Source organism: Uloborus diversus, chromosome 10, assembly GCF_026930045.1.
Source record: "Uloborus diversus isolate 005 chromosome 10, Udiv.v.3.1, whole genome shotgun sequence".
NCBI classification, from domain to species: domain Eukaryota; kingdom Metazoa; phylum Arthropoda; class Arachnida; order Araneae; family Uloboridae; genus Uloborus; species Uloborus diversus.
Genome location: NC_072740.1, coordinates 81,908,386 through 82,196,743, shown reverse-complemented (window position 1 = coordinate 82,196,743; position 288,358 = coordinate 81,908,386). Strand labels below are relative to the sequence as shown.

Here is a 288,358-nt window from a genome sequence, read left to right as displayed (position 1 = left end):
CAAACAATTTAAAAGTTGATTTTTTGTAATCATAATTCCTATGAAGGATCCCTTTTTTAACACTCAAATATGTTCCTATGCAGACAGAAATAATTTTAATGTATTGAGCATAAATTCAACCTAAAAAATCCTCTAATTTTGCAAGTATCAATATACTGCGGGGGGGGGAGGGACATGTTCTTGATACCAATTCTGTGTAAGCATGTGATGCAAAGCACTCTTAAAGGTATTTAGACACAGTGATAAATGTTTCAAAAGGATTTTTATTGGCTAACATTTAAAATAGCCTTAAAATCTGCAATGGTAATTTTTATTTCTTATTCTCCATTTCTGGTAATTTTCAGTTTGTAAGCGATAGAATTATTTTATTTAATTTCTATTTTATTTTCATGCTATTCAACTCTAGTATTAAATATTTGATATTAAGTATTCAAATGATGTAAACTTGAATGTTTTTACTAAGATTGCATTGATGAAAGCCCACTTTTTTTCTTTTTGTAGAATATTCATTACATTTATTGGCGTCGGATGGCTGGTAATATCTACGAGCATTATAGGATGCATTCCTGAAAGCAGGTTAGCTTGCTATTGTTATTTTGTCTCACAGTTAATGAATTATCAGTCTTTTATATTGTTTCTTTCTTTCTTTTTCTCATAATGATCAGTTTATCAAGCAAATATCTCTTATTTTCTTACTATAAAAAAAATCTTTGAGTGTTATGACTTTTTTTATGATTAAATTTTTCTTTTTTTTTTGCATATTTTTACCTTCAAGGTTGTGGCTTATCTTCAGATTTTTAATTTTTCTATAGCGTAATTGTTGATCTATTAGTATTCACTGCATTTGGAAAGTATTTGGAAACAAAGTGACATTCATGGAAAAGGAAACAGCTACTTATCATTTGATGGCATGTACACATGAATACAGATAGAGTGCATCTCACCATTGAAACAAATCAATATAAATAAAAACAAAAGAGAAAAAAAAAACTAGCTAAACATCTTAAAGCGATAATGAGATGGTTTTTTAAAATATATCTTTTCTCATCTACAATAACCTTTGCTTGCTGTAACTGTGTTGTGATTTGCATGTTGGAGGCTATCTCTACTGTACCCCAAATACTTGACAAATGAAGTGCATAGAATTTTTTTTCTTCACTTTTCAAAACATCTGAAAACTATCACTGAGGCTTGAACCTTTGTATAACAGACACGCTTTTATGCTGAGCAACAAGGTTCCTCTGTATTTTATGAACCAACCAATACTAGTAGTTCAAGAGTGATAGTGTTAATGTTTGTGATGTTCTTGTCTGATGAGAAAGAGTGTCTACCTTCTGTAAGTTCGTGGACATTTGGCTGACAATCCTATAACTTCATAAAAATGATGTAAACTTTGGATTTTAGAATTTGGTAGCTGATGTTATGTTTTGCTCGCTATGAATAGATGATCATGATGAAAACATCAGAGAAAAGAAATCCCTGCATCAGAAAATGCATACTTAAATAGCAATCAATGTTTTGATGCACAAAATTAGCAGACTACTGCAGACACTTGTATCGGGGTTATGTGGAACCCCTTTTTCAATGCAAAATAGTGAACTTTTGGGATGTCTTTACATCTATTGACATGCTTTTACTTCTCTGCAGAAAGATATTTATTTAATGCATACATATTGTTGGCAACTATGGTTAGTTTTGTCTGAGTATTTGGTGAACAATAACTAATTTCAATTTCCAGTGATAGTTATGTTTAGTCTAGCTGTCTAAAACTTGTTATGTACCAATCATGTTTTTTATCATTGCTGTTTTTTCTTTATTGTAGCCAAAATTAAGTGGCTTGTTTTTATTGATGGCTAATGTTTACCTTTTAATTTAAATTCATCGATTTGACATTGTCGCTCATGCTAAAATAGTTGCTGTTCTTGCCTCTGTTAAACAGGGAAAAGTTTAACTGGTAACACCAATAATGCAATCAGTGTTAACTCATTCGGTCCCAAGTGCCAAATTATTCTTTTTTTTTTTTCTGGGGTCTGTTATACAAGGGATGCCTGTTTAAACAATTATATTAATTTTATTGTTAATAAAAAAAATATGTTTTCATTTCAAAATATAATACGTTTGAAATGGGTTGAAATCATGTGTGTAATAAATAAATCTTTGGATTATTATTTTATGTCAACAGCTTCAATTATTTACTGAAATATTCAATGTTGTATTTCTGAAATTGATTTTATTTGCCTAAAAGAATTACATACAACTAAGAATTATGTGTATATGTATACAAGTTTGGATGCATGCATTTGAAACTTGATTATTTTGAGAGAAATTGTTAAAAACATTGAAAATTTGTGAAGTGAAATTTAAAAATAAAACTTTTTTGTTTTAGATTTAAAAGGTGGATGTATTGGAATGTAAGTCTTGTTTGCTTCAGAATACTGGCTAGATCATTTTCTGCAATTGTAACATACCATAATAAGTAAGATTTATATAATGTCTTCTTAATTTGTAAAAATTAGTTACTTTTATCCTGAGGGGGTGTATGAAAACTCCTGATTATCCATGAAATCGGGTGACTAGTTAAAGGGAGAGGAAATATGTGGATTATTAAGAGGAAAAATTAAAATTGTGTCCAGATTAAATTAATTCCGGAGAAATTTCTTAGAGAGTGGCATCAGCCCATTTTGACTTAAGTATATCAGTTCAAAAAAGGAAATTAAAAGATCGTTTACAAAACATGCCTGGGCATCCTGTAGTATTTGTAGCGAGGAAGAGCAGGTATTAAATATCAGGGAAAATAAATCCTCCCAAGCCATTAAAGAGAGGAGTTTTCATTCTTTCTAATGTTTAAATAATGAGAATTTCAATTGGTTTTAGCTGTAGTTAGATTATATTTCTATTTGAAAAATTATGTTTGCCTAAAAATATGTTATTATGAATGTACGTAGATTTTATATTAATTTATGTAAATAATTTGCAATTTATATAAATAGTTTGCTCACTAGAATGCATGTTTTGAGTTTTCTTTCAAAATCATTGGTCCTTCTTGATACCACCACCTATTTTACAGCTTTTTCGCTGAATGGGACCAATTGGCTCCAGCTAGGGGCTACTTGAACCCAATTTTTAAAAATAGAAAAAAATATATAAAGAGTAGCGGTTCTCATCGCATACTCATCTGGAGAGAGCGGAGAAGCCGCAATCATCCCTCGAACATCATTGAAAGGGACAGGTATGGAGGTCGCGGTGTTCTCGTTTCGGGTGGCATCATGCTTGGTAGTCGTACAGACCTTCACATCTTCGACACAGGTTCAGTCAATGGGACCCGGTATTGTTACGAGATTCTTCCATATGTGCGTCTTTTTAGAGGCACTATGGGTCCGCAGTTCCTTTTCATGGATGACAATGCACCATGTCATCGCACAGTAGCTACCGAACAGCTCTTAGAGAGTGAGGATGTTGAACGTATGGATTGGCCAGCACGATCTCCGGATCCCAATCCCATCGAGCATGTATGGGATTTTCTAGGCAGACGCTTGGCAGCTCGTACCTTACCACCAGTAACGATTCGGGAACTTCGATTGGCGCTGCAAGACGAATGGGCAGCAATGCCTCAACAACTCACTGACGCCCTCATTCTCAGCATGGGCATACGCTGTGAAACCTGCCTAGCAGTCGGGGGAGATGATATCCCCTACTAAAGACCGGATGTTTCTTGCTGGACACCCATCACAGGGATGTTTCGGCTTTCAGTCGCATTGCACTCCTTGCTACTTTTTCAATAAAGCTTCTTTTTATCCCTCTGATTTCTCTTTTAGTAAGTGTTGCTTACATTACACATGTCCTTAAGTATTGGGGATCTTACGGTATTAAATGTGTTGATTTGGAAAGCTTTTGTACAAAGTTATATTGAAAAAACCATCTCGTCTTTAATTTTTGCACACTAGTGTATGTATTACATCCCGGAAACAAAAGTGACAAAACTAAAAAATTAAAAAAAAACATCATTGGAAAAATGGAATGTTTTAAGCAATGCTATTTTTGACTGAATTATTCTCAAATGCAACAGTATGCACAGAGCTTTCATGTTGTTATATTTACTGATTATTTTGTAATCTAAAATAATAGTGTTAGACTTAAAGTTCAAAAATCTTTCTTCTAAATTATGTTATTTTAATTAATGTGTCACTATACTGATTTTATCCTTTTTACATCATTGCGTACTAACTGTGTAGATTAACTCAGTGGGACATGCAATATAACAGACAGCCCAGTTATCACATCCAAAGAATGCATTGTCATTCTTATTAGAACTCATCAGCCTGAATTAATGAATAACCAAGCTGGAGGCAGATGTCATCTCATTGAAGCTGAGAGCGCCAACAAACTGGTAGATAAAGCAGATTTATCTCACCAGAAAGTGTCTGCTGCATGGTTCAGTCCAACTCGTGAATTGAAGGCAAAACTTGGGTATTGAACAGTAAGTTACCACCTTTACGCAGGGCTAAAGTAGAACTACATGCAATATACCAGACAGCCCAGTTGTCACATCCAGAGACTGCAACCGGGCTGTCTGGTATATTGCATGTAGTTCTGCTTTAGCCCTGGCTTAGGGATGGTAACTTACTAAACTAAGTGCATCATTTTGAGATCTAAAATCAATAATTAGATAAATGTTTTGAAAATTATCTGTATTGCTTTTTTTACCAGGGTGCGATATAAATCAGAAACTAGATTATTGTACCAGATATTATTTTTAAGGCAAAGTATAACCCTCAGTTAACATATATTCTGGGCCCAGCTAGTGTTTGTAAGGTACTGTTAACTCAATTTATTGGTGATTTGTTACATGGGTATCATTCTTTTGTATGACAGAATATTAGCTTGCTTGGTCTTCATCACCACACATCCTTTTCAAGAAATATTGTAAAACTTCAAAACTTTGGGAAATTGATTTGAAATATCATTCTATCACAAAATGAATATTTAATCTTTGCAATTAATGAATGTAAAAAAAATGAGAGAAACTTTTTATGTTCCATAACATATGAAAACATTTACAATTTTTTTTCCCTTTCTGGCTTGTAGATAAATGTGACACTTAACTAAGGAATTAATTGTCATATTCTATCTAGATCAATTTACTTGTTCAATTTATCTATAAACATGTTTTATGAAATAATACCAGAATGTATAGGAAAGGGGTGGTGATATCTTCAAACCATTCCCTTTCCTAAAAATATCAGTTTGCATCTTGTATAATGTAGATGTTTTATATTGCTAAGAACTTAAATGTCTCTAGCTCAACGATAAAATATAAAGTATAATTTATGCAAAAAAAAAAAAAAAACTTCTCCAATAATGCCACACGCTTTTAGCAAACTAAGGAAGAGTTTTCTCATAAGCTGCTTCATATTCACCATTGCTTATTTGTCCTTATTTATAAAATCTTATAGCTTCTGCTGTTTCATCCTTTTTTTTTTTAAACTTGTTTTAAAATGCTGTTTAATGAAGCTTGGGAAATGATTAAAAAAAATTGAGTTCTTCAAAAGGTTTTCAGAGAAACTAAAGTGACTTGGGAATAATTCCAAAAGTAAGAACTCAGTAACTACCACGAGTCACCCTGCCAGAGATTACTTTTTCAAGCTACTTAGATTCAAGACTCGTCTTGAAATTAGGATAGATTATTTTATTCTTGTTCTTCTTTTTCCACACTACAGCTTAGTGCAGGCCAAGACCGTCTTAATCAGTTTCTTCCATCCCGCCCTGTCAGAAACAGATTTCCTCCATCCACTGAGGCCAATAGTTTTTAAGTTTTTTTCGGCACAGTCGAGCCATCTGGTTAGTGGGCGGCCCCTCTTGCACGCACCATCTGGAATTGTGAAGGTGATTTTATGGGTTGGGTTCCTACTACCTAGTCTAAGGAGGTGCCCCAGCCATCTGATGCGATTAGCTTTGGTAAAGTGGATAATTTCTGGCTGTTAATTTATTAGGATATTAGTAGTTTGAGTTTTGTTTAAAAAGATGATTATTTATGATATGAATAGTTTTAAAAAAGCGCTTGATGTTTTTGGGAATTGATAGGAAGACATGAACCAGCAGATTTTGACTTATAGATATGAACTGATAATTAACAACATCCAACCATGCTGTAGGGTAGGGATGCTATAGATAGAAAATCATTGATTTTATAGCTGTAGTGTAGCAGCATTCGGGATCATCTCGATTTATCTTTGAATGGGCTTTAGAGTGAAGAGCAAAACTTGTTGCAATTGCTAGATGTGCAGTATAGTGAAACTTCTCTGAGCGACCACCTCCATTAGCGAACAATTTCCTAAGGCACTGATTTTCTTTCCTATCTACTCAATGTGAAAAAAAAACTTTTAGAAGATCCCATCGAAGCCTGTCCTAAAGACTCAGCACTAAAAATGAAGGAATTTTCGGTAAGAGAAAACCAAAAGAAGGATAACAAAGGAAATTAATAAAATATTTTTGTCTGGACAGCCTCTTGTTCTCTTGCATATAAAAGTAGACATAAACCAGAATAAGGGGGGGAGGAATCTATTTTTCTTGGCATTTCAAATGGATTCGTTTTGTTTCCTCTATTTAGAGCCTCCAAAATGTTACAAAAAGGAAGCCACAGTTTTTTGCAACCCTTGGGAAGCTAAAGTGACACTTGCATACCTCCCAACAGGTCAGGAGCGTGTCTGTCGTTGTGGGAGAGTGATAGGGACGAGTAGGTTTTCAAGGTTGTTCTTGGAATTTAGTTGTTGCTTATAATAGAACAGGTGCATTCCTAGATCTCTTTAGGGGTCATCATCTATTTTTAGCTCATTCAAACTGGTGATAATCGGATAGGCTGGTGTTGTGCTCAGATTGCACTAATGATAACAATATTAATAATTAATTTTTGAAGCTAAAACTAGAAACAAAAGTTTGTTCAGAAAACACAAAGAATCTGACGTAGAAAAATCTCAGCTCACATTTTAAAGTGAATCCACTCCTAAGTAGAAAAATAATGTGAAAAGTATTTTAGAGAAGAACAGGGTGGCGACAGATCAGGGAGATCAGGGAAAAGTCAGGAAACGTTATTAATCAGGGAAAATTCAGGGAATATCAGGGAATTTTGAAAAAATAACAAAAAATCAGGGAAAATTGATTTTATGAAGAAAAAAAAATTTTTTTTTTTTTGTTTTACAAAATTAAGTACTCTAATTCCCTATGCATTTCCCACCAATTATCTATTTAAAAAAAGTAAAATTAATGAGGTGCGATTATATACTGCCGCATATTTGTGCATCTTTTTTCCTCAACGTCAAAGTATTGAATCTTACTTATTAACCACAGGATGAAATTTTTAAGATTGCTTCTGTGTCTGTTATGTTGTTTATTTTACCTAGCTTGAAATTTCCTTTTATGCTTTCAATGCTACGTAAAATAAACAACCATACAGGCAAAGAGGAAGCCTTCATTAATGTCTTAGCTCCTTTGCCTTTATTCCATTGTCTCGAAGTAATTAAGTACTGTAATCATGATTTCAAGAAGAAATCTTTGGTTTTTGAATTAATACTATAAAAGCTTAAGAGTTATTACTTCTTTGGGTTTTCAATTGCTAAAATTGAACTTTCAATTAAAAAAACTTTGTTTTTTGTCGTTCTACTATTTGTTGTCACCGCAGATTATAAAGGTTTTCTTTTCTTCAGGCTTAAGTAAGTCTTTAATTTTATAACCAAGTTGTATTCTTCTTTTATATATTTTGAAATTAACTAATTGCTTTTTTTCTTTTTTTTTCTTGCATTTCAAAGTTGTTTGTCACAAAAGCAATCTAAGATTTTTTTTTTTTTGTTACATACTGAAATCATTTGAAATAGAGTTAACTTGTGTACTTAAGTAAATATCTTTATTTTTTTATTGTTAAAATGCTGTATTCATTCATTAAAACCTATGTTCTTGATTAGAGAACAGCTCCCTATGAATGAATGTCAAATGGTTTCACCTGTTTTGCATAAATATTTCAATTAGTTATATAAGAATAACTACATTACTTTTATTCTTTCACTATTACTAGTTATTTTTGCAACAATTATTATATTGTTTGAAAACTTAGTTCAAAATAATTTCAATTACTTTTTTGTTCTATCATAAATACACAAATGTTTTTAAGAGTAATTTTAATAGTTTCTTAAAATTCTTATGCTAAGTGGTTTCTGGAAGTAAAGTATTTTTTTTTAATTTAATTGGCTATAATCTTTCCATGTAGAAAAATTTAATATACTGTTTTGTAGGGGGGGGGGTTTGCAAAAAAATTGACGAGATTTTTTTCTTTAACCATTTTATTAAAAAAGTAGCATCTTTTAAAATATATCTTTAGTTCAACAACTTTACACAACTTAAAACGTTTAAAATACTGCATTTTATACACACATACAATGGATTTTAAGTAGAGCAAAGAAAGAAAACCATTATCATTGGTAACGTAAATCAGGGAAATTTGGTGAACTTAAATCAGGGAAAAGTCAGGGAACTTTTTTTCACAGTTCCTGTCGCCACCCTGAAGAATAAATTTTAGTTTCTCTATTTAAATATATTCTTATCTTGATGTTGAATGTACTTTAAACAGGAAATAAATTATTTCTGTTGGTGCAGTTATTGTATGTTGCATTTTCATAAACAACCTCTAAGAACAACCAACCTCCGTTAACGACCATTTTTCCTAGAAACGGAGAAATTTCACTGTAATTAAAATAAAGCTTTCAACAAAGTGTAAAACTAATATTTGCAAAGGAAAATCGTAAAGTATTTGTTTAGGTGAACTGTGAGATGCATTGTAACCAACTTGTTTTATTTTTTTTTTCAGTCGAGCTCACTTATAACGAGCAGGAAAAGACTGCAATATCTACTTTTTATATTCGAATGCTTGTAAAAAACAGGTTCGTGAAAAAAAATCATAAAACTGCATGCAAACTTGCTGTGTTAGTATTTTTATTTCTGTCCAGAACCAAAGTTAGTTAAATTGCTTTGAAGTCTTTGTCTCTTTCTTGTGCTATTATTTTTCTAGAAATATCTTATATACTCTCATATAAGTCGAGAAATTTAGTACAAAAATGAGGTTAAAAGTTGGAAGATTGACTTATTGATAAGGCAGTATTTCCTAAACTTTTTGCTGAACAATACTTTGGAAAAAACACTCGAAAATGTAAACATTTTCCTGATTTTTGTCCAACCCTTTTTGTCAAAAGTAAAAGAAATTAGTTCTCCCACAGACTGCTGTAATTTTAAATAACCTGACTGTGAAATAAAGGCAAGTAAAGAATTACAGAAAAAGACAGACTATGCGAAAAATATCGCAAAACAGATTCGCAAATTTTCCCGATAGTTGGTCAGGTGGGAATTACTGCTCATTTAAAAAAAAGAATGTAATATGGCTACAGCGCAAAACTTTCTTGATATTAATTCAAAATAAAAGCAACAAAAAACAGAAATTGTAACTGCCAAAACAAACCCTTTGCAAAAATTCACGAATCACAATCACAGAAATAAACCCTTTTTGTACAAAAGTATAAAAATCGCTCATTTTCCGTGGTAAAAATTCATTACATTTAATTTTCCTTCATTTTAATATGGCTTATTTTCAAAAATCAAAGCAAACTGTCCCTGATTTTTTTTCAAAAAGTAGGGGCTCAACTATATGCTGGTTTTTCATTTTATCCTGATTTTGCACCTAAAAGTAGGGGGTTGACTAATATACAAGTATATACAGTAGTCATTTTACACCCCTGACTTCATTGCATATCAAAAGCTATCGGCTATATTGGGGTGGTTCAACTTGAAATTTTTCACATTTATCGTCATAGAGCTTCAATTACTTTGGTCATCTGCTATAGCAGATAGCCATTGAGAAAAGATAAAATGGAGAGTGAAGACTTTCATTCATGAAGCAAAGACCCCAAATCCTGTGATAGATTTTAAAACTAAGCATTGTGTGTGCGGAAGAAATCAGGTTTCTATTGCTAGTATTGGGCAAAACGTGTCAACCATTCGTCATTGTTGAGTCAGGTGACTTTAGGTCTTTCTCTCAGCTTTTGCTAAGCCAATGATTGAACTTGCTCCCTCCATTTAATAATTCCTGCTCTAAGGTGATAGCTTGAATGTATTATATTCTTGGAAATATCTCAGGAGTGATAATTTTTGCAACAAATAAATATTTTTTTTCCTTCTGTACTTCTCAGATTTAAAAAGATTTGAAGAGATCACTTGTTCTCTGGATTTCTGACTCATCTTTTGACTTCCGAATGTTAAAGGAATTTTTCTCAGAAAGGATAAGCTAAGCTAGAAGTCAATAAGAATAACAAATTGTTGTTCGCTTTAAGCAAGGTTTGCGCCCATAGACTTCACATTGTGCCAATCAAGTGCATAAAATTTACTCGATAAATCAGGCCTCGTTATAAGAGAGTTCAACTGTATTTTCTAGTTTTTTCTGAATTGTAAGTCTTGTGTGTATTAACCCTTTATATTTATGATTCTTTGCTTGTAAAAAAGGTACATTAAACAATATAAAATGGAACTTTTATTTTCAATTAAGTCTCTGAATTATGATATTTATCCATTTGAATGCATGTTCATCAATCAAGTATTTTACTCTTGAAATAGAGAAAACAGAGCTACTGGTGGAGGAATATGTGTAGCAAATCATACTTCACCAATAGATGTTGTTATTCTTGCCTGTGATAACTGTTATGCTTTGGTAAGTTATATTGCTGATTTGATTATTCTTATTGTTTTAGTACTCTAATCATTGAATTCAAATTATGCATGTTGTAAGAAAAACACATTTAAAATTTACTAAACGTTAAATCAAAACTCCCTACAGAAGGCTATGATGTAATCTAATGTTCCTTTTTCGGGACATTCCATACTTTAACTCTTTCTTATGAATAAAGTTGAAATCATGCCACTGCATTGTCTGAGTCTTAAAGTCAGTAATGTTAGTTGCATTTCACTTAGTGCAGTATTACGTTCAATTTATCCTTAAAGTGTTTTCAATAGCAATAAAACTTTTAATAAATTGAGTCATATTGTATTCATATTTTTTATGGATTAATTTGTGCTACCTGCTTTAAAAGTATATCAGATAGGGTAAAATTAGCATAAAGTTGGCTATTTTCACCTTTGCTAAGCTACACTTCTAAACACACATTAAAAATATTTGAATTGTAAATCAGAGTTTTGTTATGCTTTTTCTCTTTTCTGCATTTATATCTCAGGCTGATCTTAAAGTATTTTTTTGATTGAATGAATTTATTTTGCAAAAATTAATATAATTAAGCACATGCTTGTTTCAGTATAATATCTGAACATTTATAGTTTTTTTTATAAAGCTGTTTACCTATTAATTTCAATGTAATAATGCTTGGTAACTTAAGGTAGCATTTCAATTCTAGAAATATACTACTTGTCATTTGACCTGTGACTCACCCAATATTTCTCTTCTAAAAAAGAAAAAATTCTTGAGTACACAAAGGACCAAGTTTTAGGAACACAAGTTGGAAGATATTAAAGTACTCGATGTCAGGTTTGCTTGTTGCATCTAGTGAACCAGCTCAAAATTTTTGTATTTACGTGGTGAGATCTGCAATACCTTGACGTTATTAAAGGTACCAAAGATGCTCAAATTGAAATTTACTTGCATTTGTAATTGCATTTTTAAAAAGATAATGCCTTTGCAATTTATCACAACAAGCATATACCTAATTATATTAGTTTTTGTACAATAAACTTTTGAAATCATAAAAAGATTTTACAGTTACTCGTATTATACATTAGGGTGGGCCAAAAAAATTTAATTTCTGCAGAGCAGCCTTAGTGCGGAAAATTTGTGACTGCCTAACACTAAGTACTGTGCAAAATTTTGTGACTCTGAGTTAAGGTCTTCTGCTCTGGCAAGAAATTTGAATTTTTGATATTTTTATAAAAACATCAAATAAAGAGAAAATGTACAAAATATTTTAAATTTTGCTGAACTTTAAGCCTTAGTGCAGTAAGTTTTTAACTTCTGAACACAAACTACTGCAAAAAATTTCAAGCCTGCGAGTTATTTTTTTCTGCTCTGGCAAGAGACCTGAATTTTGGAAATCTTATATAAAATTCTTTTAATATGAGTGACACATTACAAAGTAGCTCCATGCCTAATACCCTTCAATACTTCAAATTTTTAATCACATCAATGGCATAAGACCATCCCTTGAATCGGGTCCTTCCTTTAAGAGGTTAGGGTGAAGGGCAGTCTCATAATATAGACCAACACGCGAACAGCGTTCGCAGAACATTTTTGGCTCTGCAGAATTTTTTTTTTAACTGCTAGTGTTAATTTCAAAAACAATTTTTTTTAAAAGGGAAATTAAAAAAAATCCCAGTTTATTTATGTTGAAGCCTATTTTTGTCAATGTCCCTCCCCCCACTTACTTTAAAAAAGTAACGTTTTTACATATAAGTGGGCGTGGCTTTGTAGTTTTTGATAAAATTTCATTGAGTTCACCCCTTTTATGCTCTTTCACCTGAAAAAAAACCAAAATAATGGGCTTTTCTTGAACTGGAATATACTTTATTTCGTTGTTTATGCAGAAAAAATATGTTGATTAAATATTTGTTAGAAGTTGTCTGTTGTATCTGATGCGTGTTTCAAAACATTTTCAATTCACTAGATTAAAAGCTAGAATCATTACCCAATTGGAGTAAAAGCTTCACAGACCCCTCCAGCGGACTAATTTCCTTTTACATCTTAACAAACTTTCATTGCGGCATCCCTTCCAGTTTGTTGATGATTCAGCATCAGACAGACTCCAAATCTTACTCCAGTAAAATTAGAAAAAGGCTGTGTGACTCTGAAAAGCATTCCCATAGTTGGTTTTAAGCCATTAGATTGCAAGTTGACCTGATGATATTGAGTAAAGACCAACAATATTTATTACTAATATCTCATGCTGCAAAATAAGGCATTTTTTTATGCTCTCCTTAACTTACTTTCAGGCACGTAGCTAGCACTTTGTTAAGGGGGGGAGGGTCCAAGGTTGCACAAACTTCAAAAGAAGAGGCATGCTAAAGCAGAATTAGTAGCTCATATTTACGTAAAAATATAATCTAATTAAAATTAATTATGAAAATATGATAATTAACTAAAATTAATTAAATAATTAAAATTGATAGAGCAATTAGTTAGAATTAGTTAACACAAATTTTATATTAAGTGGCAAAGAAATTATTGTCAGTTTGTAAAATTAACATTAAACTAAAAGTTATCCCATACTAAGTTTCCAAACATGGATAGAAAAATTCCATCACATAAGCTTCCTCTGTTCTGATGCTTTGAAAATGAGTGATATAATTCCTATTAATAAAAAGTTCACAATAAAAGAAAATCGAAAAACGAAAACTGTTCTAGGAATTACTTGGAAAATGCAGGTGATAACTTAATAAAATATTAAAGCTTTGTAACATATTTAGACAAAATATGTACAAGTCATTTTATTTGAAAAAAATAAAGAAATCTATATCAATCGAGTCGAATGTATAACTGTATGAATGCTATGTAACGTAATTCCGCCATCTTGTTCGATTTCAACAAGATTTCTGGCAAAATTCAACCGCCCTCTCGACGAAAATATTAGCAAGATTTCATTTTAAAAACTTGAACTAGTTCTTTATTTATTTACGTTTATAACATTCTCTTGATAATATGAAATCGAATGAAATTTCTAATTTTATCCGTTTTCTAATTATCATTTCTAACCATTTTTAAAAGCTATTAATTCTTTGAGGGATGGAGACTTCCTTTGCTGCATTCATTAAAAAAAAAAAAGGCGTATTGCCGTTTTTTTTTAAATCATTATTTATTTATTTCACAAATGCCAGGTACATTGACCTTTAGGCCATAAAACCACGGGCTCTCCAATATTTCTCGACAACACAATTAAAATTAGTTAGTGCAGAGCAGTCGTCCAGATGAGTAGCGTCCATGACTTGTCCAGAGTTGCATAAAGTGCAGGTTGGGGAATCCTTCAGTTGAAAGCGGAACAAATAGGCATTGAGACAATCATGTCCAATTAAAAGTCTAAAAGCAGCACAGCAGCAGCTCAAGGAGAATTTGGGATACAGCGGGACTCATTGCACAGTCTCTCCCAGGGTTTACCTTCAGCAGCCCGGGAAGCAACACAGCGAAACGCATCCCTATGCACCCTCTTGATCTCCAATCCAGCAGAGTGGAGTGACAAGGGTCCACGAGAGCTTTGGAGAATATTACATCCCTTCTTAAATTCCTCTTTTTTAATCATTATTATTTACAACGAATTGGTAAAATAAGCTATCTCAGGATCCCTTATGGTATTTTTGTTCTTTCTAATGGGGCTTCGTTAGAGGCTTTACCCTTTTCGGACCTAGTGAGAACCACCAATATGGCATCTAGTCTTTTATATGCTACCATTAAGGCGCGGATGTGACTGGCACAGGAAATTTTGACGCCGAATTCCGAGACACTTGAGCTCTCAGTGATGCGAAACTGCACTAGGGGTTTAATTTTGTCACGTCAAACGAATACCTTACAGATCTTTTACCTGGCAAGTAATGGAATGTGTAATGAATGAAATTAAGCATCTATTATTTTTATTTTAACAGCATTTTTGAAAAAATGTAAATAATTGCTTTTTATAAATGTTTTTTTATAAGGTCATGAATGATTTGAACATTATTGGCAATTTTCCTCTGATGTTTTCACTTTGATGCTTCATTTAAAAGATCAAGAGGCGGCATTGCACCCACCTAATCTCACCACCAAACACGAGTTCTGTTTATTCTGCTGATACAAAACAACTTGTGTACAAATCAGACTTTTTCAAATTAAAAAAATAATTTTAAACAACTACCGGGAAAATGGCAATATGCTTTGTTACGAATTATTGTGACAATATTTGATTATAACCTGGTTACTTTACTGTCTTTATTAGCAGTAAGCAAGTGTCGGACTGGAAAATTTCATAATTTGGAGTCAAACGTCAAATTTTGATCATTAAGGTAGTCTTTGTCCCGTTTGCGATAATCAGCAGCATCAAATTAGATACATTTTCAACAATATGTATGCATAAAGCTAGCCAATTTTTGGAAACAAAACTTATAGGTTTCTTATACCTCAGTTTGCAAATTTTTTGCTCCTCAGTCATCTGATGTTCCAAAGTCTAAAGACAATCTTTTGTAAAACTCTTAGAATAATCGTGGTTAAAAATCCAGTAATGATTTAAATCAATCTTCCAAAATTAATATAACAATAATAACACTTCTGATTCTTTCATTTTCAAATTGGTATAACTTCCATTTTAGGAGCAATTTTGTAATCATCCTGTATTCTCGAAAGCATATATTTTATAACATAGGTATTGATTTTTTTTTTCGTTCTTTTATGTGATGTTAGTAAAATATATTCTAGTGAGAGAAATAGCAAGTACCGTATTTTCGGGAATAAGCGCCGCGGCGCATATAACGAGTGCGGCCGATATAGTGTTTTTTTTTTCTCCAAGTTTAAAAAAAAAAATCGGAAAATGCTGCTAACAGGAACTTTATTATTTCCTATCCTATCATTTCCTATTCCTATCTCATCACTCACCACATCGTTTGCTTTCATTTCGCGGAAATCCCTCGCCCTTAGGCGACAAGTAAAGCAAAAAGGGGGAGGGAAGGTGAGTCAGCGATTGCGCGTGTTTCACTGAGGAGAGAAATGCTGATCCACGTGCGCGAGCAAGCCTTATCGCGGCGGAGCGAAGGGGTCAGGAAATCCTTCGACCTTCGCGACAAGTAAAGCAAAGAGGGGGAGGGAAGTGGAGTCAGCGATTGCGCGTGTTTCGTTGAAGAGAGTTGATACACGTGGGCAAGCAAGCCTTATCGCGTCGGAGCGAAGGGGTCACGGAGAGGAGACAGTAAAAGTACTAGTAAGAGAGAGGGATGAATGTCCAGTGTGTAAAGCGAATTTACTACCTCTCTCACGAAAATAGGTTGCTTGGTCAAGCAACCTAATGGGAACTTGTCTCCTAGCTCTAATTTTATTATTCACTCACATCGTCGTGTTGCATCTTTTGCTGCCGTTCGTGCGTTCTTGGCTTATCTTTTTTTACGAATTTTTTTAGAGTTGCTTTTGAAATGGCTGCTTAGCAATTGTAAAGTTATACTGCAGCCTTTAAGTTTAAGGTTATAAAGGCAGAAGCAATTGGAAATCGTTTTGCTGCCAGAGTTTGGCACTGACGAGATGCGTTTTCCGTTGGAAATCGGATAAATTAACCATCGAAAGTGATGACCAATCGAGGGATGCCGAAGGCAAAAAGTGAAAAATGGGGATTTTTAAAAATATTTCTTTATCGTTAATTAAAAATACTAACGAGAAATAAAAAAATATTTTTTATTTACATTTAATCCAGCTTGCTTTACTACTGAGTGTGCTTTTAAGTTGTTTAATGCTGAGTGAGCGCTTATGGAAGGTGCGGCGCTTACACCGGGTGCGGCGCATACATTAAAAAACTTTTTTCTTTGAGAATATATTACGATGCGGCGCTTACACCGGGTGCGGCGCTTATTCCCGAAAATACGGTAATTTTAACTTGAAGAAATTAAGAGTTTAAAAAAAAAACTAACATAGAAGTGAAGAACACAAAAAAAATTTACATCACATTCACCTTTTTTTAATTATTTGCTTGTAACACAGTAAATAGCAGGAAAATTTGATCTAGTAATTTATAGTTAAATGCACACGTCCTTTTTTGTTATGTTTAATGCTACCTTCGCAATTTACTAATGATGGATGCATAGATGCTTACTAAATAATTCCTCAGTACAAAGGCGGTAAATAACAACCAGGAAATTTATTAATTTATTCCAATGAAGCAAATAAAAATATGCTTTACTTGAAAAACGGAACAACATCGAAGAAAGATTTTTTTTCTTCCGTTAAAAATGACTAACGACTCTTCTCTTGGAACCATACACTCACAATTCAGTGAGATTTAAAAGTGCGAATTTCAAATAATACTTTTAAATTACATGCGTTTTTATGACTGAACTTGCAATTTCATAAACTGATCGCAGTAAAATATTAGAGTAATTTTCAATTTCATTCTTCGCTTTATGAAATTTTGATACAGCGAAAAGTAATTTCGTTGCATCAACTTCAAATTTTATTTATTCACTTATTTTGCTTTCAAACACAACTTCTTTTTGGTCATTTAATATGTTTCATGATCATGTTTAAATGTTATGTGGATAAAACATCTAGTTTGTTTCTCAGAAAGGAGAGAGAAGTTTCTCAATGTTATCTTGAGCTAAAAATAAGACACAAATGTTCAAAAAAAAACCAAACTTTTTTCAGGATTACAGTTCGAAAGTTGTAAGCTTCTGGGGACATAAGTAATCTATTATTATTAAAAATAAACTAAAAGTTTAAATAAGATTATTAATCAAAATATAAAATGAATCTGAAATGAATCATCTAAAAAATATAAAGAGCAAAAAGAAATTAATAATTAATGTTCATTTTTTTCTCATCCTCAAACACACGAAATGTGCAGAATTTCGTTTTCCTTGCAATCTGAACTTGATTTTTAACTGGGAAAACACATTAACACATAAAATTGCTCGTTTTGTTAAGAAAACTTTTAAAAGGAACTACAACTTCCCTAAGATAAATAAATACCTTTGTGCTGAACAGTAAAGTAAGACAAAACAACGTTAGAAGAAGCACAAATTTGTAAATTTCAGCAGACACGTGTTTCGGCGTTACAGGGAACGCCTTTTTCAATGCAAAAAATAATGAGCTTATGGATGAAAAGACTTTGTCGGATGTCTTTTCATCCATAAGCTCATTATTTTTTGCATTGAAAAAGGCGTTCCCTGTAACGCTGAAACACGTGTCTGCTGTAATTTACAAATTTGTGCTTCTTCTAACATTGTTTTGTCTTACTTTACAACTTACCTAGTTTGTGCAAACTTAATTTTCTTCTGATTACAAATTTGTTCTAGATATGTTTCCTATAAGTGTGTAGTAGAAAAATACTGTGTGTTAAAACAGAAAATAGGAATTTCAATTACAGATTCAACAGGGATGCATCCCACTCTGGCTGTCCTTCGTGCAGCATGTGTCTAGGAAATCAAGTCCAAACGAGAAAAGAGTCAAAACAAAAAAGAAAGAAAGAAAGAAAACCACGCCAATGAGACTAGGGGTACGGCGAAAGTGACAATAAATGTTTGTTTTCAATTACTTTGCCGATGGCAATCTGGTGGATCAAGGGAAAGGGGCCGAATTTCAAGGTCACAACCCAGCTGAGTTGAAAGCAGAAATGGAAATTCGTCATTTTCGGACAGAGTACGCGACACAGCAAAAGACAGGCGGCCGGAGAGAACTGCAGTTTCACGAGGTTCTCGTGTTCTGAATTGACTCGGATGCGGGAAGATTGCCGATTAATGGGAATATTTAAGGGGAAAATACCGGGTTTCATAAAATTTTTCTCTTTTGAAAATTTTTTGTTGACGTGAGGTGCAACAACTGACAAAAAGCAGACAGTGGTCTTTCGGGAGGGGGGGGGGGGTCCGAACCCAATGGAACCCCCCTTCTTGGCTACGTCCTTGTTACTTATCGTGATCTAGGTGTGCTAAATATGTCTCACTGTCTGAAAACAGCTAACAGAATATTGAGATTGTGCACTTCAACTATAGAACCACCAACTGATTCAATTCTTGGTCAAGTTTATTAATGTTTATGCTCCATCCTGGTTTAGAATAAAAACAAACTATTATCTCAGACAGAGCTAAGCATGCATGGGAATACTTTTTGCATACTTGCCAAAAAGGTATCAATGTAATTGATTCCATCAATTGCTTGAAAAAGTACATTTTGTTGCTTTAATAATGCATAGTTTACAAGCTTTATAAGTAATTTTATCATTTTTCCTCTGAATAGAAATCTATATCCTAAATGCAATTCTAATTTTTTGCATGTTTCCCAGAAAGAGTTAGTAACTACATAAAAACATTGATTTTTAATTGAACTTGTTCTTACATGCAATTAGATTAAATGATTAAAGACCTTGTAAATTTTGAATCTCTACCCACTTCAACAACCACACACACAAAAAAAAAGATTTTTTCCCCATTAAAATGTATACCTTTTGCCAGAGCAGCGGAAATTAACTCAGAGATTGGAAACTTAGCATAATAATTTGTGTTAAAAATTAAAGAAAGGCCCATTATTTCTAATTTTTGCATCAGGGGGGGGGGGGATAAAGGGCGTGTACTCAATGAACTTTTTTCGGAAAATCATAAAACCATGCCCAGTTATGTAAAACCATTAGTTTTTTGAAGTAGGGGGAGGGAATTTACCCCCCCCCTTAAAATTTTAAATGACGGACCTGGTTCAAGAAGTTGTTGATGTGATTAAAATTCAAAGTTTTGCATCATATTAGGTATGTAGCTACTTTGTAATGTGTCACTTGTATTTAAGGAATTTTATGTAAAATTGTCAAAATTCAGACCTCTTGTTAGAGCAGAAAAAAATAACTCACAGGCTTAAAATTTTACGCAGCTGTTTGTCTGTTTGTTATAAATTTAAAATGTTTTTTAAATTTTCTCCTTGTTTGATGTTTTCTAAAAATCTCAAAACTTTTAAGTCTCTTGCCAGCGCAGAAGGCATATTAACTCAGTCACAAAATTTCCCACAGTAATTAGTGTTAGGCAGTCACAAAATTTCTGCACTAAGGCTAAGTGCTCTGCAGCAATTCGATTTTTGCGGCCCACCCTACTGTACATGCTGCATTAAGACCCATTAAAATGTTTTAAAATCTGTGTTAGTGTTTAACAGTTGTGCTGCAAAGGGGGAATTTTGAGGGTAAAAATACTCCCCAGAGGCATTGTATTTAACATAAATGCAAATTCTAATGCTGTAGTTTATGCATATGAAAGCTGTTTTCAAAAACTCCTTCCAGAAGGTATTTTTGATCAAAAAAACTCCTCCAGAAGGTGTTTCTGAAAAGGTTTTGAAAGGCTGAGCTAATGGTGGGCAAAATTTGTTTTGCTGAAGTAGAATGTTTTTCTTGTTCAATGTTAGATGTTGTTTTTAATTCATTTATGTAAAAGTAATTTTGAAGGTTTTTTTTTTTTTTTCTCTCTGTTTTAAGGTAGGACAAAAGCAAGGAGGCTTTTTAGGCATTCTTCAGAGAGCTCTCGCACGTGCTACATCCCATGTTTGGTTTGATAGATTTGAAATGAAAGATAGAGCACAAGTAACTAAGAGGTACATGTGAATTTTTTTTTTCTTTATCCCATATTGAATAAATATATAAGTAGGTTGCTTTAATGAAAACTTTTTCTGACACTACTTGTGTTCTTGTGTCACTTCCCCAACTTGCAAATAGCCTAGTGCATATTGTACCCATGATCATCGCCTAATTTCCTCTCAACCTTTTCTATTTGGGACAGAAAATATAAAAATAGCCTTTCCATTTGAGCAATGATTGTGGAATACTTTCTTCTTTGACAATATGGTGCTATTTCATAATGAAAGAAAATATTATGTATATTTATAAATTTTCAGACCTTAGATAGTCTGAGAAGTGGTGAAATCCATGGACAGAGTTATAAGGGAGCTTAAAATGACCAAGCCTCCCTTTAAAACTCATTAGTTACCTCAAAGAAAAAATGTGCAAATGAGGTTTAAGGCATTCTAAGTGGGTATCTCTAAAATAGTTATTTTTCGTTTTTCCCAAAATATTATGCATAACAATAAAAATAATTTTTCTTTCTTTGCTCAGCATTGAACATTCTACAAGACTTCTTCTTCTCTCATACCCTTCTGATTTTTTCTTATTGTGCGCTCACTGTTGTCAACAGTGCTGGAAAATTTTCCAGGGAGAGCCTTTAAACCCTCCCGCTTCCCCTAACGACTTCAAACATAGCCTAAAAGTGCATTAATAGTCTTCCAATTTTGCAATTTTCGGAAGAAACGTTTCCTTTCCAAGCGTCGAAAGCTTACATTTTTTTTTTAATTTCATCATCAAAAACATTTAAGAATAGTATGTGGGCCTTGAACTTTTCACATCATTCATTTAAAACAGCCTAAAATGCCTTTTTAAGACTTAAATTAAAAAACACTTTCTGTGGAGGATCTCCAATCTGTCACCGTTTCCCTAATTTTAGTTCCGAAAGTAGCCAGAAATTGCACCTTTAAGATCTCAATTTCTAAAAATCGTCTTAGGAGATTGCTACCACTCCCCTCTACTTACCTAAGACCTCTAAGAGTAATCTGAAAGTACTTTTTAAATTTCAAAATCCCTCAGAAGTTAAACTTTTGAAAAAGAGGAAAATTTTCGTTGTTTGTATGCTGCTTCTGCATTAAATCAAAACTCATCCGCATAAAATAAAATACAGACGTCAAATCTTACACGATGTGTAATCAAATCTGCGTAGAATGAGGGTCTACTGTAAATGCGTCCTAGCCATAAGGAAGAGGTTAAGCATGGAGTCAGACAACTTGACCACTGATTGAATTGAAAAACCAACGTAAATGAAGCACAAATTAACACGAAAATACAGCGTAGAGTCTCTTGTCTCGATCGTAGTTACTCTCCTATCATTATTGATTCAATTTATAAGAAACTAAATAAGCCCTCTTTCTGGCAAGGTTTCTGCTTCCAAAGCTGCCAATACTCTTGTTTTGCTGTATTATTCAAAGTCATCAAGAAGCAAAGGTTTAGGAATTTAGTTTCACTACTACTTTTTCTCCTATAAACAAGATTAAGTTTACAAACTTGAAGCACCCCATTGATGGCCATAGCAACTGGGGCATTTATAGCATTACCTGCCATTGTGGCCTTGGTTATGTTGGTCAGGCTAAACGTGCTCTTAAGCACCTTCTGAAAGGAAGTGAAAATTATGTCAAACATTAAGAACTTGCTCTTTCTTCCATCGCTCAGCATTGTTGGACTTCTGGTCACTGTTTTGGTTTTTCATCTAGCAGAATTTTTTGTAATCGTTCTTTGGTTTATGACCTTGGGTTTTGGGAAACTTACTATACTTGGAAAAATTCTCATTCTCTACTCAATGGTTTTTCCAAAACTCCATTTTTTCCTGATATTTGGAAGCAATTTTTATAGTTTGCTTTGTCGGATTGTTCGTTTTCTCCCACTCTTTTTGTTTCCAAGCTTCTGATTGGTTGTCTCCTCCCCTTGCTGCACGCCACGGGGGTGACTGGTGTTCGCTGTTTGGTTGTGTGTCGTCTCTTGTCATGAATTCCTATTGGTTGACCTATTTGGTATAAATGCCGGTGTCCATGTGGTTGACGTTCAGTTCTCCCACAACTTTCTGGTTGTGTGTTGAGTTTTCTGCACTGATGAAGAGGCTCCATTGTAACTTTGAAATAGCTATATGCTGTATTTTCATGTTAATTTGCTTTATTTATGTTCGTTTTTCAATTTAATCATATTGTAGCACAAAGCTTATTTGATTTTTTTTTCATTTAATTTGACCGCTGTTGCTTTATAGGTAATTCGTAAACTTGATCCAAAAAGGGGCTAGTTATCAAATTACCAATAAGAATAAAATTTTGTTTCTAAATGCTAACTCATCATACAAAGAATTGTAAAGGTTTCTTTCAATATAAAACTAGGCAGCTAGTTGCTTGTAAATTAGAGCCACAAATATTTTTTTAAATAGTGTTTTTTTCCCCCACTAGAAAATGTAACTGTCTTAATCAGATTTTCACTGGACACAAAATAAAAGGTGTTTCTTGTCCAAATTTTTTTTTTCATCTTCCCATTTTGATGAAAAGTTCTTTTAAATGTTAGATTAGTTTATATTTTGATTGCAATATTTTGACCAGTTGGATTACGAGATTTTAATGGGATTATTTTTTAACCTTTTTATGTTAAATTTGTTTTTATTAATCAATTTGCTTCTATTTCAACTAGATTAAGGGAACATGTTGAAGATTCTTCAAAACTTCCTATCTTGATTTTTCCTGAAGGTAAGTCACATTATGTGTTAGAAAAGAAATGTTTTCTTCGGAATAGTAATTATGATCTTGAAATATTACATCATGTTTTAAGGTTTAAAAAAACATTAAAGAAAAGAAAAAGAAACCCTTTTTTTTGCATTCAAGTACGTAATTACAGAGCACTAAAATAACGCTGAAGTGTTAGAAGTTTATTTAATTGTATTTCAAAATAAGATTGAAATAAAAAACTGTGTTAGAAAGGTAATAACCTATATAAATGGGTTTTTTAGACTTAAAATTTAATTTGAGTAGAGTTTTCTTTAAAAACCTAAATAATATTAACTATTATTTTTATTACTTTTGATTGTGTGACAGTGTTACTTACGACTGTATTCTCAATATCGTCTCCGCACGGAGGTAAAACTCAAATCCCAAAATCCGAAAACTGAGGAAAAACTAGTTTTAAATGCACCGAGTATTCTCCAAGTTGCTTCAAGTACAAATCACGTTAGTCGAATGGTAATTGAAGTTGAAATGAAATGGCAATAGCTGTTGGGTAGAGTAATTCGCATGACATTTTCTACTGACTGCATTCCATGTGGTAGCTGAAATTTGGCACTGAATGAATGATCGACATAAGAATTGGAGTAGTAAAATGGATCTTGTGCGTGCAATTATTTTTTTATCAGATTCAATTTGAAATGTAATTGGAAAAACTTTAAAGGCAGTTTTTTTTTTTTTTTGAAGTTTCTGGAAAACAATTGTATTAATCAAGATGAAATAAAAACTTATTCAATGATATAGTGGCGATCTTTTCAAGGATGTTATCCAAGCTGGGCTGTAATTTGTGGTATCAAAGCAACTCCCCCTCCGCTCCCTTCAAAAAAAAATTTTCTTTTTAAATAAAAAGTGCGCACAATTTTTCAAACAATTCATTTTTATTTTGGTATTGTAAGGATAGTTGTAATTAAAAAAGAAGCTTAATTGTGATTGATATCTATAAAATTTGCCCTAGACACATATGGATGCCTCAATTGCTAAATCGATGAACTCCGCTTTTTAAAAATATTCTCATTTCTGCTTTAATAGTGCTTTATCAATGCTCAGCATGGGAATTTATATTAAAGTTTTGGTTCAGTATATTTCTGACCATGTGATGGCAGAAAATGTAACACAAGGGCCTGTTCACTCCTATGGATAGCACTATCTTCTTCATCACTTTTCTCGACTTTTTGTTTTATGGAGTTAATCAATTTGGCAAGTGTCCATATGTAACCTCCCTGTTCCTAGGGCGATATTGTGCTTTGTTTCATTGAAATTTAGCAGATTAAATATGATTTAAGAAAAAAATTGAAAATTTCATAGTATTAAAAGTATTTTTTATTATTATTAAATCCATTTTGAGTGCCATCCCGGGGCGGACTGTCCCCCCCCCCCCACCACCCTTAGATACTGCTACTAATTGATATATTATAGTCTTTTTCTAATATTTAAAATCTTTTTTTTTCTTGTGTGTGTAGCAAATATTTTTGAATATTATGGAAACTTGATACTTTCTATCATGTTGTGTTGGAAATAAAGATAAGGAATTAAAAACAAAAATAGAAAGAGAAAAGAAAAATAATTTAAAATATTATTAAAAACTTCTTACAATGTATTGGCTTTAGAACCTGACCCCTCCATCTGTACAATTTCGTGAAACATTTGTTAACAATTATTGTCTTTAAAATTCATAAGCTTATTGGTGGGCAATTCCACGAGTGACTGACTGACATTTTTAGAGCAAAACTGTGTGTTTTGCAACATTCAACGTAAAATATATGTTGTGCAAATATAATTAAATTCTTGGAAAACATTTTGGATGATTTAAAGAAAATTATCAAAAGCAAGGTAACCGACTGACATGCTACTGTTTAAAATGTTGAGTCGGTTACTGTGCTTTTAACAAATTTTTAAAAATCAACCAGAATGTATTTAGAGAATTCAATTAAACCAGTAAGTTTAGCTTAAAAAATACAATAATCCAGGGGAAAAGATTGTTTATGCAACATATATTAGCATTAAACATTACAAAATACTTACTGTTTTGCTCTAAAAATATCAGTCAGTTACCCATGGAATTATCCTAGTATAAACGACACAGGACAAATTCATAGCTAAATTTTTTCCCTTCGTGCGAAGTTTTTCATAGCTTCTATATAAAACAATATAATCATTTTTATGAGTTGAACAGTAGTAATTTATAAATGAATATTATTTTTTATCATGTAAAAATTCCTTGTCTTCATTCACGCCTTAAGTTTTACAATTACTTATTTTTCGAAGCACTTTCTCATCTTGTATCAAATAATTATATACGTATTTGTATGCAAAAATAACATCACATTCTATTTGCTTCTATTTACATTATCTAGCAGAAGCTAAAATGTTATTTCATCCATTGCGAATATTTTTCCATTAATGTGTTACATTTTTCATGAAGTAATAGTTTCTCTTCTAATTAAAACTTTTATGATACACTAAACACTTCGCCTTTATTTATAATTCTTTGAAACAAAGAAAATTTTAAGTTTGTTTATATATTATTGTGTTGCACGTTAAAGTTTTGAGGAACTTTCAGCTCCATTCTGTCATTTTCTGTCTGGTCATATATGTAATTTGGTTCCAATTGGATAAGATACCTTGTTACTTCACTAATTGATCTGGATTAAAAAGGTGAAATAGGTACTACTGTTTCAGAAAAGTAATTGATTTTTCTACATACAGACCATTTTTCGATTCCCCAAATTTATAAAATTAATGAAAAGTGCTATTTTGTCACATTTTTCATAAATTTAAAACAAAATTTTAGCTGTGATTAATGCTCTGCAGTGACATTAATCTGACTATAATTCTGGAAAGAATTTGTTTAAAGAACTATTAGTTGTTTACAAATTGTTTGACCAGTATTTTTAACTTTAGAACAATGCTGCATTAAAAAAAAAAATTAAGTTTTCGTCACTTTAAAAATTTGCGAAAATTATCTGATAAAAGATAGTTTATAATGGATGAAAATTTTCCAGGATTGTAAGCTCTCTTTGAAGTGACCTTCTCTTTTGAAGTGACCTCTAATTAAACCTTTCTAAGCAGTATAATTTTTCTCATGCAGTATTCTTTTGCAACATTTTTGTCTTTTATTTAGGCAAAAAATAACCCAAGGAAACTATGAAATTCCTCATTTTTCTCAAGTTGTCAGGCTTGTTACTTAATCTGCAGATATCAGATTTCCAAAAAAAAAAATTGTTTATAATTTTTTACCAATAGCAACTTATCCGTGCTACAGGGACTCGAAACTTTAAAAAAATTGATTTTTTTGCACCATTCCGCTGAGCATTGCAATAATGTTTTCGACAGTACTCTTTGACTGAATGAGATAAAAGTTTACAAGTAATAAAGAATACGTAAATGAGTTAAATCTGGGAAGTTAAGATAATTGTTTCTTTTTTTAATTCAATTTGTATTTTGTGACCATATTTAAGGAATAACTTCTTCTTATTACCTAGTGATTAAAAATAAATTCTTAAATTAAGTGAAAATTTTATATTATATTTCTTAAAATATCATCATAATTTTTCATTGTGTTTGTTAATATTCTCAATTTTTAAATACTTTTTGCAGAAAGTAAACTTTCTTATTTCTATTTTTTAAGTATAAAGTGCTAAATTCTACCATTTTGCATTACTTAAATACTAAATCTGAGACACACCTTCTTTCAATCTTAAATATTTCCATCTTGAGAATTTTTGTAACTTTCACCCCTGTTACAATTCTAAAATTATTTTCATAAATAGGTATTTTATTTGCCAATTTTACTTTTGATAACTTTGGTTTTAAAATTGCAGTCTCTTTGCCCCCCGCTATGGAAACAGTGGTGTAGCTAGAGTGAGGCGGAGGGGGCGGTCGGCCCCGGGCAGCATTTTGTTTATTGGCGGCAAATTGACCCTTTTGATGTGGAACAAAACGTATTTTCGCAATAAGTAAATTATGAGTTTAATCTGTGGCTGCAGGCAAAATTAAATACCTTCGAAATGTAAGACTTTGTTATTACTGCCAAAACAAAATTATTACCAGAAAATTACTACTTCATACAGATTTTTTTTTCTTGGTAGTTTTTCTTGGTATCATTTCAGTACAATTCCTTGTTTTTCTCGGGGGGGGGGGGGGCAGTGGCAAGTCAAGGGATCAATATTTTTTCTACTGTAGAGCAGGGTATCCCAGCCTGTATTTAAAATACATAATTGCTTATTTTAAAAATTAAAATGAAAAGGGAAAAATAGTATCATTTTAGAGTGACATCAATACTTGAGTGCAATGGCGAGTCGAGAAAGTGGATATGGGGCTGCAGCAACCCCTGCCCCTCCTACACCAGCGAACCTGATCCCAGAACTTCCTCTAATACTATCTTAAATTTTGGTTTAGGGACTTCAATCTCTGCAAATCCCCCTCTCCCCTTTACTTTTTTCTTGCAAGAGTATGGAATTTAATTTAGTCTATTTTTTTTCTTAAGTTAAGTTTCTAGTTTTATTGTAAACACATTTGACAGTTTAATGCTTTTGCTACTTCACAATAAAAGCATGGCAAAGTGAGAGACCGCCCTGGGCGGCAAACTCTGTAGTTACACCACTGTATGGAAAGTGAATTTTTTCCATTTTAGTTTTTACTACACCTTGTTAAGAGGCAGGCAAATAAAATTTCTGTTTGGTTTTATTATTAAAATCATAAAATTGAAAATTTTTAAAGAAAATTCCCTCTTTAATTGTTGAGTTTTTAGAATCTGTTCATGTTGTACTGATTCAGAGATTTAGACATTGCATCTATTTGATTTTTTTTCCCCCATGTTCAGTGGAAAGTGAAAATTTAATTAATCTCAAAATATTTGTGTTGGAGAAACTGCAAATCTTGTGAGTCTTTTGACTTTACCTTAAAAAATAATCAGCTTGTTGATGCAAAGCATTAGTAATGCATGTATAAAACCAAACCCATTGGCATGACAGCCCATGAGGATCAAGGTCTACTGTGCCCGTCTCAGTCTTCCTGACCAGGGACCAATTTACACACCTGGGTGCCCCGGGGCACTGACAGATATGGTGCCCCCCCCCCACACACACAAAATATGAAGGTAATTTTTGGATATTATTTTGATTGAAAGAAAACTTCAAAATATCGATTTCATATGAAAAAGGGTAACAATTAAGATGTTTGCAAAGAAATCATTTAATACAAATCTAAAATAAATTTCTGATTTTCATGTAAGAAAATTTTTTACAGTTGCAGATGGAGAAAATATGATACAAATGGTTAAGGTAAATCATAATGTGTTTTCTGCGTTCCTTTGTTTTCTTGTAGTAAATTCATCTATAATGTCCTTATAACCAAGTTTTGTGGTCAAACTTCCTTCTATTCATAATAGAGCTAATGAAGATAATTTACTATCAGAAATGAGAGTACGCAAAGGACACTTAGTTCTCTTTAATAGCGAAAATGATTGTTCTCCACTACAATTGGAGATTGGCGAAGTCAAAAACAATTTCATGACTGTATCTACGTTGGCAAAAGTATCCATTTACCAAGTTTATGGATTTTCTTTAAACTTTTCGGTGACCGAACTTTCTTTCCCGATGATTGAACTAATATGAATGAATTCATCAGGAAAAAATTTATCCAAATCACAAGAGTAAGATTTTTGAAGATATTTTGCACTTTCTCGACTATTTTGTTTGTCGCATTCAAACAATCAAGAAAATTTCTTTAATATGCCATCATAGGCTAACATACTGAATTTTAGTTTTGTAATCAAATTATCATAGATTAGATAAAAACAGGAATGAAACTTTGCTCAGAAAGTAATATGACTTCTTCACATTGTCCAACATAAAACCCATTTTGGAGTTTTTTCTGTCTTTTTGCTCAAAAAAAAAAAAAAGATGACAGAAGTTTGGTGCCCCGGGCCCGGGCCCCGAATGCCCCGCCGTAAATCAGTCCCTGTTCCTAACCAAGGGCTCTGGGGTGCTAGGCTGATGTTCTGGTTAGGTGGTCAGCCAAATGCGGAACCCCTAGGGTTTAGTTTCCAAGCAAGCTTGGTACTCCTTTTATCAACCCACTGAAGGAATGAACGACTGAGTCGACCATGCCCGATACGGGAATAGAACCTGGACCTGCAGCGTGGGAGCGCTAAGCTCTTAACACTGAGCCACTGGGCTTCTATGCATGCATAATTTGTTTGTATTTTTGCCTATGATATACTGTATATAATATTTTAGAGATAATATAACCCCATCGTATACATAACTTTATAACTCTTTAACAGTTTGAACATGTACAGGATATTTTGTCTTACAAAACTATTTTAATGTAATAGAAATGAGTTTTATATATTTATCAAGCCAAATTAATATATATATATCTATATATATATATATATATATATATATATATATATATATATATATATATATATATATATACATATACAGGGGCGGACTGGCTGACTTTGGCCCAATCGGCAAAATAATATTTGGGCCCACTTCTGTAAATTAGTCGAGCAAAGACATTAAACCACCACTAGTTCCTATTTTTCTTTAAGTTCCTAAATCAAGATTTAAAGTTCTAAAATAGAAAATTGTGTAACGTAAAATATAGCTAACACTGACACATTTTTTATATGCCTTGAAAGGATACTTATGGTTATAAGCCTGAAAAGGCAAATCTTTAGGCTTCTATACTGACAGCATAGGAAGGACACGAGGAAAGAGATGAGGAACCATGTAAATCCCCCCGGAAATTTTTTGAAATCGGTTGATCTATACAGGCCTAAGAAAAGAATCAGGGCACAATGTTCTAGTTACCTTCCAAGTGATATTTTCAAAGTTGATGTCAAAAAACGCAATTTTACAATTTTTGGTAGCGTTAAAGGAGAGGGAAAACAAGGGGTTCCCCCACATCTTTGTTTTATTATTATTATTTTTTTTTTTTTTCAAAATTGAAATCCATTTTAGTCTATCATTCTTTACAATAGAATGTCGGGGGCTTGTCTCAGAATTTCTCCGAAATGGTAAGTTTTAGAAATGCAATTTTAGGCTACCCTTAGTGAAATTAATGGAACAGCATAGGGAGCTCTCTACAAAAACGTTTAGAGTTTGAACTATTAAAAAACGCAAAACTAACTTTGGTCACGTTTGAGAGATTGGGAGGGTCAGTGATTTCATTAGGAAGCATTTAAAAACTGAAGTGTATACTTTGACCCAATTTTAAACTACATTTCCTTACTATCTCCTTCGAAATTTTCCGACATTGAAATTTTAAAAATATAATCTTATAATAAGTTTGGAAACATTGAAAGGAAAAGAAAAAGGTTTCCCCCCAAGATTTTTTAGAAGTGCACATCGCTTTTAAGCTAACCTTCGACCCCTTGTCCTTTAAACGTCATTCTTTCGTTTCAATCATTTATCCACAAGAATCTGATTAGAATATATCTGAATGTTATTTGCATTACCTTTAAAACTAAACATCAAAAAGCTTTTTAATATTTTAAAAATAATTACCATCGCAAACACTTGAACTTTGTATATAACTAGTATACCAAAAAGTAAAAGAAGCACCTTTTTTATTCAACAAAACTCCTCTACCCTATTATCTGAAAGCGCACTGCCCCTTTTTTGGTCTGGAAGAAACACTAGTTCTCTCAGGGCATTTTTTTTCTGAAACTGAAATCCATTTTTGGCTATAGTGCAAATAAAAGGGTTATGAAGCTCACCCATGAAAACTTCTATAAGTGAAATTCTAAGCTGTCTTTAGTGACTTTAAGGGAATGCCTAAGGTTCGAATATTTTGTCTGGCAATTTTTCGATATTTAATGGGGTCCGGAAACAAAATGTGTCAAATTTTGCATTTTTTTTTAATCACTTAAAAAACTTCTCTTTCTTTTTCTGCTTCAAAGGATGTTTGAATCTTGTTTCTATCTTAATTAGAACAAAATATATAATTATTTTTGTTGAATTCTTTTAACTAATATTATATTTAACTTTAAAACTTCAAACACGTTTCTCTCCATAATGCAATTTTTCCCGATTTTTCGCATTCAAACTCTTATAAGTCAAGAATTGATAAAGATAAAGTAATGAAATTTGGAGCTTATCTTTTTAAAACAGTTTACTTTGATTTTTATACGGTGAATTTGAAAAAAAAAAAAAAAACATTACTTCAAAAAATACGATTTTTTTTTAAAAGTATCCTTAAACTTTTTGAAATTTTTCATCAAATATTTTCTATTTTTATTGAATTAATATTTTTTAAATTGTCGAATAAAAATTAAAACTTAGATATTTGTGCATAGTTTTTTGAAAAAAATTTGAAAATTGACCATGAATATTTTGAGTTTTAGCGATTTAAAGCAACCCATTTTTTTAGAAAACAATAACTAAATTTAAATCATTTTTTAAAAATATTTATGTTATGATTTTGCGAATCAAACTGATGGTGAATCAGTGCAAAAAAATTCAAAACTCTAAATTGTTTCATACCATTTTTTTTTTAATGTGTCCCGGACCACCTTAAATCTGTAATACACAATTTCCTTCTTGGGCCTTGATGCAAAAACTAAGAACCAGGTAAGTCCAAACTCATTCATTTTTGGTAAGACCAATAAATAACATTAGCGTCCGATCGAAAGGCTAATATCTTTCCCACATTATTTACTGCAAAGCAGAGGTCTAATCTTACATTTGTGACCTGTTGTTGCACCAATCGGAACAACCAATTCTCCACACGCAAAAATGAATTTTAAAAAAAGGAAAAGTTTGAACTTAACTCGTTCCTGCATCAAAGTCCTCAATTGTAGACTTAATACTATTGTGACTTTAGGACTACAAAGGGACCTCATACCTGAAATACCATAGGGACCCAAGGTTGCCAACTGGTCCGCATTTTGCGGAGTAGCTACATAAAAATGGCCAAACTCTGCGGCTCCGCAAAGAAGTTCTTTTGCTCCGCATATCCCTGCCGAAGTTTTCCAGCTTAAATTTTGCTATTTCATTGTAATAAACATGTAAATATGGGAAATTAAAAATGCTTATACTCAAAGATTGAAATTATGTACAAAGCTGTTTTATTAATTTAGAAATAATTATTTTCATACTAATGCTTAAAATAGTTATTAAAGCTCTAAAAAAATCAGAGAAGTGGTTTCAATTAATTTTATTGATTTTTATACAAAATTCCGAACTGTTCCACAAAATTTTAAACTGCTCCTCAAAATCAGCACAGATGCTCCTCAAATTGTTTCTCCAAGGTTGGCAATACTGGGAACCCGTTAAGTCTAAGTCTGGCCCTGATTACAACTAATGTTGCTCAAAAAAAAAAAAAAAAGAAAGAAAGAAAGAAAAAAATCTTGCCCAATCTCTTAACAGTCAGACAAAGAAATTGTATTAGAATGTTTCAGTACTGATTTCTCTAGTGTTTATTCAAAAGGGTTGGGCTAAAGTTTGGAAAGTGTTTTTTAAAGTTTTTATTTCAAGGGTTGTTTAGGGAAAATCTGCCTCACATATAGGTCTATCTCACTGATGTGAGTGGTGTCTATTTATTGAAGTATCATTGCATTAATATGATATACCGTATTTTCGGGAATAAGCGCCGCACCCGGTGTAAGCGCCGCATCGTAATATATTCTCAAAGAAAAAAAGTTTTTTAATGTATGCGCCGCACCCGGTGTAAGCGCCGCACCTTCCATAAGCGCTCACTCAGCATTAAACAACTTAAAAGCACACTCAGTAGTAAAGCAAGCTGGATTAAATGTAAATAAAAAATATTTTTTTATTTCTCGTTAGTATTTTTAATTAACGATAAAGAAATATTTTTAAAAATCCCCATTTTTCACTTTTTGCCTTCGGCATCCCTCGATTGGTCATCACTTTCGATGGTTAATTTATCCGATTTCCAACGGAAAACCCATCTCGTCAGTGTCAAACTCTGGCAGCAAAACGATTTCCAATTGCTTCTGCCTTTATAACCTTAAACTTAAAGGCTGCAGTATAACTTTACAATTGCTAAGCAGCCATTTCAAAAGCAACTCTAAAAAAATTCGTAAAAAAAGATAAGCCAAGAACGCACGAATGGCAGCAAAAGATGCAACACGACGATGTGAGTGAATAATAAAATTAGAGCTAGGAGACAAGTTCCCATTAGGTTGCTTGACCAAGCAACCTATTTTCGTGAGAGAGGTAGTAAATTCGCTTTACACACTGGACATTCATCCCTCTCTCTTACTAGTACTTTTACTGTCTCCTCTCCGTGACCCCTTCGCTCCGACGCGATAAGGCTTGCTTGCCCACGTGTATCAACTCTCTTCAACGAAACACGTGCAATCGCCGACTCCACTTCCCTCCCCCTCTTTGCTTTACTTGTCGCGAAGGTCGAAGGATTTCCTGACCCCTTCGCTCCGCCGCGATAAGGCTTGCTCGCGCACGTGGATCAGCATTTCTCTCCTCAGTGAAACACGCGCAATCGCTGACTCACCTTCCCTCCCCCTTTTTGCTTTGCTTGTCGCCTAAGGGCGAGGGATTTCCGCGAAATGAAAGCAAACGATGTGGTGAGTGATGAGATAGGAATAGGAAATGATAGGATAGGAAATAATAAAGTTCCTGTTAGCAGCATTTTCCGATCTTTTTTTTTAAACTTGGAGAAAAAAAAACACTATATCGGCCGCACCCGTTATATGCGCCGCGGCGCTTATTCCCGAAAATACGGTAATTGTATTTAAAAATTGAGACTACTTTAGAAACTATTTTCTGCATCTGGCAACTGTTTTAGTATATAATTTTCATATTAAAGGCTACTAAAGCAACTATTTTTATTAGTGGAACTTAGTGGCAGCCCTGAGGGGTATTCCCCAGGACAAACGGGTTGGGGGGGGGGGGGCTTCCTTTGGAAGATTTTGAAAATGTATAGTAAAATACTGGTTTTTAGTTGATTTCAGAGTGATTCTACTGGAATGATGTGTAAGAACATGAAACAGTTTATATCGTTTTTCAGGAAGTATATTACAACAGTCATATTTTTTAAATTTTATTACTCATTGTTGTCTCAAAGAAAATGAAATTATGTTCTGATATGACAATAAATAACCAATTTCAAAGTATACAATTATTCCATAATGAATGCAGCACTGAATAATAGCACTGCAGCACTGAATTCAAGAAATGTGTTTATTTTTGATGCATGTAGTTATTTATTATCTTCCTTTTTTAAATGGATAAAAATGTTACTTGATATGTAGGACAATTTCTCTCTCACTGGAGATGTGCGGTGACCGTGTCACACAGTAAACTTCACATTATTGTATTTTTGGGTTTGCTTTCAAGTAAATTAACTTGCATTGTAGCAGCAGAAAAATAAAAGTTGCTTCACAAACTTCTTGATGAAAAACCTGGGTCCCCTGTAAATCCGCCTATGATTGGTAGCTCTATTTATGGTTAATTTTACGTCATAGCAACAAATAAATAGCCATAGAAACATTATCTTCATGTGCTACCTGTAAATTCTCAAATTTGCCTCTGAGTTTTAATATGTTTACACCATTATATATTTTAGCTTGTTTTCCTATAACTACTGTTATATGATTTTAGGTACTTGTATTAACAATACTTCCGTAATGATGTTTAAGAAAGGAAGTTTTGAAGTTGGCGGTATAATACACCCTGCAGCAATAAAGGTGAATTGTGTTCAAAATTTTAGATAATCTCATTCAATAAACAAGCAAATTCTTATTTTTATTTCAATGATTAAGTAACCACAACTATGTTATTTTTCAATGTTTATAGGTTATACTAAGATTTAAAAAGTATTAGCAGGGCAAAACTTAACCAACCTATAAATTGGGAAAATATCTATTAAAACCAACTTGATAAAATGATCTTTCTATATATGGTAAGATAATAGATGATAAAATGTGACTTGTATATTGATCAGAAAATTACTTTATAGTGCTAAAATTGCATTCCTTTCCTTTTTTTTCAATGTTTTTATTTGAATGGGTGTAGTAATTTTTTGCTTCTGCTGTCAAAATGGGTGCAATTATGTGATTGAAAGCCCTGATGATGCATTGCATGATTTCAAAAGTTTTTGTGAGCATTGATGATACTCAAAGCAATTCTTATTCTAATCAGCAGCTAGCACAGTTGTCAACCTTGGAGAAACAATTTGAGGAGCATCTGTGGCAATTTTGAGGAGCATTTTGAAATTTTGCGGAGCATCTTGGTATTTTGTATAAAAATCAATAAAAATTTGTTTTTGAGCCTTGATAATCATATTAAGTGCTAGAATAAGAATAATTATTTTTAAATTAATAACACTTTAACCCTATAACTTTAAACACTATGTCATGCACTTTAAACGCTTTTATGCTTTGAGTATAAAGGTTTAATTTTCATATTTACATGCCTAATAAACTGGTAAAATATAATAAAAATTAATTTTATTAAAATCTCTGGTGAGCCTGGTCAGGATAAGGTCAAAACAGGAAATGTGGAGCAAAATAATTTTTTTGCGAAGCTGCAGAGTTTTGCAATTTTTGCAGAGCAGTTGGCAACCCTGAGCTAGTAAAAAAATGCTGAAAGTATGAATAACTTTGCTCAAGTTAGCTAAAATGTGACAATTTTTACTGGCTTAAAATATGTTTAAAAGTTCAAATAATTGTCAAAATTGTTTAAAAATTTAACTACAGTCGGACCTCCATATATCGAAGTAGCGAATTGCCGGAAAGAAATTCGATATATAGAAATTTCGATTTATAGAAACAAACTTATTTTATCATAAAAATATCCTAAAACATTAAAATTAAAACTAATTTTCGTGCATGAAACCCAATTTCTAATTTAAAAGAGCATCGGATTTAATGAAAGTTAATTATTAAAATTTATATTTTTGTGCCTTCATACACCTTCATTCTTTGGCAATTCAACTTGAACTGCCACATTTGGGGATTTTCGTTTTGACAGTGTAATCGAGAGAAAAGTAAAAAATCAATCTACTTAACTTGAATGATTTTTACTGAAGCTAAAATTACTAGGAATGATAATCAACAGACAAAAGGGATAACTTGAAACTGATTTTAAAGTGTTATTGGTTGCAACTAAGATTTGAAATAAACTTGAGGGAATGTAAGAACTCTAGAACGGAACAACGACCCTATCTACACACCCCTGAACCTCAGATTCCTTATGAGTTTCGTAGCAACATTAGTGGTCATAATTTTCTCCACTAACCTTTTTTCATGAGACAAACAGTCTAAAGTAGAAAAAACCTACGAGTGTTGAAAGAAATTTCGATATATAGAGAATTTTTTGATATATATAGAAACAACTCTTCTATGTAATGAACATAGAAATTTGCTGGGATTTCGAAATATAGAAAATTTCGATATGTGGAAGTTCGATATATGGAGGTTCGACTGTATATGCTGCTTAAAAAATACAATGGAATAAATTAGCATTAAAAGGCTATAAAGTATACTAAAGTCATTTGTGTAGTGTGTTAGTAATTCTTATTGATGATTTGGTTTAAATATTGTCTTTTTAAAGCTATATTTTAAAAAGTGAACTTAAAAAAAAATAATAATAATAATTATATCTGAAATACTCTTTGATGCACTAAACCATGTTTTTCTAACAGTATGACCCTAGATTTGGCGATCCATTTTGGAACAGCACCAAGCAAGGGTATGTTCATTATTTGCTGATGATGATGACTTCATGGGCTATAGTATGTGATGTTTGGTATCTTCCTCCAATGCAGCTTCAGGTTAGCATTATCTTAATAAATAGACATTTTTAATTTGGGGCATATATCTCTCTTCTAAATTACTGTTGATTTCAGAAAGGTGAAAGTTCAATTGATTTCGCTAAAAGAGTGAAAGCTGTGATCTCAAGGCAAGGAGGATTAGTGGATCTTGAATGGTATTTACACTGTCTTTATGATGTCTTTTTATTTCTAAATCTAGGAACAGTGTTGTACTCTTCTGTTTGTACTTAATTTATAATGTTTAATTTTCTCTTGTTTGACAAAACTACTAACCTTTTTCATATGCTACAAAACCATGAATTGACTTTATAAAGAAAACTGATTATTCTGCTACAAAATTGATACTTTTTCTGTTACAAATCTGATAAAAATGAATTTTAGATTTTTCGACCACTACCAGGGGTAATAAATCAAAATTATTGATACCTACTGAAAATCTGAATATCTCTACCTAAAAGACATATTCATTCTCATTTTTAAGGTTAGTTGATAATATGATAATTTCATTGCTTTCTAGGATAGTTATATGTAGTGGACCCTCATTTTACGCGGGGGATATGTTCCACGGAAATGCTATGTAAATCAAAACCACTTAAATTAAGACTTTATAATAGTGTTAAAATAGGGGTAATAATAGACCATGTAAAATGAGGGTCTACTGTAAACATATATATATATATATATATATATATATATATATATATATATATATATATATATATATATATATATATATATACTGAAACAAAATAAAAGAAAATTAGAAAAGAATAAAATAAAATAAAATAGAGTAAACCACAAGCCCAATGTTGCGCAAAGCAGCCAAACAAACAGCCAGGTAAATATTACAAAAGCAAACAATAAACACATAAGGGATTTACAAAATTAAACAAATAAGAATACTAAAACTAATAATAAGACTCAGTTGATGAAGCCAGAACTCCTCAGCAGTGGAACCTTCATCCTAAGGTCAACAGACCCAAAATTTTAAACTAAAAACTAAAGCGAGGTTGTCCAGTTCCTAAAAAACTAGCATTCAGGAATACATAGGGCTAAACACACCGTATACGAAAAATTAACACAGATTTCTTGGAACTAGGAACTAAAACTATACACTGGGGTTTTATCTCGACTATTAGAAGCCAATGGCTATCAATAATAGTCCTCCACTGTACCACCAGCAGAAATTCAAAGGTCTTACCTAATATTCCAGGTAAGAGCTCAGTACCATGTTCCGCAAGTCAGTGTTCATTCCAGTCGATAAAACGTAGATCCATTCAAATAAAAAGATATTTATCCATAAAAACAGTTCCATAAAATGAGCAAAGTCGACCGAAAAACTAATTTCTTAAAGCATCATTAACTAAAGTCCATGTGTTGTGGTTTGCTAAAGAAAAGCCATTTCATTAGAAGCAGTTAAACGGTTTACAGTGAGGCAAAGTGTTGATCAAAGGCTATACCAGCAAAAACATTGTTGACGAGATTATTTGGGAAATTGTTTTCAAGTAATTTATTTTTAAGTAGAAAAATTTCATGGTTGAAAGCTGTAATGGTGTTGCAAATTCTTTTGATTCTGATGGCTTGTGAAACTATGATGCCGATAAAAAGTTTTTTACTAAGGCAAGAAGAAAAACTTTGCAGACAGCTAACTTTGAAATGAAACTCGCGTCTTTTATCATAAATGGTGGTTTCATAGTCAGATTCAATATTAATTTTCTTTTTTAGTGTAAGGGAGTTATGATAGATTTTTTTGCTGAGTTCAGAAAAATTGGGGTAGTTGATACACAATAAATCATCAATATATCTGCAACAAAAAGGAGCAATATCAGGATTATCAATAGAAAATTTCCTTTCATAAAAAAAAAAAAAAGGTTTGCTAGAGTAGAACTAAAGTGAGCACCCATTGCAATACCATTAATTTGTTCAAAGCAGGAGTTGCCATTTTTGAAAAAATTGTTAAAGCTGCAAAAATTTGAAAAGTTTAGAAAAAATTCCTCATTTATTTGGAGTGAAGAGTTGATTATTTTGAACAGTTCAGTAGCAGCAAAGAGAAGTTCATCAAGTGGAATGTTAGTAAACAGATTTTCAAAATCAAATGTTTCTAGATGATTGATGTCCAGAACATCGGCTCTTCCCCGGGAAAAATTTGAAAATAATACAGTCGACTCCCGCTACAACGCGATCCGACCTACTTGAAATGGCTGTGAGGCGATATTTTCCCTGGTAAAGAATTTTATTCCTAACGCGAATTCTTCACCCGCAGCATGAAAATTTTCCGAAGGGAATCGTGGTTTTTTCGTGAATGGACCTTCATCCCTTTGGCATTACTGAGAGGGGAAGTTCCCACACCGTACTAGTCTATTCATCGCTTATAGAAATAACTACTCCTCATTTTCCATTTATTTTTTTCATTCTATATGGGAAAGTTGATGAAATATAATGACACCTAAGAGCGCTGTTTCATTTAAAGTTTGAAGATAGAAGGAAAAAGAGAAAGTTTCAACAACTATAGTACATTTGTTTTTCTTACTACATAATGTACGTACCGTAGTGGTTTATTTTACGTCTTTCTTTCCCATTGATCACTGATTTTGTGCATCGTAGCAGTTTTTTATGTTAAATAAAATGTTTGTTTTTAAAAATACAATAAATAAAAGTTAATTTTTTTATTTAAGAAACAGCAATGCATATTAAAAAAATGGTTTTCAACAGTTTGAGGTGGTGTTTACAAGTATCTATAATCGTATGGGTATGTTTATAAAAGTTTTTACACATACCCTTTTTCACAACGCAAAATTTCAACTTACGCGAAGGGTCTTGGAACACATCCCTCGCGTAAGTCAGGACTCTACTGTAGTTCGAAAAATGCTGTTTTAGACGATCTATGGTGATATTAAGGAGAAGAGAGATGCAGAGGCCATTTCCCCTGATTGTTTTGAAATTGAAGCCTTAAAAACGCGGTTGTAGCCTTTTTTGTTAAAATTGAGTGCAACTCAAGTTCTTGAAATTAAAGCTCCGAAAAAGGAATTTAAGCCAACGTACAATGAAGGGAGGGGGGAGTTTTGAACGGGCTCATGAACAGAAATGTTTCGCAATTGAAACACTAAAAGCGAGATTTAAGACTTTCCGATTATGTCGGCGAGAGAGAGGGGGGCTTTCTCTCGAAAAATTTTCGATCTGTAGAAAATGCAGTTTTAGAAGATTTTTGGTAATGTTAATGGGTGGAGAGATTCGGAGTCCTCCGTGGCAAATTTTCAAAATTGAAATTGCAATCGTAGACGATTTTCAATACTGTTAGACAGTGGCGTAGCTAGACCCGACTTTCGGGGGGGGGGGGGGGGGGGGGTTACTTCTTTTATATATATATATATATATATATATATATAAAATAATAATAAAAGTGAAAAATATTGAAAAGACCACACCAAGAGCCCATAGATGCGCATCGCAGCAAAACTAAAAAGCCAAGTAAATATAAAATTAAGCAAACAGAATTACAAATATTAAACAAATTATAAATAACAAATGATGATAAAAAGGAAAAATGCAAACAGCTATTAAGTAGGAATAGAAAAAGAGTGAATCCAGAGCTCATCAGCCGTGGAGGATTCATTAATTATGGTCAAAAGACCAAAATTTTAACTATAAACTAGAAGAGAATGCTTAAGCTCCAGTACATGTAATATAGAGTAACAATGGGCAAACACACCACTTGCTAAGCTAAAAACAATAAACTAGAGCTCATACCTAAAACTAAAAGCAGGGGGTTTCGCCTCGACTAATTAGGAAAAAAAGTTCCGATAATTAGCCTTCCACGGGACAGTACCTGCCAATAACAAAATTGTCTTACCTTGAAATCCAAGTAAACATATCCTGTCCGTTGTTCAGCATGATAAAAAAGCGTATCCATTCGTCAACAAAACATTAAAAATATAAAAACCATGTCCGACAAACAGTCCAAAGACGTACCAGGTCGCCTGTTTCGCACGTGTAAAAATTTTATCCACTACGGTGATTCATAAAAAAATGGTTTGTCACGGTTGTATCATACATTTACACAGTTAAACAGTTTCAAAAGAAGCGAAATGTTCATCGAAGGCTATACTTAAGCAGATGTTTTCAACTAGATTTTTAGGGAAGTTATTATGAAAAAGTAAGTTTTTGAGTACTGAAATTTCTTGCTTAAATGCAGAAATGGTGTTGCAAATTCTTTTAATTCTGATAGCTTGCGAAACAATAATGCCAATAAAAACCTTTTTACTAAGGCAGGAGGAGAAATCTTGTAAACTGTTAACTGCGAAATTGAATTAACGTCTTTTATCATAGATTGTAGTGGAACAATTTGAGTCAATTTGTATGTTGATATCCAAGAAATTAAAGCTATTATGATTAGAATTGGTCTTTTTGAGCATTAATGAACTATGATAAATAGTTTTTCTGAGTTCAGAAAAATTAGGAAAATTTATACACAAAAGGTCATCAATGTATCTACAACAAAGAGGTGTAGAGGAAGGATTGTCAATTAAATATTTTCGTTCATAATATAAAAGAAAAAGGTTGGCTAATGTAGAGCTAAAATTAGCTCCCATTGCTATGCCATTAATTTGAAGAAAACATGAATTACTTTTTTTGAAAAAATTATTGAAAATACAAAATTTAAAAAGACCAAGAAAAAACAATTCATTAAAATCAAGGGAATCCTTGACTGAATTAAAAAGTTCTGAAACAGTGGAAAAAAGTTCAACGAGTGGGATATTGGTGAAGAGGTTTTCAAAATCAAAAGTTTCTAAGTGGTTTATATCAAGCATATTAAGTAAATTGATGACTTCAACACTATTATTAACAATCCAGAACCAATTCATTTGTTGAAGTTTAAGTTGTTCAAGAATTTTTTTGAGAAATTGTTCAAGCTTTACACTCAGATTTTTTCCAATGGTGTTGGTGGCAGAGCAAATAAATCGAAATCCAACAGGTGTTTTATGAAATTTTGGAATTGCATATAAGTAAGGTAAGTTAACAGAATCGGGACGTGGCAATTTAAAAAGTTTGTAAGCCGCAGCAAATTTTTTGATGATGGAGGATTCATTAAGTTTGGAGGAAACATAAGTGGTGGTTTTTTCTAGTTCATTTTTCAAAATATTAGCATATAATTTTTTGCAACAGATAGAGTAATTAGAACTTGCTTTATCAATAACTGTAAAGACAAAAGCTTTTTTAAAATTATTGATGGCATTATTTTCATCAGCAGAAAGATGGAAGTATGAAGATTCAGTGTTAGCAATATCACGTAAACGTGATTTCAGTTCAATTAAAAAGTGGTGTCTATATTCAAGAAATGCATTGAGTGGAACATTAAAACAATAGGAGATTTTTCTTAAAAAATATTCAAGTTCAAATGTAAGCTTATTAAAAGCTTTTAGGAAATTAATACGAAAAATTAGGCCGATATTTAGTACCCAAACTCAAAAGTTTAATGAGTTTTTTGTTTTGTAAAAAATTCAAATCACCGGTCAGAATATGACCAAAATCAGAGTTGAAGAAGATGGAATTAGAGAAATTAGCACAATTACAATCAAAATTCAAATATTTTTCAAAATTTTTTGCAACTTCTTGATAGTTTAGAATATTTTTTGAGAAAGGAGGATTGAATTTGTAGCTGAAGACAATTTGTAGATCCTTGATGGGAAAAAAATCCAAAAGTTTACTGTGTAGTTTAGAAAAGTTTAAATAGTCGAATGATTTTTGTAAAAAACTAAAGGTGCAGTAGTAAGTTTGATGTTGTTGCGTATAACCAACTTTGTAGATCAGAAGATCATAACAAAGAAATTCAAAGTGTGAATTTTTAAAAAGGTAGTTCGGAAGGAAATTTTTAAGTTTTTTTAGAAATTTTTGTTTAAGACCAAAAAGAAATTTCCTAACATATTCAGTGTCATAAGAATGACAAAAAGAATTTTCAAGTTTATTAAGAATTTCAAAGGGCGAAAAAATGCAGAAATGAGGAGGGGATTTTCCTGATCCTATATTAAAACGAGAAGTACTTGTATTATTTCCAAATCTAAACAAAGAATAAATACAAAGATTTTTAGAAGAGTTATGGTATGCTGTATATAATTTATTATCAAGGGAGGAATTTAACCCATAGGGGAAAATAGATTTGAAACGAAGAATAAAATGAGATTCTAGTGAAAGTCTCTTTTCCAAAGAGTGTTCAAAACCTAGAATTGAAATAGAAATTTTATCAAAACTGTGAAATTGAAAATGCTGAAGTTCTTTGTCTTCTTTGTTTTTGAACGAAAGTATATCATGTCTGTGATTGTTGATACGAATATTTAGAGAATTCCTAGTTTGTCCAATATAACATAGATTTCAGGAAAGACATTTAATAAGATAAACAAGATGATGTTGCTTTCAAAAGTTACCCTCAAAATGAACACTAGCTTCAGTGTCAGCCAAAGATCAAATTTTACAACGATTATTTGTACATAAGCCCATAGTAAAGAAAGTAGGTGCGGTAATGTATGTAATTAATTTTTGTGCTGCTTTGCGCCTTCTAATTTACATACTAGGTGTTTGCTTTGTTTCTATGCTGTTCTTTTAATTTTCGGGTTTCGTCGATTCCACGATGTACAGTCTTGCTGCTATAAATTGTCTTACCGCACCTACTTTCTTTACTATGGGCTTATGTACAAATAATCGTTGTAAAATTTGATCTTTGGCTGACACTGAAGCTAGTGTTCATTTTGAAGGTAACTTTTGAAAGCAACGTCATCTTGTTTATCTTATTAAATGTCTTTCCTGAAATCTATGTTATATTGGACAAACTAGGAATTCTCTAAATATTCGTATCAACAATCACAGACATGATATACTTTCGTTCAAAAACAAAGAAGACAAAGAACTTCAGCATTTTCAATTTCACAGTTTTGATAAAATTTCTATTTCAATTCTAGGTTTTGAACACTCTTTGGAAAAGAGACTTTCACTAGAATCTCATTTTATTCTTCGTTTCAAATCTATTTTCCCCTATGGGTTAAATTCCTCCCTTGATAATAAATTATATACAGCATACCATAACTCTTTTAAAAATCTTTGTATTTATTCTTTGTTTAGATTTGGAAATAATACAAGTACTTCTCGTTTTAATAGAGGATCAGGAAAATCCCCTCCTCGTTTCTGCATTTTTTCGCCCTTTGAAATTCTTAATAAACTTGAAAATTCTTTTTGTCATTCTTATGACACTGAATATGTTAGGAAATTTCTTTTTGGTCTTAAACAAAAATTTCTAAAAAAACTTAAAAATTTCCTTCCGAACTACCTTTTTAAAAATTCACACTTTGAATTTCTTTACAAATACAAATACAAATACAAATGTGACGACCAGCAACAGGCTCTGGGCCCAGCTAGGCTGGTCCTAGTCAATTAATTAGACCCCAATGAAGATCAATGGCCCTCTTAAAGCTATCCACCCCCTTGCTCATTACCGTCTCTTCCGGTAAGCTATTCCAAGTGCCCACGACCCTGCTAAAGTAGTAGTTTTTCCTGATTTCCAAGTTTGCCTGAGATTTAAATAGCTTAAAACAATGACCCCTTGTCCTGCTTTCCCCACAAAAATTTAATCCATTTACATCTTTCATTTTGATAAATTTAAATAACTGAATCATGTCCCCTCTGACTCTCCTTTGCTCCAGGCTATACATGTTAAGCCTATTAAGTCTGGTATCATAATCTAAATCTGAGAGTCCCCTTACTAATTTAGTTACCCTTCTTTGAACCCTTTCCAATACAAAAATATCTTTCTTCAGATAAGGCGACCAAAACTGAACAGCGTACTCCAAATGAGGTCTTACTAAACTCCTATATAAAGGCAGAAGAACTTTCTTAGATTTGTTTGAAATAGATCTATTGATAAACCCAAGCATTCTGTTGGCTTTGTTACTAGCAATACTGCACTGTTGACTAAACTTGAAGTCCTGATTTATTAAGATACCCAGATCCATAACATTTTCTGCCTGATTTATGACTGAACCCTGTAAATGATATCTCATACGCTTATTTCCATGACCTAAGTGTAGCACTTGACATTTCCCTACATTAACTGCCATACCCCATTTATCTGCCCACTTCATAATATGATTTAAATCCTCTTGAAGCTGATTTACTTGTTCTTCATTTTCAACAATCCCCATAACTTTTACATCATCAGCAAAACAATTCATGCTTCCAGAAATATTTTCATTGATGTCATTCATAAATATAATAAACAAAAGAGGCCCTAAAACTGATCCCTGAGGAACCCCACTTAAAACATCACTCCAATTAGAATGATTTCCTCTCACAACTACTCTTTGCTTCCTACCAGTGAGCCAATTTCTAACCCAAAGTAAAGTTTTTCCTCCTATTCCTATGTCAGCTAACTTGCTGAGAAGAGCAACATGCGGTACCTTGTCAAAAGCTTTTTGAAAATCAATATAAACAACATCCACACATTTTTTGTTATCTAAAGCTGAGGTAACCTTGTCGTAGAAATGCAATAAATTAGTAGTACAGGATTTACCTTTCCTGAAACCATACTGCAAACTAGTCAACAGACTATTAGTCTCTAAGAACTTCATGATCTTAATTTTGATCAAAGTTTCGAAAATCTTACAAATCACCGAAGTCAAACTTACAGGTCTATAATTCCCAGCAACACCTTTAGACCCCTTCTTGAAGAGTGGCGTTATGTTAGTCAGCTTCCAGTCCTCTGGCACCGTCCCCAAGTTATAAGAAGCATTGAAAATAATCAAAATAACATCCACTAATTCATCTGCTCATTCAACTAAAATTTTTGGATAAATATTATCTGGTCCCGGAGCTTTAGTTGCTTTAATCTTTTTCAAATGAAATAAGACCTCCTCCCAGGAAAATACAAAATCCTCAAGCTGTATAATAGCTTGTGTCTTGTTAGTGTCAACTGTTGAGATACAGTTATCGTTAAACACACTGGAAAAAAAGTTATTTAGAACATTTGCAATATCCCTATCTTTTTGGATTAAATTTCCATACTCATCAACCAAAGGCCCAATTTGACTGTTTCGAGCTTTCCCAGAATTAGCGTAAGCAAAAAACCTCTTAGGGTTCCCATCAATGTCATCTGCCAGCCTTTGCTCCAATTCCCTTTTCTGAATCCGTACCAAATACTTAAAATTTCGCCTTGCCTTACCATACTGGAGCCTCTCCGCACTCGGACCTGTTTCTTTAAACTTACGAAAAGTGGCTTGCTTATAATTAAGAGCTTCTTTAGTCTCCCTGGAGAACCACATGGGCCAAATTTGTTATGATCTTCTGATCTACAAAGTTGGTTATACGCAACAACATCAAACTTACTACTGCACCTTTAGTTTTTTACAAAAATCATTCGACTATTTAAACTTTTCTAAACTACACAGTAAACTTTTGGATTTTTTTCCCATCAAGGATCTACAAATTGTCTTCAGCTACAAATTCAATCCTCCTTTCTCAAAAAATATTCTAAACTATCAAGAAGTTGCAAAAAATTTTGAAAAATATTTGAATTTTGATTGTAATTGTGCTAATTTCTCTAATTCCATCTTCTTCAACTCTGATTTTGGTCATATTCTGACCGGTGATTTGAATTTTTTACAAAACAAAAAACTCATTAAACTTTTTAGTTTGGGTACTAAATATCGGCCTAATTTTCGTATTAATTTCCTAAAAGCTTTTAATAAGCTTACATTTGAACTTGAATATTTTTTAAGAAAAATCTCCTATTGTTTTAATGTTCCACTCAATGCATTTCTTGAATATAGACACCACTTTTTAATTGAACTGAAATCACGTTTACGTGATATTGCTAACACTGAATCTTCATACTTCCATCTTTCTGCTGATGAAAATAATGCCATCAATAATTTTAAAAAAGCTTTTGTCTTTACAGTTATTGATAAAGCAAGTTCTAATTACTCTATCTGTTGCAAAAAATTATATGCTAATATTTTGAAAAATGAACTAGAAAAAACCACCACTTATGTTTCCTCCAAACTTAATGAATCCTCCATCATCAAAAAATTTGCTGCGGCTTACAAACTTTTTAAATTGCCACGTCCCGATTCTGTTAACTTACCTTACTTATATGCAATTCCAAAATTTCATAAAACACCTGTTGGATTTCGATTTATTTGCTCTGCCACCAACACCATTGGAAAAAATCTGAATGTAAAGCTTGAATAATTTCTCAAAAAAATTCTTGAACAACTTAAACTTCAACAAATGAATTGGTTCTGGATTGTTAATAATAGTGTTGAAGTCATCAATTTACTTAATATGCTTGATATAAACCACTTAGAAACTTTTGATTTTGAAAACCTCTTCACCAATATCCCACTCGTTGAACTTTTTTCCTCTGTTTCAGAACTTTTTAATTCAGTCAAGGATTCCCTTGATTTTAATGAATTGTTTTTTCTTGGTCTTTTTAAATTTTGTATTTTCAATAATTTTTTCAAAAATGGTAATTCATGTTTTCTTCAAATTAATGGCATAGCAATGGGAGCTAATTTTAGCTCTACATTAGCCAACCTTTTTCTTTTATATTATGAACGAAAATATTTAATTGACAATCCTTCCTCTACACCTCTTTGTTGTAGATACATTGATGACCTTTTGTGTATAAATTTTCCTAATTTTTCTGAACTCAGAAAAACTATTTATCATAGTTCATTAACGCTCAAAAAGACCAATTCTAATCATAATAGCTTTAATTTCTTGGATATCAACATACAAATTGACTCAAATTGTTCCACTACAATCTATGATAAAAGACGTGAATTCAATTTCGCAGTTAACAGTTTACAAGATTTCTCCTCCTGCCTCAGTAAAAAGGTTTTTATTGGCATTATTGTTTCACAAGCTATCAGAATTAAAAGAATTTGCAACACCATTTCTGCATTTAAGCAAGAAATTTCAGTACTCAAAAACTTACTTTTTCATAATAACTTCCCTAAAAATCTAGTTGAAAACATCTGCTTAAGTATAGCCTTCGATGAGCATTTCGCTTCTTTTGAAACTGTTTAACTGTGTAAATGTATGATACAACCGTGACAAACCATTTTTTTATGAATCACCGTAGTGGATAAAATTTTTACACGTGCGAAACAGGCGACCTGGTACGTCTTTGGACTGTTTGTCGGACATGGTTTTTATATTTTTAATGTTTTGTTGACGAATGGATACACTTTTTTATCATGCTGAACAACGGACAGGATATGTTTACTTGGATTTCAAGGTAAGACAATTTTGTTATTGGCAGGTACTGTCCCGTGGAAGGCTAATTATCGGAACTTGTTTGCCTAATTAGTCGAGGCGAAACCCCCTGCTTTTAGTTTTAGGTTTGAGCTCTAGTTTATTGTTTTTAGCTTAGCAAGTGGTGCGTTTGCCCATTGTTACTCTATATTACATGTACTGGAGCTTAAGCATTCTCTTCTAGTTTATAGTTAAAATTTTGGTCTTTTGACCATAATTAATGAATCCTCCACGGCTGATGAGCTCTGGATTCACTCTTTTTCTATTCCTACTTAATAGCTGTTTGCATTTTTCCTTTTTATCATCATTTGTTATTTATAATTTGTTTAATATTTGTAATTCTGTTTGCTTAATTTTATATATATATATATATATATATATATATATATATATATATATATATACCGTACTTCCCTGTATATAATCCGCGGCGGCGTATAATCCGCAGGTCCCAAAATCGGCCTGAAGAAAAAAAAAATTGTATAATCCGCGGCGGCGTATAATCCGCGGATAATACGATGCAAAAATGAAGTTTTGATGTAACAGCAATGGAGCAATGCGCATTTCTTATCAGACAGATGACGCAAGACCGTTTAGCGCCTTTTGTTTGGCTCACGGCGGTTTCCTCTGAAAGAGAACGGAAGTGCAGTCAGCTTGCTGTACGGTATGTTTACGGCGTTCGCTTTGATTCGCCATGTTTAAACATCGCGACACTTAAACATTATAATCCAAACTATCAAAGGATGATTAAAATTTTTAGCTTTTGAAGCATTTTGGATTAGTGAACATTTAGATATTCCACAAATATACTAACCCTAATATACTGTTAAATAAAATAAAACCACAATATGATTAAAATGAGAAATGATGGGAGGAAAAAAAATTTAATTATGAAACATTTCTAATAAAAACATTTAGGATAACATATCTAACAATTTTCAGCAGGTTAATAAAATAGTACTAGCATTAAATATTTCATTTAAAAAGGTTAGAAAATTCAAGCACAATAAAGATACATTTTCAAAATAAAATACTGAATCAAATGAACAATTTACAATTAAATATTTACAATTAAAAACCATCAAAATCTGACTCATCGGATTCGGAAATAAATAAGTTCATAGCGTCCTCATCGCTTAATAGATTACAGTCCTCATCACTCGATAACATTTCATTGTCACAGTCATTTTCATCATTGTTGCACCCACTTTCAAAAATATTGCACTTTCGGAATGCATTTCTTATCGTGTCTTCCGACACATCGTTCCAAGCCTTTAGAACCCAGTTCACGACTGTTTTATACGAAGCCGGTTTTATTTTACCGGATTTAGTAAAATGTTTTTCCCCATCAGACATCCACTGTTCCCACAAGTTCCTCACCTTGGACTTGAAGGACCTGTTGATTCCGACGTCTAGCGGCTGCAATTTTTTTGTTAGCCCTCCGGGGATTATGGCAATGGTTGCAGATGCAACCTTGAGGGCATTTTTCACATTTTCGCCAAGGTGCGCTTTCATGGAGTCCATTATAAGAAAAGCTTTGGGTCAAAAAAACGAATTTTTTCGTTTTCGCCACATGCTCTGTAGCCATGACATCATCACTTCTTCGTTCATCCAGCCCTTAGGATTTGCTCTAATTTCCACACCTTTCGGAAAATTTTCTTTCGGGAGCGTTTTCCTTTTGAAAATTACCATCGGTGGTAATTTTGCACCATTCGCAGAACAGCACAAAACAACAGTGAATGAGGTACATTCATTCCCAGTAGTATGTATGGGGATGCTACTGGTCCCTTGGACATCAACGGTCCTGGTGGGGGGAACGTCAAATTGCAGCGGAACTTCGTCCATATTAAAAATTAAGTCCGCAGTGAAACTGTTGTCGGAGATGTTCTTCTTGCAGTACGCAAGGAAGTCTTCGTTTTTTTCGCCAGTCGTCGGGTAGTTTCTGCCCGACCGTTGAACGCGCACGGACAGCCAAGTTGCTTCGCTTCATGAATCGGTAGCACCACGTGGGTCCCGCGTTGAAATTGTTAATGCTCATAGCACGAGCAATAAGTTTAGCCTTTAGTCGGATGTTGACCGTTGACACAGCTTTTCCATCCTCTCGCTCTGCCAGGATCCACTGATATAGTTCCTTTTCTAATTCCGGCCAGTGAGGCTTTCCACGCCGGTCAGCTCGTTTCCGACGGTCACACGTTTCAAATTTCGACTTATTCTTTCTCCATAATCGAATATTCGATTCGTCGACGGAAAAAAGTCTTGCCGCTTCTCGATTCCCAACCTCGATTGCCTTTTCTATTACTTTTAATTTAAAGTCAGCCGTGTAACTAACACGCTTTCTTTTGCATGCCGACATGACGAATTCACTATTGACAATTGCAAATCTCACCAAGCTAAGTAGAAAAAGACAAAATGTGAAATGAAATGGCTAGCGACGATCTCGCTGCAAAGTTCCTTGGACCATGACGTTACGGTGAGCGGAAGAAAAACCTAGGAAAACTGTGTTAAAAGGTAAAACGTCACACTTCCTTACTAGTATTGGCGAATTATAGGAGATCGCTAACTTTTCGTGAGCTCTTATTGGCTGGCGAGTTCGATTCAAATGTCAGCGTTCAATTCAAATTCATACTTCTCCGCGCTACGAAAAAATTAAAGTATTACATAACTTATGGAAATTATGACAAAAAAAGACTACATATGCATGGATTTAACAAACTAATAGGATTTCTTAAGCGGAGAGTCTTATTTCACCCGAAATTCGGATACCACGCTAAAAACTACATCCTTCGCTTCCCGGCTTATTGTTAGCAGGGTCCTGTAAACTTAAGAGAGGGTGAGTGACGTGTAATTTGCGCCTATCGGTGATTGGAGGATAGCTTGAATGCGCCGCTTGCTCGTCTCGCGGCAAAAAGAAGGGAGGGTAGCAGGAGCGGGGCGTTGGCCAAGAGCGATGATGCAATGCTTGAGGAGAAATCAGAAAACAATGTAAGGCCAAGCTAAGAGAAAAAGAAACGTTTGTTTCAACGCCATCTATTACTTCTTAAAAAAATTAACGGCAATTCTTGCAGAACTTGGGAATTTCACTTGAAACTTTTCAGATGAAATTTTTTTTTTATCAGATTATCCGCGGCGGCGTATAATACGCACAATGAAATTTAGAACTTTTTCAACAGATAATCCGCGGATTATATACAGGAAAATACGGTATATATGTATAATCGCTTGGAATTTTTTTCCTTTTCTTTTTTTTTTCTTTCTCTTCTCTCTTCTTTTTCTCTTTTTTATGAGACTAACTTTTCCGGGGGGGTTTTGTCCCCAAAACCCCCCCTTAGCTACGCCCCTGCTGTTAGAGAGGTAGGGGGTTTGGGAAATCTCCAGCGAAAAATTTTCTGAATTGAAGCCTTAAAAATGAAATTTTTGAGGATCCTCAGTAATATTAGGAGGAGGACAGTTTCAGGAGACCTAAGGGAGTTTTTTAAAATCAAATTCTAAAGACGAAATTTATTTGACCGTGAATGATAATGAATTGATTAATTGAGAGGGCGTTACGTTGGGAGCACTCTCATGGTTTTTCGATAGTGCAGTCCTAAATACTCATTTAAGCCATTTTTAATGATGTTAGGCCAAGGGATAGAGTTTGAGAATGTTTTCTCGGATTTTTTTCAAAACTGAAGATTTAAAAACTCAATTCCAGGCCAGCTTTGGGGATGTAAAAAACTTATTTGTAGTTTTCCACTCCACCCTCAGTTTAGCTATGTCTCTAATATCTTCATTTTAAATTTTAATTATTGACAAATGTATTGTGGTAATACTTTCTCCCAATTTTCTTTTGTCAAACATGATTATTTGCTTGGATTTCCCATGGTAAAGTTCTCAATTTCTAGCCTAATATTTTTGTTTTCTTGAAAAACAAGTGTCTGCGGCTCCAGGAAAAGAACTTTTTAACATTTTAAACAGATGTGGTAATTTTCTGTGATATCTTAGGTCTTATTTATTCCACTTCATTTTATTTTGAATGTGCCTGCTGCATCTTTTGATCAAGATTTGATTTATTTACGATTTTTACATTCAAACATTTAGAACTTCTGGTGTGAGTTATTCATCACAACACTTTGAATATCTTTTGCATTAAAATGTTTTTTTCCCTCGCTGTTTCAAATATATTTTGGTGACGCATGCATTTTCTCCACTTAGCAATGAATATTTTTCATCAAAAAAAATTACATATGGGAATGTTTCGGCGGCCCCTATGAAGCCATCCTATTTATTTAAACTGAAGAACCATGAAGCATGGTTTTGTATAATCAGGGCCGCCAAGAGACAAGGCGTGCACATTTTGTCGACGGTCCTCCCTCCCATTTTGCTAATTTTACTCTACTCATAATACCTTAATTTCAGCTGGGCCTATAGTTTCGATTTAACAGGCATACCCACTATGTGGCCTAGTGAACAGTGCACTGAATACTTTTTTTCGTTAAAAAAGGTTTTGAAGTTCACATTTCCGTGGCCCTTACTTCAATAATCTTAATAAAAGAGAACCATGGATGTTCCTATAAATTGCATATTAAGATTATATATTCCATTCAAATTTTACAGAAAAAATACTTTTTGTCACAAAAATTTCAATTGTTCATTTATATTTTCTATTTTAATTTTTTAAAACAACAAAGAGTTTCCCTTTTCTTTGTTTGTTGCAAAGCTAAAAAGAAATTGGCGGCCCCACTTCTGAAAACTGGGGGGGTGTAGCACCCCTCCACCCCTTATGGAGTCGGCCCTGCACTCATATTACCCAACAGATGACAACCCATTATTATAAATATTAGCATTATTTACTTTAAACTACACACCGAGTTGTAATGCACTATTGCTTACCTATAAAATAGTACAACATTTAATAATTAAATCAAAATTTAATAATTAAATGAGGGACAAGATTTTTGCTACTCGTCTACATTTTTTCCTTATTGAAACAGGGTTCGTGCGCTCCTTATAAACTCATGCTTTTTAGAAAAGAAAATAAGTGCTCTTAAAACTGCTGAATTTTGCTATTATCTCCTTACAAACTCCTTATGTCTTTATTCTACATGACCTTAAAGATTTTCTTCTATCACCAATCCAATACGAGTGATTACGTTGTACCGAATTTTACCGGAATTCTGTTATTTTTTCATCTGTTTATAACGTAATTTTTTTTCGTTAGATTATTTTAGATTATTTTCATCTCCACATCCGAATTTTTTTTTAACCAAATTTCTGACGATTATGCTGATAATTATTAACTACGTAACACCTTGTACACTTGTAAAAATAACATTCTTATTTTTTTGCTTTAATGAATTCTTTTATTTGTGGTTTTTAGACTTTTGATGCTTTCATTTTGATTAATGCAATCCCTTTGCATCCAATATGAGAATCGAATTTTCTTGATTTTTGATGCTGATTTTGCTTTTTTGGAGGGCAAATAAATGAAATTTCTTTTTATTCCTATAAAAATCCCAAAGTTAAATTTTCAAGCCAAATAATCTGTGTCCTTTAGGAGAGTATAAAAGTTAAAATCTAAATCGCTGGTTTAATTTGATTTTTGCTTCAATTACGTTGATTGTTATTACTAATACGTTTATTGTAGAGCTCTAAATTTAATTCTAAAATAATTTACTCAAATAAATTCTTTTATGTGCTGTTCTTTATACTTTTATCGTGTTCACTTTGAAAATCGCAATCTTTTTGCATCCGCCACTAGTATAAGATTTTTTGCATTTATGATGCTTACTATGCCTTATGAAGAGGCAAAGAAATTAAGTTCATTTGTATTTTAACAAAATCATTAAATTAAAAAGTTTTTAATGAAGTTCATGCTCTTTAAGAGTCGAATTTCAGAAAGTTAAGTACGGAATCACAGGCTGAAATTTATTTTTGTTGCAACTTCTTAAGTGTTTTAATACATACATAACATGTGTATTGTGTAGTTAGCAGGGTTTGTAATTTTTTTTATTTAAAAAAACGGACTTTTTTTATTTAAATCGTTTTTTTTTTTAATTTTAAACATTTGTAGATATTAATTACTAAACATGAATAAACATAACATATTTTATACAATAGATGAAATATCAACTTAATAGCTAAACAGTGGTACCACTATTTCCTAGAATTATAATTTTCATACTTTTTAGAAGAAAAACTCTTAAAATTTGTCAGTTTTCTATGTTTATCAGCACAGAGTCACATAAATGTTTTGAAATGGTCTACAAAATTTTGATCCATTTTGAAGATTAAAAATATTTGTACAATTTTTTCAAAAGGATCCATGATATTGAATTTTCTGTATTTCAATCTCGTATATGAGTAACCTTATGTTTCTATGCCAAAATCAAACACAAGCTTCACCGAAAATTGTTTTTTGTGTTTGAAATTAGTCCTTTTGTATCTTGTAAATATTTCAACTATTTTGATAGTTGTAAGTTATTTGGCCTCTACTACTTTCAGTAAGCTTATTATAGTTCTTATTTTAGCAATTATTTTATTTTTGAAAGTCTTTTTTTTTTTTTTTTTGATTAAGAAATTGTTAGTACCTGTTTTGTGTTTGAGAAAATACTAAATTTTTAATCAATATCACTTATTTTTTATTAATTTTCAAAATAACACATATTTCAATGGTTGTCTCCCCCCCCCCATATTTGAATTTGATTCGGAAATGGCTCACGTCTAAGAAGCAGCAAATGCATATTTTACTATAAATTTAGTACATTTGTGCATTCAATATATCGTATGAAAGCAAAAATAAATAATATTCGAGTTGTACATATTTTTCTGAAATACATTTTAAAAAATGCATCTTTAAACAAGAAACTAGTCCTTAAAAAGTAAAATGAAGTCCGTACTTTTAATTTTCAAAGTACAGTATGAACCCTATAAAAGTAATACTTACTGTTTGAAAAACAAGTAGTAGATCACCATTTACCAATGCATTAGTCCTCTTGCAGTTATACCAGTGGTGGATTTACAGGTTTGGAGGCCTGTCGTAATTCAGTTTTTGAGATGAACTATAACATTTTTCATATGCCTCTTTAGATTTCCTACTAAACCCTATGTCGTGCAGGCCCCTCGCAATTGTGACATGCTAACCACTGCTACAATACAATTACATACATTTAGTGATGTAAAATACCCGGGTATTTATTAAGGGTAAATACCCGGGGTATATACCTGGGTAAATATCCAAAATGGGTATTTACCCGAGTATTTATTCCAAAAATTTATATTCAACTAAAATACTTTTCTGTATGTATATATATATATATATATATATATATATATATATATATATATATATATATATATATATAGGGTCTAATCCAAAAGTCATGCAGTTATTTTTTTTTAAGTAATTTATTGAATAAATTTGCACAAAACACTAATTACAGTAATTTTCTCGAATTTTGAATAACACTAAAATGATTTTTAAAAATAAAATATCTGTTTACTTTTAGGGATGGACAATTAAAACGTCTTCAAGTTAGGAAGGAATGGAAAGAATTTCAGCAGCAAGAATATAGTAGGAAAATATTACGGCAATAAAAAATATATTTCTGATTCATTGTGATGTAAAGTTTTTATTCCTAGGGTGCAATTTTGTGTACATTTTGCTTTTAATTTCATAGAAGTATTTTTTGTAAATGATTTTAATATTTTACATAATTGTGATAAAGTCCTAATTTTCATTAGGAGAATAAAGTATTTTTTGTGTTCCATAAAATCTGAAAAGTCAGTGTGTCATTTATTATGATCTAAATTCAAATCAGTTGTAGTAAACAAATTTAATTACAGTCAGGAACAGAAATTTCATTTTTTGAATCTGTAACTTGTTTCTGGCTAATATATGACCTGTAAGTCTAAAAGTGATCTCATTTTCGTCCATCACTACAAGTTTTAAGCAACATAGAGATCAATGTGACCGATTCAAAATATATTAGAGGTTTCTGAAAAATAGAGGACAAAAAGTAAGTAATCCACAATTTATTCCATACACAATACAAAAAAAACGCTTTTTGTTACTGGTGAATATGAAATTACAGTGACCTCTCGCTTATAGGCGACCAAAGGGGCCAACAAAATTTTCACTCACAAGTGAGATTCGCGCATAAATGGAAAACCTTAGAACAAGCTTAAATGCAATAACTTAATATCAGTTACAGTTGCATTAATAGTACACTTGTAATTCTAACGAATAAATACACACATAATATTTGTTTATGTATTGTAATTTAATAAAAATGTAAAATTTGAAGTTGTACGTTTTGTCATTTTTATACACTGTGCAGTACGTAAGTGAATTCCCCAAAACCCCATTCAAACACTTAGAGCTATTGGTGTGAATATTCTTTACAATGTTTCAAATCTCACTCACGGCATTTTAACTGTTTATTTCTGCTTAAAACATGCTCTGACCGTCCATGTATTTTTCTCCACTTAGCTGTGATGTTCATGATGACATCAATAAAACAAAAATAGAAATGTTATATATAGTATGTGGGCTCCCCTATGAAGCTATCATGCTTATCTCTCTATTCTTTTTTTTATTTTATTTAACTGAAGCTTGTCATGGTTTTGTACTATGTACTGAATACTTTTTTTATCTTAAAAGCATGTTCGATGCATACATTTCAGCGGTCTTCAGTTATGTAAATTATAACAAAGAACTTTGGATGTTCCTAAATAAAATTCAAAGTTTGTATTTTCTATTGAAATTTTGCAGGAAAAAATCATTTTTATTTTTTAAGACTGAAAACATTTTCTTCCTTTATTTTCATCTCTAAATTGAAATTAGCTGTCTCATCTCTAAGAAGCTGGAGGACAGTTTGTATCGCCCCCTGCCTTGCCGACATATTTGTTTACATATTTTCAGCAGATGTGTTACTTTATGTTTGTAATAATACTATTATTTTTTGTTTGCATTATTCATGAAATATGCATATTTTGACAAATCCACAGGTTTTCTTTAATGTTATAAAACATTTATTTGATAAGTTCAATTCTTAAAGCAGAAAGAATGTGTTAATGATTTTTTAAAGATTTACCTTTTTCATTTTGAAACGATACATTCAGTCATTGTAATGAACTTTTCTGCTGGGCATGGTTCCAGTATTTTTTTTGAATTATTTTTTGTCATAAAAGAATTCTGAGTTTTTATGTGAGAGTTATTATAAGACTTAACCAAGGTCTTGAGTTTTGTTGGGACAAATTTAAAATATTCGTTGCTAAAAGAACCCTGCCATTACACAAAAAAACTTTGCCATTTGATAAAACTAGCAGTTTCTGATTTAGAAGCTTTCTCACCATGTACAGATAAGAATTTTCTTTATCAAATAAAATCATCACAAATTTAGCTTATATTCAAAACATATGTCGATGTGTTGAAATAGGATATTTCATGAATATAATGCATCCAAAAAATTAAAATACTAATACATAATGTTATAACAGAATAAACATCTACAGAAAATATGTAAACATTCCTGGCTTTTGCCCTGGTAGGTGCCTTGCCGTTCCGGTGTCAGCCTAATTTTTTGTACACTGGATGAATAGTGTTGGAGCAATAAAATATTTTTTTTTTCCGAAAATTTCTGAGTGGGGCTGTTTTGAGATACTAGAGGTCAAAAGTCACTGTGAATGACCTTGGAAGTTAAATCTGCCGTGAGAAAATCTTGTAATATATCAATAGAAAGCTCTATTCTTTAGCTTTGCTATAATAAGGAGAAAAGTTACAGTGATTTAAAAGAACGCACTGTTCCTTTTTTTGTGCATTTTGAGTTTCTTGGCAGGATCACTTACAGGGGCGAATGCAGAAATAACTTTTGGAGGGACCACGAGAAATTTAAAAGCTCCCCCCCCCCCACATTTCAATTTTTCATAGTGCTTTTCTGGGCATATCTCCACAAATTTTTTTCAAAATGTCAGTTACTGATTCTATCATAGAAGAATTAATAGACGAATTGCGGTATTATGTTCCTTTGAATTCCAAACCAGTACAGGGTGGCGACAGATCAGGGAACAGTCAGAAAACTTTATTACTCTGGGAATTGAATGAAAAGTGAATGAAAATTAAAAATGAAGTACTTTGATTCTCTGCCAATTATTTGCTTTAAAAAAGTAAAATTAATGAGGTGCAATTATACATTGCCACATATCTGTACATCTTTTTTCCTAAAAGTCAAAGTATTCAATCTTAGGATGAGTTTCCTAAGATTGCTTCTGTGTCTGTAAAGTTGTTCGTTTTTACCTAGCTTGAGTTTTGCTTCACGCATTCCATGCTACATAGAATAAACAACCTTACAGGCAAAGAGGAAGCCGTCATTAATGACTTCGCTCCCTTGCTTTTACTCATTGTCTTGAAGTAATTAGCATACTGTTATCACGATTTCAAGAAAGAATATGTTTTTTAAATTAATGATGAAAAAATCTTAAAAGATATCACTTGGCGTTTTTAATTTAATTGCTAAAATTGAATTTTGACTTAAAATCATTTTTTTTTTTTTTGCCATGGTATTATTCGCTGTCGCTTTAGATTACAAGAAGGGTTTTTTTTTCCGAATTTAAAACTTTTTAATTTTAAAACCATATACATTTTGAAATTAATAATTGTTTTTGCATTTCATTGTTGTTTGTTGCTAAAGTAATCTAATTTTTTTTCGACAACTAATGAAGTCATTGAAATTGAGTTGTGTACATAAGTAAATATTTTTATTATTATTTAATCGTTAAAATGTTGTATTCATTTATTAAAACCTAAGTGCCTGATTAGAGAATAGCTCAATATGACTAGTTTTTTAAAGATTTCAATTTGTTTTACATAAATATGTCTATTCTGTCGTGTGTAGATAAAGGGCAGAAACTGCACATTTTTCATACATGGTACGTTACCTTTATTGTACATACTCACTTATTTGATTTCCACTGAAAAAGAAGTGCGAAAAAAATGTCTAATTCCAACATTTTCCTATTGTTAGCACTGAATCCACCATACAATTCTTCAAATATTTCAAAAACTAATTTCTGCAGATACTGTCATTTACCTGCACACGGCAGTATTATTTACGTAAGTAAAACTACATTACTTCCATACTTTAACTGTCACTTGTTATTTTTACAGCAACAACTATACTGCTTGAAAATTCAGTTCAAGATTATTTCCATTTAAATTTTTTAGTTTTATCTTTATTAGATCTGTCTTTAAGAGTGGTTTTAATAATTTCTTAGAATTCTTATATTAACTGGTTCTTAGATGTAAAGTATTTGTTTTAGATTTCCTACAATATTTCTCTGTCAATAATTTAATATACAATTTTTACCCAAAAAAAAAAGGAGCATCTTTTGAAAATATATTTTTAATTAACAGCTTAAACCGTTTTAAACACTGCATTTTATTTAATATGCAATGGTTTTCAGGTATTGGCAAAGAAAGGAAACCATTATCATTGGGTAACGTAAATCAGGGAAATTTGGTGAACTTAATCAGGGAAAAGTCAGGGAACTTTTTTTTCCAGTTCCTGTTGCCACTCTACAGTAAGTTGAATTGCAGCTCTGGTCTCTGTCTCCAGTATTACTTCTTTAGCAAACGAAAATGCTTTTATTCAAATAAGATTTGTGTCTTTTGTCTTCTTTTTAAACAACTAAAATACTTCATGTTATATAGAGAAGTCAATTAAAAAAAAAAAAAAGAAATAGTTATATTAATTTTTCCTTTTGGAGTGGGCCCCCTGCCCCCCCCCCCCTTCAAAATCTGCTACTGATTACTTACCCTGTCATATGTGTCACTCATGCTAAATTTTATTGAAATCGGAAATGATGAGGTCAAAAACTCGCTTTTTTAAATTGAGGGGACATGTAAAACATTCTTGGCTACTAAGTATTATCTCTCGCCAGAGCTCTTTTACAGAGGAGAGATTCCCTTATCGTTTGCAATATCTATCTCCAAAATTTTAAATTTAGCACTTACATCCCTTTGCTTCTCACTGCCTCAAATGTTACTCTTTGAGGGGAGAGGGGTATTCCTGAAATTGGACAGCTTGTGACAATGGGCGAGAGGGGGTAACAAAAGATGCGACATTATGCATTTTTAATAAGATGTTTTAGAAAAATAGCTTGACGTGTGGCAAAGGGGAAAGATGAGTTAGGCGAAATGTGATATTTTGTGACAAACAGGGAGGGTCAAAGATGTTGAAAAAAAGTATGACATTATTTATGGACTGCCTATATATTTTTTAATTAGTAAACTTGTCATGCCGTGCTTAAATAAGGCTTTCGAGAATTCTCGTACTGTTGCTTTATTCATACTAGCGCTACCTGCACAGCCTTGACTGTGGTAGAAATTAAAATGCCATTTGATTCTCCCGTTATTTGCAGGTTACTTTTCTTATGTGTGTAATTTTGTTTTTCAAGACATCTAAATATGTTTGGTAGATCGAAAATTTGCCTCTAATGACTACCAGATGATTGTGTACCTGATCGGGGAGTTAGGCACCAGTTTTCAATTGAAATTTATTTCTTGTTGTTAACAAAAAATGCAGTTTCAAGAAAAAAAAACCAAAAACCTTGCTTTAAGGCGTGATTACAGCAATCCTTTACATCCCTTGTTTTCAACTGGTTTTGATTTGAACTTGAGGTGGGCAATGTCGTTCTTTTTACCCGACTACAGGTGAGCAACGCAAAGGAGGGTAATGTGTTTATGAGTGCATGTATGTTCCTATGTGACGTTATAGAGACTAAACGCCTTGGCCAATTTTCATGATTCTTACTTCAATTGATTTGTCTTAACCTTGCAAGTGTCACTAAACAGATGACAGTAATCAAAATTCTCAATAGCAACAACCAGTCGCCATATTGTCAAATGAAAAAAAATTAAAGTCTATGAGCTTATTTATTATTTTTTCCTTTTCTTTCAGGTATCCAAGTATAACTCATATAATGTGAGCTCGGAAAAGTCGAGCTAAGTCCCTAGAGGAACTAATAATCAGTAGTTTAGACCACCCCAAGTTACTTAAACATCCTCAGAATATAAACTCTCAATGAAATGACAAGATTGCAAAATTTACTGTCTTATAATCATAATAACGAAGTCAATGAAAATTGACTAAAATGCGCAAAATAAAAAGTAATTATTAAAAAACAAAAAACCCGACTGCAAAAAAAACTAAAAAGAAAAAAATAAGCCCAGTACTTTAGAATGTTATTAAGTACTTCTGAAATAACTACGCCATTGAAATAGTTTTATGATCAATATACTCACACAAGATAAATCATAAATTCAAAAGCAGAATAGAAGGATCAACAGTCGGGGCCCATTCCTTTTTGACCAATCAAGGAACCCCATTAAATTCCAAAGGGCCATGACTGTTCCTTCTCTTGAGATTGATCCTTCTCATCTGTTTTTGAATTTACGATTTGTCTTATGTGTTTATCGATTATAAAACTATTTCAATGGTGTAGCAGCTCAGTAGTACTGAATAGCATTCTAAACTACTGGGCTTATTTTTTTCATTTTAGTTTTTTTGGTTTTTATGTAGTCGGGTTTTTTGTTTCTTTTTTTATAATTGTTTTTAATGATCCATTCATCCGTGGATCATTCATTCTTTTGATCTGTTCATTCAACTTGTTCATTTAAAAAAGTTGTAGGGGATCTCTCTGCACGACATACTCAAAACTGAACAGGGGTGCCCATCCCCCCCCCCCCCAAGCTCAATGGCGCAAAATTCCCCCCAAAAATTTTCCTGACTCTCTTGTTTTTAAATTAGGTTAAACATAGCACTTTTTAGAGTCGCATATTTCCAGTCAAATTCGCATAATTTTCTGAAATAATTAAAAGAAACTAAAGAATTAGAGTTGCTTGAGGAAAATAGAGTTATAACAAATGCGAAAACGAACTGATTACATTTACGACTGCAAATACAAGTACAAGCAATCAATAAATTTAGAATCTCACGAAGTTTTGCCATTTGCTCAGAACTTTTTTGAGTGTTCCGGCTACCAGATTCGTTCTATTTGCGAAAATAGAACGAATAGTCTCAGCGAAATTTTTAAGTTATGTAAAAATCCCAGTTAAGATAATGATAATATTAAATTTCTCAGGGCGTCGTGAAAGCAAAAAAATAAGAGAGATGATATGTGTTTTAGCAAGTGCCCATCCCACCTTTTCCCCTAATATATTTTAAAATAGAGAGATAGAGTTGCTTTTGCTTTGGGAGAGAGAGTCTTTACTAGATCTAAGCGATAAGAACCCTGTCAATTAGTTTTATATTAAATCAAAAACGAAAGTTTCTTGGGGTTTTCGCCCCCGAAATTTTTTTGAAATTGTAGTTTCAAACGATCTCTGATAATGTTTAGGGTGAGGAGAAGCTTGGTGGCTCTCCTGCGGAAATTTTTCGGAATTGAAGCTCTAGAAATGCACTTGCAGACTGCTTCGTTTATGTAAGGAAAAGAGAGTTCAGTGACTGTGGTCTTGAATTTTTTCAAAATTGTAGTTCTAAAAATGCAGTTTTAGGCCATCTTTCGTAATGTTAGAGAGAGGAAAGTTTTCGTGTCCTTCCAACTTTTCGAAATTGAAACACCAAAAACGCTGTTTTAGACAATATTTGGTAATGTTAGTGAGGGGGAGGGCACAGAACTTTTCTGAAATTGTAATTCTAAAAGCGCTGTTTTAGGCGATGTTTGGTAATGTTTGACAGATGGGGTTGTTGACCATCCCACAGCAATTTTGCAAAATTGAGGCATCTAAAATATGAAACTGTGGATTGTCTTCGGTTATGTTTGAAACTTTTTTGAAAATACTCGAATTTATTCCGATTAGTAGATGCATCAGTTGTGGTTTTTCAGCAGTAGCAAATGAAGTCAACTGCAATACATTAGTGATAGAAAAGAGAAAGATTGAGCATTTGGAACTCTTCAAATCTTCAGATACAAAAGGCTTTAGAATCTCCAGAGAGGTTGTGTCTCATTCCCTGACTCCCGTGACCCTCTTTTTTTTCTTCTAATTAGTACTTGGAGGAAATGGCAACCCTCCGCCAAGCCAGTTCAACATTGGCGACGAATGCTTGTCATTTGTTCTTAAATGTCGGCTTTTGTGTTAAATCACTTTTCCGTAAGTATATTTTTTTTCTTGGCAGTCCTTGGTCACAGAGTGGAATTTCTTCTCCTATTATTTGTATTCTTTGGTACCATCTCCTTGTGAGTTTGAAACCCAAATGATAGGCCTACTCAGGGCCTATCATTTAGGCCTACCCAAACTATTTCAGGAGGACCTCCCATCAGGGCTCTTCTGGGCCTGCTCCCTCCCTTCCATGTTGAGCTGGATAAGCCCTTGCCTTCATCTTATGAAAAGATATATTATAGGCGTGAGAAAAAAGAAAAAAAACGCAATTCTGCACCAATATCTTCCGATTTGCTGAATGGTTAGACATGTGCCAAATAAGGATTTTGTTGGGAGGTCACAGTGACTTCTCAACTTCTAATCAGGGTGCCTTAGTTTTGAGTATTCTGTTCGATTTTTTTCTCATCATCTCAATAAAGACATTGCTTTATTAGAAACTGTATTAAGCTAAAAAAGGGACATTTAGATTTAGAATATCTTGAAAGGCTTAATTTGTGGAGAAAAGGAGAATCAGAAGGGATGATTCAGTTGTTTAAAAATACTAAGCAGAATGAAGTTGATGGGTGAAATTTTTGCACAGAAGGCAGGTTCAGAGGTCATTGTTTTTCGACAAGCTATTCAGGTTTTAGGCTAATCTGGAAATGAGGAAAGATTACTTCAGTCGGGTTGTAAGAACTTGGAACAGCTTACTAGAAGAATCTGTAAGGAGCAAGCAAGCGGGTGATTGCTTACTTTAAAAGGACTATTGATCTTATACAAATACAAATGTGACGACCAGCAACAGGCTCTGGGCCCAGCTAGGCTGGTACTAGTCAATTAATTAGTCCCCAATGAAGATCAATGGCCCTCTTAAAGCTATCCACTCCCTTGCTCATTACCGCCTCTTCCGGTAAGCTATTCCAAGTGCCCACGACCCTGCTAAAGTAGTAGTTTTTCCTGATTTCCAAGTTAGCCTGAGATTTAAATAGCTTAAAACAATGACCCCTTGTCCTGCTTTCCCCGCAAAAATTTAATCCATTTACATCTTTCATTTTGATAAATTTAAATAACTGAATCATGTCCCCTCTGACTCTCCTTTGCTCCAGGCTATACATGTTAAGCCTATTAAGTCTGGTATCATAATCTAAATCTGAGAGTCCCCTTACTAATTTAGTTACCCTTCTTTGAACCCTTTCCAATACGAAAATATCTTTCTTCAGATAAGGCGACCAAAACTGAACAGCATACTCCAAATGAGGTCTTACTAAACTCCTATATAAAGGCAGAAGAACTTTCTTAGATTTGTTTGAAATAGATCTCTTGATGAACCCAAGCATTTTGTTGGCTTTGTTACTAGCAATACTGCACTGTTGACTAAACTTGAAGTCCTGATTTATAAGGACACCCAGATCCATAACATTTTCTGCCTGATTTATGACTGAACCCTGTAAATGATATCTCATACGCTTATTTCCATGACCTAAGTGTAGCACTTGACATTTCCCTACATTAACTGCCATACCCCATTTATCTGCCCACTTAGTAATATGATCTAAATCCTCTTGCAGCTGTTTTACTTGTTCTTCATTTTCGACAATCCCCATAACTTTTACATCGTCAGCAAAACAATTCATGCTTCCAGAAATATTTTCATTGATGTCATCTTCACTGGGAACTGATAAACAAAGAGTTACTTTTATACTTTTATCAAGTTACTTTTACTATATTTGTATTAAACTAGATAGAAAGGATTCAAAATAGTGTAATATTATGAAAAGTCAGAACTGCCTCACATTCAGTTATTACTCATTATTTAAGTTACTGAACAGAAAGATGCATATCAATGAAATCACTTAGTTATGGTAATTTTACAATAACTTAAACCCTTTGGTAAGACCTTGGTCTCCGAGATTCCATTCATTTCATGTGCCACAGTGGACTAAGATCTCAGAAATATCGAGGGGTTTGCAAAAGTGATCCTAGTTTAACTTTCTGCGCCTCTCATACAGAAAAAAAGAAAGTGCATTCACTTTTTGGAAATGTTTATTTACTCTTTTTTTTTTTCACATTAATTGTTTTAAATAAAATTGTTGAGGGAGTTCAATTCTCCCTGCACCTTGTGGAAACGGGAGTAGCAAAGTTATTTCCCTTTCCTTAAAATAAGCATAAGTGTTTAAGCATTTTCTGTGAACAACCCTAAGTGAAGAGGTCAGAAGATAACCAAGAACTATACATGCTAATAAATATATGATAAAACTCACTTGAAATTTCAATATTTTTTATCAAAAGAAAATACATTTTATATGTACACTATAAAATACTTTTTTTTTTTCATCAGACTAAATATTTATTTGTATATTTTTTGACATGAATTAATTTTACTTCACACATACATACAAGTTTCTACGACACATTTATACATTGATCACAGTGTAAGGAATTTGTACTTATATATTGCATACATTATGAATAGCTGAATAACTTCTTTAAAAAAAAGTGCTATGATGAAATTCTTCAGATTACAATACATTAAATTTGCTACGTTTCAATTTGAATTACATATAGCATCTTACAATATCATTCAAAAGTACTAATGTGTTACATATTAGTACTGCTTACATATTAGTACTACCAGCTATGCACTGGACAAATTTGCAACCCTTATAATAATCATAACTCTGTCAGAACATTTTTTTTTTTTAATTTAAAACAGTATTGACACTTTGTTCGTTAAAATATTTGAAAAAGAAGAAATATTTATGACCATTATCAGATCTTCATATTGAATTTGTCAATCATTAAGTTATAATAAGTTTAAGTCATAATAAGTTTAAGTTTTTGGCAAAACAAATACATTCTTGATTCAATATTTATCATTTATAATGTAAAACATATTTCATAGTTAATTCCAGTTGCATAAACTATTTAAAAATTTATAATTGTATCACATGATAAAATCTAGCTCTACTATTATTTACCATTTCACAGAACTAGTAACATCAAAACAGCAGAACTCTTATGAAAAGCATGGAAGGGTTTTAAAAGTTCTGCACATTAGTGAGTCATTTTCAAAATCATAAAAAATTATTTTATTAGCACTGAGCTAAATATACACAGATTGCTGCTAGCCGAAATAAAGTATAGGAAAAGTTATTATTTCATAAATCATTGGTATTTGTCAGGGCTAATTTATAAGGCACATTGAATTACAGATTGCTCACAGAAAAGAAAGTCAATGACTTAAAATTAATAATTAATTCAGCGATTTTTATTTACCTATTTTTCCTATATTAGACCTAAACTAATTGAAGGACATGTAATCTATTAAGAAGCTCAATTACCATAAGGGTGCAAATATAGACCCCTGCAATATTTGGACATGTTTATTTCTCTAAATTTGGAAGTTACTTCAAAAATTTACTTAACAAGATTATAGCTCCTACTGTATATAACTTGGAAGTTTCAAACAAATATCAAACGCAGAAAACTTTGTTCTTTCAATTAGGGCCAATATTTTTAATGTACCGGAAAGTATTAACTACCAGAATAATGAAACACGTTAAGTCGGTTTTTAATTAATATCTCTGGTAATTAAAGTTCTACAAAGCCAAGGCCAAGCTAGGAACACTTTCGATCAAGTCACCTTTTGAAAAAGAAATATCAAAATCGGTTCATCTGTTTAGGAGCTACGATGCCAGAAATAGATACTTACTAAAAACTTATTACCCCTACCTTTTTGCGACGGGGGGGGGGGGGGCATCCGAAATGATTCCTTATAATTTGAACAAGGAGTAAAACCTAATTTAAACGTAATTTAAGAGTCTTTTATTCAAATATTTAAGAATTTTTAGAATAGAAAAGATCCGTTGAAGATCCGTCTAAAAAGTAACGAATATAGATCTTTATTTTCCCTCGGATATCCGCGAACACGGATATCCGGAACATCACTATTTTGTAGCTAGGAAGAGCAGGCATTAAATAATATCAGAGAAAATAAATCCACCCAAGCTATTAAAGAGAGGAGTTTTCATTCATTCCAATGTTTAAATGAGCATTTCAATTGGTTTTAGGTGTAGTTAGCTTATATTTCTATTTGTGAAATTATGTTTGCCTAAAAATATGTTTTTATGTATATGTTGATTTCATATTAATTTATATAAATAATTTGCAATTTATTTAAACAGTTTGCTCACTAGAATGTACGTTTTGAGGGTTTTTTTTTTTTCAAAATCATTGGTCCTTCTTGATACCACCACTTGTTTTATAGCTTTTTCTAATGGATTTGCTGAGTGGGACCAAGTAGCCCCAGCGCGGGGCTACTTGAACTCAATTTTTAAAAATAGAAAAAAAACATAAAGAGTTAAAATTGTTGTTTAAAAAAGGCTTTAGGTGGTAGCAGAACATCTGAAAATTGGTAAAAACAAGGTTATCAGTTCATATTATGGGTTTAACAAAACATTCAGTGCACACTCACAAAAAGTATGAAATTTTGGGTCCAAGGCATCAAAATTTTCAATGAATTGCACTGCAACATGGATTATTTTGTTTTACAAGTTGTCATGAAATTCAAATAAATAAATGATACAATTAGAAATTTTAGAATTTCATACTGAAAAAATACTAAACTTCTGTATTGCCAGATTGGTAGATATCCCCTGGACAGTATCCGTTTCAAATTAAATGCAAATTTTAATACCCAGATGTAAGAGGAGGAAAGGAACATTATTTTAATTTTAAACATAACTGAAAACATTGAGCTGAAGAGGAATGTGGGGCAAAGTGAAATGGTGAAATATTTACTCTGCTTTTAGCTCTACCTATCTAGTAATATTTTGACTATGTAGTAACACATGTAGTCTATTCCAGTCAGGAAAAATCCTCTGAAGATTGAAGCATATGATAATACTACAAGCATTTTCAAAAATTGATTCTAAAATTGTAATATTTTGTTGTAAGGAAAAAAATTATTTTTGTTATTATCTAATGATAAAGTTTTTGCTAACATTTTAAATACTAATTGAGGCCTACTAATACTCAGTGCAATATTTATTTAGTTAATATTAAGCTTATTTGCATTTTATATTTTACACAATTAGTCAACTGCATACGGGGCAAAGATGATAGGGCAAAATGAAATAGTTCATTTCATTTACTCATTCAATCATTTACGAAATCACTTACCTATTCAGTTATCAATTACTTTATTAACATTCTTCACTTATTTATTCATTTATCACTTATTTTCTTATTCACTCACTATTTCATTCACGCATTGATTTTTCCTCCTGTATTAATTAATTAATTTATTTATTAGTTTATTATTGACAAGGTGTACCCACCAAGAAAAGAATATTTACCACAGTAACACTTGCACTTCATTTTAGAAACACCAATCTTTCGTTTTTGAGTTAAGAAGAAATGTTAGTGTGTTAGTGTTGATAGCGAAAGTAAGCTAGTTAGTTAAAATAATGAATTAAGCATCACACAAAGGGGTATTTGAGCCAAAAGTCGAAATGTCATGTGTACTGATTGGTGTCGGCCTTAAGTCTCAAAACAGGTGGATAAACATGCCATTATGCGGAAGTGTTCTTTTTTCATTGAAACTATCCATAAAAATTTGCCAGCAGTCGCAACTTAGCACTTTGATGATTCAATTGTCTTTGTTTACGATACTCGAGATTTTCAATAAACCTTCAACGTTTTATTTTCCATGTTAAGATTATATTAGAAGAAAAATTTATTATGGATAGGCTTGGGGATGGTTTGTGTTCTATTATTCATCAGTTTTTACTTTTTAAGACTTAGTATTAAGACTCACAAAAATATCATCCTTTTTTTGAAATTTTTTATGTAAATGAGTGTTTTTAAACACTGTGTACTCATATGTACTACTTCTAAGCTACACCCTATGTTACTTTAGATTGTCTTCTTTGATAATCTGCAGCAAAAGTCTGCCCGAGTTTTCTCGAAAAAATAATAAAGCTATAAATAGAGCACATTATTATTTTCATAATTTTGAGGTTCTTCGATTACTTTTAGGCTCTATGGCTTCAGTCATGAGTACGACTCAGCAGCAACTACACAATATTATAAAATACAGTACATAAAGGCAATTTGACGCAAAGTTCAAGCAAATAGAAATGAAACTAGCTGAAATTATGTATTTCACCGTTAAATTGAAATATATTACCCTGTTTTATTTAAGGGTCTGACTTAAGTCAGTCAGTAACATCAAATTATCTTTCTATAGTCTAATTTATAATATCCAGTAGTTGTTTTCAATTTATGTACCTGACTGAAACCTGTGAACTCAAAAATAACTGAAAAAAGGAAAATTTACGAAATTAATAGTCTGCACTATTTATAGCTTTACTGTTTTTATGCACAAACTTTTGCTGCAGATTTTCAAAATAGACGGTATTTTCTTGGAAGAAGTACAAATGAGAGAAAGCAGGATGCTGAGTCACTATATCATAGTGTTAGTTCTATTATTGGTTTCTAATGTATGTGACTTGTACACTATCATTAAGTACATGCAACATGTAAAAGTGATAACTTTTCACTTAATTAGATAACAGCTCTTTATTTCAGATATTTTTTTCACCTACTTTCATCACACATACAGTAATTAGTTAAAAATTAATTAAAATCCAATAACCTAAATTTTTGATTACCTGAATGGGGTCCCATACCAATTGATTCAGATAATTCGAATTCTACTTTACTATTCAAAGTGAAATGCACTCTAAATACCACAGTTTGTACTGCTGCCTTTATTGGCGCAATAACGTTTGAAATTTTGTCAAAACCTTTTTTTAACACCTTCTTATGTAAAGGGTTATCTGAGTATTAATTCACACATTAAAGAATGAGACAAATAAAAAACAAACATAAGATACAAGTAGTAATATAGTAGTCTCTCACTTGAAGAATAGCTACAAAAGTTAGTAGATTTCAATGTGAAACCAAACTCAAATATCTCCTTTAGTTTTGGGAGCACAAATGTCAAGTTTTTTGCGCTAGTAATATTTTTCAATGGAGATTATTTCTCTAAATATAAGTTTGGGGACCTAGGGCCCATATAAAAAGTTAAATTTTGTATTTTTTGACACATTTTTATTTTTGCTTCAAACTTTCAATATCTTAACTCTGCATTTGATTTTGAATATTTTTGCAATTGGAAGCATGTATCCAAGACTGACGATTTGAAAATAGAGGTCTTGCAAGTTAAAACAGAACACCCCGTATATTTAGCTGCAGAAAGGTGCAGTGGCGTAGCATAGGGCGGGTGGGCACTCACCCTGGGCGGCACTTTGCTAGGGGCCCCAAATTCTGTAACACTACATTTAAATTATTTTTTTTAAAGACTGCGCTTTGCTAGGGATGGCGAATTTTTTTTTGCTAAATCAACATCAAAAACATATATTTTTTTTAACTCTTCAGTTCTACACTGTCTCAGGAAATTTTTCTCATTGAGCCATAAACACGAAATACTGGATACTAACATGCATGCGAACCATTTATCATTGAAGCTGACATAGTAAGATGAGAAAGATAGTGTTCAACCTCGTTGGAGAGGATTTTAAATCACAAAAATCAACAAGCAGTCAGGAGCGGACACTGGGTTCCCCAAGAGGGCCCCAACCTTAACTACCAAAAAAGGCGCCAAAAAAAAAAAAAAAAAAACCTTGAATGTGCACAGCTTGTTAAAGGGCGTTAAAAAGGAAAAAAAACAAACAAAGGTGCACACATTCAAAAACGCAAATAAAATAAAATTTTTAAAATTTTTGAATTTTTTACATCTTGAATTCAAATTATATTTTTTTTTTGCAATCAAGATTCACAAGTGTGTGTGTGCATGTGTAGAGAATAGACGCAACCACCACCGGCAATACCCAGGTTTGGTCTCGGTCGCAGAGGCCAGTGGAAGGTGGAGTTTGCAGATTTAAGTATTACGCTTAAGTTAAGTCTTGAATAAATGCAAACGGTTTCCAACCATGGCTACGAAAATTTATCCTCTTACTAAGGTGTAAACTAAAAAAGGAGACACATAGGTTTGAGGGAGCAAAAAAAAAAAAAAAAAACCAAAGAGGTGAAATTTAAGGTCGCAAAGGTTTTTAGGGTGAAAAAAATAGTGCACAAGTAGTTTAAGGGCGTGATTCCCCCCCCCCCCCCCCGAGAAAAATCGAAGGCTTAGAGAGGACGTTTGAGGGCGCATCGGCCAGTAGACCAGTCCGCTCCTGCAAGCAGTAATTGCCTTAACTAACTTCGTGAGTGTGCCTCCGCGTGTTTCAAAAAACCTCATGCGTCTGTGGTTTTTTTCGCTCCCTTGATCCTGAGCCTCTTTTTTTTTTCACTCTCAAAGCTGACCACCCCGTTTTCCCTTCCCCTTTTTTTTCTTTGCCCCTCGAACCTGTGCACCTGTTTCTTTTTGCGCCCTTCAGGTTTGGGAGTCAAGGTTGGCTCCCTCTATGGGGACTCAGTCCGTCTCCTGTAGAAAGATCAGTTTTTGGGTCCAAGATGTCAATTTCGAATTTAAAAACAAATTAATCATCGACTTTTTTTCGAAAAAGTCTACAAACCTTCCCACACTAACCAAGGTTAACTAAAAATTTTAACGAAATTGGTCCGGTATTTTCCGAATTTACCTCAGACATATAAATTTGGAGTTTGTGTTTTATTTATATAAAGAAGATACTAATGCTAAATTATAGCCCTGCTTGATTTGATTCGAAATCTTAATTATATGTGTGATCAATAATAATCTTTAATGAGTATAAATAATTTGGGAAGGTTTGTGATGCGACTCATGTGTAACATAAGATGCTGTAAGATGTTTTGAATATGTATTTATTTTATTTTATTTATTTTTTTCAACGTGCACATTTTTTCGGACATGGCGCTCATAGAAGTGAAGCCGATACTTTGATTTTGCATTGATAAGCACAATTGAAAATAAATTGTGGTAAAAAAGATCGTTTTGATGATTTTTTAAACATTTTAGGGAGGAGTACCACCTTGAGAGTCCCTCCTTGCGACAAATGTTCATGTTTTTAAACTTTTCTTCTCTATGTCCTCTCCCACTCCAAATAGAAATAAGTTTTAAAACAGTCAAAAAAAGAAAAAAATGGGAGGGGGAGGAAGTGGCACTATCTCCAAAACTCCAAAATGGGATGAGTAGGGGGAAACAGCCTGGTCATACTTGGATTCCCAAGGGGTCATTTTATATAACGACATTTCATATAACACTAGCTACGTCGCCTGGCTTTGCACGGTCCACCTCGAAAATAAAAGTTATGCCAAGTGACACGTGTTCAACAATCAGGCTTCAAAAAAAAAAAAACCATTTTACCAAAAAGTAAACATTTAAAATGAACAAAAAGTGAACATTTTAAATACCCCGATTATAGGAGAAGCCTTTAAAACAAAAGCCAGAATTTATTTTGCTCATATTCGAGACAAAAAATGGCAACAGATCTTTCGTCTCAATGATTTTCTTCAGGCAATGAATTTTAACAAAAGCATTGTTGAGAAAAGTTGAAATGAAGCACTGAATAATAATTTGAATGGAGGAAAGCCTCTTCGAAAAAAAGGGATTTTATGTCAAAATCTAAGTGTCATAATTAAGTTTTTAATTGATATCTCCATTAATTATTATCAGAGGATTTTATTAAATAGCCAAACATAAAGAGGGGAAGATTAGGAATCCATCGATACCTGGTTCGATGGTCAGTTCACTGTCCTTTGGGAGAAGAAACTTGTAAAAGATTTTCCGTTGATGAAAACTGGTAAATTGTTTAGGTTAAGATGAATTTTTTTTTCAAGTATAAATATATGTGTATCTATCAGGTAATTTATAATCATATTTTTGTTTCTTTTTCTTTCCAATAAAAGGTGTAAGAATTACTTACTACCAGTATGTACACTTTTTGATCACGTCTTAAATGTTTTGATTTAAGGAAAATATTATCGCTCATAATGCAATAATTTTTGAAAAATAATTCAATCAACAATATTTCCTGTTTGACATAAGGTTACATTAAAATGTGAAACACATTTTAGATAATAAAATCCAGTTTTCCTTCAGTAAAATATTAAAAATGTCGTTTTTTAAGGGGGGGGGGGGCATTTAGCAAGAGAATGTAAGAGGGGCGGCAAATTTGGTGCCAGCCCCAGGCGGCAGAAACCTACGCTACACAGCTCGAAGGGTGTACATTGCAGAACTATACTTGGCTACTATTTTTTATTTAAATTAAAAGAAAAGCTATTAATTTACTTGTTTATTTTCTCCAATTAGAGGTGTAAAAGCTTAAAATTGCGGATTTTTTTTTGGGGGGGGGGGGGGGAGGAATCAATTTGATGAATTAATTTTTTGAGAAATCACCCCTTATTTACCAAGTACTGTATGATTAACAGTTTTGTACACATTTAAAAGTAAAATATACACACTATGATCTTATGCAGAGATAATTTATTATTTTACTAGATGAAAGTACTACATGATGTGTAACATAATATTTATTATGCTATGAACTTTAAAGTACAGTGGGAGAAAGGAAAGTCTCTTAAAAAATAAATAAATAAATAAGTAAATTAAATAAAAAAAAAATTTCTATTACAATGATATTATGTTTTATTTTGTAGGTATTAGAAACAGTTTTATTCAGATAAATTTGAAATATAATTTTTTTCTTGAAAATTTATTAATTTTTTTTCCAACAGAATTCTTAATCCTTTTTAATCATTGCTAAAACAAAAATGAAGTTCATAGCAATTTAAACATTTATTGTGGAAATAAAGATACATATCAATCATGATTTGTTAAAACAAAAAGAAAAAAAATCATTTACAGCTTTCTCATGCTTTGCATTCCCTTAATTTTTATTCTATCAACCAATCATCAACTTTTGTCAATGCTGTTAAATCTACAAGAGACCATTTCAAGAATATAAAGCTTTTTATAAAGCCTTTCTTAAAGCTTTAAAGAAATTAAATTTAGAAAAAAACTTTACACATATGCCTACTCTCTGTAAATATTTGAAACAAAAAATTATTTTTAGCATGGTTAATTTCTTAAATAAAGGTTTTAAATCAACATTAATATTACCGTTAAAATGTTTTAAATTTCTCAAAAATACCCTAAAAACAGCTAATTTTGAGAAATATTTTTTATACATCAAGCTATCTTTAAATATAAGTTTGTTCAAAACAAATCTTCTTAGTTTGAGATTTATATCTTTCTTTCAATTTTCGCATAAGTACTTATATTTTATTTTTGAACGATTGGGAGAAAAACAGGGTATGATGCACCCTCTCCAACGTTTTTTGAACAAGAAATTTTTTTTTCAATTGGGGGGGGGGGGATCAGACAGACCATTGGACACATGTTTCTTCATCTCAATACCTTAAATCCGAAATTTTTATTTTGCAGTATTCATTCGGTTATTTGACAATTATTTCTTTTTAAGATTTTTTTTACAACAGACTAAGCATATATTTGTTCTTTGTTAAAAATATTTGAAAAGTAGGCTAAAAAGAAGTTAATAGCAAGTTATTTTTATAAAATAATGCAAACTTTACCAGATTGGTAAAATTAGGTTGCAGCATTGTCAATGTCCGACTTTTTTGGCATTACAAGAAAAACAGATAAAATACCACTGCCGATAATTTTTAAAAAAATGAATTCATGGGCAAGTTGCAAAAAAATACTGACTTTACTGACTAAATTAAAAAAAAAATGACCAAAATGAAGAATACTGACTTGTACTGACCAGTTTTATGCCCTGATTTTCAGCCCATGAGATCATGTAGAAGTAATCATTCGCATTAATGGTTACTTGTAGAATTTTTAACTACTAAACTCCATTGTTACTTTCTATTCTTAATTTTAAAACACATCTTGAACCAAGTTATCTTGTATTTTTGTTTCAAAACTGTTCAGATCCTTACCATCTAAATGATACACTCAGGAACATTGAAAATAGCGCACCAAGAAGAAAGCATTGGATTGATGAGAGATACACTTGATCCTAAAATCTAGACAATTAAACAAATGCAGGCTAAGTAAGGAGATAAATACAGAGCTAATTCAATAGCGCATTGGACCCCCTTTTGCTGCAATACATGCCACAATAGGGTCTGACATTGGGCTAATTAAACCTCTGATGTTGTTCTGAGGTCAATGGACCCCCAAATTTTTTACAGCCACTTTTAAATCTTGCACAGAGTAGCACAGCGACATCTGACGTTTCAGCTGATCCCATAAATGCTCTATAGGGGACAAGTTGGGAAAGCGGGCTGGCCATGGAAAAGTCTCAAACGGAAGTAAGTCTTGAACAACTCTAGCCGTATGCAGGCGAGCATTATCTTGCTGGAAAATTGCTCCTGGGAGGCCATTTAGGAATGGTCCTAGATGTGGTTGCAGAATGTCATTAACATAACGCTGCCCTGTTAAGGTTCCACATACCACAACTAGAGTGGGCCAGCTATCATAGGCTATCCCAGACCACTATACCCGCTGTGCGGGCAGTGTGTCGTGCGATAAAATGGGTGGTGTGGTACCTTTCTTCATGGTGCCTCCTCATCCGTGCACGGATACCCTCTGACCCCAAAATGAATCATAATTCATCACTGAGCACCACTTTTTGCCTATCAGTGACATCATACATTGCTCCGGCTTCGCACCATCGCAGACAGAGTTGCCATGTTTTGGTGTTAATGGGAGTACATGAAAAGGGCAATTGGATTGCAGATTTATTTCCGCAAGACATTTAGAAATGATTTGGGGAACAACTACTACCCCTACATTTGCTTGTATGTTGAAACAAGTCACTGTGGGATCAACGAGCGCTTGCCGCACAATCCTTCCATCCTCTCTCCTCGTGGTCTTCCTGGTCACTCCAGACTCAGTTTTTGCACGTGAGTACCATTTCATGTCCACTGCCTACAACAGTTTCTAACGGAACACTCCAAACCATTCACCTGGGCAGCAACACAGCTTGTCAATGAGCCTGCAATTTTCTGGCCAATAATCAAACCTCTCTCAAATTTGCTTAACTGTGAGAAACGCTTTCTAAATCGTCTACCTGGCATCCTTCACCCATTAAGGTTCTCCGACTATCCGGATGTAATCGTAACATTTATAAATCTTATATTATGCACTGGTTTATCTAGCACCTTTTTCCCGATTTCACCGGTGCTGTAGGGTAAACGGTCATGCGCACTGACACCAAACTTGGATCATTTGCATATCAGATATCACTCTTCTTCTATGCGAAATTTCGAGATTGTACCTTTCTTCTTTCTTGAGGCACTATTTTCAATGTTCCTGAGTGTATAATGGACCACAGTAACTGATTAAAATGGAGCTAACGAACTAAACATTGCAAAGTTTTACTTATTTCATTTTCCATCAAAGAAGTCAATCATTATTGTCCAGAATTTACAAAAGTTCCGTCACATCCAATAGTAGCAAAACTCAAAAGCTTTCTGTTGTGTTCTCCACCTTCATGAATATATGTTTGCTATATCTTATCCAGTGCCAGGTTTAAGTATTACTCGCTCTAAAAATTAGGCGTTTGATTCATCTAATAATTAAACTTGCTCTTCTGAGAAACTTTTTGTTGAACAAACTTAGTTTCTTTCTTTCTTTTAACCAGTGTTTTGTCTTTTCATCCATCAAACAACAATCCACTATTTTCATTTCTCTTAAAGACTGATTGCTGAAGCCTCTTCAATTTTTTGACCTTGCTCGTCTAACTTTAATCATGTCTATTACTTTGGTTTTACATTACAGCACTTTATTTTGTTTTGTGATGAAATCCAAAAGCCAAGTAATAGCTATAGCTCCAGCAGCACTATCTGATGGTCTGGTATGGTTACAAATGGAAGCTACAGAAGGCAATTTACTATGTATTTAGTGCTTTTCTTTTCTCTCTTTTTTTTTCAGTTTTAACGGATCTACGTATAGCAAAGAACACTGCTGATCATCAGACGTAAGATTTTTTGCTTTTTCGATTTTCTCTTTAGTGCTGTCCTTGTCATCAGGGGCGAGACTAAAATTTTATTCTTGTTCCTGATTAAATTTCACTGTGCTTTACTTTTTCTTGTGTCTTTGTTCTTTAAAGCCCTTGCAATAACTCTAACAATATTACGAATTTCCAATTTTCAGGCGCAGTATTTATCTTTTAGAAAGTTTTGTTCCAAAACCGATTTTTTTCCCTTTTATACAGCTACAAACATCAAAGTTTTAACACTTGCTGGCAGCTATATTTTCCCGATTAGTTTTTTTCTCTGAATTGTTAGAGTATCAAGTCTAACGTAAGTGACTGTATTCTATTTTTAGACTTTAATGAACTCCTACATTTAGTAGGGTAAAATTTTGTCATTTACAAAATTCTTAAGTTAGAAACAGAATAAATAGAGGTTTTTAACCATTTTTCAGATGCCCTCTTGAGGATGCCTCTAATTAAAACAGTATCATTTAGTAGGCAGTACAACTTCACAAAAGCACTTTTTTTTTTTCAGAAATAGGACCTTCCGACATTTGTCATATCTTCACTTCCTTAGACTGAGCCATGTTAACTTACAACAACAAATTTGTACCCGAACTAACAGATTATATATCTTACTCTGTTATAAGTTAGACACCAACTAAAAAATGCGGAAGTGAACACCTGAACTAAACTTCACTGACTGTCCTAACCCTCTCCCTCCTTCTCACACATCATCTACAGTGATCTCTTATGTCCCAAGATAACACTGTATTAGGTCAACTACTTTTATCTTTATATTGATATTGAAATGCCAATTTGAAACTGATTGTTGCATAAATCAGGACAAGTAAAAGTCTTTGAAAAAGTTACAAAGAAAAAAAAAGTTTTCACAAAACTTCATCGCTTTTGCAACACATCAAGACAAAATGCAAAAATTTTTCAGAAATGCATGTATTTTTTGGCATAGACACTGCGCTTTCGGCAGTATTTGAAATTTTAAAAAATATATACAGTCAATTCATAATAACTCGAATCTAAAGGGACCGACGAAAAACTTCAACTTACCACTAGTTTTAGTTTTCCACATTTTATTATTAAAATCCATTGAGTATTTTAATTTATATGTACATATAACAGACAAAATTACAGAACTTAAAAGTTTTAAAGCACAATATGCACAGTTTAATCAAAAACATTGAGAGAGAAAAAGTCAAAAGCATGGTCATAATTTCGATACCGCTGGAACCACTTGAATAGAGCTGATTCTACTTCAGGAAAGGAGCACATCTTCATTCATTTCAAATTCAGATTCATGGACACTTCTACAGCTTTAGAAGTTTCTACTTTTCTTTTAATATCATACACACAGTACTTGCTTAGACATTTTTAATAGTAAAGAAAACTCACTCCATCTCTCGGGAACTTATCAGCAAATAATCAGCAAATAACTAAAGATGAAGGGAAACGGATTTTAAATTAGGTCAGCCTTTGAATAAAAGTACAATCAGTCAAAGTGTAAACAGTACAATACAACAAAAGAAAACAAGCTAAGTCATTTCTGCACATGTAACTCTTTTATTGCACATTGGCTCAACAGGTGCTCTTGCTTTAGAGGTCTATTGTGCAGGAATTGCAAGTGAAGGTGAATTAATTTTTCACTCATAGTCACTTGTTTCTTGCTTTTTTTTTTTTTTTTTCGCTCTTTCGAAATAAATTTCGATTTATCTTGGAAAAAACTTTGAGTTAAAGGAAGTTAACTTCAAGATATTGAGAATAATTAGCATGGAATTAAAAACAAAGGGGTTGGGACTTGATAAAAACTTCCAGTTATAGTAATATTGGAGTTATCGGACTTCGAGTTATCGCGAACTGACTCTATTTGACAAGTTTTAAAAAAATTGAAAATGTGACAAAAATTAAAAATTTTATGACATTTTACTGTATTTGCAGCACTTCAAGATGTGATTAATTTTTTTTTTTGTATAATTTATTTACATCTAAAGGCAACTTTTCTGCACTATCCAAAATTAAAAGTCGAAACTTGATTTTTTTATTCCACCCTACGAAGTAGTCAACCATGAGGACTCTTACAGGGTTTTGGCTGGGATGCTCTTGAACATCCTCTGGATTGCCCCGAACCTGCTCCCAGCAACTTTCATTTGTTTCAGCATCTAAAGACTTTCCTTGCAATGATGATGAGCTCAGAGAACATGTTATCCCATGGTTGAGTACATAGGTGGCAACATTATGTGAAGAAGGCTCATAAAAGCTAAAGCTTGTACCGCGTTATGGCTAATACCTGGAAAATCATGGGAGAAATGTGGTAGATTTTTGTACAATAAATATCATTGCTGTACCCCCCCCCCCCCCCTGTATTTGCTCTTTTTTTATTTCAAAATGGAACTTACTTTCCGAATGTCTTATGTATGTATATATATATACAGGGTGTTCCATTTTAACCTGCAAGACTTTTATTTTTGCAACCGTTAGTCCTTGATGTATACTTCCAGTTGCAAAAATGTTCAAAATCAGATGCAGGGTTAAGATATTGAAAGTTTGAAGCAAAAATAAAAATGAGTCAAAAAATACAAAATTTAACTTTTTACATGGGCCCCAAGTCCCCTACTTATATTTAGGGACAAAATCTCTATTGAAAAATAATTCCAATGCAGAAAGTTTAAAATTAGTACGACCAATATTCATTTAGATATGAAACGCAATGTTTTGTGACTTCAACCACTTCGAGGATTTTTAACGTGTTTTTGAGTATCATGGCATAACATTTGCATTTATTTTTGAATAGCAATGAAAAATATAAATACCATGTTTTTTACTTTGACAACCTGTCATTCTTCTGAAAGGGCAATAAGTTCCAATCTCATGTTCTGTATGGTCCCTTAAAACTTTGAGATGGAATATCTCCCTGAGTTTTGGTTGCACAAATGTCAAGTTTTTTTGTATCAGTAATAGTTTTCAATGGAGATTATTTCCCTAAATATTAGTTGGGGGGGGGGGGGCCTAGGGACCGTATAAAAAGTTAAACTTTGTATTTTTTGACTCATTTTTATTTTTTGCTTCAAATGTTCAATATTTTAACTCTCCATGTGATTTTGAAAATTTTTGCAATTGGAAGTCTACATCTAAGACTAACAGCTGCTAAAATAAAGGTCTTGCAGGTTAAAATGGAATATCCTGTGTGTGTGTGTGTGTGTATATATATATAATAAATATTAGAAATTTATGTTTAAGTTTACTATTGATCGATTAATTTATCAACTGAAATCGTGAAATATTAGCGCTCCAAACAATGGCCAGCAACTACTGGGCTGTTGGCAGCTATTTTTCCATGCTTAGCACAGATGTGGTACCTGCACATTTCATTGAAATTGGGTTATTGTCACTCAGTGGTCATTAGTAATTTAGTTTACCTAAATCTCAAGTATTTTGGTGATTTGTGAAAGAGAAATATTAAAAAAACTTTTAAGAAAAAAGTACAATCTGCATATTTTGCATAGTTTACAAAGGATATTTGAACCATAAGAGACAAATACTAAGCCTTAGCAGGGTTTCCGCGACGGTCGCATTTTTCGCATAATGTGAAAACACTATCTGAATTGCGAAAATGAAACAATGCATTTTTGCTTTTTTGCTCAAATAAAAAGTAAATTATTTTTTTAAAAAAAAGAAGAAATGTATGATCCTAGAGAGGAAGCATGCATAGCAATAATCAACTTAATCTTTTTTAAATCTTAGCTAAGATGTTTAAGGGGACCGTCCTTCCAAATAGCTCAAATCGGTCAAAAATGTGATTTTTTTTATTCCGTGGAAGTAACAATCTATGAAGTGTGCTGAATCGTATGAAAAAAACCTCTTATTGATCTGATGTTTTATCGCGAAGTTATATGCGTTTAAAAAAAAGTAAACAGAGCGTGTTTTTGATTAAAATGTCTGTAAATCATGTAAACAAAATCGAAAAGCTAAGTAAAACTAAGTGTCAAACATGTAAACTAAGTTTCAATAAATTCTTACATTGGTATTAATATCAAATATTTAGTCATCGTGAAAATATCTTGCAGGAGGTATTAAAATACGAAGATCATGAAATGTAGGTGAAATTAGACTTTAACGTTATTTATCTCGGACTGGAAAATTCAATGCTGACACAGATTGAAAAAAGCTCCATGCGACTTAATTTTTGTTCGATATGCTTCAAATTTCAGAATATGCTACTTTGGTAGTATTTTGATAAAACTGGGTATGCATGAAGGTTTAAGAGAATTTTATGTTGCTTAAAAATATTAGTTTTGATTTTTATGCAATATTTGCAACAAAAACTTGCTTTACGCGAAAAGAAATACTGTGCAGTTAATAATGGACCAATCTTTAAATGGATACCCAAAATTCTTGGCAATGTTCTGTTCTCTTATAAAATGCAAATTGTTTGAGAAAAAAAGCAAAAATTGAGTTGCATGGAGCATTTTAAAATTTTTACTTTAAATTTTAACATTTTTGATTTTAATTAAAATTTTATTTTGTTGCATCTTTTTTGCTTGATATTTTGCATGCTAATAAACTTACTAACTTTTATGCCCAGTTTCATATTTCAAAATTAATAAATAAAAGAAAAAGATTTTAAGGTCCACCGTCCTCTTAAACTACTATTAATTTCAAGAACTATTAGTCTTATTCAGCATTATGCCCCCCCCCCCCCCCAATAACTGCTTTATTAGAAGGAGGAGACTGCAACGTTCTAAACACCAATCGTGCTTTCTTTTTTTATTTTATGTTTAAAAAAAAGTTGTTGTACTTATTTCTTCAAAGATGTCACAGATGAAATATGAATTTTATTTTCAACTGGAGATGAAACATACTGAGGCATATATAAATATGAGAATGTGTAACATTTTAGCATTTTGCTAACATTTTCTCCTCAATTTTAGCTTTTATGCTAAAGAACTTTTGAACCCAGCTTTAACCCTGCTTTAAAGTGATAACTGTGACCAGGAGTGCCCACCAAGGGGGGTCATGGCGCAGATTGCGTCATTGAAATTTTTAGGAGGGGAGTATTTGAGGGGTATCTTTTTCATTTTGGGGGCTGGCAGGAGCTTGCTTTTGGGGGGGGGAGGTCTCCCTGATATTGAGGAGGGCCCTTGCCCTTAGGGGGGGCACCCCTGGCTTTCACAATTAACCCTTTTTTCCTTAGATAAGCAGAATATAATAATGTAGCAGTTTATTGTAACAGAGAAGAAAATTTAGTTTATGTATTACAATGCAGAGCATTTTATCTGGGAACCAAAAAACCTGCAACTTTTTTCCGGTTTTCCTTCCATTTTTAAACAATACGCATTTTCAGCAATTTTTGAAAAACGGAAGAATTTTTTGAAATGTCTAAAAGAATATGAAGTTTCTTAATAAATACTATATTACTCACGTATAACTCGGGAAAATGTTTACAAAAAAGAACTTCAAAGAGTTGTCCTTTAAGCGGGGCAAAATTAACGAAATATTTTCTTGAATTAAAAAGTACACTTACAAGTTTGAAATTTTTGTGTTTTATTCCAACTGAAAACTAAAGAAACGAATATTGTTGCAATATTTTATTATATGGCCTTAAATTAAAGCTATTTAGAGCATAAGTGAAGTTGCGAATATGCGGGAAACGCCGAAAACCAAATTCGCGTAAACAAATAAGCATTTCTGAACTGTTTTCTTATTTTAATATGTATTACTATTTATTATAGTAATTTAATTTTATAAACAATCAACCAATAGCGCTTTTTAGAGATCTAGAAAACCAGGAAATTCAAATATCTAGGATAGCCATGGTCCCAAACTTCCTGGATAATTGGTTCTCTACTGTAATTTAATAGTTGATAAAGGTTGATGATAAAAATTAATACGATCTTGCATAAATATTCATGAAAATATTAAACTTTTTCTTTTTAAATGTTCCGTTAAATGACAAATTCTTAAAAAAGAAATGCACGTAAATGATTCATGTTCAAATCTTTTCTACAGTAAAAAATTTTAAAAAATCATTTCATTCTGCAGCCAATAGTATCTTTGTTTAAGTACAGTTTGCTGACAAAATTATCTTCACACTCTGTAGATGAATTTAGAAAATAAAATATTAAGGTCTAATATAAATAATAATATAAAATTCAACTTATTTTATTTATCCGTGCTTATTTTAAAATTTTTAAATATAGTCTACTCTCAAAACTAACAAAATGCTCAGTTAAAGAAAACAAGGAACAGAAAAGCATTATGATGTACAGTTCTAAATGTCTGAAATTTCGAAGATAGTATTTTTTGGAATGCAGGTTCTGTTAACTTTGTATTTACAAAATAAAGCAATAGCTAAGTCTCTTAGTTCAAATATCCAAGAGTTTTTCAGAATTATTAAATAATACATTAAGCATGTTTTACTAAGCTATTTTTGTCTTATTTGTGCAGATACGCCTAAATGTGACTGGTAATAGTCATTTTTGGTGAACTTAACCTAGTATATAAAAACGTTACTGAAGATAATATTTGCCGTAAGTACATTCATTAATTTAAAATAAATACTTTAACAAAAATACACACTTGCATAGATTAGATGAATTATTTGCGAAATGACTACCTGGAGTTGAACATTAAGTTAAAACACAAATGAAAGAAACGAGTTGTAAAACTTTAATCATGCATTTTTCATTATGAGCTCCACTGCAGATATCACATTTCAGGCAAGAAGCAAAGTGGATATTTTCAAGTTTTGAATGAAACATGTTTAAAGATAAAGTCCTAGCCAGGCTTTCATTGAAAAGTTCTAAATCATGCTGTTAGCACCTACCAGAGTTACCAGTACTATCTCTTGCTTCTAGACAGAGGAGATGTTCATCTATCATTTATACTGGTTATCTCCAAATTTTTAATTTTGTCACTTACATCCCTTTGCTTCTCTCACTGCCTCATTTGTGCTTAGCTCAGCAGTATTGCTCTGAGGTTTCATTGAAAGATGAAAAAAATAAATAACCTTAAAAAATTCACCTGTATTGCTTCTAATTTTTCTTTAATTTCTTCATTTAGTTTTTGAAAACAGCGATGTACGTCATCCAAGACAACGTCCTTTATATCTGTTGGAATTTTAACTAAAAAGAAACCCAAAAAATTAGTAACTGTATGACACAAAGCATATACTCATAAATAAAGACATATGGGTCATTCTCCAGAAAGCATAACTTTTGAATGCGAGGATTTTTCAATTTTGAAACCTTTTGTTTTCTTTTTTTTTCATTCTTACATGAAAGTGTTACATACTAGAAGTAACCATACACAATGGCCCAGCTAAGTTAAAATTATTTTATTCATAAATAAAAAAATTAAAAAAAGGCCTTGTTCACGGAAATAAAAAAAAAAAAAAAGAAAACTTTTAATGTTTAAAAATCGAGGCTAATTTAATATCAAAATAGTAACTTTGTTAATTGTACAAAAAATGAGCTATTTAAATGATTAGTGGGAATCTAATATTAAGCTCTCTTAATTAAAATATGGCTTAATTTTTAGTTATCCTTTTAGTTCAAATGTGTTAAAAATTAATATTTAGTAAATTTGTGAATATACTGGCAATTTATAATTTTGGTAGAATGCCTAATATTGATGTATTTCCCCTCCATCAGTTTTTTTTTCAGCTCAGAATTAATGACATTGATAAGAACTGTCACGGAGGTGAGGAATTTTCCATTAATATAGACCTAATGGGTACATTTTTCAGGGAAATATTGTTTCTTCTTCGTTGTTACAATCTGCACATGTTAAACATATGAAAACATGTACCTTATTTTTTTTACATTAATTTACGTCCCTAAAATTCAAGTTCACGGAGGTGAGAGTTCACAGTAACCACTTTATTTTTTTTTAAACAAAATCTATCTTCTTGTTTTTCAACAGAAATCTCACAACTTCTTTATGGCTGAAAATAAACAAGAGGGCTCCCTTGTATCATGGAAATAAGATGTGATGTCATTACTGCCAGGTGTTAATGAGAAATGGCGTTTTGTGTTTAGGCAACGGAAGTGAGAATTTATTGTGTGACATGATAACTTATCCTACTAAAACAAACTAAAACAAAATATTAAACAATTAAATATGCTTAAACAATAAGTATTTGGGGCACTTGCGAAAGGAAAAATAAATAAGTATATACTTTAAATTAAACAAGTTATTAAGCAACATAAACAGTCACACCAGACGATCTACGTTCTAAGTATCTAGAAGAAACTAGCTAGAGAGTAAACCAGTTTTTTCTCCCACGTAACGTCACTACTCGTGAGCTAGAATTTTGCACTACGCTCTAAAGCACGTTTACGTTTCGGTACCTTGTTTGACTAGGGAGTAGTTCTAGACTGGTAAAAAGCCAGTGAGTTCTCTTTCTCGGCATAGAGAATCGTTTGTTTACGCGTTAATCGTTTGTTTTGATGAAAATTACTAAGCAAAGTACTCTGCGTCATTTTTAAAGCTTTTTAAAACTTGAACTTCAGTCTATAATTCCAAATACTCAGTTATAACTGACTTTTAACCCACAAGAATTTTCTTTAGCTTTATATGACAAATATAAACAAATAGCTAAATAAAATGCTATCAAATTCAAAAATTAATGGAAATAAAATTGTGTACCTTTTAAGTACTTTTTCTACCGTAATTGCAAATAGATTGAAAGCCACTGTTGTTAGTCTATAAAGTAGTTTAATAAATATGTCTTGACTTAAGCTACAAATTTAAAACTGATAATATTAATTGACTCTTAAAATGAGTGCATTGAAAAACGTAGTAATAATAAAAAATAATTTATATTTTGCAAAGATTTCACTTTTTTTAACACCTCCTGCAGCGTTTAGTTTTTCAACTGATCGTGCCTGGTCTCTCTGCCGAGCTAATGCTTAATATTTTGCAGTTAATTTATTCGTATTTAAGTAGTGATTGTTTTGCATTTCTGACTAATATTTTTAAACTGATGCTTCTTGATTCCCATGGCCGTAATTAATAAGCGGGTTTTAGGGTTCAAACCCCTCAAAAAAAATCGAAACAAAGCAAAATTATGGTTTTTATAAAACTGTTTTCTGAAAACTTCTTTTTATTGTTTTATTTTTCATTTATTTATTTATTTATTTATTTTTAATTTCTTTTAAAAATTAAACTATTTATTAATGAATCTGTTCAAACTAAGTGCTTTTTTTACAGTATTTATTTTTATTATTATCATTGTGAATATCATTTTTTTAAAAACATTAATTTTCTTCAGATATGAATACCTGACGCTGACAAAAACATTAAAGTTTTTCTAATTTACAAGAGCCAAACTCTGCATTTTACATTTTTTAAAGTGTCAAACAGTGAATTTAAGAAGTATCAGTTTGAATGCGCATACAGGAGTACACGCATCTATTTTATTCCCCCCACCCCCACCCCTTTTTTGAGTTTTTAAATAGACATCGAATATTTAATGGGAATGGTTACATAATTTTTTTTTTCCATTTTATGGAAAAGTCTCCTTTTATATTTGCTTATACTGATACCCTTACCCTCATTTAAATAACGCATTGTAACAAAAACCAATATAATATGCGAACAAAATCAAAATTTATAAGTCTCGTATAGGTTTCACGAGAAATGTGTTGGTAAAACCCTTCCTCACACAAAAATCTGGTGACGGCCTTGTTGTTTCTGACCTTTCTTTCTCTCCATTTTTATGATAAAAGTGTAGCTGATTCATTGGGGGGGGGGGGCGGGTATATAAATTTTTTTTTTGAAAAGTGCCCCCCCCCCCATTCAAAGTATATCAATCACTAATATATTTTGAACGGAGGCTTAAAATATCTTCAACATTTCAAAAAAATTAAATGCTAAACCCTGTATACTTTCACCGAGATACTATAAAATGAGCGGTTTTAATAAGGAACATTGTTATAATGATTGTAACATAAGGGCATGGTTATTAAATAGGCTTGCCAGACGTCCCGGTTTGACCGGGACAGTTTACTTCACGTCCTGATGAAAGAGAAATTCATTTATAAATCACCAAAAAGGTTTAAAATAATCGAGTGTGAAGGATCATTTAGAAAGATTACTTTATCATTTGTACCATTGATTTATAAAATTAGAACCGGATTAGTTTTTGAGGTTTTTTACAAGATATAAACCAAAAAAGACTTTAAAAAAGTCTTATAAAATAAAAAGTATATCTAAATAGTATTCATTTTTTTATTCCTCCTTCAAAGTGTTTTTCTAGCTCAAATAAATTGTAAATATTTACATCTCGGAAATGAAATGTTCAAAGTTTATCTGCTTATGCCATTTTTTATTACGTCTGTTTTATGTTCGTAGTTAGTAACAATTCATTCAGTAGCATTGAGAATGAACTGCCGTACACTCCAAAAATCAGCCACAGCTGTGTACCCTTTTGAATACTTGACATGGGGGGGGGGGGGACCATCCATTTCGGTGTCCCGGCTGAACATTTCATAAATCTGGCAAGCGTATTATTAAATAAACTCATACCTCATTTGAGTTTTTTTTAATTAATTTATATTTTAATCATAAAATATTATGTAATTGAGAAAATCATAGGTTCATAACATATAAGCTTAATTGAAGAATTCAGAAACTATTTGTTTGCGAATTTCAAAGCAGTTGCTGATTTGTTCTTAAAGCCATGATACAGTTGAGATATTTTGATACTACATACCGTTTGCATTAACGTTATGGTTTTGCCAAGAAATTACCATGTGATTTCTTTCATTTTGCATTTTTTATAAGCTGAGAAATAAATCTAGCATTTCGCAAATAGCTTCGGATCGATATGGCTCTTATTCTAATTACTTCTACACATATTTTTAAAAACGTAAATTTTTGATCCCATCAACGAAAAATTATTGAACAAACCGCGATATTACCTTCCCTTGAGTTCGCAACCGGTGAGTTAAAATAAAATCCTGTATCCGCCCCTGCTGATATTGGACAAGATAATCTAAAAATGATATGCATATTATTAATACTGGTTACAGTGGAATTTCGTTAACCCAAAATCAGTTCATTTATGTTTTAAAAAGTAAATAAACATTAGCCAAGGTCCCTGGGGAGCAGCAAATCCTGCTGTAAATGCTGAGTTTCGGTATATTTTTATTATTTTCCCCACTGCACTTACTAGTAAATATTTGGAACATTGTAAATAAATCTTGCTTTTGAAATGCTATTAAATTCAATAGCAATTGCATTGGAAAGTAGTTTTATTTTATTAAGTAATTTTTAAAACCATGTACATGTGTTCAAAATTAATCTAGAACAATAAAGAAATATATACAGGTATTGTATACAAAGAAGCAAAAATGCTGATTTCTTACGATTTTTTAGATGAACTTTGATCATCTCTTCAACATTCATTTCTCCAGTAGTTGATTCAAAATATTCTTTAGAACATTGCTTCAGATTTTCATCAAAGAAGTTAGACACGTGCAATTCCCGATGAATATAATTTTTAATCCTGGAAAAAATGTGTATTAGAAAAAAAAAGAAAACTATCCAAAAACTTTATTTGTAACAAAATGTACTTACTTGCGATGCAAACCATACTCGAATATGAGCTTTTGATAGATTAGCTTTCTCCTAGCTCTATCTGCCAGTAATAGAGTCTTTTTAATGCGTTTATTGCACTCTGCACTAATTTCAAAAAAGGAAAAAAAAACAGCCAATAAAATTTAATACATTTAAGATTTATCATTTCTTAATCATAGTAACGACTTTCACATAGTGTAGTAAATGTACAATATTAGATCAAAAGTTAAACAAAGTTAAATATTAATGATAACGGATACAAACAACATTCGTTGGTTTTGGATATGATGCTTAAGAGCAGCTAAACATTAAACACAGGAAATATATTCTCTAAGACAGTTGAACCTTATTGTAACGTAGTTACCCTTGGGCTAGCCTGTAAAGTGTTGTCATAGCCAGAGTGACGTCTTAACCTCAAGCTCAAAAATACAAATGTGATGACCTGCAACAGGGTCTAGGCATAGCTAGGCTGGTCCTAGTCAATTCATTAGCATTCAAGAAAGATCAATGGTCCTCTTAAAGCTAACTTCCCCATGCTCATTACAACTTCTTCTGGTAAGCTGTTCCAAATGCCCTCAACCCTACAAAAGTAGTAATTTTTCTTATCTTCCACGTTAGCCGAGATCACTGTTTTTTTTCTCATGTGAAAATGTATTTTAAGCTAACAAATAAGCTAAACTCAATTTTTGCAAACAATTATATGAACATTCAAGTAAATTTATGACGATGTTTTAATTTTTAATTAAATTAATAATTCTTATTTTAGAACTGCAGTATGAAAGTGGAGAGTAAAAACAAATGGTTTAGAAAGTGTGTAAAACTGAATGAAATATTAAAAAATAATTCTCACAATTGAAACTCACATAACACTACACAGAATAATTAAATTACAGAACATTTAAATTGGAAAGTGAAAATATTTATCCCCCTCCCCCCCCGCCCATTTTTCATATTGCCTGCCTTGCAGCTACTTTTTATTTTTATGTTATTTATCTTATTTCTTTTGATTCTTATCTTTTGAAGTACAGAAATGTGACAGAAATAAACAAATGTGTATATATGATCCCACTGGAACCTCCCCTTAACTCTATTGTTTTATTTCTTAAAGAAAATCAGAATCATTTCCTAAAAGTTTATGATACTCGAACCCCAGCTTTTGGTGACACAACTTGATTATTTTTGCAGTTATTTTGTTCCACGTAACTATACATATGATTTCATCATACAACTATTTAAATTATTAATTTTTGATTCAAAAATAATAATAATAATAATAATATTTAGTGTAAAAAATGTATGTACATACTTTACTTTTTTAATTTTGTAAAATTTTATTTTGAATTAATATGCACGTACATACACTGTTGCATCAAGTTTTATAAGTCAATACTTTTCCCTTTAGAATAGTGCTTTTAGATAACCTTATATATTTTTATTATGAATAAAAAAACTTGCATTAGGGTAGCCGCACCAGTAACAGACATGCTTAAGACATCACTATCAGGTTAACTCAACTTTCTGAGCCTTTTAATGTATTTAGATCTTTAAAACTATTTTTCTCCCTTGATACAACATCTCATCTAACGTTTGGCTGCTTCTGAATCCTCTGAATGAGTCAATTCTATTTTTACTTGCTGAATTTCAAAGAAAGCTCCGAACCCCAGTAACAGACACTGAAAAATCTGATGATACCCAGTAAAAGACAGGCTAAAAGGATAAGTAAGACAGGATAAGTAATAGACAAAATTCCATTTTTCTCTTAATAATTTGCAAACGTTCTTTGTTTCTAGGACAGAAGCGAATAGCTTTGTTTCTAGTACGAATTCAAATGAACAATAATTCAGTACCTACTCAACTACAAAATTTTTATCATAAAAAAAAAATTAACTGTAATTTGAATTCCGAAACTTTGAATTCAAATTATGTTTTTCGCAATCACGAGTTGCGACAAGACTCTACTCGTTAGAGTTATTGTTTCTAGAAATGGCTCCCCCGCCCAAGCATGTCCCTCCTCCTGGGTGCTTACGTGTCTATAGTTGTGTGCGTGTGTGTGTAGGCTTACGAGTGTGCACGTGTGTAAAGGCGTGCGCGCGTAGGTGACTGTGTATGAGCATGTGTGTGTAGGACATGGACGCCACCGCCCAGCAAAAGTGGATTCCGGGAGACAGTGCTCAGGACCAGCCGCGCCCCTGCCGGTGGTGCTGCAGGCCTGGTCCAAGCTGAAAAAGGAACCGGAACATCAAGGACTGTCAAGTGAGAACAATAAGCAATCGTGATTGCTCAAAAAAAAAAAAAAAACAAAGAAAATGTTCGGCATTTTAAATTTAAGTTATGTTTTTCCCAATCATGAACATGTGTGTGTATGTAGGCATGTGCTTCTTTGTGTAGGCGTGTGTGTGTATGTAGGCATGTGCTTCTTTGTGTAGGCGTGTGTGTGTATGTAGGCGTGTGTATGTGCTCATGTGTGTAGGTGTTCATGTGTGTGTGTATGTATGTAGGCGTGTGTATGTGCTCATGTGTGTAGGTGTTCATGTGTGTGTGTGAATGCGACAGTGTGTAGGCATGCGTTTGTGTATGTATGTGTGTGTGTATAGGATATGGACACAACCTGGAGACGGTTTTCGCTAGAGGAGCATCATTGGGAGGGGCCGGTCAACCCTAATGCTGCAGAGGAATGCGGGGGCGGGGGGGGGGGGGATAAATCGGACCTCAAAACAGTCAAGTGAGAACAATAAGTAATTCATGATTGCTCAACTGAATTCGGCCTTCGAGTTTTTAGCCATTGCTGAAATACATTGGCCAAAAATTCAAACTACATCTTGCTTGCGGTGATTCAGATTCAACTCTTAAGAAATTTTAAGAGCGTACATAATTTTCATTTATGCGTGTGAAGTTTGCAAAAAAAAACGCAAATGAAAAAAACGAAAGGATGATCGAAAATAGCATGAGAAAGAGGTTAAATTTTCAATTAGAGCCAATTATTTCGAAAAATCAGGGAGAATAGCGAGCAACTCATCGGTCTGCAATGCAGTGCGTTGGAAATAACAGAGCTATACCTAAAAAAAGTCAAACGGCGTGAGTCGAAAAGCCACTCCTCCAAAAGCACGTTGCAAACAAAACAAGCCCATGGTGGAAAACCGAGAGATGACGATGTAAATTCGTGGTTATGGAACGATCCAGTAATTAAAGCATATTTTTCAAACACTCAAATTTTCTTTTTTAAGTAAAAACTGAAAGAAAGTCATCGAATTTCTTTCCGTCCCGACCTCAGTCTCGGAAGTTTTGTCCAAGACGGAAATCCGTCCTGAGACGGAAGATCTTGCACCCATGCTAAAGTTTTTGGATAGGCTACAAATATTGAAAAAAATAACTGAATTTGATTTTTGCAACATTTTTGGACATTTAAAAAATTTTATCCTTGAAAACTCCTTGATTTCTGCATTTTATGTCCTAAACGTCCTCAATTAATTCTTTAGACCTATTTTATTATTTTAAATCTTCATTAACTTAAGACACTGCTGAAAATTAATGATAATTTTTATGAGTCTCTTGAATCAACATGGATGCAGATGAATAAAACTTCCGAGTCTAATGAGAGTGGCAAAATTAGAAGTCTACAAGTACTTACATTACAAACTGACATATAAGGAGGGTTAAAAATAACATCAAAAACATAATTATAAATGTCTTAATGGAAGAATCCCATAGTAAAGAAAAACAACCAAATATTATAGAAGCGGTTGCAATCGGATTTTGAAATGTTTCAAAAATCGGGACTAACGCATAAAAGGGAAAGATGGTTAATTATCCGTAAATTTTGCTCCTAATCTCTGCAATACGATAAATATGCATGTTCTTGAACTCAAAATCCATAACCAGTTGCCAGTTCCCATAACTTTCGAACTTTTTTTTGCTTAAAATCATGACTTTCCATGACTATTTTCAATCATAGTCAAAATCCAAAACTTTCCAAGGGCGCGGACACCCTGCTCAAACTTTCGACATGTACATGCACTGCCACAAGTTTTGCTGCATGTACAATTTTTTTTTTTTTTGATTGAATCAGGAGGGAGACATCAGGAAGTTATTAAATTTAGCATATTGTCCATCGTAATCTAAACCCAATTCGACAAGGTTCATGTTGTTGCCAAGCCATGTCTGTACAAAATAATGAACACAAAATGAATGCTGTTGGCTGCACTTTAAGGGGATAGTGAATTTAAAATTACCTAATTATTTTTTGCAAATGATGTAATAAAGCAAAGATATGGAGTCAAGACAATATTTCAACTTGCCCTCGAAACTATGTTTTATTGTAGTCAATGTGACTATAGTTTGAAGGCTCAAAAACCATTAAAAATTTATTTAGCAACGTTTCTTTGTTTCGAGGTGTGGCTTATATTTGCTGTTGCAAGGTCATTTATATTTTCAAATTTTTATGTGTAAACTTTGTTCTCTATGATAAGTAAATTTTTACATTTTGAGCCAAAAAGCTTGACTAAGTGAAGAATCAACTTTTTTTCACTAGATTAGAAATGCTTTTATTACTTATTTTCCCCATATCCATATAAGGATTAATTAATATGAAAGCAAATTTTTACAAATAATAACTTCTAATACTTTTCCTCAAAGTACGTAGCATCATGGTGTTATTCAATTTTGATGCTATATTGGTCCAATCTACACTGCACTTAAGTGATGTTACATAAAATTTATAAATTGATCAAATTTGATTTTAGATGAAATTACTGAAACCTTTTCTAGTTTTTACGCAATAATAGTCAACTTCAAGGCACGAGCGAAACCTCAAGATATTTTTTTCTGTTGAAATCCTTTTGCCCCCATGACAAAATAACTCTACAAAAGGCAACTTTTCCGCACTGTTACTTAGCGTTTATCATGGTTTGATTTTTTTAACTCACCCTAATGTATATCAAATTTGTGTTAATGAAGACTTAATAAATAGCTTAACAGTGTTAAAACAGAGGTTAGGTTCAATAGATTTTTAAAAAATTTTAATTCTAGTAAGAGATAAATATATGATAAATTTAATGTGTAACTATTTTGATACATAAGCCAGATGTGCATAAATTATGCACATTATTTCATTAATAATGAAAACATGAACAAACTTAGGAAAAAAGCTGGTAATGAGTCTGTTGACAGGATTTGCCCGCACCAACAAATCAAAAAGATCATCTGCCATTGTTATGAAACGGCTCAAAACTTTAACTGGAAATTTTTGGTATTGTGTCATTAATGTCAGTATCTTTGTTGGTTTCATTCTACTTTGATACTTCTCAAAGTTATTCTTCAGTGAGCTCTGATTTATGTTAGTTTGAAAACTTTACTTCTGGAAAGAGAGAGTTCTAAAAAGCAATCTTGAAAAACATTTCCAGTGACCCAAGCTCGCTTATTAGCAAGCAAAAATACTGTTCATTGCATGCTATCAGCAAACTCAAAAGTTTGGATTCTGAAGGAGGAGAAAACTCTGTTTTCAATGTTGCTCTCAAGTAAAATAAAATCTCATCCATGAAAAACAGAATAAAGACGTCATATCTTAAATCATGTATAATCAAACTTGCATAAAATAATCCCATGTATAGTCTTCAATACATTCATATTCAGAAGTCGATATTTTCTGCTCAGGACTATAGCAAAGCCCTCCTTGCAGCTCCTGGAGGATTTACTAAATATTAAACTGTTTTTCATGATTGTATACATTTTGAAGTGTATGCGAATTGATTGCAGTAATGAAAAACTCACATTAATTACAGAACTTGTGAATCTATTGAATTTTTCCATGTTTTCTTATTTATTGCACTTTTCCCGTTTCAGAGTGTGCCATTCCCTGTGTTGTGTGTTTAGCGTTAAGGGAAGTTCCGCTGCTTAAGTTTAGCCTTGCTCTGAATTGAATAATAACGCAGACGATTTTTATCTGCAGACGAGTTTTATTTTGGCATGCATTTTTCATTCTGTTTTGTTTTTAAGTCGCAATAAATGGTGGAACAAGGATGATGTGTGGTCAGTTGTCTTATTTTATTCATTATATCGCATAAGTTTCATCACATCTCATAAATATGAACAACCCCGCATCTACCAGCACCTTTCGCATAAAAATACAGTCCGCTATCGCAGCTATCGTACAAATTGGTCCATCGAGCCGGAGCAGAACATTGATTATTTGCATCGCATTACAGAACTTCAAAACAGTTGTTCTCAGTAGAAAATGGAGAAAATAACTGCCTTAAACCGCCAAAAGGGCGCACTAAAAACGCAAGTACCGTATATACTCGCGTATAAGTCGAGAAATTTTGTCCAAAAAATGAGATCAAAGGAAGGGGGGTCGACTTATACGCGGGTCAAATTTTCCGAAAAATTTTTTCCGATCAACGAGAGCTGGGAAGCTACGAGAAATGCCGGTTACAGGTAGTTGCTGATAAGTTGATCGTGTGAAAAAGTAAACTTATTCAAAAATAATAACTAAAAAAACCTAAATAATACACATAAATAAAGATAATTTTATTCTTCTTTATTAAGGATCAAATCAGCAATTAACAAATATCGTGAAACGTATGAAAATATTTATCGTCAACAGTCACGCCATTCAGACTGAGAGTGCGTTCGACGAGCACGACCGGGAGCGACCGGTTAGTGAATCACGTGACAGCTAATGATCACGTGCTCAAATCAACCGATCAACTGCTTAGAATAGTAACCGCTGCGGTAACCGGTTGATCATAGAGCGCCGCGGTTAGTAACTGGTTACTTACCGGTTTACCAGTGAGGTTCGTCGAACGCAACCTCTGATATCATTGACGATTCTGCAGCCGCCGATGTATACGATGACGCGGTGATGACGGAAGCAGACTTTAATGAACTTTTTTTTTTGCTTCCGACTCGGAATCCGAGTTTGAAGGCTTTTAGAAATGTTTTCCTATTTAATTCCTATTTTATTTGTAAATAAATGTGTTCATTATTTTGAAATTTCTTTGAAAATAATTCGCGATGTTTTTGGAAAGTATGGGAGTCGACTTATACGCGGGTTTTAGATTTTTTCTGGATTTTTTCTCTGAAAAAGGGGGGGGTCGACTTATACGCGAGATCAACCTATACGCGAGTATATACGGTAACTAAATTGGGACTATTCTTCGAGGACAAAGAATGGACATTTTCAAAAATTGAACTGGATATTAAACTTAAAGCCTTGAAAAGAATTCAAGAAAGTGCTTCAGAATTGCGTTCTCAGTATTATCAGCTAATTGAAAACCATGAAGATTTGCCTCCAATTGAAAAGGATCTCGATGAATTAGAATCGAAAACTGAAGAATTAGAGGTAAGAATTTATACATTTCTTTCAACGCATGAAGAAAATAATTCTACCAATGAAAGTAAAAACAATGCATTAGTTAGATTACCGGAACTTTCGATTTCAAAGTTTGCAGGTAAAATTGAAGAATGGAACAATTTTAAAATGCAATTCAATAGTATAATTAATAGTAACAACCAATTATCAGATGTACACAAACTTCAATATTTACAATCTTGCTTAGTCGGTGAAGCAAAACATTTAATGTCAGCAGAAGACACTTACGACTCATTATTTAAAGCTTTAGAAGAAAGATATGAAAATGAAAGAATAATTGTAGAAACACACGTAAATTCTATTCTTAAGTATTCTAAAATTCAGCAACAATCTACTAAAGACGTTAGACATCTAATTGACACTATTAATAAAAATATTCGTGCCCTTAAAGTCCTCAAATACCAGAGAAATCATTTAAGTGATATTTTATTGATAAATATCATCTTAGAAAAACTAGACATAGAATCTCGCAAGCAATTTGAGCTAAACGCAAGCTCCAAAGAAGTTCCGAAATTGGAAGAGCTTCTATCATTTTTAGAAAAAAGGTGTCAAGTTTTGGACAATGTATCGAGGAATGTTTATCATAAAACCTCAAAAAATGTGTCAGAACAAAAATGTAACTCAAAATCGTTAATGATAAATAGTGATAAAAATTTGTGCATTTTATGTTCATCTCCCGATCATGCAATATTTAAATGTAAGCAGTTTTTACAGCTTAATGTTCAAAAAAGATGGAACACAGTAAAGAGACATAATTTATGTACTAACCGTCTAAGCTATCAGCATCAACTTAATTCATGTAAATCCAAACATTTCTGTTTTACTTGAGGGAAAAGGCATAACAGCTGATTGCACAAAGTCAGAGAGACTACGAAACCCACACCCCCTCTCCAGTCTTTGGATACAATTGAAAAATTGCAGTTCCCAGACAATGCCCCTGACAATGGTTCTCCCGCTGTCCAAGACGTTAGAACTTTCGCTGGCTACACTCCCTCAGCAGAGCGAAATGTGATTTTGTCAACTGCACTTGTTTCAGTTTTAGATGCTTCTGGAAATCCAGTTATTGGATGTGCTCTCCATGATTGTGGTTCCCAAAGCAGCTTCACTACAGCTGCATTCGCTGATTTATTGAATTTAAGGGAAGAAAGGTTTCACGCGTCCGTTTCGGGCATCAATGGTAGTTCAGTGAAACTATTTTCAAAAATAAAAGCAGTAATTTGGAATGAAAATCGCACTTTTAATAGAAAATTAGATTTATTAATTCTTTCAAGAATTACTGATGTCACCCCATCCTATGTCATAAGTACAAAAAATATGACATTGCCTCCAGGTGTAATCCTAGCAGACCCGGGTTTTGGCACTACAAATAAAATTGATTTATTAATTGGCGCAGAGTTGTTTTGGGAAATCATAAAAACTGGACAATTTCGAACCCCTTCACCGGATTTAAGATTTCAAGAGACAGTTTTTGGCTATATAGCTACTGGAACAAGCACAAGCGCATCCGAATTTAAATTTTGTGGTTTTGTTAAAGGTTTGGACTCTCTTGAACAAAGTATTCAGAAATTTTGGAACATTGAAAACGTGGAAGATGATAAATGCATCATTAGCGATGAAGCGAAATTTTGCGAAGAATATTTTATGTCAACGTATAATCGAGATAATGACGGTAGATTCATTGTTTCTATGTCTCTTAAAGAAGAACCTTCCTGCTTAGGAGATTCCAGAGCAAATGCAGAACGAAGACTTGAAAGCCTTTGGAAGCAATTGAAAAACAAACCAACAATGATGCAATTATTTCAAAACTTCATGCAAGAATACGAAGATCTAAATCACATGGAAGTTATCTCAGATGAAGATATCAAAGAAAAATCTTATTATCTGCCGCATCACGGAGTATATAAACCAGAAAATCAGACAACTCCATTACGTGTCGTCTTCAACGCATCGGCTGCAACAACTTCTGGAAAATCCCTTAACGATATTTTATTGAAAGGTGACGTCCGAGAAGATATTTTTGACATAATGGTCAGATTTCGCAAACATAAATACGCATTCATAGCCGATATTAAGAAGATGTACAGGCAAATTGGAATTCATCCATCTCAGCAAAATCTCCAAAGAATTTTGTGGAAAAAGACAGCAGAAGACCCTGTTCTCACATTTAAGTTAAAGACTGTGACATACGGAACATCACGTGCCCCTTATTTAGCTATTAGAACACTTCAACAACTTGCATATGATGAAGCATCAAAATTTCCTCTTGCGTCTGCTGTAACTCTAAGTGATTTCTATATGGATGATGTGGTATCCGGAGCCTCAAACATTAAGGAATTTGAAGAGGTCCAAAAACAACTTTTGGAAATGTTTAAAACCAGTGGCATGTTTTTTCATAAATGGAGCTCAAATGTCAGCAATTCCATTTTTAATTTGGCTGGAGAAAATCATAGTTTTGACGAGAAATCGGAAAATGAGAAAAAAGCTTTAGGGATAAATTGGAACCCAACAGAAAACAAATTTTTCTTCAAGGTTTCTTTGAAACCCAGGATAAGTTACACCAAACGAGACGTTCTATCTGACATTGCAAAATTGTATGATCCTCTTGGCTTAATTGGCCCCATAATATGCAAGGCAAAAATCTTTATGCAAAGACTGTGGCTACTTACACTAAAATGGGAAGACAAGTTACCAGATTCAATCGCAACCGAATGGCGTAATTTTGTGATATCCTTAAAGGAGATAGAAAATATTAAAGTGCAGCGTTACCTAGAAAATGAAGACGGTGACACATTAAAATTACACGGTTTGGCAGATGCTTCAGAAGCTGCCTACGGAGCAACTATTTATCTTCAGAGCATTTCTGAATCTCATGAAGTGTCCTCGCATCTAATATGTAGCAAATCTCGGGTAGCTCCACTGAAGAAAATGTCAATTGCCCGTTTAGAACTCTCCGCTTGTCATCTACTCGCAGAATTAACACAAAAAACCTTAAAATCTTTGAAAATGAATATCAAGGAAGTCATTTTGTGGTCAGATTCCACCATTGCACTTGCGTGGATCAAAACTCCTTCGCATCAGTTAAAGACCTACGTTGGCAACAGAGTTTCTACCATTCAACAACTTACTGAAGCCTACCAATGGAAACATGTAGCATCCGAACAGAACCCTTCAGACTTGATCTCACGCGGAGCAAGCAGCTCTCAAATCTCATCTTTGTGGTTTAAGGGTCCAGAATTTCTACAACAAGACATGTTGGAAGAGAAAATGACAGAAACCTCTACAAATTATCTAGACTCTAACACCTATGAAATTGAACTCAAAAAGACCATTTGTTTGACATTAACGAAAGACACTTCGTTTATTGAGACAGTCCTAAATATTTCTAACAGTTTTTCTAAAATTATCCACACATTATGTTTTATTTTCAGATTTGCCAAGGGCCAAAGCAGCTCTAAGGGTCAGATAAATATCCAAGAGTTGGAGCAATCCACTAAATTCTTGATTAAATCTGTTCAAGAAGTGGAATTCGCAGAAGAAATAGAACTGCTGAAGAAAAATAATCAGTAGCTCGGAAAAGTAAACTTAAATTTTTAAATCCATTTCTAGATAAGGACTCAATTCTTAGAGTGGGAGGTAGGTTAAATAATTCCAACTTAAATTTTGATCATAAACATCCAATTATTTTACCTAAGAGCCATAAACTCACTTCAATAATTTTTGAATATTCCCATGAAAGGTACTTACATTTGGGTCCACAATCATTGCTGCATCATGTTCGCATGCAATATTGGCCAATTAATGGTAAAAGTACTGCACGAAAGATAGTTCATGAATGCATTACGTGTTTCAAAAATAAACCTGTTACTGCACAACAAATTATGGGTAATCTTCCATCTGAAAGGACCAACCCTAATTTTACATTTAATGTTGCGGGAGTTGACTTTTGTGGTCCGTTTGAAATTAAATACAAGAACCAAAGAAAGGGAATCTATTCCAAAATTTACTTAGCTTTATTTATTTGTTTGGCTACAAAAGCTATTCACATTGAATTAGTCACAGAGCTGACTTCAGAAGCTTTCATAGCTGCTCTAAAGCGTTTTTTTGCTCGCAGAGGGAAAAGTTCAACTATTATGTCAGATAATGCCACTAATTTTAAAGGTGCAGATTCGGAGTTAAAACGATTGTTATCACTTGTTACTGAGCAAAATAGCAGTTTTTCTAATTATTTAACTTCTGAATCAGTAATTTGGAAATTCATTCCTCCCAATTCCCCAGATTTTGGAGGTTTGTGGGAAGCTGGTGTTAAGTCGGTTAAATACCATTTGAAAAGAAATTTAAACAATGTTAGACTTACAATAGAAGAATTTTTGACTATTGTTATTCAAATAGAAGGCACATTAAATTCGCGTCCTTTAACTCCCTTGCCTATGAATACGAAGATATGATTCTAATGAATACGAAGTTCTCACTCCAGGCCATTTCTTAATTGGTCGTCCAATTAACGCAATTCCAGAGCCACAATTAATTGATACTAATGAAAATCACTTGTCAAGATGGCAAAAACTTACAAGGTACTCGCAATTGATATGGAAAAGTTGGCAAAGAGATTATCTAAATCATCTCCAAAATTATACTAAGTGATGTTTCAAACAAGGTAATATTCCTATTGGTACTATGGTTCTTCTTAAAGATGATAACTTACCCCCAGGTAAATGGACCTTGGGCAGAATTATACAGACTACACCTGGTTCAGATGGAAATATTAGGGTGGTCAAAGTAAAAACCTCATCAAATATTTATACAAGAGGGATATCAAAGATATGTGTCCTGCCAGGACAAAAGGAGTGTTAACAATTTTTTTTGTGAAAAAACTCATCTTATATAATGTGACAATTATTGAAAATTCTTTCAATGGCGGGCGGAATGTTGTGTGTTTAGCGTTAAGGGAAGTTCCGCTGCTTAAGTTTAGACTTGCTCTGAATTGAATAATAACGCAGACGATTTTTATCTGCAGACGAGTTTTATTTTGGCATGCATTTTTCATTCTGTTTTGTTTTTAAGTCGCAATAAATGGTGGAACAAGGATGATGTGTGGTCAGTTGTCTTATTTTATTCATTATATCGCATAAGTTTCATCACATCTCATAAATATGAACAACCCCGCATCTACCAGCACCTTTCCGCATAAAAATACAGTCCGCTATCGTACACCCTGTTCTGTTCAAATTGTGCTGTTTAGGGAAAATAACCCAATTGTTTTTTTCTTGCATATACATGCTATTTGTCTTTGAACAATTGAGGTATTTGTTTGAATTGCACTGTAAAAACTTCAATAAATGTTTTCCCCCTCAAATTCTGCTGCTACATTTTGACCGAATTTTAAAATGAGTACATACATGTTTCTAAAAAGTCAATATGAAAAATGTTTACTAAAATCTCCAGATTTAGAAAAAGGACGCCTCATGTTGTATTCTTTGTTTTTATCGGTGTTCAAATCAAATGTCCTAGAATTTTTTATGTCTTCTCTCCTTTCCTGCCCCTGGATGAGACAAATTATTACATTTGTACAGTAACTAAAAAAAAATGTGTTGTTGAGTCTGCTTATTGAAACATCTTAAAATTAAAAGCATACTAAACAATGTAAACAAAAGCAGATTGCCAAAGGTGGGTTTCAGGCAGACTTAGATAAAATGAAAAGCTTTCTGCAAATAATTATATTGCCTAATTCACCCTTGTGAGTAAAGAATTAAATTTATATTTAAATATGAAAGAGACAAAAAAAAGTGCTTTAAATCTTTTTTTGTTTTTTACAATAACATATAGTTTATGTTTATTTTTCACCAACTGAAGAAAATTGCCAAAACCATTATTTTTTTCACACATGTGCTTTAAAAGGCTTGCGAAAAAAGGCTTCAACAGAAATAAACTGCAATTTTTAAAAATGTCCCTTAAAAAATGTTTTTGTTTTTCAAATTAACATTAGCAGTTTTTAAAAAATTTCTGCAGAGTCGAAAATTTTCGGCAAACACCGTTCGCGCGTTTGTTTATATTATGCAAGACTGGTTTCAAGGTTACAGGTTAACCATATTTCAAAACATAAAGATGTGAGGTTGTAGATCCAAGAAAAGAATAAGGGCTGCAAAAATTTTCATGACGGATGTTTTAAATCTGGTAACTAAAATACAAAAGAAGTTTGAAATGTGAAAACTTAGATTTCTGATTACATTGAAGAGCAAAATCAATGAGCCAGATTTAAATTTGAAATCAATTCAAAAATGTGAGGTCACCTTGAATCTCTTGATAAGAAATGACTCTATAACAAAACTAAATGCCTCTGTCTTTTGCATAAGTCCAATTACTATAAAAGGATATTTGGGTGGGTAGTAGCAAAGTCGATTTTGTATAGTGGTATTCAGATTACTCTAGTGGAGGGTTTAAACTCTAAACCATTTATCATGCCTTAAATATTAAAAAGAAATTTAGGCCAGAATGCTACAACATTAATTACTGTATTAAAAGATAATAGTAATAAATAAATACCTTTGGTCACTGTTCCATACCATTGGACAAACAGGGCATTGGTTGCTAAAAGAATAAAATGAACAATATGAACTCTAATCACATTTCTTACTTCATGAATACTTACCACATGATACAATTTGTACATTAATGTCAAACAATATTGTCTAGAAGGGGGAAAAAATGTTTTAAATAATAATCTTTTGAGTCCTCTCAAGTTAACTTCTTAGTAACGACTTGGATTTCAGTCAGGCACAACTAAACCATATTTTGTTGTGCCATAATAACTCATTCATTATTTTTAGAAGAACCATCAAACTAAATGAATCAAAAAAATAGTTTTTACTTCTCCTGATTTTGTAGTTAATGTTGTTTGGCATTAAATGGGATTGAATAATTTATCTGACATTGAGAGACAGATAAAAGTCACTTGATTTAACATAACTAAACATAAATGCAAGCAAAAGAGGCAAACTATGACAGCTTCAAAATGAATAAAGCATACACCAACTAAAATCAAAATAAAAAGAATTGTTTATAAAATGATAGCAATTAAGAAACAAGTATTTTTGACATCAAGTACACTGAAGAATGAAATCTTAATCAGGAAATTAAAAATTGTCCTTGACATCTTTAAAATTATACAGTAAAGTAAAAGTCAAATAGCATTTTGTAAAAGAATAACTTTATCCCTTTGCTTTGAATGTACACAAAACCAAATAATAAAACCTAAAGATTTAATAATAATAAATAAATGTAATAACACAATTTGGAGAAATTTTTTGATAAATTGGAAATGAACACTATTATGTATAACTACTTGTGTATAAGATTTTCCATAGTTTGCAAAAATTTATAAAAGCATGGTTAAAAATACACTTTACTTTGAAAAAAATAATTATATTAAGTACACTAAATGCAATTACATTAATGCAATGTTTTAAAACACTGGTTATATACATAAACATTTTGCTTTGTTTTCAATACATTTAAAATTGACAATTGAGTAATAAACATACTTAAAACAATTATTCACAAATGATTCCTCTTAGATATGAACGCTAAATTTACTTTCACAATACATTAACCTTTTCTAATTGAGACTGAAGATACAAAAATAGCCTTTCCACATGGGGGCTTATTGAGGAATGCTTCCTTTCAAAAGTATGGTGCTAATGATTTGAAATGGATATCCCACATGTTTGAGAGAGATAAACTGTGTGTAACCGAAACATAAGAACATAGGAAAACCAGGTGAACAGTTTAAGCTGTTTCCCTTCGGGAAAAAGCCACAAAGCAGACTTGAACCTTTTAGGCTGGTTTGGATGTCAAGAAAAAGGGAGGAAAAATTCTGGGGTGAATGTGTCTTGGCTACATGTTTTTAAAACAGTCATTCCAGGTGAAAGGAAAAGGTTGAGAAAATACAAATTACTCTTTTAAAAAAATATTTGAGAAGATTGACTAAGTATCTCAACAAGTAAATTGTGCAATCAAAGGCGTAAGTTATAGTTAGTATGCAAATAAATTTGTATAATGCTTTAGTAAACTGATAAGAATTTATAAAAACTACAATTTTATTTAAAATATTGGAAATTGAATAATTCAGAGCAAAATTATCCATTTTTTCAGGGAGAAATCACAAAATAAAAAGAAGAATTCTCTGGAATATAGATCTCCTGAATCCTGATGATGACAAGACAAATTGATATAACAAGTTCCAGAACTCACTTTTCCAACCAATATTTATTTCCAAACATCAAGGAAATCTTTGAAACTCTCTCTCTCTCTCAATCAGTTTAGTTAGCAATTTATTTCATATGTAAATTTTCAACAATTTAGATTTTTTCAAAACATGTCTTTTATGAAAAAAGAACTATTAGGTAACATAAAAACGATATCAAATTTTAAAAAATTAACTGAAGCTTTGAGCAAAGGATATTCAATTTATTTTCGCAAACCTCAAGTCATTTTTCAGCAAATTCAAAATATTGACGAACGTTTTGTTTGGAACATTTCAATTCAAGCAACGTTTTCAATATTTAAGCATTGTGTGAGAAACAAAGGGATATATTTTGTTTCTGAACAAAACTTGACGCTTTATTAAACATAATAAACTTATTTTTACTTCTCATCAATTAATCGAGAAAGTTTTGTTTTTGACAAAGCAATTTAAAGAAATCATAAACAGCCTTTTATTGATTTTAGTTTATGACCAACTTGCCTGAGATAAAATTCAATAGATTTCAGTTTGGTATTACATTTCTAAAAGTTATTAACTAATAACTAAATTCAAGTTCAATATTAACTAAATTATGTTACCATAGCATTTTGATAATGAAAGTACGATTCAACATATTTATCAAGGCTTCTAAGAACTATAATGACAGTCAGATATGACACATTAAAATACTTCATACAAAAATTATTCCATTAGTTCTGCATGAACCTTGAATGAGAATACCAATTCATTCTCGGAAAAAATATAGTTTATATTGTGTTCTTAAATAATCCACCATTCAAACAGTTTTCCTAGCTCTTTTTGCAGACATATGGAGGAAGGCGACTCCAACTTTTTTGAATTCCAACCGTTGATGCTTGCAACAGCGGATTTTAGGAGGTGCACAGTGAGCATCTCCCAAAAAGGATAAAATTGATTTAACTATCCCATTAAATATTTTTAGCATATCCCCCCCCCCCTCCTCCAAAAATAAAAATCAAAATCTTTAAACTATTATTTCAAAAAACAGGCATAACATTTTTGAATAAAATCACTTTTGTGTCCTAAGGAGCAACATGGGAGTCAGAGATCAATAGGAAAGAATATGTTTAACTGACTTAACTCACACTGGTTTGTAATTCAAAGGTGCATAATGGAATTACAATTTGCATTCGTTCACTAACTCTTCTTCTTTGTTAGAATTGGTAATTAACATTGAGGGAGCCAAAAAACATTTAAAAATAACTTCCTGAAAACTTTGCTATGAAAAATTGTATGAAGAGGAACTTTTTATTTTTACTCACTGGTAGTGTTCCCGCTAGGCCTTTTTTGAAGGGCGCAGCGCCCTGCCTTTTTCCATATCAGCAGAATGCGCCCTGCCCTTCTTTTAGATCGCGAAATGCGCCCTGCCCTTTTCAAAAATAAGAAATTGCACCCTGTGTTTTTAAAAAGATGCCTCAACCATCGTTTCGACCTGCCGCGGTATCGGGGCAATTTTATTTGTCCAGTTTTTGTCAGCAAAAACGCCCATGTCTTACTTTGTTCCCAGAATTTCACCCTGAAAACGGCCCCATAAACAAAAGGGGAAGCAAAAGGGGGGCAAAGAGGGGATGAGATTCTCAGAATTCAAACAGGCTTATCAGTAGGAAACAAAGGCATGTTCTTCTTTCTACTGAAGGTGGGTTTTTGAAAGGTTGTGGGAAGGAGTAGGGTCCTCTGGGAAGGGAGAGATCTTTGTTTCCTTCCTTCTCATCCTTGATCTTCTGAGAATCAACAATGAGAGAGAGAATAGGACATTTTCCTAACATTTCTGCCCTTTGTGTCCGTTTTTCGTTTGCACGTGGAAATTAGGCTTAGCTAATTTTAGTGCATTGCTAGTGATTGTGTAGCAATCTTTTCACATCTGTTTCTGGAAAGTTAACTTTCTGATTGTTTCCTAAGAAGAACATAGTACAAAGCTTACTGGGCTAAAATGCAAGGGAATTTTTTTAATATCTTGGATTTTTAACCCCCATCCCCAGCCCCCCCCCCCCCTAAAAAAACATTTCATATAGAAACATATTGCATTGACAGGGAGTTCATTCAATTCTCTCCTTTTTGCTAGTATTTTTATTATCTTTGTATATGATTCATATAACAGATTATTTAAAACACTTATTGACATAATAAAAAGCATACTTTTGACATACTCGTGCTTTTTTCTAACAAAAATGATCTTGCACTGTTTCTTTTTCTTTTATAAATATTATACAATTGATTTTTAAATAAAAATCACAAAATTAAAATACCGATATATTACATTTTCACAAAAATTGTCTGAGATAAAAATCTTAGCTTGGCCCAAGCTGCTTATGCATTGCATTTAGGAGCACATACATCTGCCAACACATTTGTGTTATGAATTTGAACAACCCCAAGACTAGGAAATAGAGCTCAAATAAAGTCTTTTTAGTGTTGCAACTTGCTACCACTGCATTTTTGAAGCACTGCACACAGTATTTTAAGTTAATTATTCTAGTATTTGAAGTGTAATAACATATTTTAAAAGGAGAATTTAGACTCATCACGATTTTGATGTCTACTAAAATACTTAATGGCACAATGCACATTACTAGGCAGTTTCTTTGGTAGGAAGGGGAGCTCGGTAATTAAATACTGTTCTTCTTAAATTGAAATTCAAAGGGTTTTGAAACGCCTAGAATTTTTTTTACTCTTATAGGTGGTTAAAATTATGGCCTGAAAAGTGTTGAAAAACACCCAAAGCCAAGTTTCAGCATTAGCTAAATGTTCCTATGGAGTGTGGAAAATGTGCTTAGCTTAGTTGGCATTTGTTTGTGTGTGGGGGGGTGTGAGTTAACCCTATTCTGAAGTCAAGTGCGTTTTCTGGATGAAATCATATTTAATACTAAAGTCAGTGGTGATGGCGATCGGGGGGGGGGGGTCATGGTGCAGACTTGACTGTTTGAATTTTCGCAAGGTGTTTTAAGTGTTATTTCCTCTCTTAATTTTTTTTTGTGGGGGGGGGGGGCGCTCAGTACTTTTTGAGTGGTGCATCATTGGTCTTGGGTGGGAGCGTCACCACGTTGAAATAGTGCCCCTTTCAAAGGCCAGCACCCTGCCCTTTTATTTTTCTAGAGTGAATACTACTCTCTGCTGCCCCTCCCAAAAACTATTTCTTTATTCACTCCCTGGATGTTTGTGAAAACATTTATTTTAAGTGTGACAATAGTAAGAAAACATTTACATGGAAAATCTTTGCAGGGTTTTGCTCTCAATCCCACTAAATATCATGCTGGGATTGCACGGGATTCGGAATTGGGAGTGGATGCCCTAAATACAGTAGAATTCATTTATAATGCTATTTTCTACAAACCGCACAACTTTTCAGAAGTACACAAAAAGCTTCACAGTTAAAAAAAAGCCATAAAAATTAATAAGTAAATTAAATTTTGAAACTGTTTTCATATTTTTATCTTATTTCAAAGCTTTTAAATAAAAATAAAAAAAAAAACAGGTTACTTTTGAAAATACAACTGTTATGCAATGAAGCTAGCAGAAGTGCAGGATAATTCACTTTCTTTTGATTATGTCACATATTTGTGAATGACTATATATATATATATATATATATATATATATATATATATATATATATATATATATATATATATATATATATATATATATATATAAAAAATTAAGCAAACAGGATTACAAAAATTAAACAAATTATAAATAACAAATGATGATAAAAAGGAAAAATGCAAACAGCTATTAAGTAGGAATAGAAAAAGAGTGAATCCAGAGCTCATCAGCCGTGGAGGATTCATTAATTATGGTCAAAAGACCAAAATTTTAACTATAAACTAAAAGAGAATGTTTAAGCTCCAGTACATGTAATATAGAGTAACAATGGGCAAACGCACCACTTGCTAAGCTAAAAACAATAAACTAGAGCTCAAACCTAAAACTAAAAGCAGGGGGTTTCGCCTCGACTAATTAGGAAAACAAGTTCCGATAATTAGCCTTCCACGGGACAGTACCTGCCAATAACAAAATTGTCTTACCTTGAAATCCGCGTAACCAAATCAAATCCATTGTTCAGCCTGATAAAATAACCAATCCATTCGTCAACAATTTTGGGATATGTTTTTAATGTTTTGTTGACGAATGGATTGGTTATTTTATCAGGCTGAACAATGGATTTGATTTGGTTACGCGGATTTCAAGGTAAGACAATTTTGTTATTGGCAGGTACTGTCCCGTGAAAGGCTAATTATCGGAACTTGTTTTCCTAATTAGTCGAGGCGAAACCCCCTGCTTTTAGTTTTAGGTTTGAGCTCTAGTTTATTGTTTTTAGCTTAGCAAGTGGTGCGTTTGCCCATTGTTACTCTATATTACATGTACTGGAGCTTAAACATTCTCTTTTAGTTTATAGTTAAAATTTTCGTCTTTTGACCATAATTAATGAATCCTCCACGGCTGATGAGCTCTGGATTCACTCTTTTTCTATTCCTACTTAATAGCTGTTTGCATTTTTCCTTTTTATCATCATTTGTTATTTATAATTTGTTTCATTTTTGTAATCCTGTTTGCTTAATTTTATATTTACTTGGCTTTTTAGTTTTGCTGCGTTGCGCATCTATGGGCTATTGGTGTGGTCTTTTCAATATTTTTCACTTTTATATATATATATATATATATATATATATATATATATATATATATATATATATATATATATATATAATTAGTGCCTTCATACTCATTGCAGTTAAAACTTATTTTGAAGTGCTAATGTATACATATATTTTGAATATTAATTTTATAATTTGTGAAATGATCTATATAACACCAAAACCTGTGTAACGCCAAAGCTCTGATACCAAGGTGTAAGCCAAAACATGCAAAAAACTATGATGATATTCAGATATGATGCAATAAAACAATTCCTCAGAAGAAAATGCATTATCAGTTCAGCTGTGGGGTTAAATTTTTAGAATGACCATATGTACTTGCTTATAAGTTAAGAAATCCAGTACAAAATATGAGGTTCAATGTTGAGGGTTGACTTATAAGCAAGGCAGACTTTTCGAAAACATTCACTGAACAATTCTTGGATAAAACACTTGAAAATATGAACATCTTACCAATTTCAGTCAAACCCTTTTAAACAGGTGCTAAAGAAATAAATATTACACATTCTGCTATAATTTTACATGGTCTGACAGAGAAATAAAGACAAAATAATTACATTAAAAGACCGACTACAGGAAAATGGAGGAATTGGCATATTCTAATTTAAAAAAAAAAAGCAATAGTATGGCTACAGCATACAACTTGAATGATATTGATTCAAAATGAAAGCAACATGTAACAAAAAGCCTAATAGCGAAATCAAACCCTTTACAAAAACCGTGATTGCAGAAATGAACCCTTTTTTTTCCAAAAGTCAAAAGAATAAAAATCAGAAGTTTTTAACCTAAGAATTTTCATTAAATTTAATTCTTTCCTTTCATACTGTTTATACTGTTTAAAAACTGCAGCAAAACTTTCCCATTTTTTTAGAAAAGTATAAGATTGACTTATACACAGGTTTTCGATTTATTCCAGATTTTCCTCCTAAAAGTAGAGGGGTCCACTTATATGCAAGTATATACAATAAGCAGCATACTACCGTAAAATCCTGAAAGTACCCCCCTCCCCCTCTTTTCTAAACAAAACTTGTTCATTTCAGGAGGGGGGTTATAATCGAGATTTTTTTTGAAAAATTAGCCAAAATAATTGTTTTTAGTGGTATTAATTTTAGAGTACAGAAACGAAGAGTTAATATTAATGAGAAGAGTGAAAAATTAATTAAATAAAATCAGTCATAATTTCTTCGTTGTAATAAATTTCACGTGGGCGCCTTTTTTTTTTTTTTTGAAAGACAGGATTTCGCACTTGGAAGGCATCGGGAAATTGGCAAAACCCCTATAATTTATCGCTTGAAAATTTATCAAGTGCTGAATGTAATAAGGTTACAGTAAAAGAAGCAAAATCTTAATGTTCTTGTTCCAAAATTGAAGCTAAAATCACAATCACAACCGAAAATTTTATACGAAAATCGTAATTTCCAAAACTGAGCTTTACAAAATTCATGAACATAAAAACAGACAAATTTCTTACTCGATTTAGTAAAATATACATTTCTGATGATCCTTAACACATTGAAGTACTTTATTTCTCTTTAAAAAAGGTTATTTTTAAGTTTCCCGCTACTTTTTAAGCAACACGTTTCCAAAATGGTGTCTTTTATTTTCACAAGTCAGAACAAAAAAATGCTCCTTCTAAAATGAATAAAAAGCAGTACAAATGCATTAATTTCTTTTGTAATACATATGAACAAAAAAAAAAAAAAGGCGCCCTTGCATCAAAAGAAGTCTAGACATTTTCGAAGGAATACATGGTGGAGTGGAGACCATTTTTTTTTTTGTTTAAATAATCAGTTTTCTTTTCTTTCTTTTTTTTAGAAAAGTAAATCTGCACATAAAAGGGGGAACTAAACCTCTGTAAAGGCTTTTTAAGTAAAGCAGAAAATGTTAATTTTTTTTTTTTTTTGGAGGGAGTGGCAAAAGAAGATGATCGGAACATTTTTAGGTGAAAGGGAGGGGTGGGGGTAAATTCGGGATTATAAAATGATTTTGATTTCCACAAAAAAAGGGGGGGCTATAATCAATAGGGTGGGGGGTTAATTTCACGATTTCACAGTAAGAGATGCAAAAAGTAGTGGAAAACATTGATTAGAATTGAACTATCAAAGAAGTTTATCAAACATGTTTCTGAAACCTATTAATAATTGACACCATGGCTTGAAGTTTTATTCAAAATGTGACAAAACTTGATGCTTATGAGATATGATCAAAGTATGTAAATTAAATATCAATTAAAATTAATAAATATAATGAATTAAATTACTTAAAACAAATTCATTTTACCTGGGCTTTATTTCATTTGGTTTGGCCTTCATTGTGCAAGTCTGTTCACTAAAAACATATTATAGAAATGTTAGAAACATAAAAAAAAAAAAAAAAAAAATATGTTTAAAAATAAAACAAGTTTTTTTTTTTTTTTTTTTTTTTCTACCATTCAACATGAATTTTACAAAATTACAGAGGATAACATTAAGTTCCAAATGTAGCTACTTTAAAAAAGTTGAATAAGAAGAGTGAATCAAAACTCATCAAAAGTTTCCCTTCTACTAGAAATATGAAAGTCACTATATGCATGGGTGAAAGAAAGAAGTTTTTTCAAGACAGATTTGAGAGTGCCAATTTGCCAAATAAAGTTGAAAGCACCACAAATGCAAAATTGTTTTTTCCAATCAGCACACATACATACATTCATAGATTAGGATCTTATGAAATGCATTTTAAAAAATTCAAAATATACATATATAAAATAAATTAATAAGATCAATTCAAGGGGTGAATGCTACAAGTAGGTAACTACAGTTCAATTTTTTCATTCTGCTTCAAGAAAAACTCTACACATTAATGTTTTTTGTGATTTTTTGGGGAATGTGAAGACTTGATTTAAATATTTTTAAACTGGAATTTCTGAATTTTTATTTAGTTAAGTGTTCTTTTCAAACAAAAATTTTCAACAAAGTGAAATTCCTCCCCCCCCCCCCAATTTCCAGTTGCCTACTTGCAGTACTCAGCCAGTGAATTAAAAACAACCAATATATCAATAATTAAAATGAAAGGGAAAACAAATAGGTAAAATGGGAAAGAAATATTTAAAGTAAGCAGATTTAAGGTAGCATGTGTTAAAATGACCCCTGACTTTCAAAATAATAGTCATACAAATATACAATGATAATCTTAGCACATTGGATTACATTGAAATAGGAGGGAAAACTTTAATCTTTGTTAGAAATACAATTTAGCAGTAAATAAAACAAACTGAGTTGCTACAACCGAACAAATAACAGAATCAAAACACAGAAATCACGACCTGTTAGGCTTAGCTCAAGGAAAATACAATGAATGCAATAAGAGCCAAAATGAACGCCCAAAACACTAAAAAACTGAACTACATGATAAAATACAGTAAAAATCCTAAAACTAAACGGAAAAACATAACATTAAAAAAAAAAAACACTTATCCAGCAACAACTACTAAACCAGCAGAAATAAGCTCCCAATACAATACAAACACAAAACATGCGCCCTCTGGTGGCCAAAACTCACAGAATGTTTTTAAAAAACATGTTATTTAAAATGTTATACCAATGAGTATAGTAACCTGTCTAACAAAATGTGATATAAAATTCCTAATTTCAATGAATAAAATAAGTTTATTCAATAAGTTTAGACATTTAAAAAAAAAAATTAAATGTTATTATTAGTTACTAGTTTCATAAATTATTTTATCCAAATCACGAATGAATTGTACATGAAACATATACTAAGTATTGTACATTTTGAACAAATTTGTGCTTTACATTTGATCATGTATCTATAATTTTCCTTTCACCCTTGGATCTGTGCTAATGGGAGTCATTTACTTTTAATTTGTGACTGCCTGTTGCTTTGATTTGTAGCATCCTTCTCTTTTGCCACTTTTTTTATTGCCAGAAGAAAATAATTTTTTTTACTATTCATTAACTAAGCTATGAATGAACTCCCACCTACTAATAGATTTTACAGTTAATTTTATATAATACCCAGGCATTGACTGCCAGCAAGGTCCAAAATATTACATAAAACTTCTGCCGATTTTATATCAAAAAATGCAAAAATCTCACTCATTATTTCACAAACTTTGCCTCTTAGCATTGTACTTGGGAAAAGCGATGATCCTAGTTCTTTGACCATAAGCTATGCAGCTGTAGCCCTTTAGCAGAATGCATTTTACCTGCATAGTAAAATTGATATAAAAGCATATATTTTATATAAAGTTCTAGTCTGTTCTCTTTCTTAAATATGCCGATATAATTCATCAGTCCATATCCTAACATGCTTCAATATTGATTCATCTATAACAAGATTCCAAGCACTTGAAGGGCTGTTGTGGAAAACATTGTGTTTAGAATGTGGTTTTAGGCTTCCACCTTCTCTCAAAAACCACATTTGTATGTTTGTTCCTGTTTGAGCCACTTTCAAAATTTCCTCTTTGCCAACTTCATAACTTCCAACTTTGAATGTTATTGTTGATTTAATTTTAGATTCTTTCCTTATGTGTATCTTTTCTTGGAATATTATTCTTTTATAGTATAAATCATCATTTTTGCAATGAGTCGGACCAGTGATTGTCAGAGCATTTCTAGCAAACTTTACTTAGTCCAGTCAAATTAGGTCATGACCCGGACATTCAAAAAAAAGAATCTGCACCTATACCACGTTGTTCAGTATCATGAGGAGATAATGTACCAAAAAGTCCCAAGAGTTTGGGCGTTGGGTTTGGGAGTTACGAAGGGGGCAAAGAGGGGGCTGAAAATACAGATTAGTGCTTATTTCAGCTGTATCTCCAACACTATTCCTTTTCATGAAAGTGTAATTGAATAAAAAATAAAAATGGTACATATTACTTAACGTTTTTTACACAGGTCTGTTGCTCTGGAGGGGGGTGGAGTGGGGGGGGACTCCCCATTTTAGAAATGCATTGTACACATGCAAAAGTTTCAATGCAGGAATTTCATTGTTTTTATACGACATTTGTGAGTGTACTTCCTTTGCCCCCCCCCCTCCCACCAAATTTATAAAATATAGGGCCTAATTGAGTCAAAATACAAGTTTCTGCCTTGCTTCTGCTGCATTTCAATGATATTTCTGCCAAATGAAGTTGAATCAAGTTTTTTGAAAACGTAATCCAAACCAAGGGTTGGGGACAGCATTAGCCTAACCTAAGACATGGGGACAGCATTAGGAACACAATGTATGTCTATCTACCTCACTGGTGAAAACTTAGAAAACAAACCCAATTTTAATAAAACAAAATGTAGAGGTATTTTGTAATTTAGAAACTGCGTCTTTTGCTAAATGAAGTTATTTTTTCGTTTTTTACTTCATTATACAGAAATAACTAATATGGAGAACCAATCGCGAAAATATTTGACATATACACACATTGAAAAGAAGAAAAAACTCATTGCTCTTAAAATTATTTTAATTCAAAAACTTAAGTGACTATACAGTTTTTTTAGCATTAAACTATTATCCTGTTGCTATTAAAAGACATAAAATATTACCATGAAGTGTCAATGTCACTCACAATCTTCTTCCTGCTCAGGAAGTACAACAATGTCCAACAGTTCATCTCCCGAAACAACCAAATCGTCTTCTGAGCAGAGTTCGTCAGGAGAATCACTGTTGCTGCAGTCATTTCCTCCACATTGGCCACACATATTGGAACATTTCAGTCCGCTTCTTCTGCATTCACATCTACTGCCATAATCATCAGTGCAACAGCAAGATATGAGATTTATCAAATCATCAGGAGCAGCAGCTTTGGTTGTTGTTACTGGTCGGAGATGTTCTTGATCTTTCTTCCATCCCCATTTTAAAGGGTCCTTGGTAACTCCAAACCACTCCTGTACCTGGTGATGTACACGTTTTGAATGTTCCCTTGCTGCAGCTGTTGTGGGAGGAAGTGTTGCTAGATTGAATTGGGCATGAAGTGATTGCTTTACTATTTGTTTCACGTACAGTTGATAGCTTAACTTGACTAACGAAATTTTATCCTTCGAACCATATATGATTGAAAAAAAAGTTCTCCAGCCTCTGCAATGTCATTTGGAGATGCATTAGCATCATTGAAAAGCAAAAAATTATTGCTTAATGTTTTATTTTCCTTCACTTTCTTAAAGGGTATCACTTTGCCTTTGCGATAGATTGAAGAAATTGTGTCTACTCCAGTGAAAGCATAGATCGTAAGCAAAATATTCTTCATGTCTCCAATATGACTTTGGATTGATGAAATGATGTAGCGTTTATCTAACTCATTGTGTTTTCCAAAAGCAACCATTGTTATATTACTGCCAAGAGGCGCTAAAACTATGAGCAATATTAACAAATCTGTGTCATTTCCAATTAAAATAGCAGCGTTTTTGCATTTTGCTTTGGCCAGAGTAGTAGCTATTATTAATGGATCTGCATCCCTATCACCTTATAGTACTTCACACCCTACATCAAGCAAATGGGATTTCAAAAGACAGATAAACTGACTTTTATTATCACTATGTGATAAAAAATCTGATTGAGTGAGAGTCACTTGAATATCATTTTCCACATTAACACGAATATGTGTAGTGGAAGAAGATCTTCGTGTATATGTTCTTCATCTTTAGTATTGAACTGTTGCTTATAACCATCAAATACTATAGTACACTTTCCAAAGTGAGAAAGGACATATTTCGTATATTGTTCACAAATAGTTCTGAAAGTTGCAGGGCGTTGCCATACAACTCCATGAAGATGTCTTCCGTCTACTATAATAGGATCTCCATCAAATTTAAAGTTACTTATTGAGAACTCATTTTCTCTGGATGCTAGAGCTCTGATTATGGATGACTTGTTGCCTTTTCTCATTAACCCTGCTTCATCAAAGAGAGCGGGTGGGTGTGTGCACAGCTCATAGTGAAAAATTCCAGCCAGTTGTTCACTACTTTTCAATGAGCAAACCAACCGGTGAAGCAGCTGATTAGGATTTACACACACAGTGTCATTGCGCACTGGAATGGACTTCGTAACAGTAGCTTCGTAACAGCGTTTTTTCTTCTCAAGTGGATATCACTAAACTTTTTTCCTTCTATTTCTTTTATGGCAGCTACACCAATTTCGTAAGCCTCATCCCAGTTGACACTCACATCTCCTACTACACTTGTAGATAATGATGAGAGTGAAGGACTCTTAGTGAAAGGATTGTGTTCATAAAGCCATTTTATGAAAATCTGAATGTCTTTGGCATTTCGCTTCTGTTTAGCGTCTCATAACTCAACGTGCTGTTCACTGGCGTTGACTTCTACCCCTGAAAATGCGTCCACCGCTTCTACAATTCTTGAGCATGCAGGCATAGATTTAATTCAGGTAGCAATTGTTGATTGAGAAATCCCCCGTCCACTCGTTAATCCACCGGAGCTTTTCATGCTTCTCATCAATGTTTGCTCTATTGTCATGTCACTCCACACACCCGCCCAAAACTTATCACTTCGCCGAATCGTAAAATAACTGCTTGTTATGAATTTTTCAAACTGAAACGGGCTCGAAGCAGACAACAAACGAAAGCAGTCTTGGAGGTATATATGAGAGGATTTGGCATAGTTCAAATGGCCAGCTGAGTGAAAGTATGGCAACATTTTTGCCACGCAATGCAAATGAAGGAAAAAATCTCCGCTTCTTTCAGCTTTGATGAAAAGTCGAACTATCTCCACCATCTCAATGAAGTTAATCCAAAGCTTCTGTGTTCTGCCCAAATGTTTTGCTGATTCGAGTTCTTGTTGAAGTACTTCCACAAATTCAGTTACTATTGTAGAGCTAACTGCTTCCTTAACTGAAGATTTTCCTGAAAGAAGATCTTTATAAACAGCCTTTAACTCAGATGTTTTGAATTTAGAAAAAATGTCTTTTTGTTGCTCGAGGAAAATTGTAATGAGAGCCTCCTCAGTCAGAAAAAGAGCTCTGATTACTCTTGAATAGGCTTTGCCATTCATCATATGAGTTATGCTATTTTTGGCATAAACTAATCCCCAGAGTTCTTCTATGCCACTACCTGCCATAATAAAGCCAATAGTTCCCAAAAAGGAAAGAAGAAGATGAAAACCACCTAGACGAAGTATAATACAGCTCAAGAGACTGTCAGTTGGGGCGCTTTCAACCATTTCTTGAGCCTTTACATACAGCTGTTGGTCAAAAGTAACTATGGCAAAAAGTTGTCCATTTTTCACTGTCTGTTCAGCAGCATACAAGAGAGATGTATAGATAGTGGATGGATTTGAAGGAGAAAGATTTATAAATGGGAGAGCCACTACAGCTGAAACTTCATACGGTTCTTCTGAATATAATTTTTCCATTAGTCCACTCCAACCGGGTCTAATAATATCATCATCGAGCCATAAACCAGATGACCATAGAAAATTCAAAATAAGAGAGGGAGCAGCTGACGAATGTTTTACGTGCAAATCTTGCAGCGGAAGGGCCTCAACTTTGGCATAGCCATTCGTACTGGGGCGCTGGTAAAATTCAACTTGCGTGAGACCACATTTTTCTACAGCTTTAGCGGAAATGTTTGTTCTAGGAACTTGTGAGTTAATGTCAACAGCTGTTCGAGGAGTCACGCACGATTCCCCCCATCTCGTGGAACGTGTTGTGACCGTCAATAGACTGAACGTTATAGTCTGCATTTTCAAAAACATACTGAATATATCCATGCTCCAGTTTAATGTCATCTTCTAAAAATACAGACCTTTTGAACTTCATTACTTCATTGTATGAAGAGCAAAACCCCATTTTGGAAATTACATCAACAAGTAACCTTGATCCGAATCTTCTATGTAAATACACAGCTGTACTAAACTGAATAGGTGATAGGAAGGAACGTGGTCTTGTTGAAGTAATTATGGAATGAGAAATAATAGTCACTTTCCTGTCCATACTTATTTTAGTTTCTTTTGTTTGATTTTTGGGTTTAATGATTTGGGAGATCAACAACTGGAGAGACTCCGGAACCAACTTGCCGCTTTCGTTTTGAATTTCTTTAAAGGAAGGGAACTATGAACAATCGTAAACTTCATTTTTTATGTCACGTCTTATCAATTTGGCAGCTGTTTCGATAATTATTTTTTCCTCTTCAGCTTCGTCTGTGTTTCGATTTTCGTATTATTTATTGGAAAGTATTTTGGATACAGTGTCATTAAAACATATTATTATATTCACACCAGTAATTGTTGTGACATTAATGCTGTCACCATAGTGTTCGATGAGTTTTCTTTTCAAATGCTTGTCATGGTATGGCTCGACACCAGGATTCAGGTGACAAAATAAATCAGTGAGCTCTTGAGAGTGTATTGGCATTCATCATTACCTTCCAAATGCAGGCACAACTTTTTAAAAGCATCTGCTCTTGACGAGTCTTTTCGTGATCCACCTCTACTTGCGGCTTCTGCAGGCTTAGAAACATCAAGCTTAAATCTAGATAAACAGTATCTATGGTACCGTCCATCTGTTTGAACCAAGTCCCTAGTGTTTGCAAGTCTAACAAGTACTTCTTGTCCCCAGGAATCATTCCTTTTTAAAGCATCCTCACAAATTGTTGTAATAAGTGTTATAGTTTGTACTTCAAACCAAATTTCTTTGGTAGGATTTCGACACTTAGATATATCTATGCATTGTTTTCCACACAAAAAGCAAAGTGATTTAAAGTCAAAGGTGGATTGAAGAGGCTTCTGTATTTTATTACTTTCTGATGCCATACTAGGTGGTTGTGGATGTCGCGTGTAGTTCTTACGGCATATCGCATGTACTCCAGTTACATTCCCATTCAGATAAGCGATTTTCACTCCATCCTCCTTAATTTCACTGCATGTCAGTATTGTGCTCCATCCCTTTTCAGATACTTTTACAACTGTACCACCAGGATCAGTACACGGTTCCAAAATACACTCCATTTTCACAACACTTCAAATTCTGCTCATTTTATTGCTTCAAATGTATATCACTTAATTTTTTACTAAATTTTGAAACTTTATGACTTATTTATGCATATATATTTAAAATCCTTTGACCAATATACTCGAAACTTTTAAGATTAAATAACAAATGCAATCGATTTGAATATTTGATATCTATTTATGAAAAACTTTATGAACAGAGCTCTAATTCGTAAAACGCTATTCAACAAGGCTAAGGCAATGACAACTAACGACTGGTTTGTGGACCTCATTTTTTGACCTGAAGAGGCAAATTAACAAGTGAAGGAGGTAGTAAGATGGTTCCCATGGATCCCATAGTGTCACTAATTGCTACCGGAAACGAAATTTTGAAGAGTAAGGAGACTTCTTTAAGTTAATGAGACCAGTTTAATGGGACAACGATTATGATACCGGAAATTATCCAGGTGTTTCGGGCGGGAGTAATGAATAGTCATTCTAAGGTTCAAGCTGGCTACCTGCCCTTTTCCAGAAATTTCGACCCTAGAGTTATACCGGAGGCTCTGTTTACTCATATGTTTTGAATGCGACAGAAAAACAGGTGTCGTATTATCTATTTAGTGTTTCTTTTCATCAGTCTTAGGAAATTACAAATGACGGTGTCAAGTGCGAAGTGTTATTACCGTAAAAGAGAAAAAATTCTCAATAGACGCCATTTAAATTTATAACAAAAAAAAAAAAACACTTCACAAATAGGATTGCTGCTAAGTTTCATAATATTTCATAATCATCGGCAAAAATAAGCCTACGAAAGTAGGATATTTCATATTCTTTAACACAGCTATAAAAAAAAAGTTTTCACTTAGGAGTTGATTTCTTATTCGATAATGCCACTATACTAAATAAGTGTCACCGTCATTTCATTTAGTTGGGGGGGGGGGGCAAATTCAATACACTAAAAAATGTCTCCTAAAAACAATAAAATTCCGGCATTGAAACTTTTGCATTTGTACAATGCATTTTTTAAAATAAGGGTTTCCCCCCTCCAACCCCCCCCCCCCCCCCCACAGAATGACAAAGATGTGTAAAAATATTAAGTAATATGTACCATTTTTATTTTTTATTCAACTAAACTTTAATGAAAAGGAAAAGCTTGGGAGATACAGCTGAAATAGGGCACTAATCTGCATTTTCAGCCCCCTCTTTGCCCCCCCCCCCGTAACTCCCAAACCCGACGCTCAAACTCTTGGGACTTTTTGGTACGTTATCTCCTCATGATACTGAACAACGTGGTATAGGTGCAGATTCTTTTTTTTTGAATGTCCGGGTTCGGCCCTTTTTCGACCTAATTTGACTGGACTAACTCTCAACTTATCAAAAACAAAACACTTTCACCATTATCTTCAACTTCTGAATCATTTTTAGACAACTTTTTTGAATATTCTTAAGCTTCTTGGATGGTAAGGTTACGGAGTAGTAACGTCTTTTTCACACATCACAGGATAAAAACAATTTCAGAAAGTCTTTTAGCTTTGTGAACTGCATTCAAATGTAGTTTATTTTCATACCAATCATACAGCCCTTGATAATAAACCTTCACTATTTTCTCTTCTTGTGCAGTCCATTTCAGGATTTTGAGAGTGAGTTATAAGTAATCTACAATTACTTTTGAGAGAATGTATGTTTTCTGACATTTGTGCATTGAAATTTTTTTTTGACTTTTTGCTCTTGTGCATCTAATTTCCATCCTTCTTTTACCTTAGTTTTGTCTTCCTATGAGATTAAACCTAAATCCTGTAAAGCAGCACTAGCTACAGCTGCAGCAGCTCTATCTAATATCCCTCTACGATCACAAATAGAAGCTACAGAAAGCAAGCGGTTCTAGGTATAAGTGTTAATAATAGGAAAGTCATTTATGTTAGGCATTTTTAAATCAGGCAAATTGTTGTTCATCTTAAATATTTAAGAGTCACAGAAGGATTTTTTTCTTCAATTGTTACTTTTTGGGTGGTGATACTGACCCACTTTGCAGCTCTAGAATTAAAACCTGCCTAATTGGAAAAGGTTCAAATGAGGGATACTCAGGAGCCTAATAACTTCTGAAGTTAGAGGAAGCTCAATCACATTTTGGGGTACTTTTTGTTTCATGATTTTTTTCTTTTTTAAATTTTACATTCAGTTACAGCAAACTCACTGATGCTACAGATGCTATTTCCAAAAGTGGCCCAGCAAAATTCAGATTCATGTTTTTTTTTCTTTTTTCGTCCCCCCCCCCCCTCCGACATACAAATTTTGTATGCATCATGTATGGTTGCATTGCAATTTTACAGTTAGTTGTTCAATCATATGACTGGACTAGAGCTAAAGAGTAGAGGTTTTTAAATTTTAGTGACAGAGAGATACTAAAGTAGTTTTTTTCTCATTTTTTAAAATTTCCTCACGGATAAAAACCATTTAAAATCAGAAACTGGAATTTTCAATGAAAGTTTCTAAGTAATTTTAAGACCCTGCTGACAATTCTGGGGGGAAGCCCTGAGCCTTCTTAGTAGTCCGGACCGGGGGATACTAAGTTAAAAAGACTACTTTTAGACTTAGATTATAATAACTAACTACTGACATCAAGGGCTTAACATGGACTGTACAGTCTAGAATTATATCAGTTGAATTCTAGTCTCATTGCTTCTCCTTTGGGAGTCAGAGGGAATATGATTCAGTTTTTTAACTTGTTTAGAATGGATTAATGGGGTGAAAATTATCACAAGAGTCAGAAACAGAGGTAATTATTTTAAGGTAAAATTAAAGTCTATAATCTTGAAAATAGTAAAGAGTATTAATTCAATAAAATTGCAGATAGTTGGAACAGTTTTCCAGAAATAGTTGCTACTTGCAATAGGGTGACGTAATAAATAGCTTCAAGAAGGCATTTGATTTTTAGTGATGATCGAGACATTAACTAAGACCAGTCAAGTTAGACTCAGATCATATTGTTAGTCGTAGGTTTTATATTTGTATTTATTGATGTACTGTGTCAGAAATATGTATTTAGTTTTTAAAAAATTCATTAAATTTTTCTTTCATAATATTGCAATGCCACTTACTTATTTTCATGTACATTCACCTTGGCAAATTTAGTTTTCAGTTCATCTACCTATAACAAAAGTAGAACAATATTTTAGCGCATTGGAAAAGTTTTAAAAGATTCATACTAAAATACCAAGGAGTTATACATTTTTTTCTTCAGATAATTCCTATGGCAGGATTTGCACTAGGATGGCAAGGAGAGGGGGGGGAGGATTGCACGAATCCTTCAATAATTTCCAAAATTTCACTCAACAAAAATCCATTTGCAAGCAGTTCCTATATATAAATATATATATATATATATATATATATATATATATATATATATATATATATATATATTATAATAATAATAAAAGTGAAAAATATTGAAAAGACCACACCAAGAGCCCATAGATGCGCAATGCAGCAAAACTAAAAAGTTAAGTAAATATAAAATTAAGCAAACAGAATTACAAATATTAAACAAATTATAAATAACAAATGATGATAAAAAGGGAAAATGCAAACAGCTATTAAGTAGGAATGGAAAAAGAGTGAATCCAGAGCTCATCAGCCGTGGAGGATTCATTAATTATGGTCAAAAGACCAAAATTGTAACTATAAACTAGAAGAGAATGTTTAAGCTCCAGTACATGTAATATAGAGTAACAATGGGCAAAAGCACCACTTGCTAAGCCAAAAACAATAAACTAGAGCTCAAACCTAAAACTAAAAGCAGGGGATTTCGCCTCGACTAATTAGGAAAACAAGTTCCGATAATTAGCCTTCCACGGTATCGGAACTTGTTTGTTAATTAATGAATCCTCCACGGCTGATGAGCTCTGGATTCACTCTTTTTCTATTCCTACTTAATAGCTGTTTGCATTTTTCCTTTTTATCATCATTTGTTATTTATAATTTGTTTAATATTTGTAATTCTGTTTGCTTAATTTTATATATATATATATATATATATATATATATATATATATATATATATATATATATATATATATATATATATATATAAGCTCTGGGACCAGATCCAGATATTATCCAAAAATTTTAGTTGAATGTGCAGAGGAATTAGCAGATGTTATTTTAAATATTATTAACGTTTCTTACAACTCAGGGACAGTGTCAGAGGACTGGAAGCTGGCTAACATAACATTGCTCTTTAAGAAGAGGTCTAAAGATAATGCAGGGAATTATAAACCTGTAAGTCTGACTTCAGTAGTTTGTAAGATTTTTGAAACTTTTATCAAAATCAAGATCATGAATTTCTTAGAGACTAATAGTCTGCTGACTAGTTTGCAGTATGGTTTGAGGAAAGATAAATCCTGTGCTACTAATTTATTGCATTTCTATGACAATGCTACCTTGGCTTTAGATAACTAAAAGTGTGGATGTTGTTTATATTGATTTTCAAAAAGCTTTTGACAAGGTACCGCATGTTGCTCTTCTCAGCAAGTTAGCTGACATTGGAATAGGAGGAAAAACTTTACTTTGGGTTAGAAATTGGCTTACTGGTAGGAAGCAAAGAGTAGTTGTGAGAGGAAATCATTCTAATTGGAGTGATGTTTTAAGTGGGGTTCCTCAGGGATCAGTTTTAGGGCCTCTTTTGTTTATTATATTTATGAATGACATTCATGAAAATATTTCTGGAAAGATGAATTGTTTCGCTGATGATGTAAAAGTTATTAGGATGGTAGAAAATGAAGAACAAGTAAAACAGCTTCCAGAGGATTTAGATCCTATTACTAAGTAGGCGGATAAGTGAGGTATGGCAGTCAATGTAGCAAAATATCAAGTACTACACTTAGGTCATGGGAATAAACGTACAAGTTATCACTTACAGGGTTCGGTCATTAGTCAGACAGAAAATCTTATTGATCTGGGTGGCTTAATAAGTCAGGATTTCCAGTTTAGTCAACAGTGCAGCATTGCAAGTAGTAAATCCAACAGAATGCTTCGGTTTATCAATAGATCTAGTTCAAACAAATCTAGGAAGGTTCTTCTGCCTTTATACAGGAGTTTAGTGAGACCTCCTTTGGAGTATGCTGTTCAGTTTTGGTCTCCTAATCTCAGGAAAGATATTTCTGTACTGAAAAGAGTTCAAAGGAGGGCAACTAGACTAGTAAGGGGACTTTCAGATTTAGATTATGATGCCAGACTTAAAAGGCTTAATATATATAGCCTGGAGCAGAGGAGAGTCAGAAGGGATATGATTAAATTGTTTAAATTTATCAAAATGAAATATGTAACTAGGTTAAATTTTTGCACGGAAAGCAGGATAAGGGGTCACTGTTTTAAGCTATTCAAATCTCAGGCTAACCTGGATATTAGAAAAAATTGCTACTTTAGTAGGGTCATGGGCACTTGGAACTGCTTACCGGAAGAGGCGGTAATGAGCAAGGGGGGTGGATAGCTTTAAGAGGACTATTGATCTTCATTGGCAAATAATAAACTGACTAGGACCAGCCTAGTCAGTTGTCCAGCCTAGTCCTGTTGCTGGTTGTCATATTTTTATTTATATTTGTATAAAAGTTCCACTTAACATTTTGGCCATGGTAAAAAATCTATCTTTGGTATTTCTTTGTGTAAATCCTATTCTATAGTCTCCTTAGAGGTCAGTTCTTGTCAGAACAAAAAGCAAGTCAAATTGAGAGTTATAAACAAGCTAGAGGGCTAAATAAGGTGTTTAAACATATTTTTTCACATTAAAAAAAACTAATTCAAAACACTTTCGATTTTTCAATGAAGTTACAATGGATAAGAATGCTATCATAAGCAAGTTCTTTCAACATCAAAGGAGAAAAAATTTTCAAGGATCAGTCGCTATAACCAAGTTTAAGTGCATTTATAAAATAAAAAAGTTATACATAATGTAACAATTTTACACATGAAGGAAACTTCAACACAAAATTAAGGTAAATGACATAAGGATATTTGCTAAGCAAAGATTGAAACAATATAAAGAAAAGCTGATAAATGTTGCTTTATAGTTCATATTTTTATGTATGTCTAATAAATGGAAATGGACTAGATAAAAATCATAAAGCTGGCAGAATAAGTCTGAATATTTATGCAGTAAATCTAACACATAACTATTTCTCAAGTCCACCTTTATATAAATACTATATATATATGAAGCTAGGGAGGTTTAAAGAAAATTCAATAGAATTTGTAGATATTTCTGACATTAAAATTAAAGTGTAATATAATTATTTAACAGGAAGAGAGCATACAACTCATTTGCAATAGACAGATTTCATTAACACCTATATTTAAGCATTTGTTGATATTCAAATATTCATTTGAATTTATTGAAGGTATGTAATAAATCTACAATACATTGCACTGCTCATCAATTTCAATACACCAGAGGTGCCCACCCAGGGGGGATCATGCGCGCACTGCACCTTTAAAATTTTTTGAGGCCGGTGTTTTGAAGGGGCATTTTTCTCATTTTAGGGCTTGCTTTTGGGGGGGTCTTCATAATATTTAAGAGGGTGCACCCTGGCTTTTAGTGGGTGGGCACCCCTTAATACACCTCCATTTTTCTAAATTTCCATCACAAGTAAAGGCTCGGAATATGATGACATTTGCATTATTTTGCATCTTTGGACTATTTTTATCTTTTTATTAGGACTTTTTTTTTCTTTTTTTTTCAGATTTCAAGACATTTTTTAAATGCATTTTATACATTTAAGGACATGTTTGTTATACTTTAAGATTTTTTCGAATGGGATTATTTATAAAGTCTAACTTTGGTATCTTACTTTTAATAATTACAAGCAAGAAAAAACAACAATTAGGACTTGTTGATACCGTAAGCTATATTCTTAAAGTAAATACAGTTGGTTTCAGGAAAAGTAAATTGTATACTTTACTAATTTATTGCCTTTCTTAGTAAAGGCTTTGGATAATAAAAAGTATGTAGATGTTGTTTATATTGATTTTCAAAAAGTTTTTGATAAGGTCCTGCATGTTGCTCTTCTCAGCAAATAAGCTGATATAGGAATAGGAGGGAAAATTTTAATTTGGGTTTAGAATGGGCTGAATGGAAGGATATATAGAGTAATTGTAAGAGGAAATCATTCTAAATGGACTGATGTTTTAAATGGGATTCCTCAAGTACCAGTTTTAGGGCATCTTTTGTTTATTATTTTTATGGATGATATTCATGAAAATAGGAAACATGAATTATTTTGCTGATGTCATCGAAGTTAATTGGATTGTAGAAAATGAAGATCAAGTAAAACAGTTTCATAAAAGGAAAAAAATTTGCATGATTTACTCAATGACAGTGCCTCTCATGGCTAGAACATATTGAAAAAAAGAGATAACAATTACTGCCTGAAAAAGATTCTCAACTGGCCACCTATGGGAACTTGGCTTCAAAGCCTAATGAAAATTTATAATTGGAAGGACAAGTCAAGACAACAGGTTGTATGGGAAAAAATTGTGAGTTGTGTAGGTCCAAGGCCTACCAAGGGCTTTCTGGTTTAGTCACTGCATGACAGGAACAAAGGGCCCTCAGAGAGTGAGGTGAGGTCTACCAAGGGCCGTAAAGTTCAAGAAGAAAGAGAAGAACCCATTTGAAACAAGACTGTAAGATAATTTTTAGTTAAGAATTACATTACTGTTTTGAACAAGAGTGTTATTTTTATTTCCAGATAGCTCGTTAAAAGGAATTATCAACTGAAAAAGGTTCTGAGATTGTTATTCTAAGACAAGCAGGATATAAGCTTGCAGATATCCATCTTTTGTAGAAAGTTCTTGTTGGTAGAATTGATTATTGCAGAAAGGGCATAAGTCACATTTTTTTTTTCAAAATTAAGTTTGCTGTAGTTTTCCCATATTTGTATGTAGAGGCATCGACTAGTGTAGCAGGGAAGTCATTCCTTGTACAACAAAGCACTTTATTTAGGGGTCACACTTTTTGTTTAGTGCAGAAAGAGCATAAGTCCCGGACTTATGCCCTTTCTGCACTAAACCCGAAGGAAGAAATAGTAAGACCCAATGGCAAGATCATAGAACTAGATTTTTTTGGCATAATGAAGTAAAAACAAATAACTTCTTTGATCTAGCTTAATTTTGGTAATGGTAGGTTCGTCAGTTCAGGGGGTTAGGGGCGGGATTCGAAATCACGGAATTGGAAAGAAATTCACTAATTTCTCAGGGGTTTTATTAATAAAGATTATTATTAATAAAGTAAGGTTTTATAATTAAGGTTAATAAGTTATATTATTTACAAAGTAAGGTAAGGTAAAGTTTTATTAATAAAGTAAGGGGGAGATATGCGTTGGTCAAAAAAAAAAAAAAAACAACACTGCAGGAGACTTTTTTTTAAAAATAACACTAAAGAAATTTAACAAGATTGCTGATGACTTTCCTCTGAGAGGACGTTTGTTCGTCCTTTGCGACCGGGGTTTTAGGACAGTAAAACGAATGTTAAACAAATATTTCGCACTCTAGGAACTGCAAAAAAACGGTATGCTTTCAATGAGATATGCGTTGGTCAAAAAAAAAAAAAAAACACTGCAGGAGACTTTTTTTTTTAAATAACACTAAAGATATTTAGCAAGATTGCTGATGACTTTCCTCTGAGAGGACGTTTGTTTGTCCTTCGCGACCGAGATTTTAGGACAGTAAAATGAATGTTAAACAAATATGACAGATTATTACCATAACAATTCCAATCTCTAATAAGTGAAATTCTGAAATTACATCAAGATTCACCATCACATCTGTTGAAAACAATGAAATCAGTAACTGCTAAAACAGGCCCTTCATTTTTTAAGAGGACTTATCTCCCAAATTGAGATTTTGGACATAGATTCTACTGGGCAACAAAATTTTTCAATTATCAACACTCAGGACATTTAAATATTTGATAGAACATCAAAGGAACAGTTTCAGACTACCTATTTTATAGACGGTTTCAAGAGAATATTGCAAAGTAACGCTTGCTGACTGAACTACCTAAGCCAATATTGAGTAGAACGGGAAAATTTTTATATCATTCTAAAAAATAACAAATATCAAGATGATTATTCAATGCAATTTTGAACATAATCATACTAATACTCGTATGTACATCGAACTTGGTACACAAAACTAGACAAGAGAAGTATAGAAAAAAAGATTTCCATGGAGAATGTATTTGATGAATATGAATCTAGTTCTGTACACACATTTAAAACTTTTGCTTTTCATCTCAGTTTGTTAGTTTTTGTATTTTTCTTATTTTTTTACACCAGACTTTATTCTTTCACTAAAACAAGGAAAGAGAAAGAGGAAAATATACAATGTATTTTCTTAAGATAACAAAATTTATAATTATGGACTTCCCTAATTATTTTTGTCACTTTGTTATGTAACATTTTTTATTATCATGAATCAGTTTGAAACAAATCTCTTTCATTTGATTTACATTTTCATCACTCTAAAATAGCCTTTCAGGATATTTATTGCAGAAAGGGCATAAGTCCAAAGTTTTTAATTAATTTCAATGATGAAATTAAACGTAATTTAAGGTGAGCTAATGATCCTACTTGTGGCTAGATTAGTCATAAAAAATTTCATAGAACTTAGTTCATTTCTGAATGGAATAATCACTTTTTATTGTTTCCTGGAAAGTTGCATTAGTTTGACTTATGCCCTTTCTGAAATAATTGATTCATATATTAAGAATATTTTGCAAAACTTACATCCTGCTAGCCTCGAAAGACTTCAAAACAGGAAGAAAAGAAAGTTAGTGATATCCAAATGAAATAAAACCATACACCCCAGCAAATTTGAGCTCAACAGATGGAAACTAGAGAAAGAAGCATACCAATATCTGGAATCCAACGCTGCCTCCAAGCCAGTCTGTGGAGTAACAAGAAAAACACTTCTATAGCAGATTTGCACTGGGAAACGTATCTATCAACTCAAGATACCAAAACACATGGATATCACAGTCTCGGATCAGTCCCTCGTCCTATTGACCAGTTACTACAAAATTTCACTGGTACGTACACAACTTAGTTCTTGCGTCCTGGTTTGAGATAATGCAAAATTTAAGAAAAATGACAAAAATATGTTAAACAAAATTAACATGACCAATGGAGTCAATTTGTAGTTTTCAATATTCATGTCTAAGAGATTGGGAAAAAGAAGGAAACAACAGACATCTTTCTGTTCACCAATACTGGGATAGGAATTAGGCTCCCAAAGTCTTAACTCTGTTGCTGTTTTAGAAGGAAGGCAATAAGGTGGCAAAAACAATATGTTATAATGCTGTAAAAATTTCTCAATCTATCCTTAGTTGTGAAGAAAACCTAAAAACAGTAAATAAAGGTGCAAATTTTCTCCCAACTTACAAAAAATCATGAGGCTTATATTTTTAAAAAGAAAAACAGGTATAAAACTGCACTGGCCATATGAACCACTAAAATTTATTCTGCTAGTTTGGTGGATGCTTTTGTGGTCTGCGACCAGTGAACCACTGACAAGTGACAAGTGCCTTGACAAGTGACTTGTGAAGTGATCTTACACATATTTCATGTTTCTTTTTGGGTGAACAAAAGGCATATCATTACATTTTATACAGGAAAAAAAATAAAATTAATCTAACTTGCTGAATTTTATCTTTTTTTTTTTTTTTTTGCATGTGTTTAAAAAAAAAAGACTCATTCCTCTTATATTCTATATAGCTAGAGACAAATCCTTGTTATTCAATAAGATTTGCCCTATCTTTTTCAAACCCATAAAAATTAGATATTACATGTAGCATTAGTTTAAAATACCACAAATATTTGTATTTTCAGGAAATTTTAAAGCGGATTTTTTGGGGAAGATTTTTTTTTAAGGGGGGGAGGGGGTGGCTTTTTCTGGATAAATTGATCTTTTACAAATTAAAATACAGTTTACTAGTTAATTTTCTTATTAAACGTAAAAAATCCTTTTAACAGAAGTATACACCAAACTTTAAAACCTACTTAGAAAATTAGCTAGTAGCTTTCTTCGTTCAAAACATCAAAAATTATCCAAATTATTCTTTCTTCATTTAACAGTTAATTTTGATTAGATGTGATTTTACAAAATAGTTCAATGATTTTTTTATTATTTTTTTAAGACAGAAATTACCTTGCCCCCCTTTTTTTGTAAAGTTGTTTTCGTTTTTTTTTTTTTTTTTTTTTTTTTTTTAATTTTATTTTTGAGTTACATGCCCATATACCCATTAAGTAATTATATACTGATTCTGTTTTCTGTATACATAAGAGTTTTAGTGAAAAAAGCGGCAAATAATTCTTTGCTGTACTGGGAAATTAAATTATCTAGTAGCTTGCAACATCAAAGTTAATGTTTTCATTTGGAATGCTGAACACAAAAATTTAAAAACAAATTCTTAAAGTAAGAAAAGCCTTGGAATGTAAATATTGTAAATTTTTGAACACATAATCTTGAGTAAGTTACCGCCCTATAGCCAGGACTAAGGGAGAAATACATGAAAAACACCGCCAACTCAGTCATACCAGCCGATGACTGCAGTTTTGTGCTTATTAGCACTCAACAGCTCGGCTTGGGAAGTGACGGAGCTGGAGGTGGAAAACCTCTTAAGGAAGCCAGGAGTGCCAAACAAACTGGTAGCTAATATAAAATTAGCACTGACCGATGATTGACCGAAGCAATGGTTCAGTTCAACTTGAAGATTGAAGGCAAGGCATGGTATTTTCAGTAAGTTACCGCCTTATAGCGAGGGCTAAGGCAGAAATACATGAAATACACCGCCAACTCAGTCATTCTAACCAAGGACTGCAGTTTCGTGCTTATTAGCACTCATCAGCCTGGCTTAGGAAGTGACTAAGCACATTATTTTGACTTAGAAATATCACAATTTCCAATTTTTCCCTAGTGAAAAAAAAACCTCTTCCGGAAAAAAAACTTATTTTTTCCAAGCATTTCGGGGGCGGGGGCTCTCACTGTTCCCATCTCTAATCAGGACTTAATTTATGTTCTCCAGAACTTATATCATGCAAAAACAGCTAGAATTATATTTTATATTTAAAGATTCAACATTAAAAATAAAAAAACAGTAAGCAAAGGGAAATGGCACATGTTGGTCCACTTTTCTACTTTTAATTTTTCACCTCATTAAAAAATTAAACAAGCAGTTTGATTTTCCGCCATGAGTTTCCATTAAATATTTCTCCCCATCCCAGATTTTTTTTTAAATCTTCAATTCAATAACACTTTCTTTATTATTTTTTTATAAGAACTCTGTGAAGAGGACCAAGGTGCACCAATAGCGGGGCTTGTCGATCCGCATTACGAAAACAACTTCAAAAATAATTTTAATGATACATAGTATCTAATGTCGTAACTAACTTATGTTCCTTTGTGCTTAACATGAAAAATAAAAGTTTAAAGATCAATGTAACAAAATAAAAAAGTAAATTGACCAACTTCTACTTTTGCAGAATTTATGTCAGAACCATCTACATTTTCTCAAGAATCTCCACCACTAGAACCTTCATCAACTTCACTATTGTTATTACAAGAATTTTGCTTTTCTAACATGTTTCTTCTTTTTTTTTTTTTGAGTTTTCCAAAAGTAGACCAACATTTTTGATCAGAAGAAATGCTTGTATCATTTTTTTATGACAAAATATAAGTTACTACACAAGCAGTAATGAACTAAAAAACTTACTTGAGGAGAGGAGTTTAAAAAATTTATTACTCTATTCTTCATTTAAATCATTAAAAGAATTAAGTAGCAGGCTTTTAAAAATTACTCAGCACTAGAGATGAAAACAGTCAGAAAATAAAAACGGTAAATTTCGGAAAAAAACGAAGAAGGGGCTTCGGAAGGGGTAAATTTCCACTCTGGAAAAATTGAAAAAATGAATTTTTTCAACTTTTTTAGGAAGTTTTAATTAAAATTCTAAGCAAAAAGTGACTAGAAATTTCATACTTTATACAGTGAAACCTCAATAAGTAGTCGACCGGTTAAGTGGGCACTCCGTTTAAGTGGGCGTTTTTCTTTGGTCCCGAAAAGGTCTCATTCACAGTAATGTAAATTGATCCTCCTTTACTGGTCACCAAATTTAACTTTACCCGGTTAACTAGTCACTAAAAAATGGTTTTCTAAAATTTCTTTTCCTTATCGGATCTTAGAAAATAGTGTCGGACTTAGTTGAAAGAGACTGTTTGGTAGTCATTTTCAACCTGAAATCTCGATCCTCCGTTCTGGTCATTCAAAGCATACTTCTTGCTGTGACTCTGCCGAGTGCCAAGAGTATGAATCAAACTCCTTTCAGCAAGACATACAAAATCTAATGCCTGGAGAAAGTTAGTCAGTAATTAACATCCGTTCAAGGAACTAAAAACACAGGAATTTAGAGCTTGATGTATGTTAGAAGAGATCATTCTTTTCCGTAAGCAACAACTTCATGAGTCAACATTGAAGGATTGTATTAATGTACCGTAACTACATTAAAATAAGTTGTTATTTAGTAATGTATAAATAAGAGAAAATAAAACAAAGTAACTATCATTATTTTCCCCCCTTTTTAATATTTCCACTAATTTATAGACATTGATTACATAAGCTATTGTTTTTCTCACAGAATTCTACTGATATTCATGAATATTTGTAAGGCTTTTTTTTCTTAATTAATTTCTCACTCCACATAAGTAGCCACTCCGCATAAGTGGTCAAACGTTTTTGGTCCCTTGAGTGACGACTTAACAAGGGTTTACTGTAATTCTGATGCAATTTCCTCTCCCCACTCCCTACTTGTATGTTAAAATACTGTCTAACGCAAGTTGTTGTATGATAATCTAATTTTGATATAGGTCAAAAAAGCTTTCAATACTTTTTTCAAAAAAAAAAACTAAACCAATATCCTAAGTGAAGAATTTATTTTTCTTTTTCATAAAATAAACAAGCATAACTTAAATCACAAAACTATGTTTCTGCTTACTGTGAGAACCAAATGTACAAGGTACGGCAAAAAACAACCGGGAAGCAATTTTCCATGTAATTTTGTTAAAAAATAATTAAATAAAACACAAAAAATAATGATATGAAAAGACCCTTAGCAAATCAATAAAATAATTGGTTTTAAACTGGTCGCCTTTTGAAGTAATACAGAGGTGTAACTGCTTATTGAAATTTTCATTCAGGGGCCGCAAGTCCTTTAATCAATCATGTTCCCTATAAAGCAATTGGTTTAGAGAGTCCAAACTTATATGTAGTTCAGGGTAGACCTTTGACTCTAAAATAGGCCATATAGTGTAATAAATGGGATTGAGGTCTATCGAAAAGAGCATCCCTTCTAAAGATGATATCAAGTCAAAAACGATGCACTTTGCACCACTCTTGTCTTTTTGGCCATAGGAACTGGTGTGGAGTCAAATTGAAATGTCTAATCTAAATTGCTGCTCTAAAGTATTCTTAGGTCCAGAGAAGTATAACAGCTTCTAAACTGTCCTTCTGGTACACGTTTTGATTCATTTAATGGCCTTCATCCACAAAAAAACAGATTTTTTATCGCTTGTGCTGATTCCATCACAGACATAGCCTGATTTTGGATTTTTGCGATTTTTAACGTTTTCTAATGATTCTTGGAGTGTCTACAGACCAAATATTTATTGTTCTGCTGGTTATGACCTGTTTGAATGGTAAATCAGTGAAAGGTATCTCTTCCAGCGTGGACTTGCGGCCCGTCTCTAAAGTTTTTGGCATCTTTGGAGTCATAGAGGAGTGCCTGAACTTTTTGGAACTCCTAAAACTTCTGTTAGAGCAGTTTTTGCCCTTAATTGCAGTTGTCAACTTATCGGTCACAAATTCCTATCTTACAAACCACTTCTCTCGTGGAAACCAAAGGATTTCATTTAACTCACTTTTGGAGGACCTGACGATTAACTGAAATGCTCACTGTGCTTTTTTGTACACTTTCCGGACATCCACTATCATTTCTAAGTCACTTAAAAGTGGCATACTGCATCAAAAATATTTGCCAAGGCGCAACAAGCAAATTAACTGTCATTCTTCTTGGTTCAACAACTTTAAAATAGCAGTTCTTTTGCTTAAAATTGTAAGAAAACCGAAAAACAATACATAAACTAGAAGATATATTGTAAATTATTTTCTAATAAAGTGAGAGACAAAAATAAATAAGACATTCAATAAAATGAAATTACTTTACTTGCATTTGATGGTGAAATCTTTGTCCTAGATTTTTTTTTTTTTTTTTTTTTTTTGCCGCACCCTGTATATTGTCGTGCTAAGCATAAAAGTGGAATCTGCAACTGAGCTCAAGCTGAGGTATGGTGTTTTAAAGTTTGGCTCAACCGTGTATTTGATTCAAGTGTTTTTTTTTTTTTTTTTTTTTTACAGAATTTTTTTAAAAAATCAAGTTTTTGATCAAAGGACCCTAAAACATATTATTTGTTATGTAAAACATGAAACAGGGAAAAACTTGATTGTAATAACTCAGTTTTGTTCAAAAGTGCAGGTATGACTTCTTTTACTACAGTGCTTAGCAGGGCCATATGAATAAACTGAAACTCCAGTTTAAGTTTTGGTTCAGCTTTAGAAACCATTATGCAGTTTTGATTTGGGGTTTCTGTTGGAAAGGAACAATTTAGTTTTCATTTCGACTTAGACTGGATTGGAAAAAATCAAAACTCAATAGCTTTCATTTTCAGGCAGTAAAGTTACATAAGGGAAATCATACTTATTTTTCTTTCAAACAATATTAATCATGTTTGAAAGTCAAAAATTACAATTATTTCAGGTTTCAAAGGCAATCTGAAATAGAAAATGTAATTATTATAATTAGACATACCTTACCCAATATTATTGATTGAACAACCAGTTTTTTCTGGTGTTGGACCAAGAAAACTCTTAATTATAAAATAAAAAGTTTTTTTTTTTTTTTTTTTTCAATTAAACTTACCTTTTTGTGTATTTCTATCAAGCAGAAAAAGAAGATACTTGGATTGCACGTATTTTGTATGCTCAACCCTTTTATATGTTCCAAGAAATACAGAGCTATTACGATATACCCTATTTTTATTTATTAAAAAAAAAATTCCAATTTTCCACGCAAAAAAAAAACCGTTTTTTCCCACCACTTCAAAATTTCCAGAAATTTTGCATCTCTACTCAGCACTGAAAAAATAGCAATAAAATTTGTCCAATATAATGAACTTTATCATGTGATTTTGTAATAGGATTTGTGGTACTATATAGGCTATTTGTTAGTCATAAATTAGAATAAAAATATTAACAGTATTAAAACTATTAAGATTGGTTCAATGTGCTCTGTGGTCTTAGGAGCCCGAACTCTCCTAAAAGAGTTGCATTCCTTGTTTTTTACAGCTCCCATGCAAATTACAACCTGATTTTAATAGACATCATAAAAAGCAGGTAAATCTCTCTCACTTAAAAACACGAAAAAGTTTTTTTTTTCAAAAATAGAAACAAATAAAAACAAATGACAAAACTTTTATCGTAAGTTTGCAACCATAACTCATCAACATAATAAAATACAAAAACAAAGAATCAAAAATATGTAAATATATGTATCTATACAAAAATTTAAACTTGAAATCTTTTAATTTTTTCAATGTATAATTGATAATCCTTTCAAGTATTTATTTTTCATAAACTTTAACAATGAATTACCAATTCAGTGTTTCATGGCTTGAGAGAGGCAAAAGGTTTTGAAAAAAACTTAAGATTGTAAATGTAAAAGTAATTGTTAGATTACACAAAATAATATTATTGCGCTGAAGTGTGAACATTTTAGGATTTCATGCATACTCATCACATCATAAATATAATTATTTTACACTTTTTCGTCATAAAAATACATGAATAAGTTTATGTGTAAACATAAGAAACTCTCGGAACTGTATAGACAGGTTTCGCGATAAAAAGTTAAGTCCTGTTTTTTTTTTTTTTTCTTTTCAGAATTATGAAAAAGCACTCTTTCTTTTTATTTATCTTGTAGTTTTGATGCATTTCGTTCATTTTTAGCCATATAAAGCAATAATAAAACAATGTTAGTCAGGAAATACACATGAAACATTTTTAACCCAGAATCGAAAATTGCTGATTTATATTTTCAGGTGAAAAGATGGAAAAACTTGCACTGAGATGTTACTTTGATAAACTTTCATATAAATTTAAGCATCCACGAACATTTGAATAAATTGTACATGTTGCACTAATATGCGATCTGTTAGAAATTAAATTAATTTACAACGAATAAATTATTTTCTTCCGAATGCATTGCATATTAAAAGAATTTTCTTTCGCGTAGATAAATTCTCGTTTTTCAAATATTTCAGCAATTTGTTTCTAATTTCAAATGGAATAAAAGATACATTATTTTCATAATTATAATGCAACCTACTTCTTCATCATTTGCCATGGGAATTTATTTTATTGCTAGAAAGTAAAAAAAATAAATACTTTATTAATGAAAGCATTATTAGGACGCGGTCTGCCAAATATAAATCGGCAGCCGATCATCCCTAGCACAATCGCATCGTTGATGCAAGATGCGAGTTCACTTGACGGCTAGGTAACTAAATCTTTGCAGAACACTGTGTAGGCAACCGACCGACCGGTTTAGTCCACAAAAACGTCATTTCCGATTGGAAAACTGACGGAGAAAAGCAAAATAAGAGGAAGCATTTTATTCGAAACGGAAAGTGACTATAGGTAGCGCTATAAATCGGACAAAACCGAAACCAGATAAATATGCTCTGTTACGGTATTAAGCTAGCAATTAATCATTACTTTTCTGATTGTTTTTAGTAATATTCTTGCCTTGTTTCCATATTTTGTGCTTGGTTGGTGAGGATGTGGTTATTCGTAATGCATTTATCACTCATAAACTGTAGATTTTTTGGTTTTCTTGTCATATTCCGATTTTTAATGTTGGTATTTGTTGCCCGTCCATTCTTTTACTCTTTACTGTTTACAATAATTTCATATTTTTTCCCATTTCTAATTTTAACATTGATCTATTGTCTACTATCTTCCCTTTGCCACTGTTGGTGTTTACTTTTACACAAGATGATTGCATGTTATTCGCAACTCCAACGAACTATAGGGGGCACTGCAGTCACTGTCTAATGGCCGACTTAAAAACTAAAACAAACGCATGTGGTAACGAAGAAAATGCTAAAAGTGTTGTGATTTTTGTTGTTATGTATGATTTTTTCGCTTTATTCATTTGAAAAGATTCAACAACAAACGCACGCTCTAACACATAAATTGCTTCTAAACTTAGGAAATGATAGATATTTTTGTTCGCATGTATGATTTTTTGTTCTTTATTCATTTCAAAAGATTTTTCCAAGTCTTTTGGTTATTCTGACCCATATAGAAAGAGATTAGAAACCAAAAAGTATTACGAAAGTAAACAATTAATGCAGAACACACAGTAAGTTGTTCTGAAGCAGCCATTTTCACGATGTTGAATTCGGAATTCATAAATTTTTGGTTCGCTTCGAACGGCATTTTCATTTTGTACCGTTTTTTCTATACATTAGTACATATTAAGTTCAGTTTCGTGACATTTCCGGCATTTGCTGACATTTTTGTCACATAGTGCACATACGTGGCAGACTGTCAAGAGTAACGTTTAACACTAGATAATTTATTTCTATGACTATATGATTGGATATCCAAAGAAATCATGCATTTAATTCATTCGTCATGGAAATGATTTACCTGATATGCGAAATCTTGTCAAGATACATTATTCTTTCACACAATTTTAAAACCATAACCCTATAAACAGATTTTTGGCGAACTTTTATTTTTTATTGTTCAAATTCTTAACGTTCTTTCTGGATTTTTCAATCTGTTCTGCGATAAGTATTTTCAAGAAAATTTATTTGCATACTGTCTATTTCAGTAGAATACTGTAGTAACAAAGGTTATTTAAATCATTTATGAGGAATTAGGTTAAGGAAAATTGTCCAGTCAATGTTGTTAAGTTCGTTTTTTTTTCATCGAATTGAAAAACTGATATTTTTTTCAATTTCACTCAGAACAAAATAAATAAAACGTGTACTCACAGTTTATATATGGTGGTAGTTTTCTTTTCAGTTGATTGACCATTATTTCTTTTTACTTATCGAATTCTGTAATCTTACTATCATTTTATTCCACTCATGATAAAAATTAAAAATGGTTTCACTAAAAACGCGAAATCTCGCCAAGGCTACTTTGCCCGCACAATACTAAAACTATAACCCTAAACAAATTTGGCGAAACCTTTCAGCTGAGCATAAAAGGAATAAAGTAAATTCTTTCTCGGTTAAACATTTTTCATTTTGTTCTACGATAATAAATTCAAGAAAATATTTTGCATACTGTCCATTCCAACTAAATGCTGCTGTAAATTATGATTAGTTAAATTGATTTAAGATTAAAAAAAACTCATATTCTTACAAATTCATACAAAACAATAAAAAATTTTACCTGGTATAACGTTATCCAATTTTGTTAATCCAGAGTTTTCTTGTTTACTCTTCCACCATTTAATACTTTTTTGAAAGAAATAAGGAAAACTGACATTATTTTGAGAAGCTCTAGAATACTACTAAGGGACGAAGTAATTTCTGTTGCTGAAAGCAAACTAAGACACATCGATTGCGTTAATAAATACTCAGAACGCCTGTGTTTACGTCAACAGACACACGTGGAACGCAACGTGGCATTGTATTAGTTCCATCGGCTGTTTTGTAAATCACCGCAAGGTAGCGTATTCGAGCGCTGGAGTTCCGAATTATTTAACTGATAAGTGTATTAGTTTTCGTACCGATAAATACCAAGTTTCCCCCAAAAAAACGTAGCTAGAACATACTTGTATCATAGCAGATCGTAGTAATTTAGCAATATATACTACTCAGGGTCAGTTTCTTAAAGTGGTTTATGTTGCAAACTATTTTCGTATCTCACATTGTCACATTTGGATGAGTAGAATGATCGTGAGTAGCATTAGTATGAGTGACAAGGCAAGTTTTATTATGATGCCTTTTTCAGATTTATCAGAAAATTAGCGGTTGAACAAGAGTTTCTGCAAATATAAGAGCTTGAGAGCATTTCATTTTCGTTCAAAATAAGTTAAAATGAACAAAAATGTCTTTTTTCCCCTTTATCTTAAAAGTTTAATACACCGAACAACGGACAAAATCGTCATCGAAATATTTCTTTTATTTCAAAAAAACACTCTGTGTAAGACTCCATTCTTGTTTTTGTATTCAGATTTGTAGTATTTTTTTTTATAATTTACAGACAAAAATATTTATAATTGAACTGGTTTTGAAGTAAAAATCGATCCTCTCTCTCTTATTTTTCGTTTCACATTCCGTTAAATGAATGTATTGCGTTGCGTTCGCATACCTAAACTGGTCGAAATATGGGAAGATTGGGCGCCTGAAGATTGGGCGCCGTCGATTGGGCGCCGGGAACTTTGGACGCCGAGCGTTTTGAGCGGGCGCCGAGAACTTTGGGCTCCGAGAACTTTGTGCGCCGAGCATTTCAGGCGCCGGGAAGCGAATTTTGAAACCCTCTCAATTACAGTGCATTGGCGAAATTCGAAAGCTGCCAAAATAGTTGGCGAGAATTTCGCAGTGCTGCTCTTTGCGGAATGCTGCTTATGGTCTGCTCAAGCGCCTCTGCTTGCAACCTGTGTTTAAAAACAAAGTTCATTGTAATTGTCGCGATTGTCATAAATTTCTGTATTTTTTAAACTCTGAACGATATTCTTGGTCTATATGTATTCGGTCTAGGAAGATTGGGCGCCGGGAACTTTGGACGCCGAGCATTTTGGGCGCCGGGAACTTTGGGCGCCGAGCATTTTGGGCGCCGGGAACTTTGGGCGCCGAGCACTTTGGGCGCCGGGAACTTTGGGCCCAGTATTTCCGGGGCCTAAAATGCTCAGCGCCCAATGTTCCCGGCGGCGAATTTTGAAACGCTCTCAATGCTTACGTTACGGTAGCTACCGGTTAGTTAACCACGTGAGAGCTAATGATCACTTGCTCCAATCAACTGCTTAGAATGGTAACCGATTGATTATAGAACGCTGGGGTTAGTAACCGGTCGACCGGTAAGGTTCGTCGAACACAAGGAATGCTTGCGTTCGCCGAGCTCAACTGGTAGCTACCGGTTCATCAATCACGTGACATCTAATGATCACGTGCTTCATATTAATACGGTAACCGGTTGATGATAGAACGCAGCGGTTAGCAACCGGTTACTCAGTGGTCGACCGGTTAGAATCGCCGAACAAAACCATTTACAGTACATTGGCGAAATGAGAAATAAAAACGAGCGCGTTCTATTAAACAGCATGGTAACCTGGATACGTTAAAGCAACCCCGAGTAAAATGTAAACAGAGCCGCCCCTTAAAATTGTGAGGTAGAAATTGCAATGCGAAATATTGCTGTTTAAAGTTTTAGTTCGTTTTAATTTCACGATTTACTGTTTTTTGTGTTGTGAAATATTTCCGTTTTCGTAGGGTTTCATCTGAATCTTAATTTACATCTGTATTGTTGTTATGTTTCGAAAATTCTGCTTGCTGTAAACATTCGCAATAAACTCATATTGAAAGAGACGCAGAACAGATTTTAACATGGTAGATAATACATGCTGTTTCAAAATGAGTTTCTTTGACTGTTGATTTTTTTTATATTCTTGAGAATAGTAACTGAAATACAATATGAGTTCGCTTCTCTTATGTTGTTGATCTTTTAATTTGTTGGTTTTCTCTGAACAATATGTTGAAGATTTTGGTTATTTCATAAAGTTTTTTAACAATAAAAATGTCGTGAGAAAATCTGTAAAAAATATTACCGTTTAATGATCTAAGAAATACATTTTATCTCAGGAAAGAATATAATCCTTTTCATTTAATTTAATTTCACCTTCATCTGTCTCAGTTTTTAGTTTTATAAAAAAAAAAAAAAATAAAAAGGGGAAAGGATGGGTGTGAAGATGTTTAGTCACTGCTCCTATGCTCTGTGGGGCTCGTGAGAATTTGAGCGACCAGTGTCAGCCTTTGCACACTCCCCCCCCCCCCCCATTTCCTAAAAAAAATTAAAATGACACGTTTGGCTACCACCAACTACTCGCAAGCAGTAGTCATTGGCCCCAGGAACTGTAAGCTTTTCCATTTCGATTGTTTTATGCTTCGAGCTTGTGTCACTCCTTAACTGTACTAAATCATTATAATCTAATAGGTGTGAGTTCATTTGTATGCTAATGATAATAATATATTCAGAGCTCTAAAAAATTTTTTTTTTTTGGCCTTGTTAATTTTGCCTGAATGAACTGATAATTGATAACAATTTGCAGATTGCACCAAAATCTTAATTAAATTAAAATGTTCCCTATCAAAGAAGTTTACAGCAAATATTGTATAATTGACTTTGAATTCATAGCACCTGTGATAGTTAAGTTAGAAAGGGGGGAGAGAGTCAAAGTGAGTGTCCTTGGCTAGTGCATTCTTGCACCTTTTGAACTTGTTCGTTTCCGTTTTTTTCCCTTACATTCATGGCATGCGAAAAATCCGGAAAACTTGCAGAAGGGGTTGCTATTCATATTGTATTGTAATTAACTCTGAATTTTGGAGCACTTCAGAAGTGATTGGTAGTTGGGAGAAAGGGTTCCAAACAGAAGAACAATACAGACGTAAATTAAGATTCAGAAGAAACCCTACGAAAACGGAAATATTTCACAACACAAAAAACAGTAAATCGTGAAATTAAAACGAACTAAAATTTTAAACAGCAATATTTCACATTTCAATTTCTACCTCACAATTTAAAGGGGCGGCTCTGTTTACATTTTACTCGGGGTTGCTTTAATGTATCCAGGTTATCATGCTGTTTAATAGAACGCGCTCGTTTTTATTTCTCATTTCGCCAATGTACTGTAATTGGTTTTGTTCGGCGATCCTAACCGGTCGACCACTGAGTAACCGGTTGCTAACCGCTGCGTACTATCATCAATCGGTTACCGTATTAATATGAAGCACGTGATCATTAGATGTCACGTGATCGATTAACCGGTAGCTACCAGTTGAGCTCGGCGAACGCAAGCATTCCTTGCGTTCGACGAACCTCACCGGTCGACCGGTTACTAACCGCAGCGTTCTATGATCAACCGGTTACCATTCTAAGCAGTTGATTGGAGAACGTGATCATTAGCTGTCACGTGGTTAACTAACCGGTAGCTACCGTAACGTAAGCATTGAGAGCGTTTCAAAATTCGCCGGAACATTGGGCGCCGAGCATTTTGGACGCCAGAAACATTGGGCGCCGAGCATTTTAGGCTCCGGGAATACTGGGCACAATATGCTCGGCGCCCAAAGTGCTCGGCGCCCAAAGTTCCCGGCGCCCAAAATGCTCGCGGCGCCCAATCTTCGACACCCAATCTTCCCATTTCGTAAAATTTAGGCCTCTTTTCAGAATTATATTCAGAATTAAATTGCTACATAATACTAAATATCGTGCATAAAGACTTGGACAGATCCAGATGGTATCGCGAAAGATCAGATGTGTCCCCTTTCAAAAATAAACATTAAAAAAAAAAAAAAACAAGATATTTCTAAAAATTGATTGATGGTTGTATCAATTTCAAGTTTTTACTGATGAATTTAGTACTAGTAAAACTCAGTGCACCTTCAAACATTTATACTGCAGTGGGCAGGTAAATGGCAGTATCTGCAAGTAGTTTCCGAGGTATTTGAAGCAACTTGTTTTGTATTCAATACTAACAATAGGAAAATGTTGGAATAAGACGTTTTTTGTATTTTTTCTCAGCATGACAGAAATAAGCAAGCTTGTAAATTTAAGCTAACTTACAATAGGTGACAAAAACATTAAAAATCTTTAGATGCTACCCATAACTTGCCCACGGCAGTATACTTCTCCTTTGGGAGTTCATTGAAAAGGGAAAGTTAATGGTCTTTTGTTAAGTTGAAACCACCATGGAAGTAACACAGGGTAATACAGCATCAAGAACACTTCCCTTTTGCAAACTCTCTATAAAAAGTCATTTCTTTTGCAAAAGTGTGTTGTAACGAGACTTTTGTTTTGGGAAAAGTTTTATCAAACGTATATCTAGTGAAATCTAAATAATGAATAAAATTCTATATCATTCATATATTCTAATGATAGTTAATTTAATTGAGAAAGTTGCTCTTTAAGTGCTCCTCCTCATAAGCAAATGTAAAAAATGACATTTATTAAATAAAAAAAAAAAAACAATTGGTACTACACCCCAGCAAAATCAAAAGAATAGATGTGTGTACTCATGCATGCACATTCATATATACGCACCTATTAAATTAATATTTTTTGACACCTTTAAAATGTTTTACAAAAGTCTGGCACTTTCAAATTCAAAAAAAAAAAAAAGTTTTGTATGTGATAGATATTTAACATCTGTAGGGAACTCTGTATTGTTTTGAAACAAATGATGTTCGCAATAACTACAATAAAAATAACTACTGCAGTTAAAGTATATTTCTTCAAAAATAATACAGCGTTTACATATAATACAGTAAACTTCTGATTATCAGCGGGTCGGGTGTCACAAGTGCCGCGGATAATAAAAATCGCAGATAAACCCCAAGAAGGCTAAAATGAGAAGGTAAAAATTGTCCTCCCACAAAAATATAGTTGCATTGATGCGTCAATACTTTCTTCGAACTGAAAATTTATGCGGAAAAGTAAAAATTTTTAGTATTTTTGCACAACGGAAGTTGCATAAATAAAGAACAAGTGTATGTACTTTGTAGAAAGTGTTGTCTGTCTTTCACGAGAAAAGCTCCCACCGTCAAGTCTGAGCCCGTCTACTGCCATAGAATCAGACTTAGTTCATTTTCTGTAAGAGTTAGCAGGAAGGCTTTCTGGGGCCATTTCGCCTCTCGTCTGCTCGCCTTTATGCAGTCATACGGATTTTCCCTACGTTAAGCATCCCTTGGGAAAATGAGACGCACCTCGTTGCTGGGGCAGTAGACAGGCGCAGACATTTCGGCAGTGGCTTTTCTCGTGATGGTCGGACAGTACAATAAATAAATGAAACAAAAATAAATGAGTTTATTTACAATTTTTCGACAAAAAAGTCATTGTTGTTTCTGCTTCTTACTGCAAAAACACGTTCCTGTTTATTAAATGACTCGCGAAAAATAGAGAGTTTACTGGAATTTAATTTTTTCGCAAAAAAAAATAGGAAAAATGTAATAAAGCAAGTTTTGGAATAGTATTAGAAAAATTTCTGAGTGAGTTTAAACACTAAAAACCCACTCATTAGATATGACCCTGAACTAAACCCGCAGTGAGAATTTAGAAAGGAAAGGTTCCTCCAGGAGGGATGGTACATACCATTGCATTATAGAGAAAAAATTAAAAATACGTTATTTCCAAAAGCTGAAGGGACGCAATGACAAGCCCCTGAATACACCCTTAAATAAACAAAATTTATTAATCATAATGCAGGGTGTTCCAAAAAGAATGATCTGTGAAAAATATTGAATATCAACGCTTCATATTGATTTTAAACTATGTAGATAATGAACCACTTTTTTAAAACCAAATTAAAGTGATTAAAGAGTCCACGTTTTCGTTTAAAAAAACTAATGAAGCAAAATCAGGATCCTAAGATGATTTGATTTTTGCCATACGTTTTAATTAGTTTTTGAAAAGCTTTTAATGCACAGATATGTATTCAAAAAGTACTTTATTTCAGTGACTTTAATTACAGCACAACTTTTAAAGACAACAGGAAATATTTTTAGATTTAAAACTCTTTATCACGCTTGCCTTTCCGAAACAAAAACAAGCGATTTCTAATGTGCATTATCTGTCGTTCATTTATTTATTTTCATTTTCTTACCTTTTTTATCTCTTCATTTATTTTGAATTAAATTCTAATACATATGGAGGTGAGAATTCACATGCTGCGAACCAAAAATAAAATAAAAAATAATAAAAATTGTTACAAAAAAAAAAAAAAAACTGTTGGCAGATTTAAATGGATATATTTTCGCTGAAATTAAAAAATAATAAATTATTCCTTAGTTTTAACTGTAAAAGGCATGTGACAACAAAGTTGCACTTTTTGAAGATTAGCCCATTAATGACTGAAGTTTTTAATTAAACTAATGTTTTCTTTTTCGGATGAAAATGCTGGAAATTTTGTGTTTTAAATAAAGTTTATAGATACAATAACACCAAAAAATAAATTGAACAACAGAGATCTATGTTGTTTACAACAACAACAAGATTACAACAATAATATCATGCTATTGACCTGAAAACTTAGCATGAAATAAATGAGTTTTCCTCATACTAAATTGTTTTTAATTTTTAGTTTTTGCTTTCTCATAAAAATTCAAAATACGTACAAGTCCTTTTTTGGTCCTCTGAAATGTGTTAATTTTGTTTCATTAAAAAATGTCTACTACCTAACTCCTTTCATTCTAGTATTGTTTTGGTACAAAAATGTTGAAAATTTTAAATAATAGATAGTGTACTTTCAAGAAATAAATATAAAACAATGGAGACATCTGTTTCTTATGCATATACGAATGTGGAAAAAATATAATGTGCCAAAATACACGTCCCCCCCCCCCCTTAACTTCTCAATTTATTTCTGGATATTTCTATCTGCATCTAGTTTCAAATAAAAATGACCTCTGATTAATATAATTTCAGTTTTCAACTTTATACAAATTAATCTATTAACTAGGTGTGCCCACTAAACCATTGAAATATTCAGAGGTCCTTAATCTCTTTTTTCTTGGAGTGGGGGGGAGGAGCGAGATAGGATCCCCGCAGTGTGGTGTACCCCACGTCTTTAAGGGTCCAACGGCCTATGAAAGTGAAGAAAAAAAATTGAAAAAAACCTAGCACTAAGACTTATTTAACGTTACAAATATACGCTGATAATCTCTGGAAGGGGCTATACAGATTTTGTTGCAGGGAGGCCCAAAATGTATAGATCTGGGCCTGGACAGGATACCTTGTTTTAAGCTTCTACATATTTCTAGTATTACTCTTTAAAACTTTCCTTTACATATACATGGGTGCCTCACCCCTAACAGCCCCCAGGCATATATTTCCTTTTGGAATTTTTAAGCTAATGCTAGACTTTGTTCCGTTTAAATCAGAAAATTGTATTTTTTTCCTTTTATAGAAAAAAATTAAATGAGTAATGTTTTGATCTCAATACAAGAAATATTTCTATGTTTAAAAATCTTTATAAAGCTTAATTTAATGTAGCAAAAACAAGCAATTTTATGTTCGTTATTTCTTTCTTATTTATTTATTTTAATTTTCATTATCTTCTTTCTATTTTCATTCCTGTAATATAATTTTCGTTGTCTCGGAATCTTTTGATTAATTTAAAATTAATCGTATTAAAGAGAATAAGGTTTAAGAAAAAATCTGCTTTTAATTCTGCTAACACAGGGCCATTTTGTCTTTTTTTAACGTTTGAATCAAAATCGAGCGTTTCATTTATTGACAGCATGCATTTTCGAATTCGCGTGCTTACATCCTTCAGAACCATGGAGCTATGAGTAATAAGGAGAAGACATCACCACTGAAACTCCACAGTGGAAGTGAAGCAACCGCGAAGATTCGCGGCCATCTTGTGGCTTTCATCGTACGATTTCGACTCCATGCGCTGGTTGACTCAATGCCTTTGCTTTTGAACAATAATAGATAATTTATGGTTTTCTGAAGAGCAATAATCCAGGGTTTTTTCCCGTCAGTTTAATGAAAAGAAATGGTGGAAAATCGTTGCTCTAAGAATAAGAGCTCTTCAATTAATTCAAGAATTAAAATGCTGTTACTGTGCATATATTCTGTTTTGGTATAGGGTGTGTGTTTTTTTTTTTTTTTTTTTTTCAGAGCGAAGGAGGTTTTATCAAAAATAATGCTAAAAGCAGGGTATAAAATTTATTTCCAACCGTCTAGTAATAATTTCAAGGCTCTTATATAAAGAACGGTGACTTTTTTTCGAACAAATCCTTTACGTATCGTGTTTGAAATAAATTTAAACCACTGGATATTTGAATACTTTATTCATCAAGTATTATGTAAAGTAAAATTAACTAAAACCAACGAAATAATTTGCATTAAGTAAATGTTCTCAAAAAGAGCTTTAAACATAATTGAAAGATGGGAATAAGAAAATGAATAGAGCCTTTTCCACTTGATTTGAATTACTTATTCCCAATTTATTTTTTGAAAAGGGAAGATGCAAATCAAAATGAATATTACAAATATTTATTTACTGAATACTTTAGGATTACATAACAAAAATATTACCTGGGTGTCAATGATTTAAATCATTTTTAAACTTAAACCCTGGAAATCTCCCTGAATTTTTTAAATTTTATTAGTTCTGAATTTTTTTAGTCTAACCCTCTTTCATTATATTGATTTTGTCCTAGGTGTTTTTCCTCACTTGACCATTTTTATTTAAATTATCTCTCTTTTACCACATTTTTTTTTCTTTTTTTTTGTGTCTGCACAATATTTTTTTCAATAAGTAGTCACTGGATTAAGGAACTTTTTTTATGAAAACAATGAGGGATTTTGTTGCACATAGATATAAAATGGGTGTGCAGAAAAATTCCATACTTTGTTGCTATATTGTGTGCATTTTTGTACACATTGGAAAAGATAAACTTATTAATACTGCTCCAAGCATAAATTGTTGTTAAAAAATTTAGAGTATGCTCATAAATTTATTTTTGAGAAATCATCAATCGAAGAGATTGAAGTTTATACATTTTTTGTTAACTATAATTGTAGATGGTCTCGGGACCAGTTTTCGAAATACTTTACCAGAAAGTGGGCAAATAAAATTGCCAGCTCTTTCCTATTGTAAAATATAATTTTTATACAAAAAAAAAAAAAAAAAAATAAATAAATAAATAAATAAATAAAAAAAATAACAAAGCTAGTGAAGATTAGAAAAAGGCATATGCTATAAGGCCAATTTGTTTATTTTCCTCCTTTTTTACCAATTTAAAGTGCACTAATATGTCATTTAAATTAAATTTGACAAGAATCATATGCTTTGTATTAAACAGATTTTTCATCATGTCATGAAAGCTTTTTACTGAAATACTCAAAATATAATAGTGGTAAATTTAGAAAAATATCAATATTAAATTTAATTATATTTTACAAATGTTCTAATTTTTTTTCTATAGAATCAAAAAAATCGGATTTAAATCAAATAAATCCGAATTTTTTTTATTATTTTCCAAAAAAAAACAGGAATTTTTACTCTGGATATTACTTGTATCAATATAAAATATATTTTTCAGTTTTGAAAAGCACATTCCAGAGCAACAAAATGTGTTTTTGAATATTTATTCCAAAAAATAAAGGGAGTACAATATTTTACAATGTTTGAATCAAGGACAACATTACTTTTTGAAAACGTACAGGAAATAAAACCCTTATAATATTCCACTTCGACATAAAAAGGACTTGCGTAAAAGCATTGTACCACTGAAGTATAAATAAAAGGATTCAGAACAATAACAAAAACTGAACAATTGCTGTGAAATGAGTTTAAATATATTATAAACAAAAATAGTTTTATTTACACTTTTCACACAAAAACAGTAAGGTCAGATACTTCTTGGACAGCACTTGTACTTTAGGATTAAAGAAAATACTGTCAGCCTGCTTAATTAGGTAAAGGATAAACGAATGCTCCGCTTATACGAACAAAAAATCCTAGAACCAAATTTTTACCCATAGATAACGTTAAGAAGCCCTCGGATAATAGAATAATATTGATCAGCTTTCAGAAGTATTTTTGCTGAGAAAAATTTTAAATATACAAAAAATAAATTAAGGGCAATTACATTGACATAAAATAAACGAGCTGATGTGTGCATCACATGACTTCCTTTTACTCCAATTTAATGTCATTTCCCCATTATTCGCTATTTTAATGTGATTCAATATTTATTCTCTAAATATCACCAAAAATGGCCAAATTGAAACCAAAAAAAAAAAAAAAAACTCCGCCAAATTTGTCGCCAAGTTGGCGACCAAAAGACTGGCGATATATCGCCAAGTGTCCGACAAATTATAACGCCACTTGAGTTTACATCGAAATTAACAATGATTTCCCCCCAAAAAGGTGCAAAAGACCCCCTTAGGAACATCCGAAAGCAACCAAAAGGGGAGGTGCACAACTAGACCCCACTACGAGTCTATGTACCAAATTTCAACTTTCTAGGACATACCATTTTTGAGTTATGCGAGATACATACGCACATACGCACATACATACAGACGTCACGAGAAAAGTCGTTGTAATTACCTCGGTGATGGTCAAAATGGATATTTCGCGTGTCTATACATTCTTAGGCACTTTTCCGCATGTGGTCGAATCGAAAAAAAAAAAAAACTCAACATTCATTTGGGGGTGAGCAAAATGGAAATTAAGGGCGATTTTTGAGTGAAAATTTTTTCGCGAATACAATACTTCCTTTTTTGTAAAAGGAAGTAAAAATGATAGATTGCGCCTACAACGGGTGAGAAAAACATTCATTCCATCAAAACATTTTTATCATTCTAATTTCTACTGTCACTGTTGCTACAAAAAAAAAAAAAATAATTGAATAAATGTCGGTTAATTATAAATTAAATAACGCAAAAGAATATAAACATTACAGACGAGAAGGTTAAAAAAATGGGAATAAAAGAGCTCCCAAAAGACCTTGAGCAAGTAATCCACTACCGTATATACTCGCGAATAAGTCGAGAAATTTATTACAAAAAATGATGTTTAAAGTTGGAAGTCGACTTATACGCGGGTCAGAATTTCCGAAAAATTTTACCGATTTTTTTCTTTGAAAAAAACACTCAAAAACGTGATCATTTTCCCGATTTTGGTCCATCCCTTTTAAGCAGATGCTAAAGAAGTGAATACTTAAACATTCTGCTATGATTTTACATGGTCTGACTGGGAATAAAGAATAAATAATTACCGTAACTACGCAAAAAGTGCGGGGATCGCTGTTTTCGCGAATTTTCCCAATAGTCGCGAATTATTGCTCATTTTTAAAAAAAATAATATATAATATGGCTACAGCATAAAATTTTGTCGATATAAAATCAAAATAAAAGCATCAAGTAAAAAAATCGTAACAGCTGAACAACTTGTCATGTTCAACTCCTGAACATCAGAAACACACCATGTTATGAAATGCAGTCTTTCAATGTTTTGAACACCACAAGATGGCTGCCAGTCAAAAGAACAGTTAACTAAGCTTCCGAAACGGCTTCAGCGTATCTCGCTCATGTCGTCTCCTTATTACTCATAGCTCCATGTTCAGAACCCGTTTCAGCGAGGCCTTCGAGATAGGAAGGCCATCCAAGTAGTAAATGAAATGACGTCATCGTTCGTCGATCCACAATGAAATTGGGAAGTGAGCACTTCGATTAGTTTTTTGGTTTAATTAAACTATTTGGTTTATTTATTATTGTCTTCTACTATTTTAGTAGCATTAAAACATCTACTTTTTCATTTGAAAACATAAAAAGGAACCAATAATCATACATTAAAAAATACACTGAGCTTAATTCATAGTATTTCACATAAAAACATTTATAAATCTTACAAAGTATTCAAATAACTAAACACGATTTTATTTTACAATCTCGTAAAAACGAAGTGATAAATAAACATAGTTTTATTTTTCATTTGAAATTTTTTTTAACACTAATCGCATTTTAACTACTCATATATTGTATTGAAACATTAAGTCTTAAGAAGTATTCAAATAAATAAATGAACTTTCATTTTACAATTACATCAAAACAAAAAATAATTTTACCATTGTATTTGAATAAAAATAAAATGAAATTTTAAAATATAAATAAACATTTTTACTAAAGTAAACAAGAAACATAACTGCAATATGTTTCAAAGACATAACATCAAATTAAAATACATAATACCAGATTATTAATGTTAACTTAGTAATGCTTAGTAAATTTATACTTTTAAAAAGATATAAATGTTTGGGTGCCATCCCCCAAAGTAAACGGTGCCCTACCTCCTTCAATTATGAAAACTTCAAGAAAAATACCCCATAAACATCTCCCCCATCTCTCTTATAATTTCAAGGGCACAGTTATTTATAACTATAGCCGTTGAAAAGCTATCATTATTATGAGAATATGATTCCTACCCCTCCCCCCTTCGGTGGGCACTCTCGAAAAGTTACACAGGAATTCAACTTGAAAAACGTTAATTAAAGAATGAACTATACAACATCATGAATACTGTATGTTGTACATCAAAAAAAAAAAAAAAAAATGTATTCAATATCAAAGCAGCCTTTTTTTTTGGAATTTGACTACTTCTCCATTTTCAGCTTTTTTTGCAGCTAATGATTCTTGTGTGTGTGTGGGGGGGGGGGCTAATAGTTCATCATTTTAGGCTTTTGAAAAATTATTTTAAAGAGCATTAATTGATGACAAAGTAACCTTTTTCAAAAAACTTCTCATAGAATGACCATTTTATCAACTTTCTTCAATAAAACTTCAAACTTCATATATGTTAAATTTAGATCAACATTTTGCTGAGTAAGCTCTTTTAGGAATTCAGTGTGACATTTTTGTGACAGGGGGAAGGGAGAGGATAACAAGAAGTGTGACATCACGCTTTGTTTATAACAATATGCTCATGTTGAACAGCGTTAGATGTAACAAGGGGGGGGGGGGAGGATTTGTTCAAAATTTTGCAACATCCTTTATATGGACAGCCCCTTAATTCAATTCATGTTACAGTTTCAGAGTTCCTGAAAGCTTTTTAACAGAAAACCCAAGGAGTTCAAAAATTATATAGTTCAAGACATTTTGCCTTTTTTAAGCATAAGAAACAAGCATAGAGCATTTGGCAAAAACACGTTGTATCCACTGCTCAAAAGTAATCTTTCGCAAGCCCAGAAATCATGAAAATCATAATGTTAACTCAACCACAATTTGTACATAAATATCATAAAACTTAAAGACAACAGTGCAAAAAAAAAAAAAAAAAAAAAAAAAAAAAAAAAAAAAAAAAAAAAAAAAACATATTTTTTTTTAATTTGCGCACAGAACCAGCTTGTTTGAATAACATTGCAGGGGCGTAGTTGGGGGAAAATGTTTGAGTATCGAACCCACGACCTTCGGCGTTCAAAGCTTCTTCTTACCTCAGAACTACGGAAGCCCATCAAGGAATGTTTTTTTTATCAAAATAACACATGCTAGCGTATGAAACAATTTAATCGAAACCGAAAATATAAGATTAGTTCAGTTAAAAGCCTGCTTCAATAAACTTGTTTACATATTAACTGAATATCAACACCAAGTTAGTTGCTTCTGATAGCAACAAGTATATTCGCAGAAAATTTTGACACATGTATATTGTCAGCTTGGAAAATCCATTTCGAATAAATGCGTGTACAAGGTTGAAAAAATAAAGAAATAAAAAGTTGCAAGTTAACCGTTTCAAATATTAAAGCAGTATGCTAAAATTACAAACAAAGATATCAGAAAGAAAACTGACAATTGTTTGTGTAATGGAGGAAAAGTTAAGTAACTTTAACTGCATGAAGCATAAAATGTTAATTTATTTATCTGAGAAAAGTACTTACCTCCGAACTTTAAAATTTATTCCATAAGGCGCCCGATTTTTTTCTTCTCATGCAGGTTGTTCGGTAGCGCAAATCGCTAACTCAATTTCACTCAGCAAACACTCAGACACTTACAAGACTTATTATATATATATATTTTTTAATTGCTTCTACATTCCGGTACGTTTAAAGGATGAGATAAATCCAACAGTATTGTGTTCAAGAATGTGCATCCGAATTTACATATTTCCTATTTTATCTATTTCAACCAGAGCAAGCAGCAAGTACTACTGTTTTCTTGCAAACTGCACTGCTTTCAAAGTTTCGCGCCAAGTTCAAAGATCGACGACTGGTGGCGTAACGAAGCGGGGGGGAGGAGAGGAGTTGTCTGGCCTGTTATCACGTGGGTCTCGGTTTCAGCCACTCTTCCCGCACCCGCTTAGGACTATTTTTTTTTTTTTTGAAGGAAACTCGAAAGCGAACAAGAAGCTAATCTTGCAGCTCGGCGGCAACCCTATATTCCCCTGTAAGCGGTTGCGCTTTCCGAGCGTAGCTGTTGTCGCAACTCTGAAAGCTACGTTTAATTACACTGAACTGCTTCGATTCCGATCCTCTCATAGGGACTTTAGTTGACTCTAACTCGAAATAGGAATATTTTTATTACAATGTCTGTTTGTATCAAAACTGCATTGTCCTCTCCAGTGCTTTTTAGCTGTTGCCACTTACCAGTCCTGAATTCATTTTCATTTTAGCATCTAATGTTTTGGCATCAAGTAGATTTTGGTATATCGCTGCGCTGTGTACACTATACAGAGGTAGCAGGCCACGGCTTATTATTTTATAATCATCATTATATTAGCCGTTTGGTACTGAAATAGTAACTTTAGGAGGGATAATCATTATTTATAAAAGGTAAGAATAGGGTTACATGCTTGTGATTCATATGTTGCAGTAGCTATCTAAACTCATCGTATTAAATATGTTCTCGTGTAGACGGTTCCATAATATTGTTACTAATTGTTTCGTTTCGTTGTCGCTGAGTTGTCCCAAACTCAGTGTTCCATCAATTTATTTTCAGATAGGAAATAAAGCCACAAGAATGTCTTCGTCGCCGGTGGTTATATCTGCCGCTTCGAAGCAAACTGCTTCGGTGAGTAAATTTCTTCGCAAAACTTTAAAAGAGTCGTATGTTTCATTTTCAAAGCTGTGGCTTTTTTTTTTGCATCGGATGACAATAAATTAGAATCTTGATTTATTTTCATCAAAAGAAAGTTTCTTTGAAAAATCATTCTTTGCAGGGTGTTTGAGAAATAACTCATTTACTTTGAAATGACATAATAGCAGAACCGTGTGTGATGGGAAGGTAAAATAAGTTGTATGTTGCACCAACGCTCTGGAATTTTTTTATGCACCAGTTTTTAAAAAAAGTTCAAAAAATCCGGAGAACCCTGTAGTCAAATGTTTTTTAATTGGTGCATGAAAGTACTTATTGAACAGAGGTCAAATCTCATTGCGATAGGTTCGATGTGGCCATCTTTCACTGCAGTAATATGACTATTTGATTGCATAATATTACAGTTGTGAGAGGTAGCCATATCAAACCAATGGGTTTGATGTGGGCAATGAGATTTGGACCTCTGTTCATTAAGCCCACTTTCATACACTAATTAAAAAAAATATTTGACCACAGCACTCTGATGTCCAGTTTTTGAACTATTTTTGTAAAACCAGTGCATAAAATATTCCAGACCTGATGGTGCAAAACACCACTTGTTTCACTTTTCTATCTCATATGGTTTTGCTGCTAAGTTATTCCAAAGTAGGTGAGTTTTTTCTCATACACCAATTAAAAAACATTTGACTACTGCGCTCTCTGAATTTTTGAACTGTAACTGTTGAATAAAAAAAAATCCAGAGAGCTGGTGCAACATGCAACTTGTTTCACCTTTATATCTCGCACAGTTTTGCTGTTACATAATTTCAAAATAAGGGAGTTCTTTCTCAAAGACCCTGTATATTTCTAGTCTACAATAGTTAACATTTTAGTTACAATTATGCTGTGTATATTAAGTGTTTGGTAATGAGTTTATGGGTTATTTTCTCGATTTGTTAACTTTCAAGACCTAATGCTGTATCTTTCAATTAAATATTTATTTTCACTATTTAGTGACATATTTTATTTAAAGCCTTTAAAAAAGTATTGAAAATGTATATGAGCCATATTTTGTAGTTAAATTTTATTTAAGAAAAATAATCTAAGTGGTGAAATGTTACTTCTGTTCCCTGTCCTCAACACACATTTGTCAACTTTTGAGCAAATTTACTTTGTTATGAAAGTGCTATAAATAAATACAGAACAAATCTGATATACCCCCCTCTTGGCGACTTTTTCCTGTTGGCGCCAAAAAAGCGTCGCCAAGAAAACTATGTATGACGTCATATGTCATACATCGTTCTTAGCGATGCTTTTTTAGCGCCAACAGGAAAAATTCAAATTATGTCATTAATTATTTAATGAAATTAATGCATTAATTTTTTTTCCGTTGTTTCTCCGGGATACGAGCCCTTGGTCTCATAGTACTTTCGTAATGAGACCTCGGCTCGCCGGCCCTGCCTCGGTCTCATTACGAAAGTACTATGAGACCTCGGGCTCGCCAGGACCTCGCTGCCGCTCGGTCCGTTATCCCTCCGACTTTTAATATACATCACAGTCGGATATAAGTCACAGATCTCCTCCGTTCAGTATACAATAAAGTCACAGATTTTATGTGAAATTAACACCATTTTTGTGCTACAAAAATGCCAACCAGACCAAAATACAAACTACCAGAAACACACTAAAAACACAATAATTCAAAATATGTTCACTTACCTTTTTTACTTTTCTTTTACTTCCTCACGTGAGGCAGTGCACATATGTTCCGCTCTTAGGATATTTGTTCGGATTTTAATTCAATGTAATTTAATATTTCTTCATTAATATAATTTCGCCAATCGGCTAAAGTTTGTGATGAAAAAAAATATTGACTTTCAATATCAGCAGTTTTGGTCCCAATTAAAATCTCATATGTTATCAAAAAAATCTCCTCTATTTTCAACTTGCTAGAACTAAACCATGACCCACTCCTGATCGTTGCTTCTTTTCCACAAACAACACCCCCAATAACCTTTCTACAAAAAAAATTAACCCATCTGAACATTTTTTAGTTTTTTTAATTTTCATAACAGAATTACATCTAGAACATAACATTTCATTCTTAAGTAAACCAATTTCCCTTAAAAATTCTAAAAAAACCTCTTTATTTTCAATTAGTTTAAATATAAAAAATCTATTTAGGACTCCGGTACGTCCAAACGTTGGACGACCTGACGAAAAAGAAAAAGAAGATTCATTCAAAAATTTCAATTGATACATTTGGACAACATCACAAACCGAACTCATAATTAAAATAGAAAATTCAACTAAATTAACATTAAAAAACAACAAGAAAAAGAATACTCTAAAATAAAGTTTGAATTGAAACTTTATTTTAGAGTATTCAACTTAAAATCTCCCTAAGAGCGAAACATATGAGCACCTACCTCCTACCACACATACACGTGCAAAAAGACAAACTTCGAGAAACTACTTTCCAGCGTTCAAGTTGCAAAACCAGGGTTGCCAAGTTATCGCCTTATTGGCGATTTTCGTATCGAGCGAAAAATTAAAATCTCGCCAAGAGGGGGGGCATATCAGAGGAGAGCCATAAATACATATGCATCATGATGCAGGGGTCTGTCCAGAATTTTTCACAGGGTCCGTTTTTTGTGAAAAATCAAATAATTTTGTGAAAAATGAATTAATTTTATGAAAAATCAAAAAAATTCGCAAAAAAAATTTTTTTTTGTTAAAACGAAATTTTAGAATTTAGAGATGGCACAAACTGCATCAATTAAACTTAAAGCTGAGTGTTTTCTTCTTCTATGACGAGAAAATCATTCTGGATTTTTTTTTTCTGATATTTGGCGGGGGGGGGGGGGCATCGCTCTTTCAAGTATCAATATTTATTATCATTCTGCATTATGTTAAATTATACTAGATATATTTTTGTACAGTATTTAAAATAATTGTAACAAAAATATAAATAAATAAAACAAAATTCAGAATAGGGTTCAGCATTCAACTTCTTGACCCAAGACACTCTTAAAAAGCACAGAATTTCGTTTCAAACTTATAAATTCCATGATTTTAACAAAAATAAAAAGATATTTCAATTGTTTACCTCTTAACAAAGCGTAATAATCATCGAAAAATCGGATTCCCATAGCGGATGCAAAGAGATCGCAATTCTCAAAAGTGAAGGCATCAAAAGTATAAAAGGGTAGTTTTCAAAAGGTGGGAGCAAACACAGACTTCAACTTTGAAGCTTCAACACCAAATAACTTTCATTTTAATTAACTCTAAAATTTTTGAGATAAATTATAATGCTGTATAGAGACAAGAATTGACATAAATTATGGAAAAAAAGCTCTTTAAATGCCCTTAAAAATATTTTCTTTGCTAAATGGCACAATTTTTGGACATACCAAAACGTCAACTGAGCAAATGTACCATTAAAAAAAAATTTTTTTTTAATTATTTCCATACGTTTCAAAAAAAAAAATTAAAGGCATGAATCTTACACTGAATAATTTTTTGTTAATATTTTACACAAATAACAAAAGTAAAGACAGATTATTTACTTTGTAAACGATTTTAGAAAAAAGTAAGTTTGAAATTTGATGCATGTCCAAAAGTTACGATCTTTACAATGCTATTATTTGAGAACTAAGTATATGATGTTTTCGTTTTAAAGGTATTTATCGATCCTCAGAATCAGTTTTTAATTGTTTAAAAGTGTTTTCATAAGCTTTTATGCAGTATCTTAGAAGAAAGATAATTTTTCTTAAACATACATGTGAGATGTCCAAATGGCGTTACAATCTTGACGTCGATAATTCTGTCCGTTTATTTATAATTTTTTTATAATCCACTGTCTTCTAACATCAATAAAAAAGATTATTATGATGTTATCTTCTTTAATCCATAGGTATTTTGCATAATTAATACATTACACATTGAACAATACATAAATTACAGTAGAAACATGGCTGTTTATGATCGAACAAAAGCCATTTTGCGCGAAAATCGCCAAGCAAACCTCCATTGGCGACAACACAGTATACGATAAGCTAAAGGTTATCAGAGGGGGATTCCAGTTTGACAAATGTAGTTAATCGTCAGCTGCGCCAGTTTTGGCGACTTTATCACCTGCACTAGCAAATTTTTTTTTCCCCGCCGCTTTTATTATTTTAGAATTTTTTTTTTCTCTTCTTTCTTTTGGAAACATAATTTAACGATCTCCAAATAGAAATACGAATTTCTTTTTTCAATATTTTTTTAGACATCGTTTTAATTCTTATGACATTAGAAAATATATTCATTATTAAAACTGATGTCACTTTTTACATTCTTTCTTAAAACATATTTTGTTTATTTTTCCTTTAAAAATATATATGTCGTATTTATTTGTCTCTATTTTTATTCCTTATTTGTCCCAAAAAATCAAACTACAAGTTTGTATAATTATTTCCATGAAGCTTTTTTCTACCTTTCATCAACTTCTTCAAAATCATTCCAAAACTTTATTATATGTAAAGAGCAGTATGTATAGCCATTCAAGTACTTCATTACTATCCTCTTTATCATTAAATTGCAAAATTCAAAAAGTAGTAAATAAAATTTTCATTGGAAAAGTTAAAAATCAGATTAACAGTTGTCAAAAATGGTGAAACTTACATTATGATGATGTCCAAAATCCGTTACCTACAGGACAACAATGTCCAAAATCTGTTACCTACAGACTGCTAATTTAATTTGCTAATTAACAATTTTTACAAATACCTGCTGTCTTTTCATGTTCATATATTGTGTTCTAGGTATGCATACTATAGAATAAAAGCAAAATTGATATCAAATTCGAAAATTTTTGAAATTGCTCAAAGTTAACTTTTTTGTTCCCACCTTTTGAGAACTGCCCCAAAAACGGCTTGTAAAAGAAATATTTTTGATAAAATTATTTTAAAATTGCATTTTAGAGTCCTATGATAACGTATCATTAATATCTGTGAACAAATACAGTTGACCCCCCCCCCCCCCAAAAAAAAAAATAAATAAATAAAATAAACCATCTATTCAGCATTTTAATTTTTGACTCATAACAGAAAATGGAATTTTGCTTTAAAAACTTGAAATGAGAGTTCTAACAGAAATAAAGAGACTTTTCATTTATTTGAATCCTAATAAAGCGAAGTTAGTTTGAAAAAAGAACAAAATATGATTCTCATATCGGATATTAAAAGATTGCATTGTTCAAAATGTAGATATCTAAAGAAAAAAAACGGTAATTAAAAGAGTTTACTTAAAGTTAATCATCCTTGTTAGCATCGAAAAATCAAAACCCATATAATTTTCTCCCAAAATAACAATTAAACATCCCACCATACCCGTAAAAACGCAAATATTGACAAGCGGACAAAATGATGAGAATATTTTCTAATCTCATTATTAAAGGTTCAACGCCAACGCCAGCCAACGCTAAGTGGTGATAGTTTTGAAGTTGGTAACCCTATCTGAAGCAATCATATTTTTTCCTCACCCTTACTATCCCTTTGCAGTTCTAAGTTCATTTCGCATATATATTATTATTGTTTATTAAATCATGAGCAGCGAAAAGTGCTTACCAATGCCGTTTACCAATGCCTTTTTAGAAAAGTTTACAACAACACCGCTGCTAATTAGCTGTGATAAAATAAACAACCATTATATTTATTTGGCAGTAGCAATTATTTAGCAGGAGCATTGCAAGAGTGCCGATTTTTTCTTTTCTTTTTTTTTTTTTCAAAATTAGCCGATTTTGTATTTATACAAAATCAGCACAATTATAGAGGGATCAGCTTATAAGCTGATCCCTCTAATTTGACTTAAGAAAAGGTTCCAAAAATTATCGGTTTATACACAGAAATATGCGTTATTTTGCTTTCAGATTTGCTTTTTCAGTAAACAATTTGACAGATCCGATCTTGTTTATCAGAATTTTGTGAAAGGTCCGTTTTGTTTGATCGGGATTTTGTGAAAGGTCCGTTTTGGTTGATCGGATTTTTGTGAAGGGTCCGTTAACGGACTCAAATATCCTCTGGCCAGACCCCTGTGATGTAGAATAACTGTCTAGTTAAATGTGTTATATCAATATTCTTCACAGTATCTATGCATTTTGTTATCCACATCACTTTGTATAGTGGCAGCTCTGGTTAGTTGAGCTGTGACCTTGACTATGTTTACATGTTTTAGGGGAGTTTAGTGGAAAAATAGACGTGTTGTTGGCTTGGATTTTAGTTGGAATATTTTTGAAAAACTATTAAGATAGTTTCTAAAATCAACGTAGCCCCAATTATCCCTTCCTATTTACCAAAATAGAAGTAAACATTGTCAGAGTTGGTGCCCAACTTCTTAGAGCCTCACAATATGTGTCCCCAGGTTTTGTGTGAACACTTCCCCAAGCAGAAAAAAAGGTGATAAAGATCTATAGGTTGCTCAAATTGGCTATAAACGAACTTTCAGTGTACAAAGAATGTTTTTCTGTGCAAGAAAGCAACATTTAAATGAAGTAAACATCTTGTAGGGTTTCTGAGCCTTGTTTTGTCTTAAAAAATCAATGCATGACTTTATACAGTATTATTTCTCTTTCCCAAGTTAATTAAAAGTATTAAATTAAAAGTAAGTAAAAAACAAAAAATTGTTTATCGAAAGTGTAATAAGAAACTGTTATAAAATAATAATCTAGTTAAATAAAGGAAATGAAACAGTTTTTCACCTGTTAAGCCAGAACCATTATTTTGTCATTTCTCTCCCCTATTTTAAAGACGGTAGTTTCAGATGAAAGTAATTACCTAACTATTCAGAATGTTTTTAGTGTGCTTGAATTATTTGGTTATATGTATTTTTAAAAATCTTTTGTCAAATTTGAAATATTAATAAAATAAGAACATTGTTCAGTTTTTAAGATAATAAAACTTTCCTGAAAACGAAATGCTGTCATATAAATTTCTCCTGTTCCTATACCATGTACAATTTATATTAAATAAACAAGATACAAATTTGAAGGCAATATCTAATATTAAAAATAATATAATTGCTTGAAACACAGGAAAAGGACTAAGCCCCCTGTTTTTTACTGTCATTTCTAAACCTTTTTTATAATTTCTGTTCCTGTACCAAAAAAAATTTCATTAACAAATATTTTTATGTAAAAATACTAAGTGTTTATTTTAAAACGTGATCCTATTTGAGACAATATAAAAACATAAGTAATGCATACATAATTGTAGCGTAAAAAATTAAGAATTCTTTTGAAAAATTGAAAAAAAAAATATTGTTAAAATTTTTTTGAAATAGTATTTTAAGTGATGTATTATGTTTACTTTTTCGTAATCAATTAATTAAATCTAGTTAAAAAATATCCTCATCAGTTTTGGAAGCATTTAAGTTGAAGTCAGTTCTGATATTTTTCAGCGCTATTAAAATTTAAAACTCATTTACTTTAAATTGTGATTTTTTTTTTCTGTTGTTGCTGATCATTGATTTGTGGACTTAAATGTCTTGTCTTTATATAAAAATTAACTACTGTCTACCAATAATCAGATCAATTTTTCATACTTGTCATTGACAAAGTATTGATAAAGTATTAAGTTCTTATTTGCTTATAAGAATTTTCAGTGCTTGCAATCAACGACGTAATAAGTGCTTTTAATTTCGTGCATTTCTCAATTTCTATTATTGATTCAGTGATAAGTTTTGAATTTAAAAAATGTTAAAACAGTTTACTAATTAGACTTGGTTTGTTTTGCAGGTTATTTTTCTTCACGGTCTAGGTGATACTGGGTAAGTTGTTAAAAGTTTGTGTTCAATTACAAATTTCGTAAAATTTGCCATGGAGATTAATGTTTCTTATTTTGGCAAATTCTTTTGTTATGTGTGTTACTTTTAAACTACATTTTTCTACTTTAATGCCCTTTATAACAAACTTGTTGTATGCTTTTTATTATTTTAAAAATTAGTTGTTAAATCTACATATGTTTTAATTTTTCAAAAAAAAAAAAATAATTTTTCACTTTCAAAGTTTTTTTCTGAAATTTTGTTACTTGTGTTACCCTTTATGCTCGCTAGCTAGATACTCGAAACTTTATATATATATATATATGCACCTAATTCTATGAAGTATAAATGAGTAAAATCAATTTTTTTTAATGAAGAGATACATTATTAATGATGTGTTAAGCAATTAAAAAATTTTTTTTCCGATACATTTAAAAAAAAACTTGGTGAGAGCTAATGGCATATACCATGTGGGAACTAATGTCTCCCCTTGTAGACAGTTTGCTGTTGGACCCAAAAAAGTTACTAAGAAATCAATGTACAACAATCTATCATCACCTCAGAGCAACAGTAGGATATCTTAGTTTATTTCTGGGATTACATGTATTAGTGTTGCTCTGTGGTGACTATATGTCGTACATTGTTCTTAGCAATGCTTTTTTTGGCGCCAACAGGAAAATGTACATTAGCAATAGATATTTAAGAACACAATATACAGTTAAACAATATGCAACCATAGCAAAAATAATCTCGAATATACACTTCAAAAATACCAAGAAACTAGAAACTCTTTTTGTACACAAAGAAAAAATACTAAACGTTATTTAAAATACTTAAATCAGCAAACTTCTCTAATTATTTAGTATATAAATCAGTGTTCGCGCTCAACTATCCGTAACCTGGGTCCCAGGGACCCATTAATGAAATAGATTTGGGGTCCTTTGGTAGAAAAAATGAGTCCCTTAAATTTTAAACAGAAAATCTTAGTGCGTAAATGAATAATATAAAAATATTTATACTTGGGGGGGGGGGGGGGGGAGGCATGAAATAAAATAAATTGGTTATTTTTGCCCTAATTCTTTTGTGATTTTATCATTGTAAAATTATTTTCAAATAATACACTTGCAAGACTCAGTTATGTGAGAAACTATTTGGTCAGTTACAATGAGATTAACTCAAAATTTACTTTAAAAATGGGTTTTACCATAAAATATAAAACAAGTGCCTCTGATTGATCAAGCAAAAAGCACTCCCTTAACTTTTGTTTTCCTGGAAATTTTTCTTAGTGAAAAAAGCAAACAGACCCCCCCCCCCCTCCCTTCCCAATTATCATTGGCAATTACATAATAATAATAATAAATCGCAAGCGAATGAACCCAACGCAAAAATCGCGATCGCAAAAACGAAACATTTTCTCATATGAGTGTGAAAATTGCTCATTTGCAATCTTAAATCAGTATATTTGACTTTATTTTGACTTGTTCAAAGTATCTGTTTTGATTTTTGTTCTATTTTTAAAATCGCGCCATTTTGAAAATGGCGCGATCGATTAATACCCGACTTTTGCAAGTCCAAATAAAAATAACCCATCAGAAAGAGATAAATTATTAGAAAAAGAACAAGGTTAAAGTGCTTTTGTATAAAATTCAAGTATTCATAAGCAATTTAACAAGAAAAATGTAAAGTTCCGAACTCTTTGTGTTTAGCGCGATCTGGAAAATATTCGCCATTTTTTTCTCCCCTCTTTTTATTGGGGATGCAAAATGATGATTTTCAAAAGTAATTCTGGTTACATGAATACCAAATTGCAATATTTTTACTGTACAATTGTCTTGTATTAATCCTGAAGATTGCATTGAAAACCTCTCTCATTTTTAGTCTTCATTTCTGTTTTTAGGAATTTCCTCAAGACAAAAGTTGAGGGAAAACTTATTCTTAGAATACAGTACAGTGGGCTATTTGTGAACTTGCTCCCTGAGCTCTGCCCAGGAGGTCACTGTAAGCTCCAGTCTTATCACTAAAATTCCATTGACTGATCCACAATTGGGGTATGTTTGAATAGCTGATAAACAGATAGGGTCATTTTAGTCCCTTTCTGTTGATTCTCCTGGTCATTTTGAAGCTTAAAAGCATTTACTAAATAGATCTTTAGCATTTTCTCCCATTTTTTTTCTGGTTCTTATCTTTTGGGTTTTCTGGGTCCCTGGGACCCGATTTTTCGCGGAAGTTGCGTCCCTTTCCCGCGAATTTGCGTAAAAAACCCGCTATAGCGCGTAAACGCGAACCCTGTAAATATAGACCAATAGAAATAAAGTCTTTTCAAAAAGATGTGTTTCATTAAACAAAAACTTTTTTCACTCTACAAAAAAGAAGCAAAGCGGTTTAAAGGGAAAACCATCCCCGAAACCAGTCTCAAACAATATAAAAATATTATAAAATCGATGAACAGAAATGTTTCTAAATTAGCAAAAACTATAAGGCTACTGTTTTACATTTTTACTACTATTTCAGTCAAAAAAAAAAAAAAAAAAAGTCGAAGTTCTTCAAGTTTTCATGTATGAAGAGTATTACAGTGACTGCTATGCAATTGTCCAATTGCATACCATTCACGATCGATACATGTTCTATCTCGGGCACATTATAGATACAATTTGTATTATATATTATTAGTATTTGTGGAAAAGATATGTATTTTGTATTTACTCACAATGATGATTTTTATAAAATAGATGTGTCGACTATTTGTTTTGTTTCACTCTCTAAACCAGTGGAAAGAAGGGGTAAAATTTTCTTCACAAACCATGAGCTGTTTCTTTGTTAAAATAAATTGGTTTCTTTTCGCTCATTTCAAGTAAATAAATAATGGCTCAGATGCTGAATGCCCCCCTTGGCAATATTTGAATTTTTGAACAATATTGATTTTTTTTTTTGCCAATCAGGTGATAATTTCTTTAAACATGGTAACTTTGGCAATAGGCACCTGGGTTTCGTAACCTTAAGGCAACATAGGTCTGTTCAAAGTTGTTATTGCACGCATGTTGAATCGCTTGGTTTTTTTTTTTTGTATTGTACCTCACAGGCAAGCTTATTTGTTTTATTTTTTTATTTTTTTCAATTCAGTAGTTGTGTTTTAATGTGTAAATCTTAGAAAATGCTAGTTTCTTCAGACTTTGACCTTGAATAAAAAGTGAAATTCAACATGGGTGGGTGTGTCTTTTGCATTAACATGGGTGGGTGTGTCTTTTGCAAGGCAACATGTTGTTGTGTTAAGGTAAGTTTTAAGGGAAAACCATCCCCAAAACCAATCTCAAACAATATAAAAATATTATAAAGTCAATGATGAACAGAAATGTTTCTAAATTAGCAAAAACTATAAGGCTACTGTTTTACATTTTTACTACTATTTCAATCAAAAAAAAAAAAAAAAAAAAGTCAAGGTTCTTCAAGTTTTCATGTATGATATCACAAATGAACAATACAAAAAGACTATACTTGCATTTATTTGCTATCAGAAATGCTTTAAAATAACAAATATAGAGCAATTCCATGGTGTCGGACATAAAAATTGCACAAAATTTACTTTGAAAAACCAACACATTTTTGGTTAACAATTTTGAAACAGATCAAAATATTTTTTAAATACTTACTAATGTTTGTAGAATTGTTAAGCATAAAAAGAATTTCTGATAAAAAAATTTATTTTAAGAAAAAAAGAAATATTCAACTCCTGGTGTCGGACGTATGAGCTGAATCTGAAAAATGACACTAGCAAAACTAAAATCTAAGATCCAGGTCAATGGCTTAATCTGCAACAATGCAACTACCTTTATGTCCAAGAGCAATGATGAAATATTAATAACTCATAAATATTTTTAAAATTTTAGCGGTCTTAAGTGCCAAAATAGGGAATTTGGTATTGGTGTCGGGGTCGTAAAAACTTGGTATTGGACATAATATGTACAAAATTACCATGGTGGTGAACGTAAACAAAAATGTTTAAAACCTATTTAAATTACTTTTAATTTTACTTTAAACCTTGAGTAATATGTTAATGACAATAAATGAGATGTTTAGATAATTACAACATCCTAGTAGCAGAAACTGAGACACAAGACGTGAGTCACAGATTTTTCAGCGGCCTGCAGATAATTTCACCAAAGAAAAAAAAAACAAAGAAAAATAAATAAATAAAAGAAAAAACAAAAGAAATACAACTTGTCAAAGATCGTTTGAAGATTATTTTTTGACCGGAAAGGCGATGGATGCTTCGGCATTTCAGCTAGAAACATGTTGCCATATTTGGTCATTCATAAGATCGAAGTAGATAAGATGCTTAAGTATAAAGGTTTTAAAAAATGAAGTAGAATTGGCTGTTACATACCTGCCAAGCCTTCCGGATTTCCCGGAAGTTTTACGGATTTTTATTTCCTTTTCCGTTTTTTCGGTTATGAGCAAAATCTTCCAGATTTTTCACGTTTTGTAGGAAAAAAATTGTATCTCGCCAATTTTGGCGCTAATGATTCTTTTGTGGAACGTTTTAGGCTAAGTAGCCAAGGAAAGATTGCCGTAGGAGAATGGCAGAAGTGAGGCAAGATTATGACGTCACGGAGTGATACAGCGCATGACTTCATCGGGATCCAATCAAAGCAAGCGTCGCGCCTGGCAACTAGGGGCTCAATTTCGGCGCCGATTATCTTCTCGTTCTCTCAGTTCTTTTTTTAAAATGAGTACTAAATGTTATTTCCCAACTTTTAAAGAAAGCAATAAAAGTAATATTTACTAAACGAAAGTAAGTTCAATTGATATGAAATTCATAACTAATATATTGTTAAATAAAAGAGGATAGGGGTTCTGTTTGATTTTATTTTGCCTTAAAATCTTGTGGATAAAAATAAAAAAATCTTCCAGATTTTTTTTCTCGGAGGTTGGCAGGTATGCTGTTATATTCAACTTCAAAACAAATGAAAATAACTTAAAATGTGCAGCAAATCTTTTTTTTTTAATTAAAAAAAAAACATTTCTTAATAGTAAATAAACACTTTTATGTTTAAAATTTCACCTTATCTTCATTGCTTTGGACGCAAAAGCACAAAAAACTCTTCAACTAAAGTGTAGTTTCATGAGGATTTTATTTTTGAACTATTTTTTTGCTACAAGTTCAGAAATTTATATCTTAATTTTTGGCGTAGTCGGCATGTTTGGTCATTCCCAAGATGTTGGTATGCAAGACTCTTTATTAAATGCCTACGTTTTCATAAACAGAATTGGTTGTTTATTGCAATGTAAACTGTTGAAAATTATGCAAAATGTGCCATTTTTTCAGATAATTCTTAGTTATTGTCTTTAAAAAGGCAAAAATTTTATCTTTAGAATATTATCTTTCATTGCTTTAGAGGCTAATGTGCTAAAAACTGACTATTTCATCTAAATTGTAGTTTTTAAAGGATTTTGAATTTATATTATGTAACATTCAATTGGGACACTTTCAAAAATTCACATTTTTATGGATTTCTCGAGAAATAAAAAACCAATTGCTCTGTAATTTTTTTCACATAAATAGTATACTCCAGCTGCCATTTTCCAACAAAAATTGTATCTGCTATACGTTTAGGGGACAAACAACAAATTTAGGAAACAAAAAAAGTTTTTTGATTATTTTTCATTATAACAGGGTTCGTACGCTCCGGGAATTGTCAGGGAAAATGACTGTCAAAAATGTCAGGGAGTTTTCAAATTTTGTCCTCAAAAAATTTTTTTCCCCAAGGAATTAAGTACCATGAGATCTAGTCTGCGTTTTTATTGTGATTTCACGAAAAAATTGTAAATTTTTATCTAAACCGATTTTAATTTCTTTAATCATTAAAAAAAAATTTAAAGTAAATGTGCATTATGAGCTGTTAGTAGAATTTGTAAAGATGTGACATTACTGAATAAAATATGATAATCATTTTACAATTAAGATTTTCCCAAGTTCACTGGCATTGGAAAATAAAAGTTTCATTTGTATCATTTTTTTGTCATGGTACTGTTGATAGCTAAAAGCAGTGAAGGATTATTATAAATCACACAAAAAGTACATTAATTCAATATGTCCAAATTTTTCTTTTAACATTAGGCCTGCTGTTATAAAGATGAATCTCACTGGACAGAGCATATGTATAATTATTTATTTTTAATTTTCTAAATAACATTTGAAACTATGTAAGAGAAGAAAAAAACTTAAAATTGTCACTTCAAAGAGAACATTGAACATAACAGACTGCATGGGTCAACTTCACAATCTGTCTGTTCTGCACCACTGTATTAATAGTTGAAAAGAAAAATGACAAAGAGTAAATGTAAAAAGGAATAAACGGGGGGGGGGGGGGGGGGGGGATTGCAGTGTTAGATTTGCAGATTTGTTGAAATAAAAAAAAAATATTAATGAGTTTAAAAAAATGAAAAAGCTCTGTCAATTAAAAAAGGGTAAGAAAAAACTAGAAAGCTGCTGTAAGCAAGACATTATGGCAATGACTTTTGAATAGAATTTAATATCTGTAGGAACTGGTCAATTGCAAAAACTTGGGAAATTCAAGTGCTTTCTGGCTACTTATCTTAATATAATTTAGTTAAAAAAAATTATTTCTCTTTTGTTTCGACTCTTTCTTTGTGAAAGTACTATAAGGGATTAAATGTTTTTTCAGTTCGGTTAGTCAGTTGTTGTGTAATTTACTATGGTCAGGGTACCTGTTTGTAATGAAGCAAAATTTTTAACGACTCCTAAAATTTTGCCGAAGAGTTTCTAAAATTTTGAAAAGTCTGAGAGCCCTGAATTGGTGTCTGAACTATACAAAATTGGTTTTTACTTTTATTTGTTTAGTTGGATATAAAATTTGGTATAGGTGTGTCATCAGCTCAAATTCCATAGATGTTATATATTATCTATGTTTGAAAGTTAAATATTTCAGGATAGTCAAAAGATTTAAGTAACAATAGAAATAAATTACAAATGGCTTATGATTTTATTTTGATCTAATCCAAAATTCTTATAAAATATTTTTTTTGCATACTCTTTAAAATTCCTGAATTGGTAAATACTTTAAACCCAAACCTTTTTTCTTTTTTTTTTGACCAGTGAGACAAAAATTAGGAGCTCTCTGCTTATATGTGTGTAGTGCATGAATAATATATAAACCCCTTGTCTGTTGAGGAAAATATACAAGATTCACTCTCCAGTCCCATCATTTTTTACACAGGTACGCATAGTTATTCAATGTGATAGAGGGAAATTAAGTGAAACTTTTGCTGTTTAAAATCTGTACTTTCACAAAATGAACAATAAGAGAAAAGAAAGTAAGTTTAGAGTTACAGTATAACAAAAACTATGTTAAAACATCTGCCATGTGATTTATCGAGAAACATGGTGAAACACATAAATCAACATAACATACAGTGGACTGATTTGTAAAAAAACCCCACCTATTACATCGAAAAAGTAAATATAGGGACGCAACAAATAAAAAATACTTTTTGCTCAATTAGAAATACAAGCAATTATTGCACAATTATTACTTTCACCATTTCAGAAACATCCTCCTCTCCAATTCCCCCCCCCCCTCCCTTCTTCTCTGAAATAGTATTTTTTTCTGCCCAGCTTATAGTCTAAGATCCGGCTGCAAAATTCTGCACTCATCGAGTATAAAGTCAAAATCCAATTTTTACATTACATTATGAAAGGGGTAATGTGTTTTGGCTAGGTTGCCTAGCAAGAAGCGCCCGAAAGTATTTTTTATCAAATTAATATTGTTTGACATTTTGGGGTAAAAATAACGTATTTGTTATTGAAATAAACTATACTCTACTTCAAAGAAATATACCCAAAGAGCTTGAAAAGTATGGTTGCCGTTGCGCAACTGGCCGCTACCTATTTGCAGCCACATGTAAACGGGTACTATTTGTGCACATTAATGCACTCATAAAGTATAGTCATCATTTATATATATTAAGTTAAAGCTAATTTTTTTTCTGAACGTATTAAACTAAGGTTGCCTATGCAGAAATGGCCACAAGTGGGGGTTTCCAGCTGTTAAAGATTGTGTAGAATGAAAGAGTTAGCACTTTACAATATTCGTTCGACAGGGATGGCGACAGCCAGCTTTATGTATAGGCATATCCAGGGAGGGGGGGGGGGGGGCAAGGTTTAGCAGCGCTCCCCCCCACTTCAAAAAAAAAAAAATTTAGAATTAAAAACAAAAATAAAATTCACTGTTGTTATGGGCCTTTTCAAGTGCGCCACAAACTTCAAATTTTATCAGGGTAGAAACTCTCAATGGGCTAAATGGAAAGCCAAATTTCCTCGATGAAAATTCGCCTAAAGGAACTCCAAATTTTGCCGAATGATATCTTTATCATTTTGTCAAACAAAACTTTCCGAATGGTGATATTTTTGCCATATCGTTGAACAAAATGTGCCGAATTTGCCAATCAGGGCTTCCCTATGGCTGCTCTCCCCCTCTCCTTTCTTGGTTGAGCTGTATACGCCCTTGGTTGTACGAGTTTTTAAAGTCATCCCGCATGCATCAGTTTTTAGTGTTTTCAACCAACGCTGCAAACAGTAGAAGAAACAAATTTTATACGTTCCAAAGGAAATAAAATTAATAAATTTTTGTTGGTTAAATTAAAAATCCCATATACATATAACATGCATTCCTAAATAAAAGGTAAAATATCTTTCATCTATAAAATTAGAATAAAATATTAATATTTGTGAAAGAATATGACCCCAGTTATTTATGAAAAGACAATTATATTATACAGAAAATGTTTCCGGAAAACAAGAAAATTATTTAAATATTTTTACAATACAAATTAATTTTACCTTTTATTAAGGAATTAATTTTATATATCAATGGGATTTCAAATGTAATCACACAAAAATTTATTAATTTTATTTCTTTGGAGCATTTAAAATTTGTTTCTACTACTGTTTGCACCATTGGTTGAGAACAATAACAATTGACGCATCCGCGATGACTTTAAACACTTGTACAACCCTGATGAGAGGGCACTGTGACCTCCCAAAAATTTTCTTATTCGGCAAATTTTGTTTGATGGTATGGCAAAAATATCATCATTCGGAAAGTTTTGTTTGACGATATGATAAAAATATCATTCGGCAAAATTTGGAGTTCCATTAGGCGAATTATCATCATTCGGGGAAATTTGGAGTTCTATCCAGCCCGTTGAGAGTTTCCACCCTGATAAAATTTGAAGTTCGGGGCACACCTGAAAAGGCCCATCATTTGGACAGTTAGGAGACTGGTTTTTAGCACCCCAGCCCCCCTTTTTATTCCAATTTTGGAAGCAATGTATTTCTAAAATGAGTGCGGCATTATCCAAACTAAACACCAATTACTTTCCCTTTTCAATGAGCTCCCAAAGAAGATGTATAACACTTTCAAATTCAGAAACAAGTTACTACAAATGAACTCTTTGATAAATTTAGAAATTGAAACAACCATCAAGTTAATTTTTTGTTTTTAATTCTAAATATTTTTTATTTTTGAAGTCGGGGGGGGGGGGGGGAGCTGCCCAACCTTGTCCCCCTCTGGATACGCCCATGCGTAGAGCTAACTATCACCATCTCTGTCAAATGAATATTGTAAAGCGCTAACTCTTTCAATCTAAACAATCTTTTACAGTTGGCAACCCCCCACTTGCGGTTATTTTTGCGTAGGTAACCTTAGTTTAATACGTTCAGAAAAAAAAGCTTTTATTTGATATATAAATAATGACTATACTTTATGAGTACATAAATGTGCACCAATAGTACCCGTTTACATGTGGCTGCGAATAGGTAGTGGCCAGGTGCGCAACTGCAACCATAACTTTTCAAGTTCTTTAGGTATATTTCTTTGAAATAGAGTATAGTATATTTTAATAATAAATGTGTCATTTTTACCCCAAAATTTCAAACAATATTAATTTGATAAAAAATACTTGCGTGCACTTCTTACTAGGCAACCTAGCCAAAACACATTGCCCCTTTCATAATGTATTATAAAAATTTGATTTTGACTTTATACTCGATGAGTGCAGAATTTTGCAGTCGGATCTTGTACTATTATTTTAATGCATTCCAAAGCTTTGGGAATAGTTTTGCTAGTAGCTGCTCAAGCACAATGCAAATCATAATATTGGAGAAGGATGTATCTATACGCCCACGACAGTAAATGCATCAGCTGAACAAGGTGTATGTAAGTTGGCGCTTGGCAGTTAGGGATTAAAAAGAAAAAAATAAATGTATTTTTATCTATCAATTAAATGTGTATTAAATGCTTCCATTATGTTATGTGCATGTTAGTTAATCACTTTAACTGTAAGAAATAAAGTAATGGCATTTCTTTGATTAAATCTTTTTTTTTTTGAAAATGAAATACTGCATAATTGTTTTTATTAAAAGTTTTCAAAATAATGTTCATTAAATACTTTTTTATGGTTTTAGACATGGATGGGCTGCTGCACTACAGATGCATAGGTTACCTCATGTCAAATACATTTGCCCAACTGCGTAAGTATTTTTCTTCTCTATATTATTATCTTTTATTCTTTACTGTGAAGGTTAATAATTTCAATGAGATAAGTAAGGTTTAGTTAAGAAATTAATTTTGTAAAAGTTGTTTATATGAGTTATTGTGTGATATATGTAAAATAATAACAATAATAAAAATATATATTGGGCTGTAGCATTTAACCTTGTAAAATTGTCTTAACTTTTATGAAGGTAATATATAACTTTGGAAAATCAGGGGCTCATATACAGAAATTAGGGAGCAGGTGGCCACATAAACTTTGCAATGAATGAGATGTACAACTTTGTTATGTTGTCAAATACAGACGTCACATGTACCTTTTGATAATGTTTTCTATCACCAACAATAATCTCTTGTATACTTCATAATAATGCCAAAAAAATGTATTATATTATTTCATAAAAAATTTGTTTTATAGTTCATGTTTTCATGAACTTCACATCCAATTCAAAACAACAATGCCATTTTTTTTTTTTACAAAATCATCTCTCTCTATGGCAATGCATTTTTTTAAGGCAAAAGTTTTTATTTTCAGTTTTCTGCTATTTTTAAAGGATATATATTGGTCATAAGATTGGTAAAAAACCCAATTTTTTAAAAAATTGAAACAAAAAAAAAAAGTTTTTGGTTCCAACCAGTTTTTTTTTTAAATTGTTGTTTTAAATTGGGTTTATTTGGTTTTAATGCTACAATTAAACCCCTCTAATGCAGAAACTAGCGGGACAATTTTTTTTTCCCCACAATGGAGGTGTCTGCAGGACAGGGGTTAAATAATGTCATTTGCCTTGGTATTGGGGAAGTAAAAATAGTCTGCATAAGAGGGGTGTCCGCACTTGAGGGGTAGCCGTTAGGAGGGGTTTTACTGTATTTGCAAGAAAAAACAATTCGATTTTCAGAAAATCATGAAGCTCAAGAATTAATTGTTAATGAATGTTAACAGGGGTCTGTCCAGAATTTTTCACAGGGTTCGTTTTTGTGAAAAATCAAATAGTTTTGTGAAAAATCAAATAATTTTGAATTTTTTTTTTTAAAATTAAATTTTAGAATTTTGAGAAGGCGCAAACTGCATCATTGACACTTAAAGTTGAGTGTTTTCCCTTTTTTCTGTTGAGAATATCATTCTTGAGTTTTTTGAGTACGGGGGGGGGGGGGGCATTACTCTCTGGGAGATGGGCACCAATCAAGTATCAATATTTATTTACCATTCTACATTGTGTTAAATAAATCTAGAAATGTTATAGTATTTAAAATAATTGTAAAAAAGAAATTCAGGCGGGGGTGGGGGGGGGTCAGCATTTAACTTTTTGAACAAAGACACTGTTAAAGAGCACAGAATTTCGTTTAAAACTTATAAACTCTGTGATTTTTACAAAAATAAAATATTTTATTTGTTTATCTCTTAACAAAGCGTACTAAACATCAAAAATTCGAAAAATCAGATTCCCATAGCGGATGCAAAGAGATCGCAATCCTCAAAAGTGAAGGCCTCAAAAGTATAAAAATGGCTTGCAAAATAAATATTTTTGATAAAATTATTTTAGAGTCCTAGGTGATAAACATGTCATTAATACCTGGACAGTTTCAGCAAAAAATAAAAAATAAACCATCGATTCAGCATTTTAATTTTTGAATCATAAAAGAAAATGGAATTCTGCTTTCAAAACTTAAAATAAGCGTTGTTGCAAAAAAAAGAGAGACTTTTCATTTATTTGCATCCTGGGGCATTCCAAGGTATTTTTGACATTATGTAGAGTCCGTAACGTTAACTTTTTTTGCCATAACTTTTTAATTTACCGTTTGATTTGCAAATTATTTTAATTTGAGCTGGTGTGTTGGTTGGTAAACATCAAAATAAAATAATATGCTAATCAAACAGTAAATTAAAAAGTTATGGCAAAAAAGGTCACGTTACGGACTCTACATAAATGTCAAAAATACCTTGGAATGCCCCTCCTAATAAAGCGAAGTTAGCTTGAAAAAAGATTAAAATATAATTCTCATATCGGATGTAAAAAGATTGCGTTTTTCAAACTGTAGGCATCTAAAGAAAAAAAAGATAAGAATTTATTTAAAGTTAATTATTCTTTTTAGCATCCAAAAATCAAACCTATATAACTTTCTCCCAAAATTACAGTTAAACATCGCACCCACAGATGCTAAGTGGCGATAAACAGTTAAACATCGCACCGTCATCACCAGACGCTAAGTGACTATAAGTTTGAAGTTGGTAACCCTATCTGAAGCGATCACATACCCCCCTCCCCACCCCTACTATCCTTTGCAGTTCTAAGTTCATTTTGCTGTACTATATTATTGTTTATTAAATCATGAGCAGGGAGAAAAGCGCTTACCACACCTATTCAGAGAAGGTTGACACTTTTTCAGAGAAGTTTACAACAACACTGCTGCATAAAACAAACAAGCAAAATTATAAACAAAACTGACTTTCAGCTGTTAATTTCTTCTAAAGAAATTAACAATAATCATTGTATTTATTGGTTGTTATTTATCGCTTGCAAGAGCATCACAAAAGTGCCGATTTTTTTTTTTTGCAAAATTAGCCAATTTTGTATAAGCTAATCCCTCTAATTTAACTTCAAAAAAGGTTCCAAACATTATCCTTTTTATGCACGGAAATGTGCTGCGCTATTTTGATTTGAGATTTGCTCTTTCAATAAACAATTTGTGAAAGATCCGTTTTTGTTTATCAGAATTTTGTGAAGGTTGATCAGAATTTTGTGAAAGGTCCATTTTGGTTGATCGGATTTTTGTGAAGGGTCCGTTAACGGACCCAAATTTCATCTGGCCAGACCCGTGGTTAAACATTCACATTTGTACCTAATTTCTTGATGATTAATGAAGTAAATAAAGAATAATATTTTGTAATTTCAATACTTCATTTGTAGAGCTTTATATATGGGACTTGTAAAAGTGTTTGAAAAGCTTTCTTTAGAGAAAGAGTACAGTGTTTGAAAAGATTTAATTATTAGAAAATTACTATACAAAAGTTATCCTTTGCCTGAGTAACCAAATCTTGTGAATTAATTTTCTTTTAAGTATAGCTTTCTTCTATAAATAAGTAAATACAGGTAAAAATAAAATAGTGTATTCCTAAGCATAATTTGTGTACATAGAATTTTTTTTTCAGTATTTGCAAATGAATCAAAATCAAAAGATCAACACATATTTTTGTTAAAGCTAAAAAAAAGTTGCAGGTTTATGTAATAATTGGCCTAATGTATCAATGGGAGGAATGGGTTTGAAGTAAAACATTGTAGATATTTTTTCTGATTTGATGTGTTTAGGGAAGCACTTTCTTTATGAAAAAAATCATTTTGATAAATCGTCTCAAATAAAAAGGCAAATTCTGATGACTTTTCTAATCCTAATTTATTTCTTGTTTTTGCTGTAATCCAAATAATGAAAATATTCTTAAGGGGTCAAAGGACCTTTACCCTTCAAAATTTTCAACTTTCTGGTAAAAATATATATTATGCATGATTTAATTCTGAACAATTTGATACCTTATTTATTACCATACGCAAAAAACTTTTCAAGTTATCGTAAAAATGCTAAAACTTTCCCCATAGCGAGTTATGTTAACAGCAGCTGTTTAAGCCTCTTTTTCTCTGGTGCCTGTTTCTTTTTTTGCATGCGTGATATCTCAGAAAGTTTCTTAATATTTCCGTAAAACTTTTCATAATGTTCTGAAATATCATGCACATAAAACAAGAAACCGGCACCTGAGAAAAAGAAGCTTAAACAGCTGCCATTAACATTAATCTCTATGGGGAAAGGTTACGCATTTTTACGATAACTTGAAATGTTTTTTGCGTATGGTAATAAATAAGGTATCAAATTGTTCGGAATTAAATCATGCATAATATATATTTTTACCAGAAAGTTAAAAATTTTGAAGGTTAAAGCCCCTTAGACCCCTTAACAAACAAATTTCAACTAAGACTTAGTCATAAAATTTAATGTTTATTTCAATGCAGTTTGTGTCCTTATATACAACTCATGAGTGTTACCCAAGGGAATGAAATATTGTTTAGGTGCAAAATATTTCTTTAGTGTAGATCAACACTTTCACCATTTATACATATTTATACTGGTAGATTTCATTTAGAATATTGGAATCTACAAAAACTCTTTGAAAGGCAAAAATTTGTATTAAATCTTTCTATAAGAGAACAACAGAGTTACACATGTTTTCTGCTTTCAAAATTTGATGCGTCATTTTTTTCTTTCTCTGACTTTATTGTGGACAAAGCAAGCCAAAAAGTGTGCATCTCATTTTATGCATATTCTGCAGCTGCTCTTGAATTTCCTTAGTTATTTTTTTCTCTCCTCATTTTTCCAGAGTTAAGAGTTAGATGTGCTGTGTATTGCATCAATTTATCTATCTTCCTGTATTTATAAATCTTACATAATCTAGTAAATTAAGTAGCAAGTTGAAGTTTTGGCTGAAGTGTATTTTTCGGGCAATTTTAAAACGTAAAAGACTAGAAAAAAAAATGACAATGTGACTGTGTTATTCAATATAAGGACCGTCATTCCAGGGTGATTTTCAAAATGATTGACGGTTTGGTGTCCTGATCTTCATTTTTATGTTGATAAAATTATTATTATTTTTTGCTGTTGCAAAAGCATATAGTAAGGCACTACTTTACACTTAATTCATTGAATTCAGTGTTTTTTTTTCCATGATCATAGATTAATGAGCCTTTTCTATTACTTTAGTTAGCTAGTAATGAAAATTTCCTTGCCCTGACTAGAAAATTCGCGTTTCTTAAATATTTTTTGTATGCTTTCAAGCAGCTTTTTAACTTTTTGTGCAGTGAAGAAGGAAGTAATATTTGTTAGTTACACACAGCTAAAATAGATTTTACTGAACTGCTCCTCTAACTGTTCAAAATTTCAATGCAGTTTGTGTCCTTATATACAACTCATGAGTGTTACCCAAGGGAATGAAATATTGTTTAGGTGCAAAATATTTCTTTAGTGTAGTTAGCAGCAGTTTTAGGAAAGCCCTATTTGTTTCGTCTTGGAATGTGTAAATCTAAAAATAGATATATTGTTTTATATTGAAACGCACAATTAAATACATGAAGAGTATTTTAATCATTTCTCATGAGTGTTACCCATTTATTATGTAATATTTTTTTAAGTATAGAAATATACAATTAGGCAGTAATGTATTTTTTGTTAAGGAAACAAGAGACCTTAATTAAATTTTCAAAAACACTGATAGAATTTTTTCTAGGGAAGAATTCTTCTATAAATCTCATGAGTGTTACTGCTCATGAGTGTTACTTTTAACAGGTAACATTTATGAGAAGGGAGTAACACTCATGATAAAAGAAACCCAAATAATGAGTAGATCCATAGTTATAGATATTGCATTACCTTTAACTCATACCTTTATCAAAGAGATATATTTTTTCCCGCACACACACACACACACACACATATATATGTGTGTGTGTTTAGCAAGTGGTGCTTTTGCCCATTGTTACTCTATATTGCATGTACTGGAGCTTAAACATTCTCTTTTAGTTCATAGTTAAAATTTTGGTCTTTTGACCATATTTAATGAATCCTCCATGGCTGATGAGTTCTGGATTCACACTTTATCTTTTCCTCTCTTATCTTTTCCTACTTAATAGCTGTTTGCATTTTTCTTTTTTATCATCATTAATTATTTATAATTTGTTTAATATTTGAAATTCTGTTTGCTTAATTATATATATATATATATATATATATATATATATATATATATATATATATATATATATATATATATATATATATATATTATAAATTTCATTTTTATTAAAAATTGAAAAGTGAACGCTCACACACAAAGCTAATGTTTGCAAAAATGAAATTTGTATGCATTGTTTAGGAAGGACTCGAAGTCTCAAGATATGGTATTCAAATAACTGCATATTATAGAAGAATTACTTCCAAAAGGCTACAATAAATAATTTAATTGTGTCTATCTCACATGAGCATTACCGTTTCTCATGAGTGTTTCTAAAATTTAGCATTTGCATTAATAAACTTTTTCTTGAATCTTTAAAGATTGGTTTCAATATTGAAATTTTTTAGCTATTCATGGTAATTGCAATGAAAACTTGTAATGTTTAATTTAATGTTTTTATTATAAACATTACCTTTTATTTAGGAAACAAAGTAACACTTATGAGAAAATTTTTTTTACTAACACTTAAAATTTCTTAAAGAAATATCTATGCTGTTTTGACTTAAAATGGTGTATTTAAAATAGTTTAGTCAAAATTTGTTAAATCATTTATTTTTAAAAAAGAAATTACAGAATGGTTTTTTATGAAGGTAACATGCATGAGAAAAAAAAGTTTTTTGGAATTTTTAAAATCTAAGCAAATGAACTCACAAATAATCACATGGTTAGAAAGCTGTAAATTGTTAGGAACTTATATCTAAAAAAGTTTTAATGTTTATAACATTAAAATTATACATTCTTATTTTTTGAGAGAGATGCATAATTAAGTTTAAAATTCATAATGAATAAAATACATTTCTGATTTCTCACTTAAAAATGCTGCTTTTTTAAATAGCAAAAAATTTTAAAATATGGAAATTTTCTATATAGTTCTTATTTATACAGTAAGGTGCATTGTATCTGGGTATACTTGTATGTATCTAGTGGTTGTCTTCATACGAAGATTTTTTCTTATTTATTAAAATTTAAAATCTTTCCAGGAATTAACTGTCCCCTCTATACAAATTTAAAAATAAGTTTACTTTATTCAAAATACAAAAAAACTCCAAACTTAAGAAGAGGTATGTATAATAAAATTCATCATTATTTTTTTTTACAAATTAGAAGAAATATAACACAGGGTGGCGACAGATCAGGGAAATCAGGGAGATCAGGGAAAAGTCAGGGAACTTTATTAATCAGGGAAATATCAGGGAATTTTGAAAAAATAACAAAAAATCAGGGAAAATTGATTTTATGAAGAAAAAAATTTTTTTGCTTTACAAAATTAAGTACTCTAATTCCCTACGTATTTTCCGTCAATTATCTGTTCAAAAAAAAAAAAAAGTAAAGTTAATGAGGTGCGATTATACACTGCCGCATATTTGTGTATCTTTTTTCCTCAACGTCAAAGTGTTGAATCTTACTTATTAACCACAGGATGAACTTCCTAAGATTGCTTCTGTGTCTGTTAGGTTGTTTATTTTACCTAGCTTGAAATTTGCTTCTGCGCTTTCAATGCTACTTAAAATAAACAACCATACAGGCAAACAGGAAGCCTTCATTAATGCCTTACGTCTTTTGCCTTTATTCCATTGTCTCGAAGTAATTAAGTACTGTAATAACGATTTCAAGAAGAAATCTTTGGTTTTTGAATTAATACTATTAAAGCTTAAAAGTTATTACATCTTTGCGTTTTTAATTGCTAAAATTGAACTTTCAATAAAAAAAAAACTTTGTTTTTTGCTGTTATACTATTTGTTGTCATCGCAGATTATAAAGGTTTTCTTTTCTTCAGACTTAAGTAATTTTTTAATTTTATAACCAAGTTGTATTCTTCTTTTATATCTATAATATGAAATTAACTAATTGCTTTTTTTTTCTTGCATTTCAAAGTTGTTTGTTACAAAAGCAATCTTAAGATTTTTTTTCCTTACATACTGAAATTAATTTGAAATAGAGTCAACTTGCGTACTTAAGTGAATATCTTTATTTTTTTTTATTGTTAAAATGCTGTATTCATTCGTTAAAACCTATGTTCTTGATTAGAGAATTAGTTATATAAGTTTAGTTATAAGATTATGTTAGGTAATTAATAGATTAGATATAATAAGATTATATTAGATTAGTTATAAGATTAGTTATATAAGAATAATTACATTACTTCTATTCTTTCACTATTACTTGTTATTCTTGCAACAATTATTATCCTGTTTGAAAACTTAGTTCAAAATAATTTCAATTACTTTTTAGTTCTATCATATATTTTTAAGAGTAATTTTCATAGTTTCTTAAAATTCTTATGCAAGTGGTTTCTGGAAGTAAAGTATTTTTTTTTATTTTTAATTTTCTATAATCTTTCCATGTATAAAAATTTAATATACCATTTCGTAGGTCCCCCCCCCCAATTTTTTTTAACCATTTTATTAAAAAAGTAGCATCTTTTTAAAATATATCTTTAGTTCAACAACTTTACACAACTTAAAACGTTTAAAATACTGCATTTTATACAAACATACAATGGATTTCAAGTAGAGCAAAGAAAGAAAACCACTATCATTGGTAACATAAATCAGGGAAATTTGGTGTACTTAATCAGGGAAAAGTCAAGTAACTTTTTTTCACAGTTCCTGTCACAGTAACAGAGGAGGAGACATCAATGTTACAGAAGGGACAAATCTGAAATGTCTTCTCTATTACAGCTTAAAAAAAAGACCTCACTGGCTGCACAGTTCATAAAGGATTCTGGGAATATTTGTTTGGAATTGATATTAGTAGTCTTAAATATATATTGCATTGTTTCATTTATTAATCTGGTTCACTTTTTTTTGTCTTCTAAATATTGCATTTGTTATGATTTTTTTTTTCTGCCCCTTAAGCTTTTAGATATGTACAAAGAGATGTATGTTAAAGTGATTTTTGTGTTAGTTGAATATTGTTTAAGCGTGGAAAAAAAAAACGTTATTTTTAATTTTCTTTTGTCTAACTTTTAGCCCATCTATCCCTGTTACCTTAAATGCTGGATATCGAATGCCTTCTTGGTTTGATTTGAAGACTTTAGATGCTGATGGTGAGGAAGATGAAGAAGGAATAAAAAAAGCTGCCAATGCAGGTTTGTTTATATATATATATATATATATATATATATATATATATATATATATATATATATATATATTATCAATTGTAACTATTACTTTTGACGTACTTATAGTACAACCATATTTTACAATTGTTTGGATTTAGTGATAGAAATGGTGTATTTTACTCTGTATGCAAACTGTTCCATAGTGACTGTTTTTAGTAAACCATGTCATTTCCCTTCTTGAAATCGATAAAAGATCTGCATAGAGAAATTTAAGAAAGAAATAATCTGAAAGTATGATTATATTCATACAAGACTTGCAATTTAACTCTATTTGTACAAAAATGGTGTGTAAATGAGCTGTTATTTGCCAAACATTTTTCATGCTACCTCACAAAACATGCAACTAATTACATGATTACATGGTTCTTGTAAGTTATTCCAAGCAAATTTTGCTGCATGCGATAGGAGTGCTTTAAAAATTGATTACATGTAGAACTAGCTGTTCCTGCTCGATAAGCGATTTTCATAAAAATATAAACACACCGACATTGCCAGATTTTATGTGTGAAATTTTGACTAAATAAAACAATTAAACTTCAAATCAGAAATTAGAGATAATATAATTGTAAGATTTACCTGGAGAAGAAGATATAAAAATCAGGGTTTATAAATGAGCACTCTATTTGTATAAAACCTGCTTTTTATAATAGGGATGCACAGGATAATGACTTTGCCGTATAATTGGATTCTGTATATCCTGCACTTTTTCATTTGCTGGAATTGGATATTCGGCTTTACAGTTGCTTTTAGTTCTCTTGCATGTTCACTAATTTTTATGTTATGTTGTTTCAAAATAATAAATCAAACGTGTTTCACAAATCATTTCCTTAAAAACATACAGTAGCTCCCAAAAGTGTTCGTACACCTACGACTTTCAATGAAATAGGACCCTATCCATTGGTTAGAATTATATTTCAGAATTGGTATTTAATTGTAGGATCTATGATAAATTTTCAACAAAACTACATGATATTTAAAAAAAAAAATATTGAAACTAATTTTTTTTTTAAATCAGAAACCAAAAAGTGCCGGAAATTTTATCTCACAAAAGTCTTTGTACACTTTAAAAAATGTTTGTATATTATTGAATAATCTAACTTTTTATTAAGTTATTATTTAGTAGAATATCATGCAATATCAAGAACACCTTTTAAACTTTTAGGAATAGATTTCATTCTTTTTTCTTTCTTTTTTTTTGCTTAATTTCTGAGTAAGTGTTCAACCACACTTTGAGTCTATTGTTTCAAGCTTTATTTGCGTTTCAAAGCCGTATTTTCCTAGTCTCCAGATATCTCTAAACATGTTACATTAAGTTCAGATCTGCAGATTGAAGGGGTATTCTCTAAATTTTAGGACAATTTTTAAGGCACTAGACGCAAATGTTGAAAACTATGTGCTTCTTATCTTGATAAAAAAAAAAAGTTGTTCCCGATAACCAAATTTTTGGCTAAGAGTTTAAAATTGTTTTTTAAAATATTTAAATGAAGAGCATGATTCCATTATTTCATCAAAAAATCCCAAACTACCAAGTCCTGATGCTAACATGCACCCTCACACAAGAACACCTTCACCATCCTGATTAATTGGTCTAACTAAGTTCTTAAGATTAAGTTCCTAATTTTTTCTTCTACTTATAGTTGTACAACAATTTAGCCAGAAATGTTGAATTCATTTTTATCTGTAAGTAAGGTGTAATTCCAAAACATTTTGAGCTCATTTATCATTGATTTTGCAATGAAATGCGCAAGCTTTCTGTTTTTCGCTCTACCAAAAAAATTTCTGCAGGAAGAGGTCCCATTTAATCCAGCTAATCAGAGAACTTGGCGAACAATTCAAAAAAAAAAAAAAAAAAAACTTTTACAGCACTCAACACTTTTACAGCACACTGTGTATTTTTCATAAATTTTTTAACTGTAAATCTCTGATCACGCTTTGGCAACCTTGCCGGTTGACCTTTTCTTACCTTGTTTTTGGTCCGATTCTTTTCTTTAAAGCATTTTATCAAGCACTTTACTATAGAATGGAATAAATTAACTATTTTAGAGACATTTAAAACCAATTTACCATTACTGTGAGGAAAAAATTCAAATTTCAAATGGTGTTTGAGGTTTTTTATGAAAACCAGCCATTTAAAAGCAATAAGCGCAATATTAAGGAATAAATAAACAAAAAGTTAAAGCCAAATGACTTTTAAGGGTCAACACAATGCAAAAATAATGAAAAAACGACACATGATAATTTTAACCATGACTTTATTCGAAAATATTTGAGTGAACGATGACTTTTGTGGCGTATTATTTCTCTCTTTGTTTTTTGACCCATTTCAAAAAGATCTGTCAATATTTTGAAAAAACTACAGGGTTTTATTTAGAATGGCATAGGAATGATGCGAAAAAATATTGAACTTCATATTCGAATTCAGTTCTTCGTTATTTTGGTTTTACTAAAAAATTTCAAATTTTACGAACACTTTTGGGGGCCACTGTATTAAATACATTTTAAAATAATTTTTAAAATCTTATATTTTAATGTAATGTGTATTCAAGTAGTAATGCATATAAAATGAGACACTAAAATATTGTAATATATTTTTCATAGGAGACAAACTTAAACAAAATATTTCTTGAAATACCCATAGTTTGAACTTAAAAATCATCGTTAGCTTACATTTTGGAGCTTTTCTGTTTTAGAAATCATTCAAGTAAGATTTTATGTGAACAATACTTGTATCAAACATTTTAGTTATATATCCATGTTTAAATGATTTCACAAAAGGAAAAAAAAAGAAAGAAAAGACCCTCAAAACTTAGTTAAACCATACTTCTTTTTTTTTTTGTTAAATAAATTATAATTATTTAATAGTTTTATAATTCATTTATCTTTATAATGAGTCATTATTGTAATTAGATTTACGTGACGTAGAAAAAAAAAGCTTCATTATAAAGTAATACATTTTCTTTTTTCCAGTTTTGTAAGTACCTGAAAAAAATTTTGCTTAATAAATAAATAAATATTGGAAGCATCGCTTCTTGTATAGCATTAATGAATATTTATATTTCTAAGATTGCGCTACCTTCATTGTTTTTCACTATATCAAAAGTGATCTAAACAATAGAGCAGGTGCATCCCCAGCAACATAAATATATATAGAAATGCTACTTAATAAGCATGTTTAAGTTCATTTTTAATTATAATTATGTCTGAAAATGAATGTTGAATAATATAGGAAAGTCTTTTTTTGAAGATCTGCGATGCTACTCTGGTTATGCAAAATACAATACTGTTTATGAACACATTTAAGTAGTTCGCCAACAGTGTAAAAAGTTACAATGATTTTAAAATGAGTGAAATTTCTGAAGAAATATGATATGTAATGCTTTCTCACTTCAAAAAAGGTAAGTACACTAGAAAAACATGGCAAAAAATTTGTGAAGTGTACAGTGAGAATGCAGTGAGTAAGCGCTGGACTTAAGAGGGGTCAAAGATGATCCTCTCTCTGGTCGGCCAGTCACTGAAAAGGCCAATGAAATATTTCATCTGGTGAAGCAGAACCGACACTCAAACTGTCAGGAGTTATCAGAGGCACTTAACCTTACCATGTAACAATTTGGAATCATCTAAAACAACAAGGCTAATCAAAGAAGCTAGATGTTTGGGTTCCCCATGCATTAACCACAAAAGAATTTGATGACCCAATCATCAACAACGTTAAATTCCGTCCTCTCCTCTCACAACTTGACCGTTTGAATGAAGCAATCATGAAAAAACAACCACAATTGGCTAACAGAAAAGGAGTTGTGTTCCATCATGATAATGCTAAACCACACTCATCTGTGATGACTCGGAACAAGTTGACGGAACTTGGTTATGAAGTTTTGATGCATTCAAAAAGGGTATAGCCTGGACCTTGCACCGTCTGATTATCATTTGTTTCGGTTTCTGCAAAACTCTCTTAATGGTAAAAAATTGGCCAACCAAACAGCCACTGAAAATCATTTGGCCACGTTTTTTGCCAGTAAACCACAGAAGCTTTACACCGATGGAATCATGAAGCTACCCAAAAAATGGCAAAAGATCATTGATAATAATGGTCAATATGTATTAGATTAAAATTGATTTTCAATATAAAAAATATTGTTTAAAAATTTACTAAAAAAATGCAGAGGCTTTCTAAATGACTCGATAATTCTGTTTTGTGTCTATATTTGCAGCGTTAATAAAAAAATTTATGAATAATGTTTATGTATTTAAAGAAATTAAATCATCTTACAGCTTGCATTATCAAAATTGTTTTCATGTGGGATACTAAACATAAAAAACGATTTAAACCAAAAAAAAAAAAAAAGAACATAAGTATTATTAATTTCTGAGTACATAATTTTGTGCTATAAATTTTTAGTTTCCAGCTTTTCCAGAGTAAAAATATACCCGTTCAGGGGGAAAAAGTTTTCCCCCTTAAATTTCTGGTTTTGTTACTTACCAGTATCATCTCTAGCAGGAAGAAGTTGAAAAAGACTCTGAAGTACACCGCCATTGTATTTCAGAGGAACAGATGTACAAATTGGTATTCTCCAAAAAAATGAAAGTCAATTTTTTAAGTTGCACAACATAATATATTTTTCTTTTTTTGTCAAAACAATTGTAAAAATGGTTTTATATAATTTGAACAACAGAAACCATTGACAACTTACATCTGAAAGTGTTAAGCAGCACTGCGTATTAGGCCAAATCCAAAAATTTTTGGCCGTTAGAAATTTCTTGTGAGTAAAATGTTACCCCTATAGCCCCACATGAACCACAAAAATGTATGGATCATTCGACGTCCAATCACCTAATTTAAATAGTCGGCCATGCCGTCATGTCTCCAATTTTCTCCGTTATTTTTTTACGAATAGATATCTGAGATAAGCTCAAATTATTTTTTTAAAGATTTTTTTAATGAAAATTACGGTTTGGGAAATTTTTCAAAAATTTGATTTTTGATAATTTTTCGGAGTCACCGTTTTGGCATGAATTCAGAAAATCTCTCTAATTTCTTTATTTTTCAACCAATTAAGCTGAATTTGGTATCAATTTCAAGCTAATACGTTTCTCTTTCAGTGTGAACGATAGAATGTATTTGGTAAATAATTGGGTGTTGCCACTCTTTATCTGAAATAGTTTTTATGCTTTTTCATTTGGGAGATTAATAAGTCATATCTCCAGAGTACCTACTATGATCTGCATAAATTTTTTTTTGTAGCATATTTAAATCATTTTCTTGCTATGTAGAAAAAAGTAGAAGGGTGTTTTTGTTGTTTTGAAATAAAAAAATAAAGTGTGTTTTGCTGAAAGTTTTCTATTGCTTTAAATCCCTTTTAAGCTTAAAAAATCTCAAAAAGGTTTCAGAATAATTAATACTGGACTGTCGAAGGATAAAAATTGATTTGTATCAATAGTTAATCGCTAAAATGTTGTTCACTTTGGAAAAGAATTGTGCAAAAACCTCAGTTTCAGAGTTAAAAAAAAAAACACATTTGATTGAAAGTTAATTAAATAAAATAAAATTAAAATATAAATTAAAAATAATAATTTGAAGAGTGGTAAAAAAAATACTTCTAATGGCAATATTTTGCTTTTTTTTCAACATTAAGAGATAAAAAAAAAAATGAAAAGTTTTCATAGCATAATTTTGTTTGGATTACGTTACACCTGACAATAATCTTCCACACTTACAATACTCATGCAGCGCAATTTTAGATTTCTCTGAAGAAGTTTATTTCTGATGATTGAAGTATATTTTGAAATCTCTTTGAAACTTATTGATAGAAATTCTGATTTTCTCATTGTTTGATATAAAAAGGAAATAGTAATTTTTTTAATTAAATGCAGTCCACCCAAGCATTCCTTCCATTTCATATTTTATAATCTCGTTCAAAGTGAAAGAAGGATGATCCGTATTGCATGAGTGTTCTAGGAATGAAAGATCATTGTCAGGTTCTATGTAATCCAAACAAGTTTTCGCTATAAAAACTTTTCAATAATAATTATTCTTTTTTTTTTCATTTAATGTCAAAAAAAAAAAAAGGCAAAATAATGCCATTAGAAATATTTTTTACACTATTCTTTAAATTATTATTAATATTTAGTACACTTTCAATCCAAAGTGTTTTTTTTTTTCGCAAACTCTGAAATGGAGGTTTTGCACAATTCTTTTCCAAAGTGAACAACTTTTTAGCGATTAACTATTGATACAAATGGAAAAAAAAGATAAAAAATTTCCACCAATATTTTTAAGACTAACAAACTGCCAAAAAAAAAAAAAAAGAGTTTCAATGCAAGCTTTATTGTAAAATTCATATGGTTCTTTCTTTATGTGCCGTAATTTTCAGAACAAATTTCCAATTTGTTCATCTCAAAAAAAGTAAGTTATGTTACCGGCTATTTCACTTTGCCCCACATTCCCCTACATGTGGGGCTATAGGGGCAAAGTTTTGTCAACACGAAATTTCGAGGTTCCTAAAAAAGTTTTTTTTAGATTCAGCCTATTACCAGTGCTAATTCACTTTCAGGCGCAAGTTGGCACGGGTTGCTGTTATACAAATTATATGAAACTTTTTTTACAATTATTTTTACATAAAAAGAAAAATATAACAGGGTGTGCAACTTGGCTTTCATTTCTTCTGGGGCACCCTAATGTACACCAACCAGCTGCAGGCAGCAAGATCAAGGCTGCCCTGGCAGCTAGTAATAAAAATAATTGTTGAACTAAAAGTATGTATGTAAGGAAAAAGTATCAATTTTATCAAGGGATTGAACTACTAAATGACATTAAGCAGTAAGTTACCGTCCCCAAGCCAGGACTAAGGTAGAACTACATGCAATATATTGCACACCTAATACAGCATTGCCACAAGTCAAAAAGTGTTGATTTTGAGTTATATACATGTCCTGGTGCATTTTTATTAGTTCTATTCAAGTGCAAGACATTTTTTAAAACCTTATTTTTTAGACGTGTCTGTCACTGCCACAAGTCAAAAATTGTCGATTTTGAGTTATATACATGTTCAGGAACATTTTTATTAGTTCTATTAAAATGCAAGACAGCTACAAAGGGGAAAAAAATATTGTCTCATTTTTGAGATGTCAGTCTGTTACTATAAGAATTTAAACTAAAGCATATTACATTTAAATTGATTTTTCTCAAAAGTAGTTTTTTCAGATGTGGCAGTGTTGTACTAGGTGTGCGATATTGACTGCCTGGTTATCACACCCAGAATCTGCAGCTTCGTCCTTGTTGCGGATTCATCAATCTGGAATAATGAATAACTGAGCTGGAAGCAGATGTCATCTCACTGAAGCTGAGAGTGCTAACAAATAGGTAAATGAAGTAAATTTATCTCACTAACAGGTCTACAGCCATAGTGCTGTTCAACTTGTAAATTGAAGGCAAAACTTAGGTATTAAGCAGTAAGTTATCACCCCTAAGCTAGGGCTAAAGCAGAACTACATGCAATATGCCAACAGCTGCATTATCACATCCAGAGACTGCATTTTTGTCCTCACTGGTGAGATAAATTTTTATCTACCTGTTTGTTGGCACTCTAAGCTTAAATGAGATGACATTTGCTTTAGCTTGGTTATTCACTGTTCCAGACTAATGAGTTCACAACAAGGTTGTAACTGCAGTCCCTGGATATGATAACAAGGCTGTCGGTATATTGCATGTAGCTCTGCTTTATGGCTGAAGGGTGCTTGATACCCAAACTTGGCCTTTAATTTAAGAGTTGAACCGCACCATAGTTGCAGGCTCTCTGGTGTGATGAATTTACTTTATCTAGCAGTTTATTTGCACCCTCAGCTTTTCAATAAGATGAATCTGCCTCTAACTCAATTATTCACTATTTCAGACTGATGAGTTCACAACAAGGACGTAACTGCAGTCTCTTTATGTGATAACTAGGCTGTCTGTACATTGCAAGTACTAAATGACATGTATTATTATGTTTTCATTGCCTTGAATTTATGAATAAATACACCCGCAAAAAATAGTGATATGATACTGAAATGTTTAAAATTAATATGCACTACTGGAAATATTCTGGAATTTTAGATCACCAGACCAGTAGATATCTTGACATACTGCCAATGTTCAATGTGATCAACTTTGGTCACATGGCATGCATCCTAACGATATAATCCAGTTCCCTCTTTAAATGTTCACTAACATGTTTTCTTCATTGTCCATTACAGCAGTAGTGATAAGTTTCTATGCACCAGAAAAATAGAACCATGTCAAGATTTTCATTAAAAAATGCTCACAAATTATGGAAACACAATTTGTCAAGGATTTTGAGTTCTAGAACATATATACTTACTAATAGTTATGGATTAGACATAATTTTTTGCATTTTGGTAGTTTTTACACTCTTACATGTCTATCCTGATTTTTTCCAAAGGAGCATTAGCTAAATTGTCCTTTGGTTTTCAACATTTAGAAATCATAGTAGAATGCAGAATTATTCTGTGAGATGATTCTTGATGTAAAATTTGAAATAAAAGGACTTTAAACCAATAAATACATTTAAAGTTAAGAAAGAAGTTTTGTAAAAAGTATGTTATGTGCTTTCTCTTCTCAGACATTGTTACAGTATGGAAAGTATTGAAGATTATTGGGTTTCATGGCTTTAATTATTATTTCACAGTTATTCAAATGATTGCTGAAGAAGAAGAAAAAGGAATTCCTTCTGATAGAATCATCTTAGGTGGTTTTTCTCAAGGTGGAGCCCTTGCAATATATTCAGCTTTAAGCTATCCCAAGCCATTAGCTGGTGTTGTTGCTTTAAGTTGTTGGCTTCCTCTCTTTAGGCAATTTCCATCTGTAAGTTTTTTTTGTTTTTGCTTGCTTTGTTAATTTAAGCGCATATTGCAGAAAATTCGATTTAAGTATTAATGGATTTTTCACTTTCAAGGCAGTTGTTGGAAACAAGGAAGTCCCTGTTCTTCAGTGTCATGGTGAATTGGACAGCGTAGTTCCATATAAATGGGGTAAAATGACCCATGAACTCCTTAAAACTTTCATGCCGAATGTGGAGCTTAAAACCTATAAAAGCTTATTGCATACGTCTTGTGAAGAGGTAGGTAATTTATTTACTATGTATATTAGTTTCTTACATGATTATGAAAATTATGCCTGTATATATACAGGTAGTTATCAAAATAATGGAAACACCTGTGAATAAAAGTGACATTTTTGAATGCGCTTCGTAAGCAATAAAGAATAAAACTAGGTGTCTGATTTTTTTTATAAAGAGCAATGAATGTATTCTGGTTGTATGTGGTGGCTTAATTGAAATTGTGGAAGGCTTGGATTTTTTTCAAGCGCTCAAAATGTCGGACCTCTCAAAATTTAAAGGAAATCAAATTTTTGGAGCATGTCTAGCTGGAGCAAATGTAACTGAAACATCTCAACTTTTTGGTGTTTCTAGAGGTGCAGTATCTAAAGTCATGTCATCATACACACAATGCGGTAAGACAAGCTCAGTAAAGGAAAATAGTGGGCAGAAAGAAAAGCTCAGTGAAAGTAGTAAAGGGGTATTGAAGCGGATTGTAAGGTCCAAACAACAGCAACAAAAGTGACCACAAAATGAAATCACCACTTTATTCACCAGTGTGAGTTATTACAGTTAGAAGGCACCTTTATAAACCAAACATTTACTTAAGAATAGCGATTCCCAAAACACCTGTCATAAAAGTTAATGCTAAAACGTCGTTTACAGTATTGCCTCACTTACAAATCCTGGTTGATTGATGAGTAGAAGAGAGTAACATGGTCTGACAAAATGTCTTGAGCACTTTTTCCTACTACGGGACGGGTACGAGTTTGGAAGACACCAACACAAGCATATGATCGTGATTCTCTCCTTCCAACGGTCAAGCATTGATTAGGATCTGTCAATGATATGGGCAGTCAAGTTGTGTGTTTTCGCTGGACCGGTCATAACCCTAAAAAGAAGGATCACTTGGGAGAAGTATAGACACCTGACCAGATCCATCCTATGATGCAAACTTTGTGTCCTGAAGAAGATGGAGTTTTCCTAGCTGATAATGCGAGACTTGTCCAATCGTGGTTTGATGAACACGAGGGTGAATTTCAACATCTGCCTTGGTCAGCACTGTCACCTGACCTTATTATAATTGAACCGTTATGGTCTATTTCCGAGCAATCGATATCCTACGCTAACATCTCTCCCAGAGCTTTCACAATATCTCCATGAAGAATGGTACAAAATTCCTCTGAACACTATTCAAGACTTTTATGAACCAATTTCTTGGCGAATCCAAGCTGTATTGCATGTCAAAGGTGTTCCTACACCATACAAATAAAGAATTCTTTATAAATCTCAAGTGTTTCCATTATTTTGATAACTACCTGTATGTATAGGGAGTAAGTTGTAGGTAAATTGATATCAAATTTAATTTGTATCTGTAATTAACCTGTTCAGGATGGTAGCCCGCAGAAGATAGCGCTCCCTCAGGACGGCAGCTGTTACACGCGGACTGTGTACAGGCTGGGGCAATTTCTCCCGCTAAGCCTGATACGCAATTTTGGAAGTTTCGCATCACATAATAATGGATAAAATGTACACATTATGTAGAAATGAAACCATTTTTTAATATATGATAAACTATATCATAAATTTAATCATAATAAAAAAATTTGATGAGAATAATTGATATTTAACAATAAAAATACAAAATGTATTGTTTTTTACTATAACTAAAAGTACCAAAGTTAAACAATATATTTTGTACAAAACAGAAAAAATATTTGTGCTTAATATTATGAAATACTTCAAGAATATTGTAACAATTAATATTTTAAAGCCACATGAAAAATTTCTTTGCACTGATCAATGTGCATTGAGCATTTTAGACTCATAGGTAGTGTTACAACTTTTATTGTGCTTTAAGCAAACTCTACATCTCCATCTAAGGTCTTTGCCTTCTTTTTCAGCGCATGATTTTAGAATGTAACTACTATATGAAGAACTCCAATAAAAATAATTTATATTTGTTTCAATGTTGCCCGAAAGATCCATAGATGGATCAGTCCTAAATTGAGATATTTCCTCGGAAGGATAAAGTGTTCACCATGGCTGCACAAATGAATATAACAGTAAAACCCCTTGCTAGAATATCTCCCATTAAATCCCATTATAAATGTTTTAATGTTTAGCCAGTTTAAAATTAATATAGGTTTCTCTTTTCACTTGCTAGCACAAATTTATATTTTCTTTCACGAAATCCAATAAATCAGACACTTGATGAACCCCATTCTGACGTCAGAGAGAGAAATACTAATGTTCGAGCCCAATCATTTGAACGGAACATAGATAAGGAAAGCCATCTGATAGTAAACACTTCGTTTCGAGAGAAACCATGACACAAACTCCCGTTGTAGCGTCTTTCATCTCTGAAGAGCATCTAGTGCTAACGCAGAAATGCGTAGTTTATGCCGAACATGTTAAAGCAGTTTTGTTATTTTTCCACCCTATAATTATATTTTGAAAAAAAAAAAAATGCTTACAGTGGCTGCTGCCTTACATTGCTGTATGCAATATAAGGACATATAATTTCAATCCCAATAAGATTCTTCTCTGTTTTAAAACTCCAAAGAATTTTATTATAGTATTTTATAACTCATAATGAAGTTGATTTTAGATGAAGTAAAAAACTTAATGTGTCAATTTTTATAAAAAAAAAGTTTTTAAAATGTATTCCAACAATCAATTATCTATGCTTTTACTAATTATTTGCTTATTTTTTGACAAACTTTGTTACTGATTGAAAAAAAAAAAAGTAAGTGCGCACATCAAGAGTTTTTATTAATGGCAGAAGTAAGATTTTACTCTTGTGATTCATGTGACAGTTACATTTCATCACTTAGTATTTAAAAAAATAGGGAAGGGGGGGTCCATGACCTTTCCCCCTGGATCCGTGCTTGAGGAAAGCCCAGTTGTTCATTTTTTGTACCTAATTAAACAAACTTATTAGAATTATATTTTTAAAGTTCATGAAATCTAAAGTAGTGGGAGACAAAAAAATCTATTTCTGAAATAAAACGTTTATTTGTGTGCTTATTATAAAGTCAAATTCATTAGAACATTTTATTTCAATTGCCTGTTAAGATTAACCCAAATTCAAATCGTAAGATAAAATATTTCTGCTTTATAATGTGTCACTGTGTAGAAGAATGAAAGATTGAGTGCATTCTATTATGGTTTTCAAGATTGAATTTGAAACGTTCGATCACACACTTCAAAAATCAAGCTTATAAATTATATTTAAGTTTTCAAAAATTAATATTTGTTGTTCTTAAAAATGTCCTAAAATTTTACCGAAATTGTGTCCTTAAATTTTTGAAATCACCACTCCAATCCCTGTTATTTAAAAGTATCCTAAAAGCAAAATATTTTAATGTTTTATTTCATATGCATCTTTAAATTGATGTAAATTTAATTGAATCATTTTTATCTGATAAGGTCTGAGTAAGGAATATTCATGAGAAGTCTTGTTTTTGAAATTAAAATACAAATATTTAGTCATCTGTCATCACACTATTATTTCAGTATTAATGAATTCTCATTTTATTATTTTCAATTATATTTTTTTTCTGTGATGATGACTATCAGATTATTAATGTTCTAATACATCTAGCATTGCTCACTCATTGCTTATTTAGCTTACAGGTAAACACAGGATTTTTTTTCCTAGAATTTGGAGTGGCAACTCTGTTAGGATTATATGCATTGGCATTAAAGTTGGTTTTATGTCATGTATTGATAGTGTTTTGGTGAAGCTATATATAGTACAATTAATGTGTTTGGATTTTTTTTAAATATTAGTTTTGGGTAAAATTGTAAAGATAAATGAATCTATTATTTCAGAAAGGGCGTAAGTACTAGGGGAATCCATTAGACTTACGCCCTTTCTAAAAAAATCAATACAAATGTAAGTTGATTAATAACCAAAGTTTCTCAAATTTTTAAAGTCTAAAAAATTCAATTCAAACTAAAAAAAAAAACTTTTTAAAGTAAAAAAAAAATTTTTTTGATTAAAAAAAATGGTGCTTTAAAACTTTGATTATATTGTGACTTAAATTTTTCCACTTATGTTATTTGTTTAATGTTATCAATCACTTTGTGCTGTTACTCTTGATCAGTACATATTTCTTAAAACTTACTGTCCATAAATGGGTTAATTTATGAATTTACTCACTCCATATGATACAAGACAAAGGAACCTGCAATCCTAAACTCTGCCTCCCTTGTTCTAAGAATATATTAAGATATTGCTGTTTCCAAACCAATGTGTAATAGGAGTAACATTATGTTCAGTCCTCGACCATGATGTTCATACAGGGTTAAGTACCTAATTAAGAAACAAAAAAATGTTGTACTGTTCAGGGTTGTATAAATGCATTTAAAATGTTCTTTTAGAAAACAGCTTGTGAAAATTTTCTGTCCATTTTTAAAAACTTGTTTCTTTTATATGATGTATTGAAATGTTAATGTAAAGCCTTTTTTTAAATTTTATTTAGGAGATGAAAGATATGACTACTTTCTTGGAAAAAGTAATACCTTAATTCTACCTGCAGATGTATTTATTCATAATTTCATTTAACCACATTTTTGCATGAACTTCATACTAGTTTAATGCTTTTCCTGATTCACATGTGAAAACAAGCTATTTAGTTATGATTGATGACTCTGAGTGTGCTACTTCAGAAAAGATTGACTAGTTAAATGCTATTTTTCTTTTACTCTTTGTAATTGAATAACTTTGTGGAATAATCATGGTTTATAGTTGGAAGCTTTGAAGAAACATTTGTGTGTTAACTTAGATTTGTTAAATTTAGCACTTTAATAAGCGTTTGTCTTAAACGTTAAGTGCACTATAAATATATTTATTTGTTCATTAGTTTTTCTATCTTTTAAAACCATTTTCAACCACTTTTATATTTATTTTCTATTTTGAAGTTGCAATAACAAGTACAATCTTTTCTTGTATGCATTCCATAATATTTAATTATTTTTTGCATATCATACAACTTTATCAGTAAGACACAGCTTAATTTTCAAATGAGTCTATAATGTCCCCCACCCCCTTTCTTTTGTACTTTTCTTTTTTTAGTCTTTCATTCTCATACGTTTTAAAAATATTTATTGATCCCTTTGATGAGTAAGGAAAATTGTTTTATGGCGATTTATCTGTGCTTCATTTATTTTACTATATATATATATATATATATATATATATATATATATATATTGAAACAAAAACGTAACGGAAAATTAAGCAAAGAATAAACAATTTTCACATGTGGTGCATTTAGACCAATATATTTCTGAATCTTAAAAGTTTTTGAAACTAAACATCCTCCATTTAGTAAGTTTTAGACCTTAGTTAGGTTAAGGGCAAACAACATCAGATCTGCCGACACCGGGCCAAGCAATCATCGCGATCACCAATGATTCCATTGCTTTCCTTAATGAAAAGATCTGAGCTAATCGAAAGGTTACGAGACCCATGAAATCGGTAACGAGCTCAGCCTGAGTAAAGGAACGATTCACGCCATCATCCACAAAGATCATTCCAGGAAAACCAGACGAATCGAAACAAATTTCCCGTTGGGAAGTTTTGGAGTGCTCCCATATAGTCCGGTCTTGTCACAATGTGACTTCCACATCTTTGGGCTATTAAGAGAACATTACAGGGGAAACGTTTCCATTCGAATGACAAAGTGAAGGAAGCCATGCAGGACTTCCTCAGGAATCAGCCCCAATCTTTCTACAGCAAAGGCATTGACATGCTGCCGCAGCGCTGGGACCTGTGCGTCAATGCCCATGGCGATTTCTTTTGATTTACATTAAAAGTATTATTTTTATTCAACTTGTTCACTTTTCATTTGGGCAACCTTTATACGAAACATATGTTTCTCCTCAATGCCAAACACTTTTATGGATGCAAGATGAAAAGTTCTCGGCCTGACAATGAAAGACTGCTGTTTTCAGTTTAAAATTGATTTTATTTTTCTACATAATATCCCTTGAGTTTAGCAAACTCAGTCCAGCATTTCTCTAACAATAGTATTCCTTCCCGAAAGTAAGAGTCTTATAGGCTGAGAAAATATTCATCTCCTTCCCTCTCAAGCCCTATCCAGAAATAAATTTCTTCAAGTTTCTTAGCAAATGGACCAGAAGCAGTCCGCAGTTTACCTATCGCCAACGCACCCTTGCAAACTGGTACGTTATCCTGATAAAAGATTAATTTCTTCTGCTGCAAGTCAGGCCTCTTCTCCAGAATTTTGGCATCCCGCTGGTTAAGAAGATTAGAGTAATATTTGACTGTAATTGCTTTGCCCTTCTCTAGGCAATCAATTAACAGGATCCCTTTTGCAACCCAAAACATGTTGCTTGAATCCTTTTCAACAGATGGATCGACTTCTCTCTTTTCTTCGCTGAACGCCGGCTTCCACTCTTTTGATTGTTGTTTCGCTTCTGGAGTGCAGTAGTGAACCCATGTCTCATCCATGGTGACACATTGCTGTACAAAAATGCTCCGATCTCGATCGAAACAACCCAAACATTACTGCAAAAATCTGATTTTAATCAGCATTCAGTAAATGCGGCATCCATCTTGCGCCTAGCTTTTGCACCCCCATTTCTTTGTACAAAATGTTTCATACTTTTTCTTCCAATATCCTCACAGCCTGCTGCTCAGAAGAAGTCAAGCAGTTTTATGTAATTTTTTGCTAAATCGTTTTCAATTTAAAATGGAATGAAGTTCTTTCCCATAGTATTACCATCATTTTTATTTATTTATTTTTTTGTGTGTGACAAATTTGAATTTTCAATGCTGACAATAAAGAATCAATAAGGTATGAAAACAATTCATGTTATTTGTATCAGTAGCGCTCAATGGTAACTTTTTTATGATGTGTATGCAAAATTTAATCATTATTTATTTTTTTTTTTGATATCCTATAAATCATATATTTTTTCAAAATGTGTCCTATATTTTTTAAAAAAGATGTCCTATATTTTGTCGGTTGCTTTGATCCCTGCATTTAGTTTTTACATCGCAAAGATTTTATTAACAAAAGAATCAATTATTTTAAAATTCTTTTATTTACTTATTCATTGGGCTCTAACTTTTTGGTCATCAAAACTAATATAAAGCTACTCTTCAGGTAAACACAAGCCCTTTTACTCTTAAAATTCCGTACAGAATGCTCCTCTCATTTTGTTTTATGATTAAGTACACTAAGAATTTAAGAATATGATTTGAATTTATAATCATATTTTAATGAATATGTACATTAGAATTAAAAGATGCTAATGTATTGAAGTAAATCCATTATAGAATGTTTTTAAGTTATTTTTGCATTATTTGTTTCTAAAATGTTTATAATAGATATATATACACCTGCATATTCAATTCTGGCAAATTTATGTGCACAATATTTAAGAACTTATATTTATTATACATATGTTATAATTAAGATCAAAAGAAAAAAAAAACAGGAAGTAAAGAAAATAATTTTTAATGAGAAATTTAGTTTGGAATTATGTTGTTTCAAAAGCTTTTTAAAATAGGGAATAAGTTTAGTAAAATAGACAAGTTCACAATAAAAAGATGAATATGTATTGCCTATGTAGTTTAAACCATTTTCTTTGCTGCTAAGTGTAGCCCCTGACTATACCAGAGAATATGTGACCTTGGAAATTTTTCATTGGGGGGAGGGGGCACTTGCCAAATACTATTTTTTTTTTTTTGCATTGTTTCGGTCATTTTCAGTTACTCAACTAATTACCATACTGACAAATGAGAATTCAGAAAAATTACCTCAGATGTTGAAATTAATTCATTTTCCCCTATACAGCTATTTTTGCTGCATTAAGGACATATATAATCTGTGGAATGATTTTTAACTGACATTTGTATGTCAAAGTTCTTAATCTATGTGTGCTTTCATTAAATAATATTTAAGCTTTCTATCCTTATTTTTATAAAGACATTTGAAGTTTAGAACTGTGACAGTTTATTTGTTAGTTTTAATTTATTAGAATGGACAATCAGTGGTTCATTAAGTTTGTAAATGTTCTAGTTAACTGTATTATGTAACTTCGTTAAAAGTTGTGCTATTATAATAGAGTGCAAAAAATCTGAGGTAATTAGTGCTGACACCAACCACCTTAGATTATCCGAAAATTTCTTAGCAATTACAATCTACATTATTAGAGGATAACAAAAAAATGTGAAAACCTTTTACTTACTTATACGAAGCAAAGGGAATGTTATGGCAGCGGAAATTTTTCCACCTAAATTTACAATTCAAATACCACATCTGTTTTTGCAAGTGTTCCAAGAAATCTGTATGTATTATTTACATGTGGACAACCAAAAAATCCAAAAGTCCTTCTATACCTGAGTTCATTTCAACTAGTTCTCTTATCTTTTATCTCTTGTTTTTGTCTGTTGTGAGACTTTTTGTCTCTTGTGCCTATCTCACACTAAGTGATGAGTGCTGGAGACACAGTCCTCTCAATTACTCTTTATTACTTAACTTATATACAGTTCAGAATGTTATATCATGACTGTCTTTCGACTTTCAGATTTGATCGCAATGCGCATTTAGCTAGTAAAATTTTGTTTAATAGGCTTTAGGATATGTGGTCTCCACCGCAGATCTTTTTCCTTTAGTCTAATAATGTACTGATAATTTCATAGTGCAAAAGAACTACATTTTTCTGCGGCCTTTCTTTTTTTAGACATCTAAAAATAAGATATAGATGTGGTTCCAAAAAATAATGATGCTCTATGAAGAAACAAAAGGAACTTCATTCTCTCCACAAATTGAAGGAGTTGAACTTTTGGATACCTCAAATTAGAGGAACCTCTAACTTTTGTGACTCAGATTTTCGGTACTCTAATGTATTTTATTTACACAAATCCAGTTTTAATTTTGGAAATGAATCAAGTTTGGAAACAAGCTTTTTTTTTTTTTTTTTTGCCAAAACTATATCAGGAACTTTATATAAATACTTTTTCATGTGCTAATTTTCAATGCATTTTTTAATACAAACTTTAAACTATTCATGGATACTATTGTGATATTATGTCACGGAAGAAAATGTTTTATGAACATTATTTCAAGGATATTTCAAAAAATTGTGTTTGAATTTTTTGCTGTGCTCTTTTTATGCTTTTTATAAGACTAGTACATATATTTTGTAAGTTATTTATTTACTGTAAGTTAGATACTTAAAGTTGCAGATCAAGATTAAGCATACATGCAGTTTATTTATCAAGAGTGAGAGATTGTTATTTTTTGTCTTTTAAATATGTTGTATACTATGCAAATATGATATAATAAATAATATTGCTAATATCCTGATTCTTTCTTTTTTGATTGAAAGTGAGTCTTCAAACTTTGCATTTATACATTCATCTTGAAAACAACTAATATGATAGAACCCCTTATTAAGATTAATTTTTTTTTTTTAAAGCGGGACAATGTAAATGGGGGCTTGATAGTTGACGCCTTCAATTTTCCTGAAACTTCCAGAATATTTTACTAGTATTGTAATAAGGAAAAGTGAAGTTTCTTTCCTCTCTAATTTGACTTGTTGGCTCTCGAGTGGATGTCAAAGTTTAGGGTCGCGAGAAAAAAGAGCCAAATATATGATTGCTTTGCTTCAAAAGCAATGAGTAAACTGAGCCAATTCTTTTGAATAAAAATACTACTTGATACTAGGTACATTCTAGTATAAAAATTTTGGTGATTAACTCATGGCTTTGAGGGCAAAGGTCAATTGAAAATGCAATTTTTTAAACTTTTTTTGCCTTGTTTGTGCCCAGATATCTGCAGAAGCCCTGAGTAACCCTCGGAAGTAAGTATATGATTAACTACTACTCAGAGTATAGAGAAGAGACCACCTAGAAGGGGTGATGGCACAGACTGCACCATCGAAATTTTTAGGGGGATTGTTTTGAGGGGTATTTTTCTCAGTTTTTGGAGGGGGGCTCTTGCTTTTGAGGGGGGGCTCCACGATATTGAGGGGTGCGCCCATGCCCTTAGTGGGTTGGGTACCCCTGGGTATGTGAACGATGCCACACGGACTAGAATAGCCAGATGTTATTCAAGGCCATGCGAGTAGAGGGGATTCTGTAAGTGACAGGCTGTCTTTTGAGAGTACGCAATATCTGGTAAATGGTTTGGTCTTGGAGATAAAAATCATAAGGACCATTTTTATAGAGAATTTTGAGATCTACAACTTTGGTCTGAGGTACTTTTCGATAAAACTTACCGTTTTTGAGAAAAATCCAAAAAACCTAAAATTTTGACCTTTGACCACGAATAACTTTTTTAGCGCACATGGTATCGACGGGGACTTTTGGCACTTTATTTGTAATGCTAAACCCAAGGTCTCTACAAAAATTTAGATTTCCCGGAATTTTTGTTATTTTCATTGTCTAAATTGACCGGACTAATTGTCTTCACTTCAGTTTAAGCGCAGATGGAGATGCGTTGCTGGCTTGAGTATGTATCTGTACGAGATCTATGTATGAGACCGTACGTATCTGTACATATCCGCAAATTCATTTTCACGCTTTGTGCGGCCTGTTCGTGCGTTATACGTACGGCGAATGCGGAAAGAGACGTAGCATGGCTTGCTTTTTCCGCATTCGCTGGCTGGTTTTATTCGTAGAGATCGTCTACGCATGTATAGAAGTTAGATTTTCTGAACTAATCAGTTTATTTTACATGCAGTTTCTATTTTTTTTTTTTTTTGCGTTCAGTTTTTTTTTTCTTAGGATTACGAAAAAAAAGAAGAAAAAACCAAAAACAAAAAATCGCAAGTTTTGTACACAATTTCGTAGCGTCGTAGTTTAAAGCTGTAGTTCGTAGAAACTACGATTTTTCCTAGCAGTTGGTATTGGTTATTATGATTTCAAGTCGTCAAAATGCACCGTATCTCTCTTAGAAGTTCTGAAACGTAACGCAGACACTCTGTATATTGTACATATACTGCTGAAAAAATTAGTGGAGTAAATGGTTTGAACAAAATTGCTCTAAATATTTTTCCGAAAGCTAATGTCAAAAAGAGCCACCATTTCTTTAGTAAGTAGAAAACATAGGAACAAATTTTCGTATTTCACACAGGCCTATTTTTTCACTCTCTAAGTGGTGAAATTAAACCGTTCGTGTTTTGGTAAAAAGGTGACTGGAAAATGCCATGACGACGTGATTTTCCTAAATCCAGGTTTTGGCGTATCGCATATCCTTCGGAGACCGAGGCAAACATAAAGTGTAGCAGACCATGTTGGAGAGGCAAGAATTGTCACAACAAGACTATAATCGATTCCAAGAAACTAGGAATGTGAGATGTCAACTAGAACAACATCGACCATTTGTTATCGCAGCAAATGACAATCGCTAAATTTCGGTTAACAGCTCGTCAAGACAAAAACAGATTATGCTACTGAGCTTGCCTTACATTATTTCTCTACACAGTCACCACACCGGTTCAGATATTTGTCCTTTTGCAGCACTAAATTAGAGATCCTCCTGTAGTAGAATTTTTTCGGCTGCCTGTGGAAACACCGTCGGACCTCGTTCTTGGCTTCTATCCTGCCAGAAACTTCTTCAGTGGACCAAAATCATAAAAATCACTAGGGGGCAAGGTTTGAACTGCAGTTGCATTTCCCTGTGAATTGCTGTAGATTTTTGTCCCTTGCTCCATACAAAACGAATAACACTTCGTTACTTATAAGCTGTTAACGTCTAAAGAACAACCATCATCTTAAATGACTGATAGCAGCTCTGCTCATCGGAGCAAAAAGCAGATACGGCTGGTATGGTTCTAGGAACGGTCACTGCTGGGAATGTATATGTTCACTTTGTATTCACAGCCGTATTTTGGCTAAAAAAAAAAATAGGCGCAAGGACTTTTTGATTTGCCCTCGTACAACTGAAGCTCTGCTTGTGTTAATAAAACACGATTCTAAACGTATTCTTTTCTTTTCAGGTGTCTAAGTGCCGCACAAATCAGATTATATTGTGGCTCTAGGGAGTGGTAAACTAAGTTTACATTTATGTGTCTAATGATAATTCTCCACCCTTATGTGAAACTTTAAGTCCGTTAAAAAATTGAAATATTTTGCTGTGCATAAAATCACCTATTCTTGATTGCTTTAAGTTCTTAGCAATTGTCATTAGACTAATAATGTTGAACTTACCTTCCCAAAGCCTTGTTCTATACTTGGTTGGTAGAGAAATCCTAAAACATTACGTTCTTTTTCCCTCAGCAAAAACTTTATTATTACGGATTTCCACCAATTGTCGCTCTTATTACCTAAGAAATGTGCCTATTACTCACCAACTTAGTTTAGAATAGGGCTTCTAGAAGCCTACCTCCACGTGGTACTCCCTGGGCAACGTTATCGAAAAAGGCTCGATAGCGGCTAACAGGCTTCTACACCTACAAGGTGTCACAATTAAGTAATGGGACTGGTCTTAAAAAATAGCTTTTTTTGTAAACGTATGCTCATACCTTTTTGCTCCCTTCCACCTACTTCCCTTGCCTATTAATACATCGCAGCATGAGAGTTTTCTTCGGTTCAAATCAGAGTTGCAGGTCATTTGGTGACACCATCTCTTGTAATTCTGCTATTTTTACTTTCATTTCAATTACAGATAGAAAAGGTGCTCTCTTCAATGCACTAATAACTTTTGGAAACAGGTAGAAGTCATATGGTGTTAGATGTGGTGAGTACAGTAATGCGTTTGTCTCTCACGAACTGTTTCGCAGAAAACGTATTGAGAGCTGAGGATGTAACTTTTTTTTTTGGGGGGGGGGGGGGGGGTAACAGCTATGAGCAAATTTCGTCCCATGCAAATCTTATAACAATAAGCGGCAGTTATAGCAAACGTACTTATAGCAAAACGTAATTTTTTTTAAAAATTCATTCGCTGACAGGTGCTCAAATGTCTGACAACATTTGAACAATCAAACGCCTTTCTTTGTTTACGATTTCATTATTATTAATATTTTAATGCTTTCATCAATTCTTGTAGTCAACATGTCGACCGGAACGTTCATTATCTTCAACATTCTCGGTACCTTTCAAAAACCGATTATGCCTTTCAAAATATTAACTACGTGGCATTCCAAGCATCTATTTTATCAATTTTCAACATTCAGGAGGAGTTCGTAAAAAAGTCACAAGTAATATCAATTTTCGCCCAGCTTGATTTTTAAGCTTATCATGATCGCGGCACTTCGACACAACAACGTCTTACTCGAACAAGGCAGAAAAAAAACAAACTGAACTATAGAGAGAGAGGGGGGGGGGGGTGATATGGAATAACGTACCATCAGCCAAAAATATAAAGACCTCAACTTCATTCCATTTCCACTCTGCCTCACTAAGTCTAACGGCTAGACCATGCGCAGTCCCGTTATTTAACTGTCACAACTTGTACAAATATTTTACCTAAAGTAACTACATAAAATGCTAGTTCTTTTCATGCAAAGCTTTGGTTATTGAATTGATTGTGTGTTTGGTGTATCCAGAGTTAAATGTTTTTTAGGCTACTATTGTAAGCTTTTTAATGCTACTTGTTTAGAGAAAATTCAAACCATACCAGAAAAAAACACTAAAATTTCAAATAAAAAATATTGAAAGTTTGATAACTTATTAACTTTTAGAGCAATCAATTTGTCACTGCGCATGCACGAAAACTGGCAATTTATAGCATTTATTAAAAACCAAAATAGATGTGGCAACTCTTTAATAAAGTCCGGTTAAATATCTTTAAATTTTAGAACGATATCGGCGAGCTAATGAGCGTAGTTTCAATTGTTTTTGAATTGGCGACGAATCGTAAGTGATCGTTCTCAGATTTGAAACACTTGCCTGCATTCGTTCAGTGTGATTAGTGATAAAAGCAAATTATTTGTGAACAATATCTAATGATTCATCACCCTTCCGAGAATCATTAAAATACAGCTCATTAGAACGCCGATATCTTTTTGAATTTAAAAGATCAAAAAGATGAAATGTTTTTATGAAGTACCACATCTACCTACTAGGTCTAAAATTATGAAGGTTATAAATTGCTATCTTTCACACATGAGCAGAGTGAAAAATTAATTGATTCAAAGTTTAATACTTTATCAAACTTTCAATATTTTATTTCAAATTTTTTGTATTATACTTCTCTTGTATGCTGTCAAATTTTCTGAAAGTTTGGTAAGGGATGATGGAAAACTCTGCATGTCATGAGCCAAAATCCTTCAAATAAAATTCGTATTTTTAAAAAGAGAAGCAAGATAAAGTTACAAGGAGAATCTAGAGAGAGAGCAGCACTCCCATATGATGTCTTAGAATATCAGATACACATACTTTGTACGGTATCCGGACATAACGTCGACAGGCGAAATCCCGACAAAGGATGAATATAGTACAAAGTAAGAATAAAGTTGAATAGTAAAGAATGTGTGTGTTGAATGGTATAGCACATATATGTATAGAATAAAGTTGAATATAGTACAAACATAACCTGAAATGTTCACGAAAATTGAAGACATAGCCTATCAAAAGTGTAATGCTCAACAAAAATACTCGTATAATAAGCTGAAAAATTAAATGCTTTTTTGTAGAAACGAATTAGATGTGAATATTTCAAGTTCATCTCATTTTTAAGAATGTGTGATTTAAATAAACATTTAAAAAGAAAAAGTTAAATTTTTACATGAACATTTATTCAAGGTGGTATTAGTTTTTATTATCGACTCATATCAATTACTTAATTAATAGGTAAATTAAATTTTAGAACTCTGTTACAATAAACTGCTACATTATTAAATGCAGCGTTACTAAAGTACAAAAGTTGTATTTACATTATTACTATGGAAAAATGGGTAACCGTCACAGATACCAATTTAAATGCTTAGTATTTGTCATTTTCGTTCAAATATCTTGATCAAACTGCGCAAAATAAGCAAATACCAATTTTTCCTAAGTTTTAAAAAAAATATTTCGCATTCACAAATCGCCAAAAAACTTGAGATTTTGGTAAATTAAATTACTAATGACCACCCGGTGACAATAAGTAAATTTTGTTAAAATGGACAAACACCACATCTGTACTTAGCACGGCAGCATACACTAGACCGATTGAACTTAGGCTGTATTTTACAACAAAGGATATGCTGTCCTAGTCAATACATCATTCTACATGAACAAAATGCTCCCTCGAACTCGAATTAGTAGCAACATGTAGGTCGAAAATTATGTTCAAATTAGTTGCTACATTTGAAAACTTAAGTATTAAATGTTGAAACTTACAGTTTTATAATTATTTTCAAATAATTTCTAGTAATTTCCAGATGCTATGTTTTCAACCTGCAACATTTACTTACCGAGCATTACCTACATAAATAAGAACCAAATTAGTTTCAAAAACCTTCGCACACTTTTAAGGCACGTCTTATTTTGCAAGGACTGTTCCACTAGTAATCGCATAAAAGTTTTTTTTTTTCTTCCCATTTTTTCCGTCAGTTGAATGAATTAACACAAAATTTAAAACTCTGGCACCGATATCTTACTCTTTGAATTATTTGGAGTTCTGACTGCAAAAACCATACTTTGAACAAAGTATGAGCTGTTTTTTTTACATGTAAAAATAGAGACAAATATAATGAAAGTTAATTTTTCATTCCTTATTTCATGACGGTTCATTACTTTGCAAGCCAAGAGAACGTATGTTGTCTAGTCGTCAACACAAACAGAGCCAGGTTTAAAATAACAAAAATCTGAAATTCAATTGCAACTTTCACAATTCTTAACTTTCAAATTTCATTTACACTTTAACGTTATTTTAAAATTCACTCTGCAATAAAGTGTCTTAACTTTCATTTGAAGAAAATGGATTTTAGAAGAAATTTCCTTAGAAAAGGCTTCCAAATCCTATAAATATTTCATTACTGTCGCTTATGTTTAGAGTTGTAAAATCTTTTCAGATGAGTTTAAAGCTTCTTTAGATTCAGATTAATGCTTGTTCACGTAACACAAGGAGACATCTGAAGTGCGTTTATAAACATAAGTAGAAGCTAAATTTTATGTTCAGAATATCAGTTTTAAGCATTTTGAAAAACAACAAAATTTAAGGAAAGAAAATTTCAGAGAGAAAATAATTTATTTGCCCAGCGTTTTCATAAATTATTCTTTTGAAGTTTAGCAACGTATAACTTTTACATAGCAAAGTAAGGTTTATAGTTTTTGTTTTATTGTGAAACGTGCGCAGGTGCACCCCGAAGTTAAATGTTTGGGAGGGCGGAAACTCTCAATTTGTTGAATGGAACTCCAAACTTTGCCAAACTATGACAATTTCACCAAACCATCAGACAAAATTTGCCAAATAATAATAATTTTGGCAAATGGAGCTCTAAATTTTGCCGAATTGTCAGGCAAAATTACCGAATGAGAGTTGTGTTGCTGAATCGTCAAATGTTTTTTTTCCGAATAAGGACATTTTTGGGAGGTCACGGTGACCTTGAACGTGAGAAACACAGCTGAACACTGAATTAGAAAAAATAATATTTAGGTATTTTTTGAATAATATCTGGGTTCTAATTTTGAATCTGGTAAGTCTTTATAAGATTGGATCTCGACTTTTAAGATAAAGTAGAAATCGGAAGACAAATCAATAATATAGTAATAGTGAAGACTGGTGTATAGTCATAGTAAAAGTATAGATATAGAGCTCTCTTTTGTTGTGGTTCAAATAGGCCCTCAAACATGACAAAAGATCAAGGTGCAATGCGTCCTTAATATCCCCGTAGGTGTAGGCTGAGGGATCACAGGCAATGCGTACCGTTTAGAGCCACCGAAACAAATGGTATCATTCGTAACAGCCACTCATAACGAATGGTATCACTCAATACCATAAAACGAATAAGTTTAAGAAAACATCATCAATGTGTTTTGTGTGATAGTTTTTGACATTTTCCTTGTCTCCATCCTTGTTTCCATTTTCATCTCTCTACGGGTAATCTTTCACTTCGGACTATTTGCATTGAAATTAATTCATCTCTGCATTAAATATTCATGAATTGGAATGAACAAATTTCAATGTCTGTTAGCTTTTATCAATGAGTGTACTCTAAAGAAGTAAAAAGTTAGAACTACGACGTAACTTTGTTAGAAAGCAATGAAGTAATGAACTTCAATCAATTTCCATACTCATAGCAGATCATGAATGCATAGCGCCATTGAATGATTAATATGCCTCGCAGATTAGAAGTCAGGAGCCGTATAAAATGACGGATAGCTTCCTTAAGATTAATCAAGTTCACTTTGTTATTCATATCCTAGGCTTGTCTCAGTTATGTTAATAATTTTGAATTCAAGCTGTTTTCAGGAAAATGAAAATACAATTTATTTAAACTTTTACTCGCTTGTCTGAATTCATAATTTGAGTAGAATGTATGATGTAATTTCTATCTCATTCAAACATTTTATGTTGATTAAAACAGCTGGGATAGGATTTGGGGTAGGAAAAATGTGATACGTGTTATATACATTATGATGAACGAGTAAAGTTTGGAAAAGGAAATGTTGATAATATAATAATGTTATATGACGCGTTTAAATATTTTAAATGAAGTTCAATTACGTCTCAGAATTTACTTCCTGCCTCTAAAATCTGAAGAAATCTCTACTAATAATAAAACTCAAAGTTTGTCTGGATCTCTGTCTGGATTCCAGATATCTGTCTAGATCTCTGTCGGGATGTCTTTCTGTGACGCGCACAGCGCCTAAATTTTTCGGCCTATTTTCACGAAATTTGGCACAGAATTAGCTTGTAGCATGGGGGTGTGTGCACCTCGAAGCGATTTTTCAAAAATTCGATTTTGTTCTTTTTCTGTTCCAATTTTAAGAACATTTTTCCGAGCAAATTATCATAACGTGGACGAGTAAATTACCAAATTATCATAACGTGGAACCATAACATGAGCGAGCAAATTAACATAGCAAATTGGCGAGAAATTCATTATCCATTATTTGTAAATATATAGGCGAACCAAATGACTCGTTAATTTTCTACTACGGGCAAAGCCGCGCGGGTATCGCCAGTGTTTAATAAAGCAAATTTTGAGAGTGCTTTATAGTCAGGGACACTCATAAAATAAATAAAAATATCAATAAAAATCAAGAGAACCCTTTATACAAGCGTTTTATGTAGGATGAACAATATTAACGTATAGAGTCCTCTGATTAATAATTTTCAACGCATCAGAGAATCAATGAACGCCGAGTTGAGCATAAATCTACGAGCGTATAATGTACTAGTTGCTGTGTAAAGCAATAGTAGTAAAGTGTGATGTGAGTAACGTAATCGTGCGTACGATATAGTAATGCTGTCGTGGAAAAGTAAAGCGCAGTATATGAAAATTTTTAATTTTATTTTTTAAAAACATTTAGAGTCATGTATTCTGCAGTGGGGATTTCACCGTGGAAGAAACGCGTTTTGGATTCAAAACCAACAATAGGAAAATGTTGGAACTAGATGATTTTTCGCTTTTATTTTCTGCGGTAACCAAATAAGCAAGCTTATGCAGTAAAGCTAGCGCACAAATGATGTGTACGTTAAAACACGTTGCAACAAAAATGCAAAAAAAAAAAAAAAAAAAAAAAAAAAAAAAAAAAAAGAGAGAGAGAGAGAGAAATGAAAAATGTGCAGGTAACTGCTCTTTACGTGCCAACGACAGTATTGTGCTTTAGCTATATTGTACAAGTTTGCTTATTATGTTTCCGCTGCTGAAAGTACAGCACAATAAAAAGTCAAATTCCTATATTTCACTATTGTTAGTGGGGAATCAAAAACGCGTTTCTCTTCAAACGTCCCAGAAATTCATTTCTGCAGATACTGCGCTTTACTTTTCCAGGACATACACACACTTTTTGACACTTCTTGATTAATACTATTAAAAAGTGTCAAACTACAAAGCAATTTGAAGGAATCCATAGCAACGAGGTTGAAAGCCGCTGTTTTAAACCGGTTTTATTTCAAAGCCAACTCAATCCGTGCTGCTACTGAACGACCACTAAAAAAACGTGCGGTTAGCGTCAACAGCATCATTATAATAAATTTCTTAAGCAAATCACAACTTCGATTTTACAGGATAATACATAGCATAAAATGGAGAGTGGACCACATATGAATTTACTTGGAATTTGAAAGGGAAAGGCGAAAAAAGGCCGATTTATTTCAAAACTTGCTCAATCTAAATTATTTTTATTTCTAAATATAAATAGGAAATACTGACAATTTTGAAAGAAAACAAGAATGAAGGGGAACACCAAAGAGTTCAAATTAAAACCAATTCTTTTGGAAATAGTATAAAGTGGCAGAGCCAGAAACGTTTTTTATCTCTCCTATAAAAATTTAAAAAATGGATTGCGGTGGTTTGGTACTAAACACCTCAAATAACTAGGGGAGGGTGGCCCAAAGCGGGTAGATTGCTCAAAGAAGGTAGGCCTTCGTATGCCCTCGCATGGAGTGCAAGCAGCGATGCATATGTATGTCGTGTTCACCCGAATACCCCAGAGTTTCAATCAATCCCAGTGAAGCAGAGGTGAAGCCGTATTTCGTAACCAGACTTAAAATTAAAAAAACGATACATTTCTAAAAAAATCTCACGGTATGTAACTTGTGATTAGTCGAAGATCGACTTATTTATTTTTATTGTCAATAATATTACGTTATTCTGATACTATACATCTATGAACTATGATGGTCATTCTGTTTAATTTTTTTTAAAGTTTAAGGTAATAATTATTGAGTTAACAAACGTGCTTTCGGGCGAAACGGATAGAGTATAACATTAAATTTTTTTTTTTTTTATGATGTCAATTGGCTAGGTTATTGATTTAATAAATTCTTTATGTTTTAGAAACAAATGTGCTGACTTTTATTCATACAATTTAAATTGAAAATCTAATTTTTCTTAAAAAAATATAATGGCAGTAATCTAGTAGGTTCATTTAATCATTTATCACTTCATGTTTGACTGACAATTGTACCAAATCACTATTAGTTAAACTTACCAGCTTTACCCGAATGGCTTACTCGCTTTAGGCCCCCTGGTAGGGCAAAGCGAATTTTCCAAGTATTTGTAATGTTTGATATTAAATAAACATTGGGTTTAAAATAGCGCAAGAATCACTGTTTATTTTGATATTCACGATCCCCATTAGAAAATAAAACCAAAATTGTTACGATAAAAAGTCAAAAACTACAGTTTTCGATCGTTTTTCGTTAACCTACCCGCTTTGTGTCCCTCTCCTCTATACACTCAAATAACTGTACTAGCTGCATTGCACGGGCTACCTAAAAAAGGAAAGCGATGTCAAGTTGATGTATTTGTAATACGCTGACATTAGTTTCTAACACGTTAAGGGTTGAATAAATGCGTGTAATGCAGATTTTACGAAACATAAGTAAAACATATTTTTGGCAAAAATCTCATTAACATTAATTATAGTTGTCAATGATACAATTTATGAGTTGTTTCAATTAGAATATAATATTGGAATATATGCATTACCAACTATAAGCAAACTAATGTATTAACATAATATTCTAAAATAGTATTATTATAACAAACTGTTCAAAAAGAAATACAACAATATCGAAAAATTCCCTTCTAAATGATAAAGTTAATTCAGGTTCTGAATAACAGCCAAAAAATTACTTACTGAAACAATTATTGAAATTTTATTTGTTAACACAGATATAAAATGACAGCAGAAAAGAAATAAAAATCATTGCTTAAAATAAAAGAGAAACGAAGCTAATTTCCAATAAAATTCTGAACGAAAAAATTGTTTTAAAAATTAGATTTAGGATTTATATATCAGAATAAAAGAGAAATGAAGCTAATTTAAAATAAAACTCTAGACAAAAAAGTTTTTTCAAAATTTGTATAGGAGCTTGAAAACCCCCTTTTTAAACAATTATTAGAATTTTATTTGCTAACCCATATGTAAAATGGCAGCTGGAAAGAAATAAAAGCTCCCGAGTAACGTAATTTTAATTGACCTTTTAATTAATATCTCCACTAATTAAAGTCGAACAACTACGAGATTGGTCTCATTGTTTTTCTTTTTTTTTGGAAAATTTCGAAACGATCGGTATCTCGTTTGATTCTCGACTCACAGCGATTTTCAAGAACACCAAGCTTTAGACAGACAGACACAGATTTAACAGCATACTAGTGATATTATCTAGTAGTGTACAGCACACCAAAGCACAAAAAGAGAAAAAAATAGCAATAAAAATTTCATCGTATTTCTCATAGCTCAATCGTGCGTCTGGTAAGAACTAAAGGCATTCTATAAAAGACATGTCCTGCATAGGTCTTTAATTTAATGACTTTTCAAAAATCAACATGGCATAGAGGACTATCAGTGTTTATTTTCTGATAGCATTTAATTCTAAAAAAACTCCAGTTAATAGCAAGCATTATTCCTTGAAGAGTTTCGTTAAAAAACTATTTCAACTGAAAAAGAAGAAAAATTTTCCGCTTCTCGGAAATTTATCTTATCACGAAATTTTTGTTACGAGTAGGATCAATTCAGCATTTAATTAAAGGTGTTATTTTTATTGAAATAATTAAAAAAATAACTTAAAAATGCATAAAAGAACTTGACATTTTAGCGGGTAATATTATGTTAATAGCTTGTCCGTCAATCATATTTCCAGCTTTAATTTTTTTCTCCTAACATATACTGACATCTATTGGAAGTGATTTTGAAAGATATCTTAGCATATATTATGGCTTTAAAGATCCTTCCTTTCCTTGAAATAATTAAATTCATAACAAAGAGATGGATTGGTTCTTATTTCGAGCATTCAAGAACTCTTTCCAGGAATTGTAGAATTTATGTAAAAAAAAAAAAAAAAAAAAGAGTTAACGCGTTTGATTTTAAGAAGCCTTACATGGCCTAGAAGAAATCTTTGCTAAATTGTATAATTCATATTATGAGTGGAGAAGTTTGGTATTAAAAACCGCCTCTCAATGAAAAGACATTTGAATAGTTTTTTTCGTAATTTGATACTTTTTGTTGGATACAACGACGCTAAAAAGTGACTTGGAACATATCCAGCTCAATTGGGTCAAAAACTGTTGACAGAAACCCGGTTTTCTTATTAAAACAGCCTATTCCGTAAATGTTTTTTTTTTTGCCATTCCTGTAAAATTTCGCTAAGTAGATTGAGTTGGTTTTAATGCAAAACGCCTCAATAACAATTTTTCACAATATATTTGAATCTATGACTTTGAAAACCAGTTATCTCCGTGAAAACTAAAGTAGACAAGGCTGGTTTTCAGAGTCTCAGCAATTCATTATTACTGCCAAAATAGCATTTGTATACATTCCTATACTCTGTTCAATGAATAGATTGAGCAAAAGTAAACAAGTAGGTTGCCAGAATGTTTGCCACTGTTTAACTTTTGGGGATTTAAAAAAAAAAAAAAAAAAAAAAAAAAAAACTCAATGAATAGTATTCGCATTTACTGTCTGCTTCACACCAATTAGTTCCTGTCCGAACTAGATACGGGATTGAGGTCTCCAAATTGTGCATTTCTTTTTGTACATCTTGTCCGCGAAACTCTGTTTATATGCGTTAAATGTGTAATTTTTTGAAGGAACTTGTTGTTTGTGTGAAAAATTATTTTGAGGCAGTGAGAAACAAAAGGATAATCAACTTGCTTAATTAAACGAACTCAAAGTTGATATTTTTAACATAAATACTCAAGCTTGAAGATCAATTACTATCTGTAAGCCACGGGTCAAAAACTTTAAAACACAGTAGTAGTGTAAGTATACTCCATATAATGTGGATTTAGGTCCAGGTTAGAAAAATATGGCACCTAATCAAATTTTTTAATGAAGCAGTCTCACATTTGTGAAATTATGAACAAGGCCAAAAAGAAATGTCAATTAGTTTATAAGCCACGAGTTAGTAACTTTGAGCAACAGTTTTAATTACATTCTATGAGGGCTTTAGATTTAAATTGAAAACCCATGCAATACAATCAATAAACGGTCTTAAAATTGATAATTTGTGTTAAAAAAAGCTCAAATTTCAAGATAAGTTACTGAACAAGCTATGAGTCTGTAACTTTGAGCAATCACTGTAATTATACTCCATATGGTGTAGTCTTAGATTCTTAGATCTGGTTAGAAACTCACGGGATTTAGTCCATAGGGGAAAGCTGCTAACTTTCTTCATATCCATAAGCTCACCTATTTTTGTATTGCTTCCTGTAACCCCAAAACACACGTCGGCAATGTTTTTCGAATCTGTGCTTTTTTTCTCTGACGAGATATTTATATTTTTACTTTTCAGCATTAATTAATTTTTTTTTAGAAGTTCATTACTTAATAGTATATATGAAAAATTCATCTATTATTTTTTACTCTTCCCAGCTCTTACGCAATTGGAATCCTTTTTCTGAAATGTAGCATTGATTATGATAGTCAATCATGTTTGGTACGACTAAGCATGATTGCCCCTTTTCGCCTTTCTCTCACATTCCTGCATTTACCCATCTACAAGTAGGGGAAGAGTGGGTACAGTTAGACACGAAAATTTTCAACTGCATTTTTTATTATTAAAAAACACAGAAATCAATTTCCTTCAAATGGTACAGTATTTGTTACTGTAATGGGTATTAAGAAAGTGGATCTAGAAAAATCTACGAATTCACACAAACGAAAAAATAAATAAAGACGAAGTGCAATCTCGTCTCACTGTTTCCCCAGCGAGTGGGAACAGTGAGACACATATTTTTTTTTAATTATCAAACTTCGTAAGAATCTAAATTCTCATGGAAAAATATGAATGGTTGTTGCCGTTTGGTTTGATAGGAGCTATTGCTTTTGGAAAGGTTAATTTCATGTCGTCCTGTAACACAGTAGCGACATCTACTGAGTATTTGTTTGGAACTGAGATAGAATGATTTAGATGATTCCGGATTAGTAAATTGGTTTGAAGTGTCATCTTGTGATGCAGCAATTGATAAGGATGGAATGCTTTCACAGTAGCATTCAACTCATCTACTCTCTGTTTCGGAAAATCTTCAAAATAATTTATCTGACTTCCTTTTTACTTCCTTTTACAAACGAGCTGATGTGTGCATCACATGACTTCCTTTTAGTCCAATTTAAAGATAATAGTGCCTCGGAGTGAGCAAAAAAGCACTTTAAATATTTTCATTCTAAGTCTGTTGCGAACCGAAGCAAAGAAAACGTTTTATACAGATAAATTTTCCCAATATTGGGAGTTTTAATGTGCCTCAATGGTTAACTCTCTAAATATGGTCGAATTGAAACCAAATTAAAAAAAAAAATTAATTTGAATTTTTGGCATCTTGAATTCAAATTATGTTTTTCGCAATCACGAGCGTGTGTGTTTGTGTAGGCGCATGTGTGTGGGTGCGTAAGTGTATGTATGCATGTGTGTGAGTGAGTGTTGTGTACGTGCGTGTGCGTGTAGGTGTTCGTGTGTGTGTGTGTAGGCGTTCGTGTGTGTGTGTAGGCGTTCGTGTGTGTGTGTGTGTAGGCGTTCGTGTGTGTGTGTGTAGGCGTTCGTGTGTGTGTGTGTAGGCGTTCGTGTGTGTGGGACATGGACGCCACCGCCCAGCAAAAGAGGATTTCGGGGGACAGTGCTCAGGACCAGCCGCGCCGCCGCCGGTGGACGGTGGTGCTGCAGCCCTGGTCCAAGCTGAAAAAGGAACCACAACGCCAAAGACAGTCAAATGAAAGCAATAAGCAATCGTGATTGCTCAAAAAAAAGCCGCCAACTTGGCGACCAAAAACTTGGCGATATATTGCCAAGTGTTGGTCAAATTATAGCACCGCTTGAGTTTACAATGAAATTAACAATGATTTTACCCCAAAAAGGTGTAAAAGACCCCCTTTGGAGCATCCGAATGCAACCAAGAGAGAAGGTGCATGTTTTTTTGTAAAAGGAAGTAAAAAGGAAGTATTGTAATTCGCGAAAAAACTTTCACTCAAAAATCGGCCTTAATTTCCATTTTGCTCACCCCCGAGTTGAGTTTATTTTTCAACCCGACCACACGTGGATATTAGGGTGCGTCTTATTTTTAAAGGTGTTATTTTTTCATAAGGCACCCTCTCATTTTGTTCCTTTGGAAGAAAAAAAAAAAAATCTCATATCTGAAAAATAAAAATTGAATAATATTTAGAGGGTGCTATCACTGCTGCAAAATTTGTCAACTCTCTCTCTTTTTATTTTTTTAAAAATTTATTTATTTAGTCTGGATAGTAAGTAGCAATTAGTGAAAAGTTTGTATTGTCACATGGAAGTAACAACGAGAAAAATTAAAATATTCCTGAATGTAAAAGACTGAAAGTGTAAACCTGTAATATGAATGGCATTACCGAACTTTCGGATGCTTTTCTGACATTATTACATAAAATGACAACCATGAAATGCTTATTATTTTCTTGTATGTATATGAAATAGATGTTTGTGTTATGTTGAACCCAACCAACCTAATTTCATGTTGATTAAAAATGTGAAAAGATATATTGGGGAGTTGATTTTTACACCATTTTTTTCACAATGAATGTAATTTTAATCACTGGTAGCACCCCCTAAATTATGTTCAAATTCTATGAAACTTTTATGTGTGTATTTTTTCATCAAAAGGAAGCAATCAAAGGGGTGCCATATAAGAAATTCAAAACTTTTTTAAAAAGTGCATTATAAGACACACCCTAGTGGATATATATGCCTAGGAACGTACAGACACCCGAAATATCTATTTTGACGATCCCCGAGTTAATTACAAAGAGTTTTCTCGTGACCTCTGTATCTACGTATGTATGTGTGTATGTATGTCGCATAACTCAAGAACGGAATGTCCTAGAAAGTTGAAATTTGGTACTTAGACTCCTAGTGGGGTCTAGTTGTGCACCTCTCTTTTTGGTTGCATTCGGATGCTCCAAAGGGTGTCTTTTGCCCCTTTTTGGGGGGAAATCATTGTTAATTTCGATGTAAAATCAAGTGGTGATATAATTTGGCGGATACTTGGCGATATACCGCCAGTTTTTTGGTTGCGAAGTTTTATCGCCAACATGGCGACAAATTTGGTGATTTTTTTAAATTTTTTTTATTTTTAAATCTGGTTTTAATTTGGCCATTGCTGGTGATATTTAGAGAGTAAACTATTGAATCACATTAAAGCTGCCAATAATGAGAAAATGACATTAAATTGGAGTAAAAGGAAGTCATGTGATGCACACATCAGCTCGTTTTTTTAGGCATGTTGAAATTTTTATGCATCTGGCATATTGCAAGGAAAAAATAAAATGAAAATAAATAGATTAAGTACGAAATAGAAATATTTATGTGACATTATATAGCTATAAATGTCACAATTCCAATCCTTTAAAACTTAAAGTGTCATAATACATAGCTTTAAAAGGAATTTTATTCTTATTTGCATTAACAGACTAGTTGTAAACAAATTTATTCAAAGTATAATTTATCCACTTTTAATATAAAAGTGCAATGAGAGCAGCAAACAACGAATTAATGGTCTCACCGTTTCTGTCTCACTGTTCCCTCATTGCAAAATATAAACTCAATAGCTGCCACTCTCAGACAAAGAAAAATAACAACATTATTCTACTGCTAAAATTAACGTTAGTCAATAGGCTAATATAAGATTAATAACACCAGTCCGTAAAGTTTATCTAACTGTTTCGAAATAGTGCAAAAAAAAAAAAAAAAAAAAAGAAAAGAAAAAATCTATATATATTTTACTTTGATGGTTTCAAACTATGATAACGTAGTTGATTTTCCTACATGATACTTGAAAACAACCTTTTTCTATAATATTGTTCGCAGTAGGTCGACTTGACTTTTTAAAAGTCTTATCAGATTGAAAAATAAATTGCTGCTGTTTCACTGTTCTCCCTGTCTCACTGTACCCACTCCTCCCCTACAGTTTCCGCTTAAGGTAGGCGAACACCATAAATATTTTTTTTCGCAATATTCATTGCGTCTTTTTAAAACTTTATACAATTATTAAATATGATATAAATAACACACGTTTTGGCTACTTATTTGTTAGAAATAGTTTTTCTATAGTTTTTTTTTAAAACCATGTTTTTGACAAAAATTTACCGTTTCCTTAACACTTCCAGTGTATTCATTTTTTCAAAATTATAAAAACTTTTGGTGGCTATCTTTTCGTTAGATACCAAAGAGTGATATGGCAATCCAATTTCGAAATAATTACCTAAAAACAGGTTTTATGGGTTAGACCTCAAGATTCAGAAAATTTTCAAGTGGCCAATGGCCACTAGACTCAAAAAATTTGGTGGCCACCAGTTTTACCGTGTTTTGAAAACAGCGCTCTAGTACAAGAATGGGGGGGGGGGGGGGGAAGGATTTCAATTTGTATTTTTTGAAAAAAATATTATAAAAGTGATGCTAAAGGAATGCTAACAAGAAATATAAATTACATTAATCATGGAAATATAAGAGGCATTGTGTGAAGGTTGGGAGCTCCTGAAGCAAATGATTCATTCCACCCATTTTCAAGTTTCATAAGAAAAAAAAGTCATTAAACCAAAAATAAAGTAGTATACACAGTACCATGGTCCCACAGTGAAAAAAAAAGTGTTTCCCATAAAAACAACAAATTCCTTTAAAATCTTTTTGTAAATCATTGCAAACGCCATGGTAGTAAAAATCAACATGCACTTTTCAGGTAACTAGTTTAATGAAAATAATTAACTGTAAGAAAATTAGCACGAAGGGAATAGAAAAAATATTAGATAAGCATATGATTTGAATTTTTTCAATAATTAAGATTGGTTTTTTTTGGAGGGGAGGGGGCATAAAAATAAGTAACTACAAACCTCCTCCAATAATATGCAATTTAGCATTTACCAAGAATATATTTCCAAAAAAAAAACCTTTTTTTTCGGAACCAAACATGGCGACTATGTTCCATACGCAGCATCTCCACATTAGGATGACTATGAAGGGAAAATGATCAAAGGACTGGCTATTTGGCTTATATTTTAATCTGATGCGATTGAAGATTAAAAAATTACAACAGTTATTCGAATAAGTAGAAACTAGCCTCCGTTGTTTAAATGATTTTCAATGGAACGTATTCCTAATCGATTGCAAGTATTACCGTTCACATCACAGCAGAAATATAAGATATAGTTTATAGTAATTTAGTTTTTTTTCTTTCTATTTTTAATGATGTATAGGATTTTTAAAGAAAAACAGGATTTATGGGACAACATGGAATATTGTTTATGGCAAAGGAATGATGAAATGGGGCACACGGGGGGAGGGGGGCGGCTTTCTGTGGTCAAAAACAAGTTGCCTTTTCAAGTTTTAAACTAAATCATATGTCTTCCTATTTTGACGATTTTTTCAGAATAAAGGCTGTGTGAGTTAATTGGGAATCAAATAGGATCGGAACGACCTTCGAGGGTTTATGTAAAAAAACATACAATATGATGGGGTTTTTTTTCCCATTTAGAGAGCCAAAATTTGCAACATATTTTTATACTTTCAGAACAAGATTTAATGCAAAACATAAAACTGTTTTAGAAAAAGATCAATAATTAATCCTTAAAAAACTACAATTAAGACAAATAGTTGGTTTTTAGCACATAAAGTGTCTAAATCAATTAGAATTTAAAAAAAAAATGCTCTGAGGATAAAATTTCGCATTTTTCCAGAAAATAATTACGAATTACCCGGGAAAAAAGATCACATTCTGCGTTGTTATCAATAGTTTGCACTGCAATAAACATCCAATGCCATTTTCGGAAACTTAGGCTCTTAAAAAGCCTTGTATACTGCCATCTTGGGAATGACCAAATATGGCGGCTACGACAAAAATTAAGAAATATTTTTTTGAATTTGTAGAGGGAAAACAATTTAAAAATAATAAATCTTCGTGAAACTATAATTCAGTTGAAAAGTTTTTAGCACATTTACATTCAAGGCAATAAGGATAAGATTTTTTCATTTCTCAAGAAAACACATATTTAAAATAAATTTAAAAAAAAAAAAAAAAAACAAGTTGCAGCACATTTTGCGTTGTTTTCATTAGTTTGCAGTGAAAGAAAACATCCAATTCTGCTTTGTTTTTAGAAACTTAGGCATTTAAGCATCGTGTCTACTTCCATCTTATAAAAAATGGCGACTACGTTTCATTTGTAGCTGAAAAGACTTTTCGAGTAAAAAACGATTTTCCCAATTGACCCTACCATTCGCAGGTTTGTGCTTTAGATGCAGGAAAATGTTCTTCTCCCGTTAAATTTGTGCATAATTCCTGTTCACCCTAGGAATTTTTTTCTTTGGAACTATTGAGGGGCAAAAATGGCGTCCGCGGTCCTTTTTTATTTTATTGCCGGCGTCATTTTGCCTCAAAACTTTTATGTTAAAATTAATCTGAAATATAATCTAAAATACAATGATTTCTCTTGAAATCATGATTATAATACGCTAATTACTTGAAAAACAGAGTCAAGACAAGGAGCAAACGCTCTAATCTTATGCAAATGGCTTCCTAATTCACTGTATTCTTGCTTTTTTTACATGGCCTAAATCGCGTAAGAGGAGCATTCAAGCATCGTAAAATAACCAACATACAGGCAGGCAGTGAGAAAGAACATGCAAGCTTTGTAAAATAAACAACATCCAGTCGGAGTACGATCTCTACCGGTGAATCCTTATAGTACTGATGCATTGAAATTCTTTTCTTGGGATCTAAATTAAAAATAACCCCCCAAAAAAGTTGGCGACTGTAGAAATTTTTTGGGGTCGCCAATGTTGAAAACTGAGTCGCCACGTGGCGAGTGGCGGCCGTAAATCTTGACCTTTATTATGGGTAAATGTTTTAAAAATCCCCTCAAAAAACGCACTTTTGCCCCCTAAGTTTAATTGATCATTATTTCAAAAGCACATAATGCATGTATATTAATTTTTCGAGGCTTATATTACAGTAATATGTTCAATTACCATTTTTTCAAAGTTTCAAATCTTTAGAGTTAATACTTTTTTCGCTAGAGCTGTTGGCGTAAATAAAAACTTTGAAAACGTGGTCACGAGAAAATCAAGAAGAAAAAAAAAAGTAAACTTCAGTTATGAGCAGTGCATTTGAGTTACTTAATTTTCTTCTAGTTTTTTCAATACTTTCTCAATTAAAAAAAAAAAAAAAACAGTTGCAGATTTAGAAAGAAGAAAATACATATTAAATTTCTCAAAGTCTCAAAATCAATGTTTTTTGAAAATTAGGTTGTTCGCCTATCTTAAAACGATTGTATCACTTTCGGGCTTGCTATCACATTGGGTCCACGGTCGCCAGTGGGATTTTTCGCAAAACTCAAGATTTGTCTGACAAAATTCCCAAGATCTAGGCAAGAAAGCACAAGATAATGTAACTAATAACTCAAAAAATTGATTGATATTTGTAGTTGTTACTATTGTAGTTGATGGAGTTTATTAATCCTAAAAATGATTAAGCAAAATTGTGATAAAACAAATACCAAAATTGAACTCTCAATAGTTCTGCTTTCGGAACAATTTCTTAAAAAATGGTGTAAAATCGTTTGCTGCTAAAAAATAAAAAATAAAAACAAAAAATGACTCTTGATACAAATAATACAAGAAAGAAAGGCTACAACATGGAGAAAAATTATATCCAGGGATACAGCGGGGAGAAGATTTCTTTTTTTTTAACCGACGAAAAAACGGAGGAGGTTCTCAATTCGACACGTATATTTTTTTTTTTTTTTAATGTATGACCACGCATAACTTTTTACAGAACAGTCTGATTTTGATAATTCTTTTTTTATTGGAAAGGGTATACCCCGAAGGTGGTCCCATAAAAATTTTGAAAAAAATTCCTACCCTAAGGGTGGGAAAAGGGGGTTGATTTTTTGTTCACTCACAGATTTTTAATGTATGACCACACATAACTTTCTACAAAATAGTCCGATTTTGATAATTCTTTTTTTATTGGAAAGGTTATACCCTGAAGTTGGTCTCATATAAATTTGAAGAAAAAATTCCTACCCTAAGGGTGGGAAAAGGGGGAGATTTGTTGTTCACTCAGAAATTTTTTTATATATGACCACACATAACTTTTTACAGAATAGTCCGATTTAGAATATTCTTTTTTTTATTGGAAAGGGTATAGCCTGAAGTTGTTCCTGTATAAATTTGAGGGAAAAAATCCTACCCTAAGGGGGGGGGGAAAGGGGGCGATTAGTAGTTCACTCTAAGATTTTTTGATGCTGAATTGGGTATAACAAAAAAAAAAAAAAAATCACGATTAATGAGATGCAGACTTGTATGTCTCTCGTGTGTACTGTCTTGAGCAGGTAAACGACAGTATCTGCAGAAATGAGTTTTCGAGATATTTGAAGAATTGTGCGCTGGATTCAGTACTATCAACTGGGAAATGTTGGAATTATATTTCTTTTAGCGGAAACCAAATAAGTTAGTTTGTACAACAAAGCTAACGTACAAACAATGATGCTAAAATGCAAAAAAAAAAAAAAAAGATAAAATTGCAGTTATAGCCCTTTACCTACACACGGCAGTGTAGACCTCTCAATCTCTGGTACTTGTGATTAGGGTTAGTTTTCAGTGCCAGTCGTCAAACATTTTTTATATTCAGGATTTGTATGAAAAAATAGGGCGAAGTTTAGTGATGGTGACATACTATTTTTAACCGACGAAAAAACGGAGGAGGTTCTCAAGTCGACACGTATATATATATATTTTTTAATGTATGACCACACATAACTTTTTACAGAATAGTCCGATTTTGAATATTCTTTTTTTATTAGAAAGGGTATAGCCTGAAGTAATTCCCCTATAAATTTGAGGGAAAAATTCCTACCCTAGGGGGGAGAGGGGGTGATTAGTTGTTTACTCCAAGATTTTTTGATTCTGAGTTGGGTATTACAAAAAAAAAAAAAAAAAGCTCACAATGAATGAGCTTCAGACCTATATGTCTCTCGTGTGTACTGCCGTGGGCAGGTAAGCGGCAGTATCTGCAGAAATGAGTTTTCGAGATATTTGAATAAATGTGTGTTGGATTCAGTAGTACTAACAATAAGAAAATGTTGGAGTTATATATTTTTTTCAGCGGAAACCAAATAAGTTAGTTTGTACAACAAAGCTAACGTACAATAGATGACAAAATGCAAATTCGTCAGCAATTTGTGTTATCGTAGAAATATCGATCACAGTAGGAAAATGCACACGAACATCTTTATACAGTGCATTATTCTTTAGGAGCCACTGCAATGCCACTTGAAATTTACCTATATCAATTTGAAACTCCCTAGAATGTTCTAAATTTTCACGACTTTCTACTACGAGCACTAATCCAGTTTGATTAGGTTCAAGCGGAAGTTGTTCCGCCAGCTCGACCACATCCTGAGCAAAAAGGATTGCCTGCCCTTTGCACCAGTCTTGGCTCAAACGATTTTGAACTTTTATTATTTTAAGAAATGGCACTACTCTGCAAATAAAACGTTTCTCAATTTCCGATAACTCATCAATTTCTGTAGGTATTGCAGCTACCGACATTTTGTTCCAATAGGCCTGACGTGGAGTTTTATGTTTTTTAATATTGTTTGAGCATCGTGAACAAGTAATTACCTAATACATCGTGAACAAGTAATTACCTAATAGTATATTACCTAAAGCTACCAGTTCGTTAGGCAAAATAGAGCCTAAATTTTTAGTTTGCAATTTCCTACGTTGCTGAGGATACAAATTTTTTTTGCATATTGAACACGACAAGTCAGCATAAACATTAATTCATTTCTTAAAGTTTTCTGCGTTACACTGGTTTCTTCGATCGCGAGCTGCTTGCCGCATGGCGCTCAGACGATTAGTTCTCTCCTCGGAAGATTCGTGAAGTACCACCATTGCTGAACGGTTACGAGCAGCATCCAAACGCAACATACGTTCGTCCTCAATTTCATTTGAAACTCGCTCTCTTATCAGATCTAAACGATGAGCGCGTTGCTCTTCACTCTCATTTGAAAGTCGCTCTCTTATCAGATCTAAACGATGAGCGCGTTGCTCTTCACTCTCATTTGAAAGTCGCTCTCTTATCATATCTAAACGACGAGCGCGCTGCTTATCACTTTCTTGCAATAACCTATCATTATTGTAGCTTCTCATTCTGGATAGTCTTTCCTCGCGCTGACCTAAACTCTCCTGTGAACGTGTTAATGTAATTATCTTTCTGTTTGTTTCCAACCTTTTTTCTTTCTCATTAATAGATTCTTCTAAACATCTTTTCCTCATCCGAGCAGCATTTTTTGTAGGCCTACCTATGTTAGTATATAAAGCCTGCTTTTTTAAAATTATTTATGTAACACAACAGATAATTGTTAAAATACGATTATATATATATATATATATATATATATATATATATATATATATATATATATATATATATATATATATATATATATATATATATATATATATATATATATATATATATATGTTAATAGCTAAAGTAAGGTAGGTAGCTATTTTAAAAGTAATCAAAAATATAAGCATACAGATTATAGCCACATTAGTAGCTTATAGCCACAAAAAACTATAAAATAAAAACTTTTTAACAAAAAAATTGAACCGCCGAAAAAACTGAAAAGCAAAAAATAATAAACCATTTTAATTAAACCTTAATAACTAAGTTCCTAAACTGATGTAAGTATACCTAAGTATATATTTTTGTAATAATTTAGAGTTTTTAATTAACCTTAATAACTCAGTTCTTAAATTAATGTAAGTATACCTAAGTTGTTTTGAGTCGGTGCCAAACAATAAATAAACAAAGATCCCTAAATTACCTAAATTTAAAGAAATAACCAAATAAAATTAGCAATGTAATGTGAAATGTCCGGCGATAAACATAAATGTTTCAAAAAATGCTCCCTCCACACGCCATCATTAAATCATGAATACTAGTAGATCGTATACAACAAAAAGTACCTCTCGTTGGAGCTTTGAAACCTTTGGGACCTCGCACGAGAGAGGCAAACAACCAGTGAGAAAAACCTTCAGGATCATGTATGCAATTAACGGCTACAGTTGTTATGCCATACTTTCGCTGAATAATACTATGACCCACAAAACCATTTATTTGAGCTTTTAAGAAGATGAGAAATCCTTCTTCAGTATGATGAACAATGATATAAACATTTTGACTGTTGTATATGAGGCAAAAGCTCAGTAGCAGCCAAATACTCGACACGTGCTTCTTCGAGACCACTCGACGACGTTCGGGTTTAACTTCGTGAACGCTCGGCATTTTCCGGCGAAGGGGCGTGTCGCCATACGCCACCGCTGCGCCTCACGCTTTAGAAAAATAATTAATTTGCTTGTTTGGCACCGACTCAAAACTACTTAGGTATACTTACATTAATTTAAGAACTGAGTTATTAAGGTTAATTAAAAACTCTAAATTATTACAAAAATATATACTTAGGTATACTTACATCAGTTTAGGAACTTAGTTATTAAGGTTTAATTAAAATGGTTTATTATTTTTTGCTTTTCAGTTTTTTCGGCGGTTCAATTTTTTTGTTAAAAAGTTTTTTTGTTTCTTCCCAACGCATTCTTTTTTTACTGTAAAAGCACTTATTTTCGTGAAAATGAAGAAATCGGAGGTTTCGTGGGTTAAAAATTTCGCGAATTTTATATGAACTGAACCAGAAGTTGATATTATATGTAAAGTTGAAATATTTCGCGAGGCATAAAATTTCATAATTGTGACGGGATCGCGAAAATCGCGAAAATTTAATTCTCGCGAAAATAAATACTTTTAAAATAGTAACAGCATATGCATGAAATAAACCTTCATTCGCAGAGAAAAAAAAAATATTTTAGTGAACATTATTGAATCGTTAAAATATTGAATAAATGCATCATTTTCATAATAAAACCAAAAACTCAAGAGTAAAAAAAAAAAAAAAAAAAAAAAAAAAAACCAAGAACCCAAGATCTGTATTGAAAACCCAAGATCTTGGGGTGGTTGTGGCCAGTACTCATGCAATTCAGAACTTTTACTTGACCGCTGCGCCACTTGTATAAGCTTAAATATTTATGTGTGCTTGCATAAGGTGACTAATTTTTGTCCTTTGCTTATTGACGACTAAGTGCTAAATGAAGAATTAATTTTATTTAAGTGCTAAATGTAAAATAATGTATATATATTTTTTCAATATGAGAAACACATTATGACGAGTTCTTAATACAAATCAAAAATTATTTTTGTAAAATATGATACGGTAATGATACTGCAGTTTAATTAATTCAAGCATCAATTTCGGTGTACCATAAAAGGGAAGGGGCGAATCAATTTTTTTCAAATATGATTGAAACAAACTTAAATATTTCAAGCTTTTTTGCACGTTAAAACTAGTATGTTGTGGCCATCACGAAACTTTCTTCTATATTTTTCTTTTTTTTTCTGATCCCTCCCCATGCTTGACGAGGAAGCAATACTCCCAACAAAAACAAAATTACACATGCAAAAACTTGACTACCATCCCAATGTCTGAATTATTTTAAAAGCAAAGCAAAGAGCGAAAATTGAAAGTTATTTTAAAAGCCTTGCTTGAATTAATTACAAATATTTTATTTGTTAACAAACATAAGATGGCAACAGTTAAAAATTTTAAATCATTGAGATAATATTTCCGATCATTTCCATTCAATTAAAATCACGAGAAATACGCAGACGACAATCTATTACGATTTATCTTTCTTATTGTTGCATTAATAAAGCTATTTTTATTCAAAAAAAAAAAAAAAAAAAAAAAAAAAAATCAACACCTCTTGGAGCGATTGGCGTCAAAATTGAACCAATGCCTGTTTACGTATGGATTCACATATATTCCAAATTTCAACCAGAACGCAGCATTACTTCTTGAGATAGGGCACTCACAATGGAAAAAAAGAACGGGCGATTGCGCTACCCCCTTTTTAGCTGTTGACGCCAAAATAAAATCAGCTCTTATACCCACTAAGGACTACTTGCCGATAAATTTTTCTTTCATTCTGTTCATTATTTCTCGAGATACAGCAGTCACAATCGACGACAAAAAACGTTCTATAGCTCAACCCCCGTTTGAGTTATTGACACCAAAATTGAATCAGCACCTGTTCCTGTTAATGACAACATATGGACCAAATTTTGTCTGATTCCGCCAGTTACTTCCTGAGGAATAGCAAGCACGCGTAACTCAAAAAACGTCCCATTGCTCCACCCCCCTTGGAGGAATTCGCGCCAAAAACCAATGGGCACAAGTTCACATAGGGGCACATATGTGTACCAAATTTCGTTCGATTTCATGCGGTAGTTTTTGCTGTAGAGCGGCCACAAAAAACTGGTCACACACAGACGTGACACACACACATACACACACACATACATACACACACATACATACACACACACATACACACACACAGACAGACAGACATTTTCCAAAAATAGTCGAAATGGACTCAGCACACCTCAAAACGTTCGAATCCGTCAAAATTCGAAATTCGAAAATTTGCACGAATCCAATACTTTCTTCTATGTATTAGATATAGAAGAAAGTAAAAATATGCTGAAAAGTTTCAAATTAACTAACTAAAGTTTTAAGAAAGGAACAAAAATGTCTCAAGTTTGCAATTAAAAACGAGCTGATGTGTGCATCACATGACTTCCTTTTACTCCAATTTTAATGTGATTCAATAGTTTACTCTCTAAATATCACCACCAGTGGCTAAATTAAAACCAGAATTAAAAAAAAATCGCCAAATTTGTCGCCAACTTGGCGACAAAACTTGGCGACCAAAAGACTGGCGATATATTGCCAAGTGTCCGCCAAATTATGACACCACTTGAGTATGCATCGAAATTAACAATGATTTCCTGATTTCCCCCTAAAAAGGGGCAAAAGACCCCTTTAGAAACACCGGAATGCAACCAAAAGGGGAGGTGCACAACTAAACCCCACTAGGAGTCTACGTACCAAATTTCAACTTTCTAGGACATACCGTTCTTGAGTTATGCGACATACATACGCACATACAGACATACGTATATACGGACGTCACGAGAAAAGTCGTTGTAATTAATTCGGGGAATGTCAAAAAGGATACTTCGAGTTTTTATACGTTCTTAGGCACTTATCCGCTTGTGGTCGGGTTGAAAAAAAAACAACTCATCATTAATTCGGGGGTGAGCAAAATGGATATTAAGGCCGAATTTTGAGTGAAATTTTTTTCGCGAATACAATACTTCCTTTTTTGTAAAAGAAGTAAAAACATCATCATATTTAAACATTTAAAACAACTCGTAAAGTAGCATTTTTTATTTATTTGTTAAAGTTATTCTCGTGTTTTCTTTTTAAAACACAAAAACAAAAAGACTACATGATACAAATGTAAATGATCCACATACTTTTTTAGAAATATGTAAACGGGAATGCTATTAAAATGCAAAATTAAATTCGAAAAGCATGTATGCTAGCTGAAATACTACCAATAAAATACTCGCAGTGCAGCAGAAAAGAAACAATGTTGAAAGATAAGCAGTGCTTTAGCATTTCACAAAGTTGCTTTCTTCTTTGGTTATTTTTGACACAAACCAGCCATCCTTACAGTTTTTTTTCTCAGACATTCACTTTGAATATTTTATTTACCAAATGTATGTTGGAAAAGTAAATTTATTTTTATTCTCTTTTAGAAACAGTTTCTGGAACGATCTACTAAGGAATAAAATGTTTAAATGTTTAGGGTACTATAATTTGTTCCATGACTTGAAAATATTCGCATATAAAATTACTTTTTAGAATGTTTAAGCATGAATTGATTAAATTCATTATGAACTTACTAAAGGGTGTTTTTTTAGAGGAAAGAACTTGAAATGGAGCTAAAAAAAATGTCTTTAATATTCATGTAGTTTGCTTCATTTGAAAGATAATTTTACGGCTAATGTTTGAATCTTAGAGCAGGAATTGGTAGGTGGAGGGAGCAAGATCAATCATTGGCTTAGCAAAAGCTTGGGCAAAGATCTCAGAGTCACGTGACTTTACACCGACGAATGGTTGATACGTTTTGCGGGAAACTAGTGAAAGAAACCTGATTTCTTCCAATGCTTCGCTTCAAAATCTATCACGTGACTTGGTGTCTTTGTTTCAAGGAAGAGGGTGTCTTCACTCCCTCCATTCTCGATGGTTTGAATATGATTTCGGAAATGTGGCCACCGCGGCTGGAGCGTACCTGCACGTCCAGTTTTCACACTTTTCGCAGTCAATCTGGCTGAATGGCAATAATGAGCCGAGACAAAGACCGTTTATCAACGTAGACAATGGACTTTCCTTTTCCACAGAAGAAGCATACCAAAGGGCGTCAAATCGCAAGGTGAGCTTTATGGGCCGGTGGAATCACAATGTCTTCAGAAATGTTGAAGGTTAGTACCCTGTCCACTTCGTTCTTACGATTATAAAATCTCTTACTGTTACTATAACTTTGCTATATTTTCAACCTCTTGACATGCAACGACATCTGGCCAACGTCATTCATTTCATGTGTCATTGTAGACTTGGATGCTTCCGAGGCGTCTGTACTTTAAATACCGTTACGTATTTTAAGTGCCGTCATTTTGTGGCTGCCAGGTTGACATTGTGACACGTGAAACTTTTGAACAGTTTAAATGCTGAACCATTTATGTGCTTTCTACGGGGTTAGAAATGATTGCGTCGAGTGCTTGTCAAAGGCTGCTATGTATATTTAAATTACTTATACTTCTAGACAAACTATCATGGATGCTAAAGTGGTTTAGTCGAAACATTATATTTTTTACAGAAGAGAAAATTTACAAACTTTGTATTGCAAGACATTCAAGTTACTTCTGGCGTTTCTACAGGTATTTATATGAATTCCCAAGTTTATCTTCAATCATCTATTGTTTAAAAAACTTATATTCTTTTGTTTTAACGTTATACAGGCATAACCAGAATTTCAAAAGTTGATGGAGTGTTTATGTGACTTAAGGAAAATTGTCATAACGTCAGTGATTCGTAACTTTTATGTGAACGGTTCAAAACCTAGTAAAAATGCCTTTTTTGAAGATTCCAACATTGCACATACATCAAGAATTATTTGCAACCTAATAATGTAATAACTGATAACTAAAGAATGCAATGACATATTTTTTCAGTTTTGAATCTATACTTTTTTATTTATGAAGATAATTTGCTCCCAGGGAAGCTCATTTCAATCAAATTCTTTACTTTTTATATAAAGTAAAGAATTTCTGATTACAGTCAAATGCCCATTTGGGACAGTTTTGAACTTTTACCTTAAGTAGCATACTAATCATATGTTTTAAATTTGAACAAAGTAATCTATGTTTAGGATGAGCCGTAGTTCTTCACCTCAGGGCAAGGTGTGTAGATCGTCCTTCCTAACACTCAATACTTTGATTTTTTATGCGTGCAGCAATAGACAAAAAAGTAAGTAAAGAAGTTGATTTTACAACTAAATAAAGAAAAAATAATATTAAATAGATATCTTGTAAGATCTCACACATTTCATAATGTTTACTTTCCCCCGAAAATACTTTCGCCCCAGCCAGCTTAATTCTTTTGAATGCAGTGTTTCCACGTCCCCTTATGCATTTGGAACCATAAAAGTATTTAGTGAGTCCAACTAATTCCTCAAGCAGCTGATTCTTAGATGTATGAGTTTCTCATCTCTCATCTTTGCACATTCATTTTCATTCCTTCTTTATGGGTAAAATTCACAAGAAACAAGTTGGTCTCATCTACATTTTGAGACGCATTTTCATTAGTAGAACTAACACACTTGCATTACTTAGGCAGACCGTCTTTTGTTCATTCATATATTCATGATGTTTTTTACCAATGACAAATTTTTAATCCTGTAACGGTATGACACATTTATTGTCACTAGAATAGTCATCATTTTTAATTTTTTAACTATTTTTTTCATAATACAACTCTGAAACTTGTTTACTCAGTTTTTCTTGCAGACACTTTTTTGTTTTTGTATCTAAACTTAGAGTAGGGTCCCAAGTTTGCAGCGTATTTGCTATTCCAAAAATTCGTGAAGAAATAAGTTAAACTGAATTAGTCAAGTGGAAATGAATGTACCCAAATAAGGTACAAGTTCATATAACCTAGATGAAATAGGACCTAACTTCAAACTAATGCTGCTCAAATACCGTAGATAACTAAAGTTATTTCAACACTTAAGAATCGCATATTTTGTCGAAATTTTCAAAATAATTAAATTCACCCGCAAAGATGATGCATCAAAGTTTAACTCACATAGACTCAAAAGATAACTATTCATTTGTTCTGTAACATCAATTTTTACTAATGGAACACTAGCAGGTGGACCAGCCCTCAAAACAAAATTCGGCAAAATGTCCCATGTTAGGGTACTGTTCCACGTATGGGCACATGAGTGTATATATTTTAGTAAAATATAAAACAATATTCCCCTTGAACAACTGGCGAGAGAAACAACATTCTGATTCATCAAAGCATTTCAACTATTTGAACTTCTTTTATAGTCTCCATTACCAGATACAATAAAAAGTTCAGTCGATAATTAAATTAAATAATGCTAAGAAATACAAAACATTGCAGACGATTATACATTAATAAATAAAAACTGCAAAGTACAGCAGACTCTATACATTTAAATAGCAGTAACAATCAGCGGCAAACGATTTTCCTTACATCCTGTAACGGAAAATGAGTTTTGATTTAGTCATTAAAATCTTCATAATGATACATTATTTTATTAGGTAGTTAGTTTATTTCGAAGCAACATTGCTTACTTAACTGCTCCACAGATTGCTGTGTGTTTCCTAAATTCTGCTTTCTTTCCTTCATTTCAAAACAAATTTCAAGGTGTTTGAAACAAAGCCGCTTCAAACCTGATAATGAAGCAGAATATAACGCTGCAATCATTAACTAAACAGCCCTCAACAGCATAAGGTTTTGGCACCTGCATTGTCTGCTCAAATTATGTTTTTACGAAAAATGTAAAATAATGAATATCTTATAACAGCCAAGTTCATTTGACATTTCTTCTAAACAATGATTCAGTAATGGCGTAGTAATAATTTAAAGTTTCCAAGTGTAGTAGCGTAGTGAATTTGTAAACAATTATTTTCCTTTCCATGAACACAACTACTATTTCTCTACAAATCCAATTAAATTGATGTCTCAGTATTTTATGTTAATATAAGTCTTTTGACATGAAATACAGTAGATAATTTTCAAAAGTTTAGGAAAATCAAAAACTCAGAAACATAGCGGAACAAAAAATGTTTTACGAAGTATAGATTTTATAATATTTTGTTTAAATGAGAACAATTATTTTTGTGGATAAAAGTTATGATTTTTAAAGGTTCATTTAAAGTGGAAAAACTTACTAAAGCTTAATCAGTATTACTATGTACTCCAATTTCAACTGCCATTTTCAAAAAAATTTCAAAATTTTAGGAATTTGAACATACATTAACGTAATTACGTTCTTTTTATGGTTTTAATTAACCAAATCAATAAAAGTAGGGAATTTTCAAAAAAAAAAAAACTAGTAAATAAAAACGACAATGGTATGGAATTTCCGAAAAATAAATTTCATTGATGAGAAGTTATATTGATATTATCATGTTTGTTTACCGTTTTGACGAGAGCCTCGCGTCGCGATTTCCTACACCTGAAATTTTCACTCGTAGAAAAAGTAAATGCGTTGCAAAGTTCAGAAGAAAGTAAACAGTCTTCTATTGCTGGTCCTCACGACTGAAGGCAATTTTATTGCGTCAACTGCTCGGAAACGTTGGCTAAAATTCATGACCGCCTTTGCTGACGCTTTACCCATTTATAACGTAAGAACCCTGACCAGAACCCCAAATCCTTGCGCTACCATTCTTTCACTCTGAATAGAGGAAATGACAGTTAACGCAACTGTCCTTGCATTCTGATGAGTTCATTTAAGTTCAAACCTAACCGGCAACAGACAATTGCATTCCTCAAACAATCAATAAGGGCCGAAAAACTTAACCATTCAATTGCGCAGTTTTCGACGGTGCAAATTAACTAGAAATATGATTGGGTGAAAGTTTTGCAAGTTGTTGGTTTGCTGTTTGAGAGTGCAGTGTCGGATGTACGATTTTTTTTTAGCCGTGGCAAGTCCTGAAACTGCTGTCCCTACTCCTCTTTCTTCAAGTTTTTTGTATTGAATTTCAATAAAGAAAACTTTACTGAAATAGGGTGAGTTTGCCGCCCCTCAGAAGTTAACGCTCGTAGCAAGGAGTTCGGCACTGTATGTGTGAGTTCTGCTTTTATTGCCGGATAAATGTAAATGTAAAATGTTTATGAGTGAAAGAAGATCAAGCATGCAGCAAACAAGGAATTTATTAGCTGAATTGATTCGTTCCAATTCAATGCAAACCAAACATATCAGAAAACTTTTGATTATTTGTTCCTGTGTTAAAGTTAGAGAAAATATAGAATGACAGTAAGCGATTTTACAGGTAAGTTTTCAAACAGAACCCATTTAATCTTCTCTGTCGTATTAATTCATTGAAAATTTAGATGTAAATTTTACTGCGTATGATAAAATATTATTTAAAAAAATAGGTTGTATGAAATGCATTTTCAGACTCCAAGCATTCAAAAATATGTATTGCTTTTACTAACCAGAGTTAGCACTGCAAATTGCTAGCTATTTATGAGTTTTTGAAGTTTGCTAAAAATATATTTTGCCACGGAAAATGACGTTTGGGAAAACCTTTCTCGTTTTTTAATTTTACATCGATACTTTTCTTTTGTTAGTCAACTTCATCAAGAAGTTTGCATAATTCAGCTATTTCTACCTTATCTGAATTTATATATATATCTATTATTAAGGGAAATTGCTTTTTCATCTGAGCACATAGTGTAAAGTGAAGCAGACCGAGTTTTTCTTAAATGTGAAACCTTAGTTGACAAACGTAAAATTCTACTTTTAAATGTATCATTTTTATTAGTGAAGGAATTTTACGCCGCGGTCGCTTAAAGGTTTAAAAGTAAATGTGACTCAGGCTCGGATCTGCGTACCCGCACATCCCGAAGTGTGTGTGTGGGGGGGGGGCACGTCCTTAAGGGGCGGCCCAACGGTCCAAGGAATTGAAACAAAAATTTGAAAAAACTAGCAATAAGACTTATTAACGTTAAAAATATACACTGCTGACCTCTGGGGAGGGGCACTGCAGATTTTGTTGCAGGAGGGCCCAGAATTTATAGATCCGGACCTGTGACTATTATTCTGCACAAAGATTTGAACATTTGGGATACCCCTACGTGGATCCTTGGGAACTGCCTAACATATCGGTTAGACAACTGCTGAAATTCGTTTCTGTTATTGAACTCTACTAGTGGTTCTAGCCGGGATATTACAATAGATTCATATGGTTTCAGTGCTCGCGCCTGTTTAAAGCCTTTCTTTTTCACTTCATATTTCAAAGGTTCAATAAAGAATAAATGATATGATTTGTTGAATATATTTGCTCTATATTGCTTTTAGCGATATGTGCAATGCGTAATTGTCATTTCATGAAATTTTTTTTCTTAAGGATATATGTTTTTCCCCCTTGTCTTTTTCTTAACATCAAAAGTACTATCATTCGCAAATTAATTTTATGACGACCTAATGAGCAAAATAATATTCGAAATCTGGGACGTTTCTAGTCTATGTAGTTATTTTCGAGATCACTAGTTGTAATCGCGTTATTAATTCAAGCGTATTTGTTTAATTTTTTTCGTTAATTGCACGAAATTTATTTTTTTTATTCATTTAATTTTAATGTTTCAGTAAATTAGAGTTTAAATTTACTTCATAATAAATAAACGAAAGCGTTGGGTGTCGATTTGGTATTACAGCCGAGTCCCGACTTACGCGGGGAATGCGTTCCAAGACCCCTCGCGTAAGTTGAAATTTCGCGTTGTAGAAATGGGTATGTATACGGATTTTTATAAACGTATCAAGTTCTTTTGGACACTTATAAAAATCCTTCAAACTGCTTTAAGCCCTTCCTCAACCAGAACACTCGAGAGGACATGTCAGTCTAGTTGGAAACTAGGGACCCAGCGGCAACACTGATACAAGAAAAAAAAAGTCCAATCATTGGCTAAACAAAAGCTCGGGCAAAGAGCTCAAGTCACGTGACTCAACAACGACGAATTGTTGACACGTTTTTCGTGAAACTTGCGAATGAAAGCCGATTTCTACCAATGCTTTTCTTTAAAATCTATCACGTGACTTGAGGTCTTTCCTTCACGAATGAAAGTCTTCCCTCCCTCCATTTATCTCTTCTCACTTGGTAACACAGTAAAACGTCACTGTTACTGATCAGACAGGTTGGATTATGCAACACATAATATTTTGCTTTTCTTGCTGATTCACCAAATACACTTCAGTTTTATTTCAAGCTTTGAAAATTTGATTTCCTTAATTTTCCATTTATAACTCTTCAATTTGAAACTGTTGTGCTGAAATGTGATTAAATATATCATTTTTATTTCTTTCTAATCACAAAAACGTCTTCTCTCCGCATTTTTTTTTTTGTGTGTGACGTTGAAAGTAAGTGATATTTGTTGTATTTATGAACTTTTGTAGGGTACAAGAAGGCTAAAATTCCGCGTCAAGTTTTAAATTTGGCTGCCATCGATTCAAGCGTGAGCCATCAGGTGGCAGGTTTGTATTATTATAACTTATCGTTTCGGGAAAGTTCGTCTTGGCTGGTTGATCCAGAGATCAATCAATAAGGTGATTAGTCGTTGATACTACTACATTCAAGCTTTGCTTTCGTGTGGATATAATTGCTGCAGTAGGATACGACACGTTTTAGTAAAAATAGGGAAATAAAGTAAATCTTCAACGGTGGTTTGGGTACATCTTAGTAGTTTTAAAAGTGTAGAAATTGGCTCAACTCAGCTCGAAATCGTGTCGCAGTTAGTTCAAAGTGGTATTTCTACTTCAGGTCAGACCATTGAGAAGAGATAAAACGGAGGGAGCAAAAACCTTCATTCGTGAAACAAAGATTCCAAGTCATGTGATAGATTTCAAAGCAAAGTATAGGAAGAAATCTGGTTTCTTTCGCTAGTTTCACGCAAAACTTGTCAACCTTTCGTCGTTGTTTAGGCACGTGACATGGAGTCCTTGCCTCAGCTTTTGCTGAGCTAATGATTGGACATGCTCCCTCCATTTACCAATTCCTGCCTTAAGGGTCAGACCTTTGAAGTTTATTGTGTTGATGCTAAATTCCAAATTGCTTTTGAATAACCCTGGTCCGGACCGATCAAGAGGTATTTCTTCATTTGACCCATAAATCTATAGAGACTGGCTTTCTGCCCTCAGATCTGGTAGCTTGAAACTATGTCACTTAAACAATTTCACTTTTGAAACATACTGAAAATTTTTAGAAGCATTTGTGATACATTTTAAGCGTTTTATTAATCGGTTTAAAACAAGCTTTTACAAGTTTGAAGTTTGCTTTGACGAACTGATTTAAAACGGTTAATATCCTAAATAGCTCGTAATTAAGAAACAGAATGCTGCGAAACAGTAAATGTTGATTTCGGTTTCGAAATCACTTTGCAGGATTATAAAAAAGAAATATTTACTATATGACATTCTGATTAAGTAGGTACTAGATAATATTGATACAAAGCTAAACCAATAGGTTTAAAAGCAAACATCTTGCTAAATTGAGTAAAAAATCATGAGGCAATATTTTCAAATTGATTAGCGTCTATTTTGCTCTGAAGAATTTGTTCTCGGATCAATAGCAAAAGCAATTTCTCATCTTGAAGATTTTACGAATTTGTTTTATTGTATTACATTTAACATTAATAACACTTTTCCCAAATCCAGATGAAAAATGCAGCCTCGAATTATTTGCCAGTTTGAAGAATAAAATAATAACAGCATGAACGAGTAGTTTCAAAATAGAGTTCGCCATAAGTAAGATTTATGTATGAAACCTGTTTCAGAGTTTATTTTTATGAGTTTCAAGTTACTTTGGCGAACTGATTTTAAACGATTAATATTCTAAGAAACACACATTTCACGATGACTTACTTCAAAATAAGTATTGCTACAACTGTGTTGATTTAATGAGTGTTAATCTAAAGCGTGTTTTCGAGCACTTGGAAAAACCACGAAATATAATACAGTGAAGCTCCGTTTATACGTTTTTGAAGGGACTGTATGAAAAAACGTACAAAATGAAAAAACGTATAATAGATATACTTAAATATGTATTGAACTCTGCAGGGACCGATATAAAAAATGTATAAATAGTAAAAAATAATAAAAGTGAAACATATAAACGGTGCTTCATTTTATATTTATTTACATATGAAAAAATTCATTTACTTCATACAAATTCTCATTGTATTGAATGTGTTTTTTGAAAAATACAAAAAAAAAATATCTTTTTATACTGCGCAATTTACTAAATCAAATTTGTAAAAAGGAAAAAAAAGAATCAGAGGTTGATGTGGCAGTTATCTCTGTATTGAATGAGATGCAATTGAATCGTAGAGTTTTCATTTGAGATGAATGGTTATTCCAGTGAATTTCATGCAGTTAGAGGATTGAAAAGCAATAAACTTGATTGAATAAGCATAGGAAACATTTTGATCATAACGGACTGAAATACACTGAACGAATTTAACTGTTGGAAATTGCTGCCATATGAAGAATAATTTCGCATCTTTAGTATCATGATAATATAGTATGTGGCAGTTAATACACAGATAAATTTCTATATTAGAAATGAATGTATTCAAACCATGCAGTATAATCACTAAAAGATGCTCAATTACTTTATATTCATAAAATGTGTTTTTAAAAGTTTCATTTCGTCGACTCAACGTGTCCATCATTATGTGACATTAACGACAGTAATTCTAACAGATCTGGGTGTTGCAAAGAGGGATATAGGGGTTGACTAACTGCTCTGATTGGGGTAAGCCATAGTTTTAAGGTTAGGTTCGGGTATTTGGTTGTATTTTGTAAAGTTCTAAGCTATATTTATAATCCTAGTAATTTAATAAGCATGCATGTAAGTACTCTTTCCCCCTTATCACGGCGAAAACTTTAGTTTGTTTTGAGTAAAAACTCCTCACTCCCCAGTTGAAAAATTTGCTAATATACATAAAGTCGCCTCAGAGCAACAGTGGGATATCTTAGTGTTATTCCTGGGATTAGATGTCTTATTGTTGCTCTGAGGTGACGTTAATATATCTGCATGCCAGAGATATTAACGTCACTCTGTTGTAAATACCTATTGATACTAAATTTATTCATGTTTTAGAGCAGAATTTTTCATCAAATTATTAATTTTAGTTCTGTCTAATGGAGCAAAAATTAGGCATTTAAAATAACAGTATATGTTTAGTAAATCAAATTAAAGTTAGAAAATTAATATATTTAATATTTGCAGCGAAAAATAAAATAGCGGTATTTTGCATCAGAAAATACCCGACATGCAGGGAAGTGCTTTATTTTGACAAGGCTGAACTGGAACCGGTAACGTAACTGTTTTACTGGTAAGAAATTTTAGGAGAATGAAGAAACGAGAAAGTGATCAACAATTAACGCTATCTACTCATTGGAGTTTAGAATTCATCCACTGGAGTTAGGATTAAAAAATTTCAATTATCAAAGTATCATCAAACAGGCAATTGCTTCATTCAAATGTTGAAGCAATTTTCACCCGTCATACCATGACGGGCGATTTTCTAGTCTTTAATAAAAGCGAAGAACAATGCTTTACATGGAAATTACATGGGATCGTTTCTCGCAAATACTTTATCACTTATAGTTCAGCTACAGAGGTGTTGGACTGACGCTCCAAAGTACGAGGGTTATTTTTTTTAAGGTCCGATCGATCGCGGAGTGAAAACCAGTAAGTCAAGTTGATTACGCTGTGCGTAGATTTGTTGCACAATCTCTCAAGTAAGTTTGTGCAGTGCATCAGGTCGCTATCGTTACTTCGGAGCACGCAGTGAACGTGGAAACATGCCTCGAACAATTGCGTCTCCTGCCAAGTGTGAAGTTCGTGTTGTAATTCGCTTTTTGAATGCTGAAGGAAGGGCAATTCAGAACAAACGTACAGGAATGTTGTCATCAGGCATTGTCCTTCTGCACGACAATGCGTGCGCGAACACTGCTGCTTTAACCAAAAGTCTCCTGCAACAGTTTCGCTGGACAGCGTTTGATCATACTCCGTACAGCCCAGACTTGACGCGTCTTCCGATTACCATCTCTTTGGTCTTATGAAACGCTGGCTAGGAAGACCTACGTTTGACTAAACGCCGAGCTGCAGATTAGTGTACAGAATTGAATGAAAGCTTAGGCGGCCGCCTTCTATGACGAGGGTATCGAAACATTTACCACGCTTCGACAAATGTCTTAATCGGAGCAGCAACTACGTCGAGAAGTAGTAGGAAGGTGTATGTACATATTCCAAATAAAAGAATTTCCATTGTCTTTGGGGTCTTCATTTCGCGATTGATCGGGCCTTGGGGAAAAAAAAAAAAAAAAACCTCGTAAGCCATGTTGTTACATTACTATAATTTATTAGGAGCATACGAGGGACAGGCGTCCCTCGTATAACACGGTATTTCTACAACACGATTTCGATATTACACGGTACCAAATTAGCGATTATTATAACTGTTTCGATATTACACAGTACAAAACTTGAATTTAATACTACACGGTTTTGATGAAACACGAAATTTAAAAGATGGAATTTTATTTTTGTTTAATACTGTTAAAAAATGTATGATGGTAGCTATAATAAGTTTTTACTTTGCTTTTATGAAACTTTTGCGAACAATAGTCTGTCTTTGACTCGAAAGTTTGGTTTCTCCGTAAAATACTAATTTTTAATTAGGGTAGGTGCACCAGTTGTGACCAGTTTCACATTCAAACCAGAAATACTAAGAAAATTGACCACTCTAACTAATCTTAACACTTGTTTGAGCTTTTCTCAAAACTTTTGCTGTGAGAGGTTCAGAACTTTTCCTTTGTCTATACCCAGGATGCATTTGTCTGAGGAATATCATATTTGTTATTACTCATTGTTAAGAGAGTGTTTCTTCTTAATCTACTCACAGCAGCAATAGTTTTGAGTATTTCTGTCTATTGTAAATTTTTTCTTATCAAGCTAAGATTAAGTTCTAATGAAAGTTCCTTACTTTTCTTTATTTTATATCTTAGGTGAATCCATATATTTTGCTAGTTGTGGCCATAGTCATGGCTACATTTAGATTACATACTGTTCCAGTTGTGACCATGCAGAATATTTTAAGTATACTGTGAAAATCTACTAAAACTACGTTACACAAGGACTCACAATACTTATGTCAATTGTAAAAAGTTAAAAGTATAGCAAAGTTACATTATAAACGATCATTATTTCTGCTTATGCTTAAATGGGGTTGACGGAAATTTGACGTTATAGCACAGTTGTCACTTTAACCAAGATTAACTGTATTAAAATAGTGAAATTCATACTGCATCTACATCTATAATTTCCTTTTTCTTTTTGGTATAAATGTCTGAACTTTTTAAAATGGATAATTTTTACCAATTACACATTTTTGTTTTGATGAATTTATTAGATTAATCATTTTTTTAATCTTTACTAAACCGATTAATTTTTGTCTACTTTCTATTAGAAACAGAGATATTGGATTTTGTATAAGCATAATATGTTGTAATAATATGAAAGTTTAAAATCGAAATGCATTTTTAAAAAATAATTTTTTATGTACATATTTGCACTTTCAAAACTGAAAACTCAAAATATTCCCGTTCTATTTTTATAGGCACCTTTGTATGTGTATAATATATTGTAAGAATATGAAGGTTTAAACTACAGATACTTTAGTTTTCGAAATGAGTTGTCTATGAAAATTGACGGGCTTAAAAATCTTGTATTTATGTAACACTTTGCAGACTTTGACTTTATACTGATTGCTAAGAGATATAAAAAAATGTTAGTTATAATGTTTTATTAGTTTATGGTCTACTCTTACAATATGTGTAGTAAATTTTCCAATAACATTACAAAAGCTACATCAATGAGCTTTGAATTTTTTTTCGTTCAATATATTTTCAAAATGTTGAGCGCAATCATTAAGTGAAAATCAATAAGGTTATTTTATCTGGTCTCAAATCTAATAAAATAAACAAATTATTTTACAGCATTTTTGTAGTTTTTAGAATTTTTTTTATACAAGTTAAACAAATAATTGCATTTATTTATGTACGTTTTCGGAAGCATTTTAAAAATGCCAGTGAATTATTTATTCTTACACGAATTATATGAAAAAATGTAATTAAAATGTTTATAAACATGTTTTTTCTATAAAAGAGCTTTGAACATATTCAGATTTCTTAATTGTTTAAACATAAGAAAAAAAAAGAAGGAAAGAAAGAAATAAAAAAAAAATCAGCTCTAGAGAGATTGATCAATTTAAGAAACATTTTGCGTAATACTTGTTGCAAATAATGGCTTCCAAAAAAGGAAGAAAATATTTTTTAACATAAAAAAAAATCATGCTTAATTTCCCACTGAAATTGAAAATGCAGTAGAGGCTGTAAGAAATGGTTCCATTTTTGTATTACATGCTAGTATTACCTGTAAAATCCCCAGGACTTTAGAAGGAAACTATCACTTAAACTTAACTAGCTAGTTAAACTTAACAATCTTAATTTGAAAGACTAGCCCTGTACCCGAACTTAAAGAAATTAAATGTTAAAGAATGGAAGTAGAGCTGATATTTTACAAAGGAAGTTTAGTATTTTACGAAAAATTTTAAATCAAAAGCGATTTTAAGAAGTAAAGAATAATGAAAAGAATGCCAGAAAAGGACACAGAAGACACATATGCTTAAACTAGTGATTTAATTGAATCAGCTGGGACAATATGGGTAAATGTATTTCAATCAGTGAATATGCTATAGTTTGTAATGAAAGCAGTTATTTTTTTTGGTGTAATAGTTGCTGAAATAAACGGATCTAATTATGATGTGAGTGCTATGATAAAAAGTATCCACTTAGGGTGAACATGGTAAAGAAAAGGTGATTTATTGTAAGGGGAAGTACAAGATAATAGCATTCAGTTGCAGACCATCAGACTACCTAAAGCTAGAAAGGCACGTTGTACTAGTTTTTTGTTCTTATTATTGTTAAATGTTTACCATTTACAATTCCGTTTTTGTTACTGATTCATATTCATTAAAGAGAATAAGCATCCAAAAATATTGCTATTCTTTATTACATGTTTTCGATTAATTGTATGTCGAATATTGGACTTGGATTTTAATTCTTAGGCAAAAATTTTGTATTGGTCACAAATGGAACATTAGGTGGCCACAACTAGCTCATAGGTGGCCACAACTGGTGAAATCTACACATTTTCAATTGAATTGACTTACTTTCTTTTTGCTTATTTAATTGTTTATGAGTTTATATGTATGTTAAAGAGGTTTAAATTCTAAAAAACTGACATTTTATAGTTAAAGTGCGTCTACAAGAAAAACTTGGTCTCTTAGAACTTTCTCTTGTCCTTAAAGTGGTCACAATTGGTGCACCTATCCTACTTTCCTTTCTCTCATCAGAGTTCTAAAAACAAAAAGATGAAAATTGTTTTGTTTCCAATGCATTATAAGAAAATAACATTAGGATTAAACATAAGCTAAATTTGGCAAGAGATAAACAAAAAATGCAGTCGAAACAAAATATAAAATCAAATTAATAGAATAATTCGATTTATTTTATTGAGCAATCACATTGCTTATTGTTCTCATTTGACTGTTTTGAATTCCTATGATTTTTCCCCCTCCCCGCCTCCCTTTGCAGCACCACCGACGACCGGCTCCTCCCGATGCTGCTCCTCTAGAGAAAAGTTTCCAGGTTGCGTTCATATCCTACACTGTAAAAAATCTCGGAAAACTCTCTGAATATACAAAAAAGTTTTCCGTAATACACAGATTCGTACGCCCTCCGCAGTTTTCTGCTATAATCAAAAACGTTTCCCGTTTAGCAAGAAAGTAAGAGTCGACGCATGCGCAGGTGACACGGCAATTTTATAGTGCAGCAGCAAATCTAAACTGAAACTTTCGAAAGCACGCAATGAAAACAACTGCTGACTCATGTATGCGAAGTAACACTCATCAAGGGGATTAGTAGAAGTTTTGTTCCTCGCATGAATTCACTGAAGATAATGTTAAAGTCTTATATTTTCTTGCTTATGTATCGTCATGAGATTGAATTTGAAGCTATGTCACTTATTTTTAAGTACGAAGTGCAAATTCTCGACGCATGCTCGCGGAAGGAATACAAACTGAAATTAAAAACCAAATAATTGCCGAGAGGACGCCATGTAACTTCATTGCGTCGCATAACTTGTGTAGGTAATTTTTCTTGGATACTTTTCTTCTTTCTACCAAATGGGTAATTTTTGTTGGCAGAATTTTATTCTGTCATAAAAATCACCTTTTTGGTGACCAAAGCCTGCAAAAGACCACCACCGACGAATAGGTAAGTCGCTTTGCAACTCTATTACTTTAAAGAGATTTAGTTCATATAAATCTCGTTAAAAAAAACTATTTTCTTCAGTATAATTTTTTCGTTGTGAACTATTGCAATTTGAAAATATTTTACATTACATAGAATACATATTTAAAGTGCAAGTGTGTCTAGTTTTATTCTGTAAAATTTATGAATTGAAGATTATAAAAGAATTTAAATAAGTGTTATTGTGTACTTTGTTTTTATGTGTCAATCTCAGTTAATATTTGGCTGAACATTTATGTATCAAGCATTATGAATTAAATGTTATAATATGCAAATTGTCAGGTTTGATAGTTCGTCTTTAAGGTTGCATGTTTTCATTCTCTTGTAAACAGTGTAGCTAGATTGTATGAAGTAAAAAAAAAAAAAAACTATCTCTTGTAATTAGGAACATAGTGCTTCAGTATTATCTAAATGACGATATCTCTTTAAATATTTGCATTAGCGAAACGCTTTAAATTAGTTAAATGTGTATTAATTTATTTAACAAATAAATACATATATGTATTTAAAAGTGTCTTCATTTTTTTCGTTTTACGAGCCTCAATTTTACCAAAAGCAAAAAAAAAAAAAAAAAAAAAAAAAAAAAAAAAAAAAAAAAGACTAAATAAAATAAATAATTTTGTATTTTTACACCATATTAAAGTATTTGACTTATAATTTATATGATACTTTGATTTATAATGTATATGATACTTTGATTTATAATGTATATGATACTTTGATTTATAATGTATATGATGTTGCTTTTTCAAGGGGGGGGGGCGCTTCATAGCATTTTATGGGTGCACCATCACTCTTATGGTGGGGGGGGGGGTATTCTCGTATAAATGAAATGGAATAATCATGTAACAGAGTTCAATGTTTTAATAAATAAAATATATAATGCATTTTGCGCACACTGTAAAAATAAAATCAGTAACCTATTTTGATAAAGTATTTATATTTGTGATGAGCTGGAAAAGGGCAAGAACAGAAGAATCAACCCGAATGGTTCCAGCAGAGGGACTTGGTGTCATATTTAAATTCATCAATTTCTCTGTTGGTACTTTTCGGTACACTTTGTTCGTCAGAGAAATTGACTTGAGGTGAACGAATTCCGGAACGCGAAGGGTAGGTAAGTCCTGTCAAATTTTATCCAAAGATAAAAGCTATCAAGTTTGATACAAGATATGTTTTTAAATTCTGCATTAAAAATACAATATGTTGATAGTTTTGTCTTGAAAATATTGAGAGAAAAACTGAAGTTTAAGATTGTTTAACAAACAATCCCCACTTTTCAGAAGGTACCCCCACTCCAATTCCCCGACGATTTTGTGATTAGGAATGAAACTATACACACACACACACACTCTCATGCCTGCAGACAGACACAAACACACACGCCTACACAAACACACTCGTGATTGCGAAAAACATAATTTGAATTCCAGATGTCAAAATTCAAATTAATTTTTAATTTTTTTTATATTTTGTTTAGTTGTTGTTGCCCAGTTGAACTTCATTGCTGTAGAAAAGCTCAGATTTTTTTTTCTGATGAAATGCGTTTTGTTTTTAGTAAAGAAAGTTGATAAAGGTTTTTCTTGTTGTGCATAGTAGCTTATATTTAAGGTATGTAAAATGACTAAGTTGTATTGTTTATAAAAAATCTTAATTTTCGATCAGTGGGTCTTTACATGTTCTGGTTGTCCGTTTTTGCGTGTATGTTCTATTGAATCGAAATTTCTGCTATTATAAAATTTGCACCTTAAGACATGGTTTCGATATAGCACGGTAGACATTCCTTGATTAAAATTATTTCAAAGTCTCATATAACACGGTTTCGGCATAAACACGAAACACGTTTTCGATGTGGCACGAAACATATTGACATGAATTATGATATGTACAGGATTAATTAACTTAATAAATAAGTAAACAAACTATTTATAATTAAGTGTCGTATGACACGGTTTCTCTCTCTCTCGATACTACACGGAACGAATTAACCGTGTTATACGAGGGATACTTGTATAAATATTTTTTTAATTCAACAAATTTGATCCGGAATAACCGGAGTTCCGGATGAACGGGGGTCCGATAAACGGAGTTATACCGTACTTTGGGTGGGGGTGGTTGAAATCTATATTGCTGAAAACGCAGTTGTTTATAGCAAATATATCACATTTTTTTCATGAATGTCAAATTAAAGTTAATCCTCCGAAAAGCTCACTAATCACCCATCAAATTTATTGAGAACATAATTTATTATCGTAGTTATCCTTTCAGGTACAAGTAAACATTAAAATCTCATTAGAGGATTAATCAATTATTTCTTAATGATTATATATTAATCCACGAAATAGAAATTATAAAAAATGTTTTCTTTGTCTAAAAAATTGAGAAACGGTAAACAGAAAAAGCTGGTCTTTATCTTCAATAAAGTTGGTTTTTTCCTTCGTTTTTTTAATAAAAATCTCCTTGAAGAAAATAAAAATTGAATTTGTAAACGTAAGGTACGTAATAAATGCAGTTTTTTTTTTACCTTAATCTAAAATTGAAGAGTATTGTTCGTTGCAGTAATTACAGCGTAATAAATGGATTAGAAAATAAATCAATTGTTTAATAGTTGTATGTTATAATTGGGGCATATTTATTCGATTACGAGAAGGAATAAATACTTGATGAAATACATTCACTGTAGCTGCATTTGGGAATAAAAAGTAAAGAGCTAGTTTTTATTTCTTAGATACTCGTTCACGACTTTGTTTATTACTTTTATTCAAAAAAAAAAAAAAAAAAAATGCATGTTGCTAAGCAGTGTTGCCAGAAGGTCAAATCCAGATTTCCCCAATTCCCTTCCAACTTTTCCCCAAAAAGCGATATTTTCTATCAAAATTCCCCAAATTCAAAAATTATTTTTCCACTAATATTTTCATAAAATGAGTCGACTTCCTCTGTTATTTTTGTCTTTAAAATTCCCCCCCCCCAAATAGCCAAATTTTCTTATAAAATTCCCCAACTTTTTTTCTTCCCATTTTCGCTTTTTTGAGCAATCACGATTGCTTATTGTTCTCATTTGACAGTCCTTGACGTTGTGGTTCCTTTTTCAGTTTGGATCAGCAGCACCACCACCCACCAGCGGCGGCACGGCTGCTCTGGTCCTGAGCACTTTCCCCCGGAATCCACTTCTGCTGGGTGGTGGCGTCCATGTTCTACACACGCATGCTCATACACCCTTGCCTACACGCGCGAGCCTTTACACACATACGCAGGCCTACGTGCACACACTTAAGCCTGCACACACACACAACTATACACACCTAACCACCGAAGAGGAGGGACATGCTTGGGGGGGGGGGGGGCGGGGGAGCCATTTCTAGGAAACAATATCTCTAATGAGTAGGGTCTTGTCGCAACTCGTGATTGTGAAAACATAATTTGAATTCAAAGTTTCGGAATTCAAATTAGAGTTGATTGGAGGAAAAGGGTCACAGGTTTTTTTTGTCTTTATCTTTTTTTATTTTTACTAATAATAAAGCTGAAAGTCTCTCTGTTCGGATCTCTCTCTCTCTCTCTGTCAGGATCTCTGTGACGCGCATAGCACCTAGACCGTTCGACCGATTTTCATGAAATTTGGCAAAGAATTAGTTTGTAGCACGGGGGTATGCACCTTTTAGCGATTTTTCAAAAATTCGATTTTGTTTATTTTCTATTCCAATTTTAAGAAAATTTTCCCTAGCAAAATTATCATAAGATAGACGACTAAATTACTAAGTTATCATAATGCGGAACCGTGACGTGGGCAAACCAATTGGCGAGAAATTCATCATGCATTATTTGTAAATATACAGGGGAACCAAAATACCTTTTTAATTTTCTACTACGGGCAAAGCCGTGCGGGTGCCACTAGTCATAAATATAAGAGCCTGACCGAGAGATAAGAAATAACCAAATATTTTTTTTCTTCTACTCGCATTTACTTACTCTGCTTCTGAATTTTTATTTCAACTATGATTTTTGTACATATTTATCCAAGAACATTCCTCATTCCGTAGCATAATATTCCACATAATGCGAAATGCAAATTCCATAAAGTTGAGCAAAGCTAAACCAACGCTGTTTGAGACAAACAATGTAACTACCAGATGTCAAGACGCGAATTTAAATACGAAAAAAATATTTTTTCCCCAGGTTTTCCCCAAGGAAAAATTTTTTTCCCAAAGAATTCCCCTCAAAACCCATTTCCCCAAAATTTCCCCAGAGAGCACCAGATTTCCCCAAAATGGGGAAATTTCCCCCAATCTGGCAACACTGTTGCTAAAAAAGATTTTTGAAATTCTAAATTCAAAACCAATAAACGTATTTTTTTAACAATCTTCGTTCAAATTCTTAATTGAGACAATTAGTAAAATCTTCTAGTTAAAATATTACTTCAACATATTTTGTTTGTGATTAGTGCAGTTACCGATTGCTACCACATGTATGGATGTAAAACGAATGGTTTCAGCTACCAGTTTGTTCGCGCTTTTTTTTTTCAAAAAAAAAAAAAAATCATTTTGGCGGCAAATTTTACTTGGCCATTATAAAAGAATAAATTTTTAAATCTTTGAAAACGTAAAATGATAAGATACGTGGAAAAAATGCATAAAAACCTTAAGAAAAATTACTTCAAGAGTATTTCTGTTTAAAAGTGCAATAAATATGAAATAGCAGAAAACAAAAAGAAAAAGCACTCACGCGATGATGAAGAAGGAATATTCTTTTAAAAACGGAATGAACAGACTAACTCGAAATGTAATATTAACAAACTAGAAAATCGCCGGTCATGGTATGACGGGTGAAAATTTTTTCTACATTTGAACGAAGCAATTGCATGTTTGGAGATATTTTGATAGTTGAAATTTTAACCCTAACAACTGTGGATTAACCCTAAACCCCAGTAGATAGCGTTAATTATTCTGCTTTCTTCGTTTTCCTGAAATGAAAATCTTACCAGTAAAACAGTTAAGCTACCAGATCGAGTTCAGCCTTGTCACAATAAAGCCTTTCCCTGCATGTTAAACATTACCAAAACATATTGTCAAATTATCATGTCGTGGCGCAAGTTTCATTGTTGAAACACGCTGGATACTCGATCATCGGCTATTATTTATATAAGGACTAGAAAGTCGCCTTTCAAGGTATGACGGGTGAAAATTTGCTTCTACATTTGAACGAAGCCATTGCCTGTTTGGAGATATTTTGATAAATGAAATTGTAACCGTAACTTCAGTGGATTAACCCTGAATTCCAGTTTGTAGCGTTCGTTTTAGACCATTTTTTTCATTTATTCATTCCCCTGAAATGTCAGTGTTACCAGTAAAACTGTTAAGTTACCGGATCGAGTTCAGCCTTGTCACAATAAAACCTTTTTCTGCATGTCAAACATTACCAAAACATATTATCTTATTATGCCGTGACACGAGTTTCAATGTTGAAACACGCGGGTTACTCGATTATCGGCTATTATTTATATGAGGATATTCGAGGATGTATCGATCAACTAATGAAAGAAAAAGAGAACAATATGGTAGAATGTTATTTAAATAAGACATAAAATAAAGTCTTCGGCGAGTTTTCGAAAAAAAAAAAAAAAAAAAACCCTGGAATTTTGTGTGATTTTTAGAAACAAACAAATTTTTTTTAACGTTTTCAAGAATTTTAACTCTTAGCTTATCGTTCTCGACACCGTGAAACACAATTTTTTTACTTTTACAACTGAAGGGGGAAAAAATAGTCCGCTACCAACAGGTTCGTATTAAAAAAAATTCTAGTCTTAAGAAAATTCTTCGCACGAAGCCGCTTTCTAAGACAATACTTCAAAGGAAATATAAAAGAATGCAGCTGGATTTTTTAAAATGGAAACTCATCAAATAGGAAGGGGAGGAAAATAACCTCAGTATAGTGTCGACTTACGAAGCCTTATAACTGGAATATTCCTTTATCTCTAAGTAGTCCAGTCAATGAATGCTCAAAACAGGGGTGTAGCGTGCATGGCAATAATGTTTGACTTCAGAATATTGTTAGGAGTAGTTAGTAAGTAAACACAGTAAAAGTCCCCGCCCTTAGGGAATGAGCTAAAGGTGGGAGGGAGGGGAAGCAAATTTTGGGGTTTTTAGAGAAAATGTCAGAAACGGTTGAAAAAATGTGTTTAAAGTAAAAATTCAAGCTAAATAAACTTCCTATAGAACTGTTTCTACTCACATTTGTCAAGTTTCCAAGTATTTTAGTGTTCAAGTATATTATTATTATAATCAAGGAATTGATCTTGCTTTGAAAGCATATTTTTGCGGGAAGAAATTCAATTAATTTCATACATCAAATATAGAAGTTATTTCAAGAATTATGAAAAGTGAGTAATCAAATTTTTATTTTTAATGCTCAAAAATAAGAAAAAAAAATTTCGCTCTTTTGGTAACTAATACATGAATTTTCCATCCTTAATTTCGCTTAAACATTGATTTATATGAAAAATTGTTTGAATAGATTATATGCCCTAGGTTCTATTAAAGTTACCAATTTTTCGAAGTTCTCACAACTTCAACAATACCTTTTTTAGGCCCTATATTACATTTTTATAAAGTTTTTTTTTTCATTAATGTTGAGAACAGAAAAAAAATGTGCTAAACTTGTTTAAAAAAATTACAATACCGAAAATTACTTAAGCTTAAAGTTGTATTTTCATTCAATTTTAGTTTTTGTTTAAAGTTATAATTATCAGTTTTATTTTAAAATTGAGATATGGCCAACAAATACTCTTAAGGTAAGTTAAAATCGAAAAAGAAAAATTTCTGTAAACTTAGAAATATAGACTCCGTAAGAATACCAAAATATTTACTATTTATATCATAATGCATATTTTTACAAAAACGTTTTCAAAATAAAAGTTTTGTATTGATTTTTATTCTTGCATCCTTTGTCCAACATGTGTAGCTTTTTTTTTTGAAGAAGTTGAATAGTTGAAAAGGAAATTGAACTAGAACTGATTGAAATATCAGATTTTGCATCAAACAACATCTCGGATATTCTAATGTACTTTTACTATCAATTAGTTTTTGTTTCGCATACATGTTTTTGTCATCAAAATAACGCGTTTCGTTTTCCTTAATTTGCTTACAAATTTTTTCTGGGTTAGTAGCAGTATTGAACGGGGTTTCGCAGATAATCAATGCCATAAATTTTCAAATTTAATTTTAGAAACATTGTATTTGAAAGGGAAGATTAAAATTGCATGCCGATGACATTATCCATGCATGGCAGTCAAACTACGAACTTATTAATTCTACAGCCCATCCGCCTCTATTTTCTCATTTATATTAATTATCACGACTTATTAAGCACGAACTTAAAAAATATACCAAAAAATCAGCTTTCACATAAATCTCTTGATTTCAGTCAAAAAAAAAAAAAAAAAAAAAAATGCTGATTTGTAACGTTATTTTCTGCAAGTTATAGATGTCAGCTTTCTAGAATCCTTATTCCATTGTACAATAATCCTTGCAAATCGAAAATGTATTCAAAATATTAAATGTACATAACAAATAAGAAAATGTAGGGGAGCATCAGCGTTCAACTCCTATTGAAAAACGTAGTGTGAGGGAGAGGGGCGTGGTGTACGAGGCACGACTGACGTCAGGCCAATCAGGGGTCGTTTTTTCTCGCGGCGCTTCTGGAGCAATTTCAATGCTTAATAAGTAATAAATGAATTTTTTGTGCTGAAAAAGAATTACATTTTCGGATTTAGGAGATCATTTTGATAAGTTAGCATAAAAATTTGAAAAATTTAAGAGATGCTGTTAAGAGGGCAGTTAAAAATTCTCTCCTTACCCTTAGCTTCAATATATCTTGGAAAATTCCCTCTGAGGTATTGCAAATTGTGTTTTTCTTTTTTTTTTTCACAACTTTCACGAAGTTCTTCATTATTCCCAGCAGAATGAGCATGGGTGAAAGCAGAAATGGGTGGATCTACTAGAGGCTGATTTTGTGTATTTCTCTTTCCAGAAATATAATTTCTTAAGGTCATTTTCGGTTTTCATGAGGTGAGACTTTCTATCCCAGCAGAGGGTTGAAGGTTAGAAGACAGTCAGTCCCATGGGGGGGGGGTATATCTGCCAGGAAAAAAAAGCATTAGTGAGAATTTACTATCCTTGTTGGCTCTGTATCTTGAAAACTAGAGCGAATCTCAAATTTTTATGGTGATTTTCGTGTTTGGCTAGGTAAAATACTTCGGAAATAGCTATTTTTGAGCCAGATGGCATTTTCGGTGTTGACTAAAGTAATTAATTGTTTTCAATACAATGTTGTCTCTATATCTTGAATATATTTGTCTAGAGCCATAGTTTTTACGAAATTTTCATTTCAATTTTATGAAAAAAATTCCCCAAAGAAAAAAGAAAAAAAGTTTATTTTTCCTTTCACACCTTGCTTACTTATCAGCTTGTATGAGGAAGATAATTTCTTTAAATTAGTGTTCCGAAAGATTGTTTGAAAATCAAACTATTTTTGTATCTAACTGTGCTTCACTGGTAAACAAATCTTGTCGTTATAAAATTTTTCCGTGTTTATTAAGTAAGAATTTCTCTACGGCAGCTATCATGATATTGATATCTTTACATTTGCATTTAAAATTAGTAAAAATCATTTATTATTCCTTACAGGGCATTAAAATATTCCAAGAATGTAACTTAGAACATGTTTCACCATTTAAAAATATTTCAGAATAGGTACAAAAGAAAGAAAAAATATGTACCGAAAAATATTAAATTTTGATGCATGCGATTTATAGAGAAATTCTTATGCAACTATAAACTCACTGATTCATAAATTCAAGAAAGTTTATTTTAATGTAGCGGTCTCACAAATTCAACGAAATCCCCAGAACTACAAGCAACAATTTTTTTTGCTTGGAGAAAGTTTTTAAATTTATTTTTTCTTTATCTTCTTTAAAAGGGATTAAGTTTGCGATGTTGAAAGACGTTATGCATAAATGTGACTAGAATATTTATATGTTGTAAGTTTTTCAGGTACAGTGAAACCTGTGTAAGTTGACCACTTGCGGTGCAGTACTTTGATGGTCAACTTCGACAGGTGGTCAACTTATAGAGGTCAACTTATACTTTTTTTTTGTTTCTTGTCCTATGCATTCATTTTTTAACTAATTGGAATACTTGAAACTCACTGTCATTGTTTAACATTACTTTAAAACAATAAGAAGAAATGTTGCTTAAATATTTTTAGAGATTATTTACCAGAATGACGCGTAAAGTATCATACAAATTTAAAATTTCTGTGAATCGATCAAAAACAAAAAATGCCTCATTGCTTATGAAAAACTACTTACTTGATATTAACAATTCCTAAAGATTCATAACAACTCAAAAGTGACTCAAATTCTTCATTTGATATTTTCTTGTACATTTTTAACCATGGTAATCTACTCTTCAACAAAATACCTCCTTATTGAATTTTGGCGCTTTTTCTGGGACTTAACATGAGCCCAATGTTTTTCGATGGAAACAAATATTTATAGGTTTTTCTAAAATGCCTGGTTACTTATTTGAGGCACGACTGAAGGAACTTTTAGTACAATCTAATGCTTTTGCCTAGTGGTCAACTTACAAAGGGTTTTTTACAATACTCCAAACCAAAGAGGTGTATATTAGTGGTCAAGATAGACAGGTGGTCAAGTTACAGAGGTTTTCTTTCATTATATAAGATAGGACTAATTCCGTTCCTGACAAAAGCGGTCAACTTAGACAGGTGGTCAACTTACAAAGGTGGTCAACTTTACAGGTTTTACTGTATAGGATTTATTACTGTTCGGCAAAAAAACCCCCCCTTCAAAATACTTCTGACATTTCGTCGGCTGATTCTTATGTAAAATGACCTCGTTTTCCCCCTATAAATACCAATTTTTTTTAAAGGCCCCCCAAGTTTTTTCCAATTTTTCTTAGTTTCAGAGTAATTATTATTATTTTTTTTGGAGGTGAAAGCAGTTTTATATTAACTGCTAACATAGTTTTGGCGAGCAAGAGAGGTTCAAAGTTCAAGATCATGGACACCGATAGCAAAAGGTAGACTTGGAAGAGTATACCCCTCCAAAATATTAGAAACATCACGAAAAACGATCTTTTTATTCTGCTTTTTTTAAAAAAAGATGTTTTTAAAAAACATTTCGGTGCAGAATGAGAGTGTAAGACTCGCTTCTATGACTCCCATGTCCAAAAAAATTTTCGCGATGTAAAAAAAAAAAAAAAAAAAAAAAAAAAAAACTGTCTTGTGAATGTCGCGCATTGCGTACGAGTTAAATCGCAGGTCTTCATTCAAAAAGACATTATTTTGGCTGATTCTTATGTAAAAATGATCCCTTGTTTCCAAATACGACCACCTTTCCCCTCCCCATCACGCCCCCTTTTTAGAACCTCCCCTTCCCCTCCTCTGATTCAGAGCCTTTTTTTTATAATTTAGAGGGGGAAAAGATCATTACAGTAACCGTAAACATTATTCTGAATAACTGGAGATGTGCAAAGCTCAAAATCTTGTGCATATATAGCAAAAAATAGAATTTGCCCCCCCCCCCCAAGTCTCCACTTTAGGACTTCCAATTTCGAATAATTTCCTTGATAGGGGATGGATTCCAAGCCCCATCCCTTCCTCTAATTTTATGAAATATAGCCTATTGTAAGATTTCAATTAAAAAAATTTTTTAGAGGAAAGCCATCGAACCTCACCTTCCTCTAAGATCGCTAAAAGACGGTCTAACGTTGCATTTTCAGAGCTTCAATTTCTAAAAATTTCGAGAAAATGCTCCGAATCCCATTCTTTCGCCTAACGTCATCAAAGATGCCCCACTGAGCTTTTAGGACGAAGAGTTCAAGTTTTCTGGGGGGGAACCCCCAACCCCCTTTTACTTAACCTCTTTGAAGATCGTCTAAAATTGCGATTATGGAAATTCAGTTTCAAAAATTTTCTGGAGAAATGTCTACCCCATCATTACCAAAGATGGCCTCAAAATGCTATTTTTAACATTAACAAGGTTTCGACGCATTTCCACGGGGAATCCTCCAAACCTCCCTTCTCCTAAACATCGCTAAAGATCGTCTGGAATTGTGTTTTGCAACTTCTATTTCAAAAATTCCAAATCAGAGTTCCGAATCTCATTCCTTCCCCTCATATCATCACAGATAGAATACATTTGTGTTTTCTATAACATCACTTCCAAAAATTTTCAGGGAGCTCTTTTCCCTTAATGTCATCGAACATGGTATTAAATTGCATTTTTGTAGCTACAATTCCGAAAAAGAAGAAAAGGAAATATGTAAACTGGTTTTTTCAAGGAACAAAAATAGGATCAATTCTTTTGGAGAGGGGGTATTTACCTCGAGATTACATACCCCCTTAGACTCCCGATGACGTTTTGCCCCCCCTCCCCCCAATAATTTTTGCAAGTCGGCGCTCCTGACGACATGGACGCTGGTCATTTTCTGCATCTCGAAAATCCACCGACTGGCTACCTCAGGGCAGAACCCGGGTTTATAGCGTAGAAAACCAACGACTTACCATCGCGCCACCAGCAGGTTTACAGAAAATTTTATTAATACATTTTATTTTATTATTAAAGGATTACAGAAAATTTTGACATAAAGATTTTGATCTAACATTCATGCAATCACAATTCCGGGTGTCTCCAATCTTTAAAATATTATTATGTTTGAATATAACATCTGCAATAAAAACTTGCAACGTCGTAAGCTATCGATTGAAATTTAGCTTTAGAAATCATCGCATCATATCTCTCAACTTTAGAAAAGTGGAGAAATGTGGGGTAAGGGAAATGATGCATAACATTAGCAACGATAGCCGGAATAGTGCTTCAAAATTTGTTGAGGAAAAGACCCAGGCTCGTTTTTTTATGGTTTGTTACAGGTGTGCAGCTTGGGTCACATAATAGGTTAAGTTTGTTAATAGACGAAATATCAAAATTTGTGCGACTAAAAGAAAACAACTGTGAAAATATTTTGAAACTTATCAATTGTACAGTCCAAGAAAACTGTTACAATATTTTGACAACGAACTTTGAAAGAAATGTAATTAAAAATAAGTTTCTGTCATTAATTTCAGTTGATTTAAAATTAAATGCAAAAGTTAATAAGAATGAAATATTTTGCTTTTGCATAGAAATATCCATCTAAAATGTATCAAAGAGACAATGAAAAAAGATAACAATGAAAGAAAAGTTTTGTGAGGGAAATCAAAGTTCCCGTCTGTAATCATAGGGTAGTTAAAAAGGTATAAATTATGATTCTACTTGGTGAACCAATTTTAAAACAAATGTTTTTAATTCACTTATCGGTGGAATTCACAAAAAGATTTTGAGTAATGAATTCAACTCTGGGTAACGTTATAGAGAAATTCTGACTAATTAAAAATTTCAAAATTTTTTTTAGAAAACGTTTTTTGGCTTTAGACAACATTTTGAGAAACATTTTAGTAATATATATATTTTAAAAACTCGGGGGGAAAAGCATTTGTTTTCTGTCAAATGACGGAGTGCTTAAATACGTGAAATCTGAGGTCAGCTCCATTCATTCATACAGTAAAACATTTTCTAAAACAAGAAATTTTCATGAAAATTGCTACATATGTATAAAAGGTCCACATTATGCCATATAATTTCAACTGCTTTAATTAGAAGTCTTCTTGCCCTTTTCTTTTTGTCAGCAACAACTTAATCAGCGCCATTGCATTATTTATTTATGATTGCATTTTCCACAGGAATCAAGTTGTAATTAATGTATTGATAAAATATAAAAGTCATGCCAACGGTTGAAATCGATATTCATCTCTTTGTTCAAAAAATTTTGCATCGTACGCATTGAGAATGTTGATTTTCATATTTTCCAGAATTTATTTATATTATTTCTGAAATGCCAGGTTAATTGACCACAGGGTTGTTTGGTTTAAACCACGTTGGTTTAAACCATGGTTTAAACCGTGGTTTAAAAAAAGCCATATGTTTTTTTTCAAAACTTTTTTTTGTGTCAATCGGACAACTCCTTCCTGGTGCGTCGATTTTTTTGTCATAGAGTGCATATTCCATTGAGACGAAATTTCAACAATTATAAAATTTGCACCTTATGACTTGGTTTCGATATAACACGGTAGATATTTCTTGATTTACATTATTTCAAGGTCTCGTATAATACGGTTTCGATATAACACGGAACATGGTTTCGATACAACACGGTACACATTGACATGATTTATGATATGTACATGATTAATTAGGTTAAAAAATAAGTAAAAAAAAGTATTTATAAAAAAGTCTCGTATAACAGGGTTTCGATATTACACGGAACGAATTTACCGTGTTATACGAGGGATACCTCGGATTTATTGGAAAAAATCATTTGTTTCAAATGCAGCTAGGAGGCAGAAATTCCTGAAATGGATTAATTTGACATTTAAATAGATAAATGTTTAAATAGGTTAATTTTTGATAAGTAGGTTAAAATTTGTAGTTAGTAGTATTTATTGATTGATAAATATTCACTGACACTGGTTTTCAATACTCTTTTGGAAAACAGAATACGCTATCACATGCAAAACAGTCAACGTACAATATCACAAATATAAGAGGAAACATACTACGCTGTCGTCTTTTTCTCTCACATATTCTATGTAAACTTGATATCCATACGTAAATCTTAGAGTTCAGTTTAATATAATATACACTAAATCCCCCTCCCACGCAGTTAAAATCCGGATCTGTCAAAGGTACATTTGTAACTAACATTCAGATTAGTAACTAGCCTTAAGATTTTCGTCAAGTAGCACAAAGTAAACTACAGATAAATATTTAACTCCAAATTAGATCAAATTTAAATATCTACACTACAGTTTCTGATGCAGTTTGCAGTTTTAATTTTGAAGTATCACGACAGAAGCGTGAGAAAATATCCCAGACAGGAAAGGTGATAAATTTCTTTTGATTTCCATAATAATGGCATCTTTGGCATAAAGATATGTCAGGTGATTAATATGTTTTGCATATTAGAACGCAAAACTTTCGACAGGGTGACAGATTGGATTAATAAAGTGCTCTTTGTTGTGCTTACATTTTCTTTGCGCATTAGAAATGCTAATAAATTTGCAGCTCTGTGTTAGAACACGATCAAATTTCAATTTATTTTGAGCTATACCGCTTTTGTTTAACCTGAAGGACATTTAACATTGAGTTTTTGTTAAAAAATGTAAACCCTTAAAGGATTTTGAAGTTTTGGCACTAAGCATAAGGTTTTAATGAAAATATTTAGTTAAATAGCTGAATAAAATGAATGGTTGATCATGAAAATTTTTAAGTTTTATGGTTTATATGAGTTATTATCCTCCATGCTGTTAACTTTTGAAGTCATTTCATTAAAAAAGTTATCTGAAATGCATAATGAATAAAACTTTTGAAAGGAGCCACAGTATTGGACAAAACTATAGCATGTTTGAAAATTCTAACACCCCCCAAAGATTTTTTTTTTCAATTCAACAGATACTTTTTTTATCTGAAAATATTTAATTAGTTTGAATACAAGATATTACTGAGTTATTAAACTCATGTAATTATTGCTTTATTAAAATATAATGAGAAAAAAAAAGGTTCAAGTTATCACAAATTCATATCCATTTTGTTCCCTCATATAAAATGAAATACAGGTACAATTTTATGTTACTCTGAGCAGAAAAATAAAACTAATTGCAAATGAACCGAAAAACATTGTTTGGGATCACTTTACGTTTGATCACAGTAGCCGCTCTTTTAGGCACGGAATTCAAAAGGTTTTGAAACACTTATTTAGTTATTTCCATGGTGCAAAACTTCATTTATTGTTTCCTTAAATCTCTTTTTTGCATTTCACTTTAAAAAAAATCAGTTTATTTCAAAAATACTATTTTTTTTTGTTGGTTTATCTTCGAAAAGAATAGATTTCTCAAATTTGCAATGCTTTTGACCAGTAGTGTACAGATAGTAAAAGTTATTATGCTTCATAAAACTTTTCTATTAAACCTATTCACTTTCTTATTACTTTTAACATGATAAATTATTTCAAACAAACAATGGACGTAAAATGTGCTCAATAGCTTTTAAAACTAGCAGATTCTCTTCAAAGTACAATTCGTCTTACAGACATCTTTATATCGCGATGCACAGGAATTTTTCTTTCTGCTAGACAAGTTTTCCTGGACTTTCAAAGCACAGCATTTTAGATAAATAATTTTTTTCAGAACATAATAATCAAAAGAAGAATAAAAGCATCATGGGTCAAATTATAAATAGACTTGCACTTACTGCAAAATATTCCTTGGAGAGCTGAAACCACTTTGAATCCACATGAACTGAAACTGTTTTACAACGATCTGTATTGTCTTTTAGAATGTTTTGAATGCTGATTCGATATTTTTTTCGAACAGCTGCTTAAAGGTTCCTTATGCGAAATATAATCATAGAACTTAATCAAAAATATCATATTTTTTTTCCTGGACAATTAAAAAAACGAGCTGATTCAATACTTTATTCTCTAAATATCACCAACAATGGTCAAATTAAAACCAGATTAAAAAAAAAGCCAAATTTGTCGCCAAGTTGGCGACTAAAAGACTAGCGATATATCGCCAAGTGTGCGCCAAAGTGTAACTCCACTTGAGTTTACATCGAAATTAACAATGATTTCGCCCCAAAAAGGAGCAAAAGACCCCCGTAGAAACACCCGAATGCAACCAAAAGGGGAGGCACACAACTAGACCCCACTAGGAGTCTACGTACCAAGTTTCAACTTTCTAGGACATACCTTTCTTGAGTTATGCGACATACATCCGCACATACGCACATACAGACGTCACGAGAAAACTCGTTGTAACTAACTCGCGAATCGTCAAAAATGGATATTTTGCGTGTGTGTACGTTCTTAGGCACTTATCCACGTGTGGTCGAGTCTAAAAAAAAAAAAAAAAAAAAACTCAACATTCATTCGGGGGTGAGCAAAATGGAAATTAAGGTCGATTTTTGAGTGATTTTTTTTTTTTGCGAATACTTCTTTTTTTGTAAAAGGAAGTAAAAATGGTTCTGAACAAAACTATTCCTTGGATATATTTTCCCCATTACACCCGAACTTCTTTCATAATAGGTAAGGTAGCATAATAATGAACAGCGGGGTGATTTCACAAGGGTGTGCCTGATATCAACACATAGTACCACAAGGAAATTGGGACATCAAGGTGCTATTTGAATACTGTTGTATGCCCACGTGAGAGATAGAAGCTGAAAACGAAAGCAAGCTCAGAAAATAATCAATGAATATCACAGACAAAAACAACTAAAAGGTAATCTTAAATTTATTATGAAAGAAGAGTTTTTTGTTCCTTTTATAAAATATTTGAAAAATATGCATAAATAACTGATAAAAGAAATGATTTTTTTCACCTCTGTTGTATTTTTTCAAAAAAAAAAAAACTCCATATGATTTGACAAACGTTTGTACATAATGGAAAAGACCGAAAATCATTTTTAGGTTCAGCATTCCAAAAAAAAAAAAAAAAAAACTCTTGGCAAAAACATTCCACACATTTGAATATTTATTTTTCTTTTTTGCACAACTTTGTAATTAGTTATGTTTTAATAAAATTGCAAATAAGAACTTTATGTACGCTTTTTTTCTACTATGCTCGTTTTTACAACGAATGAGCTCAAAACATCAACCCTTGAATATAAAAAGTAGTTCGTGCCTTAAGGATTTTATAAAAACTGAAGTTTACTCAGTTTTTAGAACACTAAAATCTTAATAGGTTTATTCTATGTTTCAAAGCGTTTCAAAATTGTCTTTTCATGGAGGTTTTTAATTTCAAACATTTTTTTTTTAATTCACAACTCTTCTTAAATAAATCACATTAGATTAAACGGATATTTTCTAGAAAGTAATTTCAAGAACTAAGGATTATATTAGTTTAAACTGAATGAATTGTTGACTTTCACTAACGACATTAGTTGGAAGTAAGAAGTTGAGTATATAATGAGAATGAATTAAAGTTTGTTCAAATACTGTAAAGCTGTTGCAGAAAAAATACTATTTGTAATTTTCAGGACTAAAGCTTTTTAATTAAAAAAATTGAAACTCTAAAGAAGATAAAAACATGGTTCCGAGTATCAAACATTCGGTTCGAAGCAAAATATTATAAGTTGTTAATCTGTTAGAAATTTCATGGAGATTAATTTTCTCCTAAAAAAAAATGGAGGATAATGATTACGAGGATTATTATTTCGTATAAGGTGTACATATTTTCAAGGTTTGCAAGAAAAAGATCATTGAAAAATTCAAGGTATACATGTATTGATCACTATTTTAGCTGATTAATTAGTGCTCTAACATTTGGGGACGGAAGTGTATTGCTTTACTCGTATTTAAAAGTAGAAAGTACGAATGCTTCCCAGCAACTTATCAATAGTATAAAAACTTTCGGTTGTTAAATTTCCCAAATTATTAGTGAAACAAAATATATTTGAAAAAAACATTCGCCCAGAGCTACAGTGTAGCTCTGGTTAGTTGAGCTATGAACTTGACAATGTTTACTTCTTTTTGGGGTATAGGGATGGATAGCTGGCGTCAAATTGAGTTGGATTATTTTAGCTGTAGTTTTAAAAACATATTCCGACTCAAATCCGCGCCAATAACTCGGTCATTTTTCACTAAAATCCTCCAATACAGGTAAACATTTTTAAGGTCATAGCTCAACTTTCCAGAGCCGCGCTATTAACGAATTTACTTTCCCGCTACATACCAGCATCGCTGCTGCGGTATTTACTAACAAGATTTTTCACGGACTACTTTTCACGGGACTCAAACAAAACTCACAGAATGACTTCGATAAAAACATTATTGTTAGTTTGAGAAATGCGCCCGATTTAGTTGCAGTAAAAGCCTATTATCACACTGCTTGTATGTCGACTTTTGTTAACTATTTTCGCGTGTTTTTTGCAATCTCGATGTTCCATGGATTTTCAATTTTTTAATTTAGCAATTTAACATGGAAACTTACATTTCTTGAGCAATGAAAGCGTCAATTTTAATAAATAGCTTAAAAATTTACGTAATGATGATTTTTTTTTTCAAATTCGTACTTTTTCGTGTTTTTCACTTTCTGCGAAATTTTCCTATACTATTGTCTGTATTTTTTTATACCACCAGAAAGTAGAGACTCCAAAAAAAAAAAAAAAAAAAAAAACACGCTCCGATTTTTTTTACAAAAATTAGTTATTTTGACGTGAGATTTTTCGATTGAAAATAACAATGCTTTTTCTTTTATCAAATCAAAAATAGAAGAAAAAATAAATATTTTAAATAAAAAATAAAATCAGTGTATTTGAGACATAAGAAGGTAACTTTTCTCAAAGTTTCATGAAAAAAATCGTTTTTTTTAATGGAAGATAAAAATAAACTTAAAAGTTGGTTTTTTGAATTTTTCGCATGATTTTGAGGTTATGTAAAAAAAGTTTTGCCACAAATTGTGATAAACCGTTTTCCCCCCTTAACCCCCCACCTCCCCCCTTCCAGAACTCAGATCGCCCGTAAATTATTTTTCTATTAATTTTATTATATTTTCTTACTTTTGTAATCGGTTTCATCTTGTTCTAAATTTTTTTGGTCTCAAACATTATTGGCACTGGCCTATTAAGCATTTGAAATAAAACAGTTTTTGAGCAAAGCGGAAAAACTTAGTCATTGTAAAGAAATCGAAACAGCACGATAATATCTAAGTATGAGAGAAGGACCTAAGAGATGCGAGTACTAAGTATATACGATAATACCTAAGTACATAACGAAAAAAACCTAAGTATGTACGATAATACCTAAGTGATAGAAATATCTAAGTAACATATACTACAGTGGGCAGGTAAGCGGCAGTATCTACAGAAATGAGTTTTCGTAGCGTTTTGGATTCAATAATAACAGTAGGGAAATGTTGGAATTAGACGTTTTTTCCTCGCTTTTTTTTCAGCCGATACCAAATAAGCAAGCTAGTACTAAAGCTACAAATAAGTACGTACTAAGCTTGTACTAAGCAAGTTAGGCTAAGGTACAATTAATAAGTCGAGCCCCGTTCAAATTTTACGGGGCTCCAAGATTGATCAAAAAGGATTGGGTCCCGACTGTTGATCCTTCAATTCTACTTTTGAATTTATGATTTGTCTTATGTGTGTATTGATCATAAAACTATTTCAATGGTGTAGTTATTCAATAATACTTAATAACATTCTAAACTACTGGGCTTATTTTTTTTAATTTATTTATTTTTCTGCGTTTTTACACAGTCGCGTTTTTTTTTATGTAACTATTTTTTGTTTTACACTTTTTAGTTAATTTTCATTGACTTAGTTATTATGAATATAAGACGAAACATTTCGCAATCTTGTCATTTCATTGAGAGAGTTTATGTTGTGAGCGTTCTTAAGTAACTTGCAATTGTCTAAACTACTGATTATTTGTTCCTCAATTACCTAACTCGGCTTAAAGCTACATATGCTTGACCTTTAGAAAAAATGCACGAACTTAAGCCAGTCACAGCTCGGTCCAAAGTAGTTCCTTAGAGCTTGTGTATAGTTACACCCCAGAACAATATCAATGGCAACATTTTTCATTCTATTTTACCCTGACCACGAAGTCCATCGACTACTGTTGTTGATGGTTCTATTCTGACTCCTACTCTAGGAACATTGCTTTTAATTTCTTTTTCATCAAATTCTATAAAAACAGCCTGTATAATTCATGATGACGCGAGTCAAATCTTTCTCGCAAAACTAAAAAAGCCCGTTAAGAAAGTACATGTCGCGAAACTCAGTCCCCTGAATCACGACAAAACCAAATGCAACGTGTTCGAGATCAAAATCAAAGTAATTATAATAGTCTTTCACCCACGACAAAGTGTTGTATATCACTGCGAAAAGAATGGCTAATTATCGCACAAGTCGAGAATATGAAATAACCGAATTGACAATATGGCGACTGGTCGTTGCTATGGTGAATTTTGATTACTGTCATGTGTTTAGTGACACTTGCAAAGTTAAGACAAATCGATTGACATAAGAATCATCAAAATTGGCCAAGGCGTTTAGTTTCTACAACGACACGTAGGAACAAACATGGATACATACATAGACTCATAAACACAACTCATAAACACATTACCCTCCTTTGCGTCACGCATGCGCAGTCGGGTAAAAAGCTGTGCACTTCAGTTGATATTATTTATTTTGATAGCAAATACTTGTTTTTAAATGCTGTACCTAATGGTAGAAATAAAAGAAATGCATTTAATTTCACAATGTCTCATTTTCGATTGGATATGAAAAAAGTAATTAATTGCTAAAAAAATTCGTTTGAAAACTGAAAACGAACTTTTACAATCAACAGACAGCATGAAATGTATTGATAATCTATGCAATTACCAGAAAACGTGATCACATTCTACTCACAACCTTGTAAACATATCTCTGAAATAATCGATTCCATTGCTCTTGTGAAGTGTTGTCATTTTAATAATAAGTTTCCAAGGATTATTAAATCCCATAGCAACTGTTCTACGTCTGAGGACATTTGTTCATGGGATTGAAATATACTTTTAAATCTTTAGCAATATTTATATTCATTTTGTGTAGGATTGAAATAAACTTTAATAATAATTTTTCGCTTTTAAATATTTTAGTAATGAACTGGCATGATTTGTGACTTTGTTTTAAAGCAATTGCTCTTTTCTTAAGTATTTATAGAATACGGTGTTCAACGAACTAATCTGGGGATATATAAATAGATTCGGTTTTACGATTTTCTCTCTCTTAAGGTTTATAAGGATAAGATCAGGAATCTGCAATCAAGTGACTATCAAGTGTTTTAGACATAATACGGTTATGCTCAAAGGTGCTCGTTTTTTAACACGTTCAAATTCAATTACCATGGACAAAATAATACGGTCATTCACGAGAAGCAATTTTTTCCGCCGTAAAATTTAATTTCATGAACAAAAAGAAACTGGCAGGAGGTGTTACATTTTCTCTAGTTTGAATTAAGTTGTCCTAAACGTAATAATACAGTCCTGTGTAAGACGTTACCTTTCACCAAATTTGAGAGTAGAAGTTTCATGAGTCGAGTCCGCTGTGTTGCTATTTAGTATCACTTATTCTGACTTTTGAACACTTGAGTGATCGTAATACTATTCGTAAAGGCTGTTTTTGATTCAAAAGAATGTGCATATTTAGTTGTGTTTGACACATTTGTTTAGAATAAGCTGTAAGCAAATCTGAGCTGCAAATAAGTCTGAGCGTTTTGCTATGTTAGCACTTCAAATAGAACAGGAAATCACCATATTTGCAAATATTATGTTCCTATTTTCGTCTCGTGTCAAGATCGGAGTGAAAGACGTTGATGCAGAGTATTTTATGTGCATAAAACGTTTTTATGAAGACGAACATGGATAAATATAGATACGTTGCCCTCAATGCAAATTTTGGCAAACACAAAAGGTGCTCCGTGGCGAAGAAAAAAAAAAAAAAACATTGGTGACGCTTGTTTGGAGGCTTGAAAAATCACTCTTACACTTCTATACCTCAAAGCCAGAAGGACGTAAGTCCAAAATTGCGATTTTCTGTTTATTAGTGCATTGTATGAGGAAGTTTATCCCGTATCGAGTCATGTGAAAGTGATTCCTGATAAAAAAAATCCTTTTCAATTCTTTACCACTGTTAAAAGAGCGCGCGTCCCATTCTTTGCATGTACTGTAAAATTATCATTTTTTGACTTACGTTCCTTTAGCTCTGAGGTTCTGATTTGTTAATTAAGTATTTTAAGAAAAAACGTTTTTTTGATTTTTTCTTGAATACAATTCTTAATCCGTATTTAATATTGTTATCTGGTTTTTAACCCATTATTACGTCTTTTAGACGGTGTATTGGAGGGGGGGGGGGATGAAAATAGAATAACAATTTTCAATTTTGGTAAAAGTGCATTTTTTAAAACGGAAAACAAGTTATTTTTTGTATATTCTATGCGTAAGTATGCGTATATACAAGGTTGTCTCAAAACGATCGCATAAATTCTGCACAGCTAGATTCTTCGTTGGGAGTACATAAAAACTGCCCAAAGAAGCGTTCCTGTACGATCCGTAGTTTACGAGAAAAGTACGAAAAACAAATATGACGTCACTGCCGTTGCAAGGAAAAAATACTTTATTGGACATATCAACTACAGTATTTGCATATATTTCCAGACGATAATATTTAAAACGTCATTACACGTTTTTGTTGTTGTACTTACTGTACGTGTACCGTTGTTGATATGTACAATAAAGTGTTTAATTCCTTGCACCGGCAGTGCCGTCATACTTCGTTTTTCGTATTTTTCTCGTAAACTATGGATCGTACAGGAACGTTCTTTGGGCAGTTTTTATATACTCCCAACGAGGAATCTAGCTGTGCAGAGTTAATGCGGTTGTTTTTCGACACCCTGTATAATAACATGCGTAGGCTTATTTGGTGGTGTTATACATTTTTATTTTTTCGGTTAATTGATAGTAACATTTGCTACTCAGAGGGGAAAAGCTTAGGGAGGGGGGAAGAAATATGGAGACCATGATCAGTTATTGTAAGAAAGTAACTTGGTTTTAAGAGTACAGTAACATGTTTTGACAATGAATTGATACTGGAAGATGTCGTTTGTATTTATTAAGTGTGTGACCGAGAATTTTGAGTTCATTTCTAAATATTATTATCTGACACAACGAAATATTCAACAAATATTTCAGTAAACGAATAAGTTACGCTTTACAGTATTATCAACATTCATTCAGATATTCAACATTAATATACACTGGCCTCAAAAAGTTAAGGTACAACCGGTTTTTTATGTCTAATTTGCAAAAGAACAAATGTCGAAACAAAAAATTTGGAGGATATGTGCATCAAATAGTTTTTTTTATTGAATGCGTCATAGAAATTTGTATAAGTGTATTGCAAAAACGATTTATAACAACAACAAAAAAAAAAAAAGCAAGCTTTGCGGAAAAGTCCATTTTTGAAGAAAACAGAATATTACAGTGTTGTGTAGTAAAATGTCGGAACAACCAATCAAAAATGGGTTCTAATAAAGAAGGTGTCCCCTCAACTAGAATTCATTGGCGGCATCGATTTTACATGCTGTTTATTACGTTGTCGGACACCGGAATAGAAAGCGAATACCAGACACAGAGTAAGCTTTGTTCCAACTCATGTCCAACTCTTGGAGGAGGATTTAAAGAATTAACTTGTCTGCCAAGATAGTCCCAAAGATGTTCTATCTGATTCAGGTCTGGAGATCGAGCTGGTCATTCCATTCGTCCCAAACCGTGATCCTCAAGATACTCCTCAACAATCAGAGTTTGGTGAGGTCGTGCCTTTATAATCCATCAGAATGAAATTATTACCAATAGCACCAGCATATGGGCGGACATATGAATCAAGGATCTCATCCCGATATCTCAGACCTGTCAGAGTTCCTCCATGGAACACATGCAGGTCAGTGTGACCACCAAGTGTTCCTGCCCAAACCATGATTCCACCACCTCTATAATTGTGGTCTTTCAACAGTGTTGGTTTGATGGTATCTATTGCGCTGTTCCCTCCAGATCAGTAGACGCCCTGAATCACTCCCGTTAAGGGGAACACATACAACTAACTGGTCGTCTTCCGTAGAGTCCTGCATTGTGCGAACGATTTCACAACGTAGTAGCAGAGATTCTTCTTCTTGATGCTACAAAGTAGTTTGCAACGAGCTGCGGCACAGTAGTGGTTCTTCTCCTTCGGGCCGAAAGAACTAGAAAACGGTCTTCTGCAGGTGTTGTAGCTCAAGGTCGACCTGGAACAGGTCTTCTGGACACAGAATGTTCGGATTGGTATCGATCCTAAAGTCACTGAACAATACAAATACAAATACAAATACAAATGCAAATGTGACGACCAGCAACAGGCTCTGGGCCCAGCTAGGCTGGTCCTAGTCAATTAATTAGTCCCCAATGAAGATCAATGGCCCTCTTAAAGCTATCCACTCCCTTGCTCATTACCGCCTCTTCCGGTAAGCTATTCCAAGTGCCCACGACCCTGCTAAAGTAGTAGTTTTTCCTGATTTCCAAGTTAGCCTGAGATTTAAATAGCTTAAAACAATGACCCCTTGTCCTGCTTTCCCCGCAAAAATTTAATCCATTTACATCTTTCATTTTGATAAATTTAAATAACTGAATCATGTCCCCTCTGACTCTCCTTTGCTCCAGGCTATACATGTTGAGCCTATTAAGTCTGGTATCATAATCTAAATCTGAGAGTCCCCTTACTAATTTAGTTACCCTTCTTTGAACCCTTTCCAATACAAAAATATCTTTCTTCAGATAAGGCGACCAAAACTGAACAGCATACTCCAAATGAGGTCTTACTAAACTCCTATATAAAGGCAGAAGAACTTTCTTAGATTTGTTTGAAATAGATCTATTGATGAACCCAAGCATTTTGTTGGCTTTGTTACTAGCAATACTGCACTGTTGACTAAACTTGAAGTCCTGATTTATAATGACACCCAGATCCATAACATTTTCTGCCTGATTTATGACTGAACCCTGTAAACGATATCTCATACGCTTATTTCCATGACCTAAGTGTAGCACTTGACATTTCCCTACATTAACTGCCATACCCCATTTATCTGCCCACTTAGTAATATGATCTAAATCCTCTTGCAGCTGTTTTACTTGTTCTTCATTTTCGACAATCCCCATAACTTTTACATCGTCAGCAAAACAATTCATGCTTCCAGAAATATTTTCATTGATGTCATTCATAAATATAATAAATAAAAGAGGCCCTAAAACTGATCCCTGAGGAACCCCACTTAAAACATCACTCCAATTAGAATGATTTCCTCTCACAACTACTCTTTGCTTCCTACCAGTAAGCCAATTTCTAACCCAAAGTAAAGTTTTTCCTCCTATTCCAATGTCAGCTAACTTGCTGAGAAGAGCAACATGCGGTACCTTGTCAAAAGCTTTTTGAAAATCAATATAAACAACATCCACACATTTTTTGTTATCTAAAGCTGAGGTAACCTTGTCGTAGAAATGCAATAAATTAGTAGTACAGGATTTACCTTTCCTGAAACCATACTGCAAACTAGTCAACAGACTATTAGTCTCTAAGAATTTCATGACCTTAATTTTGATCAAAGTTTCGAAAATCTTACAAATCACCGAAGTCAAACTTACAGGTCTATAATTCCCAGCCATACCTTTAGACCCCTTCTTGAAGAGTGGCGTTATGTTAGCCAGCTTCCAGTCCTCTGGCACCGTCCCCGAGTTATAAGAAGCATTGAAAATATTCAAAATAACATCCACTAATTCCTCTGCACATTCAACTAAAATTTTTGGATAGATATTATCTGGTCCCGGAGCTTTAGTTGCTTTAATCTTTTTCAAATGAAATAAAACCTCCTCCCTGGAAAATACAAAATCCTCAAGCTGTATAATAGCTTGTGTCTTGTTAGTGTCAACTGTTGAGATACAGTTATCGTTAAACACACTGGAAAAAAAGTTATTTAGAACATTTGCAATATCCCTATCGTTTTGGATTAAATTTCCATACTCATCAACCAAAGGCCCAATTTGACTGTTTCGAGCTTTCCCAGAATTAGCGTAAGCAAAAAACCTCTTAGGGTTCCCATCAATGTCATCTGCCAGCCTTTGCTCCAATTCCCTTTTCTGAATCCGTACCAAATACCCCATTTCGCCTCGGAGAGGCCTACTGGAGCCTCTCCGCACTCTGACCAGTTTCTTTAAACTTACGAAAAGTGGCTTGCTTATAATTAAGAGCTTCTTTAGTCTTCCTGGAGAACCACATAGGCCAAATATTGGTACTAACACCTTTTCTCCTAAATGGAACATAGTCCCCAACGGTTTTAGCAAGTTTATCCTTAAATTCCGTCCACTGCTGATCTACGTCGCTATTTTCCAACCCTGACGAAAAAACCTCTTTCAAGCTCTGCCTAAGTGCAACAAAATCGGTGTTTCTGAAATTGGGCACAAACCTAAAATTATCATCTTTGCACACTTCAAATTTAACCCGGAACCTAATGCTGTTATGATCACTATCTCCAATATGCTCCCCTACACTCAACCCCTGAACAAAACTACCTATGTCACAAAAAACAAGATCCAAAATGGCCTCCTCTCGAGTTCCCTGAGTTACAACTTGATCTAAGAAACAGTCACCAATTACTTTTAAAAATTACTCTTCTTTGCCATTACCAGGATAAAAATTATTCCAATCAATACCCGGAAAATTGAAATCCCCCATTATGATCACGGATCCCTTACTGGACATGTCACTAATAATACGGTACATCTGTTCATCTTGTCCCTGGTTTGAATTAGGTGGCCTATAAATGTTTCCAAAGCGTAGCTTTTTGCCCTTACTGCTCATCAACTCCAGCCAAACCATATCAATATCAGTAGGCTTATCATTTATGACCAATTCATTGCAAATAAAATTGTCTCTAACATAAAATAAAACCCCACCACCTCTTTTACCTACTCTATCCTGTCTGAACAAATTATACCCAGCAATATGTAATAACTCTGCATCAGATTCGGTAGCCCATGTCTCTGTAATTCCAATAACATCCAACTTCTCGTCCATAACTATGCTTTTCAATTCATCCATCTTGTTCCTAATACTGCGAGCATTGGTATAGAAAACTTTAAGCATGCCTACGTTGCTTTTATTTAACACCCTGAAATTTCCTAAATTACAATTGTTAACATTACTACTTTTGTTCGTCACTTTATTTCCATTTCTAGCAATACCCAAAAAAATTTCATTTTCTCGATACCTGATGCTTGAACCATGCCCCCCATTCCAACTTAGTTTTTTGACTCCGAAGCCCTTAAAATTAATCCACTAACCATTTTGACCCCTGTAGAGCTCAGATGCAGGCCATCCCTAGCAATCCAATCCCGTTTACAATGACTCCATACATCAATGAACCTGATACTGCGCTTTTCGCAAATTGACTTCAGTAGCAAGTTCATACACCTCGCACGTTGATTTAGCCAGCTCCTATGCACTCCATACCTGGGAAGCAAACCAACCACTTGGACATTCGTCGAAAAGCTGGTTGCTTTATCCAACAGGGATTCCCATTCCCTAGAAAACTCCTCATTTTTACTGTGGCCTACATCATTTGTTCCCACCCACAAAGTAACCATGTCCTCCTTATTCAATACTCCCTTCTTTTCAGCAACCATATTAACGTCTTTTACCCTAGCCCCTGGTAAACAACACCTAGCCACCTTACGCTTTACTCTCCCAACTGTGTTACCCACCTCCCTTACCATAGAGTCCCCCAAAATTACACCCTTAGTTACCCAATCTAACTCCTCATTTGAAACTTCCCCCTGAATCTCTGAAACATTTATACCCTCTACAACTGGCCTACACCCTAATGCTGACTGGGCTTCCAAAACTAGCATCTTAAGTCTTAAGTCTGAGAGTTCAGCACATTTAGTGCAAATATAATCCTCCTCAAAAACAGACTCATTTTCCCCCTTATACAGGCAGAACATATGACATAAATCACAAGAGATCCACCTGTCCCCCTTCCCACTCTTTACCTCTTTCATAATGCATATAACACCCATTTCTACTCAGTGAATATGTTCCAAAAGGCAAAACAGAAAGATAAAAATGCAAAAAAACACAGAATAAATACTAAAAACAGCAGTAAATAAACAGAGTTGCTACACCCAATACAGCACACAAAATAAAAAACCAGGAGATCACCACATGTTAGGCTTAGCTCCAAAAAATGCAAAAACACTTCAAGAATACAATAACAGCAAAAAATGAGCCCCCAAAACACAATAAAACTAAATTACATGATAAAGTGAAGTAAAAAAACCTAAAACTAGACAGTAATAATGAAAAATTATAGTAAAAAAACACTTATCAAATTAGCAGCAATAACACTCCCTGCATCACAGGCGCCCTCTAGTGGCCAAAAAAAGGACAAATAAAAATCATTTTTTAGAGTTTTAATTAATCATTACTATGAGATGCATAGAGACGCCTAGCAGCATGAGCCTGCAACAATCCCATTTCCTTCTATCTAACTGCCCTCCACTTTAACGAATCGGGTAAACGACGTCTCTGAGACATTTTCTCTACTCTATTGACTATTGTCACCGAAACTGCCAACAACAGTTGAAAATCAACACAACTTACACATAAAAGTACGAAAGCTCGATATTTGCATATTTTTTCTCACTCGTAAAAATGTGTTCTTTTATATAAAATAAAAGTGGTAACAACCTTTTCTTTATAAATGATTTTAAAGTTCGGTATTATCATTCATGCAAACTATGCATTTTATTGTTACTGCCAATTTTTTTGTGGTGAGCTTCGAAAAACATGTTGTACCTCAAGTTTTTTGAGGCCAATGTATCATGAACATGCAGTTTATTAATACTGTTATTGTTATTGCATAGCTGATCAAGAGTTAAAATTTGGCTTATTTATTTTAATCTTCTAATAAAGTTTTGAATCAAAATTGTAAACTAATTCTACTTCTAGTATATTTATAATGTGATTAATATAAGTGCCATATTTAACGCCTTATTTAACTCGCATTATGAGCGGAGTCCTTCTAGCCAGGATTGGGATCTGTGCCAGCTATAATTGGGCGGTCTCTTCGCGACGTTTTATTAAATTATCCGTAAATGCTTTTACATTATGAAACATCACAGAAACATAATATAATTAAAATATTAAGCCACAGATAAGTTTGATTTCACGTTTCAGATGTTTTAGCAGCTAAGAAATAAAACAAACATTTGTACGGAAAATGAGAGCAGTAAAAACAATGTTCATAAAGCATAAAATTTAACATCCGAGAAAGATCTCTGTTATATATTTGTGATGATTGTGCTCTGTTAGGGTTGTTTCATCATCTAACATTGGTTAAGATAATAATTTATTTTTCTTTCAAAATTATGGTAAAAGCTATAAATATAGAGTAACTTTAATGTTATTTACAACAAGCATGATTAAAAATGATATGATGATAATGAATATAAAATAAAAAACAGTTTGCTTAGATTAGGATCATTTGCGTTTAAAAGCTTAAAAAAAACCCAATAATTTTATCTAAAAATTTTATTTTGTTTTGAAAATCGGGGAAAAGTTTGCTTACCCGGGATGGCTCCTTTTATAGAATATTACACCAGGCTCCTCCTTTTATAGGGTATTTACACCAAAAATGACACCAGGAAACAATTGTTTGTATTAAAATAAAACTGTTTTCGGATTACAAACGAAGTATATGAGCATCTTTGAGGCATTCAGGACTCCAAACACAATGTTACCCCTGATTATTTGAAAGTAACGATAGAATAATCATAGGTACGACGCAGTTTGCTTACTGGGTAGCCCTGTAAATATTTTCGAGACTGTGAAACAAACATACACATATAATCTGTACAACTGAGGTCCAGATCACTGTTTTTGAGTGAAAAATGCTCAAATGAGCTTCGTGCTACAAAATTAAAAGTAAAAAACCAACGTAAATAAAGCACAAAATCCGAAGAAAATTCATCACATAGCTATTTCAAGTCTACAACGGAATTTCTTCATCAGTGAATGAAAGCATCAGCTCTTAGGCAACTAGTCCCGACATTATCTGCAGATATCGGATGCATTTTTAAAAAGAGAAACACAGTTACCACATATTTTGAGGCACCGCCATACTAAAGAGACTTTACCATTGGTTGCATTATAGGTGCTCTTGTTGAAAAAGGATGAACGTGGAATTGAACGTTTTGGAAAAAAAAATAAAAAATCAACTTCTCGTAAAACGGGGGAACATCGCTCCTCTAAGGATAACTTTGCTCCAAAGTTTTTTTTACTGATTTTCGAGAACTTAGTGACGAAGTGGTTGACAATGCGGAATTTCTTTGAACTAGGTAGAAGATAACAGTAAACAGGTGGGCAAGTTGCCTATTCGAGACCGAAAACCAATAAAAAAACTTTTACACTTTTTGGAGCAATGTTCCCCTTTTTCACGGTACTAATATTTTAGCTTTATTTTCAATATTAACTAATTATTCATTAAACACTGACCCCCATCAAGTATTTTAAGCTCTCCCCTACATTGATTTCTGCACTGGTAAGCAGTTGGGAAACTCCATGGGAAGTGTAAAATTCCTTTCTATATGAAAATATCTACATTGTCTGAAAACATTCCCATTGGTTTGGTAGGTGTATATCTGCAACTAAGTTGTGCAAATTATGAGCTTTAAGTACTAAGCAGCGAAGTATTGTTAGCCTTGAGGCTGAGGAAAGCAAAAATGCGGGCACACTACACCGAAAAGTTCTCACCTTCGCATTACGCAGTTCGAAAAATATGTTAAGTGAAATTGAAAATTTTGTTTTTCTTGGCTAATCATTATGCCGCTTTCCAAAATATTTGTTTCAACATTTGATTTTTCTTGACTTATTTTATAGCAAGGCACAGACATGACCGAAAATTCGACGTGTGAAATTGCATCAAATTTACGTTATGCATAACCCAAAAATTTAGTAACAGTGGAGGAAATTTATTGAAGTACCTTAACATTGGGTTTGGTCCAGTATCAGCGAGTCAAAAATTTAATCAATAATACTTTTTACAATATTACCTGCACTGTAAATAAATTCTGTAAAAATATAGCAAAAATAATCCGAGAATCTATGATAAATTACGCGAGTATTCCTTCAAACACAGCTTATCAAGTGTCTTAATGAGTTTCACGGAAAACCTATACTCTTCTGTCACAGAGAAGTACGGAAAAAAAGAAAGAATTTCTGTTAAATTTCACACGAACTCGTTTAAAACACACGGATCAAACTTCTCGGTAACATCTTCTCATATAAATGCTTTTTTTTTCCCCGCATTGTAAATGAATGCTGCAAAAATAACGGAGAAAATGTTAGTATTCCTGTAAAGTTACTCGCGTACTTGTGCGAAAGCTCTACATCAAGTTTGTTGAATAACAGTGTTACAGAAAAGTGCGTCTACTTTTATGAATTTCTTATATTAAGTACCTTTATGTAACAGTGTAAAGATAATATCAGTTTATCTGAGAAGTGTAAGCCTCCAGCTCTGCTTTGAACACTTTAGGCAGATAATCACCTAAAAGGTGAAATTCTGGTTGCCGTAAAACTAGCTGGTTGGAACCTGCTCGTAATTCTGTCTAAGCTACATCTACATGGCCGATTGTTCTAACAGCATGAAACCCTGTTGTTTGTATTCGGTCAATTTAAATAATCCTAGATTTTTTATTTCTGTCATATCACAGAGCTTCTGTTGGTCAACCTACCGAGTCTCGGTTTATTATTTTTTTTTATAAATTGCAGTCTTTCGTAGTAATTCTCTACGTTTTCACAAAAAATCTCTGCAATGTTTTCGTTTTATGAGTCTTTGTAACCTCATTTTTTGTAATTCAATGTAGATTTTATACATTTTATTCTCTGTAATTTTTCATAAGTCTCCTGATGAATGATTTCAAGGAGATTCTCATGTCCGTTGCTATTTTATTTTTTAATGCGATAAACAGGTTGGAAAATCTTTGCATGCAAAAAAAGGACTCTTTAAAACATATCTGTATCTCAATTGTGGCTGAAATAATATCTTCCATTCTAATATCATTGGAGAGTAAATATTTTTTCTCGTACGGCCACATTGTACTCACTTTTTAGTGTTTTGTCACATAAGGGTCAAAAAGTATTTTTAAAACACTTTAATCCGATCTCAGCAGCAGCTTGTGTTTGGGCCTGATTTATTCTTCATTACCTTGTTAGTCACGTTTGCTTACAACCGAAATGCTGAAAGAGAAGCACTCAGAGTTGTTTAACTCTTGCTAAAAATTTGTTTATTTTTAGCAAGACGTTCATTTTTCCACGTGAGCTCCCATAGCAACTTAGAGAAGGCCCTTAGTAGCTCCCTTTGTAACCTTTTCTGGATGCTTGCTGTTTCGAGGAAAGTTCTGGGCCACTTTTTAATGCTGTTATTCCTGGGATGTTTTTTTTATAAACTGTTCGAAACATTCTTTGCAGTCATTATTATTTTTTGCTCTTCTCATCAGAGAACAACTTGTGCCTTCCCTTACGGTGACGCCATTTTTCTCTCTGTCCGTTTATAAAAAGCGCAGGTGCATCAGAGAGACACTAGAAAAAAAATTGCCGTCCAACTCCAAGAGTTCAGTTGCCAAGCTTTGTCAATTTTGTCCTCGTAGCAGGTTATCTTTTTTTTTTTAATCGACTGTTCAAGTTCTGTACGTTTGATTCAGACACCCTGTATTATGTAATGTGTGTAAAAACAGTAATGCAGTGTGTGAAATTAGTACACAGAAGAAGAGATTACTTCTTTAAGCTAAATAAGTTGTAAATGTGATAACCAAAGAAGAAATTATATATATAAATAAAGTAATTAATTAAAAACTCATTTTCTGCAAAATATCTTGAATCGTATTTCATTTTAGATATTCAAGTTTATCGAAGAGTAAGCAACAATGAATTGGCAGAAGTATTTAAAATAATATTTAACGTAAAAAATATTTTTATCTTCTCTTTTTTCTTTTTTTTAATTTCAACAAGCTAAGGTCCCCAAGCTTACAAGACCTTTGATTACAACTTACACAGATCTTATTCATTGAACTTATCAGGTAACAACATAATTTTTAAATCTCTAAATAATATTTTGGGTAACGGCGCCAGTAACCGACATGCTTATGACATTGCTCTCAGGTTAACTCAATTTTCTGAGCCTTTTAATGTATTTAGACTTTTTGAACTATTTTTCTCTCATGGAACTACATCTTATCAACGTTTGGCTGCTTCTGGCTTCTCTGAACTAGTTAATTCTATTTTTATTTGCTCAATTTCGAAAAAAGTCCAACACCCAGTAACAGACACCGAAAAATCTGATGACATCCAGTAACAGATAGGAGGAGGAAAGGATGAGCAAAGGACAAAATTCCCCTTTTCTCCTCAAAATAAGCAAAAGTTCTTTATTTTTAGAACTAAAGCCTTATTAAATTCAAATGTACCTTAAACACTAGTTGACCTCATGGTGGCTGTTCATAACCCTTAACCACTGCCTTGTAAATACCAATTGGCTCTTAAAATTCACTCTGGTAGCAATAGATGATTGCACCGTATTCGTGGGCTACAGCAACATCAGTTTCATCGGCCTAAAATTCTTATTATTTAAATCCAAACTTATGCCTGTCTGTTACTGGACCCTTGTCATGTACTGGTGCCGTTTGCACTGGTACTTTGCACCTTGTACTGGTGCCGTTATCCTAGTATATTCATTTTAAAACTATAACCATTGTTAATACAAAGCGTTGGTCCTAAACAAATATACTTTAAATAATCAAAAATTATAAGTAGCTTCTGTTTTTTTAATCAAGTTTTCTTTTTAAAAATCGAAAGGAAGACAAACATATTTCTTAATTATGCTTTTTTACCCGTTACTTTTTAAAAAATTCGTACGAACAAAGCTCCTTATGGATGACAAATTATCACGTATTAGTGAAATCGGTAGCCGATTAACTGAGGTAGAAAAGAATAAAAATATTTTTTTCTGTTACTTTTTTCTACTCTGATGGTTATTTTTAATCAATAAATATTGATTAGCCAACATACTTTGCATCTTAAAAAGAAGCTGAGTTAAAAGCATTGTTTACGGTTTTTTGCACCAATGAAGTTTTGTGTAACAGTGAAATATTCCGCCTGTCAAGCTCAAAAGTAAATGGAATTTATGGTCAATAATAAATCTCTTTATTTTCAAGCTTAGTAAAATCATGCTTAATAAATCTTTTTTCTGTATAACACTGAAGTGAAATCTATATCGTCATCCATACTAGTCTTTGCTACTAATTAGCAAAATTTAATTACATTTGTTCTTTAAGTTTATTTATTAAAATTTTATTTATTTACGAGTAATACAAAATATTTAAATAAGAGATTTTGCTTCAGAAGGTTTTTTTCTTTTTTGCAGTTCAGTTTTAAAACTAGCTTTTCCTACGCTTATGCCTTTAAATGTTAGAAAACATTGCTTAGATTTAAGCATTGAAAGGTGGAAAGAGTGAAGCTTTCAAAACTTGAAGCAAGGATTTCAAGTCACGTTATACATTATAAAATAAATTATTGGAAGAAATCAGGTTTCTCTAACTCGTTTCAAGTAAGACGTGTCTCCCATTCGTCGTAGTTGAGACACGTGACTTGGGGTCTGTACCTCAGCGTTTCCAAAGTCAATAAATTTACTTGCTCCTTCCAATTACTAATTCCTTCTTTAAGGATTTAAAAGATCCTAATAAATGTTCATTAATGGTTGTAATTTATAGAATCACATCACCTGACAGCTTCGGAGAATAACTTTTATCCCATTTTTATAATAAAAAAAGTTCTATTTTGGAATTGAAGAGACATTTTTTTTTCAAGAAAACCTTTTTAAATGTTAAAAAGATGTATTAGAAATCATTTTCAGCTTAAGACAATTGAGCAACATATTTATTTGACGTTAGAAAATCGATACCGGAGGACGGGAAAATAGGCTCGTTTAGTTCTATACGGGACTTCTTTTCAAGGTATAGACATAACAACTGAATTTAATTAGTCTTTTTAAAACTTTCTATAAGCTGTGCAAAAGAAAAAGAAGTCACATATCCACCAAGCAATGAAATGCTGTAGTCGCCTCAAAGCATTTTCCCATCAGAAACTCAATTTCTTTACTTTTTTAAACTAAAAGGGTATAAAAAGAAAGTTTTAAAGTTACATATAGTTTTATAAGCTTTTGTTTTAAAAACGGTATATTACTTCTGAAAGCCAATTTGTACAGAAATATTTCTTTTACGGATTGATAAAATGAGTTTGATCATATAAGTGCTAATGGATGTCTCTATTATTTAAAGAAAATAATTGCATTTTTTTTCCAGCTTTTATTTTTCTACTATTACACAGAGACAAATACATTTTAAAATTATTTGTTTGAATACATATAGATAGATGGGATATAGATAGATAAGTGGGTACATAGATAGATAAATGGATATATAGATAGATAGATATGAAGTTTTTTAAACTGAAGTTACGGATTTTCTTAGCAAGTGTAAATTAGTGCCATTTATACATCACTTATCTGCAAATCTATTTCTTTACTGTTAGGGGGTTTGAGATGTTTATAAAGGATTCAATGCTGTTTCAGTGTGCAATGAAGTGGACTTAGTGCTTTAATTTACCAAATTCGCACTGAAAGAAAATTCGGAAACGTCAGACTATTTCCGGTCAACGTTACGAGATTTTACGGGTTTCCACCAGTTTAATGTAAAAATCAAGTATCCTAGCGAAAAGTTTCTTGAATTACTGCAAGCCGAAAGATGTAGGCTTCTCACTGTTGTGAAAAACAATTTTTAACCTAAAAATATCAAAATATAATCAGCGGTGTTATTCAGTGTATCACCTTCAGTTCAATTACGACTCACCCAGATTGACTGAGCCCCAATGAAGGCGAAGTGCAGTCTCTGGATGCCTCTATTTTTGCAAGTAATTGCAGTCAAATAAGTTTTTCGGTGTTTGCTTACAATATTGCATAAACTTTGGGTATATTTGCGAACATGCTTTAGGAGCTATCCTGTTAAATCAGGATGCTGCCGAGCAATTACTATAGACACATAAAAAAAAAAGGGAGGGTGGACCAAAGCGGGAAGGTCTTCGTATGCATCCCCATGCCGTGTAAGCGGCGATGCATACGTATGTCATGTTTACCCGAACACTCCCGAGTTTTAATCAGTCCCAGCGAAGCAGTAGTGAAGCGGAACGGCGCAACCAGGCTTAAAATTAAAAAAAAAAATTACATTTCTAAAAAAATAAAATAAAAAATAAGTTTCGTAACTTGTGATTAGTCGAAGACCAGCTTATTTTTTTGATTGTCAATATTATTATGTTATTCGGACACCATCCACCTACACACTACGATGGTCATTTTGTTTGTTTCTTTTTTTAATTTAAGGTTATAATTATTGAAATAAAAAACGTTCCTTCGAGCAAAGTGGGTGTAGGATTTAATCATATATTTATTTATAATTTCTTGACACATGTGCTGACTTAGATTTTCTATTTCAATAGGTTAACTATAACTTTAAAAAGTTATTTTTTAGAATGACAATTAATTAGTCAATTAAGTTAATCAGTTGTTTCTTTGTGTTTTATAAACAAATGTGCTGACCTTAAATTGAATAAGTACAACTTTTCTATATTTATTTTCATAATGGCAGGTAGCTGGTCAATTATGTCAATCATTTATAACTTCATATTTGGTTGTCAAATGTACCAAATCACAATTAGTTAAGCTTACCCATTTTGGGCCCCTTGGTAAGGCAAAGCGGATTTTTCAAGTGTTTGTAATGCTTGATAATAAACAAATATTGGGTTTGAAATAATACAAAAATCACTTTTTATTTTGAAGTTCAAGAACCCTGCTGGGAAATAAAACCGAAATTGTTGCGATAAAAATCTAAAAACTACAACTTTCTTCGAAAACCTACCCACTTTGGGTCACCCTCCCCTATATAAGTTTTCTTGGACGGTTCCTGATTCAGTTTAAAAACGTGACTGGCTTTTATTGGGAAGGAAGATTTCTGCATCCTTCAGAAAGGTTCCGGGGTAATTTCGGAACAGTTACTGATTTTTAGGAGCAAGCTTTCCTGTTTTGGCCGGATACGTTACTCAAAGAAATTAGGCCCACTAGCCGCCCATTATTTTCCATGAGCGTTCCTGAATATTATTTTTACAGTGAATGCTGCTCCATTTAATTACGATTTATGCTGCCCTATGAATTAAACTGCTGCCAAATTTACGTTCAGGCGGCCCTTACTCTAAGCTTCTTCTCTGTCTAGTGAGAAGAAACGAATCTTACTCCCCTTGATTGCACTAAGTCGAACTTCGCAAAATGCTTTTTAAATGACTAAATGTTTTATCTACATTTGTTTTTTTCTCTGAAAACATACGGTAAAATCACCCAATATGACGCTACTTCCTAATATCGGGAATCTATGTATTTTTTATACACGCATGCAATGTATATGTTGTTTGAATATTACAAAATGCGTATTGTTTTGCTTCAAAAATGTCCGTCAGTTAAGCGTGGAATTGCCCCTTTATAATTTCTTCTGTTACTTCAATTACGTATTTTTTTCAAGTATTTATTCGACTTCAATTACGATTAATGCATGTGATTAAGGATGAAAATCGGGTTGTAGAACCGCGCAATATGAATTAGGGCAAAGTATCGAGCAAAATTTGCAATATAGAACGAAGCAAGCTTTTTTTTTTGTTTTTTCTTCCGCAAAGGAAGACTAGAGAAGTGAAAGCGAAGATGAAAATGATGCTGGGTGTGTTCATTGCAATGTCATCTGCAAATGATCAGAGGGTGAACAGAATGTTTGATGGCAAAACTGCCTTATCACTGTAAAAACGATTCAGAAATGTTCCTAGAAAAAAATGAGCAGCTGATGTGCTCAAGTTCTGCCAGTAACATATCTTGCAAAAAACAGGATTGTTTTCCGCTAAAAGCTATTAACTTGCATGAAATCATCCTAAAATTTTTCTAAATAATACAGAAATATCACCGGTTAAAGTCAGTCATGTTTCTGGAACCTTCAGAGAAAATTTCAGTAGGTTTTAAGTAGTAGTTTGGAGCCTTCCTGTTTTGCCAAAAAGGCTTCAAATTTCAGTCTATTTTCATAGCCATTACTCCCACCTACTCAATCGGGGATTTTCAAATAGACAGGGTGAAATATACTTCTGTTTGTAATTTCTTCTTTGTTATTTTATCTGTGAAACGCATTTTTTTTGTAAAAAATATCACCCCGGTTGAAATAAAATGAATTGAATTGAAAAGAATTATTGCAACTAGGGCCACCGCTAAGGCAGAGCTGCAACGAAATTCTTGCAAAGCTGCGGAATTCAGAGACTTGTTCGCTCTCATGGGAGCTTAGTCAGTCTGGATAGGCCCTATTTACTCTTAATTTGATGCACTTAATAAATATGTTCAGTTAATCTTTAAACTGGTAGCTAGAATTATTTTCCCCGACAGTGAGAAGTCTGCATTCGTGCAACTTGAAGTAATTCAGAAAACGTTTTGACAAAAATACTTAATTTTCGCAAGAAATGATTGAAAACCTGTGAAATCCCGAGTCGTTCCATGGAAATTACCAGTAACGTTTCAGAATTTTTCTTTTACAGTGAAATAAGTTCATATAAGGTTTGTATACACGGAGGGATTCTGTGTATACAGATCTTTCTCGGATTTTTTCAAAGCTAAAATCCAGTTAAAAATTTTGTATTAAGGTTTTAAACTGATGTGATTCTTATCCTATTATTCTTTGCTTAGTTTTATTTTTTCTTTTAATCACATAAGTTGTAGATGACAAAAAAAAAAAAAAAAAAAAAAAAAACCCAGAATCGGTGCTTTTACCCTAAGTTTAAAAATACTGATACCAAATACTACATTATTAAAGTAAAATATTTAATATTTATACTGGGTGTCTTGAAATAGACTGACTGATTTCAAAAATTTATAACAGAAAAACGGTTAATGATAAAAAAAAAACAACTTCTTGCAGAAAATTCGGGTGGTGGGCCGTAAAATTTTCTTCTACATTTCTAAATTTTGGTTCAATATTTTGTCAATAGACGGCGCCGCTGTTAGTAAGACTCTAAGTCAAAAAAGAAGCATCGAAATTCATCTATTTTTTCCTCCACTTGCGACATTGATTGCAGCCGATGGTAGACATTTTAAAAATATTGTTATGTATTTATGTTCATTAAATACATTTTTCGAAAAATTATGAACGTAATTTTCTATCTTTCGTTGATTTAAGGGCTTATTATATATATTTGTTGCGCCATCTACTGGAAAATTTTTGAACTAAAATTTTCAATTCTGGGGAGGGGGGGGGATTTACAGCCAGCCACATGAATTTTCTACAGGAATTTTTTATGATTAACTGTTTTCCTGTTATAATTAAAAAAAAAATAGTCAGTTTACATCAGGGCGCCCTGTATTTCGTCTCTAATTCTCAGCTTTCGAGCATTTCTGTCATGAAGAAAAGGTTCATGACTTTTCGGGTTTTTATGTGGACATGACTTTTCGAGCGTTTTCGGGTCATTATGTGGATTAATTCATTGAGTCCGTTTCAGGACAAATCTGTCTCATCTATTTAAACATTCCTTCACGAAAGGAGAACAGTTGTTCAGGGTAACTTTGAAACTGAATTTCTCTAGTTCCAGTACTAAGATATAATAATTATTTAATCCGTTTAAAACGAATGATTAGTCTGGTTTGAAGCTATCCGGTCGCTTTGGGTAACTTTGAGCTGCGTCAGACAAATGGGGCAAAAAAAAAAAAAAAAAAAAAAAAAAAAAAAATTCAATTTTGTCAACTTGAATTCAAATTATGTTTTTCGCAATCACGAGTGTGTGTTTGTATGTGTGTGTGTGTGTGTGTGTGGGGGGGTATGTGTATGTGTGTAGGCATGTGTGTTTGTGTCTGTGTGCAGTCATGAGTGTGTGGGTAGTTGTGTGTATGAATGTTTGTGGGGGCGGGGTATGTGTATGTGTGTGTAAGCATATGTGTTTGTGTCTTTGTGTCTGTGTGCAGGCATGAATGTGTGGGCAGTTGTGTGTATGTGTAGGTGTCTGTATGCATGCGTGTGTGTATGTGTTTGTGTATGTGTGTAGGGGTATGTGTGTGTGTATGGTGGTGTTTGTGTATGTGTTTGTGTGTGCGTTGGTGCGTGTATGTATGCGTGTGTGTGTAGGATATAGACGCGACCTGGAGACGGTTTTCGCTAGAGGAGCAGCATCGTGAGGCCGGCCGACGCAACGGGTGGTGCTGGCAGAGGGTGGCGCCGCGCCGGTGGGAAAAAAGATAGCATGCCAAAAACAGTCAAATGAAAGCAATAAGCAATCGTGATTGCTCAAAAAAAAAAAAAAAATCAATAAAAAAAAGTGTAATTTAATTTCAGTAAAATAAATTTTCAGAATGCTTTAAACTCTTTTTTTTTCGACAACATCGTTTATATAAATTACTAGAAAATCGCCCTTCAAGATATGACGGGTGAAAATTGTTTCTACACTTGAACGAAGCAATTGCATGTTTGGTGATATTTTCATGTGCGCCCATATGCAAAATTGTAAGAGGGGGTTCAGATATTTCAACCATGGTTTAGCATGATATTTACCCCATGAAAACCAATTTCAGGACAGATTAGAGTCATTGAAATTTGACATTTTTAATTACTTATTCATTGATGGCTGGAGAAGAAATATTTTTACATTTTTGCAAAGAAAAAAGTACTAAAAGCAAGGAAGTTCTAATTTCTAAGGGGGTGGGGGGCTCGAGCCCCTTGCCCCCGTATATGGGCGTCCTTGGATGTTTTGATAGTTTAAAATTTAACCCTGACTTCAGTTGATTAACCCTCTAAACTCCAGTTGATAGCGTTCATTGTTGATCACTTTTTCGTTTCTTCATTCGCCTTCTTCTTCGACGTCAGAGCAGTTACTCGATCATTGCCATTATATATATATATATATATATATATATATATATATATATATATATATATATATATATATATATATATATATATATATATATATATATGAGGATATGAGGATAGTGCTGCATATAGAATATTACAATGCAAGAAAAGCGATTTCACCAACATCAGAAGTAGCTTCGAAGCAGTAACTTCAGAAATATTAAATGTCACAATTCATTGTGACTGCATGACAATGCATTGTGACCGCGTGACAATACATTGTGACTGTGTACAGTAGGGTGGTCACAGAAAATGAATTTTGAATTTTTCTCGGGGCATCTCCTTAAAATGTGTCCGTAGACAAAAAATATGACTCGCAAAGTTTTAGCTCAATCGGATAATATTAATCCGTGCCTCAATGATTATGAAGTTGCGAAAAACTGATTTTTAGTTAAAGAACCTCATTCTTCAATAAATAGAAAACATACGTTCTAAAATCTGGTTTTTATATCATTTCATAGGAAATGTTATTCTCTTGAAGTCTTATACCATCCGTTTTTCTGCTAAAATTGACAGAGTGATGTCTGATATTTCTCTTAGGACAGGTTTCAGTAATCAAAAATTAAGTTTTATGTAAAGTCCTGAAAGCAGTTCAATATTCAATTACATTTACTTTCTGTCTGTTTTTGTTTTATTTTTTACGTAAAAAAGATTTAGTTTGAGATATTTTTTAAAGTAAATACAACATTTTTCTGATTTAAAATGAATTAATATGGTGGTAAGACGAAGAAGCAAAGAGTTGAAATGATAATAAAAGTTCAAATGACGTTTTTGTTAATTTTACTGTTAAATTATACATTATTAAAATTACAAGTTAAGGTGGCAATGGCTTAGATATGTTAGATTTTGAAGATTCCGAAAACGCAGCTTGTGTTGCAATAGTTGCCGTTGTTCTTCGTCTTTCATCAAAGAGGAATTGTAGTCCTGGATTAATTTTACTCCTCTCTGAGCTGGCTCACTAACAACCCTTAATCCATATTTTAGCTTTTAAATGATATCAAAATTTAATCAATGCATCGGGATATGTTCTTAAAAAATCAGAACATATTTCAAATCTCATCAAGACGTTTATTGTTCGAATAGAAACAAAATATTTATTTCTGTACCTAACAAATGATTACATTTGTAAACAAACGTATTCCGTGATCATAAGCACTAAAAGAAAGTGGGATCTGGCGTTGAAGATCACGTTTTCTAATTGGAAAATATCAACACCAATCCAAAACACACTTTAGTGCGCATTCAGACAACTTGAAATTTTTTTTAAAATTAAAGTGTCCAAAACGTGTTTCCAATGAGTAATGCGAATTTGCAGTGCTCTTATCTGACCACTAACCTTTTTACATACTGCCTGTCCAAGCAGTTCAAAATGATGTGTAGTGCACAAATTCTATTGGTCTTAGGTATTAAAATATTAGTTTGACCCATTTTCTTCAAAATGCTTACATTTTTTGAAACAGACTGTACTAGTGTAATCTGAAAATACATTTGGGGGGTGGGGGCGGGGCATTTTAAGTACGATTTCTAGGGCACTAAAATTACATTTACTTTGCACTATTAGTTCGCTATCAATACTGTTTTGCCTTTTGGCATAAAATAATTTTGTAAAATGTATTGTGGAAGAAATTATGTAGACTAAAACATGTTGTTCACTGAATTTAAAAATAGCCGTTCATGATTGTAGTTACTTTGAAATATTTTGATGATCTGTGTTTAAAATGAAGGTACTCATTCACTAAAATTCAGCTACACATAGCTAAATAACATCTTTTTTTTTCGATTATTGATAGCGCAATTACTTTCATTGTTTCAAATTTGTTTCCATTAACAAAAAAATTACCAAAATTTCAATGCCGAACATCCAACCTACGTTAATTGCAAATAAGTATTAATTCTGATGTGCAGTTTAAAAACATGCTTAGTTTATCATGAAAGTTTCTGTGCTATTCAAAAGTAAATAAGTAAATAAATAAATAACTTGTTTGTCTACAAAATGTCTTGCTTAAGCAACCATAAGAAGATTAAGTGATACTGTTTCTTGGCAGAAATAACCAGAAGAAATGCCAAACTCGTTTGAAGAAAGAAAATGGGGATTTGTTTTAGTCATCATTAATTTACCGTCGTTCCTTTCTTTTATTAATGGTGTCTTAAATGTGAAATCGAGTATCATCGAAATAATATCCTTTTAGATGTGGTCCTATTTGGTCCTTGTCCAAAAAGATAACAGCTTCGAAGGTATAGTTCCACTGACCCTGAAGTTACAATAATACTTTTACAGCCATGCGTTAAATCATTAAATATAGTTATAAACAGATCAAAACTTCTTTAACATAACAAGAAAAATATTTGTATGCATATTGCGCTATATGAACTAGAATGGGTCGTCTAAACGTTAGCTACTTTTATGGGCGTAGCTTAATGTAGTAGGGGAGTGTGCTTGCGTTATTTTTCTCCTACTTCTCTCTGTATAAGGGTATTCTCCTACTTCCTCATTATTTATTTCTTGGTTCAAAACTGTAATGGAATCATCAAGAAACATCTCACTTCAGAAAACGTTCGGATGCATTTAAGTTGACGATTTACATTCAAAAAAATAAAAAAGAAAAACTCGGAAGTTTTGCCGAAAAAAATGTTGTTAGTGTTTTACTCGAACTTTGATGCGTTACGGTTGAATATCAAAGTATTAGAATTGTAATCAAAAAATGTTGAATTGGCGAAAAATAATTTTTCGTGTTCTTTAAATGCTCTCTCTTAAAATTGCTCGCTCAGTTTGGCTTTTCCAAAACATAGTTAACACAATATATTTTCTGTACACACGAAAATGTCTACAAGATAATTTGATTTTTATATTCTATTATTATTATCGAACAGTTTAAAATTAGTTTTGAATTCGAAAGCATCATAAATTTTACAAAGGCTAGTTTGATAAGATAAAATACATTAAATTAAGGTTCTCTTAATAGAAAATCAGCTTAAAGGCATTTTTGAAAAACTCGACTGGCAATCTTCTGAAAGAATGTCAAAAAGATATGCCTCTAAAACTGTTTGTGTCAAAAAATTAATAATCATTTTACAAAGGTTTAATGAGGTAAAATTGCTCATTCCCCATATTGCGTACGCAAAATCGATTGGAAAAAAAGGAAAAATTGCTCCTGGTAACCATCAGAATGTCCAATTTTACACTCTTTTCTGAGCGTAAATCATCAAACTCGATGAATCGTAAAGGTTAACGAAATATTTACTGACGGTTCTGTTTGATGTATTCTAAATTTTCAGCCTTCTCTTGAAAAGAGCCCTCTGCTCTTCCAGTACATAGTGCTTTTGCAACAATTCAGGAAAACTTTTGTGTTGTTTTATGGAATGGTTATTGTATAGCTTGACCACGAAAAGAAGACGGATGATATTGAAGCAAAAACATCATTTGTATCATTTGTAATAGGTTGTTCGTTATTATTTTGCAATAGATAGGATTAGCGAGACCATGCATCTTACTATTTGTTGTTTTCTGGCAGATTTTACCTATTACAAAGGATACAAATGATGTTTCGCTTCAAGGTCATCCGCCTTCTTTTCGTGGTCAAGCTTTAACACAAGAAATATTTTCGTCTTTGAAAATTCAACAACCCTTTTAATTATAGAGAATGCATCATCTCATATGGTAGGGCAGCATTATAATTTATTACTACAGTTTTGTTTTCAAAATTAATGATACAAAATTTCAAACTAATTTAAGCCTCCTCGAACATGATGCTCCTGAATTAATTTTTCATCTGTTTCCAGAACATATTGAGTTAGTTAACCCCTAATTGCGCAATCGTAAATTTAAAATCTATACGCGGCTGTTTGTGTGAGTGTTTTCTTGTACAAATTCAGTTTACGTCGGATAAATGCCTTGTACGAACCCACAATTTACGTCTGATCTTTTCCAAATTCGGCTCAGAGGGTCTCTGATGCTCAGGAATCCACATAGTTTTCCGGCCCACTTTAGGAGGGGGGGGGGGGGGGGGTTCACCAGAAAATCCGTGAAAAGGAATGTTTACGGACTATTAATAACTTTTTCGGAATTTCAAAATTGTACTTTTGAGTCGCAAAATTGTTCTTTTCTTCACGTAACGAGAAATTTCACGCGTTTTTTTTCTTTTATTTAAGCCTGATGGTTAAACATGCTTCACTTGACACAATTTTTATTATCGAGATAAACCGTGCAACGCCAGGCAACGCAACTAGCATTTAAGTATAAATCTCATAATACTCGTTAGCTACCAATTGGAATACATTTGCGCTAAACGTCAACTCATATGTACAATTAGTTCTGAAGGTATGTCATTTAGGCAGAAAGTTCCGGCCGCTTGCGTTTGACAGTATTGGTAAGAACCGTTTTTTAAAAGCTTTTTGCACCACCTTTGATATTTAAAATATTTAATTCAGGTATTTTTTTCATTAAATTTAGTTCAGGGGATTGAGCTTACAATGAGTTGCGTACTAAGCTGC

The 288,358-nt window shown here is 32.5% G+C and overlaps 3 protein-coding genes across 4 annotated transcripts in view; 2 read left to right on the top strand and 1 right to left on the bottom strand.

The window, feature by feature from the left end:
- LOC129230975 (glycerol-3-phosphate acyltransferase 3-like) overlaps window positions 1-55,880 on the top strand; it is a 95,662-nt gene extending 39,782 nt beyond the window's left edge. The window contains exons 7-15 of the mRNA XM_054865213.1: window positions 502-576; window positions 2,387-2,476; window positions 10,648-10,741; window positions 20,196-20,311; window positions 22,983-23,038; window positions 34,666-34,751; window positions 36,710-36,838; window positions 36,914-36,993; window positions 55,621-55,880. Coding sequence (XP_054721188.1) covers window positions 502-576; window positions 2,387-2,476; window positions 10,648-10,741; window positions 20,196-20,311; window positions 22,983-23,038; window positions 34,666-34,751; window positions 36,710-36,838; window positions 36,914-36,993; window positions 55,621-55,708 — 814 coding nt within the window. The 3' untranslated portion in view covers window positions 55,709-55,880. The remainder of the gene's footprint in view (window positions 1-501; window positions 577-2,386; window positions 2,477-10,647; window positions 10,742-20,195; window positions 20,312-22,982; window positions 23,039-34,665; window positions 34,752-36,709; window positions 36,839-36,913; window positions 36,994-55,620) is intronic.
- Window positions 55,881-75,396: 19,516 nt separating this feature from the next.
- On the bottom strand, window positions 75,397-136,731 carry LOC129231519 (uncharacterized). 2 transcript variants are annotated; one of them, XM_054865856.1, is made up of 9 exons: window positions 136,552-136,731; window positions 128,973-129,176; window positions 122,167-122,216; window positions 111,417-111,464; window positions 102,744-102,788; window positions 88,838-88,942; window positions 88,627-88,766; window positions 84,278-84,378; window positions 75,397-78,693 (listed from the first exon to the last, which is right to left on the bottom strand). In XM_054865856.1, the coding sequence occupies exons 4-9, from the start codon at window positions 111,446-111,448 to the stop codon at window positions 78,649-78,651; spliced, it is 468 nt and encodes a 155-aa protein (XP_054721831.1). In that variant the 5' UTR covers window positions 111,449-111,464; window positions 122,167-122,216; window positions 128,973-129,176; window positions 136,552-136,731; the 3' UTR covers window positions 75,397-78,648. The 2 variants fall into 2 exon arrangements, with proteins under 2 accessions (XP_054721831.1, XP_054721830.1); XM_054865855.1 differs by lacking the exon at window positions 128,973-129,176.
- A 16,874-nt stretch (window positions 136,732-153,605) lies between these two features.
- Window positions 153,606-199,684, top strand: LOC129231310 (acyl-protein thioesterase 2-like). Its single transcript, XM_054865599.1, has 8 exons — window positions 153,606-153,739; window positions 153,906-153,977; window positions 161,755-161,786; window positions 172,264-172,329; window positions 181,094-181,212; window positions 189,933-190,108; window positions 190,200-190,364; window positions 194,831-199,684. The coding sequence occupies exons 2-8, from the start codon at window positions 153,927-153,929 to the stop codon at window positions 194,873-194,875; spliced, it is 654 nt and encodes a 217-aa protein (XP_054721574.1). The 5' UTR covers window positions 153,606-153,739; window positions 153,906-153,926; the 3' UTR covers window positions 194,876-199,684.
- Window positions 199,685-288,358: the final 88,674 nt, after the last annotated feature.

Excerpts from the sequence above, each read along its gene's own strand:
- LOC129231519 (XM_054865855.1), bottom strand. Across the intron at positions 88,943-102,743 it reads GTATGGAACAGTGACCAAAG|TGCAGAGTGCAATAAACGCA; the intron begins GTATTTATTTAT and ends TTTTGAAATTAG. Across the intron at positions 88,767-88,837 it reads GAGTATGGTTTGCATCGCAA|GATTAAAAATTATATTCATC; the intron begins GTAAGTACATTT and ends CATTTTTTCCAG.
- LOC129231310 (XM_054865599.1), top strand. The coding sequence starts at position 153,927 with ATGTCTTCGTCGCCGGTGGTTATATCTGCCGCTTCGAAGCAAACTGCT. Across the intron at positions 172,330-181,093 it reads AAATACATTTGCCCAACTGC|CCCATCTATCCCTGTTACCT; the intron begins GTAAGTATTTTT and ends TCTAACTTTTAG. Across the intron at positions 181,213-189,932 it reads AAAAAAAGCTGCCAATGCAG|TTATTCAAATGATTGCTGAA; the intron begins GTTTGTTTATAT and ends ATTATTTCACAG.